At 47.8% G+C, this 286170-nt stretch overlaps 8 protein-coding genes across 14 annotated transcripts in view; 4 read left to right on the top strand and 4 right to left on the bottom strand.

The window, feature by feature from the left end:
* Positions 1-18009, bottom strand: part of GOSR2 (golgi SNAP receptor complex member 2) — a 19468-nt gene extending 1459 nt beyond the window's left edge. The window contains exons 1-6 of one of the 5 annotated variants that reach the window (XM_064733804.1): positions 17893-18009; positions 15363-15427; positions 12905-13013; positions 10804-10936; positions 4912-5052; positions 1-1379 (exon numbers count right to left, since the gene is read on the bottom strand). The exon at positions 1-1379 is cut by the window's left edge and continues 1456 nt beyond it. In XM_064733804.1, the coding sequence (XP_064589874.1) occupies positions 1218-1379; positions 4912-5052; positions 10804-10936; positions 12905-13013; positions 15363-15427; positions 17893-17921 (639 nt within the window). In that variant the 5' untranslated portion in view covers positions 17922-18009 and the 3' untranslated portion in view covers positions 1-1217. The other 4 variants (XM_064733808.1, XM_064733806.1, XM_064733805.1 and 1 more) reach the window with 4 other exon arrangements.
* Positions 18010-51609: 33600 nt separating this feature from the next.
* On the bottom strand, positions 51610-67306 carry WNT9B (Wnt family member 9B). Its single transcript, XM_064733842.1, has 4 exons — positions 67221-67306; positions 60317-60573; positions 53151-53416; positions 51610-52086 (listed from the first exon to the last, which is right to left on the bottom strand). The coding sequence occupies exons 1-4, from the start codon at positions 67304-67306 to the stop codon at positions 51610-51612; spliced, it is 1086 nt and encodes a 361-aa protein (XP_064589912.1).
* A 19932-nt stretch (positions 67307-87238) lies between these two features.
* WNT3 (Wnt family member 3) lies at positions 87239-116269 on the top strand. The gene is made up of 4 exons (XM_064733841.1): positions 87239-87381; positions 105352-105593; positions 114925-115190; positions 115789-116269. The coding sequence occupies exons 1-4, from the start codon at positions 87302-87304 to the stop codon at positions 116266-116268; spliced, it is 1068 nt and encodes a 355-aa protein (XP_064589911.1). The 5' UTR covers positions 87239-87301; the 3' UTR covers position 116269.
* A 3291-nt stretch (positions 116270-119560) lies between these two features.
* NSF (N-ethylmaleimide sensitive factor, vesicle fusing ATPase) lies at positions 119561-206215 on the bottom strand. Of its 2 annotated transcripts, none has more exons than XM_064733840.1 (21): positions 206132-206215; positions 189346-189431; positions 182396-182495; positions 178884-178923; positions 174847-175013; positions 172832-172939; positions 170270-170345; positions 164562-164717; positions 149919-150118; positions 146336-146501; positions 145831-145905; positions 144545-144732; positions 141296-141391; positions 140433-140589; positions 138598-138731; positions 137251-137317; positions 136982-137061; positions 127002-127136; positions 126082-126195; positions 121446-121501; positions 119561-121104 (listed from the first exon to the last, which is right to left on the bottom strand). In XM_064733840.1, the coding sequence occupies exons 1-21, from the start codon at positions 206141-206143 to the stop codon at positions 121089-121091; spliced, it is 2229 nt and encodes a 742-aa protein (XP_064589910.1). In that variant the 5' UTR covers positions 206144-206215; the 3' UTR covers positions 119561-121088. The 2 variants fall into 2 exon arrangements, with proteins under 2 accessions (XP_064589910.1, XP_064589909.1); XM_064733839.1 differs by having other exon boundaries at positions 119561-120918.
* Positions 206216-211362: 5147 nt separating this feature from the next.
* MEIOC (meiosis specific with coiled-coil domain) lies at positions 211363-232863 on the top strand. 2 transcript variants are annotated; one of them, XM_064733434.1, is made up of 8 exons: positions 211363-211446; positions 213894-214019; positions 218350-218507; positions 218637-218741; positions 220385-222224; positions 224058-224192; positions 228027-228207; positions 231291-232862. In XM_064733434.1, exons 1-8 carry the CDS (start codon positions 211441-211443, stop codon positions 231578-231580), a joined length of 2841 nt encoding a protein of 946 aa, XP_064589504.1. In that variant the 5' UTR covers positions 211363-211440; the 3' UTR covers positions 231581-232862. The 2 variants fall into 2 exon arrangements, with proteins under 2 accessions (XP_064589504.1, XP_064589505.1); XM_064733435.1 differs by lacking the exon at positions 211363-211446 and adding an exon at positions 211464-211578 and having other exon boundaries at positions 231291-232863.
* Positions 232864-233954: 1091 nt separating this feature from the next.
* Positions 233955-244351, bottom strand: CCDC43 (coiled-coil domain containing 43). The gene is made up of 5 exons (XM_064733438.1): positions 244111-244351; positions 238795-238882; positions 236706-236841; positions 236274-236329; positions 233955-235131 (listed from the first exon to the last, which is right to left on the bottom strand). Exons 1-5 carry the CDS (start codon positions 244339-244341, stop codon positions 234944-234946), a joined length of 699 nt encoding a protein of 232 aa, XP_064589508.1. The 5' UTR covers positions 244342-244351; the 3' UTR covers positions 233955-234943.
* Positions 244352-244570: 219 nt separating this feature from the next.
* DBF4B (DBF4B-CDC7 kinase regulatory subunit) lies at positions 244571-256976 on the top strand. The gene is made up of 11 exons (XM_064733436.1): positions 244571-244766; positions 246279-246470; positions 247986-248036; positions 248603-248672; positions 249421-249491; positions 250178-250214; positions 252005-252047; positions 252877-252993; positions 253142-253268; positions 253877-253986; positions 254467-256976. The coding sequence occupies exons 1-11, from the start codon at positions 244656-244658 to the stop codon at positions 255719-255721; spliced, it is 2184 nt and encodes a 727-aa protein (XP_064589506.1). The 5' UTR covers positions 244571-244655; the 3' UTR covers positions 255722-256976.
* A 1653-nt stretch (positions 256977-258629) lies between these two features.
* Positions 258630-274335, top strand: ADAM11 (ADAM metallopeptidase domain 11). Its single transcript, XM_064733420.1, has 26 exons — positions 258630-258806; positions 259949-260133; positions 261291-261367; positions 261683-261749; positions 262115-262200; positions 262279-262345; positions 262465-262513; positions 262601-262668; positions 263123-263197; positions 263290-263361; positions 264370-264536; positions 264612-264696; positions 264779-264869; positions 264967-265018; positions 265522-265621; positions 265864-265935; positions 266017-266109; positions 266882-266962; positions 267042-267092; positions 267889-267952; positions 268025-268124; positions 269036-269155; positions 269254-269422; positions 270786-270900; positions 271511-271601; positions 271989-274335. The coding sequence occupies exons 1-26, from the start codon at positions 258749-258751 to the stop codon at positions 272032-272034; spliced, it is 2301 nt and encodes a 766-aa protein (XP_064589490.1). The 5' UTR covers positions 258630-258748; the 3' UTR covers positions 272035-274335.
* Positions 274336-286170: the final 11835 nt, after the last annotated feature.

Below are 286170 nucleotides of genomic sequence, written 5' to 3'. Positions count from 1 at the left end.
AACGCTCCAGAATTGTCACACATGGGGATGGGAATGGATCTGCAGGGTGATTGAAATGATGATCCCAAAATGCCACCTCCATCACACACCCCCAGGCTGCAGGGGAAGCAGTGCCAGGATCTCACAGCTCCAGAGTTTCACTGGGCCAGGGAATGAGCCCAAAGGGATGAGTGTGAGCCAGCACCACCCCAGGAGGTGACACAGCCGAGTGTCCCTCACAGGAACTCCACAGGTGCAAAGGGCAGCACAGGAATGCCCTTGCCAAGGGTGGGGATTCTCCATGCCAAGGCACAGACTTGAGGAAACTCTCCTGACCAAGCTGATGTTCAGTGCCAGGGCCTGTTGTGCTGATCCCACCATTCCTCTGGTGTGCAGAACCTGCTCCAGCTCTGAACAACCCCACACCTCCAGGGAGTACAGGGGGACTCACCTGCTCCATCCACTCAGAAGTTCCAGCTCCAGAGCCCCAAACCCAATCTGCACCTCAGGAAATGAACACAGCTCCCCAAAGCTCTGTGCTGCAGCATTAACAATCTCAGTTTTGGAGGCTGCATCTGGCAGGAGGCCCAGGGAGATGCCACAGGCCTGATGTGCATCCCAGTGGAAGCAGGAGGGAGAGTGGCAGAGAGAGGCACCAGAACATCCCTCAGAGGAGCAGAGCAGCATTTCAGCCTAAACCAGAGAGATGTGTGCTGGGTGATACTGTGTGTGAAGTTCACTGAGGTTATAACCGTTCTAAGAATCTTCCCCACACATCCTCCTCCAAGCAGATGGGAGCCCTTCACTTCCCAGCTCTTTTTGCACACTCAGTCCCATGAACACTGAAATTCTCTGTGCCATTCTTGCACTGCAAAATGCAGGGGGTCAGGTCAGAAAGACTGGCAGCATCCTAGGCTGTGCCTCTGCATCCTCCCATCCCTGTGTGCCCAAAGGGACATTCCTGCCTTGCTACAGCTGGGCACAACGTTCACTTCTGCTTCCTATTAACCTGCAGGCTTGAGGGGAGAGCAGTAAAGGCCAGGGGTTATTTTCACAGGGCCATTCTCAAGCACAGTGTCCCATTTCCTGACACATCCATTTCCCAACGTGCCTTCCACGTGACGCTGTCCCAGCGGGATTTGTAAACTCTGAAGTCCACGGGAAGGGCTCATCCAAAGCAGCACCCAGAGGAAATTCAGTTCTGGAGGCAGTGAGTCCTCTTGCAGGAGGCCAGCAGCTCATGTCAGGTACTGCACAACAAGGAACATGATGAGGCAGGTGACAGCCATGCCCCCCAGCATGAGGAACTTGTCCTGGAAGGCGCGCTTCTCGATCAGCCGCATCACCGTGTTGGACAGCCCCAGCATGTTGGCAACGTCCAGGATCTTCTTGTGGGTGCCCTGAGGACAACAAAACAGCAAAGACACGATCACCCTCGTGCTCTGAGACTTCTTGTTCACAGTGCAAGAGTGTTTCTTCATGGGGGATGAGTGATGGGTGTCACACACATCTTTTATGAAAAATCCTTTCCTTAGGATTTTTCCTCCTGAGAAGCTGAGAGGCCTCAGGAACAAATGCAAACATTGGTTATCTGCTGCTGTGGAATGCAACAGGTGCATCTGGGATTGGTCTCATGTGGTTGTTTCTAATTAATGGCCAATCACAGTCAGCTGGCTCGGAGCCACAAACCTTTGTTATCATTCTTTTTTATTCTATTCTTAGCCAGCCTTCTGATGAAATTCTTTCTTCTGTTCTTTTACTATAGCTTTAATATAATATATATCATAAAATAATAAATCAAACCTTCTGAAACATGGAGCCAGATCCTCATCTCTTCCCTCATCCTCAAACCCCTGTGAACACCATCACAGATGGGTTTGAACTTCTCTCAGCCAACCATCCCTACCATTCCACAGGAGGTGGCCATGGGACCCTGGAAACTGTCACTGTGATATTTTCTGAGAAATCCCTTCACCAGGATTTCTTCTCCTGGGAAGCTTCAGCTTCTCCCTGTTTTGCTGCTTTGGAATGTGATTTGGAGATTGTTTACCCAGCATGTGAATTGTTTGAATTTAACGACCAATCATGGTCCACCTGTGTCGAGGCTCTGAAGAGTCACAGGTTTAATTATTAATTTTTGTTAAGCCTCCTGATGTATCCTTTCTCTTTCTTTAATATAGTTTTAGTATAACATTCTTTAATATAATATCATAAAATAATAAATCAGCCTTCTGAGAACTTGGGAGTCAGGTTCTCATCTCTCACCTCATCCCGGGGATCTCACAAACACCACAGAAAACAACTGGATGTTTGGACTAATTAATTCATACACATGAACAGGAATGTGGTTAAAGACACAAAACAATCTGTCTGGACTGAGACAAGATAAAAAGTGGCTCAGAAAAATGCACTCCTTCAGGAGGAGTGAGAGCAGACCCACATGCAGAAGTTTCTCAGTGCATAAAACACAGATTTGCAATGCCAAACTACAGCAGCAGTGCCTTGTGTTCCAGGCAGTTCAGGCCCTTCACTGAAGTTGGGTTGTGTCTCTGCCAGTCCCACATAATCAGTTTTCTCCAGTTCCCACAGCTCCTATTAACCCCCTTCAGAACAAAACCAAACCTTGCTGGATGAACAAAAACCAAATATGAAACTTTAAAATGAAAGCAAAACAACAGAAAGGGAAAATTCTTCAATTCCTGCAGTCATGAACAGTGGAATTGCACAACTGGATCAGTTAAAGGGACAAGCTAGGAATAATCATTCCATTTGTGTCTATTTATACCCAATATACAAAAATTACAGAGAATAAAGCTATTAGTGTGCAAAGGAGGGACATGAGGGTGGGGAAAGGTTTGGAGGAGTCATAGGAGGAGCAGCTGAGGGCAGAGCTCAGTGGGGCTGCAGCTCCAATCTCTGCTCTGGGACAGGGAGAGGAGCCAGGGAATGGCTGAGCTGGGCATGGAAAGGGTTGGGTGGGATATCAGGAAAAGAATCTTCCTGCAGTGGCTGCCAGAGCTCCAGGAGCACTTGGACAACACTCCCAGGGATGCACAGGGTGGGATTGCTGGGGTGTCTGCAGGGCCAGGAGTTGGACTGGATCATCCTTGGGAAGTCCTTCCAACATGGGGTGTTCCATGATTCCACATCAACCCATTTCTCTTTGCAAGCTGTCTCCACACCAGCTGCTCTGCCAGATGTTCTCAGGCAACAAAATCTGTGTCAGTGCAAGAAAAGCTGAGTTAACATGAACAAACATTTCCTCACCTGCAAGGGAGAACACTCAGCAATGTGATGGCCCTGAAAGCACAGCCTGTGTGTGCCAGCAGCCATGGACAGACACACAACAATTCCCTGCCCAGAGCAAAGGCTGGAGAAGAGCCAGGAGGCCCAGGGAGAGTCAGCAGGAACCAGGCAGTCACTGCCAGCCAGCAAAAGCAGCCACACAGGACTGGTGCTGCCACAAGAAACAGCATTTCCCCATCCCTGCAGGGCACCAGGGCTCCTCTCCTGTGGTGGATGCACCTTCCTCTCTCAGGAACCCTCCAGAATCCATGTGCTTCTCCCAGTCCCTCATGAGAGATTACCTTGGATCAGTGATTTCCCAGCTTGGAGAATCAACTCCAATTCCCTGTGCAGCAGCCCAGGGCTCAACAGGGTGGACAAATGTCTACAATCCTCTCAGGGATGTAGGGACTTCAAGGAAAGTGCTCTTTCCAAAAAGCATTCACAATCCAAATCCTCTCCAGGCACTAATATGAGTCCTTCCAGCCTTTTCCTCATGAGCTGGCAGCAGAACCTCTCCCTCTCCCCACCACTCCTGTGACCAGACTGCTCAGCAGCACCACTCCTCTGCAATGAACACTGAGTTTTCTTCAAGGTTTTTCTAGTAATGAACCTTGTCTTAAAACAAATCCATACTCACCAGGTCAGTGAACAAGTGACCTGAACCAGAGGCTAAAACTCATCTTGGAAAGAACTCAGCTTCAAACTCTGCTTTAATGTTTCTGTGTAAGATCTGTGGGTGCAGGGCTGGGTCACACCAGAGTAGGGAGCAGAGGAGGAGCTGCAGCCCCAGTTTGGAGCTGGGCTGGTTCTGTGCAGGGCTCAGGGAACACCAGGCAGCCTGGAACCCAGCTCAGCTCCCCAGGGGCACACCAGGCTTGCACTGCTCACACCATGGAGCTGCAGGTGTGACAGACCTGACCAAACCTGGGATTTATGGCATTAAAAATACCTAAATCTGCCATTTATGACATTAAAAATACCTAAATCTGGCAAATACATCCCAAAATAAAGCAGTATCACAAAACTGAGAACAGCAGTTATCCCCATCAGAAGATGAACACAGCAGGCATTTCCCTACATTTTTCACAAGTCCAGTTTCTCCCCACACACTTCTTATTAAAAAGTTTTTTGTATCCTTGAGTTTTTCACTCAGAATTGACCATCACTTTGAACAGTGTGTAAAATAAAAGGCAAATATTTGTCTTGTAGAAATGCAGCTGTTTTCAGCAGGGAGGGAGGGATTGTTGAGGTGCATTATCTTTATTACTAATCTTAATCACAGGTGCTCTAGAGCAGCTTTGTGGCTGCTCTGAGTGATGCTAATCTGAACCAGCATCTCCCTGCCAGCCACTTACTGCCCCTCCTGAACCTGAACAAACAACAATTAACCAAAAAAACAAACATTCAGCACTCCAGATGCTGCCCTGCAGGTGAAGGCCAGCCAGCCCCAAGAGATCCTAAAGCTATTCCTAACAGGATGGTAAAATGTAAAGATTTCAAGTTGTTTAAATGAAATTTGGGCTTTTCCAGCATCCTCAGCTCGGAGCAATGTACCGAAACAACACATATATTGATTTTACTTAGCCTGATCAGCATGAAGACAGAAAAATGTGGGGTTTTTGTGGTAAAAAATGATGCCCCCACCTTTAAAGTGACTCTCTGGTCTCTCAGGCCAGCCAGGATGTTGGTGCCACTGCCAATAAGCTCATCCATGCCTCGGTGGGCACTCTGCAGGGATTCATTAAACTGCAAGGTTTCGTCGATCGGGATGGTGGTGTCAGAGTCCTGTGGGGAAAGCAGGGACTCGGTTACCTGCTCACTCAAACACAAAAAGCACACAGCCAGAACCCAACAGGACTGCCAGCATTGTGCTTACATTATTTTTTTCATAATGATTTTAAATACAACATTGATATTTGAGTGAAAAAAGTCATTTAGAGAAGATAGGGAGGAAGCCAAAAGGCAAAGCTGAGCAGCTGCTCAACTGTAATGAGATCTCAAGGATAAAAAAGAGCAAAAGCAGAGAATTTTTATACTCTCAGTAGGAAAGGGTATTGCAGGAGAGAACATCAAAGCTAACAGGAGGTGTTAAACACCAAGAAGGTGTTTAGTCATTGATCACTGCAAGTGAAAGATTTGACACCACATTTCTGAGCAACAAAAATGAAAAAATGTTTGGAGATGACATTCTAAACAAATTTTTGGCAGTGAGGGCAAACAGACATGGGCTTGGTTCCCTGAGCTCTGTCTCACTCATCACCCAGGGCCCTATTTAAAAAAATATATTAAAAATTAGTATTTTTCATGGATTTTTTTTCCAGAAAAGATGCATTCACTCATGTAGGAACTGGAAATCTTGAAATGGAAATAACAGGGTAAAACTCTAATCTGGACTGCACAGGAAGGCAGGGATGGCATCAGAACAAGAACCAGCCAAAGGCAGAATTCACAGTCAGGTCAATTGTCTGAGCAGAAGCACCTGGATTTCCATGTGAATGGCTCTTATTCCAGATATTTACCAACCTTCAAACCAGCAGATTTCATTTCTGTGCAAGGCTTTTTTTATCCACTATAAGCAGCAATAAAAATAGAGAAGTAGATTTGTGATGCCCCACAAAGGCATGGAATGGCACCAGAGCTCTGTTTTGCTGTGATTTTCTCCAGGTACAAGGAAAGGCTTTAAAGATAAATACAATTTTTAACTCTTGAATTAAGCAAACTGTTCAGAACACTGCTACAGCTGTGTTCCAAAAGGTTTTCTGGATTTTCCAGTGATTTACTCACAAACTCAGCTGAGTATATGAATGAGAACTGTGGAAAAATGTAACCAAGAGAGGCTGATAACTGATAAATAAATCATCATTTCCCTATTAAAGGATCATTTTAAAGCCACATTTTTGTAGCAAACTAAAAAGAAATACAAAGTAATTGTGTATTTTTTTTTTCATCCACTATACCTTTCAATATCTGAAGGAGAAAATAACTCATCTGCTCTATATTTTATATCTGTAAGCCTGTTGTTTCTGAACTTTTTGTTCCCTACTTGCAGAGAAACACCACAATATTTAAAAACACAAATTGCAGTGTTTCCTTCAAGCCTTGTTTACAATTTTGAAATAGCCAACAAAATACCAGACATTATCTTTGTGGCAGGCTTTGAGAAATGCATTGAAATGCCCAAATCTCAGTTAATTAGGATTGCTCATATTCTTTCTCTCTTGTCCTGACAATGATTGACAAAATATTAGGTGAGATGCCTTTAACAAAGAAGGGAAATAAATAGGGAAATCAAACAAAAATGTAAAAATAGCATTAAAAAACAAAAAATCAAAACAAAACAAAAACTTAACAAAAACAAATAAACAAAATTTTTAAAAACCAATAAAACCCAAGACTAACTTTTCAGTTGCAGAAAAGTGAAGCCTACATTATTCAGAGCAAAATTCCCCCAGAAATTTGCACTGGGAGGACTTCCCAATGGAGGAACTAAGAACAGCTGGACCACATTCATGTTATTCCCAACTTTTTACTCTTTTATAGGCAAAAACCAAGGGCCTTGTCCCAGCTGTGTGATTTGTGTTTGGCTACACTGAAGTTTGCTGACACCTGCTGCCAGCAGGGTGTATAACAGTCAGACTTTTCACAGATTTTAGAATCTGGCAAACATTTGACAAAAATCCAAGTAAAATGTACACTTTGGTACCTACCTCACTGACCTTTTAACTGCTATGTAAATCCAGGTGGATTGCACTGGATAAAACAGGAGCCTTTTCCTGTTACCTTAAGAGCCCTGCTTTTCCTCATGAGAGCTGTACTTTCACCCCACATATTTTGATTCCTCTCTGCCTTTACTCACACTCCCAGCAGCTTCCAACAATGCTGTTTACACACTCCCTGCCTCCCCCCTGCTGGAGGGAGGCTTTTCACAGATCTCAGGATCTGGCAAACATTTGACAAAAATCCTGTACACTTTGGTACCTACCTCACTGACCCTTTTACAGCTGCAGGTGGACTGCACTGGATAAAACAGGAGCAGCAGCTTCTGGAGCCTTTTCCTGTTACTTTAAGAGCCCAGCTTTTCTATAATTTCTATGTAAATCCAGGTGGAACTGCACTGGATAAAACAGGAGCAGCAGCTTCTGGAGCACTTTTACCTTAAGAGCCCAGCTTTTCCCCACATATTTTGATTCCTCTCTGCCTTTACCCACACTCCCAGCAGTCTCCAGCATTCCTGTTTACACACTGCCTGTCTCTGCCCTGCTGGAGGGAGGCTTTTCACAGTTCTCAGGATCTGGCAAACATTTGACACAAATCCAAGTGAAATGTACAGTTTAGTACCTACCTCACTGACCCTTTCACAACTGCAGGTGGATTGCACTGGATAAAAGAGGAGCAGCAGCTTCTGGAGCCTTTTCCTGTTACCTTATGAGCCCAGCTTTTCCTCAGAGAGCTCCCCACATATTTTGATTCCTCTCCTCCTTTACTCACACTCCCAGCAGCTTCCAACAATGCTGTTTACACACTCCCTGCCTCCCCCTGCTGGAGAGAGGCTTTCCACAGATCTCAGGATCTGGCAAACATTTGACAAAAATCCTGTACACTTTGGTACCTACCTCACTGACCCTTTTACAGCTGCAGGTGGACTGCACTGGATAAAACAGGAGCAGCAGCTTCTGGAGCCTTTTCCTGCTACTTTAAGAGCCCAGCTTTTCTACAATTTCTATTTTCTACTTTCTATTTCTATTTTCTACAATTTCTAATTTTCTATTTTCTATTTCTATTTTCTACAATTTTAAATCCAGGTGGAACTGCACTGGATAAAACAGGAGCAGCAGCTTCTGGAGCAGTTTTACCTTAAGAGCCCAGCTTTTCCTCAGAGAGCTCTCCACATATTTTGATTCCTCTCCTCCTTTACCCACACTCCCAGCAGTCTCCAGCATTCCTGTTTACACACTGCCTGTCTCTGCCCTGCTGGAGGGAGGCTTTTCACAGTTCTCAGGATCTGGCAAACATTTGACACAAATCCAAGTGAAATGTACAGTTTAGTACCTACCTCAGTGACCCTTTTACAGCTGCAGGTGGACTGCACTGGATAAAACAGGAGCAGCAGCTTCTGGAGCCTTTTCCTGTTACCTTATGAGCCCAGCTTTTCCTCAGAGAGCTCCCCACATATTTTGATTCCTCTCCGCCTTTACTCACACTCCCAGCAGCTTCCAACAATGCTGTTTACACACTCCCTGCCTCCCCCTGCTGGAGGGAGGCTTTCCACAGATCTCAGGATCTGGCAAACATTTGACAAAAATCCTGTACACTTTGGTACCTACCTCACTGACCCTTTTACAGCTGCACTGGATAAAACAGGAGCAGCAGCTTCTGGAGCACTTTTACCTTAAGAGCCCAGCTTTTCCTCAGAGAGCTCCCCACATATTTTGATTCCTCTCCTCCTTTACCCACACTCCCAGCAGTCTCCAGCATTCCTGTTTACACACTGCCTGTCTCTGCCCTGCTGGAGGGAGGCTTTTCACAGTTCTCAGGATCTGGCAAACATTTGACACAAATCCAAGTGAAATGTACAGTTTAGTACCTACCTCACTGACCCTTTCACAACTGCAGGTGGATTGCACTGGATAAAACAGGAGCAGCAGCTTCTGGAGCCTTTTCCTGTTACTTTAAGAGCCACAGCTTTTCTACAATTTCTATTTTCTACTTTCTATTTCTATTTTCTACAATTTCTAATTTTCTATTTTCTATTTCTATTTTCTACAATTTTAAATCCAGGTGGAACTGCACTGGATAAAACAGGAGCAGCAGCTTCTGGAGCAGTTTTACCTTAAGAGCCCAGCTTTTCCTCAGAGAGCTCCCCACATATTTTGATTCCTCTCCTCCTTTACCCACACTCCCAGCAGTCTCCAGCATTCCTGTTTACACACTGCCTGTCTCTGCCCTGCTGGAGGGAGGCTTTTCACAGTTCTCAGGATCTGGCAAACATTTGACACAAATACAAGTGAAATGTACAGTTTAGTACCTACCTCAGTGACCCTTTTACAACTGCAGGTGGATTGCACTGGATAAAAGAGGAGCAGCAGCTTCTGGAGCCTTTTCCTGTTACCTTATGAGCCCAGCTTTTCCTCAGAGAGCTCTCCACATATTTTGATTCCTCTCCTCCTTTACTCACACTCCCAGCAGCTTCCAACAATGCTGTTTACACACTCCCTGCCTCCCCCCTGCTGGAGGGAGGCTTTCCACAGATCTCAGGATCTGGCAAACATTTGACAAAAATCCTGTACACTTTGGTACCTTCCTCACTGACCCTTTTACAGCTGCAGGTGGACTGCACTGGATAAAACAGGAGCAGCAGCTTCTGGAGCCTTTTCCTGTTACTTTAAGAGCCCAGCTTTTCTATAATTTCTATGTAACTCCAGGTGGAACTGCACTGGATAAAAGAGGAGCAGCAGCTTCTGGAGCCTTTTCCTGTTACCTTATGAGCCCAGCTTTTCCTCAGAGAGCTCCCCACATATTTTGATTCCTCTCCTCCTTTACTCACACTCCCAGCAGCTTCCAACAATGCTGTTTACACACTCCCTGCCTCCCCCCTGCTGGAGGGAGGCTTTCCACAGATCTCAGGATCTGGCAAACATTTGACAAAAATCCTGTACACTTTGGTACCTTCCTCACTGACCCTTTTACAACTGCACTGGATAAAACAGGAGCAGCAGCTTCTGGAGCCTTTTCCTGTTACTTTAAGAGCCCAGCTTTTCTACAATTTCTATGTAAATCCAGGTGGAACTGCACTGGATAAAACAGGAGCAGCAGCTTCTGGAGCACTTTTACCTTAAGAGCCCAGCTTTTCCTCAGAGAGCTCTCCACATATTTTGATTCCTCTCTGCCTTTACCCACACTCCCAGCAGTCTCCAGCATTCCTGTTTACACACTGCCTGTCTCTGCCCTGCTGGAGGGAGGCTTTTCACAGTTCTCAGGATCTGGCAAACATTTGACACAAATCCAAGTGAAATGTACAGTTTAGTACCTACCTCACTGACCCTTTCACAACTGCAGGTGGATTGCACTGGATAAAAGAGGAGCAGCAGCTTCTGGAGCCTTTTCCTGTTACCTTATGAGCCCAGCTTTTCCTCAGAGAGCTCTCCACATATTTTGATTCCTCTCCTCCTTTACTCACACTCCCAGCAGCTTCCAACAATGCTGTTTACACACTCCCTGCCTCCCCCTGCTGGAGAGAGGCTTTCCACAGATCTCAGGATCTGGCAAACATTTGACAAAAATCCTGTACACTTTGGTACCTACCTCACTGACCCTTTTACAGCTGCACTGGATAAAACAGGAGCAGCAGCTTCTGGAGCCTTTTCCTGTTACCTTATGAGCCCAGCTTTTCCTCAGAGAGCTCTCCACATATTTTGATTCCTGTCTGCCTTTACCCACACTCCCAGCAGCTCCCAACAATCCTGCTTACAATCTCCCTGCCTCCCCCTGCTGGATTTGAGCTGCTGGAGCACCGAGAGCCCCAGTAGGGATATTTACGTTGGTGGTGAAGGTGCGGGCCAGCAGCTCCTCCCGCTGCCTCTCCTGCTGCTCCCGCAGGTACCGGCGGTGCTGGAAGTTCCTCAGGGCTGTCTGCAGGTGCTGCACGTCGTATTTCAGCTGGTCCACTCGCCTGCAAAGGAGCAGCAGCACAAAAACAGAAAATCAGAGGGGTTTGGGAAAGCTGCAAGAGGCAGGCCTCAGATACAGCAGAACTGTGATTAGAGCTAAGCAGTAGCCATGAAATAGGTCAGCAGAAAAATTGTGTAAGAAGTAGAAAAGGACAAATAGAACAATGGTCTGTGTATTAATGCTTGTCTAGAATAACTCCCTAAGCTTGCACTGCCTGCCACACCATGGAGCTGCAGGTGTGACAGAATCCTGACCAAATCTGGGATTTATGGCATTAAAAATGCCCAAATCTGGCAAACACATCCCAAAACAAAGCAGTGCCACAAAACTCACAGAAAAGTTTATCTAGTGAGATATAAGGAAGTTTTAAGCTTAATAATGGAGCTCTGTGCATTGTGTTTTAAGGCTTACACACAGGTATTGTGCTCAAAATGTGCAAGCATTGTTTTAATCACAGGTATGTGTGCTTATAGTGGTTGGATAGAATTACTGTCAATAGCTTTTGCTTTGTGTGATTGGTAAAAAAAGTTTTAAAGTGAGTTGTAACATTAAGTTCTTTGTCTGCTGTCTGGGATGTGAGCTGATTGTCATAACCATGTAATGAGACTGATGCTGGAAAATCCAACAGCTCAAAGCACATTCCACAGCAGTTCCTTCCTGTTTTGTGATTTGTACATAGCCCCCAGCTGGCAATCTGCTTTTCTGAAGACTCTGCTTTTTCTGGTGCTTTTTGTACCAGCAAAGGAGCACTGTAAATTAACAGCCATGAATAACAAGGAATGGTGGGTTCCACTTCTCTACAAGATGCAGGACATCCAACACTAGGCTGAAATTCCACACCTACATCTTCCCTGTCTCATTTTTCTACTACACAGGTGATTACTGCACAGGTGATTATTCATTTTAATCAATTATTTAGGCTCCAGGCTAATGACAGAACGTGAAGCAGAACTCCTGAGCTGTCTTGGACATCCTATCCCATGGATTGTCTCTTCAGGTGTTGTAGAACTGTATCCATTTCTCATTTAACAGAGATTTGGGAAGATGGCAGGATTTGTACAGGTTCTATTTTATGACCCTTCCCTTTCATATAAAAGATGATGCTTTCCAGTTTCCTTAATTAGCATCATGTTCTGAAGTTTGAGGTTTTATTAAAAGGAGCTCCAAAGTCAGTGGGTAATACAGGAAACACCTCAGATATCTCCACTGGGCTGAAACAAATCATGTCCAGAAGTCCACTGGCCCTGATTAAATGATTGATAAAATTTAATGTTTGATTGGTAAATTTTAATGATGACCAGACTATCATGCTCTAGTGGAAGGTGTCCTTGCCCATGGCAGGGGTTGGAAATTATCTTTAAGGCCCCTTCCAACCCAAACCATTCCAGGATTCTATAAAGAAATCCATGACTATTTCAGATACTGGCCCCTTTCTTTGATACAGGTGACATGAAATTCACTCCTACTACTACAAAGGCTTTTCTGGACTAAATATTAATAACTGAGTCACAGAATTAATTAAGAACAGCAAGTCCTGATGTCTGTGGTGCAACCTCCTGCCCAAACCATTGCTCACTTTAGAAATCTCTTTATTTCAGTCACCAACAGCTTGGAAAATGGCACCAAATGAAGGAATTTCACTCTCTACCTCCAAAATGCCATTAAAAGCAAGGGACAGAGAGAACATCCAAGTGCATATTCTGAGAACAGAGCCATGAATCCAGCTGCACCAGTCTGGACTTGATGATCTTTGAGGGCTTTTCCAGCTTTAATGATTCTCATGATCCTGGGGTTAAATGCAGGAAAGTGATTTTTCCTCTGTGCCTCAATTTTTCTACAGTAGAGCACAGAGATGAGTTATGCAAGGTATAAAGACTTCACACAAATCAAAAGCAAAGGGCTTCAGTAAATTTAATTAAAATAATTACAAAGACTACCCTGCACAATCACAGCAAAGCAGTGAACTCACAGTTTGGCACTCTGCCTCTTGTTGGGAGGTTCTTTGCTGGACAGGATTTCCAGACGTTCCAGGTTGCTGAATATGTTGTCTATTCTTGCCTGAATCTCATTCTCTACCACTGCAAGGAAATAAAAACAGGATTTCACTTGAATTAGACAACTGCAATCTGATAAAGGCAAATGCTCAAAGGCATTCAAAGCAATATGTAAAAACTGATAGATTCAAAATTAAAATGAAATTATGGATGGATGAAAATAATCAGGTGACTGAGAACTATAAATACAATGAAATGTCACTTCTTTAGCTCAGTAATTTGACACTCTCACCTTTCCCTCCTCCTCTGAGAAGGCAGCTAGGAAAGCCCCTGCTTGTTCCAGCCATCTGAGCCTCTTTCCCCACCAGAATTAGGATTTCAAGCCCACACATTCCCCCTGCAGCCCCTTCCTGCTCCCCCAGCAGGGTTTGCTGCCACAAGAACACAGAAGCATCAACAACCACCTGCCAACTACTCCACACAGCAGGAAAACCCAGAAAACCACTCCCAGCAGCACCCAGAGAAGCAAAGAGCACAAACAACCCCATCTTTGCATCTCACACAGCCAGGGAGTGACTGACTCACATCCTGAGACAAATCAATGAAATTGTGCTAATCCAGCTCCCCATCATTTACTGCAGCTGAATTCAACACAGGAGAGCTGACAGACTCTGGTTTGTCACACCAAACTACATCACTGCACATTTTTCTGAGCAGGAAGGGAATATCTGTGCTCAAAGTTGGAAAGTTTAATTTCCTGCTCCCTATTCCTGCTCTTCAAGCATGGATAATCCTGTTCTCCATAAATTCTGAAATACACACTAGTAACTTTATAGAGAAATAGATACATATATTTATTCATTCATTAACTATGTAAACTGGTGAACTGACTGTAAACTACATAATCCTACCTCTTGAAATGGCCTCAAGTAAAAGAAACAAAATGGCAAATTATACTAATTTTCAGGATTTTTAAAATCACCCCAAGTGAACAGCAGTCTGGGAAGTCTGGCATTGCAGAAAGAGTAGTACAAACACCACAAAAACCAGAATTAGTAATTCTATTTTTTGGAATAATATAATATAATATAATATAATATAATATAATATAATATAATATAATATAATATAATATAATATAATATAATATAATATAATATAATATAATATAATATAATATAATATAATATAATATAATATAATATAATATAATATAATATAATACATTATATTATATGTGTTATATTGTGTTGTGTTATGTTACGTTATATTAGGTTATATTATGTTATATTATATTATATCATATCATATTACATTATACTATATTATATATTATTATATGATCTATAATATTATAATATATAATATAATAATTATAAGGAGAAGGAGGAGAAGGAGGAGGAGGAGGAGGAGGAGGAGGAAAGAGAGGAAAAGGTGAAGAAAAATATATATGTAATAAATATAATTACTAATTCTATTAGTAACTGCTATTTTTTGATAGAAAAATTTATCACAACCCTTCCTAGAGCCCAGTCATGTTTCACAGATGTGTTTAAGGTAAGAGAATCAGTGAACATGTGCAGAAATGCATCAGCCCATGCAGTGTCCTTTCACCTCAGAAGTTCTGATGAATCCATCATTAGTGACTCATGCAGGAATTAAGAGCTCAAACACAGGTCCAAAATTCATGTGCCAGTTGTGCACTGGGGTAAAAAGTCCTGCCACACATATCAGAGCATCTCATGATTGCAGTCATTTATGAGCACAGGGTTATAGTCCAATTTACTGAGGCAATTTCAGAGCCAATGGTTCTACACAGTTCCCATGAGCAGGTGGAATCACAGGTTCTGACTCTGATGGAGCATCCTGCACACAAAATCACAGCATTTTCCCCAAAACTGCACTGAGCACCTTTAGGGGAAAGCTGCCAGGTGGTGGATGCTGAGGGAATGACAGCACAGCAGGGCAGGCTCAGCTTTCTGACAAACCAGCCCAGAGATGCTCTCAGTCTGCAGCTCTGTCCACACCAAGAACTCCAGGTGTTCAAAAACCTCCATGAGAGCATCACTGTGGGGGTTTTGATCTGTTTATTCTGAAGGCTGCACAGACACCCTGACCATGAGCTCCAAAATCTAACAGCACCTAAAATCTGGCATTCTACCACAAGATTAAAGAAGCACCCACAGCAAAGGATTATAACAGGAAGATGGAGCAAATTCTTGTCCTGTCTTTTCTGCTCTGTCCTCATACAAAATATCACCTTACTGAAGTTAAACAGCAACACGATTTCAATGCATTCTGAATTGGTGATGTGTCTCAGCAGCAGATCACAGTGGCTCAGGAGCTAAATTTGTTCCAATAATAACTGTAAATTTAATGAGAAGGCACACAAGGTTAAAAATGCAAACTAAATCAACCTCTCTCATCACTTACAGTGCACTGACTCTTTGTCTGAAGTCTCCAGGCGCCCCATGTAAGACTGGACCTCATGGACCTGCCTGTCAGGACATAAAGAGAAAATGAACAGAAAAATGAGCTAACAAACACAAAATTATTTCTCAGCACCTCACTTTTCAGCTTCTTTTACTGAAATGCACTTTTTAGAAGAGCACAGGAATCAGCAACACAGTGTCAGAGCAGACAGCCCAGCCCTGACCACCAACCCAGGTCCTCAGCAGGAAGCAAGCTGTGCTCTCACCTCGTATGCACCTACAAAGTAACTTTATTTAAAAACAGAAATCAAGGGGAAGGTTATGAAAAACACAAGAAACAGCTGTTCAGCTCAGTCTGGAGATGACAGTGGGAATGATTTTCACGGTCTCACAGCGTGTGAATTCACAGGCATCAACTGAAATTAAAAGCTTGTAATTATAAGAAAAAAATATTGTGGCTGGACAAGCAGTGGCATAGAAAAATAAATGAAAAAAAACTATTGATGGTTGTTAAATTATTCTGGAACTAGATGTGCTTTAAGGTCCCTTCCAACCTGAACCACTCAGTGATCACAAAATGAGGCAGCTCAGAAATGGGAACAGGACAACACCAGTGCCCATATCCATAACAGCTGCTGTGACATTCCTGCATTTCCAGATCTCCAGCAGGATGTCCTGCTCTCCCCTGCAGGGTCACTCTGTATCATTATTCAGTGACATAGAAATGAGGATTCAACACAATTCAAGTCTCTTACCATCCCACCTCCCTTAACAGAGCCCCACAAAATGCAAATTACCACGGAAATTTGGAATATTGGCTTAACTGCGCCCTTTGGCCCCTTTCCTGTGAGTTACTCCACAAGTATTACCAACAGAACCACAAGATTTTTTTTGCCTTATTTTGCAATTCCCACACAACTCCTCCCTCTCCAGACCGACATGTGAAATGTGGGATTTACCCTCAAGCAGCCCCACACCTCCAGGGATGATTTAAACAGCTGCAGCCCCTCAAACCCTGCTGCAAAATTCCTTACAAACGGGCATGTTTTAAATAAACCGGCAGCGATGGGCGGCAATCCCCGCTCCCGGTGCTCCCGGTGCCCCGGGCCGGCAGAGCCCGCGGGGCTGACGTGGCACACGCGGTTCTGCCCCCGCCGGGATGGGGTTTTTTTATGGGGAAACGCTTTTAAAGGACGCTGAGATCTGTGGGGTGTCGGTGTGGGATCCCGCACACCCGGCCCGGCGCCTCATGCACTTGGTTTGTGGGTCTGCCCCCGATCCTCCAGACAAATGCTGGTTTGACGGGACAGCTCTCACACAACTCAGTCCCTCACACCCCTCGATCCTTCACACATCCCTCAATCCCTCACACACCCCGAGCTCTCACACAGCCCTCATTCCCTCACACATCCCGCAATCCCTCACACACCCTTCATTCCCTCATGCACCCCCCGAGCCCTCACCCTCCTCTCAGTCCCTCACGCACCCCTCAATCCCTCAGACACTCCTAAATCCCTACGCACCTCTCTCGATCCCTCACACACCCCTCAACTCCTCACGCATTTGTTGGTTTGCCAGTACAGCCCCTCACGCACTCCTCAATCCCTCACAAAACTCCCGAGCCCTCACACATCCCTTAGTCCCTCATGCACTTGTTGGTGTCTGGTACAGCCCCTCACGCACTCCCCAGTCCCTCACGCACTTGTCGGGTTGCTAGCACAGCCTTCACACAGTCCTCAATCCCTCATATCCCCCTCAATCTCTCACTCACTTGCTGGTTTGCTGGTACAGCCCCTCACACACCCCCCTCAAATCCGCACACACCCCTCAATCCCTCACACCCCCCTCAATCCTTCACTCACTTGTTGGTTTGCTGGTACAGCCTTCACGCACCCCTCAATCCCTCACACACATCCCTCAGTCCCTCAAGCACTTGTTAATTTGCTGGTACAGCCCCTCACACACCCCTCAATCCCACACCACCCTCAATCCCACACTCACTTGCTGGTTTGCCGGTACAGCCCCTCACACACCCCCTTCAATCCCTCACACACCCCCCGAGCCCTCCTCACACCTCCTTCAGCCACTCACGCACTTGTTGGTGTCTGGTACAGCCCTCACGCACCCCTCAATTCCTCACACACATCCCTCAGACCCTCACTCACTTGTCGGGTTGCTGGAATAGCCCCTCACACACCCCCCCTCAAACTCTCACACACCCCCGAACCCTCACACCCCCCTCAATACCTCACGCATTTGTTGGTTTGCTGGTACAGCCCCTTACACATCCCTCAATCCCTCACACACCCCTCAATCCCCCACGCACTTGTTGGTGTGCTGGTACAGCCCCCTCACAACCCCCTCAATAGAGCTCATAACCCCCTCAGTCCCTCACGCATTTGTTGGTGTACTAATACAGACCGTCACACACCCCCCAGTCCTTCACGCACTTGTTGGTGTGCTGGTACAGCCCCTCACACACTTGTTGGTTTGCCGGTACAGCCCCTCATACCCCTCAGTCCCTCACTCACTTGTTGGTTTGCTGGTACAGCCCCTCCATCCCGCACCGGCTCCGCTCCGCACACGTCACCTCCCGCCACTTCCGGCCCCGCCGCCTCCCGCTGCTTCCGTTTCCACTTCCGCCTCCTCCCGGGCCGCGCTCCCGCCCCTGCAGCGCCACGCGGGGCCGCCAGGGGGCGCTGCAGGACCGGCGTGGCGAGGGCGGGGCGGGACCGTGAGGGACCGGGCGGGGCCGGGCGGGGCCGTGAGGGACCTGGCGGGGCCGTGAGGGGCGGGAGGGACCGGGAGGGACCGGGCAGAGCCGAGAGGACCATGTGGGACCGGCGGGGCCGTGAGGGGCGGGAGGGACCGGGCGGGACCGGGTGGATCCGTGAGGGGCGGGAGGGACCGTGAGAGATCGGGCGGGATCGTGAGGGGCGGTGAGGGACAGGGAGAGACCGGGCGGGGCACAGGTAAAGGTAGAAACTCTGATTGATTAAAAAGCTGAAATTAGGGCCATAATTCTGTCTTGTCGCTGTGGTTTAATGGAAAATAATTCTTGTCTACAAATGTAATTTCACGCTAATAAAAGCTTGATTGGGAAAAATTGGGAAAGGCTTGTGTTCTGTAAAGTGTTCAACTCTATACCACATGATCAATAATTGAAAAGTCTGTAGCCTCTGTCCTCATGGTCCAGACAAGCCCTTAGCTCTCTCCTTCTCCACTATTTGCTCCTTCTATTAAATATTGTCATTTTATACTTGTTCCTCAGGCTTTGAATGTCCCCTGATGCTGAGCTCTTTTCTGGGTGTCCCACCTGTGATGTGAAGGGAAACCTGCTTTATCAACAATAATAATGTCCTAAACTTGGTCCATCCAGATAAAATCCTCAAATACTATTGAGTAAAATACACTGATTTAAATCCTAAACTTCCTTCAGCACCCTCAGCCTTGTCCTGTACTTGACTTAGGCAAAACCAAAATAACTGTACAGCAAAAATTTAAGCTACTGAAAGATGACAAACGTTGGAGGAAAAGTGAGAAAATGTTTTCAGAGGTGGGGAAGCAGAAGGCAGACACCTCCTGATGTGAGCCTGGGCAAATTGGGAAACCTGGGGGCTGGCGCAGCCTCCAAAGTGTTGGCTTGTTTCTGTTGTTGCTCATTTGCAGTTCAGGGCGAGCACCTGAAGAATGCAGCCTTGTCACAGGAGAGCACGTCCCTGAGCACCACACAGCCAGAAAAGAGGGAAACAACAACACATCTTTAATTAATGAGAGACTCTGTCCCTGTGGGTCCATCTCTCGCGTCTCAGATGATGCATCAAGCTCAGTCTGCCCTGCCCTGCCGTGCAGCCAGCCAGCCTCTGGCAAGAGATTATCCCCTGGATGTCAAACAGCAGCTCAAGCCCCAGAAATCACATCAGCCCAAGGATAAACAGCATATCAACAAAACCATTAACTGCAGCAGCAACAAACACATCCACTCCCCCTTCCCTGAGCCATTAGACCCCATTTTCAAACACTTCTGGAAATTGGTTGAATGGAAATAGACTCTGGGATTCCCTCCTGGCCAAGGCTGGAGAGGTATCACAGGAGCCCTGATGAAATGGCAAGCACTGAAATACAAGAACAGATTTCTGTTCTTTTGTCAAGAAATTGATTTTTGCCAGAAACAACATGCTGCAACCCAGCGTCTGTTCTTGTTAGACTTCAAGTCCTTCCAGGAGGAGTTCTTCAGCAAATTGGCTCATTTAGACACAACAGCCAGGAGCACGGAGAGGAAAAAAAGGGTTTTGTTCAAGGAAAGCCTCTGTATTGTAAACAGGATAAAAGGGGATGGAGAGAGTCACTTATCACTGTCTCTCATGTCCCCAGGTCATTCCTGTGTAGAATCTGCTGGAGAAAAAGGATTTCATATTCCCTGCTCTCCCAGAACCCCGGCTGGGGGATTTTCTCTGGCACACAATCTGCAGACCCTGTGTGAATTCAGCAGCAATTTCAAACCCCATTATTGCTGTTCCCATTGCTCTCCTCTGCCTGTGAAGCTCCCAAGGGGGAGCTGGATCCTCACAAGGCCTCCTCTGCTGTGCCTGCACCAGTCCATGTCCCCCTCACAGCCATGGAATTTGGGCTTCTCCCCAAAAATGCTGATGCTCTGTTTAATATTAAACCCAAACAGGGTCTGCCTGCACCAGCTCATGTCCCCTCACAGCCCCTCACTGGGGGTTCTCCCCAAAAACACTGATGCTCTGTTTAATATTAAACCCAAACAGGGTCTGCCTGCACCAGCTCATGTCCCCTCACAGCCCCTCACTGGGGGTTCTCCCCAAAAACACTGATGCTCTGTTTAATACCAAACCCAAACAGGGTCTGCCTGCACCAGCTCTGCCTCTGCTCTGCATGCACCAGTCCATGTCCCCTCACAGCCATGGAATTTGGGCTTCTCCCCAAAAACACTGATGATCTGTTTAATATCAAGCCCATACAGGGTCTGCTTGCACCAGCTCTGCCTCTGCTCTGCCTGCACCAGCTCATGTCCCCTCACAGCCATGGCACTTGGGGTTCACCCCAAAACCACTGATGCTCTGTTTAATATCAAACCCAAATAATGCATCTCCCTGTTTCTGTGGGTGTGATCCCATCAGGCACAGAAACTCTCTGCCCCCCTCCCTCTTGCTTTGGGACACTCTCTGCATGCTTTGCTGATACAAATAACTGTGACTCTCAAAACAAAGGAGTGCCGAAGCCCAGGGCATTGTTTGGATGAGTCCTGATGGAGGCTGCTGTGAGTCCAGCTGCAGGCCATGGGCTGCATGTCCCAGCTCTGACAGGCTCCTGGACACAAGGCAGACCTCACAGCACGCCTCTCAGCACTTCCAGCCTGGGGAAGGGGCAAAACCAGAAGGGGAGACATGACAGGAATGCTGGAGACTCATCTATCAAATTTCTCTGGCTCTTGGGTGATGTGCTGGACCCAGGTCTCCCTGGGCAAGGAGGTTTTTAAAGACACATTGCACCTTCCTGCTCATCTTCCCAAATCAAGAACATTTCACAGTCAGTTTTGAGACTGATCTGTGGCCACGAGAGTCACAAATGCTCAGAGCATCATTCCCTTCTGCATAAATATCCCAGGGAAAGGGATATGGAAAAGATGGGGAAGGCCAGGCCAAGGGAAGAAGGAGTCAAGGAGCATCTCTACTATTTCATTCCCTCCCTTCCTTCTGTAATGAGGCAGGGAAATATGGCAGGAATAGGAAAAGGTATAGGAATAGGAATAAAAATTAAAATAAATTTTAAATTAAAATAAAATTAAAATAAAGATAAAAATGAAGTAAAAATAAAAAACGTAAAATTAAAAATTAAAATAAAAATAAAATAAAATAAAAATAGAGATAAAAAATAAAAAATTTAAAATTAAAAATAAAATAAAAATAAAAATAAAATAAAAATAAAAATAAAAATATAAAAAATAAACCCAGTGGTGAGGAACACTGCAGCATCCCCCCACCTGAGGGATTTTTGACACACAAATGGCATGGAGGTTTGGGGAATATCCTGGATAAATGTATTTTCCTCATGGTTTCATCCTTTCCCTGGTGGCAGCCACACAGGGCTGCTGGAGGTGAAATACTGACCTTGATGGATTTTTGGTGCTCTGCATGGCTCTGTTAGTAGCCCTGCACCTCCACTGCACTATAAATGTTATATTATCATAATAATGATTAAATACAACTCAGTTCTCCATGCAGGGCTGAATTCCTCGTGCCTTTTCCCTGCTGACCCTGCCTGTTTGACCTTATCAATGAAATTCAGGAAACAGGAGCAAAGAGCCTCCTCCAACAGAGCCAAGGAGGCAGAAGGGGCAAGAAATTACATTGCCTTCGCCAGACAGTGCACAAATGAAATTCCAATAATTCTGCCACTCCTCCTTCCTTTTGCCCAGCATCAGGAACCTGTTAGGAGCCTCAGCTGCCTTCAATTGAAATGGCATCCCCCTCAATCCCAAATCTCACAGAAATCTCTGAGTTCTGGCCTTAAAAGCTCTGGCTTTGAAAATATTTTGAATTTATTTCCTGGGCAACCCTGTTTAATAATAATACATAATAAATTTATTATGGCAGATTCTGTCTGGGCACTCTTAACCCTGGACTGGATGTGAATAATGTAACACTTACATAGGAAAATCTTAAAATCTGTGAGCAATACCATTATCCTGATTTTTCCAGGGGTCAGTTCCCTGACAGTCAGTCTCTCTGAAATGTGTCAGGTTAAGAATTCCATCGAAATTAGACAACATCATCAGCTGCTTTGGGAAATTTTAGGGGCAGATCTTTTTATGTTCTCTTGCCCACTGAATAAGCAGCCATTTCCTGGGTCTAATTTTGGCAAACCAATCCGGATAACTGCGGTTCATTAGCTTAATAGATTAATGCTGAACTGTTTCCCAAGTCAAATCTGGATGTCAGTCTGCCTCATACTCACATTTTGTCAATATGGGGGACCTTAAAATGAAAAAAAAATTGAGGAAAATGGTTTTATTTGTGTTTTATCCACAGGGTAATCCAGGCATGCAGAGTGGCCGTGCTGGGTCCCTCTCCCTGGCTGGGATGCTGCAGGGGCTGTGCTCTGTTTGTTGTTAAAGCAGCCTGACACAAAGAGGCCCCAGGAGCTGCAAGCACCCACAGGATGGATGTCTGCTCCTGTCAATCCAGCCCCAGTCCCCCAAGAGGGAAAAGGGGATTGTCTGCAGCACTGAGGGGGGGAGAGTTCTCTCAAGCATGTCATAGAGGAATTTTCCTAAAACCTTCCCCAGTAATCTGAACAAAACCTTCCCGAGGCTCTTGTGTTAATGGAGACCAGGAGAAAGTGTGGGGGCATGAAAGATGGAATTCACCATTCAGTGCTCCCTGTGCCAGAGTCACGGAATCGTGGAATCTCAGGATGGTTTGGGTGGGAAGGGACCTTAAAGCCCATCCAGTGCCACTGGCAGGGACACATTCCACTGTCCAGGGTGCTCCAAGCCCTGTCCAGCCTGGCCTTGGACACTTCCAGGGATCCAGGGGCAACCACAGCTGCTCTGGGTATCTACTGTGGGTCCATAGTAGCCAGCCTGGTGCTGCTCAGTGTATTTATTTCCCAGGGCCCAGGTGAGTCTCTGTGAGATGGGTCCCTGGAGTTTCTGATAGCCCAGGAAGCTCTGGGCTGCAGTGACACTCAGGAATGCACAGACAGCTGGATGCAGGGATCCCTTTGGAGTGGATCTCTTTACCAAGCTCTTTACCAGCACCCAACACACCTCACTGAAGAGATCCTGCTCTAGCACTGATTCTCCTGATGCTCTTACAAACCTTTTCCTCAGCAATTTAATTTTGCCATCTTCTCACAAAATGATTTTAATACCTGTGGGTGACATGAATTGTATTTCCTCAAGGCTGGAAAACACCTTCCAAGGGATGGAGAGGCAGATTGTGTCCTGTGACCGTGTTCACAGAGGTTCTTGGATGAGGGAAGAGATGAGGATCTGACTCCATGTTTCAGAAGGCTTGATTTATTATTTTATGATATATATTACATTAAAACTATACTAAAAGACTAGAAGAAAAGGTTTCATCTCAGAAGGCTAGCTAAGAATAGAATAGGAAAGAATGATAACAAAGGTTTGTGTCTCAGGCAGAGTCTGAGCCAGCTGACTGTGATTGGCCATTAACTAAAAACAACTCTATGAGACCAGTCACAGATGCACCTGTTACATTCCACAGCAGCAGATAATAATGGTTTACATTTTGTTCCTGAGGCCTCTCATTTTCTCAGGAGGAAAAATCCTAAAGAAAGGATTTTTCATGAAAGATGTCTGCGACAGCGTCTCACGAGCTTTTATATTCCCTAAGATTGAGGCACCTCACATTTCTGACTGTTGGCAGTGGTTTGGCTCAGCCTCCTTGGCACTGCTGCCACAGCTGGAGCTGCCCATGTCCCCTGGCATCCTTGGTGTGGTGGCATTTCCCCACCTGCAGGGACAGGGACAGGGAGTCTGCTTGTGTTGCAGATCTTATCTGCAGTGATTAGCTGGCCCTGCGCTGCTCCTGCTATCCTGAGCCATCTGTCAATTTGCTGCTTCTATTTCACATTCAGAGAAGGGCTTGTTTTCCCTACAGCTTATCTGCTTTTTCTGACCAGACTAAATGGTGTAATCACCAAAAAAAAAATCTACCTCCAGCAGCCAGCCTTGCACCTCTCACCTCACATTTCTGACTCCTCCCAGGTCCAGTTGCATTTCCCACTCCAGTTACTGATTCCACTGGCAGCAGGGATTTATCTGCCCCACTAAAAGACAGGTGAGTTCAACACCAAACTAAATCTGCAAAATTACATCTGCCACTCTTCCTCTTTTAATGATATTAATTTCCTTTATAGCTCCTTCAAGTTTCCCAACACTGTCCTAGGCATGATGGTGCAGCAATAGGGGACATGAGAGGTGGAACAAGATTTATTGGTGTCTCCAAATGTTTTGGATCATCCCATAATCACTCTAGTCCCTGATAAACCAATGTGTCCTACTCTTGTCAATCTGAATTTTCCAAGATAAAGTTTTAACCCCTGCTGGACAGTTTGATGAATTATAAAAAATATGTAATATTATAAAATTACATGCTATAATTGTATTACTGTAGGATATTATAAATATGTGTTGGTAACAGGTACTCACAGCTTATCCCTACCTGTTCAGTCACAGATTTTTCTGCATCACTTCCCTGCCTCCTCCAAACCAAGTAAGCTCTTTGTTCACAGCAAGTGGTGCAAAATCAGCCCATCTTCACTGATGGCAAAAGATTTTGGTGCATTTCCACCTGCCAATACCCTTTTCCCAGTGTCCATAGCATAAACTGGTCTGGAGAACAACTTGTGCTTCCCCCAGTCACTTTTCTGCTACAGCTATTTTAAAACACTGAAATTTTGAGTGTTTCAGATGCCTTCATTTGCATGACTATGAGCTAAAATTAGAACTATCACATGTATTTTTAGGGGGAAATTTTTATACTCGAAATAAAAACATCATTTGCATTGCAGGTTAATTGTGTCAGGTGAGGTGATGCCTCAAACCTGTGTGATAAATGCCATTATCTGAGCTGCCAGGCTGAATACAAGGATGCTCACAAAATCCCCACTTTAAATCTCCAACTGTCTGTCTGAAGGGAGACAGAGGAACAGCAGAAAGAGATGAGCCACTCTTGCTTCCCCAGTCACTTTACTTTTCTGCTGCAAAAATCTGAGTGTTTCAGATGCCGCATTTGCATGACTGTGAGCTAAAATTAGAACTATCACATGTATTTTTTGGGGGGATTTTTTATACTCAAAATAAAAATATCATTTGCGTTGCAGGTTAATTGTGTCAGGTGAGGTGATGCCTCAAGCCTGTGTGATAAATGCCATTATCTGAGCTGCCAGGCTGAACTCAGGGATGGTCACAAAATCTTTAAATCTCCAACTGTCTGTCTGCAGGGAGACAGAGGAACAGCAGAGAGAGATGAGCCACTCTTATGTAATTACCAAGCACATCACCCTCAGCAAGGAGAGCTGGGTTTGTGAAACCACAACAATGATTTCAGTGGCCCCGGGTGCTGCAGCTCAGCCTTGTGAGGATTTGCAATGTAAATCCCTGTCCCTGCTCCTGCCAGAGCTGCCTCCCTGGGATCAGCAGCAGCAGCAGCAGCAGCAGGGCCATTCCTGCATTGTGGGGTCCCCACTGCCCATGGATGAGACTCAGGAAGGCTCAGCAGGAGCCTATTGCAAATCAAAGGTGACTGTGACAAAGGGGAAAGAATTATGTATCTGACTCTATGGATATCAGAATATATACTACAATATACTATAATATACTATAATATACTATACTATACTATAATATAATATAATATAATATAATATAATATAATATAATATAATATATGTTATTATATATATTATATATTATTATATATATTATATATATTATTATATCTGTTATATCTATTATATAATATATAATATATAATATATAATATATAATATATAATATATAATATATAATATATAATATATAATATATAATATATAATATATAATATATAATATATATATATAATATATAATATATAATATATTATATATTATATATTTTATATTATATATTATACATTATGTATTATCTATAATAGATATCTATTATATTCATTTTATAATATATCTATTTATAATAGATATGATAGAGAATATAATATAATATAATATAATATAATATAATATAATATAATATAATATAATATAATATGATATGATATGATATGATATGATATGATATGATATGATATAATATAATATATATAACATAATATATTATACTATATTATTTTATATATCTAAAACTGAATCTGCCAAGCACTCAACTCTGCACACACTGCACAGAATCTCGTGACTGTCACTGACAGTCCTGACACACACACACACACTTGGCCCTGACAGGCCAAGAAAACAAAACATCCTCACTTTGGGTGAACAATCTCCATATTGCATTTTCCTTTGGCACAACACAGGCACAGCAAGTGATAAGAATTGTGTTTTCCCTTTCTCTGAGGTTCAGAGAATGTGAATCCCAGAAATCCTTGGGAAGAATTTTGCCTGGCTTTTCTCTGTGAAGGGAAATGTGGCACCAGGAGGCCACATCTGCCTGCAGAACAATTCATGCCTCAAACTGATGATGAGGGTGGCCAGGGACAGCACACCTTCCCTTCTCCATTCCCCTCTTGGGAAGTGGGGATGTGTCACCCTATTTTTTTAAGTTTTTCTAAGTGTTCTAATATTTATATTCTTGTAAGAAACTTTCTGCCACACTTTATGTAAATAACTTACTGCTTTGCATTCTTTTATAGAGAAGGAGAAATTTGATAGACTGTTAGTTTTTCCAGTGTCATTGGAGTGGTGGCACTGTCACCCTCCAATCCACTGTCGCTTTTGGAAATCTATAAATATTAAAGTCAAAAATTATAACCACTCTTTTTTTACCTTAGAAAGTTGAAGGTTTGTGTAATTTTATTTTGTGTCCTATAACAACAGGGATGTGTGATGGTGTTCACAGGGGTTTTCAGACTGGGGAAGAGATGAGGATCTGACTCCATGTTTCAGAAGGCTTGATTTATTATTTTATGATATATATTATATTAAAACTGTACTAAAAGAATAGAAGAAAAGGTTTCATTAGAAGGCTGGTTAAGAATAGAATCAGCAAGAATGATAACAAAGGCTTGTGGCTTCGCTCTCTGTCTGAGCCAGCTGACTGTGATTGGCCATTAATTAGAAACAACCAATCACAGATGCACCTGTTGCATTCCCCAGCAGCAGATAACCATTGTTTACATTTTGTTATTGAGGCTTCTCAGCTTCTCAAGAGGAAAAATCTTAAAGAAAAGATTTTTCATGAAAAGATGTCTGTGACAACTTCCAATCTCCTGCCATGGGCAGGGACAACTTCCAGTAGAAAAAATCCAGATTGCTCCAAGCCCCATCCAACCTGGCCTTAAACAGATGCAGAGGGGCATCCACAACTTCTCTGGGCTTAGTTTTGGACTTCTAGTCAAGGCCTGCCTGTACTGGCTGGGAAGAACTCAGCAAAATGAGGAAAATGGGATTTCAGAAGGTGCCCAGAGCACAGGAACATCTCTGCAATGTCCATTCCTGCTGCTCTCCTGCCACCAGCGTCCATGAATGGTCCTGTACAGCCACTCCTCCCCTCTTCTCATCATCACACTGCCCACAGCCATCCCTCAGACAGCAAAGTTCTTTTGGGGAGGTTTTGAGGCAGAAAGAGGAGATTTTAGATGCCCAGTGGTAAATTTGAGGAAAGACTTGAGCACAACCCTCCTGGCCCTGCTGCTCTGACCACAGCGTCTCCTCCTCTCATCCCTGAGGTGCTGAGTGTTCCTGCAGCCCAGACTGGGATGTTTTGCCCAGTTGCAGACTGGGGAGAGCAGCACAGCAGCTCCTCCCAGGCAGCTGAAGGAGCGGCAGTGCCTCGGGGCACTCGGTAAATGAATAAAAAAAACAAAACAGTCAGGACTGATTAGGGAGCTCAGGTTTTGGCTCGGACTCTCTAGAGCCTCCGAGGCATTGCAGAGGCTCAGAACCTCATTACTTGTATAAAGTGGATTCAGTAATTAGCTTAGGTCAAAAGTTTACAGCTTGGAGGCTGCTGCTAGGGAATGGTTCCTCCTGGACATTGGAAGGCAAACTGCAAAAAGCAGGAAAAGGCAAAACACTCAATCAGGGGTCTCTGGGATGGGATTGTCTTGTTTTACAAGCTGACTGGACAGTGATGTGCCCTCAGAAGGAGAAATACTGCACTGGAGAAGCAGATAGAGTCCTTGTGAAGCTGCAAATTGCCTCTCTGGGTTAGCTGAGCCAAAATCCTGCCATGGCCAGAGCAAGGTTTCCCAATAAAAATATAGGAAGCTGCTGCAGGCTCAGTCCTGCCCTGTTCCCTGCCCACAGCCCAGCTGAAGAGACCTAAAGCAAGAACCCATCCCAGTGGGACAGGGCTGGCATCAGTTTAAGTAGCCAATCATTGCTTAAATGTTTCTGTGTTCCTGATTTCAAACATTGCCCAAAGCAGCAATTCCACATCCTCGATTCATCTGGCATCCAAAAGCCTTCCAGTGACTGACAATTTTTTATTTTCCAATTTCATCTAATGTCCCCCCACTAATATGTCATGAGACAGGAAAGCCCAGCACCATTTGCTGCTCAATCACTTCGGTTCTGCTTTAAATGATCCACCTGACTCACAGACAATTCATTTTCCTTGTCATGATCAGACCTCTGGGTCTCATCCCACTCTTAGTGGCTTCTACACCTCTGCTACGTCCCATAGGATGCCAAAAAACAAATTGCCAGCAACCAGAGCTGGGCTGTGCCGTGGAAATGGGGGATTTTCCATGGAACTGGGGGATTTTCCATCCCAAACTTTCCCAGGGCTCCCAAATCCTGCCCACCTGGATGCCACAGGACACCCTGCCTGCTCTCCCCTCTCCTGACTGTGCCAGAGAGAAAGTGGGACAGGGAGGAGGGAAGGGAGGGGCTGAAGGATTAAACAAGACAGACCAGAAAGCTTTGCATTTTTTCCCCCTAATACTCAGCTATTTAATGACTAGTTTGATGATAAGCATGAAATTAAATAGACAAAGAAAATTCTCTCATGTCTAAGAAGTCAGCAGATAATTAGGCTTTGATGGGGACATTCTGAGGCAGTTTCTGCTTATTTTGTGGAGCTGATTTAATGCAGGGGCTGTCTCAGTTGTCCCTGCAGCCAAGCTCTGCTGATCTCTCCTGGCCAGAGCTCTGAGAGATGCTCAGCCTGGCTGATGCCTCCTTACAAGCAGGTGCTGATTCCCTGGAAGAGCCTTTCCTTCCAGGAAAAACCTTTATTTCAGTTTCCATTTCCCATGTTCATCCTATTTTAACCTCCATAGAGGTCACCTCACCCAGAGCAATAGGAACAGAAAGCTGTACAGGGAATTTGGAATTCAGATTTGTTTTCTGACAGGATAAAAGCAGCAGAAGTGTGAGGAGCAGTCCTTCAGCAACTTTCAACCCAAATTCATTCTTTCTGTACCTATTCACAGATGGAATTCCTTCATTTCAAGCCCAAAAATTTTGAAATCCAGAAAATAATCAGCTCAGATTATTAAATAATAACCAAAGTTTTTAGGCCTAAATCCACCAGCTCTGAGGGACTGAGGACCTAAATCGGAAAACCTGGTTCAGGTTTCTTAAAACCTGAACAGCACCCTGGTTCCTCCAGAGGCAGCCAGAATCTGAGCACTCCTAAGTGTCAGGAAAAAAAAATCCCTTTTCTCCCATGTAAACACTCCTAAGGATGTATTATGCTTTATTTTCAGGAAAATGCTGGTTTGTTATGGCAACATTTTAAGCCAAAATCCCAAATACAAGCTGTCTCCAAAGCAGGAGCCATGAAATCAGAGGTGAGCAGGGCTGCCAGCAAAGTGAGGATCATCAGGCATCTCCCCAGGTTTTGAGAAAAAGTTTTTATCATTCCATTTAAAATGCTGGGACTGGATCCAACTCAGTGTTAAATTCTTAATTCTGGCTGTCCACAGGGTTTCTTTGTTTTTACAGGTTAGAGATTAGCATGTATTTTAGTTAAACCATGTTTCTGTTTTGACTGAAATACAACAATAATCACAAAAACATTAATAGCAACAATTTGTTGTTATTATATTTATTGTTATTAGAGATTAGCATGTATTTTAATTAAACCATGTTTCTGTTTTGACTGAAATACAACAATAATCGCAATAACATTAATAGCAACAAATAATTATTAATATTTTTATTTTTATTTTATTTTTATTATTTTGTTTTATTTTTATTTTTATTTTTATTTTTATTTTTATTTTTATTTTTATTTTTATTTTTATTATACCTCTCTTCAGGCCTAAAGTGAAGCCTCTGCCATATCAAGTCCCATAAAATAAAAGGCTTTAATGGAGCTATAAGCCTAATCTTAAACATTTAACTCTGATACTGAGTCAGATCTTGAGCTCCTTGTTCAGTCTTGAGTGTGGCAAAGCCCTCCCTGAGCTCCCTGCAGCTTTGTCAGATCCTTTAGGATCTTTCTCCTGAGCATTTTCCTTTTCTCTCCTCGCTGGCAGACATAAAGCACCATCCTGACGTGCTTACCATCCACCAAGTGAAATTTAAATGACAAATCTGATAGACCCCACTGAAAAATCAAACTGACACTCCATGATTTCTGCTTTGATCACAATATATGATGGGAAAAAATCCAAATCTTTTAAAAACCTGCCCCACAAAGGCAAAAAAAAACCCATTTAAAACCATTTCCTACTAAGCCCTGATCTCAAATACATTTTGCTGTTTATTTTTGGAGGGAGAAGAGCAGCAAACTTGACAGTGCCCACAAGGAATGTCCAGCTGCTCGGTGTGGGATGGGAGGCAGAGTTCCACTCCTGGAATGCAGGAGAGCCCTGAGCATGGCCTGCAGCTATGCAGAAACCCAAAGCTCAAACATCCCATGGAAAGGTTAGCTTTTAATGGATGCTAAATGTTTGGGGAGACCTTTGACCAGCGCTAATACTGCAGCTGACTGGGCAGGAGTGGGGAGTGAGTGACCTGCATTAGGCTGGGCTGCTCATTTAGGGAACAAAAACTGTCAAACCTCTGCTTAACCCCCCTCCCAAGCCCTCCCTGGACAGGTATGAGAGCTGGCTTTGGGTCATCCTTGTTCTGTACAACCAGCCCAGAGCACCGTGCTGAGTTTGGAGAAGGTACAGGAGTACCTTCAGATGCTTCCAGAAATTCTTTTTAACTTTAATTTTCCTTTTTTAATTTAATTTTTTCCTTCTAATTTGACAAGCATCCAAATTTGTTTCATCCCTGGACATTGTAATCTGCTCTGGAAAATATAAGAAAGCAGCAAGTGTGGAGGACTTGGCGCCTGACTGGGTCTTTCTGAGGAAGGCATCAATGGGGACATTTTGCTTCCTGTGTCTTAGAATACAGCTCTGGGCTGAAATTCCTTTGAGAATCTCACACTTTAGGGTGTATTGTAATTGGATATGGACAGGGTGAGAGCTGGATTTGAGCCACCCTTGTTCTGTACAACCAGTGCAGAGCACCACGCTGGGTTTGGAGAAGGTGCAGGGATACCTTCAGATGCTTCCAGAAATTCCTTTTGGCTTTAATTTTCCTTTTTTATTTTAATTTTTCCTTTTAATTTTCCAAATTTGTTTCATCCCTGGACATTGTAATCTGCTCTGCCAAAGATAAGAAAGGAGTGAGTGTAGAGGACTTGGTTCCTGAAGAAGGCATCAATGGAGATATTTTTCTTCCCGTGTCCTAGAATACAGCACTGGGCTCAAATTCCTCTGAGAATCTCACTCTTTAGGGTGTATTTTAATTGGGTTTTCCCCAAGATGAAGGAAGGAAGGATTAATCCCAGCCTGGCACAGCAGCAAAGCACACAAAGATCTGGACAGCGCATGCAGAATAATAGAACAACACATCTGGCTGGGAACAACTAAAGAGGTTTTTGCATCATCATTCCCAGCAGTGGCAGTGGCAGTCTGGGAAAATCTGGGCAGGAAAAGCAGAAAACTCAGCTGAACCTGGAGCAGGCTGGCTGAGACGCAGTCCTGCTGCCAAGGGCTGGTGCTGATGGAGGGAGCCAGAGTGAAAATGAGCTGGCAGGCACTGCCTGCAAACAGGACAAGCTGCCTGCTGCAGTCTGTGTGGAGAGCAGGAGGAGGCTCTTGTCAGTGCTCAGGGCCCCTGGAACACTGGGTTCAGCTGTGAGCTGCTGTAGGGATGTGCTTCTTGTTGTCAGAGTGACAAAACCATTTTTTTGTTTCTTTAAAACTTAAAAGTGTCTCTTTTTGTGTAAGTGAAAAGACTTCATAGGACTCAGGGGACTTCACTTTAGGATAGCTAATTGGATAAGACCTAAAAAGTCTTATTTAAGCAATTTACCAGAAAAAGAAGAGAACAATGAAACTAATCACTTTTTTGAGGTGTTTTACCAGCAACAAGAACCTCTTGCACCTGAATCAGTTTTTCTCTGTAAAGAGTTTTGTTATTTTGCCTTTTATTAAAACTTTTTTTGTTTCCAACACTGCCACAAAAGCCATCCTGCTGATTTTATGCCTTCTAAAGTAGCTAAGCTATCTTAAGTGTGAAATAGACCTCCAAAAACTCATAAAAGAAACTCCTATTTCAAGCTGCCAGCTCAGAAACAAAGGGGAGAAACTGCAGGCAAAACAACCCAGATGGTCAAACCTGGGGTGTGTGATCTGCCAGGAGAGGCAGAGGGAGAGGATGATGAGGCAGAGGGGTGGAGGGAAGGCATCACCTCTTCTGCTGGGCAAAAGGAGGCTGAGAATGCCTTAGAGCAGCCTGTGACCTTTTGGAGTGCCAGCACACCAGGATGGCAGAGCCAAACTCTTGTCACTGATGCCAGACAGCACAGGAAGGGTCAACAAACACAAACTGGAGCTTAGGAGGTTCAGGTTGGGCATTGGGAAATATTCACTGCCCTTGGCCCATTGCCAAGGGAGTTTATCCCTCAGAATTTACAGGATCCAGCTGCACAAAACCCTGATTATCCTGATCTGGTCCTGGGCTCATCCTGCTCCATGGAGGGCTGGGCTGGAGACTTCCAAGGGTCTCTTTCCACCAGCACTCTTTGGTTCCTGTGGCTCAGTTTTTTGGGGGTTGCTTTCCCGTGGATGTGCACTCTTCTCCAGGCTGCCACTCTCTCATGGAGGTGATTTTTTATTGTTCTTGCAAGGCTTCCCACACACTCTCCATGCAAGATCTCCAGCCTGTCACATTAGACCTCAAAGAAGCTACTAGAATAATGTGGGATCACCAAGCCAGGCAAGGCCCATGGGAAGGTCCATGACAAGGACAAGGAAGGTCCATGACAAGGAAGGTCAATAACAAGGACAAAGAGGGTCCATGACAAGGACGAAGAAGGTCCATGACAAGGCCAAAGAATGTCCAGGACAAGGACAAGGACAAGGAGGGTCCATGACAAGGACAAAGAAGGTCCATGACAAGGACAAGGAGGGTCCATGACAAGGACAAAGAGGGTCCATGACAAGGAAGGTCCATGACAAGGACAAGGACAAAGAATGTCCATGACAAGGACAAAGAGGGTCCATGACAAGGAAGGTCCATGACAAGGACAAAGAAGGTCCATGACAAGGACAAGGAGGGTCCATGACAACAACAAGGAGGGCCAATAACAAAGGCAAAGAAGGTCCATGACAAGGACAAGGAACGTCCATGACAAGGACAAAGAAGGTCCATGACAAGGACAAGGACAAGGACAAGGACAAAGAAGGTCCATGACAAGGAAGGTCCATGACAAAAACAAAGAAGGTCCATGACAAGGACAAGGAACGTCCATGACAAGGACAAAGAAGGTCCATGGCAAGGACAAGGAAGGTCTGGCAAAGGTAAGATAGCAGTGACTGTAGAGGACTTAGTTCCTGGGGGAGGATGATGATGTGTGGAGGCAGCCAGTTGAAGGTTCCATGGGCGGGAGGAAAGCACCAAAGGCTGATGGAAAGGCCCCCAGACAGGCTGAGCAAGGTCCAACAAAACTCTGTCTCTCTCTGCATGCTGATGGCACATCTGACATGAAGCAGGCTGGCACAAAGTTAACCAATCAGCCCCATTTGAGCAAACCTGAGCTGGCACAAGAAGTTTATTCCAGCTCAGCTCCCTGAGAGGGGAGTCTGGATCACTGAGAGCCCTGCAGTCAGACTTAGCTATCACTGAACTGCAGTTGTGAATCACAACCTCCCATGGATGCCTTCCTTTCAGAAAAAACAAGCATCAAAGGATTCTTTCAGGAACTTCCCCTCCTACTCCTTCTATCTCATTTTTCAATTTCAGGGAAATCATTGTATGGTAATTTCACCTCCCTCCCCTCAGTCCCTTCCATTAGGCTGATGCCTTTGGACACTGCTCCAGTGGCAGTGAATATGCAAATGCCACTTTGTTTGTCTTGCCTTGGGACAATGAAGTCTTTGAAATGTAGATGTGGGAGCTTCAATTTGTCTTGCTAAAAACCTACTTTCTCTTTAACTCTTATGTTTTTATACAATTCAATTGAAGGAGTCTTTCACTCTCACTCCCAGCTAAGTCATTCACCCTCATTTAGACACAGTGCAAGATATATCATTTGGTCTCTGCTTTTGTTTGCTGAACTACATCACCAATTAGGTGTTTTTAAAAGCTGTTTCATTCAATCCTAGGCAGCATGACAACTGTCTGTTTTTTTCCCAGAATTACACAAAGTGTAATATACATATATATAATTTTATAATATAATATAATAAAATAGTATAATATAGTATATATTTTAATATATATATTTATTTATATATTATATATTATAGATTATATATTATATGGTATATATTATACATATTATATAGTAAAATTATATAAATCTACTATAATATAGTATATTATATATATTATATAGATTTATTATATATATAATATTTATATGCTATACATAATTAAATATTCTTTATTTATTATTTATATTTATATGTAAATATATATGTAATATAGTGTTTTTATATATAATATAATACTATTGTATTATTAAATATATTTATATATCTATATATTTTATATAAATATTGTATTATGTTTTTATATATTTATACTATATAATATATCTTATTATTTTTATTTATAATATATATATAATATATACTATATTGTATGTAAATATATAATATAGTATATATTATATATTTATACACCCTGTGCATCTCTCAGCTGTATTTAGCTGTACATTACACAGGGTGTACAGAACCCTCCTGGTTTAGACATGAGGACATAGGATTATCAAATCCCAATCAAGCCCAAGATCCTTTTAGCTCAGTGCTGTGTCCCTGGCTCTGCCCAGGTGAAATCCCTAAGGAAGGTGACAGGAGCTAGTTGGTTAGAGAATGAAGCCAGTCAAAGATGGAGCAGGAGGTATTTGTGTTGTGCTTTAACCCCAGACAGCAAAAAAACCCCTCAGAGCCTCTCACCTCACACACACCCCCAGTGGGGAGGAGAACAGAAAAAATTAACCCAAACTTATGGGTTGAGATAAGAACAGATTAATAATTGAAACAAAATAAATGTAATCAATAATAACGATGACAATAATAATAGTAATGGAAAGGGGACAAAGGAATAAAACCCAACAAAAACCGGTGGTGCACAACACAATTATTGATCACCTACTACCCACAGCAATCATCAGCTCCTGGGCAGCTCCCCCAGTTTATATCCTGGAAATGATGTTCTGAGGTGTGGAATATCCCTTCGGCCATTCAGGCCCCCTGCCCCAGCTCTGCTCCTTCCCAGTTTCTTCAGCACCTGCTTGCTGACAGAGCCTGGGAAAGAGAAAAGACTTTGATTTGAGGTAAGCACTGCTCAGAAACAGCTAAAAATGGGTGTGTGATCAACATTATAGAAATGACAATTGGTGATTGAGCAGGGTGAGTCCAAAGAGGCCCCTGTGGAAGAGCTGGGTGCAGATGGGATGGGGGAATCTCTCCACAGGTGTGGCCCTTCCACATCTTCATTGTGAGCCCTCTCAGGGGGTCCCAGCAGAGCCAGGGGAGTTTCAGGGCTGTCCTGAACACAACTCTGCCCTTTCTGCAGCTCCTTCTCCTCACTGGTGAATGGACACCCACTGCAGGGGCATTTCTGCTGCTAATTCCCAATGACCTGCTGGGAAAGGCCAAGACAATTTGGGGTTTCACTCTTGGCTTTCAAACCCCTTCCTGATTCCTGTCCCCATGGTCTGTGATCCCAGAGGGGGAGAATTCAGCTTCACTTCTTTGCCCTGCCATTGCCTGTTGCCTGATCCATCACCCCACAATGTTCTGCTTTGTGGGCAGCTCCTCAAAAATGCTGGATTTGGGATTGTGAGTGACTGAAAACCCCAAATCACACATTGCACAGTTCAGTCACCACTGCTTGAACCCCTCAGAAGTTTACAAAATGACCCACAAGCAGATTTCCAGCACAAGTCGGGACTGGGGGAAACAAAAACTGCAACAGGAAGCAGAAAAAATCTGACAAGTAAAAACGGCTTTAAATTAACATACAATAGCAGATTCTTTCCAAAGATATTTCAGGGAAAGTTTTTCATGAGGTTGTTATCTTTTAATTTCTTGATACATTTGTTCACCGTTGCTCCAGGTTCTCCAGGATTTAAGGATGCTTGGAACACATTCCTTAAAATAAAAGGAAATGCTCTGTATCTCACAGAGTGAAATTACAAAACCTCTTAAATATACTTTCAAGAATAGAAACAGCCTTGTTAAAAGAATGAACTGCCAGTGCACTGGAGGGTGAAATGCAATAGGAAACTGACTTGATAAAAGGATAATTCCAGTAAATGAATAACACTTCCCTTGTATCACACAAAATACATAACGCTCAGCTTATAAAAATAGCAACGGCAGTGAATGTTCTGAGCAGCTTTTCTGGCAAACTCGGGTGGGAGCCTGTTGAGAGGAAGCTTTACAATCAGTCCAGATGAGGAGCAAGAAGAGTCTTGATGCAAAGCAATCCTAGATGATCAGTGGAGCTAAAAATTGTTTCAATAAATGTCATTCTTGCCGTTGAAAACATTCATTCATTAATGAATGAATTAATTATTGCCCTGTAGCAAGGGGAGGGTGCAGGTGAGTGTCCAGGGCCTGACACTTTGTGGATGGGATTCAGATCCTTTCTGGAGCTGGGAAGTCAAGGATCAGCCAGTGATCCAGTAAAACCTGGGCTCTGCTCATGCTCAGAGAAGGGAAAAGGCTCAGGGCAACTCACATGGCATTTCTTAGAGAGTGTTTGTCCTTAAAGGGAGCCCAGAGCTCAGGTGGGGCCACTGGATGAGCTGAGGACACTCTGACAAAGAGCTCTGACCATGTCATAGAGCCACAGAATGTCCTGGGCTGGACAGGACCCACAGAGATCACCCAGTGCAGCTCCTGCCCTGCACAGACACCCCAAAAATCCCACCCTGGGCATCCCTGGCAGTGCTGTTCAAACCCTCCTGGAGCTCTGGTCAAGGCCAGAATCTTTCCCTGGAGAGCCTGGGCAGTGCCAGCACCTTCTGGGGGAAGAACCTTTCCCTGAGATCCAGCCTAAACCTTCCCTGGTACAGCTCCATGTCAGGACCCCTCAGGAAGGATCCCTGGCTAAATGGCAAGCCTTGAAACGGATTATCCTTGACAGAATTATGCTTGAAGTTCTTGCCAGAAGGAATGGGGAGTGCCACCTTCACTTCATGGCTGTAACTCTGATTCCAGGTGAATCTTGTCCTCTGCTCTTCCCTTTCTAATTGCCCAAAAATGAAGGAACTTGAGGCTCAGTGGAAAGCTGTGGATGGGATGTGCAGCACATCCTCAGCCCTCACAGCTCCAGACAGGGCCCAAAGTGCCAGACACACCATTCCCCTGCCACCTTCCCCTCAGGCTCTGAAGGTTCAGATCATGGTGACAATTTGTGGGTACCCAAAGCCAGCTATGAACGTGGTCCCACAGTCACAGGAATCAGAGCAGACCTGTTAATGCTGGACATTAACATTGATGGCCCTGCAGAGGAGGAAGGTGTGAGAGCTGCCTGCCTGAATCATCACTGAGATTGACTCCAGTGTATTCAGAAACATGGGATTAACCCATCCCACTAAGCACACCCCAAATGGAAAGTGTTTTCTTAATTCTGAAAATATTTGTATTCCAGTGAGGAACAAGTTGTATTCCAGTGAGGATGCACATACTGATTTTAGAGGCTGGAGACTTTAGGAATGGGCATGGCAAACAAGGGGAACATTCAATCCTCCCATCCTGGAAGAATTGTCCATGTCCTACAGTAAATCTCCACGGCCTGGTGCCCTCCAGGCACTCATGGCACAGTGGCCAATGCTCTGCCATGCTGGGTGAGCACTGAGGCCGAAGTGAGGAAGATGAAGGCTCTGTCCCACCAGAAATGTCTCTTTCAGCACAGCCAACCTCTGCTAAACTCTTCCTCGAGCTGCTCCCTTGGTGGCAGAAGCAGCTGGAGCCCTTCTGAGGTCAGATAGTGGAATTTTAGCTGGAGGCATTTTTTGTCTCAACAGAGATGCCGCCGGTTTGTTCGGCTGAAAGATCTAAAGTGGAGGCCGCCGCAGCAGAAATCCACTTGCTTGGGCCAACCTCTGCCCACCCACCCACCCTGGAATGACTCCAACACACTCCCCTGGACCCCCCAGCTCTTGTTTAATCTTTAATGCACCTCCAGTCGCCCTGGGCTGGACAGCAGAGTGAGATAGCAGTGATGATTAGCTGCTGACCCCTGGGCTGAGCTGGGCACTGGGAAATGCTGCTGACCCTGCGTCGATCCCGCCGTGTCCTGCGGGCAGGAGGAATCATTAGTGCTCCCATGGAGGGGCCTGCAGAGCCTCTCACTCTGCTGGCTGCAGGCACACAGACCTGTCCTACCTGTTCCTGCTGCCCTGGCTCTGCTTTGGGCTCCTCTGAGGTGTCTGGTGGAGGCAGAGATGGGGGAGGAATGCAGCAGCGTGCCCTGTATGAGCCCCTGCATCCTGCTCTCCCTGTGCCATCCAAAGGGAGCCAGCACAGCTGTTCTGCAAGAAACAACACCTCAGACATCCCTGCACTGCCCAATTCCTGCCATCTGCACTCTGCTTTGGTGTAGGGATGGAAATACACACAGGGAGGGAAAAGGAATAGGAGAAGCATGGCCCCACCAAAGAGGATCAGGAGAGCCATGGCCCCACCAAAGAGGAACTTCTCCAAAACTGGAGAAAGCCAAGATGTGGGGTCAAGCATCGTTATATATGATAAAGGTGGGGTTGACAATGACATCCTGCTGTCCCTGTGCCAAAGGGAGCCAGCACAACTGTCCTGCAAGAAACAACACCTCAGAGATCCCTGAAGACACCTGCACTGCCCAATTCCTGCCATCTGCACCCAACTTTGGTGTAGGGATGGAAATAGACACAGAGAGGGAAAAGGATCAGGAGAGCCATGGCCCCACCAAAGAGGAACTTCTCCAAAAGTGGAGAAAGCCAATATGTGGGGTCAAGCATCATTATATGTCATAAAAGGTGGGGTTGACAATGACAGTGTGGGAACTCAGATCAGACAAGGCAACAGAAAATAGCAAAAGGGACAGATGTTATGGCCAATGAAATGAGATAAGGGAACTTGAAGGGAACATGAAATAAAGGAACTTCTCTCTTCCTAGTGGACTAAAGGAACATTTGGGACAACAAGAGAAGGGGTTGAGAACCCAACTGTAGAAGAAGACAGTAGAAAGAAAATGAAGAGCTGAGGGAGCTTAAAGATAACTGTGATCATGTCCCATGGACTGGACACCAATAGGGCAAAATCTTCTCCTTATTTTAAATTCATCCTTAGATAATTGAAAATAATAGTTTTATACTAATAAGCAATTATTATTTATAATATTAAATAATTTTTATTTTAAAATTACATCCTAAATAAGCTAAAGATGAATTTCCCTAAGGGAAATTATTTCTCTAAGAGCAAACAATGAGATAAATATTATTGAGAATGTGTTTTGTGCAGGTTCTATCCAGGGTACTGCTCTGGGTGGGGATCACTCCTCAGTTGTGATATGAGAATAGCCTAACATGGCAGGAAGTAATTCCCCAGCTGAAAATATAATTCCAAACATCAGGGGCAGGACCCTGGAGGAACAAGGACTTTGTTGTGAGAGATTTACTGAAATCATGCGTGGCAGCACCAACATCAGTGACACCCAAATCAGTTAATTGGCTGCTGGGACAGAAGTAAATGAATACCTGGAAATGGTGCTGAGACAGAAATGAATACCTGGAGATGGTCCTGCCCACAACAACCTCAGGCACACAGGCCTGGCATGGCAGGGGGACATTTCCAGCAGGTGTCAGACCCAGGAGAGGACGCATCCAACAAGGTGAGAGCCCATCCCAGGGCATGGCTGAGCCCCTGAGGATATGCAGGGCATAGCCTCTGATTCACTCAATAATCTTGGGGTTCTCCACACTCAGATCAATGCCACATCTATATTATCTCCCACAGGAAAGCCAGAAGGTGAAAATCCCATGTGGCATGGGTGCTTCTCCAGGTATGTGATTTACAATTGTTTCTGCTCCAAGTTGAAACAAGTTTGGGGTCTTATATCATTCAGAAATCAGTTTCTGAGCTGCAGGAGTTGTTGTGGCAGCTGATATTGTGAAATTAGGGCAGAAGCAAGTGTGTTCCTCCAGCAGAAATCACTCAGGGTTTCTGTGCCCATCACAGGAAATTTCTTCCTGTCACAAAGACAGTGAGAGGCATTTCCATAAAGCAACTTTAGCAGGACATTCAGGTCTGTTTTAGGTGTTGGGTGGGGGTTCTTTTCTCTAACTGGAATGACAGAAATTGCCTAGATAACTGTAGAAACTCTTTCACTGTTATCTCTGCTCAAGGCTTGTCTTATCTCTCCCCCAATACCACACTATGAGCACCCTGTACTTCTCACCCCTTCCCTATATTTTTGCTTTTCAATACGTCCTGAGGAATCCAATCAAGGCTCCTGCAGGAATTTGCAGCAGCACATTCCTTTTCCATCATCATCTGCACTTTTGAGAAAAGCTCTTCTCTTATATATATATATCTCCTGACAGAATATGAAACCACAAGTATTTTAAGCTGAGACAAAGAAGGCAGAGAGGGCTGTAATCCAACCTGACAGCAAGGTTATTAATTGGGCAAGGAGAGGTTGAGCAGAGATTGCTCAGAGAGATCTGAGAAATGGCAGAAATGTTGGGAGGGGACTCTCAGGTAGTTCTGGGCACTGTGGATGGGCTGCAGAGCCTCTCTCACCCACAGGACACCCAGCAGTCCCCAAAGGCAAAGGTGGGAGCAGAGATAGGGAGACCACACAGGGCTGGAGTGCACCCAGCCCCAGCATCTGCTTTCCTTCAGAGCCTGCCCTGCCTTTGATCCAGGGGAAAAGGGGGGCAGGAACTTTTTGCAGAATGTCTTGGAAGGATTTTGAGCAGCACAGGGACCTTTTCCTGACAGTGCTCAGTGCTCTCTGGGGACAGGTTTGGGATCTGGGGGCAGGTTCAGGATCTGGGGGCAGGTTTAGGATCTGAGTGAAGGTATAGGATCTGAGTGAAGGTTTAGAATCTGGGGCAGGTTTAGGATTTGGATCCAGATTTAGGATTTGGGTCAGCTTTAGGATCTGGGTGCAGGTTGTGCCATCATAACTGGGTCAGGATCTCCATATCAGGAGAAGCACCCGTGCCACATTTATCTCGGGATTTACACCTTATGGCTCTCCTTGTGGGAAACAACATAAATGTGGCATTTACTTTTTAAAATCTCATTTCCTGATTATTTAAAATATTATTTCCCAGTATCTCAGACATATTTTTATGTGAAGTACTGTCTTTCCACCTGTATCTGTGCTCCCTGTAAATAAGGGATATTTGTTGTAGTTCCTTTTGGGCTTGCTTTGCTAACTGAGACAACAATTGTTCCACTTCTCAGATTTTGATACTGGAATAGACAGAACACCTGTAAAACAACAACTGTCCCATTTCTCAGCCTCAGATTTTGATTTTGTCACAGGTGATGAAGAAATAAGGGAGCTGCATTCAAGGCTGGGGACCTGGTGAAGAAGATATTAAAGGGTTTGCAGGGTGCTGGCATGACATGGATGGTCCTCAACCATGATATTTAAATAATATGGTTGTAATATAATCCAAAATTTTCTTTAAAACTAGCTTCTGGTTTTAATTACAAAAAATTATTTGGGTCTTCTGCAACTTTTGCTGATAATAATTTACACCAGTCCCATCACCCATAGGAACAAACCCCGCCATGAATGTCCCTATTAGAGAATAATTCCCTTGCAATTCCTTGATCAGTCTCATTTATATTGATTCATTATGAATAATCTTTATTTTGGATTTTTAAAACAGAACATATGCTGTCACTTCACCAAATGAATGACAGAAAATATACTTCATACCTAGAAAAAAGCAGCACATCCCTCTGAATTGATCAAAGAGGGAGATAAATGGCAGACCTGGAAGAAAGAGACTTCCAGGATCTGTTTATTCTAACAGGGAATGGACAATGTGAGGCAGCAGTTTGCAGCTGAGGCTGCACAGATTTATATTCTATCTCCTGTCAGCTTTTCCATCATCTCCTGGGCATCAGTGAAAGCAGCCAATGGTGCCTCAGGACCTCTTCCCCTCCTCCCCACTTCTCCAGTAACAAGGTTTGTTAAACATCATTGCTAATGACCCCAAGCTTCCCAGACATCTCCTTTTAGCTTCACAGCAGCAAATTACTTGGCCCAAAACCACAGGAGACGTGATAGGCCAAGGAACCCAAACACCATCACTGTGGGTAAACAATCTCCATATTGCATCCCACTTTGACATAAAAACAGGCACAGCAAATGATAATAATTGTTTTTTCTTTCTCTAAGGTTCAGAGAATGTGAAACTCAGAAATATTCTTGGGGAGAATTGTGCCTTGCTTTTCTCTCTGAAGAGAAATGTGGGGCTACACACTTGGGCCTGGTAGGCCAAGGAAACAAAACACCATCACTTTGGGAAAAATTCTCCATATTGCGTTCTACTTTGGCACAAACACAGGCACGGAAAATGATTAGAATATTCTTGGGAAGAATTGTGCCTTGCTTTTCTCTGTGAAGAGAAATGTGGGGCTTTTCTCTGTGAAGAGAAATGTGGGGCCTACACACCTGGCCCTGAGAGGCCAAGGAACCCAAACACCATCACTGTGGGTGAACAATCTCCATATTGCATCCAACTTTGGCATAAAAACAGGCACAACAAATGATAAGAATCGTTTTTCCTTTCTCTGAGGTTCAGAGAATGTGAAACCCAGAAATAATCTTGGGAAGAATTGTGCCTTGCTTTTCTCTGTGAAGGGAAACGTGACGACAGGTGACATTGGAGTTTTGCCTCAGAGGACATGAGGGTGGCCCATCCTGCTCATCCCCAAACTCTGCTTGGGGGGTGTTGTGTTATCTCTGTCAAAGCAGCCCAATGGGACATGTCACTGTCTGTCTCACTGAAATCTCATTTTTGACCTTGGGCTACGAGCCCCAGACTGAAGCTCCTGTTCAAACCTGACCCAGCTCCCTCCAGAGCCGAAACGTGAGCCCAGCTCTGGCTCCTGACATGTGTCACCCCCTCCTGCAGCCCCCCCATCCTTCCTGGGGCCAGGAGGGAGCAGAGCCCCCCGTGCTCCCAACACCTGCACAGGCTGAGGCTCCCAAAGCCCCTGGGCACTCATGGGGAGCAGCTCAGCTCAGGGGCGGGAAATGCGCTTAAAGAGATTTTTTAAAAGAAAAAAAAAAACTAAAATGTGCTGGTTTCAGGTGACCTCAGGGTGTTTTTAGATAGCAGGGAGGGGATCCTTCTCCCCCTCTTCCAAGTCAGTAACACTAAAGTCACAGCCTGGATCAGTACAAGTTAGTGATCTTTATTTCCCTGTATTGCATGGTGCTGGGATTGTCCAAGATCAGTACAAGTTAGTGATCTCTATTTCCCTGTATTCCAAGGTGCTGGGATTGTCCAAGATCAGTACAAGTTACTGATTTTTGTTACTGATTTTTATTTCCCTGTATTCCATGGTGCTGGGATTGTCCAGGGAAACAGGACAGGTCTGTCCTGACCTCTCCTTTCCCAACCATGTTTCCCACCTCATCTGCACTCATGTCCTGGCTCCTGCCCTCCCTGGGGATCTGTTGTCTCCTTAGCTGGGTGATGCTGCAGTTCCTAACCAAGAGGAACTTGCTGTTCTTTTCCTTTCCCTCTGTTTCCTCCCCTCCATCTCTAGACCTGCAGAATTCAAGGAGTGGATGAAACACCAGAACTGAAAGAGTGGAAAACCAGAACAAGCTTGATTTTGGATAGCAGCTGAATACTCAAAACAGGACAAGTACCTGTTTCATTTTTCCCAGCTGTGTCACCAGGTGACTCTGATGGGAGCAGGAGTGACTTTGTGACACCAACCCTGCTGACACCTCTTCCCAACTCCCAGAAAATTGGAGATAAGAGCCCTGCAGATGGGTGTGAACCATAGCTGGAGCTGGTAGACCCCCAGCAATCCTCTTTTTCCTTTTTCTAGCTGCCTGTGAGTGAGGTCTGGCTGCAGCCCTGCCTGCCCTGCTCACCCCAGCCATGCCCCTGTGCTCCCAAGGTATTTTTGGGCTGCAGTTTGCCTGGGGCAGTGCAATGCCATGAATAACTTCCCTGCTAAAAGCAAGAGGGGACGGAAAAAATGGAAGAGGCGGGTGGGTTTTTGGCAAAGATAAAGAATTTGGGTTGAGCTGAGCGTGGGGGAGGGAGCAGAAACTGGATAAAAAACAAGGGGAGGGAAAGGACATTGGAGAAAAGCCAAACCAGAGCAGGCTGCAGGCAAGAAGGTGGAATTGAGGCAGCACCAGGGCATGGATTTGTGTGCCTACAACGGGATCATATCCATGGCAGGGCCAGCAGGTGATCAGAGTAACTGATTTGATGGGCAAGAGCTGAATCCAAGACCTTATGGTAACATCTCAGCAGTGCAGGATTGTCTTGCCCAGTTCTCCTCCATCATCTTCTGGAGATGCATCCATGGAGTTGCATCTCCAGACCCACCAGGGTGAGATGGAGACCAGAAAAACTCTACAGAGGAAACACCTGGAGACACAGCAGAGCTGATCAGCATTTTTTCATTTCAGCCATCCACAATTTCTCTACATAAGCACAGGTCTGTGGAGGTGCAAAGCAGTTGAAATGTGAGAAATCTCACTCCCCATCACATGGCACTGCACCTGGTGCTGCAGCAAATGGCTTCTGGCTCAGCACATGCTGGGATCCAACAGCCAAAAATCCACTCCCAACTGCTTGTAGGGCTGTAGGAAAGCAGTTGGAGCAAAGGGGACAAAAACTAAGGGCTGTGTTGTGCATTCAGTTAAAAGCTGCATCCCTGTAGGTAGAATATCTGCAAAGGGCCAGCAGCTGAGCACTTCTAATGTGCCATTTCTGGAACCTTTCCCATGGAGTCCTGGGAGTTATTTCTGCATCCAGAATGTTTCACCAACAGGTATTGGCAACATCACCAAGATCAGGTGGATCTGAGGCATCAGGTTCTACAGACCTGATATCCACTAACCAAGACAAAAAGGAGAGGAATCTCCAAAATCCTCTGGAAAACATTCATAACCCTGGGTTAAAAAAGAGCAGAGAGATGTCATTTCAGTGGGAAAATGCATTACTAGGAAATGAAGATTGTCAGGAAGTGCAGAAAACTTGGGATGTGAACAAAAGGCATACAAAGATTTCAGCAATTTATATTTTGATGGGTAGTTTCTGTCTTATGTGGCTTCCAAGATGTTTTACCGATAGCCATTAATATTTCAAATTGCTGGATCTGTCACTGACCTATTTTCTGAAAAATTCCTTTTCCAGGACTTTTCCTGGGAAGCTGGGAAGCTTCAGCTTCTCCATGTTTTGCTCCTCTGGGATGTGATTTGGAGAATTGTTTACCCAGCATGTGAATTGTTTTTAATTAATGGCCAATCACAGTCCAGCTGTGTCAGACTCTCTGAGTCTGTAATGATATTTTATTATTCATTCCTTTCTGGCCTTCTGATGAAATCCTTTCTCTCTATTTCTTTAGTATAGTTTTAGTATATTAATATAATATAATATAATATAATATAATATAATATAATATAATATGTATTTTATAATTATAATTATATGTAAATATTATATATTATAAAATATTATATAACATTATAATTATATATAGTATTTTATCATTTATATTATATTATATTATATTAGTTAATAATAAATAGTATAAAAATAATATAAAAGAAAAATTAATAAATATTATGGATATGATATGATATATGATATGATATGATATGATATGATATGATATGATATGATATGATATGATATGATATGAATCAGCCTTCTGAAACATGGAGTCAATTCTCGTCTCTTCCCTCATCCTGGGGACCCTCAAACACCACCACAGGATGCTGACAGGAATGTGTTTTTTGGCTGGGAGCTGGCTGAGCTGATTCCTCCAAATTCACCTCCCAGGTTTCCATCAAAGGCTGGAAGCTAGAGCCAGGCCAGGCCCAGCAAAGCTGGCAGAAGGTTTCCTGCATTTCACAAATGAGACCTGGCAGAAACTTTTACCCAAAGCCCTTCAGACAAGTGCAGAAGGAAGGCATTAGCAAACACAGCACAGGTTGCAGAGGCCACTGTCCCAGGCACGGCTGTGGGATTTAAAACTTGTATAAGCTGGGAAAAAGTAGAGTGGAGTTCATTTGTCCTAAACCTTTAATAAACCTCCTTCCTGGGAGGTGCCTCCTTCTCCTGGGCTCACTCAGAAATGGTCAAGTTTAGAAAAGTGGAGCCTGAGCACACACAGATTTAGTGACAGCGATGTGTCCTTGGGCCACAGCACAACCCAGGGCACAGAAAAGGTTCAGCACAGGGAGCACAGGGTGGGCACAGGGATCCCAGCCAGATTTCACCCCACAGGTCACAGCAAGCAGCCTCAGGCTGAGAATGGGGACACTGGTGAGGAACACAGGGCTCACACTTTGCTGCTGTGTTGGATTTACACAATAATTCAGATGCTGTTGTGGAGGAGAGGGAAAAATTGCTTGACTGGGAATTGCCAGAGCCCCCCAGTGATGACATCACACAGGATTGTGATTTGTGCTCTTTATTCAATGTTTCCATTGAGCTGCTTGCCCCCAAAGCAATGGTACTTTGGTCTTCCATGATGCTGCCGAGACAAGGAACCTGGCTGGGAAGGTACTGATGCATCAATAAAGGACATTTCCAGCATTTCCTGTATTTAATGTGTGATTTGCAAACTACCTTGTGTTTTCTTACAGAATCTCAGAAATATTTTGGTGGGAAGAGACCTTAAAATATTTCTGTGTCCAGGATCCTGCTGCTCTGCTGTGACTTCAAAGATTTCCCTGGAGCCCTCAATGCCTGTGGGAGAGGTGGCAGGAATGGCTGGGAGCTGCCCCAGTGTCTGCCCCAGCCCAGCACATCTCCCAAACACAGGATCCAGCCCCAAAAGCCCTGAATTCCTACACCCAGCAAGGCCAGGGATATTCAGCGTGGGATTTTCCTGCCCAAATAAATGAGCAGGGATCCCTCTGGCCTGCTTTGCCAGCAGCTCTTTCCCATGACACTTTAATCCCACTGAGACAGGAGCAAGCAGCACCAGGAGGTTTCACTGCACCCACCCAGGGCTCACACAACCCCTTCCACCCAACAGCACGAAGAAAACAAATTCCTCACATCAACATTCTGCCAGGAACAGATGAGCTCTCCTGGGTTGGCATTGACACTGGAGAACCCCTGGACTGGCAATGTCACTGCAGCATGAGGCCAGGTCCTCATCCCTCCCTGCAAAGACTGAGCTGGGGCTCCCCAGCTCCCCTGGAGAACCTGCAGAGCAAAGTGCACCTTGCAGTCGTGTCTTTGTCATGTGTCTCATGGATGAATGGATGATGGATGGATGGATGGATGGATGGATGGATGGATGGATGGACGGATGCTCAACAACACCTGCCCCAGTTCCATCAGCCCAGTTCCCAGCTGCACAAGCTGTCACACCCACACATGTGGCACAGCCAAAGGAGCATTGTTGGTTTTGCTGCCCCAGGAAAGATGCCACTGACGTGTCCTGGATGAGGTTTGGCTCATCAGAGTCACATTTCCTCAAGGCAAAAACACCTGAGCTGAGCCCAGCTGGGTTGGGATGGGCATTCCCATTTATCTCCTGCACAGGGGGTGTGAAAAGGAGAACTACAGGAATAACATCACTGTGACTGTGGAGGAATGGGGTGAACCAAAGGGATTTACCAGGGGTGCTCCCTGAAAGGCAGAAATGAGCATTCTTAAAAAACAACTGGTATTTATTGACTGACAAGAACACAGCAATGAAGACACTTGTGCAACATTGGACAACACATTATAATCAAAACGAATATATAAAAATTAACACAAGGTACAAGCAGGACTGAAATGCAACTTAAACCCCATAGCACCACTTTCTTTCTAGAGGAAATACAAGAAATATAAATAACACCCACACTTCTTGTCACACAAGTTGAACATCTTGAGGTAGACAAAATTTTTCTTTCCCTTAAGGCACAGACTTATTTTTTTCCAAGTGACATCTTTATTATTTGGCTGAAATTGGCCTCCAGGTCTGACACAATGTGCAGAGTGACACTTGCAGGAGAGCCTGTGGGATGGATGGATGGATGGATGATGGATGGATGGATGGATGGATGGATGGATGGATGGATGGATGGATGGATGGATGGATGGATGGATGGATGGATGGACGGATGATGGATGGATGGATGGATGGATGGATGGATGGATGGATGGATGGATGGATGGACGGATGATGGATGGAGGGATGGATGGATGGATGATGGATGGATGGATGGATGGATGGATGGATGGATGGATGGATGATGGATGGATGGATGGATGGATGGATGGATGGATGGATGATGGATGGTGGATGGAGGGATGATGGATGGATGGATGGATGGATGGATGGATGGATGGATGGATGATGGATGGATGGATGGATGGATGGATGGAGGGATGGATGGATGGTGGCAGCAATGCAACACACCAGGAGGTGTAATAAAAGCTGGGTTGGGAAGGGACAGGGACAAACCTGTGTGAGCAGTGTACCCCCTCTGTGTGCAGTGAGGACCCTGGTTTGGAGCTATGGCCGTTCTCAGGTTATTTGGATTTTAAGTGCAGAAGAAAAAATTCAGTCCAAACCAAAACACTCCCAGCAAACCTGTGCAGCTCAGACTTTTACCATCAGTAGTCAGTGAGGTACATTTGCACTTGGAAAAGGGTTTTTTTATAGGCAGGGTATGAGATTTCAGCTTTGTTGCTGAGGAGATTACTTTGTCAAGACCTAATGCAATCCCCTTGTCATTCCAGTCATTTACACATATAACCAAATCCACAGGATTTGCAGTACATTGTAAGGTGTGTGGCACAACTAAAAAGTCCAAATGGACTTCCAGATCTTCACAGCCCAGATCTCCAGGAGGTGGCAGAAGAGCTTTGCTCAAGATGATGCTTGGTCTTGGTTCAGAGCAAAATACAATTCAAGCCTAAGAAAATTGAGAGCCAAACAGACCCAAGTTTTTCTTCCTGCTCCCACTGTTGTCAGTTGAATTAAATCACATTTGGAATTTCAACCCAAAAAACAGCTCTGGACACTGAATGAAGTAAAACCTCAAAGCCACCACAATATCTGTCCCAAGCAAACTTTGTCCCTCCCTTATTCATGGCACCATCTCTAAAAACTCAGTGCTGAAGGACACCAAAAGGATTGACATCAGTATTGCCTCAAACTAAAACTATGCTCAAGTCTTTTCCCAGTCCTCAAATTGGGCATTTGTAATTATTTATTTATTTCTCATCAGTGTTCATCATTTGGTCTCCAGCCCCTGAGGCTGGGCTGCCTGGCAGGGGTTGGACAGGAGTGTCAGGAGGGGCTGAAGAGGGCTCTGAGTTTAGCAGAGCAAAGCTGGGGGACATCAGATGTCCTTGTCCAGATCTGGTTTAACAGTGAACAGCCCAAATTCACTCTAGCCCAGTTCCAAACACCCCACTGAGCCCAAACCCACCCTGGGGTACCAGAGAATGAACCATCTCTTCCTCAGATCTTCTCCAGCAGCTCTAAGCCACACAGGACAAAGAATTTCCAAAAGTCCCCTTTGGTACATGAAGAAACTTAATTTTCCCTGAAATTTGGTTTTGTCCAGTTCTTATTCAGTGATTCCTGTGCAGTTTTGATAAGAGCAAGAGGACAGAGTGGTGTCTCCTCCACTTGCTTCCCAAGGAATGGGATCCAGCTCTTTTCACTGAGTCCCTGTTTAAATGGGAATGATCCATGTAATGGCATGGGATCCCAAAGGACCCTCCCAAATTGGGGTATTCCCTCCCTCTCTGGTGCTGGACAAGGCTGGAGGTCAGTGGGGCAGAGAGTTTGGGATCAATAGTTCAACCAGAGCAAGTTCCCTGCTCATTTCACCCACAATGCCAATTTTAGCTTATTTGGAAGCTTTTTCATTGAGTGCTCAAAATTGAGACTCGTGGGAAGATTTCAACTCCAAAAGGATTAAAAGCAACATATAAATAATGGTTCTGCTCTTGGGTATTTAGGAGGTAAAAAAAAAAAGTAAGGCTAATTAAGCCTATTTGCAGTATTATGCCTGTCATAAACTCTTTAATTCAGTTCAAGTCAACTTGAGCCAGAACAGGGATAAAAAGGAATAAAGCCTTTAAAAGACCTGTAGCTGGTGAGAGGGAAGTGGCCTCCAAACATCCAGTTAATGGCTTGATCTGCTCAGAGACTGCTCTGTGCCAGCACTGGAGGGAGCAGAAGTCAAAAACAGTTGTAAAAACCAAAAGGGCAACAAAGTCAAGGTAAAGAGAGTGTGAGAACATGTTTCTTACTGTGGGGAATTGCTCAGAGCAGCTGTAAAGAGTGGCTGAGCGGCCCCACTCCTGCAGATCCACACAGGCAGATCCCACACCTCTGAGGAGAGCTCCATCCTACTGGAATTCAGCCCAATTCCACCTGTGGATGAGCCCATCTTGCTACCCAGACCAGTATCTTCACCCCTTAGACTGCCAGTGAATTTGGGTTTGAGTTTTAGGATTCCCATGTTCTTTGCAGCGCCAGCCCATCTGCACTCTGGCTGGTTTGTAGGAGCATCTCAACCCAAGGCTGGAGCATCTCAACACTGAGGTTGGAGCATCTCAACTCTGAGGCTGGAGCATCTCAACACTGAGGTTGGAGCATCTCAACACTGAGGTTGGAGCATCTCAATGCTGAGGCTGGAGCACCTCAATGCTGAGGTTGGAGCATCTCAACCCAAGGCTGGAGCATCTCAACACCAAGGTTGGAGCATCTCAACACCAAGGTTGGAGGAGCACAGCACTCATTTGGTGCTCACCTCTGCCCTCACCCCGCAGCAGAGAGCCATGTCCCCGTCCCTCTGCTGCTCCCCTGGACTCGCCTCACCCCTCGGGGCTGTCCCTACTGCTTGCAGCTGTAGACCACCTCCTCCTGCATGCACTGCTGGCACTCCACGTAGCAGCACCACTGCACCTGGCAGTGGCACGAGAAGGTGACCAGGCGGCTCTGGGTGTTGTAGCCCCGGCCGCAGCACATGCTGTCGCAGTTGCCCTCGCGGGAGCAGGTCCTGCCCGCGGTGCCCAGGGAGTATTTGCTGGGCCTGCAGAAGCTGGGTGAGTCCTCCACGTACACCAGGTCGGTAGGGCGAGGTAGGGCAGGCTGCTTGCCTGAGTGGCCGTGTCTGTGTGGCCCTGCCAGCTCCGAGTGCCCCACGGCGTCGTTGGTGGTGCTGAAGACCTTGACGGCGTCGTCGTAGCGCAGCTTCAGGAGCCGCCCGATCTCGTGGAAAGGGGAGAGCTGCTTCCAGCACGTCCGCACCGCGCACGAGCCCGACACGCCGTGGCACTTGCAGGTGGTTTTGAGGCCGTTCTTCACCGCCTGGTGAGGAAGAAGAGTGGTGGTTATTACCTGCCAGGGCCTAGTTCTGGTAGAGGCAGCAGCTCAGATCGCAGCTGCAAGCACTTCGGTTTTATTGGCATTGTTTCTAGGCGATGGAGGAGAAAATGTCAATAATAATTTTTACAAAGCAAAACAAAAAACACCAACCAACCAAAAAAAAAAAGAACAACAACCAAAAAATACCCCACCAAAACAAACAAAAAACCAAAACTAAAAAAAAAAAAATACCAAAACAAAGAAAACCCAAACCAAAACAAAACAAAACAAAAAAAACAAACAAACAAACAAAAAAACCCAAAAAAACTCCACAAATAAAAGGAATCCAAAACAAAAATCATACACACCAAAGCAGAGGAAAAGCTAATGAATTAGGAGAGCCAGAGAGTGGATAGCCTGAGGACAACCAGCTGAACACCAAATAAGTCCTTATAAATTCTACTTGGCGCAGTTGTAGTCAATCTGAGTAGTAAAACTGAGTATCTCCAACATGGTGGATTCCTTTAAGTGTATTCAAATGAACACAGTGCTCTAATTAAACAATCAATTTGACTCAGTAAATGGAAGACAATGACGAATCAGTAGCCTGTAACCTGCAGTTCAAAATGTTCAATCTGATGATCTCCCTGTGACAGGACTCGCTCCATAGCAAGTCACCAGCAGACTCATAATTGATCCCAAGAGTTTCAGTCTTTAATCTGCTTCACACATGCCACCAGCTCTAAGCTCCAGCTGTTCTCAGAACCCCCTGTGGCCCTGGCATCACCCCTGGAGTCATCCAGCTGTGGAGTTTCACAGCTGTCACCGTGCTGTGTCTCCCTGTCACCCACCCTGGGACCACTGGAGGACACAGGATGCTCCTCTTCATGCATCTCCTCACACAAGAGCTCAGGAGACTCTCAGCACCACAAGGCCCAAGACACACAGGTGAAGAGTGTGTGAAAAGTGATTTGTGAGCAAGGCACTGAAAATCCCTCTCACACACAGGATGGGCTGGAAGAAAAGTCCCAAACTTCATCCCAAGCCCGCCAAGGCGCAGCTCCTACCTTGATGCCCACATTGGTGTTGTGGATGTCCACCTTGGCCCGCAGGTCTTTGCCGATCCTCTTCTGGCCCAGGAACTTTTTGAGGAACTTGGTGCTGTACTTGAGGTTGTCCCCGCAGACGCCCCACTGCCAGGCCTTGCGGTTCTCCAGGCCCGGGGAGTCGTCGCAGGTGCAGCGCTCCATGCGCCCCGCGCTGCACGCCCGCGCCAGCGAGTGCGTCAGCGCCGCCGAGGACACGGCGTACAGGAAGGCTGTCTCCTTAAAACCTGCAGCGGACAAGGGTTGCTGGTTGTGGTAAATAGGTATGATCCATGCTGACAAAATTGACAACGGTAATCAGTATTGATGCAGTAATCAATATTTGGAAATAATAAAAGAGTTGGAAGGTGTAACGCTGTAGCAGACTCTATGGAGCTTACCAGAGCGCCATGGAGGATTGAGATTTAACAGCAAGAACTGCTGAGTCATGATGAGACAGCAAAATAAGCTCCTGTCTCCTAGCTTATCTCTGTAACCTCATAGGTCACTTTTCCCTAACCCTTACTATTGGACAAGTTTGGATCCCCCTATACCCTATAAAAAGGGGCTGTTTTAGCCCATTGGACAGAAGAAGAGCTGTCGCTGAAACCCTTCACAGACTCCCCAAAATAAACCATCGCTGTGGAACTGCCAGGACCTCTCCTTCTCTCTTGCATCTGCTTCTGCCTCAGCCAAAGGCACCCTAGCAAGCAAGCAAAGAGCTGCAATCCTAAGAGAGTTGAGAATCACCAAAGAGCTGAGAATCACTAAGCTTGCTCAGGGCAGCCTGCGGCGGCTGCGAGCTGACTGGGTATTGGGGCACTCTGTCTCCCAGAGGGACTGAGTTATCCAGACTATCACTCGTTGATAAGGCTGAGATCGGGGCTTTATCATATAATGCCAAGAAAGAAAGGGAGAGGAGGGGTTCCACCCCCCTTTTCCTGCAGATGTTCAAGGATAGGAAAAAGCACAAGATAACAGTTACTAAAAATTAACAGAAAGAAGGGAAAATCTGGTTGGGTCCCAGGAAAATGCCAGTTATAAGAGATTTATTGCTTTGATGCTTAAATGTAATATTATGTTAGTCTTGGATGCCAAAATATTTTTATTTATTTATATTTACCTCCTCTCTTTTTCAGCCCTAGGGCAAATCTTAATATTTCCTCTAGAGTTCATTTGCAGGAAAAAAAACACTATTAATGGGAAATTGTTTAGCAAGTCTAAAATTTAGGAATTAGTGCAAGGAAAAGAGAGACAGGTGACTGATCAATAGCTCTGAGTGCAGGAATGGATAAGATCAGCAAAAATAGAAAAAAATTGGTTTATGGAAGATAGAGCACTTATGCATTACATGGAAGAAAATATAATTAAGCAAACAAATATTCCACATGGGAAAATTCCAAATTTCCTTCCACATCAGAAGGAAAATCTGTTTTCCCCAGTAATGGAAGAGAGAGAGACAACCACAGAGACTTGACCTAGACTTGGAAACCACTTCTAGAATTCACCAAGTCCAACCTCAAATCTCTCCATCATTCTGTTCCCTCAGAGAATTCCCATCCTGCTGTAACAGTGGATCAGAACACTGAGAGCTGAAATCTGAGTGATGTCCACCATAAAAACGACCAAGAGAGCAGGACAAAGAGCTGAAATCTGAGTGATGTCCACCATAAAAATGACCAAGAGAGCAGGACAAAGGTTGCCAGCAAGAAGAATGAAAAATGTGGCTAGTCATGAACATAATGGAGAGGCCTCATTAGTGACTTCAGAGCTCTTTGGAACTGCAGAATTTTAGATAAAGATCTACCAACAGCATGGACATGAGGGGACAGGTGGGAAAATATGGAGGAGACAAGGAGATCAACCAACAATCTCTTCCTGCCTCAACATTTTGGTTGCCATAACCACTGGGGCAATAATTTGCAATTAATCTTTCTGGTCGATGATCCTCTACAAAATTTCTCAGGGTACTCTAAAGATAATGAAAGAATGTCACCAAATCCACCAAAACTTTTGTAAAAGCTGGAATGGGACATGATCAGTGCTGGCTGTGGACAGCAGCATGATCCTCACACATTTTCCAACAGTGCCTGACCCTCTCCAAAGGAGCTAAGAGGATAACTGATCCTTGAGATCCTAAATCTGCTGAATCATTCCAAATGCTTACCAGATTCCCAACACCCTCTCTGACATCCCAGAGGTGAGGAGAACATTCCAGAGGCCCTTTCCCATGCCATGAGGAGCCAGCAGGCCCCACAGCCCCTGCTAAATCTGACTCTGTGGATCACCACACTGCTCCTTGCTATTTCAGATGCTTTGGTCTCCCCATGTTTTCCTGGCCAGTTTTCAGCCCACTGGAAATCAGAGGCCACTGCTGTGGTCAGGCCACTGCAGACAGCAGCAACTGCAGATACCCAGCAGACTCTGAAACGTCTCCTTTCTCCTTCAAACAAAGCTTCAACATCACCAGGCTTGTCTGGAAAGTCTAAGATGATTCCCTCCACTCTGCCATGAGGAATCAATCACCATTTAATCGTTAATTCACAAAACTAATGAGGGAAGTAAAAGCTGTCCTTCAGCAGAGCAGCTGCTGGAGCTGGATTTTCATGAGGACACAGCACAAATGGCAGCAATCAGCTCCAAGGAGCACAATTTGGGAGCTGAACAGAGGCTGCTCCGTGTGTCCTGCTATTTCTCCTCCCACAGTGACAACAGAGCTCCTGTCACCCCAGGCAGTGGGGCCTGGATCCAATTCTGGTTCTTGGGGCCTGGAGCCAATTCTGGGCTCTCAGAGCTTGGATTTGGGATGGGTTACTGCCCTGACCCCACTGAGTTCTTGTCAGGGACAGAATGGAACTGAAACTCTCAGTGCAAGGGGAACATCTGGGTGCAGATGTCTCTGCTGGGCAGTTTGACTGCCAACATCCAGCACAGAGATGGATTTCAGGAGGCTGCAGCAAAGTGGCTCCCTCTGGTAGGACCTTCCTTGTGTCCAAGCCTTGCCCTGAGCTCTCCAGCAGGATTTTTTAGCTCTGCAGACTATAAATACAGAAGGACTTTGCTGCAATACACTGTTGTGTGCTGTGGTGTGCTCCAGACCACAGGGAAAATTTGTAATGGGAGGAGTTTTGCTGTGGGGTGACTCTGACAGAGGAAAGATGCTCAGGGTCAGAGTTTTCAATGCTGTAGTGAAGGAATGTGAGTGTTTCAGAGCAGGTCGAGGAGGCATCTCTCTGAAAACAACAGCAAAACTAAAAAAGATATAGAAATATAGAAAGATTTAGGATGGAAGGACTTTTGAGGTCTTCAGAACAACCTCCAGCTCCAAGCAGGGCTGGCTCCAATGCCAGCTGCTCAGGGCTTTTTTTGCTCAGAACAATTTTTTTCTCCAGATCTCCCATCATGGAAATTCTGTGTCTATGAGTCACCACTGCTCTGGATTCCTCATGACAACAGGGAAACCACTGCTGGAAGGTCAGACTCCAACCAGCAGGAGGCAAAGGAGGGGATTAAGGGATGGAAGGATTGCGGAGCACTCATTTCTCAAGAATAATTTTGTGAGTGGCTGGCTCTGACCTCTTTGCTAAAGGTATTTATTTCCCATATCACTGAGTTGTTTGAGATGAAATCCTGCTTCACCTGACTCCCAGCACACCCAGGACACCAGAAGGGCATCACTGCTTTCCATGTTTTTATAAAGACACCAACTGCCCCTGTGTAATAAGGTGGCTTGAAATCATTTAATTATTTCCATGCATCTTTAAAGGAGTGGAGAAGGAATGCAGGAGGATTTTCCATGGATCACTGAGGAGTAAGAGGTGGCATAAGTGCTACAGAAGTGTTGCAGACAATGCAAAAGGAATTTCCCAGTTGTACCCAGAGAACTATCAAGAGCAACAAATGATGCAGACTGGTAAAACAAATCTGGCATTTCAAGAGCCAGAAAACCCTTGGCTTATTTTCTGTTTGTTTACTTATTTTCTGTTTGTTTGGTTTTTGGCATCTCTAGAAGCAGGAAAAGCACTGATGATCCAGATCAGTCACAGAAGTTTTTCAGTTGGGATTGCAAATTGAATGTGGCTTTTCACCTGGCCCATCTCACTGGGAAGGACCTTTTCCACTCTCTTGTACTCTTAAGAGCATTTAAGACTGCTAAAAATCTGTGTTTTTCTTCATGGTTCCCCCAGGAGCATGGAGATATCAAATGATTTAAAAATTTCTAAAATGCCTCATCACTTACCTGGGTGACAGGGGAGAGTTTGCATGACCAACAATTTCCAAGAAAGTTCCAACAAATGTCACAAACAGATCAAAAGTGGCAGCTGAAAGCCGTGCTCATGTTCTTTATGAAAGAAACAAACCCCTTTGCAAGCTAAAGGAAAAATGAGAACTAATAATTGCTCCCAGCTAAGTGTCCTGTCACACAGGGGCTGCACACAGCATACCTGGCTGTATTAAATCATCATTTGATCCTTAAGATTGTGTAATAAAAGTTTTCAAACACTTATCCCCATCTGCCAAAACAGGTTTGAAATTACAGGTGATATTTTATTTTGTCAGTCAGGAGCCCATGGAAATGTTAAGGCATGCCACTGCCAGATAATTAAATGTTTTCCAGCTATTTGAAGATGAGGATTATTCAATTGTCATTTTCAAGTTCTTTGAGGTTGATGAAGGCGCAGATGTGAGACAGACACTCAAAATTATCATGAACAGCTTCTTCCAGTGCTTGCTAAAAAATTCACAGTAGAGCCTTGCAATGAAGAAAATCTGACCTTGTATGTGGTGACCTAATAAAATATTAAGTTGATATTTAATGTAATAAAAATTGATATTTTAAAAAGGAAACATTAAAAAGTTTCGATCCCAATGTTAATTAAAATTAGCATTGATTTTCATCAAAATTAATATTGGCTTCTTCAGGTCCTTTTTTTAAAAACATTAAGTTGCTAAACATTATCCAAGGACAGAAACTCAATAAATCTGAAGGCTGAAGCTTAGTAAGTGCTAATAAAAGTTATTGAAGGGCTGAAGCTCTGTTACAGTCAAGCTCTGGTTGGATCAGGACAGGTCTGGCAAACCCTATATGCATTCTCTGGCAATTTTTATTAGGAAATAATTTCAGTGTCCATCTTCTTTGTATTTTTTGCAAGCATTGGAAGGATTTATTATGTTCCCTTCTACCTCAAATCCAGACCTCACAGGACAATTTCTTCATCTGAAGCATTTTGGGAAACAAAAACCCAGTGGGTCTTCTGTCCACTCTGCCCAAATTTCTCCAAATTTATGGGAAAAAGTCTTAGGAGAGATTTGTCAACATGCACTGAGATGTCTGCATGCAGATAGTAAACAGGTTTAAATTTTGTATTTGAGAATAACAGGGGTTTACATACATGAATATCTAAGGCACTAAAGGGATTTTTTTTTTAACTGACCCTGTGGTGGAAGAGGTTTTACAGTGACTTCTGTGAGCCAGAGAAAAGTTTGAGAAGTGGATCCACATTTACCTGTGAAAGAATTTCCTACCAAGGTTGTTGACGAAGAAAGAAAGAAGGAGAAATAAGAGAAACCTGCAACTGCCTGTTCCAATGAGAACTTTGAGTAAAGTGGGTAAAGTGTAAATTTATGAGTTTTGTAAGAATATATAAAAAGCATGCATGCCATAATAAAAACAGTTTGAAGCCTTCTGAAAATGGAGTGTGGCTTTGTGCTGTCTCCATCTCTACCACGACATTGTGTGAGATGTAATTTGGGACACTCCAGAGTTTCCCTGGACACCAATGGTGGAAGAGGTTTTACAGCAATTTCTGTGAGCCAGAGGATCCATGTTTACCCCTGAAATAACTTCCTACCAAGCTCCTTGACATAAAAACCAAGAAAGAAAGAAAGAAGGATGAATAAGAGAAACTTCAACTGCCTATTCTGATAAGCACTTTGTCTGAGTAAAGTGTAAATTTATGAGCTTTGCAAGAACATACAAAAAGCATGCAGCTTGCAAAACCAGTTTGAATAGTTATGAGCTTTCTAAGAATGGAGTGTGGCTTTTTGTTGTCTCCTTCTCTACCATGACATCATGTCAGATTTAATTTGGGACACCCTGGGTGCTGCAGCCAGAGTTTCCCTGCACACCAACTGTGGAAGGGGTTTTACAGGGACTTCTGTGAGCCAGAGGGGAGTTTGAGAAGAGGATCCATGTTTACCTTTCCTACCAAGGTCATTGACCAAGAAAGAAAGAAGGATAAATAAGAGAAAACTGCAACTTCCTATTCCAATGAGCACTTGGTTTGTCTGAGTAAAGTGAGTAAAGTGCAAACTTATGAGTTTTGTAAGAATGTATAAAAACTTTGCGTGCCATAATGAAACAGTTTGAATGAAGCCTTCTGAAAATGGAGCGCGTTGCTTTGTGTTGTCTTCGTCTCTACCACAACCTCATGTGAGATGTAATTTGGGACACATTGGGTGCTGCAACCAGAGTTTCCCTGGACACCAACAGGGGTTTTGCAGTGACTTCTGTGAGCCAGAGAGAAGTTTGAGAAGAGGATCCATGTTTACCTGTGAAAGAACTTCCTACCAAGGCTGTTGACCAAGAAAGAAGGATAAATAAGAGAACCCTGCAACTGCCTATTACAATAAGCACTTTCTTTGTCTCTGGTGACCAATAAGTGTAAACTTATGAGTTTTGTAAGAATGTATAAAAAACATGCATGCCATAATAAAAGAGTTTGAATGAAGCCTTCTGAAAATGGAGCGTGTGCCTTTGTGTTGTCTCCATCTCAGCCACGACCTTGTGTGAGATTTAATTTGGGACACCCCAGGGGCTGTGGCCAGAGTTTCCCTGGACACCAACGGTGGAAGAGATTTTACAGTGACTTCTGTGAGCCAGAGAGGAGGTGGATGAGAGGATCCACATTTACCCCAAAAGAATTTCCTACCAAAGTCATTGACATAGAAATCAAGAAAGAAAGAAGGATAAGATAGAGAAAGTTCAACTGCCTGTTTCAATGATGACATTGTTTATCTGAGTAAAGTGAAAATGGAGCATGTTGCTTTGCGTTGTCTCCTTCTCAACCACAACATCGTGTGAGATGTAATTTGTGACACCCCGGGTGCTTCAGCCAGGGTTTCCCTGCACACCAACTACCTTGTACCTCTCTTGAGCAGGCTGGGCCGTCCCTCCAGGCTGCAGTTCCAGCGCTCGCTGCGGAACTGGAACTGGCACTCGAGGACGCCCAGGCGGATGGCGTCGCGCAGCGTCTCCGCCAGCCCCGGCTCCCTCCGGCACAGCCGCCTCTGCTTGCGGGACAGCTGCAGCAGCTCGCACTGCTTCACGTGGCCCTGGCCCGGGCCAGAGCCCCCCAGGGCGCCCAGGGATGGGAACTGGGTCAGGGCTTCCTTCCCAGTCAGCCTGGAGGGAGAGAAGCGGGAGAGGAGGTGAGTTATGGAGGAAATCACTGGGAGTGATGGGCTAGAACAGAGACTGGGCAGAGCTAAAAAAGTAGGGGTTTATTAAAAGGCAGCAATAAATCCACATTGGGCAGCACAAGACCCCAGCCAGGGCAGCACCCCAGGTGAACCACAATGGTCACAAAATGAACCCAAGATGAACCCAAATGGTCACACAGTTAGGGAGGACATCGCTGGGAGTAATACCTTGAGATGGATGGCCTAGAACAGAGACTGGGCAGAGCTAAAGAATAAAGCAGGGATTTATTAAAACACCTCAATAAATCCACCGTGGGCAGCACAAGAGCCCAGCCAGGGCTACACCCAAGATGAACCAAAATCGTCACAAAATGAACCCAAGATGAACCCAAATGGTCACACAGTTAGGGAGGACATGGCTGGGAGTGATGCCCTAGAACAGAGATTGGACAGAGCTAAAGAATAAAGCAGGGATTTATGAAAAAGGCCTCAATGAATCCACCTTGGGCAGCGCAAGAGCCCAGCCAGGGCTGCACCCCAGGTGAACACAAATGGTCATAAAGTGAACCCAAGATGAACCCAAATGGTCACAAAATGCTCCACTCATCACAGGGTCTCTCACTTTTATCAATTCTGCTCCATTTGCATATTGGAGTTAATTGTCCAATGAACTCCAGCCTATGAAGTCCTGTTTCTGTCATATTTTATGAAAATTCCCTTTGCCAGGATTTTTCTCCTGAGAAGCTGAGAAACTTCAGAAAAGAATTAAATATTATATTATATTATATTATATTATATTATATTATATTATATTATATTATATTATATTATATTATATTATATTATATTATATTATATTATATTATATTATATTATAGTATATTATAGTATAGTATAGTATAGTATAGTATAGTATAGTATATTTGTTATATTTATGCTATTTTTATTAATTATTAGTAATTATCTGATTGCTTAAAATGTAGTCTAGAAGTTGCTTACCAACAGGTGCATCTTTGATTGGCTCCAGGTGAGTTGTTTTTAATTAATGGCTAATCACAGCCAGCTGTGTAAGACTCTCTGAGTCTGTCACGGGTTTTTATTATTCATTCTTGTCTAGCTTTCTGATGTCTCCATTCTTTTTCTTTAGTATAGTTTTAGTACATCAATATAAATATAATGTAATGTAATATAATATAATATAATATAATATAATATAATATAATATAATATAATATAATATAATATAATATAATATAATATAATATAATATAATATAATATAATATAATATAATATATCAACCTTCTAAAAACTTGGAGTTAGGGCAATGTCAGCAGGAAATAATTATATAAATTATATAAATAATTCCATTTCTCTGTTGGAGGCTCCCAGAATCAGGAGTCTCACAGTCAGAGCACAGACACAGCTCCCAAAACTCATCTCTCACCCAAATTTCAGCTTAGACAAGCAGCAAAGGAATTAAAGGAGGTGCCCAAAGCCATGCAGGTGGCACAGCTGGGAGCAGAAACCACTCTCAGAGCCAGGACAGCCCCAAAAATTGCCCGAAAATTGCTTTGCAGGCTCCCACCACAAGTGCATTTCATCAGGGCAGAGCCAACACAGGATCTGATGGAGATCAGAGCATGCAAACATTTGTACAAGATTAAATATAAAATATGCAGATATTTGCAGTCAGGCAAACTGCATGGTTTTGGATGATTTAGAGTTTATTATCTACAGATCATACAGCAAAGAAAGTGAACTCTTTGAATTAATGCACACCTGCTTGCAATCTGAAAGAACAATAAGGATCTCCAACTTTATTTCTCTCTCCTTTTCTAAGCCCTTTGCTAAATTCATCTATTTCCTTTAATCTCCTTCCAGCCACATTCCAGCTTCTTAAGAGACTTTTAATGAGAGCCTGTTCCTGTACAGTGCCCGACATCCTCTGGATCTGAAAGGTCTTAAAAACCAGTTAAAAATATGCCTTTCCTACCTCTCCCAAGTAAGGAAAAATCAAAGCAGCCCACAACAGGATTCCATATCTGATTTCAGGGGCCTTTCATGTTCCACAGAAATATCTGCACCCCTGCAAGAAGGCTTCAGGAAGGGCTGCGAGAATGTGAGGCAGGACAGATGGAACTAAGAGCTGTGCAGAGCATAGAGGTGCCCAGCTCTGTCAAAAAACAGAGTTTTCATCCTTTCAGAAGCAGCACAATTTAATGCTCCCCATTTTTCCCTGAAGATGGTTCTTCTTTTTGTACCCCCACTGCCTGCAAAGGAGGTGGCAGAAAACCCCAGAGCACCCAAACTCTAAATCTCCATCATCAATATTGAGATTTAACAGTTGATATCAAAGCTCTTTGCTTTCCTCCCTCAGAGTTGTCATCTCAGCCCCTCAGGTGTCTCTATGCCTGTTCTCCTCCAGGTTTGCTATCAAGTTTCTGCTCCTCACAATGAGAAAAAGCTGGAATTAAAACCTCAGATGGGTTCACATGATGCTGTGAGTCAGAATCCTCAGAGATGGATTGTTTGCTGCAAGCCCTCCCTGGGAGCAGTAACTGATGATGTGTCCAGGTCCAGACTCATTTTTTAAAAAAGATATCTCCTGAAATTCCACAGAGAACAGGAATATAAAATTCCTGCAATCAGAAGAGCTGCCAGTTTGGGAGGAGAGAAGTGACCAGGGCAGAGCTCTCCACCCTCGCTTGCTCTGGGCATCCTTGGTTGGACTCCTTCCATGAAGGAAAATGAAATATTTCCATGTGGATCCCAATTCCAGTCTATTCCTGTTGGGATGTTTGTTGCCAATCCCTCAATTTCTGGGACTCAGGCTCCCCTGTTGGGGGAGACCCTCCTGGGGTGGTTTTGCATCAGGAAAGAGAGACACACTGGATTTTTATAGTCTTGAGGTTCTTGTTTATTATTATCTTATCTAAAGTTTTGCATGCTGTCCACACCAGGCTCAGCACGCTGGAAAAACACCACAAAAATGGCCAACAATCTCTTGTTCCAAGGTCTTTTAAAGCTAAATTATCCAATTAAGACACCTGGATTCCCTTTTAACCCAATAACTGATCCCAATGTGGATTTTTCCGCCCAATTACAAAATGCCACCCAAACCCATGAAGAAGAAGGAAGAAGAAGAAACCCAAGAGGACACCCTGTGCCCTCCATCTTGCTCCCATTCACAACACACTAAAAATCCCAAAACCTCAATTTCTCACCAGGTGATACACCTACACTACTCTCTATCATCTATTCCACACTTTTGTGAATTCCAGTCTAGCTTTTTTACTCTCTAACAGCCCCAAAAAATCCTTCCAGCAGGGAATGAGCAAAAATTGTGCAGGAATTTCAGGGTAAATTCTAAAGGAATCTGCCCATGGAGCAGGGGCCAGCCTGGCCCATGGGTGGGACACGTCCCAGCCTGTTCCTCAGGAGAAGGCTTTGATCAGCTTTGGTGCTTCCACCTTCCCACCAAACCTCCTGCCTGGGGTGGGTCTGCTCTGGGTTCTGCCCTGGGAGAAGCTCTTTGCCCTCCAGCACATCCCAAATGCCTTTTCACCTTGTGAAACATGAACAGGGAGAAAACAGGAGTTTTTTAGAGCTTTTAATGAGGTCTGGAGGCATTCCCAGCACCTGAGGAGCTGAACATCATGAGAGGAAAAGCACAAAAAGGAGGGGATGCTTTAGAGGAGGGTGAGGGAGGACTGAAGCAAAGGTGGAAGCAAAACCAGCTGAAAAGGAATCAGGAGGTGAGGGCAGTGCACACTCCTGGATTCCTGCATCCAGACAGCCCAACACAACCCCAACAACAGCCAGGCCACATTTCACACACAGCTTTTCTCTCCCTCTCCTGAAAGCAAGGTTTAATTTCCCCCCTGTGACCCAGCACCAGGATCTGCTCAAGCACAGACCCCAGTGAGCTCCAGGCGCTGGGAATGGGCTCAGAGCTAAAAAAATTGTCCTAAAAACATAACACAAAAATTGCTTCCCATTGCCAGATGGAAGTGATGGATGAGATATTGGGCAGGAATTGTTCCCTGTGAGGGTGAATCTGGCACAGGGTGCCCAGAGCAGCTGGGGCTGCCCCTGGATCCCTGGCAGTGCCCAAGGCCAGGCTGGGCAGGGCTTGGAGCAGCCTGGGACAGTGAAAGATGTCCCTGCCATGGGCACTTTAAAGGTCGCTTCTAACCCAGTCCATTCTGGATTTCTCTGGATTTCTCCATTGCAATGCTGTGTTCACTCTGGCAAAGCTTTGTTTTGTGTGTTTAAAGGTGAGTTCCATTTTTGCTGCACTATCCCACACACTTCATGCTTCACCTTTGCCTTGATGGAATCAAACTTGGCATTTCCCTCACCCTTTGAACCAGCAATGCTTCACCTTTGCCACATCCCCAGAAGAAAGGGCTCAGCTCCTGTCTCTGCACGTTGCCACCCAAAAGCCTCCTTCATTTGTCCTTAAATCTTTGCAGGTTTTCTCCATTAAGTGTTTGGAAAGCCAATATTTGACCCATGTGCCTCAGTCTCTCCTTTTTGGCTAAACTCAGAAGCAGATCACTGACCCAGGGTCCCCTCCAGCTCAGTAAAAATTTAGGTGTGAGATTGGTTTTTTCCAAAAAGACACATCAAACATTCTCTTCTAAAATATTCAAGTCTATCAGTTCAACTTTGTATCTGAAAGCACCCATGTATCACACTGCTCATCACCACCTAACTCACTGAGTTCTTAGATTTGGGTTTCTTCTTTTGGTTTTCAGATGAGGTGAGAATACACAGGGAGAAAAAAACCCACATTGAAAATTGACCCTACAGCCTCAGATCCTGAGCTGTGCACAATAAAGAGGCAGCACACACAGATTTCATGTGCTTGTACCAAATAAAATTTTAAAAAGCATATTTAGAATAAAAAAAAATTTAAAAAACTAAAAAATTAAATTAAAAAATTAAAAGCACATTTAAAATAAAATAAAATAAATAAAAATTAAATTAAAAATATTTTAAAAGCACATTTAAAACCAAATAAAGCACAAAATTCTGTGTGCCTGTACACACAGAAATCTGCTTCTACCAAATAAATCATTGGCACAGAGCAAAGGATCACCCAGGCTGCTTGAGCAGTGGTCAGCAACAGCTCCGTGCTGTTATCTGCACAAATTCATTCACTTCCCTGTGCCTGGAAAGCCAAACTCTCCTTGCAGCCCAAGTGTGGGCTCTGATTGTGATGGCATGAATTAAAACATCTGTATTGTCTCACATGGCATTCACATGGGACTGAAAATGGAATAAAAGTTTTTAAATTCTGGGTCAGAAAATGGATTAATCCAACACTTCAAGGAGTGAGTGAGTGCTGACACTGACTGAGAAAGGGGAGCACTCTCCAGCAGATGCTTCCATGTGAATTAGGCTGAATGATACAATTAAGAAACTTAAAATCCAGATTATTTTATGCAGCAGAAACCCGTCCTGAGGAGCAGCTCACACAGAAAAAAAGGCAAAAAAACCCCAGAACACTGTGTGGGGAATTCTCACCTCTTCATCTGAAAATCAAAGTAAGAACCCCAAATCTAAGAACTCACTGAGTTTGGTGGTGATGAGCAGTGTGATGCATGGGTGCTTTCTGATAGAAAATTGAGCTGATAGACTGGAATATTTTAGAAGTGAATGTTTGATGTGGCTTTTTGGGAGAAAAACCAATTGACCCAGCCTGTTACAAACCCATCTCTGCCTTTATCCCAAGTTAATTAAAAGGTGTGGGGAGGACACAAACCCAGGTACTCCTGTATCCCCTGTGTCCCCCTGTGTCCCCTCTGTCCCTGTGCCCCTTGTGCCCCTTGTGCCCCCTGTGTCCCCGCCGGTCCCAGCGCTGCCCGGGGGATGCTCCGGGGGCGCTGCAGGTGCGCGGCTCGCCCGGGACCCCCTGGCAGTGACGGGGACGTGCCCGGGAACCGGAGCCGTCGCTCGCCCTCCGCAGAGCATCGGCGGGAACAGCGCTGCCACGGCCCGCCGCTGTCACAAAGGACACCCCGAGCTGCTCCAGCTCACCCCGAACTGTCCCAGGTGATCCCGAGCTGCCCCACGGACATCCCGAGCTGCTCCAGGTCACCCTGAGATGCTCCTGAACACCTCGAGCTGGCCATGGACACCCCGAGCTGCCCACGGACACCTCGATCTGCCCCAAGACACCTCAAGCTGTCCCAGGTCACCCTGAACTGTCCCAGGACACCCCGAGCTGCTCCATGAACACCCCGAGCTGTCCCAAAGGACACTCCGACCTGCCCCGGTCACCCCGAGCTGCCCCAGGACACCCCGAACCGTCCCAAAGGACACTCTGAGCTGCTCCTGAACACCCCGAGCTGCCCCACGGATATCCAGAACTGTCCCAAAGGACACCTCGAGCTACCCCTGGATACCCGGAGCTGGCCATGAACACCCTGAACTGTCCCAAAGGACACCCTGAACTGCCCCAGCTCACCCCGAACTGGCACATGGACACCCCAAGCTGCCCCAGGTCACCCCAAGCTGTCCCAAAGGACACCCCGAGCTGCCCCATGGACGCCCCGTCCCCCTCCCCGTGTCCCGGTGCCTCCCCGCGTTCCCCCGTTGGGTGCCCGCGGGCGGTGCTGACCCGAAGTAGGCGGCGGCGGGCGGCGGCGGCGGCAGGAGGAGGAGGAGGAGGAGGAGGAGGATGCGGCAGGGCTCGGCGGAGCGCATGGTGCGGGCGGTGCCGGTCCCAGCTCGCTGCCGGTCCCAGCCCGCTGCCGGTCCCAGCTCGCTGCGGGCCGCCCGCCGCCGCCGCTCTTTAAGCGGGAGGCGGGGTTGGCCCCGTCCCGTCCCGTCCCGTCCCGTCCCACCGCCGCCGGGAACCCCCGGGGCTCCCTGGGGACCCGCCGCCCCTCCAGCGCTCGGGGACGCCGCGTCGGGTGCCGCCATCCCCTGCGGGTCCCACCATCCCCATGAGATCCATCCATTCCCTCGGGATCCCTCCACCCCCGCCGGGTCCCTCCATTTCCCGGGATCCTTTCATTCCCATGGGATCCCTCCCTCCCGGCGGGATCGCTCCATTCCCATGGGATCCATCCATCCCCCGGGTTCCCTCCATCCTCTGGGATCCCTGCTGGGTGCTTCTATCCCTTCGGGATCCCTCCAACCCCTCCGGGTCCCTCCATCCCCATGAAATCCATCCATTTCCTCGGGATCCCTCCATCCCTGCCGGGTTCCCTCCATTCCCCTGGAATCCCTTCGCCCCCTCGGAATCCCTCCCTCCCGGCGGGATCGCTCCACTCTCCCAGCATCACTCCATTCCCCCAGCATCCCTCCATCCCCACCGGGTCCCTCCATCCCCGTGAGATCCCTCCATCCTCGCGCAGTTCCTCAATCCCGGCGGGATCCCTTTATCCTCACTGGGTCTCTCCGTCTCCCCGGGATCCTTCCATCCCTTCAGGATCCCTCCATCCCCACCTGGTCCCTCAATGCCCGCGCAGTTCCTCTAATCTGGCGGGATCGCTCCATCCCCTGCTGGTCCCTCCATCCCCCTGGGATCCCTCCAACCCCTCCAGGTCCCTCCATCCCCACCGGGTCCCTCCAGCCCCGCAGGATCCCTCCATCCCCATGAAATCCATCCATTCTCTCGAGATCACTCCATCTCTCCAGGATCCCTCCATCCCCCCGCGATCCCTCTATCCCTGTAGGATCCTTCCATCCCCATGGGATAACTGCATTCCCGTGGGATACCTCCATTCCCCCAAGATCCCTCAATCCTCGCCGGGTCTCTCCATTCCCGTGGGATCCCTCAATCCCCATGGGATCCCTCCATCCCCCGGGGCTCGGCCCCAGGCTCCGGGATGCCCGCAGTGCCACACAGAACAGCCGTGGGTGTGGCAGGGGAACTTGCCCTTTCCAAGGCTCAGCGCTGCCTTCGGGCACTTGTTAGGGCAGGGAAGAGGTGAAGAGGCACCTGCTGCACCCAGCAGCCCCCAGCACATCCCTCCTGTGCTCCTCCTCGGTGCTCTGCTGCTCGTGGAGGTCGATCCCAACACATCCCAGCTCCCACAGACACGTGTGACCCAACCTGCATTGCACAGGTGGCATCTCCTGGAAATGCTGGGGGCAAGGAAACTCTTTGGAGGGCTCCAGGCAAACTCCCATGCCAAGACATGCAGATGTCAAATCTAGACAATCCCTCCAGGCGAAGGGGGTTTAACACTCAGTCTGATCCACCCAAGGGAAGGCTTTGATACCCAGCTTGATCCCTCCAGGGGAAAGGGGTTTAACATCCAGCCTGATCCCTTCAGGGAAAGCTTTAACATCCAGTCCAATCCCTCCAGAGAAAGGGGATTTAACACCCAGCCTGATCCCCCCAGGAGAAGGGTTTAGCACCCAGCCCAATCACCCCAAGGGAAGGGTTTAACATCCAGCCTGATCCCCCAGGGGAAAGGGGTTTAATACCCAGCCTGATCCCCCCAGGGAAGGGTTTAACACCCAGCCTGATCCCTCCTGCAGGGGAAGGGTTTAAAACTGAGCCTGATCCTCCCAAAGGAAGGGGGTTTAACACCCAGCCTGATCCCTCCAGGAGTAGGGAGTTTAACATACAGCCCAATTCCTCCAAGGGAAGGTGGTTTAAGATCCAGCCCAATCACTCCAGGGGAAGGGTTTAACATCCAGCCTGATCCTCCAGGGGAAGGGTTTAACACACAGCCCAGTCACTCCAAAGGAAGGAGGTTTAACACCCAATCTGATCCACCCAAGGGAGGGCTTTAATACCCAGCTTGATCCCTCCAGGGAAAGGGGGTTTAACACCCAGCCTGATCCTCCCAAGGGAAGAGTTTAACACCCAGCCTGATTCCCCCCGGGGAAGGGTTTAACACCCTCCAGGGGAAGGGTTTGACACCCAGCCTGATCCTCCCAAGTGCAATGACACAAACCTTCACAGAAGAGGTCAGTAGCAAATTTCCAGACCTCCAAAAGTGGCCATTGGGATAAAGGTGCAATGCCTACTCTTGAAAACACTCCCCCAAAATGCCACAGCTGTGGAGCTGCAGGTGTGCAAGGGTCTGGACAGACACATGAAACCAGTCAGGCAAAGGGCGAGTGTAGGAAATGGGATTGTATTGTAATTAAGAAATAGTTGGCTTTTAATTGTGATGGCATTAATTATAACATTGTATTGCAAGACTTGATCAGCTTTGTCCAGCATTTATGAGCATCCTTAAAACATGAGATCTGAGCAGACATCACTTATCTGAATAAGTTTGTTTAAAGTTAAAGGTTGTTTATTAAATATTATTTATGCACTGTTAAACTTCAGAAGGAGAAATATTAAATCTATTACATAAATAAACTATAAATATTATATTAAAAATATAATATAGGCACCAAAATGGGCTGAGCATCCCTGAACCCTGTCCCTGCCTGGCTGGCAGAGATCACAAATATAAATTTGTGATTTTAAGAGAGGGCTTGAGGTGAGCAGGAACAACATCAGCAGTCAGCATCTCACACCAATCCTGCTGCAGGAGGAAGAGGAAGCCCTGCACTCCTCCCCTGCTCTTTTCTGAGCTGTGCCCCTGGTCCTGGTGGCACAGGAGGTTGAGGTTTGGGAAGGGAAGGAGAGGAAGGTGCAGGGCTGACTGTCACAAAAATCTGTGGCTTCACACAGGGGGTGAGATGGGAGTAGTAGATACCATGAAAAATGGGGTGAAGAAGGGCAATGTAATTGTGTCAGCCCTTTCAGAGTTCCCCATCACCCAGGACTGTCCCAGGACCCTCCTGGCTGCCCATGAACTGCTCATCTGCAGTCTCCCCTCAACCTTGTTGCCCAAATATTCAAGGAGCAGCAAAGTTCCATTTCTGTGCCCTTCTGAAGAGGTTTTCTCCTCCCTGCTCTTGGCAGGGCTCATGGGGTGAGACACAGAGATTTGCTGATTTTGTCCCTCCTGTACAGGGATATTTGCATTAAAAAAACACTTTTGATGCTATTTTTCCAAAGAATCAAGAACAGTTTGGGTTGGAAGGAACCTTAGAGCCCACCTCACTCACCCCCCTGCCATGGCCAGGGACACCTCCCACTAACCCAGAGTGCTCCAAGCCCTCTCCAGCCTGGCCTTGGACACTGCCAGGGATGGGAGATCCACATTTTCCAGCCAATTGTACAGAAATGGCTGGGAGAGGGCGTTGCTTTTGATAGCCCTCTCATTTTTGACTCCTTGCTACCACAACCTTAGGAAGAGGACACAAGACCCCAAGGAGAGACCACAGAGAGGAGGAGGTGGCAGGGGAGTGCCCCCACCATCCAGCCCTTCCTCAGACTCTGTCTGAGACACAAGCTTTGTTATCATTCATTCCTTTCTATTCTTAGCTTAGCTAGCCCTCGGATGAAACCTTTTCTTCTTTTAGTATAGTTTTAATCATGAAATAAATCAAGCCTTCTGAAACATGGAGTCAACATTCTCATCTCTTCCCTCATCTGAAAACCCCTGTGAACACGGTCACAAGATCCCTCCTCCCTGCCCCATTGTGCTGCATCATCCTGTGGCAGTGGTGCTTGGTGCTGAGGAGAGAATCAACCCTCAGCTCATTGCAGGGAATGTTCTGGAGCTCTGCAGCTTCACCAGCTTCCCTCAATGGCTCTGTAACTTCATGGTTTGGGGTTCTCCTCTGCTCATCCCAAGGGAATGGTGAGGAGAAGCAGCTGTTGCCTGTGAACAGCCTGATTTCATGGTGCTTTAATGGAGATCAGATCAGGGGTGCTGGGGAATAGGGAAAAGGGTGGAGAGTCACAGCAGCAGGATCAGAGCAAGATCAGAGATCTGGAGAAGGAGCTCCAGGGCTGGGATCCCCCAGTTTGGGTGAGAGACAACAAATGCAGGAACAGAACTCATCCAGACCTCTCTGACAGAGAATGGAGAGGAACTTACAATTATTATCACATCGAGTTAAGCCATCAAATAGCATTTAGAATAGCTTATTTAAAATAAAATAAGCCCCCCACACACTGGATGCTGTCCCTTACATAACCAGGACATTGTCACCAGGAGCTCTGGGACTGCCAGTGACACCAAGCCAAATGTTCACATACAGTTTAAGGAGAAACCATGTAGATTTATGGAAGGAAAAACCCCTCACTGTCACTAAAGCCATCAACACTACCTTGGGCTGGGGAAGTCCCTAAGCTGCAAATTCTTGCTGTCTGGGGAATTTTTCAGGAGAAGTCTCATTTACGTGCACATTCTGTTCCTGTGATTTTCCCAAGGAATCTGCTTTTGCACAGTATTGCTGCTGGGCAGGAGCCAAATTTCAAAATCCAAACAGAAAATCGGGGAAATTGTGAAACAGATCAAAAGAAAAAATCAAATTACAAAGGTGGCGGAAAATGAAAGCGGAGGGACATGTCATGGATCAGGAAAAATGCAACCCTGGGGAAGATGAAAGGCAGAAGGGAACATGATGAGACTCCTTGGGAAAAGCCCAGTGCTCCCTGACAGCATGCAAGGAGCTGGTGGGGATTTCCTGGTGGAGCTTTGGAGCAGGTCAGGGTTGGATCCACAGTTCCCAGAGTGGTGGGAAGTGCCCCATGTTCCTCTTTGTGCCATGGAGAGCAGCTCAGCCAGGGCAGGAGACACTGCTACCGCAATGTCCAACCTGCACACACTCAGAAATGGAAATCCTGGATTTCCAGTTCCTTTTGGCAGGATATTTTGGTCTCAGGACATTTTGAGGGGAGCCATGGTGGTGTCACCTGCCCTGATGAAAGGGACAATGGCCTGTGTTGGGTGGAGAGGCTGCAGCCTGGCAGGGAGGCATGAGCAGGTCCCTGTCCCCAGCATGGGGCTGGAACTTGATGATCTTCAAGGCTTCCAACCCAAACCATTCCCTGATCCTGTGATGAGGACCCAAAATGAGGAGGAAGCGAAGCTGCATCTCTCAGTTGTGATCAGACAAGGGTTTAAACTAAAAGAGTACATTCAGATTAGATATAAAGAAAAAAATAAGGGTGGGCAGGCCCTGGCACAGGTTGCCCAGAGAAACTGTGGCTATCCCTGGAAGTGTCCAAGGCCAGGTCACACAAGGGTTGGAGCAGCCTGGTTTTGTTGGAGATAACTCTGCCCATTGCAATAGTTGGTCTTTAAAGGTTCCTCCTTTAAAGGATTCATATTTAAAGGAGAATCACTTCCTTTAGAGGTTCCATCTTTAAAGGGTGATAAAAAATGGTCTTTAAAGGTTCCTCCCTACCCAAACCACCCTGTGATTGCTCAGGACAGGACTGAGGAGCAAGGCCAGGATTGTCCTTGCGCACCCTGGAGAAAACAGGAGAACAGGGAGAAGCTCCTCCATCCTGGACAGTCTTTCTGAGCTCCTAGGAAAAGGCCAACAGCTCAGAGAGGCCTTGGTGGAGGTGTCTTGGCTGGATGGAGAAGGATTGTTGATCCCAATTAATAATCCGTTGAGCTTGGGCTGAGCTGAGATGAGCTGAGCTCACCCAAAGTGGCTCTGTTAGCATTCAGGAACTGAAAATCACAGAATGATTCCATGCAGATGCTTTATTGAGAGCTCTGGGTGTCATGAGTACAGACCCAAATCTGACTCCACCATGGGTTTGGGATGAACATGTTTTATATTCTATCATTATATAACTTACATATTAATTATTAAACGTACATTGTTCTATTGACATTACAATATCACAATACAATGTTCTATTCCATTGTTCCATACATTGATTCCATCCAAGCATGGTTTTCTTGCGATCCCCCTCAAACCCCTAACATAGTTTCTCATGATTCTTTCAACAAAAATTATATCTAATCACATCTAACAATTATATCATTTATCATAAATCATTTATCATATATCATTTATCAATTCTTTAAACAATAATTATATCTAATCCCATCTAACAATTATATCATTTATCATATACTGGTTACACAGGTGCAGTCTCACATGATCTAGCAAATACAGGATCATGTGAAAAATGCATTTTCATTTTTACATGTATTTTTTACAAAAATACAAATACATTTCCCAGGGCCTACTAAGCCTAACTTTCTTTATAGCACCCTGAATTTTCTGTGATTTTAAAATCTTTTACTATCAGCTCCAGCTGGGTCCTTTCCCCCGTGAGCCCGGCTGGGCCTGCAGCTCCAGGTGCTGCTCTGGTGGTTTTGCAGGGAAGAACAAATTGTAATTCCCAATGCAATGAACACACTCCTCATCCATCAGGTGCATTTTGGCGGATGAGTCAGGCTGAGGAGAGCAAAAATCCAGGGAGTGCAGCCAGTCAGGGCCTTCCTTCCCCCTTACCCATCCCCAACCAGTTCCAAGAGTGGGATCAAGTCCTGCATCATTTCTGAACCCATGTCACTTAACAAATGCTTTTGGGAGCTGCGTTTTGAGTCCTCTGGGTTTGCTGCCAACCACAATTTCCTGGCCACAGTGTGTGGGCCAGTGGCTACGTGCTCTGGGCTTCCTTCCTTCCAGCCGCTGCTCTGTGGAATGGCCACGGAGGGGACAAACAGGAGCAGGGAAGTGATTAAGAGGAAACAAAGTGGATGTGGGTGCCAGGCTGGAGGGTTCTGAGAGCAGGAATGAACTACAAACAGCCTCAGATCGATCATCTGCTATTGCTCCGGCAAATAAATGGAGCTGGGGTAGGCTCGGAGGCGAAGCACGGCGCTAGGAGGAATGGAAAAGGACAGAACAGGAATAAATTGGGGCTGAGAGGAAAGGCAGGGCATGCTGATGTAAGGCACACCCAGTAAAGAAGAGGTTAAGGGCTGAAGAAATTAAGAAACTGAGGAAAAAAACATTCTAAACCTTCCACCCGAATTTGGCAAAGTGAGCTCTGTCTGGGGATTTTCTTTCCTTCATCACAGCCGGAATTTACCACTCCAAAACCTCCCCCTCGCAGGGATGCGTCGAGTTTGAACTCTAAATTTGAAACATAAAGGTGTTAAATTGGACAGAACTGACAGAAAACGTGAGTGCTGATTTGATTGCGGGTAAAGCCGAGCTTGCTGCCCCTCTCCCATCCCCGGCGCTGCCAGCAGATGGTACTGCGCCCCCGAGGATGGCCGCCTGCTCCGACAGGGATGCTCCGGAGCCGGGCAAGGGGGTTTGCTGCTCTTCCCGAGCCTCCCGACTCACCCCACCGCCCCTTTCCGAGCCCTGGAGTGTTGTGTTCGGTAATTGTATTGGCGGGGAACACCCAAAGAGGGGAGGGAATGATGTATCTGACTCCAATAAATTACTTTATTATACTATATTGTTCTATACTATATCACTATACTATATTACACTATTATTATATTACATTTTATTATACTTAATTACACTACATTACACTATATTATTACTATATTACACTATATTGTACTATATTACACTATATTACCACTATATTACACTATATTCTCTCCCCTGCAACGAGGGGAGGGAATGATGCATCTGACTCCATCTTATGAGAAGGCTAATTAACTACTTTATTATACTATATTACACTATATTATACTATATTATACTATATTACATTATATTTACTATATTACACAATATTATACTATAATACACTGTGTTACACTGTATTATTGCTATATTACACTATATTATCACTATACTATACTATATTACACTATATTCCCTCCACCCAACGAGGAGAGAGGAATGATGCATCTGACTACATCTTATCAGAAGGCAAATTAATTGCTTTATTATACTATATTATTCCATAATATATTACTATACTATACTGCACTATAACTATATTACACTATATCATTACAAAATTACACTATATTTACTATATTACACTATATTACACTCTATTACACTATTACTATATTACACTATATTATTACTGTATTATACTATATTACACTATATTATTACTATATTACACTATACTCCCTCCCCATGACGAGGGGAAGGAATGATGCATCTGACTCCATCTTATTAGAAGGCTAATTATTTACTTTATTACACTATATTATACTATATGACACCATATTTCACTATATTACACCATATTATACTATATTACACTATATTATACTATATCATACTATATTATTGCTATATTATTATATATTGTACTGTATTACACTATATTATTACTATGTTACCCTATATTATGCTACATTACACTATATTACACTATTTTATACTATATTACACTATATTATTACTATTACTGTGTCGAGGCTGTGAGCAGTCACAAGATTTTATTATCATTCTTCCTTTCTAGCATTCTGATGTCTCCTTTCTCTTTCTTTAGTATAGTTTTAGTATATAATTTTCTTTTAATATAATATATAATATATATTTTATTTTTATCTTATTTTTATTATTATATATATTATATTTTAATATTATAAGATAATAAAACAGCCTTCTGAAACATGGAGTCAAGATTCTCATCTCTTCCCTCATCCTGGGGACCCTCAAATACCACCACACCTGTGCAGTGACAACAATGGCTTCTTCCTTATTACAAGGTGTTTTTTAAGTTTTACGCCCCTAACAAAACGCGATGTCAAGTCATTGTTATATCAAAACTAATAATCAAAACTGATTGTGTTCACTGGACAGAGCAATAGCTCATTGTATTTTATTGGTGCAAAGCAATTAATGTCAATAATTAATTAGCATGAGTTTACAACAAATTATTAAGGCATGTATGCTGCTCACTAAGGTAAATATCTTCTAACTGCAAATATCCCTTATGTGTCTATGTTGTTTCCATGCTACTGGTCTTGCTTTCTTCCTTGCTATGGATAAATTTGTATTTTATCAATTTCTTCTTCTGCTAACTCAGTTGTTTGTCCTACAGATTGTCCACAGGCTCGTCCTTCAGGTGCGGTTCTTCCAGACTGATTGTCCTCCTGCATCCTCAGAGCTGGGACACCCCAGTTCCCCAGGAACCCCCAGCCTTGGGGAAGGTGTTTTTGGGGATAGACCCTGTGCCTGTGCTCTGCTGGACAGCTCAGCTTTGTCTGTGCTGGGGCCAGGGGACAATCAGTGACCCAGAGCTCCAACCCACACCACAAATGGACCCAGAGCAGCTCTGGCTGCCCCTGCATCCCTGGAATGTCCAAGGCCAGGTTGGACAGGGCCACCTGGCCTCATGGCAGGTGTCCCATGGCATGGGATGCTCTGTAGGGTCCCTTCCCACCCCAAGCCCTGTGACTCTGTGGTGTCACAGCCCACTGGGTGGCACTTGTGTCCCACTGTCCCCAGCTCTCCTGGAAATGTCCCCATCCAGCCAAGCTTTTTCCCCAGGACAGGGAGCTCATCTGCTCTGCAGCTCAGCACCACCCTCACTGCCTTTTGGGAGAGCCTTCCTGCCAAATTAAGATGGTCTTGGAGAAACTCAAGTGATTGAGGGTCAGCAATGGTTGCAAAAGGGTGAGCAGGACACAAGATGTGCCATTTCTGAATCCCAAACTCACACTGTAATCACAGAGACAGGGATGCTGCTCCAACACACAGAAACTCTCCCTCCTGAACATATTTTCCACCAAAAATGTGGTAATGAAACAAATGGAGCTGTAAATAAAGGTGGTACTGGGGTAAATTGAGATTTTCCCCTTAATAAAAGTTATTTTTACAGCTGGGATTCACCACTTAGCTCCACAAACAGGACACCAGGGTAGCTGAGGGGGTAACCCCAGGGGAGAACCTGTGGCTGTGGTGACACAGGGACAGAAAAGCCAGAGCAGGGACCAAGGAGAGCCTGTAGGAGCCCTCACCTGAGGAACCCTCACCTGAGGAGCTCCCACCACTCTCTCTGCATTGGGGACACTGTGAGATGGGGCACAGAGAGAACCACACAGATGGGGGATGCTCCTGTTGACTTTTTTGCCTTGTTATGGAGCAGAAGTGGATTTACAGGCACCAAAAGTGAAGCTCTGGTACCTTTTTAGCTGCATGAAATTCCAGCTTCTCCTGCAGCAAGTCCTCCAAGGGTAGCACACTTGTCAAGCTCTGTGATGGAAAAGATGATGCTGAGACACGGAGGGGTGCAAGTTCCTTTTATTTTTGTCTTTATTTTATTTATATTTATTTTGAAGACAGCAGGAAAAGCCGTGCAGAAGTGCCAAGAACAGAGCCTGAAAATTATCAGCTGCTCTACAAAGCAGGAGCTGGGGAGGAAGGAGCAGTTTGGGTGGGAGCAGGGTGGGATGCAGGACGGTGTGTCCAGAGAACACAGTGGGAACAGGAGATCGATCTCCAATCTGTCAAAGGCAGCACAAACCTGCCTGCAAACATTTGTCCAGCTGAGTGTCAATTGATGCAGCTGCTCTTCATTTAAAGATATTAATTAACCTACCTTCTTTAAAGGTCAGATCTTCCTGAGCAGGGAGGTTCTCCACTGGGGTGGGGTGGCTGATGGGGGTCTAAGGTTGAAAGATTTAGCTGGGTGTGAATTCTATCACCATCTGTTAGAGGTGGGACAGTTCTGTTCATTGGGCAGTTTTATTTATCCCTTCCACAACCCATCCTCCCTCCAGGAGATCTCTTCTGTCCATGGCCAGTGAGAGTCCCTGCATGGCTGATCAAATTCCATCATCCCATGGGGAGATGCTCCACCCACGGAAGGAGCCAAGCATTCCTACCTGGATCCAATCTGAGGTTTCAAATATTTCTATCTGGATACAATCTGAGCTTTGGAACATTCCTATCTGGATACAATCTCAGGTTTCAAGCATTCCTACCTGGATACAATCTGAGGTTTGGGACACCCCAGCAGCCTTTGCCCGCTGCATTGCCAGAGGAGCAGCTTTCTGCTGCCCTGCATTGCCAGAGGGAGCCCAGGCCCATCTCCAGCAGCCCTGGAGCTGCAGAGGAAAACTCCCCCCTTGTGCAGGATCCCTGCTGCAGCAGAGCCACAGCTGGCACTGCAGGAGGGCTGAGCCCCCATGGATGGGGCTGGGACACCGCCCTGGCACACAGGGGGCAGGGCATGCTCTGACTCTGGCAGTGCTTTTTTTGTTTTGTTTTGGTTTTTATTATTGCATTTTTATTTTAAATTTTCCTAGTAAAGAACTGTTATTCTTATTCCCATATCTTTGCCTGAGAGCCCTTTAATTTCAAAATTATAATAATTCAGTGGGAAGGGGTTTACATTTTCCATTTCAGGGGAGGCTCCTGCCTTCTTTAGCAGACACCTGGCTTTCCAAACCAAGCCAGATTTTGGCTGTTGGGGAGCTGGGGCTGGTGTGAGGACAGACAGACAGACAGACAGACAGACAGTGTGAGCTGCTGGCCAGCCCTGAGCACAGCAACATTCCCCAGGAGCAGAGCAGGCAGGGGAGGAGGGCTGTGCTGGGGGAATAATGGGCTGCAAGAGGCAGAGATCTGCCCCCCAAGGCAAAGGATGCACAACTTGTCCTAGATTTCCCCCCCTCCCTTTTTTTTTTTTTTATTTTCAGAGATCTGAATGTATAATTGCAGGAGGGTTTTTATTACAATTACAAGAGAGAAAATGAGCTGAAGGCTCCTAACTGCAGAGGCCGGTCCCTGTGAGCAAAGGGCCACATGTCCCCTTTTATGGCCAGCCATAATTCCCTCCCTGGCTCAAAGGAGGCTGTGAAAAGAGCAGGACTGGTTCAAACTTCCTTGGGGTCTCCGTGGCAACCAGCCCTGCAGGAGCCTTTTCTTCCTTTCCCCTCTTTCCTCTTTTGTTGTTGTTGTTGTTGTGTCATTAAAACTTCCCGGATTGAATCCCCACCAGGCTGGGCAGGATCCAGAGCTCCTGCAGCCCTCAGACAGCTGCCCTGCACCAGCAGAGCTCAGCCCAGACCAGCAAAGCTCAGCCTGAACTCAGCCTCAACTCAGTAAAGCCCCAGCCCAGCGAAGCCCAATCCAAACTCAGCCCCAGCCCAGCAAACTCAGCCCAAATTCAGCCCAGCTCAGTAAAGCCCAGCCCAGCAAAGCCCAGTCCAAACTCATCCCCAGCCCAGCAAAGCCCAGCCCAGCTTCACACCAGGATATTTTTCTTGTCCCACTTTGTTCCTGCCTGGTATTTTGGCTTTTTGCAGTTGAGCCCATCCCAGAGGGATCAGACAGAAATGGGGACTCTGCTCCCTCCAGGCTGGGCCTCTGGGAGGGATGTGGGGTAGCCCAGCCCTGGCACCAGCCCTGGCACCTCCATTCAGCTCTGGCACTTCAATTCTGGGCAGCCCAGCCCTGGCACCTCCATTCTGGGGCAGCCCAGCCCTGGCACCTCCATTCAGCCCTGTCACTCTCATTTTGGGGCAGCCCAGCCCTGGCACCCCCATTCTAGAACAGCCCAGCCCGGGCACTTCCATTCAGCCCTGGAACTCCCATTTTGGGCCAGCCCAGCCCTGGCACCCCTGTTCTGCAGAGCCCCTCCTGCAGCAGGGGCTGAAGGGGCTCTTGGGGACCTGCAGAGCCCCTGCACTGGCACAGCATCTCCTTTTCCTCCACTCACACACATCACAAGGGCTCCACAATTTCCAGCTACGACATCGTGGAAAAAAAAAATCACAGCCTGTTGCAAAAAATAGCTGATTTCATTCTTTTCCCAGATTCCAGGATTCTGCTGGGCTGGAACATTGGGGATGGAGAGAAGGAAGGGCAGGAATGACTCTGCTGCTCTGCTCCCCATCCCTCCCCCTTCCCTGGGATGCATTCCTGCAGATGTCAAGGTAGACAGAGCTGCCTCCAACAAGCCCAGGACCTGGGGCATCGTTCCTTCATGTGCTCAGCTCGTCCAATTAATCAGATTTACTGCAGCCCTGAGAGGCAGCTCAGCCTCTCCCATGCATCCAGGCTGCCCAAAACACCAGGTGAAAACTTTTCTCCACTTCCAGCTTTGGGGGGACACCACAAATTTGCTCTTTTTGTGCAGTGGGGCTGCTCCAGGAGACCCCAGAGCTGTCACGCCCCTGGCACATCCTCACCCCAAACCCCTCACACACACCTTGGCAGCTGGGGCTCTGCACATCCCGCTCATTTCTCCCCTGGATCCGCAGCTACTGCTCCAAACTGGTGCAAAAATCACATGATTGTGCAAAAACCCTTCTGAGACCTCTCCCTTCTGAAACCTTCTCCTAAGTGGCTCAGGTGATGACCGAACAAAGCCCTAAATGGCATCTAGAAATAATTTTCCCACTAAAAGCTGATGGGAAAAGTGTCCTGGAGGACCAGACTTGATTTGCCTTTACTCCAATAGAGAGTGAGGATGATTTGGAGCAGGGATAGACTAGCAGGAGGTAAACAGAGAACATTTTAAAGTGCAACCCAAGCTCTGTCAGCCCAGAGCAGTGACCCCACATGATGCCAACACTATTCCAGTCAAACATAATAAAGTCCTTGTGTTTTTCCTCAAGTTTGAGATGGTTTCATTGCTCACTCTCTGTGCTCCACGTTGCCATAGTCACTAAAACCCATGAGTTAGGCCTTCATTAGGGTCGGGTTTTTGGGGTGTTTTTTGTTTTTTTGAACATCTCCTTGGGAAAATAGAGCAAAGATCTGAAATGTAATGGAGTTTGAAGGAATTGAAGTGGATGACATGGAAAAAAAGGTGTTTTTATTGACAATATGTAGCTGCTGAAGTGTCCTCAGAGCACTCAGCACTTCCACTTCCCTCATTTCCTGCGATCCACAGAGGATATTTGTGACCAGAAAGAACAACTGAACCCTGGGCAGCAAAATTTCTCCTTTTTCTGCCCAAAAGAAATGAAATCTGGGGTTCCAGTTGTGCTCCTCTGCTCAGAATTTATTCAGCCTGAGATTCACAGCTGCTCCTGGGAGGCAGCTCCTTCTGGGAGCAGCTAATGGGATCCACACAGAAAATGTGATTTTTCCCAAGTTTACAAGAAATCCAGGGGTAGATAAAGAACCTGAGCCAGCAAAATCATGTGAGGAGTTCCTGGGAAAGCTGAGAACACAACATGAGTTTCTTGATTTGGATCAGAGAACAGGTTCTACAGCAGGTTACAGTGCTGGTGTTTTAAAATGTAACATTTGCTTTGTAAAAAAATATATATTTTGGGGTTTTTTTTTTAAATCTAAATTTTTAACAAAAGTATATCTTTTGTTTTTCCTTTTTAAAGGGGAATAAAAAAACCAAAACAAGGTAAAAAAGACACAACAAATAAAAGAAAACACCTCAACAAAACAAAATAAAAACCAAAAAAACCCAAAAAAAACGACTAAACAAAATTAAAAAAAAAATTTAAACCAAACAAACAAACAAAAAACCAAACTAAAAATTAAAATTAAAAAACCCAAAACAAACAAACAAAAAAAAACACACAAAAAAGAAACCAACAAAAAAACCCCAAAACCAAAACAGAAATCCCAGAGCTTTCATCACAAGATTGGGATATATCAGGAAATTGTCTGAAATTAGTTTCTACCATCACTAGTACACAAAAATCATCCCAAGTGGAGGAATTCTACTTAGAATAGCTTGTAAATAAATGGAGTGAGGTAAAGGATATTTGCCAACAAAAATGAGAATAGGGAAGTTCAGAGGGAATGTTTTTGTTACCTCTCACAGGTTAGCAGCAAGCAGAGCCCTCAGGATTTCAGGAGTTGAAGATGGAAGGAGCCAGACAGTTCATCAGGCTTTGAGGAAGGATTTCCTCAGCTCTTCACAGATTTTCTATCATTATTAACTTTAGGACTGATGAGTACCAATGTCCCATTTCACCTCCACTTTAGACTCTAAAATTGAGATCTTCAAACCAACAAACCCAGCTTGTTTTAGGACTTGCTAACTCTTAAAAGACCATTGCCCAAGAGATCCACCTCCAGCTCTGCTCCTGGCCATGCCCAGACCTGAAATTCAACCTCAGCACCCACCTGTGCCACCCTTCACTGTGACCTGACCCCTCTCACTGCACCACAGGCTTTTACATCCCCTGCCATCCCCAAAACTCTGAGCCAGGGGTCCAAACCCCCTCTGAGGGCTCATCCATCTCTGTCAGGTGTGAGTTGTCCTCTCCACATCACCCTGAGCCTCCACCAGGAGGGCTCTGAGCTCCTGGAGCTCCTCAGGGGTTCCTCAGGTTGAAATCCACGCCGAGCACAAATCCAGGAGTCTCCATGGTCCCATCACCTTCCCCAGGCACTTGGTGTCTTCCTGCTGGTAGGTTCAGATGGATTATATAATATACAACATACAGTATACTGTATATTGTATATTATATAATATACAATATACAACATACAATATACTGTATATTGTATATTATATAATATACAATATACAACATACAATATACTGTATATTGTATATTGTATATTGTACATTGTATATTGTATATTATATATATAATGTTATGTATATATACAAATATATTTATGAAAACTATTTTATATATAATATACAACACGTATGTATAATATTATACAATATATAATGTGACGTATATATAATATATATGTATATAACTATGGATATATATAAAAATATATAATATATAATATGTATATATATTTTTTATATATATATATATATATACAAATATATACATATTAAAACTATTCTTTGAATAAATATTCATATATATATGGGAATACATAAATATTCCCATTTATATAAATATATAAATCCATGCCAAGCACAAATCCAGGAGTCTCCATGGCACTTGGTGTCTTCCTGCTGGTGGGTTCAGATGGAGAAAGGAGGAAAAGCTAAAAGAAGGCAAAGTTGCACAGTTAAAGCCCAGGGGGAAGGAGAGGCACGTTTCCAATAGGATCACAATGCTCCTTTGCTGGAATAAACCAAAATTCCCCTCCAGCAGTGCCACAATGTCCCCACGACACACAAGCACCTCTGTGCTGACATTGTAAAGGCAGCAGGACTTTTCTTGAGCAGCCAAACCTCTGACTTCCTCAATTCCTTTCATTTCTAGGCATATTGAAACTGGGCTCTGAGAGTCAATATTGCCAAACTAGACAGAGTGATGTGATTGAAAAGACCCTCAGTTAATAAAACTGTCACTCAGCAGCACAAGGAGGTATCTATGAGGGAAATTTTGAAATTGTACTCTTTTTGGGCAACTGTCATTTGCTCTTAGAAATTACATTTAAAATTAATGTTTGCTGTGGAACTTATAAATATTTGTTCAGGCTAGCATGAAATATGCCCGGGATAATTTTAGCGTGCACGCATCAGATTTTCATTTCACATCAGAGGAGACTTAAAGTGAGTCTGTTCCCTTCACTGCCAATGGAGTCTTCATCCCTGGGAGACAGATCCTCCTCCTCCCTGGGGAGCCCTGCCTGCTGCCTCAAGGCTTGGGGGATCAAGGCTGACACAGCTGAGAGCTGGCATTGTTTTCCTCCTCGTTTCACTGGGAGAAACTGGGAGAAACTGGGAGAAACTGGGAGCCAAGAGTCTCCTGGAGTCAGATCAGGGACAAGCAGGACCTTCTGTTCCCAGGATCTCCAGCCCAAAGCAATTACAGAATTAAATATTCCAGGTCATTTAAACTCATTTAAATCCCAAACGCAACCTCATCACCAAAGATGGGGCAACACAAACTCCTTGTGATGCTGGGACAGATGTTCAGAGAGCAGTGGGATGGAGAAGTGGAAGGATTTGGAGGGATGAGCATCTCCACAGAGTTCCTCAGAGCCATTCCCATGAATTCAGGGTGCTTGGGATCAGCCCTTCACACCTTTGAGGGCCTGCCCATGGCCACATCAGTGTGTGGGAGTTTTGTGTCTCTGCTCTGGTTGTAGGAGATCCCTGACCCACCACAGCAGCAAACAAACCTCTGAATTTGGGGCTGGGGTCACTTTCCTTCCTGGTTCCTGCAGAGGAAACACTTGGTAGCTCATTATTGGTTTGGTTTATAAGTACCCAGAAATGGATAAGGAGCATTTTGTGTTCCCCAGTGTCTGATGGACAGGAACGTCTCCGCCACCACGGAATCACTGAAGTTGGAAAAAACCTTAAAAATCATCAAATTTCAGTCATTAACCCAGCATCTCCAGGTCCATCCAGACCTTGATGATGGTCTCCAACCAACAACAACTCAATTCTGATTTCCCCAACTGGATTTCTGCAGTATCTGAGGTTTTTCTCCTCTCCAGCCACCTGCAGTATCAGCTGAGACATCTCACTTCATTCTCTCCACTTGCTGCCTCTCTAGCAGTGACATTTAATGACAAAAATTCTGTCCCTTGGCACCTTTAATCCTTATTCTGATTGTGCAGCTCCAAAACATCCACCAGCACAAACCTGGGCAGCATTTCCAGTTCTGCTTTTGCCAGAGCAGCTCACAGACACTCCAGTGCATTTCACACAGCCCAGGGCTTGGTTTAGGCAGTAAGAGAAGAGTTTCTGGGATCATTCCCTGGCCCTAAAAAAAATCCCTTAACATTCAGAACATGTGAGTCAAATCTTATGGGTCTATTTGGCATATTTCCTGCCCCACACTAACCCCAAAATGTGACTAAAATCTCTTTAGGGCTGGGTAAATTGGCTGGGTCAGCTCCACACCAGGGTCCATCTTCATGTTTAAAAACATGGGCAGTAAATGTCAAGATGTGGGGAAGATTTCCAGCTAGTGTTAAATTTACAGCTTAAATCCACGTGTCCCCAAATGTCATTGGACAATTGCTGCTTTCTTAGACCCAGCTCAATAAAACCCGTCTGGGTTCCAGGAAGATTTGCCAGGACAGACTACACCCAAAAGAACAAGAATATTTGGGATTCAAAGGCCCCCGAAAGAACAAAAATATTTGGGATTCAAAAGCACCCAAAAGAACAAGAATATTTAATATCTATGGTGGGTCACAGTCAGCTGGAAAGGCCATAGGAGAAATTTGGCCTCAAAGTCCCTGCAGCAGGAGCAGGGAGGGATGGAGAGGGAAAATATGAGCGGGTTGTGTCCTCCCTTGGGTGTGCCATGGCCAGGACAGCACCCACCCTTTCTGAGAGCAGCAGTGCCCAAACTCAGCACCCAAACACCAAAATCAGGCAGAACTGGCAATCCAGAATGGCAGGAGCAAGGGGCAGGTGCATCACAGGGTCATGGAATGGTTTGGGTTGGAAGGAACCTTAAAGATCATCTCATTCCACCCCTGCCATGTCCCAGGGTGCTCCAACCTGGCCCTGGGCACTGCCAGGGATCCAGCCACAGCTTCCCTGTGCCAGTGTGTGATTAAACACAACAAGGAATTTGTTTTTGCCCAAAGCCTTAAGATCCGTAGGAGGTCTGGAGCTCTCAAAACCATTCCCAAGACAGGACCTTGAATCTCCATTGCTGCCACAGCTCTGAAACAAACTGATTTGTTGGCTGCTCCTGAAGCACCTGAACTCGAGCTGGTCCCACCCCAGGGCAGCAACAGAGCTGTGGTTGCTGAGATGCTTTAGGGGAAAAAGCAACTTGTTTGGCTGCTCCCATTTCTTTGTCCCATTCTGTCGAGTCATCTCCTCTGGCTGCACAATAGCTCCTGTTCAAACAGGCTCTCTACTCTGTAACAAGGATTTTTAAAGTAAAATCTTTGTTGGGTCTGTTTGCAAATCATGAAACTGATTAGGTTTTTTTTTTTAGGGTTATATGTGTGGGGTTTTGATAATATTTTCATCTCCCTGCATCCAGAGATGCACTTCACAAGCAATCTATCCTTGGGACATGTCCCCATCTGCCTGCTCCCCTCTCACCATGACATGGCATTTTTTTCTCAATAGAAATCCAGGCTGCCCCTGCTCCCCCCTCCATCCATCACCCCCACATGCTGAAAACCTGGAAACTGCAGGCTTAATTTCAACTTTATCACCAGTTTTGCCCACATTACCACAAGCAGAGGGGTTTTCTGCCCCTCTGTGCCCCCATCCCTGTCCATCTTGTTGTGTTTGCCCAATTATTCCATTAAAAAAACACCCAAACAATATTTGAGATAGCAGCAATTTTAATTAAATAGTTTAGAAAATATATATTGGCAATATAATTTGATCCGTACCCTGCGGTTATCTTTTGCTTATGCGTTATTATTGGAACCAAATTATCCCTTGTTTTTAATCAAATTATTTTGTCAATACATATTTTCTAAACTGTTCAATTAAAATTGCTGCTACCTCAAATATTGTTTGGTTTTTTATGATGGGATAATTGGGCACACATAACAATCTGAAGAACAAGTTCTGTCTCACTCCCTGTGTGAGATTAAGCCACCCCTCACCACAGCCACCCTTCATCCTTACCTTGAATTCCTGGAATTCAGGGGCAGCACATCCTGAGCTCCAAGTGAAAAAATTTAAAAAAAAAATTTAAAAAAAATTAAAAATTGAAAATCCTCGCCCCAAATGGCAGTGCCCCAGTGGAGTGTGGTGCACAGAGGGTTTGTCCGTGGCAGCCAGGCTCGGAACAAAGTTGTGGGGTGGAGGGGGAGGAGAGGGTGATTGACAGCCCTGGGCTGAGCCTCATCCCTCACCTTGGGCCATGCGGTCTGATTGGCCGCCTGCTGACATCCCCGAGCCCTGCACTTTTTAATAGAACGCTTTTGGATGATCTACAGGGGGAAAGGCTTGGAGAGGTGTGTTTCTGACAAGCCAGGAAAAGTCACCCGAGCCACCAGGGACTTGGCTTCACTCTTTTTTACCCCCCCTCCTTTTTTTTTTTTTTTTTTTTTTCCTTGGGAGGAGGGGGATTTCTTCATTTTGGCACTTCATGTTTTTCTGAAAACTTCGCGGCGATTTTTTCCCCCTTGCACCAGCCTGGACTGATGGATTACCACCTGCTTGGACTAATTCTGTCTTTTCTCTTCAATGGCACAAAGGTCTTAGCCGGTTACCCAATTTGGTGGTAAGATTCCTTCCTCCCCTCGCCCTTCCTCTCCCTATGATTGATTAATGAATTCATTAATTATTAGCCATGGGAGCTGTGTGTTCCCTTCCTTTTCACCCCTCGCCCTGCGGAGCTGCATGCTGGAGTCGAAGCGTAATTTCTTCAGATTTGACCTGTAATTAATGAAATCTGTGGAAAAGTTTGGGGGTTATTTTGAAAGGGCCATGCCTGGGTTTCCCTTTGCACAAATGGAGGCTTCCCTACCACTCTTTAATTTCTCCATTTTCGGCACTGTGGCGATGGGCTCTTGGTTCAGATGTGAAAGGATGCGATTTTATTTCCTTGTGCAATGGGAATTTTGTCTCTCCCATCACTCTGCCACAGGGATTTTCTTCCTTTCCATGAAACTGCAATTAATCCTTAAAAAAAAATAATTTAATTCTATTTTCTGTTTGGTTGCTGCGTTTTTTTGGACTTCTTTCCCTTCTTTTGTTGTATTCTGTCATGTGAATTTAGTCCGGTGAATAACGCAAATGGCACCTGAGAAAACATTCATTAGGAAAATTGCTCAAAGGTGGATTTTGTTCATTTTAATTATGGAAATGTCGCTAATTTCCTTGAACAGAGAAAAATAGATTTTAAAAGAATTGGTTGTATGTTGTAATGAGGCTGGTAAGTAACCTGAGTTACTTATTTTAAAAATAAATCCAACTCTATATAAATGAATACAGTGACAAAATGCAATTGGAAGCCCTTTAGAACAAGAAATATAGAATTAAACATTCCAGGTCATTTAAATCCAGCAGCCAGCGAGTTGCATAACAAAATAATTCAATTTATTTCTGTCTTTATGGAGGATTTCTTGCTGGAATATCTCTTGTTAAGTTTCTGTGTGTGCCAGGTAGGGGCTGTGAGCCTGATGATCCGTAGGGAAAAGAGGGAGATGGTGGAATTTGGTGCTGCTGAGATTCTTGGGTTATTTTCGCCTTTCCAGAAAAGTCTCTCTTCTTTATTCCTGAATTAGATCCTTTCGGTGCCAACATGGAGATGGCAAGAAGTAGGTGGGAGTGAACTTGGGAATGGACTGCCATATCTGGGAATATTTAGAATTCAGGACGGGAAAATACGAATTTTTAAATTTTTTTTTAATAATCCATTTATTAGCGTGGACTTTGGGATGAGAATTTGCCTTTCCAGAGGAGAAAGACAGAGAGCACAATGAGAAGTCCCCGCTCAGGAAGCGTTTCAAAGCTCCGCAGGTTCATGAAATGGCTAAATCACAGCAGGTTTTCCTGGAGAATTAAATGATTTCCTCGCCCTGAGCGTGGCTGCCCAACTTCAGGCCCTCAGCCCTGGCCAGGGGAGGCTCCTGAAACACAGAGAGCAGCACTTTGATTCCTTCCATCCCTTTTCTGCCCCACCTGGGCACCGCTGGGCACAGGTTGGGATGCCAGGGCTGGAGCAGGGACACCTCACCATGGCATCAGCTCATCCCACTGAGCTGCCTCAGCCTTTGATATAAACCAGGATTCAATGCCCAAATCAAGGAGGGTTTCAAGTCTCAGAGCGTTTCAAGTCTCTTTTCTCTTCCCCGTGAAAATGTCTCGTTTTCCCCCCGTGAAGCAAAAATATCCCCCGTGAGCAAAATGTCTCCTGTGCCCGTTTTCAGGAGCAAATGCTGCTGCACACAGGTGTGTACCCCACCATCCCCTCCTCCCAAACCCCTCTGAGCTCACCCCAAAGGAACAATACAGAGGATGTAGGGCACGGACAGCAGGGGCATGGCAAGCAGCATCCCTGGGAGACGAGGGAGTCGAGCACACTCCGCACAGAATTTCCTCCACAGATCCAGGCTTCGTGTATTTTTATGTATTTTTATAGATTCTGGCAGCACCAAAGTGCCAGAGAGTGTCTAGGGGTGTGAGGAGTGCCCCATGTAGGGTGAGGTTGCAGATGCTGTGGGGTTTTAGGGGTTTCTTGAAGGCTGAGGGAGCAGAAGGGCAGAAATACCTGGGCCACAGTTCAGGGACAGACAATGCTCCCAAAGCACAGAAATTCAAGGTCTCCTTTGGTCCTATGGAAGGCTTTTCAATATCTGCTCTGTGGGAATGAGGTTTATGTGGTGGATTCTAGCATGGTGATATCTATCTTTAAAAAAATCATCATTTTCCAATTGCCTTCCTGATCCTCTGCTCTTGAGGCCGGCACAGAGGAGGCTTTGGGGGATGAGCCCCACTTGCAGGGTTCAGCACACCCCAAAACAGGGCAAGGAGAGCAAAGGTGGGGCTCAGCATCAGCCTGGCCCCCTGTGCTGGTGTCCTGCAGGATGCATTGGGGCTGCCCTGGGCTTCTTCACCCTCAGATAAACCCGAGACTTTCAGGGGGACATTTCATGTGGCAGAGCCCCAAGGATGCTGACAGGCAGCTCCCTGTCCTGCTGGCACCACCTTCCTGAGGATTTTCCTGCTGGATATGGAATATTTTGGCAGCAACATCCAAACAGATCCTTTCTGCTGTGGGACAGAAAGGAGAAAATTTATTTATTTATTCCTGTGGTGGGGAAAAAGTGTCTGTGTGTGCCCTAAGAGAAGGAGAATGATGAGAATGGGGTCTGATCACCTTATAAATGGGTCTGGACTAATCCAAACCCATATATATATATATAATCAAAACCCATTTATATATAATATAATATAATATAATATAATATAATATAATATAATATAATATAATATAATATAATATAATATAATATAATATAATATAATATAATATAATATAATATAATATAAATTATATTATATTATTATATATTATAGCATATAATATATATAAAATATATACTATATAATACATAATACAATTATATCATATATAATTCTATAATTATCTATTAAATAATATATATATAATACAATAAATATATATAATAATGGCTGGAATAATCCTGCTGCCCCACTGTGAGCCAGACAATGCCAGGAGCTGGCAGCAGTGACACTGCAGGGGATAAAGGCAAAGGGATGGAGCTGCTCAGGATTTGTGGGATGTGTTTTATTGAAGGGCCAGGGAAGGATGTGGTCCTTGACATTGTCCAGAGAGAGGAGAGCCCAAATGCTCCCCTGGAGCTCTGCCAGGTGCACAGCAAAGGGAAGGTCCCTGTGCTCCAAACCCAGAGTTTGGGCTCCAGACCCACTGGTGCAGCAGGATGGAGAAGCCAAGAGTGGATTTCAGCCCTGCTGGGATGTTGGGAACTCGCTGACATCTGTCCCCATCCAGGCAGCTCTGAGTGAGCTCCAGGGGTGGCTCAGGCTGTGGATGCAACCTCCAGTGAGGTATTTTGACACAGCTCCAACCCTTCTTCACATGCTGCCATCCCATCAGAGCCCTGAGAGGGGAACAAACGGGGCACAGATGGGAAAAGGTCACTGAAATGCTGCCTGTGAGTGCTGACAGGAGGAGCTGGGGCCAACAAAGCTCCCTCAGAGACGTGTCCAACACTTTTAGTGCTGCTGAAAGAGAAGGAGGAGATGGGGAGCTGTGGTGGGGCTGCTGCTCCTCCTGACCCCCCAAGAATGCTGTGGGTGTGGGCAGTGAGGGGCAAAGCTGGGCTCAGACCTAGGGCTGGCCATGAAAACAGCTCTGAGTACCTGGCTGGCCACAAACGATCAGGAGCCTGTGAATCTAAAAGGTTTTGTGGCCTTCAAGGTTTTGTTCAGTGTTTTTCCCAGCCAGGTTTCAGCTGGTGGGTGGGATGGGCAATCCATGCCATGGAAAGCAGAGTTTTGGAGCTGGGATTGAGGTGGATCCCAAATCCTGACCAGCTCAGGAGCTTCTGTCTCTGAAGGGTTTTGTGGGCTTCAAGGTTTTCTTCAGTGTTTTTTCCAGCCAGGTTTAGGTGGTGGGAATCCATGCCATGAAAAGCTGAGTTTTAGAGCTGGGATTGAGGTGAATCCTGAGTCCTGACCAGCCCCAGCCACTGCCAGAGCAGATCAGTGAATAAAACCAGCCCTGAGTACCTGGCTGGCCACAAGTGTTCAGGATCTTGTGGCTCTAAAGGGCTTTGTGGCTTCAAGGTTTTTTTCAGCATTTTTCCCAGCCAGGTTTAGCTGGTGGGAATCCCTGCTGGGTGGGATGGTCAATCCCTGCCATGGAAAGCAGAGCTTTGGAGCTGGGATTGAGGTGGATCCCAAATCCTGAGCAGCAGGACAGCCCCAACCACTGCCAGAGCAGATCAGTGAAAAAACCAGCCCTGAGCACCTGACTGGCCACAACTGCTCAAGAGCTTGTTGTTCTAAAGGGTTTTGTGGATTTCAAGGTTTTCTTCAGTGTTTTTCCCAGCCAGGTTTAGCTGGTGGGAATCCCTGCCATGGAAAGCAGAGTTTGGGAGCTGGGATTGAGGTGGATCCCAAATCTGAGCAGCAGGACATTGCCAGAGCAGCTCTCCATGGATGCCCAGCCTCAGGAGCTGGCAGAGGGCTCCAGGTGACATCTCCTGCTGGTTTTGTCCCTGCCCAGTGCAGAATCCCAGCGTGGTTTGGGTCGGAATCAGCCCTGGAGCTCGTTCTGCTCCACTCATTCCAGTGGAGTCCTGAGCTCAGCAACAGCTTCAAAATGCTCCCAGGGCATGGCAGCACAGAGCAATGAGCACTGTCACACTGCTGGCCTTCAGGAGGTCACAATCCCTCAGAAATTAACCCCTTGTGCCTCCAGGACAAGCCTGGAGCCACAGGAGCTCAAGGAGAAGGGCTCCGATTCACTCAAGAGTCTTCTGCCCTTAAAACACAAATCTCTGTCCTGTAAAAGTGAAGTCAGAAGTAAATTTAAGTGGTCACGCAGAGCTCTGAAGAGGCTCCTCAATTGCAACCAGCTCCTCATTTGACTCCTTCACTAAAAGCAGTGTTTCCCACTTGCTAAAGGCACCCCAAGGATGAGCACTGGGAATTCAGGGGGGATTTTTGGCCACCCCACCCTCTCGGCTGGAAGTGCTGGGATAGAGGAGGCCACAAAACAGTGATTTCCCATGTCCTGCAGTGCCCCATCACCCTGCTGGGGTCAGGGAGGAGCTCACACCCTGGGACAGAGGCAGGGGATGCCCTGAGAAGGCTGAGCTAGAACAGGCTGGATAGAGCTAAAGAATAAAGCTTTTATTGAGAGCTCTGGGTGTCAGAGGTACAGACCCAAATCTGACTCCACCATGGGTTTGGGATGAACATATTTTTATATTTTATCATTATATAACTTACATATTAATTATTAAACTGACATTGTTCTATTGATATTACAATATCACAATACAATGTTTTATTACACTGTTCTATACACTGATTCCATCCAAGTATGGATTTCTCATGATCCCCCTCAAACCGCTAACACAGTTTCTCATGATTAAGCAATAATTATCACATAATTATAATAATAATCACATCTAACATTTATATCATTTATCATATACTAACTACGTAGGAGCAGTTTCACATGATCTAGCAAATACAAGATCATGTGAAAAATACATTTACACTTTTACATGTATTTTTTTACAAAAATACAAATACATTTCCCAGGGCCTACTAAGCCTAACTTTCTTTCTAGCTCTCTAAATTTTGTGATTTTAAAATCTTTTACTATCGACTCCATTCCCAGGGCACATTTAATATTAAAATGCCTTCACCAGGACCCTCAGCAACTCCAACCCAGGTGCAGCCCAAGGCTCCAGTGGAGCCTCAGGACAAACCTGGAGGTCCCTCCTGTGTCACCAGGGATGTCACAAACTCCAGGTTAGGATGCTAAAAGCAGCCAATTTATTGGAATCTCTTATTTTATACCTGGTCTGATACAGGTGGACCTGACTGGTCATGTAATCAACACATTTCACATTTCATCCTCTAACTGACACTCAGGGGGTGTTTGATTTCTCCTGTGTCACTGTCACATTTTCTTAAAAATCCCTTTGCCAGGATTTCTTCTCCTGGGAAGCTGAGAAGCCTCGAAGAAAAATGAAAACAATAATTATCTCATTTGCTTCTCCTGTGTTTTGCTGCTTTGGAATGTGGTTGGAGATTGTTTGTCCAACGTGTGAATTATTTTTACTTAATGATCAATCATGGTCAGGCTGTGTCAGACTCTGAGGAGAGAGTCACAAGTTTAATTATTATTTTGTTAAGCCTTCTGTAAGATCCTTTCTCTATTCTTTAGTATAGATAATATAATATAATAGAATAGAATAGAATAGAATAGAATAGAATAGAATAGAATAGAATAGTCCCTGGGAATTAATATTATTCCTGCTTTCTTTATACTAATTTATAAAATGTTAATATTTAATATTAATTACTGGAAATTAATAGTATTCCTGCTTTTAAAAATATTATTTTAAAAATATTAATATTTAATATTAATTCCCAGGAATTAATATTATTCCAACTTTTTTTAATATTCATTCCAGCTTTTCCTGGGATGAGCTTTCCCTTGGGACAGAGGGATTTTGAGATCCCCCAGCTCTCCCACTCCATGAGCCCTCTCTTTATGAGACCATACCCAGGACTTCTCAGAAATCCCAAATTAACCCCAAAACCAGGTGTTTGTTTGCACACCACGGGATCTTTTACAAACCCTGCTCATTGCCCTGACTGGGATCTTTTTTACAGAGGCGTGTTTCATTTTTTAGTGACAGTTTTGTAATTTTTTAAAAATGCTTTTTATATAAAATGATATTTTATTTTTTGATTCTGTGAAATATATATGTTAATAATTATTATTAAAATTATATTTTATATATAATTTTAATGTAGAATAGTAAAATGCCACGCCTGGAACATGAAAGAACCACACTCTGAAAAGCAAATTTGCCCTGAAAAAGGAGCCAAAATCTCTTAATTCCTTTTCTGAAGATGAGTTTCCTGATTTGCTAATTTGCTAATTTGTCTTGTTCACAATTCACTGAACCTGTCTGCTTTTAATTAATCTTACAAATCTAATCAAGTCTAACTGGCACCTTTCCCAGTGCTCACAATTTTAAATGAGAAACTTTCCCTGCTGCTCTCCAGCCCCACCCTGGCTCAGGCTCCAGATCTTCTTCCCCCTTTTCAAGGGATATAAAACCTTCAGGGTTTTATATTCTGATCCCATTTCTATGTCACAGAATCACCCAAATTTCCTGCAGTTATTTTCTAGAGATTATGGAGGTTTATAATTAAGAAATTTGCAGTGAATGTCACAGGAGTTTCTCGCAGCCAGAGGCACATTTAAAAGGAATGTTTTACCTGCAGAGAACTCTTAGATGTTTTTGGGGAGGATTTCTTGTTTGTTTATTAGTTTAATTGTTGCAAAATATTTCAGTTGTGGTTTTAAATTCTGATTATTGCTCAGGCCTGATTAGGTTTGGTAACAACCAACTCCCCTTTAATAAACTTTAAAAAAACAACTTTAAAATTAAAAATTAAACTTAAAATTAAACTAAAAATTAAACTTTAAAACTTTAAAACGCTTTCAATGAAATTCACCTGTTGTCTGTCTGACAGGGAGTTGATGCAGAACACCAGGCCATGGCTGTCTCTGTATTTTTAATTTTCCTTTCAATTTGCTCATTTTTACCCCTAAAAATCTAAAAATAAGGTTTCCAGACACCGAATCCTCATCTGAGGGTTTGATGGGGCACAGGCTGCTGCTGCTGTTGGTGAAGTGAGGATGTGAAAAGAGTGGATATAAAAGAGACTTTGCCTCCAACATTGGTGCAATGCTCAGGAGCACAGTTTTGGAGAAGAAGACCCCTAAAGGAGACCCTTCCCTCGTGTGCTGGGGCTGGGGCTGTGATTTTCACATCCTTTTGGGAGCAGTGACACCTTTGTGACATCCCTTACCCCAACACCAGGAAGATTGGGAAGAGCCAGACAAGAGGGGGACAGCACCACCATGGATATGCCTGGAGCATGGACACCACCATGGAGGCTCTGGAGGTTCCCAAAATCATCCTTTGGTGCTCAGAAGACACAAATGAGCTGCTCAGAAGTGCTGTGAGCCCGTGGAGTGCAGATGTTTCCTCCCACCACAGCTCTGCTCTGCTGGAGCTGCCTCTGTCCAGCCCAGTCCAGTAATCCTGGCTCAAGGGGTTCAATTTCAGTCCTCACACTGTCCATGGTCCTTGTGTGTTGGATTTGTGTGATCCCTCGTGGCTGGAAGGGATGATGAATGTGACTCCATGTTCTCAGAAGGATAATTTATTATTTTATGATACTATATTATATTAAAGAATGCTATACTAAACTATACTAAAGAATATCTAAAAAGATAATAATGAAAATTTGTGACTCTTTCCAGAGTCCTGACACAGCTTGGCCCTGATTGGCCAAAGAGTCTAAACAACTCACAGCAGAATCCAGAAACAATCACCAATTGTTGGGTAGCAATCTCCAAACACATTCCACATGAGCACAACACAGGAGAAGCAAATGAGATAATTATTGTTTTCATTTTTCTCTGAGGCTTCTCAGCTTCCCAGGAGAAGAATCCTGGGTGAAGGGATTTTTTCAGAGAATGTGAATGCCACACTGTCCTACCCTTGCAGGAACCTCATGTCCCTTGCTGGCACCTCATCCTTCCCCCTGCCTGTTTGTCGCTCATTCTGACAGGGAATCCCCTCTGCCCCCTCCTGGCATGGAGGAATTAGTCCTGGATTAGGTCGTTTCTTGTGGGGAAAAACCAAATTGAACCTTGTAGAAACTAGATCTAGAGTTAGTCCTGAATTAGGTGGTTTCTTGAGGTGAAAAATCAAATTCAATCTTGTTCTAGATTGAATCTTGATGTGGAATTAGTCCTGGATTAGGTGGTTTCTTATAGGGAAAAAACAAATCAAGTCTTGTGGAAACCAGTTCTAGAATTAGTCCTGGATCAGGTGGTTACTTGTGGCGAAAAACCAAATTGAATCTTGTAGAAACCAGGTCTAGAACCAGTCCTGGTGGTTTCTTGTGGTGAAAAATGAGGTGCGTTACTACTGGGTCCTGTTATTCTCTTTCCATGGCGAGCAAAGCACTTGGAGTGGAAGGTTCTGGAAAGGTGTGAGGCACAAACTGCCAGGAATATTGCAGGAAAGATGGAACCATGTGCCACCCTGGCATGGAGGGGACAGAGGGGGCAGAGAGGGCAGTGGTCAGTGGGGACAGAGATGGATGGGATGGGATGGGATGGGATGGGATGGGATGGGATGGGATGGGATAGGATGGGATGGGATGGGATGGGGAATAGGGATGGAGCTGGGGATGGGAATTGGGATGGGAATGAAATTGGGGATGGGAATGGGATGGAGGTAGGGATGGAGATGGAATGGGGATGGGGTTGAGGGTGGGGATGGAGAAGAGACTAGGATGGGATTTGGGATGGGGAATGGGGATAGGGATGGGAATGGGACAGAGGTGGGGATGGGGATGGGGATAGGGATGGAGCTGAGGATGGAGCTGGGGCTGGGGCTGGGAATGGAGCTGGGGCTGGGGCTGGAGTTTCTTCTCTGCAGGAATGTGAATGAAGTTGCTGCCAAGGCACTGGGTGTGCCCAGGAGCCTTCATCTCCTTCCTCACCTTCCTCTCCTGCCTCCTTCCCAAGTCTGGCACTGGGGAGGGAAATGTGTCCTGCCAGGGATGGGGGACAGGACACTGGGACCAGAAGGAGCATCAGAAACCCAGGCAAGGAAGGAACAGCTCTCCACTGAGGCCAGTGAGGGTGCTGGTCATCTCCCACTGGAGCTGGGGCTGGGATTGGGGATGGGGATGGAGCCACTTCTTCTCAGGAACGTGAATGAAGTTGCTGCCAAGGGACTGGGAGTGCCCAGGAGCAGGTCCTGCATTGTTCCCCCCTCCAGATAGAAATGTTCTGTTCAGCAATGCCTGCTCAAAGCAGCTCCACTCTCACTTGGAAAACACAATCCACTGATTTGCCATGGCTGAGGATCTATTCTGCAGAGACCGTGATAATATTATTCCACCCGGAATTTACATAAATGCATACAATTTGCATATGCAAATGCAGGCTTCCTGGCTGTGACCGCAGTAAACACAGTGAGATTTTCAATGCTGTAAAAGCTTTCCTCCAAAGAGAGATGCTGGGGTTTGTTTGGGTCCTGGCAGGGCTGTGATCCTGCTGTCCCCTCGCTGCCATTGCCAGCCATTCCTCTCCTGCCTCCTTCCCAAATCTGGCACTGGGGAGGGAAATGTGTCCTGCAGGGACAGGGGGACCAGAAGGAGCATCAGAAACCCAGGGAAGGAAGGAACAGCTCTCCACTGAGGCCACTGAGGGTGCTGGTCATCTCCCACTGGTCAGTCAAGCCGTCCAGCCATGCCTCCAGTTTGGGGAGTCCCTTTGGGGAGGCAAACTCCACTTTGGGGAGGCAAACTCCAGTTTCAGGAGGCAAACTTCAGTTTGAGGAGTCCCTTGGTGGTGGTGGGTGGCCTCAAGAAGTGTTTGGTGCCAACTGTGCCGAAATCACCCAGGGTGAGTCACAGTTTGGCACTGGGAAGCGGCTTCCCAACACCCAAACATGATGGAAAACACCCCGTGGGTGGGAATTGCCACATCCACTCAGCTGTGGCACAGCTGGGGGGGGATCTAAGGGGGATCCCTGGGCTGCCCCTCTTTGGGGAGTCCTTCCCTGAGCCCTGAGACCAGGACTGGAGTGCCCAGGCTGGTTCTGCTCCCATGAACAGCCTGGGGTTAAACAGGAAGGAGGAGCCTGGCAGGGAGGGGACAGAGGGGACAGAGGGGACAGTGGTCAGTGGGGACAGTGGTCATTTGGGCTGCCCATCCTGGGCACTGTGGCTGAGACTGAGACATGGATTCTGTCTGAGCTGGAGGAACTGGACCTCAAAGTGTCTTGTGTCAGATCCAGAATGGAAAAACCAAACTGAATTTTGTAGAAACTAGATCTAGAACTAATCCTGGATCAGGTGGTTTCTTGTGGTGAAAAACCAAATTGAATCTTGTAGAAACCAGATCTAGAATTAGACCTGGATTAGGGGGTTCCTTGTGGGGAAAAACCAAATTGAATCTTGTGGAAACGGGGTCTAGAACCAGTCCTGGTGGTTTCTTGTGGTAAAAATTGAGGCTGCTTTACTACTGTGTTATTCTCCTTCCATGGAGAGCAAAGCACTTGGAGTGGAAGGTTTGGGCTCTGGGAAGGTGTGAGGCACAAACTGCCATGGATATTGCAGGAAGGACTGAACCATGTGCCACCCTGGCTCTGCTCCAAAACTCAGTGTAAGTGCTGCTGCCTCCTTCCCAGGAACCTCAAGGCAAGGGTAAAATTTGGCTCAGCTCAGTTCAGGTCCCACCAGGGATTGGATGTGGGGTTGATGCCTCATGTTTGAGCTTTTCTATTTTTCATGTTCTGTGCTGCTTTAGTGTGTAGGTCTGGGTTCACATTATGGGATGGTGATCTCTGTTCACAGAGCAGGGAGACAAAACAATTCCTGCTCCAGCTGGGGACCAAGGACAAATGAGCCAAATCTCAGGCCAAGAGCACAAACACCGTGGGCTGGAGAGAGAAAAACAAGGATGGGGCTTGATTGGCTGGAGCTGGAATTGGACAATTAACTCCAATATGCAAATGGAGCAGAGCTTATGAAAGTGAGACCTCATGAGCAGTTGTGCATTTTGTGACCATTTTGGTTCATCTTGGGTTCATTTTGCGACCATTTTGGTTCATCTTGGGTGCAGCCCTGGCTGGGCTCTTGTGCTGCCCAAGGTGGATCCATCCATCCTCCTAATAAATCCCTGCTTTATTCTTTAGCTCCTCTAGTCTCTGTTCTAGGCCAGCGTGCACAAGGCATCAGTCAGGGCTAGAGCAAAACCCACAGGCTGGGAGAATTAGGGCTGTTTAGCCTGGTGAAGAGAAGGTTGCATGGAGATATAACAAGTTTTTCCCTAGAGAAGCACAAAAAGAAGAAGAGAAAACAATTCTTATCTCTACTTGCTACTCCTGTTATTTTTACACATGTAAAATGCGTTAAGAAAATTATTTACCTAAAATAGTTAATTGAACAGCAGTAAAAGTTATTTTATTGCCTTAACCAATTAAATAAAAGTTATATCCTAAATTAAACAATCACAAATTTTTCTTTAATATATAGTACAATATGATGTGATAATAAGATTGATACGATATATATGATATATATGATATATATGATATGATATTATATGATATGATATTATGTGGTATTAATATATAATATAATATAATATAATATAATATAATATAATATAATATAATATAATATAATATAATATAATATAATATAATATAATATAATATAATATAATATAATATAATATAATATAATATAATATAATATATCTTTAACATAATTATAATAAATATAAATATAATTATAACGTAATATAATTTTAATTTTAAAAATATTCACCCTTTTAAATCAAGTAGCAATCATTCCCTACATCAAAAACTCCCTAAACACAATAGGAAACCTCTGTCCTTCCTCCACCACGAGGGAGCCTGAGATCCCTGTGTGCTTTGCAGTTATCACAGTTATTATTTGAAATTTGAGTTGCCTTGGACTCACGGTTTGCACAACTCCTGTGCCCTGGCCATGCCCTGCAGAGCTCAGGTGTTTTACCAAAGGCTGCTGGAGGACTTTAGCTTCAGTCAGAGAATATTGATGTATTCAGGAATGTTGATAATATTGATCCCCACACATGCAACAGCCCCTGTGCCATCCTCCTCTGCTAGCACAGGCTGGATTTGGGGGACACTCAGTGCAAGAGAATCTGCAACAAGTGTTGGGCACTGGTATTTACTTTGAGATTTGTGCCTTTGCACCCCCTGGTCTGAATTCCCAGTCAGCATCCATTGTCCTGCCCTCTCCTGCTGGACACAAAGTCTTAATCTTCCCCTTCTCCCCACTGTAACTAAACAATCTCTCAGAAGTCTTTCCAATAGACTGATCAAACTGTCAGCATAAGCCACTGCCTCAGCTCGCTGCTGTTGCTCCTTTGTCCCCTGCCCGTGTTTAACATCCCATTTACAACAGGGAGGAGGCTTAAACCACCCCAGCTCCTATAGCAGGGGCTGGGTGAGAGCTTAAACCACCCCAGCCCTGCAGCAGTGCATGGGTGAGAGCTTAAACCATCCCAGCTCCTGTAAGAGTGCCTGGGTGAGAGCTTAAACCACCCCAGCCCTGCAGCAGAGCCTGGGTGAGACAGCACAGCCCCAGCCACAGCTCCACAGAGCAAACAGAAGGACAGAACCACCCTGGACATGTCCAGGAGGAAAATCCAGAGCTGAGGAATCCAATTCCATCAACACCACCCTGTCCTCCTGCCCCTGGATGTGTCTGCTGGATGTCAGGGGGTGGCTGCACTCCCCTGGAGATGCCACTGAGGCCGTGCCACATCCTGACTGCTCCCAGAGGTGACATTTGTGCCCAGGCTGTGGCTCACACCCTCAGACACCTCACTGGGCTCCTCTGGCAGCATCTCCTGGGCTTTGCTCAGTGCCAGGGGGTCATGATGGCTTTTTCTGGCTGGCAGCTCAGCTTGGAGCTGGTCACTCCTTCCCCAGCTCATCCTGCCTGGTGCTGGGGGAGAAGAGAGGTCCCTGCTCACCCCAGACCACCAGGAGAGCATTCCTGATCCTCTGGCATCCCCCATTCCTCTTGTCCTTTCAACAGGAATTTCTGAGCCCCCCATGTCCCAAACACAATTCCTGTTCCAAGAGATGGACTCTGCAGCTCAGGGGTCCTCTGGGGGTTGGTTTTACATCTCTTCAGCCAAACTCAGCTGGTTTCCACCCAAAGGGCTTTGATGCAGCAAGGTCAGGGTAACAATTCCCCCTCTCAGAAGGGCTCAGACCTGCAGCTCCATCTCTGCTCCCTTTGAGGACACTCAGTGTGAGAGAATCTGCAACAAATGTCTTGGTTTGAACAGACAGGTGTCTGCTGAGGAAGGCAGGAGCCTCCTCTGAAATGGAAAATGTTAATGCTTTTCTCTGAATTACTACAATTTTGAAATTAAGGGGCTGTCAGGCAAAGATATGGGAATAAGAATAACAGTTCTTTACTAGGAAAAATAAAAATACAAATGAAATAGTACAAAAAACCAAACCCCTGCCAGAGTCAGACCATGACCTGTCACTCTGTGTCAGGGCGGTGCCCCAGCCCCATCCATGGGGGCTCAGCCCTCCTGCAGTGCCAGCTGTGGCTCTGCTGCAGCAGGGATCCTGCACAAGGGGGGAGTTTTCCTCTGCAGCTCCAGGGCTGCTGCAGATGGGCCTGGGCTCCCTCTGGCAATGCAGGGCAGCAGAAAGCTGCTCCTCTGGGAATGCAGCGGGCAAAGGCTGCTGGGGTGTCCCAAACCTCAGATTGTATCCAGGTAGGAATGCTTGAAACCTCAGATTGTATCCAGGTAGGAATGTTCCAAAGCTCAGATTGTATCCAGGTAGGAATGCTTGGCTCCTCCCCTGGGCGGAGCATCTCCCCATGGGATGGTGGAATTTGATCAGCCGTGCAGGGACTCTCACTGGCCATGGACAGAAGATATTTAATAATTAGTGGCCCATGAACAGAAGATAATTAATAATTAATGGCCCATGAACAGAAGAGATCTCCTGGAGGGAGGATGGGTTGTGGAAGAGATAAAGAAAACTGAGAGTTAAACATTCAAACCCCACATCCCATTCCTGCCCTCACCCTGGGCCATCAGCCTCTAATGCTCAGGCAGCTGAACCTCCTTTTTAAAAATGAGTTTTTAGTCTGTTCTGGTGACCCCCATGGACTGCAGAGCTGGGTGGGGAGTCTGTGGTGACACAGGTGCCCCCTCTATGGAAAATCAGAGGAGGATTCCTGAGTGAAAAGCTGCTTTCCAGTCCCTCTCCTCATTGGAATTCTGTCAGGTTTGGTCTGTTCTCCACAGTCAGTCAAGACCTGACATTTCCCCTCTCAGATGTGAACACCCATTGCATGCTTTGACTTGCCAAACTTTCCCTGCTGCTGCAGTTGATCTTCAGGCAATCCCAAGAATGTGTGTGTTCCCCTGCCCACGAAGGGCTGCAGTCAGCACAGCACCAGAATTAAAATAGGAGTTACAGAATTAAAATAGAATATTACAGCAGGTGTGATGTTGGGTTTGCTGGGGTCCCCAGGAGGAGGTGAGATTTCTCTCTCAGCAATGTCTGTCCTGTTCCATGGCATTTCCAAGTCAGCATTTCTTATGTCCAGGTTTGCACACTGTGTGAGCCTTCTATCAGGCTTGGAGAATTCCCTACAAATCCGTATCCCACACCCCTGGGCATGGTTGGAGCAGGGCTGGGGTGATTTAGCAGCACCAGGACAGGGCATGGCCAGGCATGGGGGCGTTCCCCAGCCCTGCCACTGTCCCCTATTGATGTAGGGTGACCCTAATGTAGGGAATAATGTGCTCTGACTCCATGATTGAGAAGGTTGAACAATTGCTTTATTAAGCTATAGTATATTGCACTAATACTATACTAAATTACATACTAAAGAGATACTATACTAAAGAATACTAAATACTAAATTACATACTAAAGAAAATATTATACTAAAGAATACTAAAGAATGCTGTCTGAGACAGTCAGGACACAGTTTTTTGACTCAGTTAACTAAGGAATCAAAACAACTTTCACTAGTGTCTAATCAACAAATCACTTTAGGTAAACAATCCCCATAACATATTCCACATGTGCCAAACAACAGGAGCAGTAAATAGAAATAAGAATTGCGTTCTCTTTTTCTGTGAGCTTCTCTGTAAGAGCTCAAATGAGGGATGCAGCACTCCAGGTGGCTCTTCAAAATGCAGTTTATTCCATCCAAGATGTTCCAGCAGTCCAGGGTTGTGGGTGACAGAGCTGTGCCTACAGCTGTCAGCTCCAGAGACCCTTAGTTTAGGTTCCAATGCATTCTATACTTTTCTTTTGGTTCCAGTGCATTATATACTTTTCTTTGCTGAGCATCTTCATACAGTAGAACCAATCTACATTTTAACTTTTATCTCTAGTCTATCATAACTACTGTAATTACCATATTCATGTTACTGTTCTCCAATCCCTGAAAGTTTCAGCTAGAAGTTTCAGCTAGAAGTTGTTTTTCAGTTTTCTTGCAGTGGAAAATTCTGAGACCTTTTTTCTACTTACAACTTGTTTTGTTTGCCTGTGCTATCTTTGTGCTTGGTAAAAACATCTTCTTGTTTGAGGTGGGTTTATCCTTTGCTCTAATTCATAAAAACCCCTTCTAACTAACATACTGTTAGGAAAATTAATCTACAAATACCAGAGGTTTATGTCCAAAAAGGAGACAGAGGAGTCCTTTGACTTTATTCCAGTAAAGGGAGAGGCCATGGGGCATTTTCCTGGTATCTCTCAAATTTTTGGAGGATGCACCTTCCTTTTGATCCCAATTTCCCACATTTCCCTCTCTCTTCCCCAATAGCTGAGGTACTTGAGAGGTAAAAAATTCCCAAAACACCTGATACCAAAGATTTCCCTCAAATATATAACCCTCCCTTTAAATTTTTAATTCTTATGGAATTTAGGGGTTTTTCTTCCCCATTATTTCTTCCATCTTTCAATGTCTAATTTCATTTATCAGCAAACCTAAAGTTTATTTGTAAAACCAAATATCTTTTTCCATTTATCAATCAGTGGAACCCTTCCCATTGTCTCTTCTATCTCCCAATGCTAGTTTTATCTACCAGCAGACCCACAGCTTGTTTGTAAAGACAAATCTGCTATTCCTCTCAATACCCTTTGCTTCCTTGGTCAGGGCTCTGTCACAGACACATTTTATGAAAAATCCTTTCCATAAGATTTTTTCTCCTGAAAAGCTGAGAGGCCTCAGGAACAAAATGTAAGCAATGGTTACCTGCTGCTGTGCAATGCAACAGGTGCATCTGTGATTGGTCTCATGTGGTTGTTTTTAATTAATGGCCAATCACAGTCAGCTGGCTTGGACTCTCTGTCCGAGACACAAGCTTTTGTTATTAATTCCTTATTTTTCTATTCTTAGCCAGCCTTCTGATGAAATCCTTTATTCTATTCTTTTAGTATAGTTTTAATATAATATATAATATAAAATAATAAATCAAGCCTTCTGAAACATGGAGTCAGATCCTCATCTCTTCCCTCATCCTAAGACCCCTGTGAACACCGTCACAGGGCTCAGCAATTCTTTTCTTCTATATCAAAACTTGCTTTTATTTCTATTCCTTCTTCAGATTCTGCATTCAGAAGAATGCTGCTAAGCGCACAAATCTGTGAGACCTTCTTGTGAAACTTTCATCCTTCCCAACTGTAGGAGCATCAGGGGGTAGGACAGTGGGGATGGACAGAGATGAGAGATCCCTGAAGCCAGAGAGGAATTTGGGGTTTATTGCAAAGGGCCTGGGTGCAGGGCCCTGCTGGGAGCTGCAGCCACAGCTCAGAGCAGGCTGAGAGAAGAGAGGGGGAGAGAGGATGAGAGGGTGAGAGAGTAAAAAGGTAAGAGAGCGAGGTTCCCATTCCAATACAATAAACCTTCTTCTGTGCTGAATATTCTAATTCTCACTAACCAGTCTAGCACAAGATACAGATCCTGTAGCATTTCCATACAGCCTATAAGAATCATTACATTACCACACTGTGTTACATTTTAAACCCTATAAACTCCTCTTTGGCCCCTTCTGCCAAGCTGTAGGGTCTGCTCTGACCCTTGGGCCTGTCTGCAAGCAGAGGGTGTTTCATCACCTTAAGTGGCCACGCCATTGTTTTCCAGTTGTTCAGTAACTGAGGTATCTCAAAGCTTGCTTTCATTTCAATCTCCCTTATAGTTTCCATATTCTCAAAATCTTTTGCCAGACAATCATATTTATAAGGCTTTCCTGTTTCATCTTCCCCATCACCCAACACTTCCCACTGCTATCCCCTAAGAGAAACCCTTAGGACCTGGTGCCTGCTGCTCTCAGTGACGAGAGCTGTCCCTGTCCGTGTCCCCGCAGGTCCCTGGCCCTGGGCCAGCAGTACAGCTCCCTGGGCTCCCAGCCCATCCTCTGTGGCTCCATCCCCGGCCTGGTGCCCAAGCAGCTCCGCTTCTGCCGCAACTACATCGAGATCATGCCCAGCGTGGCCGAGGGGGTGAAGCTGGGCATCCAGGAGTGCCAGCACCAGTTCCGGGGCCGCCGCTGGAACTGCACCACCATCGACGACAGCCTGGCCATCTTCGGGCCTGTCCTGGACAAAGGTAACCCTGGGGGGGCAGCTGGGCTGGGGGCAGGGCTGGCACAGCTCACCTGGGCTTTGGGGTGCACCAGGATTGTGCACTGAGCTCCTCTGGGCTTTGGGGTGCACCAGGATTGTGCACTGAGCTCCTCTGGGCTTTGGGGTGCACCAGGATTGTGCACTGAGCTCCTCTGGGCTTTGGGTACACAAGATTGTGCTAAGCCTTGGCTTGGGTGCACCAGATTGAGCACTGAGCTCTCGGGGCTTTGGGGTACACAAGATTGTGCATTAGTCCTCTGGGCTTTGGGGTGCACCAGGATTGTGTACTGAGCTGCCCCAGGCTTTGGGTACACAAGGTTGTGATTTGAGCTCCCCTGGGCTTTGGGGTGCACCAGGATTGTAGATTGAGCTCCCCTGGGCTTTACACTGGAAAAAGTGAGAAAGGGCCCCAAAACAGCCTGGAAGGAGAGGCTGGAGGGACAAATCATAGAATCACAAAATTCCCTGAGTTTGAAGGGATCATCCAGTGCAGCTCCTGCCCTGCCCTGACACCCCAACAATCCCACCCTGTCCATCCCTGGCAGTGCTGTCCAAACCTCCTGGAGCTCTGGAATTCCCTGGGCAGTGCCAGCACCCCTGGGGACAGAACCCTTCCCTGAGCTCCATCCTGACCCTCCCCAGCACAGCCCCATGATAATCTCAGATGCCCCAGAGCCCAGGTGAAAAAGGCATCCCCACAAAACTGAACCAAGGGGTGAATTAAAAGCTCCCAGTGGATAAAAATCTCCATTTTCTCCCATGGATTCTGTTCACTCTGTGCCACATTCAGCACAAGGGACATCCTCAGGTAATATCTTGGTTTCACAGCTTTGTAAACACAACAGAAATAATTCCCCCTCCTCTTCCTGGGTGTTGACACCCCTGGGTCCCTGCAATAATTTCTTTATTGCACAGAAATTATTGTTTGCAGTGATGCTTTGGAAATGGGAATTTTATGGTACAGGCTTCAAGGAACTGGAGAAATTGGAGTGAGAGCAGAACTTTGAACTCTTTCCCATCAGTCCCCTGCAGAATTCAGGAGTTCTGGTGAATCTTTCCTTCAAAGCCCCAAAATTCTGCAAAGAAACAGTTCATAAAATCCTTTTTTTTTTTTTTCAAGTTTCAGCCTCCCAGTAAGGGTAGGTATCGTTTCAGATCCCAGAAATGTCAGTTGAGAATTTCAGTGAAAATCTTTCCTTTGTGTTAATGTGGGATTCTTTGCAGGAGCCAGGATTGTCAAACCTTATTAGAGCACTAATAGGCACCATGAGATTCATTCCCCCTCTGTTGTGCCAGGCTGTATTTTGGGGTAACTCTAATATTTACTACCAAATAACTTATCAGCAGGGCTCAATATACTCTGATTTGTTGCCTAATTAAAGCCTGTCCTAAATTTCAGCACTTAAAAGATCAGAAAGTTTTAATTTTCTTCAAAAAACGGTCACTAAGAAACTGTCATAAAAATTCTAAACAAGTTATGAAAGAACTGCTCAAGCATTGAGACACTGAAAATCTCTCAGCACCATTTCTGTCAGCAGGAAAGCACTTAAAGATCAGATTTGAACCATCCTCCCTGTAATGAGCAAAGTGAACTTTGAATTTATGGAGAATATTTTAAGATTCTTTTCGGCTGCAGGGACTCAAGCAAAGCCTCAAGTGTGGACTTGCCTCAGCATCTCCACACACCCCGAGCTGACAAGGTAAAATATCACCCAGAGCTCTGAAAATCTTCTGACAGATGGAGAAAAATGAGTGAGCACGTTGGAAATATCCTTATTTTCCCACTCCAGACAGCCCTGCCAGGCTCCCAGGGTGGATTTATCCTGGTGTCTCACTCACCTGTAAGTGGAGCAGTTAAAAATAAACAGCATCATCTGCAAAGGAGGACACATCAAAGCCCAGCCCATCTGATGCTGGGGATTATTCACATTTTTTTGAACCATGCTCGTGTCTTTTCCTTGCTGCCTTCAAAATTAATGAGCAGATTGAGGATGGGACTGGTGGCACCGAGGAACACAGGGAGCCTTTGACATTCCCAGAGTCTGCAGCAGAGAAAAATCTTTGTGGGGTTTGAGGGAGGAGAGAAGGGGATGTGGTTGAGCTCAGAGGTTGGTGACAGAGCTGGGAGGTCCTGGGAGCTCTAAGGAGGGTGGGAGCAGCTCTGCTGGTCCCTGACAAGGGCTGGAGTCTTGATTTGGAAAGCCAGGAGTCTGCTAAGGAAGGCAGGAGCCTCCCCTGAAATGGAGAATGTGAACCCTCCCCACCCTTCAAAATTGCTATAAATTTTAAATTAAGGGGCTCTCAGACAAAAACATGGGAGCGGAAAATAACAGTTCTTTAATAGGGAAAAGGAAAAAAAATAAAAGGACAAAATAAACACTGCAGTGCACCAGAACAACAGTGACAGAGTCAGAACCCAACCTGACACCCTGTGGGGTGTTGGTGGCAGTGCCATTGGAATTGTGGCTGCAGTTTTCTTGAAGTATCAGATGTGGTTTTGCTGGAGCAGGGGGATCTGCAGAGAAGGATGGATTCTGCCTCTGAAGATCCAGTGGAGGAAGAGGCAGCTGCTGTTCCTCTGGGGAATCCAGTGCAGAAGCCGTGCTGGTGTCTCAGAACCTCTGGATTATATCTGGGTAGCAATGCTTGGCTCCTCCCCCTGGGCTCACATCTCCCAGTGGGATGTTACAGTTCTTATCAGCCATGCAGGGACATTCAATAGCTGTTATCAGCAATGTCCCCTCCCAGGGAGGTGTGAATGTGGTCACTCAAAGAGAGAGATAAAGTAAAGATAATCACTTTGACAAAGATGATCTGCCATACAGATGGTAATAGAAAACATCTTTCATTGCAGTCTTTAACACCTGGGGACACTCCTGGGCCTTCAGAGGAACAGTCTGAGCTGGACAGGACCTTTTAAAGAGCATCTGGTGCCACTCAGCTTCTCCCTTGGATGGCACAGGAGTCACAGATGAGGTTGTGTTGTGTGACAGTGTTAGCAGGGGTCTTAGGATGAGGGAAGAGATGAGGATCTGACTCTATGATTCAGAAGGCTGACTTATTATTTTATGATATATTAAAACTGTACTACAAGAATGGAAGAAAGGATTTCATCAGAAGGCTAGCAAGGAATAGAAAAAGACAGAATGATAACAAAAGCTTGTGTCTCAGAGAGTCTGAGCCAGCTGACTGTGATTGGCCATTAATTAGAAACAACCACATGAGACCAATCACAGATGGGCCTGTTGCATTCCACAGCAGCAGATAACCATTGCTTACATTTTGTTCCTGAGGCTTTTCAGCTTCTTGGGAGGAAAAATCCTAAGGAAAGGATTTTTCATAAAATATCATAGCTACGGGGTTGGGTTGGACAAAGCCCATCCAGTCCCACCCCTGCCATGACAGGGACACTTCCACTGTCCCTGGGGGCTCCAAACCCTGTGCAGCCTGACCTTGGAAACTTCCAGGGATCCAAGGGCAGCCTGGGCCTGCCCATCCTCACAGGGAACAATTCCTAATTCCCAATATCCCATCCAGCCCTGCCCTCTGGCCCTGGGAGCCATCCCCTGTGTCCTGTCCTTCCATCCCCTGTCCCTCTCCAGCTCTCCTGGAGCTCCTTTAGGTGATCCTCAAACCAAGAGTTTTGGGCCCATAATCTGGATAATAATCCATAATTATGGATTCTATTCTATTCTATTCTATTCTATTCTGGATCCTGTGGCCACCATTGTCACGTTCCCTTTTCCTCACCTCCAGCACACCCAAACCAAACCCAAACCCAAACCCAAACCTGGACAATCCCTGTCCCAGCTCACACCCAGCATTTGGGTTGGGCTTTCACCTCACAAACACCTGGGGGAAATCCCCTGTCAGTTCTCTCTTGGATCACCTCAGCTGCTGCTCCCTCAGGTGGATTGAGGCTATTTTGGAAAAGCTTCAAAGGTGCAGCTCTCACTACAACAGCATCAAAAATCATTTCTAATAGAGGCTGAAAAGAAACTGAGGGTAATATCATTTTAAAGGAGCTGCAAGCTTGTTAACCATGGTCACCTCCAGTGGAGGAGGGCTCAGTGAGCTGATCCTCATGTCCAAATGTGTGTCCAACCCTCCCTGGGGCTTCCTCCAGGCTGTGAGTTCTGTGGGGGCTCAGGGCTGCCCTCCCTGAATGGGGCTGGGATGGAATTCCCAGAGCAGCTGGGGCTGCCCCTGGATCCCTGGCAGTGCCCAAGGCCAGGCTGGACAAGGTTTGGAATCCCCTGGGACAGTGGAAGGTGTCCCTGCCATGTCAGGGGTGGCACTGGATGGGCTTCAAGGTCCCTCCCAACCCAAACTGTTCTGTAGTTCTGTGATTCTACATTTTCTTTTTTTGTGTCTTATTTTCTAACCCAGGCCATTAAAAAAAACCAAAAAACCAACCCCTGAATGTTGGGTAAGCTCATGTTTTTACAAGCAGATTCTCCAGGATGATTTATACTGCAGGTGTGCAGTCTGGGATGAGGAGAGAAGAAAAACAGAAAATCCTGCTTTGCCCTTCCCTCCTCTCCCTTTTCTTTGTAAAATAAGGTCAACTCTTATCTAAAGCCAATGGCTCCTCCAGCCAAGCCCTGTCCCAACCAGGGCTGAGCCAGCAGCCACACATTGCTCTGAGGGGGAACAATCACCATTTTCTGGGTATGAAATCCAGGATTTTTGTTAAATCTGGCCAAAAAATCGGGTTAAAAATCCGGTTAACATCTGGTTAAGAAGAGCAGGTTGAGAACATGAGAGAGGAGCAGCTCTGCGGACACCAAGGGAAGAGGAAGAGGAAGAGGAAGAGGAAGAGGAAGAGGAAGAGGAAGAGGAAGAGGAAGAGGAAGAGGAAGAGGAAGAGGAAGAGATGCTCCAGGCAGCAAATCTGAGATTCCCCTGCAGCCTGTGGTGCAGACCATAGAAGAAGGATGAAGAAGGATGGAGGAAGGTGCAGAAGGATGAAGGATGGAGGAAGGTGCAGGAGGATGAAGAAGGATGAAGAACGATGGAGGGAGGTGAAGAAGGATGGAGGAAGGTGAAGGAGGGTGAAGAAAGGTGCAGAAGGATAAGGAAGGTGACGAAGGATGGAGGAAGTTGAAGAAGGATGAAATAGGATGAAGGAAGGATGGAGGAGGGTGAAGAAGGATGGAGGAAGGTGCAGACCATAGAAGAATGATGAAGAAGGATGGAAGGAGGTGCAGAAGGATGGAAGAAGGTGCAGACCATAGAAGAGGGATGGAGAAAGGTGCAGAAGGATGGAGGAAGGTGCAGAAGGATGAAGAAGGATGAAGAAGGATGAGGAAGGTCACAAGGATGGAGGAAGGCGCAGACCATAGAAGAAGGATGGAGGAGGATGCAGAAGGATGGAGGAAGGTCACAAGGATAAGGAAGGTCACAAGGATGGAGGAAGGTGCAGAAAGATGAGGAAGGTGCAGACCATAGAAGAGGGATGGAGGAAGGTGCAGAAGGATGAAGAAGGATGAAGAAGGATGAGGAAGGATGAGGAAGGTGCAGAAGGATGGGGGAAGGTGCAGAAGGATGAGGAAGGTCACAAGGATGGAGGAAGGTGCAGAAGGACGCTCCCTGCAGCCCATGCAGCACCCCAGGGATGCTGGTCCCCACTCTCCTGTCCCCTCTGCCCCGCGGGATGCTCAGGGCCAGGGCAGGTGCAGGGTTGGCAGCTGGGCCCGGGCTGCCCTCGGGGGTCCCGGTGAGCTGGGCTAAGCCCCTGCCACGAGCTGTGAAAAGGCAAAAGACCCGCACCACGATAACCCGGGGCTTTTCTCAGCCATGACACCCGCAGTCATTTGCATCTAAACAGGGGTGTGTGGGATCAGGGGGCCGGCTCGATATAAACTCAGCAGCTTAACGGGAGGGGGGGGGGAGGGAAAAGCAGAGAAGGCAGAGAGAGAAAAATAAGCTTATAGCGATGAGAAAGAGCTAAGCTTCCTCCCCTACTGTGAGGCAGGGCGAGCGATACCATCGCAGCGCCGCAGTCGTTTCAAATCGCTGCCGCATTCACACGCCCTTTAGCCATTCTGGGGGGCTGGGGAGCGCCTTCAAAAGGGATTTCCCAGCCGGGCTGGCGGGATTGGAGGGTGACGGCAGGACAGGGGAACATTGCCCCGTTGCTACGAGGTGCTCCTGGGGAATGCCAGCGCTCTGTGCCGTGGGTACGCTGGCCGGCGGAAACATTCCGCATTATGCGGGTAATACAGTGTGACACCGAGGGAACAATGGCAAATTGAGTGTCCCAGCAGGTAACGGGGCTGGCTGGGAGACAGTCGCAGTGGTGCACTGTCAAGGCGGCTCTAATCCTCCCTCGCCAGCCCCTCCCCTGGTTCTGGGAACGCCGCTCCCGCCTTTCGTCTCTGGGAAATTCTCCCGGCTCCTCGCCCAGAGCCCGGCCAGGGTTTCAAGGCACCGAGCGGTTTGGGGGTGGCAGCTGGATCCCCCCCTGTGCTGGCACCGAGCGGGGACACGGGGGGTACAGGGGGTGTGGGGACACAGGGACATGGGGGAAACTGGGGGCATGGGGGGTACAGGGGACACGGGACACACAGAAGACACGGGGGACATGGGGACACGAGGGGTATGAGGGACACGAGGGACATGGGGGTATAGGGGACACAGGGGACACGGGGGACACAGAGGACACGGGGGGTACAGGGGGAATGGGGACACGGGGACATGGGGAGTACAGGGGGACACAGGGGACACCGGGAGTATAGGGGGTACTGGGGACATGGGGGGCATGGGGGACACAGGGGACACGGGGGACACGGGGGCTATAGGAGACATGGGGGGTACAGGGGACACGGGGGGCAGCGGGGGGTATAGGGGCTATAGGGGACACGGGGACATGGGGAGTACAGGGGGACACAGGGGACACCGGGAGTATAGGGGGTACTGGGGACACGGGGGGCATGGGGGACACGGGGAATACGAGGGGCATGGGGGACACCAGGGGACACGGGGGACACGGGGGTACAAGGGACACGGGATTAGGGGGAGCATGGGGTCACAGGGACATGGGGGGCACGGGTCGTACAGAGGACACCGGGGACATAGGGGGCAGAGAGGACACGAGGGACACCAGGGGTATGGGAGACACTGGGGACACGGGGGATACAGGGGACACAGGGGACACAGAGGATACCGTGGGCACAAGGGACACGAAGGGCACGGGGGACACGGGGGATACAGGGGACATGGGGGACACAGAGCAGCTGTAGGAGCCATGTCCATTGCGGCCCTGCCAGGAGGGCACTGCCAGCCCAGCCCCGCAGTGCCCCTGTTTCCCGTGCCCATCTGCACCAGGGCCAGCAGAGCCACACCGCTCCCGTGTCCTCCCCCTGTCCCCGGGCTGTCCTGGGCTGGCTCCTCTGCTCTGCTCTGCTCTGGGCCACCCAAAGAGCCTTGGTGAGGCTGGAACACCTCAGTGCCAGCAGGGACCTTCCAGCGGTGCCCACAGCCCCAGGGGTGCTGGTGAGAGATCCCCCAGGATAACCTGGCTGGTTTTCTAGGCAGGATCCCTGCTGGCACAGCGAAGGAGGGAAGAGTTGGAGCTGAAAGGAGGTGAAAACCTCAGCAGGGTGCTGCCAGCACAGCCAGGACTGAGCAGCCCTGCTTGGAGATCCCATTTGGGATTCCCACAGCTGGCAGCCACCCACAGCCACCTCCCCTGAGAGCCTGGCATCAGCCCAGCCTGGCAAAGCTGGCTTTTGGGTCTGCAGAGAGGCTGGGGCTGGGGAGAGGGGCCTGCTGTCCCTGGGCACAGCTGAGAGATGGATCCTTCATGGCTCCTGCTCTGGAAGGAGGGGACTGGCTCCAAGGTGATTTTCTCAGCAGAAATTTCTGGTTCATCCCACATTCATCCCAGTGATCTGATCACACCAGACCCAAGAGCAGTCAGAGCCCTCCAACCCAGACACCACAGCCCCTGAGCTCCAGCCTCTCCTGCACAAGGTTGCATTGAGGCCAACATCTGCTCTGGATTTAGAGAAGTCTCTAAATGAGAAGTCTCCATCTACAGATGGGCTGAAGCAGCCTGGTGGCACTGCCCAGGGAGCTGCAGGTCTGCAGAGCTCTGAGCCAAAAGGCGTCCCCAGGGGAAAGTTGGGAGAGCCTGGGTCAGTGCAGCCACTGAGGGCAAGGTCAAATCCCTGTTCTCCCACAGTGTGTCTGCATCATCCAAAACCTTCCCCCAGGTCAACGAGCTCCTCCATCTCTAACCCCTGGCACGGAGCCCTTCTCTGGGTTCCCAGGCCAGGAATTACTCCAGTAACTCCCTCCTGAGGCCCCTCAAGCTGCTACTGATGCCTTGTTCACCCTGAGCACCCATGGACCAAATCCTGGGCCCTGTGTTTGGGAAATGCTGCAGGAGCTGGAGTCACACCCTGCCCCACCTCCTGCTGCTCCTGCTCCGGGAAACCTTCATTAACAAAATAACTCCTTTCCAAATTAACAAAATAAACCTTTTCAGCAAGGTTCAGGGGCTGCTGGGTGGGGCTGGGAAGGAGAACACTGTTGAATTTGCAGGGTTGAAGGGAGAGAATGGTGAATTTGACTCCATATTCTTAGAAGGCTATATTATATTATATTATATTATATTATATTATATTATATTATATTACATTACATTACGCTATACTAAACCTATACTAAAAAATAGAGAAAGGACACAGACAGAAGTTTTAACAAGGATGATAATGAAAACTCGTGGCTGCTTCTAGAGTTCCTGTGATGGTGGGACAGAGGTCCCAGGATGAGGGAAGAGATGACGATCTGTCTCCATGTTTCAGAAAGCTTGATTTATTATTTTATGATATATATTAAAACTATACTAAAAGAATAGAAGAAAAGATTTCATCAGAAGGCTAGCTAAGAATAGAAAAAGAAAGAATGATAAGAAAAGCTTGTGGCTCAGACAGAGAGAGAGCCAGCTGACTGTGATTGGCCATTAATTAGAAACAACCACGAGACCAATCACAGATGCACCTGTTGCATCCCACAGCAGCAGATAACCACTGTTTACATTTTGTTCCTGAGGCCTCCCAGCTTCTCAGTAGGAAAAATCCTAAAGAAAGGATTTTTCAAAAAATGCCGTAGCTACAAATCCTGACACAGCTGATGGTGATCGGTCATTAGGTTAGAACAATTCACATGTTGGATAAACAATCTCCAAACCAGCAAAACACAGGATAAGCTGAGGTTTTCCAGCTTCCTAGGAGAAAATCTCGGGCAAGGGGGATTTTTGCAGGAAATGTGACAGTGGCAGCCCAGCAGTGCTCTGTGTCTTGCAGCCACGCGCGAATCCGCCTTCGTGCACGCCATCGCCTCGGCCGGGGTGGCCTTCGCTGTCACCCGCTCCTGCGCCGAGGGCACCTCCACCATCTGTGGCTGTGACTCCCACCACAAGGGACCCCCGGGGGACGGCTGGAAGTGGGGGGGCTGCAGCGAGGACGCCGACTTCGGGGTGCTGGTGTCCCGGGAGTTCGCGGATGCGCGGGAGAACCGGCCGGACGCGCGCTCCGCCATGAACCGGCACAACAACGAGGCTGGCCGGACGGTGAGTGACCAGGGGGACAGGCTGGGTGACCAGGGGGACAGGCTGAATGGCCACTGGGGACAGGCTCAAAACTGCCACCAAAACTCAAGGTGAGGCTTCCCAGACTGAGTTTAGAGCAGACATTTAAGCCCAGGTGGCACAGGTGGGTGATGGAGAGCAAACCCTCTGACCGTGTTCAAAGGGGTCCGAGGATGAGGGAAGAGATGAGGATCTGACTCCATGTTTCAGAAGGCTTGATTTATTATTTTATGATATATATTATATTAAAACTATACTAAAAGAATAGAAGAAAGGATTTCACCAGAAGGCTTGCTAAGAATAGAAAAAGAAAGGATGATAACGAAGGCTTGTGGCTCGGTCAGAGAGTCTGATGTGATTGGCCATTAATTAAAAACAACCACATGAGACCAATCACAGATGCACCTGTTGCATTCCACAGCAGCAGATAATCATTGTTTACATTTTGTTCCTGAGGCCTCTCAGCTTCTCAGGAGGAAAAATCCCAAGGAAAGGATTTTTCATAAAAGATGTCTGTGACAAAAGCCCGTGTTCCATTGTGTGGCTGTTTCTGCTGCTGATTCTGCTTTGCCCCACACAGACCATCCTGGACCACATGCACCTCAAGTGCAAGTGCCACGGGCTCTCGGGGAGCTGCGAGGTCAAGACCTGCTGGTGGGCCCAGCCCGATTTCCGAGCCATCGGGGACTACCTGAAGGACAAATACGACAGCGCCTCGGAGATGGTGGTGGAGAAGCACCGCGAGTCGCGGGGCTGGGTGGAAACCCTCAGGGCCAAGTACGCGCTCTTCAAGCCACCAACAGAGCGGGACCTGGTCTACTACGAGAACTCCCCCAATTTCTGTGAGCCCAACCCCGAGACGGGCTCCTTTGGGACGAGGGACAGGACGTGCAACGTCACCTCGCACGGCATCGACGGCTGCGACCTGCTGTGCTGCGGGCGCGGCCACAACACGCGGACTGAGAAGCGCAAGGAGAAATGTCACTGCATCTTCCACTGGTGCTGCTACGTCAGCTGCCAGGAGTGCACGCGGGTCTACGACGTCCACACCTGCAAGTAAAGCACAGGTGGGGCTCCACTGGTGGAGGTGGCTCCAGAGCAGGGCCCCAGGGGTCACTCAGACCCACACGTGGCCTCACACTGATGGAGGATGGCACAAAAATCCTGGTGGCCCCAGCCAGGGCTCTGAGGAGGCTCTGGGCAGCTCACCCAGGTGAGGTGGGACTGCTGGTGCATCAGGCTGGCTGGGGAGGGCAGGGATGGGACAGGGAGGGCAGGGACAGAGAAAGCACAGACAGGACAAAATGCCCTGGAGAGCAGGGACAGGACAAAAACTGGGACAGGGAGGGCAGGGACAGGACACAGAGAGCAGGGACAGGACAAAAGCAGGGACAAGACAAGGAAGGCAGGGACATGACAGGGAAGGCAGGGACAGGACAGGGACAGCAGGGACAGGACAAGAGCAGGGACAGGACAAAAGCAGGGAGAGCAGGGACAGGACAAGAGTAGAGACAGGGCAGGGCCAGCAAGGACAGGGAGAGCAGGGACAGGACAGGGAGAGCAGGGACAGGACAGGGAGAGCAGGGACAGGACAGGGAGAGCAGGGACAGGACAGGGAGGCAGCAGAGATCAGGGACAGCTGGGTCCCAGCGAGGCAGAGCCCCACGAGGCAGAGCTGCTGCCACAGCAGCCCCTGAGCTCCCAGCTCTGTCCTGCCCCACAGGCCCAGCCCCTGCAGGCACCAGCACGGGGGCTCAGGTGGAAATGCATTGGCTTGGGTTGGGTTGGGAAAGCTCCCCCAGCTGCTGCTGTCCTGCTCTCAGCACATGCAGGGGGGACAGGAAGGAGCCCCCAGCCCAGCCCAGCTCCCTCCTCCCTGCTCTGAGGTGATGCTGGAGAACCAAACCTGAGCACACCAACAGAGCCCAGGGGTCCCTCTGCTCTCTCTGTTCCCCCTCCCCACATCTCCCATGGAGGATTTCAGCAGGGCAGAGCCCAGGGCTGCCCCCTGGCACTGGCCCAGGGCAGGAGCAGGGCACAGGGCACTGCTGCCACCTCCCACAGGGGACAGCACTGTCCCATCACCTCCTCACCCTGCAGCTGCCCAGGAGAGGATTTTAAGGATCATTGACTGAGCATTCCCCAACATGACTTCACATCCCAGGGGGAGCTCAGGGGTCTCTCTGGGGACAGGTTACCTGCCAGGTGAACAGGAGAGGCTCCAGGGAGAGAGGAAATCTCTGTCCCAGCCTCCTTGTCAGCCTTGTCAGTGCCACAGCACAAAGCCAGGCAGAGCCTTCCCCTGCCAGGGCATTTACTGAGCTGTCTGCAATCATCCAGAAAGTTCCATGAGCAGGGATTTGGGCTCCCCCCTCATCCCATGCAGCAGAACCTGTTTGTCCCCCCCCCTGCTCCCCAGGCCATCCCCTGTTTACCTTCTCCAGGACTGACCTGTGAAATTAATAAAATAAATATTCCCTCTGTCCTGGTGGGCTCCAGGACCAAGAGCCAGGCTCAAACCCACCCCAGGCACTGAACTCCAGGGAATGGTGGCCCCTGGGGCTGGGGCTGCTGCTCCAATCTCTCTTTTCCTGGGAATGAGCAGCCCCTGGAGCTGCACAGAGCAATAATGGGGAGAGACAGAGCCTGACAGAACCCCAGGTCCCTCCCATGCAGAGCTCCCTGCAGAGGAGCCTTTGCTCCAAAAATTCAAACCCCAGAGAGCTCCAAAAGCCTCCCCCAGCCAGAGCCACGCCATCCTCTGATATGCATCTATTTAAAATATATATTAAAGACTCCCAGGACCCGACTTTAAACAAAATCCCTTCTTTGTTTGTTTGTTTTTTTAATCAAGAAAAGGTATTTAATATTAAATAGAACATTTATTGCCTTGTAATTATTTTACTGTAGCCAGGTATTCTAGCACTGAATGGAAGATCTTTTTTCCATCAATCTGCTGTATCCAAAGTTTTGTATAAAGTTGTAGAGGTCGATTTTTTTTTATTTTATATTCAGAAAATGTCTCTTTTTATAAGCATTATTTATTATACAATGTATATACTTGAGTTAACTAAGATTATATATTATATAAATATATATATTTGGAGAAAAATATATTTCAACTTCCATTTTTTTGTGGTACATCATTAAAGAAAAGGTAAAAAATTCAAAAATATGCATTTGCCAGCTTGTGTGGTTTGGCTCTGAGGGACAGCCATGGAATCCCAGGGTGGTTTGGGTTGGAAGAGACCTAATCAATGGATCAAGATCAAATTAAGGAATGGATCAAGATCAAATGAAGCAATGGATCAAGATCAAATTAAGCAATGGATCAAGATCAATTGAAGCAATGGATCCAAGCAGGCTCCAGACCTTGCACCCTCCCCATGTCCCAGGCTGCCTCTGAATCCCCTTCCAACACTCTGGGCAGACCAAACTCCACATTTTCTCATATAAAAACCTGTTCTCCTGTCCCTGAATAGTTCTGTGGGTGTTTCTGCAGCATCCCCCTTGCATCAGCAATGCTTTTCAGTGCACACAATTTTCCACTGCACTGGCCTCCAGTGTACCTGTCTGAAGGGCAAAATAAATATGGAATCACTCAAATTCTTGCCCTGATCCCCAAATTACTCACAAAGCCATCCCATGGGTCCACCTGCATGGCCAGGGTGTCTCTCCACCCCTGGCATGTCCTGCCTCACCAGAGCACCTGGCCCATGGAAGGTTCTGGACCCCACAGCTCTGGGGTGAAGCTCTCCCCGTGGTCCCACCTGCCCCAAACCTCCCTCCACCCCACACTGTGCCTCCAAAACCCATCCCAGCACCTTCCAATCTGCCTCTGGCCAACAACTCCATTTCAGGGACACGTCTGGAAAGTTCAAGATGAAACAGGGTAAGGAAGGGGGTGAAGAATCCAATACATTGAAAGCAATATTGTGTGTTTATTATGGATTTAAGCCCCCCTGCCAGGAGGAGCCACACAGGTGGTGGGAAGGTGCTGCCCTTCCCTGCAGGGAACATCTCAGATCTTGGAGCAGAGCTTGGAGTGGCTCAGGTGTCACACCCAGCAGCCCAGCCTGGTTTTCCAGCCTTCCCCAGGGGTAGGATACTTTCCATGAACAATGGAAATGAATGATTTCCATGGAAAACCCCACCACAAACACACACCCAGAGCCTCCTCAGCCCTGCAGAGCCCACTCAGCTCCACAATGGGCTGGAGCAGAATCCTCTCAATTTCTGTCAGAGTAAGAGGTAAGAGCTGCTCAGGGTGGGCTAAATTCAATCCATCCACACTCCTGAAAACCCCTCTGGCTGCAGCTCTGCTCCTCACACACACCAGGAGCAGACACAGATCATCACAAGGAGTTGTGCTTTTTATTGAATCCATTGAATGTGCAATTAAACCAGATATTTATTATTCATCCATATAGTTCTGGACACAGACACGATAATGTTTACATCATTTACTCTGAAATATAAGTTACTGTGTGCTGCTGTCACCTGGACTGGCAGAGGGCAAGGGAGGAACAAATAAATTCACAAGATCCTACACAAAAAAATGAGAGGGAGCCACCACTGGGACTCACAAGAGCATCACAACACAAGAGCACTGCCAGAGGAGCAGAGTGGAGTGCCCTGAGCACCCCAATTCTGTGAGCACACTGAGGACAACAGGACCTGGAAGGACATGGGGACCCTCTGGGAACACCCCCTGCACCCCCTGCTAGCCCTTCCAGTGGGGCTGCTCGAGGCTGGGGAGCTACACTGACTAACATCTGCTAAATGGCTTTGATTTCATGCCCCACCACGCTGAGGTATGTTCCAGGAACCTTCTGGAAGGAGTGGAGCCTCAGCATCTCCCTGAGGCCACGGGAGCAGGGGAAGGAGCGTGGAGCAAAGGTTTGAGATACATTCCTTTATTTCAGTGCAAAAACATGGCAACACTCATCTCCTGCACCTGCAGAGCTCGGCCTCCTCTCTGTCTCTAAAGGAGGAATTTCAACCTTTGGTAACATGGCAGGAAAAAGGGATAAAATGAGGCTGGAGGATACCAAAGCTGCCAACTACAGAACTCAGGAAGAGCTGGAGGTTGGAACCAGCATTGCTAAAAGTGTTGTTGGATGAACAACAAGGTTTGATGCCTTAAATACTGGATTTGGAAATTTTCCTCTACTCTGATCAACACTTCCCTGCCCTCTTCCAGTGCCCAATCCCACCAGGCCCAAAACACCTGGATTTAAATGAAGAGGGTGCAGCATCCAGGCCCTGCTGGAGCTCTGTCTGTGGGCATGGGGCTGGCTCCACAAAAAGCCTCCACCTGACCAGGATCACACAGAGCAGTGCTTCAGCATCCCTCCACCAGACTGGCAGGTTTATTAGGAGCCAGGATCTCTTTCCTACTGCAGGAATGCTGGACACAAGTGAGGGTCAGCCCCAAAGCTCCCAGCACATTCCCCCTGCTCACCCCAAAATACAGAGACAGAAGCACAGGGCTCCAGGGGACACTTCCACGTGACATCAGGGTATGAGAGACAAAGATAAAGAATAAAGTATTGCACTACACATGCAGGTTCCACATGGGGCTCTGGGGATCAGGGGAGCATTTCACTTTGTCCAGAAGAGTAAAGATCCCAGTGTTTGTTCTCCAGGTTGGTCACTTTTCCAGCTGTTGATCTTGCACTTGGTCCACCTTCAGTCTAGGGTAGGGACTCTTGCAAAAGAAGCCAAATCCATCAGGAAAGCATCATGCACATGTATAAAGCATCAAGCACACACTGGAACCCACTCACATGGAGCCAGGATAGATAGTTTGGTGTGAGTTTCCCCAGCACAGGTACTGCCCTACATGATTAGAAAGTCATTCTGTCCCACTGGGCTCAACTACTCCCTGTGGCACCTATGGGGAAAGAGTAGGACATCCTTCTCTCAGACAGCAGACACAAGAAACCAAAATTCCAGATTTTTTTTACTCAAGCAGAATCTCTTTTGATTTACTTAAATTAAATTTTGGCCCAATATCTCATGGATAGTTTAAAAGTTAAGGGTAAATTCAGAAAAGCAGAGAATTCAGGCATGCAGGTTACCAAACTTTCAGGAGCTCCCCCCTCCCAAACTGCTCTAAGATACAGCTCTGACAATACAGAGGGGCCAACAAGAAGAGCAGATCCACCCCACTGCAGGCTCCTTTCTGAGCAGAAAAGGAGAACTCAAGCACAGCTTTAAAATAAAAGTACTTACGTTCCTTCTTCTCTCAGAAGAGCCAAGAACTTCTTCACCCGATACTCAGGATCCATCTAAACACCAAACACATCCCCATTAGTGCCAAAAAAAGAAAGCACAGAATCAGGAATGTCCTGAGCTGGACAGGACCCACAAGGATCATGGAGTCCAACAGACACCCCAAAAATCCCACCCTGAGCATCCCTGAGAGCTCCACAGACCAGTGAGGTGAAACCTTAGGAAAGTCATCACAAGCAGGAAATAACAAAGGTCCAGCCAGAGAGTTCTGCTAAAAACCCACTATGACCTGACACAGTGAGACAAATCTCTCTTTTCATCCTTTAAAAATCTGTTCCAAAGCCACCAGCTGGAATTCAAACTTGCCAAGGCCAGGGTTCTGTTCCCAAATGGAAAATTCTGCCTCCCACCTCTCTGAGTCCATAACTGAGTCCATAACCTGGGGAGACACAGCATTTACCTGCACACACAGCTCCTTGTCCAAAAAAATACAGCTGAAAACAACTGCAATTTGAAAATTTGAAAACTCAGACTTGATCAAATTGCTTATTAAAAATGCAGGCACAAAGCCCAGAGGCTGATCTGCTCAGGAAGGAGCAGAAGCTGGAGTGGAGCAGAGGGGCAGCAGGGTCAGGACTGCTGGACACAGCCTCTGTAAACAGAAATTCTGCTGCCAAACCGAGGGGGAAATTCTCTGGAACAGAGCTCAGAGAGGGAGAACATGGATGGTGCAGCATCCCCAGGACATCCAGGACCCTCCAGAAACAAAGGAACTGCAGGGAAGTTGTTTATCTCCAGTCCAGAGAAGGAGATCCTCCACCAGGATGTGTTGAACCCCCCTAAAAGCCTGCCATGAACCCCAAACCCTCAGCATGTCCAGCTGCAGTGTTTGGTTTAATGTATTGCTTTAGCATAAATAAAGCTTAATCAGCAGAAATAAAACTTAATCTAAGCTATTTGTCTTTAATGTATCTTAACATTATGATCTTTCAAAGTTCTATGTGATCTTTCAAAGTTCCCAGTTATGAAAATTAAAATACATTAAAGACAAATAGCTTAGATTAAGTTTTATTTATGCTGATTAAGCTTTATTTATGCTAAACAGAAGTTACCAAATCAGGAAAGCCTGGAGGTGCCAGAAGGGGTTTTTGGGAACATTCCCTGACTCATCCAGGCTCAGGAGGAGATTTTGGCTTTGGGAGTGCTGCCAGCAAGGTCCAAGAGCAACAAAACAGGGAGAGGAAGCAGCAGGAACCATGGAGAGAGCAGCCAGGGCAGGGTGAAGCCAAGGTGGGACCCAAGAGCACTGGAGGTGGCCCTGTCCTGCAGCCAAGGCCACTGCAAACACCTGGGGATTCACATGGCAAATCTGGAGTGGACCCAGGGATCAAAGGCACAGAATAATTCCAGGATACTCACCGTACACAAAGCCAAGAACACCAGTAACAGAGTTTGGGGAAATTAGAAATTGTGGGGTTACACAGCTCATAAACAAGGTGACAATTCACCCAGGGCACCAGAGCAGCTCAGGTATCCCAAGAAAGGATTTTGATATTGGTTCACTGTTACTTCAGTGTGAAACACACTGGAAGGTATTTGACCAGCTGAGGAATCCCTGCAGGGAGCTGAGGGTGCGGTCACTGCTTTAACAAAGCAAAACCCACCACTAGATTCAGAGGAAGACACAATGTGCACATTTTTTACAAATAACTCAGTCACCTGGCATCTAATCAGCTGAATTCTGAGAAATTTCATCCATCACTTGGAAATCTTAAGTGATTTCAGACTGAAATCTCCTTCTGAAAAGCTGTGACTGTGTTCACAGGGGTCTTAGGATGAGGGAAGAGATGAGGATCTGACTCCATGTTTCAGAAGGCTGATTTATTATTTTATGATATTTATTATATTAAAAATATACTAAAAGAACAGAAGAAAGGATTTCATCAGAAGGCTGGCTAAGAATAGAAAAAGAAAGAAATGATAACAAAAGCTTGTGTCTCGGACAGAGTCCAAGCCAGCTGGGCTGTGATTGGCCATTAATTAGAAACAACCACATGAGACCAATCCCAGATGCACCTGTTGCATTCCACAGCAGCAGATAACCATTGTTTGCATTTTGTTCCTGAGGCCTCTCAGCTTCTCAGGAGGAAAAATCCTAAGGAAAGGATTTTCCATAAAAGATGTGTGTGACAGTGGTACAGCTCAGTGAAAACAAGATGCAGGGCTGCATTTCTTACCCAGTGCTTTCCTGGCAGGGCCTGGCAGACCCCAGCTCTCTGTGGGTTCAGTGCTCAGATCCCAGCTCTGCTCCCTGTATTTATAGCAGTTCAGCAGATGGAGTCATGGAAACACCTCAGACCTTTTGGAATAGAACTGGTTCATATTTAGCTGCCATATGCTGCTACCTCTGCTGTTACACAAGCACCTGCAGCCAGTGCCAGAGCAGGAGCCACCCCCAGTGGCCCTGGGGACAGTGGCAGCACTTCATGTGTGATGTTCAGTGTGTAGGAAAGGCACATTTGGTGTTGTGAGGTCCCCAGGATGAGGTGAGAGATGAGAATTGACTCCAAGTTCTCAGAAGGCTGATATATTGTTATGTTATGTTATATCATATCATATTACATTACATTATATTATATCATGTCATATCATGTCACTATTATATTATATTATATTATATTATATTATATTATATTATATTATATTATATTATATTATATTATATTATATTATATTATATTATATTATATTATATTATATCATATCATATCATGCTATCTTATATTGTATTATATTTTAAAACTATACTAAAGAAAGAGAAAGGAGTCATCAGAAGGTTTAAGAAGAATGAATAATAAAAACCCATGACTGACTCAGAGTCTGACCCAGCTGGCTGTGATTTGCCATTAATTAAAATCAATTCACATGCTGATAAACAATTCTCCAAATCACATTCCAGAGAAGCAAAACATGGAGAAGCTGAAGCTTCCCAGGAGAAGAAATCCTGGCTAAGGGATTTTTTGATAAAATATCAGAGTGACAGACACAGTCCCAGCTGTGCCTGGCTGGTCCTGCACTCACCTACCCAACAATGGTTTGCTGGCAAAATTAAAACCCAAGAGGAGCTTGGCTGCCCAGCCTCAGCAGAGTGAGGGCTCTGTGTCACTGGTCACAGGACCATGGAACACCCTCAGAGGGAAGGGACCCACAGGGATCATCCAGCCCAGCCCTGGAACTGCACAGACACCCCAAAATCCCATCCCTGGAGTGGTGTCCAAGCCCTCCTGGAGCTCTGGCAGCCTCAGGGATGGGACCATTCCCTGCCCAGCACCCTCTGGGGGAAGAACCTTTCCCTGATCTCCAACCTAAATCCCTCTGGCCCAGCTCCAGCCATCGCCTGGCTCCTGTCCCTGTCCCAGAGCAGAGATTGGAGCTGCAGCCCCACTGAGCTCTGCCCTCAGCTGCTCCTCCTATGGCCCCTCCAGACCCTTCCTCATCCTCAGCTCCCTCCTTTGGACAGTCCCTAATTCCTTTCTATCCCTCTATGACATTGTGGTGCCCAGAACTGTCCCCAGGAATGGGCACAGGGCTGGGTCAGCACTGCCACCTCAGAATTGCCCATGATTTACAGAACCTCCAAACCTCCAGCTTTGAAAAGAACCAGCACTTCAGGAGAAAGCAGCACAAGAGCACGTCCTGATTCAGAAGAAGGGAGCCATTGTCAGGGCTCAGGGAGCAGGGCAGCCCCTGAAGGGCAGCACCCCTTAAATCCATTTCATACATGTGAGCAATGACTTACTGACTTGCCTCCAGCTATGGAATTAAAAGCCAAGGAAGAAGAGGAAAAAGTAATCTAGATAAATGACTTTATTCCCTGAGGTGACATGCAGTCAGAGCACATCCTCAGAGCTGAGCAAGTTTTAACAGAATTGTGAGGAGTGAACAGAGGGGTACACGGCTCTGAGCTCTCAGCTACAAGTCTCTTCACTTCTGAGAGGGAGATCTGAGAACAGCTCACTCAGCTGCACTAAATCCACTTGATGGGAGCAGAGGGGGGGCTGGGGGAGCACTGGGATGTCAGGGCAGGATTAGGGCTGCACCCTCAGCCCGTGTCAGCACGAGCAGGAGCTCCAGGCATGGGTGCTGCTGCGGGGGAGGGCTCAGAGCTGCATAGTTCTTACCCTCTGCAATTATTTTCTTTAAAGTGCTGAAAGTGGTAAATAAAGAGAAGAGCAGCTGAACAGCCTGACAGATTTATCTTCTTCAGGGAAAGAGCACATACACCTGCACAGGCACCTTCTTCTTTAAAAAAAAAAAAATAACAAAAAACCTGAGGTGATTGCTATCTGCAATCTTAACATGCTGGGTGGAGAAAAGAAATTCCATGAAAGGTGAGTTAATCCAACCCCTCCCATAGCCAGATGCTCTGTAAGTGCAGCTCTGAACAGCCCATGGGCACGAGGGGGGGATTTACAGATCTCTGTGGACCAAGCTGTGGTGATTTCTTTGTTCTCAACATTTCCCCTCACTGCAACTCTTTTCCCAATGAACCCAATGCAAAAGCTGCCACCAACACCAGGGTTCTGCAGAGAAGGGAACCTCCAGGAGTGCTCTAGGAGCCCAGAGCCATTCCTACCTGTAAGGACATTTCTATCAGCATCAGCAGCTTCTTGATCCCGATCCACACCGGCTTCCCTTTGACGTTCTGAGCGATCGTGCTGCGCTCCTTGTCTTTGAAGTTACCCAGGAGCTGGGGGGAAAATCAGCTTAAAAAATCAACAACAGGAGGCTGAGAGCAGCAATAATGGTACCTACCTTGGGCCAAAGGCAATGGGAAGCTACAAGCATTTAGTAGCTGAGAGGAGAAATTTGTTGCAATGTATCTTAGACATGGCAAAACACACAAAAAAATTATTTAATTCCCTCATGGTTTTTTCCATATTATGCCTTATCTAACAGTGCTGTGCTTTTATGCTGCACTCCAGGTCTTCTTCAGACCAGGGTCTACAAGGAAACAATGGTTCAAGCCACAGGGAGTTTCTACACCTGCTGCAGGAGTGTCTCAGGTGTGTCTTTGTGTCTCTCAGGCATCGGTGACACCACCACAGGGACAAGTTTGCCAATGGCACCAAAGATTTGCCTGTTCAGTTTATTTTAACAGCCTTCCATACTCACTACAACTCCCACTAGGGCACAGAATAAGGGGGCACTGAAGGCAGGAATTTATAAAGAATTTGTAATTCTTCAGCACCAAACACCTCCAGTTGATGCTGTTCCAATCCACCAGAGCACCCTCTGGGCACATTCAGTTTAAGTGCCCCAATTATACTCATTACCCACTTCCCTGCCCTTGGAATGTTTTAATCCAGACCACAAACCCTTCCCCAGACCTACTGTTCTCTAATTTTGCCTTCATTTAATTCATTAAAAAGCAAATTTAGAGCCTCAGAGCTGCTCTGTTATGACACAATGACAAGCGGGATGGAGTTACCAGACACAGCTACTGCAAAATCCCTCAAGTTTGGAGTCTTTTGTCATCCTTGAACTTTTGCTCACCTCTAGAGCCTCCATGAGCTGCTCCCCTGTGGCAATGTTGGGCACGTGGATGGTGGTGCTGAAGGCATTCAGCATCTCCATCTCCTGCAGGACGTCCTTGCGGCTCGTGGTGCCGATGATGAGGAGCTTCCGACCCTGTCCAGGCAAAGGAGCCACAGTCAGGAGAGGAAAACCTGCAGAGAACAGCCTGGGGAAGGCTCAGCTAACTACAGATGATAAATGGCCATTTAAAAACCCACTTCAAACAAAATTAATGGGATTAAATGTGTCAGTAATTGAAGGGGCCAAGAGCAGCCACAGGAGACAGGATCAGCTCTCGGAGCAATGCCACCAACAGGGTCCAGGAATTGTGGTGCACAAAGCCCCACCACACTCCCAGCTCCTTCTGAATCCAGCTTTATAAATAGCTGGATCCTCATTAAATTTAAAAGCCTGAGCAAACTCCCACTCCCAAAAGCTGAATTACAAATGACTTCTCTGGGGAACAGCCTGTCTTCAGGAATCTGTGGGTACAGTGAACTCCCTGCTCCTGCACAGGCAGTTCCAGTGGATTTCCAGCTCAGGCTGTTGAGCAGAGGCTGCTGTGAGTCCCTGAGCTCCCCCTGCAGCTGTCCAGGCCAGTCCCACTCCAGCAGGCTGCAACTCCCAATGCAGAGTGCACAGAGTCCAAACAATAACAGGATTTATGAAAAACAGAGCAAATTGTGGAAAACATCAGCTGCCAATGCAAATCCACTGTTGTTTGCTCACCTTGCAGAGCCCTTCCCACTGCTATTTCAATTTCAATATTGACACTGATCAATATTGGCTGATAGCAGGACAGTCAGGCAGGATCATCAATCCCTTTTCTCTCCCAGTGCACATGGGTTGGGAGGGTCTGGCTGGCAAAGGAACCCCCTCAAAAATTTGGCTGAGGCTTCAGGAGTGAAGGAAATGCCCAGTGCCCACCTGGAGGAGGCCAAGGACCCCCTTTTATTGCTGTATAAAGTTTGGGGAGCTCAGGAGTGAAGGGAATGCCCAGTGCCCACCTTGAGGGTGCTGCCCTGGGCACTGCCCAGGCTCCCCAAACAGCTTCACTGCCACACAGCTGAGGTACCAGGGCACAGAGGAAGCCAAGGAGAGATTCCTGACCAGAGCTGAGACCTCCAAAACACAGAACAGCCCCTCCTGCAAGTGCTGGAACACCCAGACCCATCTGCTTCACAAGACAGTGAAGACCACAAGGGGTTCTCCTAAAAACTTGTTCATTACTGGATGGAACTCTCAAAATCCTGAACAGTTGGGCAAGGGGCTGTGTTAATAACAGTTTCCCATGAACTGTGAGCATTTAAGAGGGAATAAACTGCTCAGCTGCACCCAGGCAGGGTCTGTTCCCCAAATTTAGCTCCCAGCATGTGTACAGAGCCTGGCACACTGATCAGGCATCAATCAAGGGATAACCACCTCAGAGAGGCTGCCTGAGGGATGCTGCCCTTGTACATCAATGAAATCTGTGCCTGATTACAATAAAAATGGAATTTAGCTTGGAGTTTCACCAAGAAAGGACACAGGAATGCCACAATGAGGGGGGTTTTACCTGCTGGCACTTCAGGTGTCCATGACTGATGTCACCCTCAGCCTTTCCTTGCCCAGATGACAGATTCCTCCTCCCAGGAAAGCTGCCCACCCTCTGGACTCACCCCAAAAAAATAAAATTCCCTAAAGGATCAGCTCAGAAAAGGATCAGTTCAGAAAAGGATCAGCTCAGAAAAGGATCAGCTCAGAAAAGGATCAGCTCAGAAAAGGATCAGTTCACTGCCAACCTGGGCAGTGCCACCCTGGACCCAAAGGCAGCAGGGCACTGGGAGGTGGCAGCACACACAGAAAGGGCTCTAAAGCCACTGAGGGAACCACTGGCACTGCTCCCTGTGGGAATTCTGTGGGAGCAGCAGCTCAGTCTCACTCTGTGTGTGACCACTGGGACAGATTTAGAATAGGAAAAAGCAAAACAGGATCATCATTGTGCCATGTGGATCCAGGAGCTCCTTCCTGTTCCAAATACAACTTCAAATCCATCATTTCTGAGCTGGAGGTGTTCACCTGGAGAAGGGAAGGGCCTGGGGACAAGGGGGAATGGATTCCCACTGCCAGGGGGCAGGGATGGATGGGATATTGGGATAAATCCTTCCCTGGGAGGGTGGGCAGGCCCTGGCACAGGGTGCCCAGAGCAGCTGGGGCTGCCCCTGGATCCCTGGCAGTGCCCAAGGCCAGTCCCAAAAATGAAGGAATTTCTGTATCATGATCAGCTCCTTCCACATGGTGGAAAGGCTTCTATGAAAGGAGGCACAGAAAAATGGGGAGAGTGTTCAAGGCCATTCAGAGGTGGAAAAACAACACAAATATAAAGATTAGGTAACAAATATAAACCATAACTACAACAAGGAACAAAACTGCTCAACAGGATTGACTTTGCCAGGGTTCAATCTGAGATATCCTGGCAAGAGAAATACAAATGGAGTGGAAGGGAGTAGGTTTAGATTGGATATTAGGAAAAAATCCTTCCCTGGGAGGGTGGGCAGGCCCTGGCACAGGGTGCCCAGAGCAGCTGGGGCTGCCCCTGGATCCCTGGCAGTGCCCAAGGCCAGGCTGGACAGGGTTTGGAGTCACCTGGGACAGTGGAAGGTGTCCCTGGGGGTGGCACTGTGGCTTTAAGATCCCTCCCAACCCAACCCATTCCATGTTTCTGTGATTCTGTTTAGTTGGAGAAGTCAGAGAAAGGTCAGAAATAGGGAATAACTTCCCTAAATAGACTCTTAGTAAAAACAGAGAGGTTTATAAATTCATAGCTGGTGTAGAGGGGATGAGGCAGAGACTGCTGCTCATCACTACAGAAACCAGGGAGCACAAAAAGGAATCTCAAATATCAAATAAACTGAAATAAAGGGGGTTTGCTCTCACCAACAGCTCAGCTGGACTCAGGCACGCACATTGCTAAGAATGGAAAGGTTTAACAAGGTTGAAAAGCACCAGGATGAGTTCCCAGAGGGCAGATCCATCAGCAATTTTTAGATAGCTCTGTTAAAATCTATTCCCAGGTCCCTGAACCACTGACGTGGTTGGGAGCTCCTCAGAACAGATGGCTACTCCTCAAAAGTGCTTCCAATTTTTAACAGCTCCACCCAAAAGATCCTGATTTTTCCCTGTTTTCCTCAAAAGAAGCCATGCCTTCAACTCCCTGCTTTAAACCTGACCCCTGGAAAGCAGCCACAGTGACCTGACAGGGCAGGAGTCCCTCGAGCTCCTCTAAATTTCAGAAACCCAACAAACAAGTGAGAACCCCCAGGGCAGCACTGCTTGCCCCAGGAATTATGGAGGCAGCAGGGAAAACCAGCAAAGTGAAAAAGCTGCCCTCAGCCAGCTCCTCTGCACTGATTTCCTGGGATTTGTTCTGTTCCAGGATCCCAGGGTCATCCCAGAGCACACAGACAGGGTTCATGTGCTGATGATGCACTCCCATTTTCAGAAAAATTCACTTTTTTCCTCCTCCATTTCCACAGCAGCCACGGTGAAGGCAATGTGCCACGTGTTCAGCCCACAGAAAATCAGCATTCAAGCCAAACTCCCAAAAATCAGGCAGAACATGGGAGTAAATCACCAAGGAAGGAGGAACAGTGTCAGATTCACAACCAGGGCAGATCCAGCCCAGTTCTTCCATCACCAGAGATCACACACAGGCACAGCCTTAGGCTGGATTAATCCTGTCCATTTTTAGGCAAAATGCCCCAATTTGGAGCCCAGGATCCCTCTGTGCTTCTAGAAGATGATGACCCTCTGCTGCAGGGGTTTTACCTGACTGAGGATGTTCTCATGCACACAACTGTGGGATTTGAAGAAGCCTCTGGAACCAACTAAATTTTCCAGGATGGATTCCCCTTCCCCAGCAGGCAGCACATCCCTGCCAGGGGGAACCAGACCATGACACAGGTACAGACCCTGCTGAGAGTCCCCAGGTACAGAATCTCAGCAAATCCAGCCAGCCCCAGGCCAGGGGAGCCTGAGCTCTGCTGGAACCAGGCCCTGGTGACACTGAGGTGCCTCTGTCACCCACCAGCTGCTCAGGACCCTTGTACAGCTTTATCCTTGTGTTTGGGGTCTTGGGAATTCCTCCTCAATTCCCCAGGTTTGTGCACAAAAAAAGTAACATCACTGGTGACTGGAATTGCTTCCAGTTCACAGAGAGTGATGTGGGATCAGGAATGAATCTGGGATTACATCAAACAAGGAAATTATTCCCCTCTAACTTCCAAAGCCTCGTGTCCCAGTGAGAAAAGGGGCTGGGGAGCAGTGGAAGGACAGCTCCAGGAGATGGTGTCCCTTCAAGAGAAGGGTTGGGGACTCTGAGAGTGATAGAAGGACATCCCCAGGAGTGGGTGTCCCTTGAAAAGAAGGAGCTGGGGGCTCTGGGAGTGACAGAAGGGCAGCCCCTGGCATGAATCTGACTTTGCAAATGAGGCTGGGGGCTCTGGGAGCAATGGAAGGGCAGCCCCAGGAGAGGGTCTCCCTTCAAGAGAAGGGTTGGGGGCTCTGGGAGTGATAGAAGGACAGCCCCAGGCATGAATCTGACTTTGCAAGTGGGGCTGGGGGCTCTGGGAGTGATGGAATGGCGACCCCAGGAGTGGGTTCCCTTTGAGGGAAGGGGCTGGGGGCTCTGGGAGTGATGGAAGAACATCCCCAGGCATGAATCTGACTTTGAAAGTGGGGCTGGGGGCAGTGGAAGGGCTGCCCTAAGAGTGGGTGTCCCTTGGAGGGAAGGGGCTGAGGGCTCTGGAAGCAGTGGAGGAGCAGCCCCGGAGTGGGTTTCCCTTCAGGAGAAGGGCTGGGGGCTCTGGGAGCGATGGAAGGACATCCCCAGGCATGAATCTGACGTTACAGGTGGGGCTGGGGGCACTAGGAATGATAGAAGGACACCCCCAGGAGTGGGTGTCCCTTGAAAAGAAGGGCTGGGGGCTCTGGGAGTGATGGAAGGACATCCTCAGGAATAAATCTCACTTTGCAAGTGGGGCTGGGGCTCTGGGTGCCCTGGAAAGGCAGCCACAGGAGTGGGTGTCCCCTGAAGGGAAGGAGCTGGGGACTCAGGGGGCAGTGGAAGGGCAGCCCCAAGAGTGGGTTTCCCTTGGAGGGAAGGGGCTGGGGGCTCTGGGAGCAATGGAAGGACATCCCCAGGCATGAATCTGACTTGGCAAATGGGGCTGGGGGCGCAGGGGGCAGTGGAAGCACAGCCCAGGAGAGGGTGTCCCTTGGAAGGAAGGGGGCTCAGGGGCACTGGGTGTCCCCTGGAAGGGAAGGGGGCTCAGGGGCACTGGGTGTCTCTGGAGGGAAGGGGGCTGGGGGCACTGGGTGTCCCTTGGAAGGAAGGGGCTGGGGGCAGTGGGTGTCCCTTGGAAGGGGCTCAGGGGCACTGGGTGTCTCTGGAAGGAAGGGGGCTCAGGGGCACTGGGTGTCTCTGGAAGGAAGGGGGCTCAGGGGCACTGGGTGTCTTTGGAGGGAAGGGGCTGGGGGCAGTGGGTGTCCCTTGGAAGGAAGGGGGCTCAGGGGCACTGGGTGTCCCTGGAAGGAAGGGGCTGGGGGCACTGGGTGTCCCTTGGAAAGAAGGGGGCTCAGGGGCACTGGGTGTCCCTGGAAGGAAGGGGCTGGGGGCTCAGGGGGCAGCCCCAAGGGCACTGCGTGTCCCCTGGAGGGCTCCCTGCCCGGGCACACATTCCCGGAGCCCGCCCAGCCCGCAGGGGATGCCGAGGCGCCTCCTCCCTCCCTCCCTGCGGGCCGATTGTTGGGAAGCAGCAGGGAGGCACATGTGAAACCTCTGCGGGGCTGGGCAGAGCCCGCAGGCCCCGTGTGACTGTGCATGTAGATGAAGCAGCCCCGGCCCTGGGAGCTGCTGCTGCTCAGTTCTCAGGGAAGGCTTTTTCTGTGCTTGGCTCCCTGCTGAGCCAGCCCTTTTCAGCCTTTCCATCCCCCAGTCCTTGCTCCTGCACAACTTGATTGAATTAAAGACCCAGGAGAACGTGGGTTTATTTTCTCCTCTTCAAGGCACTGCAGAAAAGATTTTTAATTGGTTTAAAAAAAAAGATGCTGAACAAAATGCAATGGTTTTCAGCCCTCTTGAAGCAGCAGTAACAGATAGCACTATTTAACTCTGCTGAGTGGAACCACAAGCAGGAGCTGTGACTGGCAATTTAAAGCAAGCTCAGAGTGGTTTCTGGTTTATTTAAAGCCTAAAGTGTTTACCCTCAAAAGAAAACCAGAACCTTCAAGTGTTTGCCCTTCCCACACCACGTTCCAATAATGCAGCCTGGGAGGAAGAGTGGAGCCTGGGAGGCAGCTTCAATTCAACAGAGACACGCACCTCGATGCATAATTAATAACATTTCATCCCAGAAATGCTTCTCTTCCACACAGAGCCTGCAGTGATGGCAGGGAGCTGCTTGCACATCAAGAACATCCCTGCAAGTGACGTGTGACACCCCAGTGAATTCATAATCTGGGCCACTGCAGTGGTGACAGGACAAGGGGGAACAGCAGGGACAGATGGATATTGGAAGGAAATTCTTCCATTCTCTGCAATGGAATTCCCAGAGAAGCCCTGGATGCCTGGAAGTGCAGGGGTGGAATGAGATGGGCTGTAAGGTCCCTGCCAACCCAAAGATTCTTTGAAATCAGCTCAGAATTTCAGGTGTCCCCCACAAGTGAAGTAAAGGGCAAAAGGCATTGTCTCCCCAAGAATTCCTCTCAGCACATCATTTTTACAAGGAATGATGCTAAACCATGATCCCAATCCCACAGAAACCCAAAGTGCTTTGTCCCCATGCAGGTCAGTGCCACTGATGCACTTAGAATTTGTATCTGCATCCCAAATTCCAGCAAACCCTGAGATCAGCCATTCCCTCCAAAAAAACTGCTCCTCAAAGCAACTTGCAATCTCAGAGGGGATTTGGAAGGTGTTGATCAACCCTCAGGATTATTTCCTGAGGGTTAGGTCTTGATTAACCCTCAGGATTATTTCCATCATGGGTTCCTTACCTGAGTTCATAACCCCCAAAGATTCTTTGTGTCGAAATCCAAGAATTCCTCTCAGCACATCATTTTTACAAGGAATGATGCTAAACCATGATCCCAGTCCCACAGAAACCCAAAGTGCTTTGAGCCCATGCAGGTCAGTGCCACTGATGCACTTAGAATTTGTATTTGCATCCCAAATTTCAGCAAACCGTGAGATCAGCCTCCAAAAAAACTGCTCCTCAAGAAAACTTGTAATCTCAGAGGGAACTTGGAAGGTGTTGATCAACCCTCAGAAATATTTCCTGCAGTAGGCTTTTCCTAGATTATTCCATCATGGCTTCCTCCTGAGTTCATAACCCCCAAAGATTCTTTGTTCAAAATCCAAGAATTCCTCTCAGCAACATCATTTTTACAAGGAATGATGTAAACCATGATCCCATCCCACAGAAACCCAAAGTACTTTGACCCATGCAGGTCAGTGCCACTGATGCACTTAGAATTTGTATCTGCATCCCAAATTCCAGCAACCCCTGAAATCAGCCATCTCCTCCAAAAAACTGCTCCTCAAGAAACTTTGTAATTTCAGATGGGATTTGGAAGGTTGTTTGATTAACCCTCAGGATTATTTCCATCATGGGTTCCTTACCTGAGTTCAAAACCCCCCAAAGAGTCTCCATGTCCAAATCCAACATTTTAACAGTAAACCATCACAGCAGAAAAGGCCTTTCCTGCACAGCTCAATTTCTTACACACAGCTTTGGGTTTTTAAATGCCCAAGATCCCCACATGCCATGGCTATGCCAGGGAACTCACTACAAACACACCAGGAAGAGCCAGAACTGCCAGAGCAGGGCAGCCCAAAGTCCTGATTCCCACAAAGCCAACACTGGACACTTAAAAAAGAAGAAAAAAGCAAAAAAACCCCACATGATCAATCAACCAGTGACATTTCCTCAGCAAACTCACTCCTCTCTACCCTCCAACAATTTATGGCTTAAGTCACCATAATATTGGCTGTCAAGGCAGAGTCTCCCAGCCCTCAGGGCATTTCAAACCCTGCTGAGCACAAATCTCTGCAACAAGTGCAAACTTGGCAAATATCTGTGAGCTGCAGCCTGTGTGCTGCTCTGGGGAGCCCCAGGTGCCACCCAAAGGGCAGGAAACTGAAAAAGCTGCCCTCATCCAGCTCCTCTGCACTGATTTCCTGGGATTTGTTCTTGCTCCAGGATCCCAGGGTCATCCCACAGCACAGGGTTCATGTACTCATGATGCAGTCCCATTTTCAGAAAAATTCACTTTTTCCATCCCGAATTTCCACAGCAGCCACGGTGAAGGCAATGTGCCACGTGTTCAGCCCACAGAAAATCAGCATTCAAGCCAAACTCCCAAAAATCGGGCAGAACATGGGAATAAACCACCAAGGAAGGAGGAAGAGCTTAAGATTATTTGGTGTCAGATTCACAACCAGGGCACTTCCAGCCCAGTTCTTCCATCACCAGAGATCACACATAGGCACAGCCTTAGGCCTGGATTAATCCTGTCCATTTTTAAGCAAAATGCCTCAATTTGGAGCCCAAGATCCCTCTGTGCTGACAGGGGGACAGAACACAGGTGTGGTCCTGCCCTTCTGCCTTCTAGAAAAGGGGTGAGCCCAGAGCTGAGCCCTCTGCTGCAGGTTTTACCTGGCTGCAGGATGCTCTCATGCAGCCCAGCAGCAGCACACATCCAGGATGCAATGGGCAAATGGACAATTTAATACTTTAAGTTCATTTGAAATCAAATTCTGTTTTCCCCACTGATTTTTGGGAACAGCAGGTCAGAGATTACAGGAGATGAGGGGACCAGGAATGGCTGTGCTGCTGCACACAGGAGCTGCTCTGCTCCAAGCATGTGATGAAATTTGGATGCTGTTGTGTTGTTACAGGCTTCACATGGCCTAGAAACTGGAGAAATCTTTGTTCTCCCAGGCTGACACTCACACAGGGCTGTGGCATTACAATTTAGTTCAAAGTGCTGGATTTGAAAGGTCTTTTCACCAAACTCTCTAATGAAAACAACACTCACACTCTCCTGTGCCAGGATATTAAACATGACAAAAAAACTGACTTCACCCACACTGAGCTTCTGTGCTTTTTCCTGACACCAACTTTCAAGGTGTTCCTGTTAGGATGTTATTTATTCATGCAGATCTCTGACACACAGAGCAGAAAGGCAGTGAAGGACAGGAAAATGGCAAACAAGAAAGGAGCCTCAGCCAGCACGAGCTGCAGAACCCTCAGCACTTGTGATGCTCCTAAATCTCATCAAGCCACAAAGTGCAAACAGACAGGATCAGCACGAGAGACAGGATCTTAAGCTCCCCTCAATCACTGTAATTAACACCTGATCATTTCAAGTTAAGAGCAAATTAAACCCCTGACAAGCACAATCACAGATTACACAGAAATTGGTCTATAAATAGGGAGGGAGCACATGGCTGAGCCAGGGCTGGCACAATTCAGCTTTCCATGGTGAAGGTTAAACTGCTTTCCTTAGTCAGTATTTTTAGGGCTAAGTGCAGAAGATCCAGCCCCCAGTAATTAGATATTTGAAGCTGAATCCCTTGTGGTTATCCTAGAAATGTCCAAGTGAATGAGGAGCAGCAGGCTGGGATTAAAGTGGCTGATTCAGACAAAGCATTACCAGCACTGAGGCAGCCACAGAGCTCCCAGTGTCCATTCCTGCAGGGACAGGGACAGGGACAGGGACAGGGACAGGGACAGCTCCCAATGTCCCATTCCTGCAGGGACAGGGACAGGGACAGCTCCCAATGTCCATTCCTGCAGGGACAGGGACAGGGACAGGGACAGCTCCCAATGTCCCATCCCTGCAGGAACAGGGACAGGGACATCTCCCACTGTCCCATCCCTGCAGGAATAGCTCCCACTGTCCCATCCCTGCCTTACCTGAGGTGGGGCTTTCTTCAGCAGCACCAGAAGGGCTTGCAAAACCAGGTTGGAAAATCGAGGTCCAATTGGGACATAATCTGAAAGGAAAAACTCATTTTAATGTCCATGGAGCAGGTGTACATTTAATCCACTTCACTGCAGCAAAACCAGTTCAATGCTTCTGCAGTAAATGGTTCCAGATAATTTCCAGTTTGCCATGTTTCAATATTGCAAATGCATCAATATTTCTGCAGCAGCCAGCACAGCTCTCCCTCCTCCTGACTCACCTAAAAGTCGCTCAATGTCGTCCACAACAACACAGCTGAGCTGGGACTTGTAGGCATCATCAAAGATCTGAAAAACAGTGAAATGTCTCAGAGTTAAACTTCAGCCACAGCTGGGCCTGCTGATGTGGGTTCAGCTGAACACAGCAGCACTGAGAGGAATAATCTGAGAATGAAACAGGTGGGGAATGAGAGATCAGGCTCCCTGCAGGCAGTAAAACACTGCCACCTCCACAAATTTGGTTTATTTATTCATTTACTGCCCTGAGGCTCACTGTAAACCAGGGAGATACCAGCACCATTCCTGTGTTTTAGGAGCTGGGGCAACACTGATAATGTGACACAAACACACAGAGAACCTGCCCAGCTGTGACACAGCTGTGAAGCTTTTCTCCTCAGGCTATTGGGCACTGTGCAGAGCAGCCCTGCAGGGAGAAGGGACTGACCCAGGGCTGGATCTCAGCCCACTGACCCTTCCTGGAGCAGCTCTGGGTGTGAGCAGGAGGCAGCACTAAGGACAGCAGTGGTGCCTCCAGCAAACCCTGATTCCAGTGAATCCAAAGGCTCCTTTTGGAATCCAAGTCACAAACTGGATCTCCACTGCTTCTCCTAAGAACTTTCCTTCCCTTACAAACTCTACAGCTCTGCACCAGTGTGGTCAGAGTAACATTCAGTACCATTTCCAGGAAATGAAAATGTTCCACTCATTCACATTCCCTGGGTGCCCAGGTTGTTAAACCCTGTGTTTAAATAAAATCCCCACCTCAGAGCAGGTCCCAGTCCCACTCAGGCAGGATCTGCCCTCCCCAGGTGCAGCCCTAAGCCCTTCCTGGCTCCCCATCCACAGGCAGAGCTCCAGCCCTGCTCACCCCAGATCTGCTCTGCTGCTGTTTGCCAGGATCTCACACCAGAACTGAGAATTGAAACACTCAGTGCCACAAAAACATTGGGACAGGAGTCTGGTGTGACAGGACAAGAGGGAATGGATTCAAACTGCCAGAGGGCAGGGTTAGGTGGGATATTGGGCAGGAGAGGACTTGGCAGAGAGTGCCCAGAGCGGCCCCTGGATCCCTGGCAGTGCCCAAGGCCAGGCTGGACAGGGTTTGGAGCAACCTGGGACAGTGGAAGGTGTCCCTGCCATGGCAGGGGTGGCACTGGAAGAACTTTAAGGTCCCTCCCAACCCAATCCATTCTACAATTCTGTGATACATTCAATTTTATAAATAAATATATGCAGGATTTCCAGACCTAGAAAGAGCAGAAAACCATCCCAAAGGTAATTCACCTTTCCCTGCAGGAGAGAACCCAGAACTGAGCTGTCAGCAGGCACAGGGGGTGACACACACGTACCTTCTTCATGGCCTGGCACTTGGCTGTCTCAGAAAACCCAATCATCTTATCAGGAGAACAGATCTTGATAAAGGGGAAGTTGGATTCCTCTGCTATTTTTGCTGCTAAAGCAGTCTTCCCACTGTGGGGGGGGCCTGCAGCAAAGGACAAACAAGGAATAAACAAGGGAGGAAACAGCTCTGACAATGCTCAGTGTGAATGATACCAAGGGTATGTTTAGAATTCCATCCAGAGGCATCTGCAGTGTGAAATGAATGTTTTTCCTGCTTGCAGAAGGAACACATTAACTCCTGCTGCAACCCAACCCTCCACATGAAGGCATTTAATGGAACTGCTTGAGCATATGCAGAATGATTTACCACAACACAAAATATGGCATTACACTTTCTGTAGGAGCAGCCACGGCACCAAAATGTGTTTAGGATAAATTTCTTGAGCTTTTGTTCTGTCTCACTATGATCTCTGCTGGCACCTTGGCAAACAAGCCAGCAGCAGGCACACCAAATACTGGCAAAGATAATTTGTTATTTGCCTGAATTCAGGATAATTCAGAGACCAAAGGTACACCTGAATCCATGCAGCCAACATGAATCAGTTGGGAGGGACAGAAGAAATTGCTGGGCAGTAACACAAGGAATTACTCAGGGTTAACTCCAAAGCTACAGAGGTAATGCATCTTTGGGGAGTTTGGGAAAGGAAAAAGGGAAGAGATAAATAACAACTTCTATTCCAATATAACAAATTCTCCTCCAAAACCTCTAACACAGATACTGGAAGCAGTTTCCAATATCTGAAAACTCTCCTTAGGCAGTCTGGATAGAGGGAATCCACCTTTAACAGACAGAAACACCCAAATGTGGCTGTTTGAACTCAGCTAATTGCACTGATGAGCTCTCCAGTGACTTCAAAGAGAATTTAGAAAACTGACTCAGCTGGAGACATCTCCACTGTAAACCAGCCAAATGCAGGTTACTCACTGGGTACATTTGGGTTCTTCACTGGGCACATTTGGGTTATTCACTGGGTACATTTGGGTTATTTAGTGGGACATTTTGATTCTTCACTGGGCACATTTGGGTTCTTCATTGGTTACATTTTGGATATTTGGTGGAACATTTTTGTTTATTCACTGGGTACATTTGGGTTATTCACTGAGTACATTTGGGTTATTCACTGGGTACATTTGGGTTATTTAGTGGGACATTTTGGCTCTTCACTGGGCACATTTTGGGTTATTCACTGAGTACATTCTGGGTTATTCACTGGGTACATTTTGGTTATTCAGTGGATACACTTTGGTTATTTAGCAGGCACATTTGGGTTCTTCACTGGTTACATTTTGGATATTTGGTGGAACATTTTTGTTTATTCACTGAGTACATTTGGGTTATTTAGTGGGACATTCTGGTTCTTCACTGGGCACATTTTGGGTTATTTAGTGAGTACATTTGGGTTCTTCACTGGTTACATTTTGGATATTTGGTGGAACATTTTTGTTTATTCACTGGGTACATTTGGGTTCTTCACAGGGTACATTGGGGTTACTCACTGGGTACATTGTGGTTACTCACTGGGTACATTGTGGTTACTCACTGGGCACATTTTGCCTATTTAGTGGGCACATTTTGATTATTCCCTGGGCACATTCCCTTCTCCCCTCTTCCCATCAAAGGATCCCTTTGGCTGAGCAATTTTAACACCCAAACCAATTTCACCCAAGCAAACTGAAAGAGCCCAGCTCCATTTCTCCCCCGAGGTGTTTCCTGCAGGTTCAGGGTGTCAGAGGTGAGCAGAGCAGCCCCCAGAGGCATTCCCAGGTGTTTTCCCAGCTGTACCTTCCAGCAGCACGCTGACCAGGGGAGTGCGGTCGCTGTTCTTGGTCTGCTGCACCAGCAGCTCCCCATCATCCAGCACCCTCGTCACTGGGTCCCCCCACTTGATGATGCCATTCATGATGTAGCTGGCATAGTCCTCCTGGTTGGTTCCAAATGCCTGTAGAAGACAGGGAAATACTTTTTGTACCAAATAATTTTTCATCCCATTGAAAAATCATGAAATAATTAAACAAAAAATGAGCAGGAGCAAGGTTCTGGGAGATGCTGAAGGGAGACAGTCACAGCCCCTGGTGACTCACAGCATTCCAACATTCAGAGGGCTGAACACAGGTGGAGACCAGGCATGTTCAGAATCATCTTTTCATAGGCCCTCACAAGCAGTTCCAGTCAGTGCAAGTTGCCAGTGGGTTCTGACTCCTCACTGTGCAGAGACAATTCTCAGAAATGAGGTTTAAACCTCCTCCTACAGCCCAGGGTAAAGCTGGCATTCCAGCTCCAACAATGGCCAGGTCAGTCCCCATCCCTGCCTCCACCTGTGTGAATTCTCTCTCCCAGAGAACAGCCAAAATTCCCTGGCATCCTGTGCATTGACATCCTTCCAAATGCAGATCTCCACTGGTGACCTTTGTCTTTATACCCCCAGGAAATGAAGTGGCCAAAAAGTGGACAAGGAGAAGAAACCTCCAGCTGTCCTTTATCTGTTCTAGTTCTCTTTAAGACTCTCTGGGCAGCAACAGAGAGCTCAGAGCTCTTCACATGCCAGCCCAGGGGGCACCACTGCTGTGTGACCCCAAAGGAAGTGTCCTTCCCTCCCATCTGACTGCTCTGGGGGCTGTTCCTGCAGCCCCACAGCCCCCACTTACTGGTTTGATGTCGTTCTCCAAGGACGCAAAGAAGTCTCCTCTGGTCACTCGCAGGCTCTCTGCCTTCTCCATGTCCACCTCCACTTTGTTGCTGGCCTAGAAAAGCAATAAAGGCCACACTGTGGGGTCAATAATAAAAATTTTCCTGTGGGGGCATTTGCTGAGTCCTCCTGGAGCCACTCAGGGCAGCTGTCCCACCCCACTGTGATATTTTCTGGAAAATTTCCTTGCCAGGATTTTTCTCCTGAGAAGCTGAAAAGCCTCCGAAAAGAAATGGAAACAATAATTATCTGATTGCTTGGAATGTGGTTTGGAGGTTGCTTCCCAACAGGTTCATCTTTGATTGGTCTCATGTGAATTGTTTTTAATGAATGACCAATCCCAGTCCAGCTGTGTCAGACTCAGGTCAGTCACAAGATTTTATTATTCATTCTTGTTTAGCCTTCTGATGTCTCCTTTCTCTTTCTTTAGTATAGTTTTAGTCTATCATTTTCATATAATATAATATAATTTCATATAATATAATTTTATATAATTTAACATAAAATAATTTAATATGATATATAATATTATATAATAAAATATATAAATTTTCATATCATTTCATGTAATATGATATTATATATTATATATACTATACTATAATATACTATAATATAATATACTATAATATACTATAATATAATATAATATAATATAAATCTAATTATATATATAATATAATTATATTTATAATAACTGGGGTCAGTATGGGACTGACGACAGCCCAGTTCAAACTTCTAGAACTTACTGGGATTACACAGGTACCCTTTGAGCTGGGAACTAAGACAAATAAATTACATTTAACCCTCAGAGATCTGTCTCAGACATTCCCCTCCAACAGGGACCTGTAAGAACAGAGTGCACCAGAGCATGGGAAGGAAAAATAACAATAAAAATAATGAGGGAAGGAAAAATAACAATAAAAATGATGACATGGGGCTTGTCCAGAGGAGCTGCATTTGCAAGCACAGGACCCCAGGCTGGGCAATCCTGCTGTGCCAGAGCATGGCTGAAATGAGAGAGTCCCTTCTCCCAAAAACACCCACAAGGCACAAACACACAGCCAAACCAAAAACTGAGGGGATCTTTAGTACAGATAATCACTTTTCTGTTTTGCAGAGGGAGATGAAGGCACCTGAAACACTCAACAAATTCCTGTGTGCACACCTAAAACCAGGGTGCTCTTACCTCCCCAGCCTTTAATGAGCCCATGCTTTAATTTTTCACACACACACTTTGAGAGATGATTTAAACTCTTGTTTAAATGATTCAGAAGACAATGCCCCTTCATTTTCCATTTGTGCTCTGGCTTCTCACAGGTGCTTCTGAAAACTAGGTCAGGCCTGTGATGTATATTTTAAGTTTTCAGTAGTTGCAGGAAAGAATAAAGTATTTTACTGCTTCATTTAGCTAAAAGCAATTTCAGAATAAAGAACATTACCCAAAATTACTATGTCAAAGTGTCTGAAAAGCAAAACAACACGAGGCCACTTCCCATGTGGAAAACACATCCATATATTAGTGAGATGTGCATCACAAAGCACCCCAGAGGAGGGGACTGCTCTTTCACATTTGCACATTGCCTTCTCCCCTTTTCCCACATGATTTCTGGGCACAACAGGGAATAGATCAAACACCAACACTCCCCAAACTCACCCTAAACTCCAGCACTGAGAAAACATCAGCTATAAGCAAAATTAATTATTTAAGGAAAATGTTTTGCCTGCAAAGGGAAGAATCCAGAAGTGCTGATTTTTTTTTTTTTTGAAGCAGAGCACAAGAAAATGAGAAAGTGATGATGTTTGTGGTTTTCTGCTATATGAAACAATAACTTTTAACTTGTCAAGTATTGTGGTTATACAAGACTAATTAGCAGGAAGAGTAATTTTTCTTTTAGAAAGAGCACTCCCAGGAGACAAAAATGTCTAAGCAGCAAATGATTTCTCACTTAAATGGAAGTGTGATTTGCTCTGCTCACATTTGAGGCTGAGCAGATTCTTACAGTCCCTGTGCTGTGGGATTGATGTCCTGGGCTTTTCCTGCAGGAGCTGCCCCCAGTCCTGGCCAGGGGAGCAGGGCTGAGCCTCAGGCTCCTTCCTCACCACCTCATCATCTCACATTTCAACACCACTGAATACTGAGCTTTGCCTGTGCCTTCCATGGCCCTGACATTCCATGGCCCTGCAGCCAGAGGGATGGGAGGGCAGGGAGGTCCCTGAGAGCTGAGGGACTTGGGAAGGCTGCACGAACCAGAGGATGTGGGGGGATCACCGTGCCAGCACTTATCTGCAGTGGAAGATTGTACAAAGCCCTCTGAATTTGGATTTGGAGCACAGGATTCCTTCCATGGCTGGAACATTTCTCCACACAAAGCACATCTCCTCTGCTCTTCTGGTTCTTGCAGAGGAAACAGTGAGGAGCCATCCCCACTCCCTGATCCCAGCCCACTCTCCATAACCCCTCTCCATCCTTTTTCAGGCTCAGGAATCCCAATTTAACCATTTTTCCAAAGAAAACCCCCCTGTACCTCTGACCCCTTGCTGCCATTCCACACCCTGGTTCCAGCACAATCCAAGCACACCAGGGATTTGATCACAGCCCCACTTTTGCTCTTTACCTCTCCTGGTAACCTTGCTACTTTGCTGTTTCCACCCACAAGCACTGAGCTGGGATTTCCAGACCATTCCAGCTCCAAGAACTTGACCCCAGCTGATGGCCAGGTCAGTCCCCATCCCCTCACCTCTCTGAATTCTCTCTCCCACAGGACACCCACAATTCACTGCCATCCTTCCAAATGCCCCCTGCACACTTCCACCTTTGTCTTTATGTCCCCAAACCAGCTCTGAGGTTGTAAACTCCCCCTCCTCACAGAACATTGATCAACACATTGAGCTGCTCAGGCTCCAGCAGAGCCTCCCTAGAAATGGCTGTTCTAATTCCCACCTCATCTCCTGAGTCCAATGCACAAACTGTGCTCAAGACTTTCAGTTTTTAGCAAAACATCCTCAAAAACCACCCCAGCAAGCTGTGCAAGAGGCACCTGGAGGGCAGGAGGGGGAAGAGGGAATTGAGAATGAAAGAAAAGCACAGGGAAAAAGTGAATTTCATCCCCTAAGCTACACTGATAGGCTCCTTTCCATTTGGAGGTAAATATTCCATATTCCAAACAGAATTATTTTCCCTTTTTTGCCCCAGTAGAAGACTGACCTTGATGTGTCTGTTCATGGCAGTGGACTGAGCAGCTCGAACCAAACCTTCCAGCTCAGCACCACTGAAGTTCTTGGTCTCCACTGCCAGCTCTGCAATGTCCACATCCTCAGCCAGCAGCTGGTGCTCCCTCATCCTCACGGTGTGGATGTGCAGGATCTGGAATCGGCCCTTCTCGTCTGGCAGGCCTGGGATGGAGGAAAAAACACACAAAACCCCTGAGCACAGCACTGCAAACCCCCTGAGCCTCCCCTCAGCATTGCCACTGTCACATTTTCTGAAAAATCCCTTTGCCAAGATTTCTCTCCTGAGAAGCCTCAGGGAAAAATGAAAACAATAATTATCTGATTGATTCTCCTGTGGTTTGCTGCTTTGGAATGTGGTTGGAGAGTGTTTATCCAACAGGTGCTTGTTTGATTGGTTTCATGTGAATTGTTTTAATTTAATGACAAATCACAGCCAGCTGTGTCAAAGCTCTGGAGAGAATCATGAGTTTTTCATTATTATTTTGTTAAGCCTTCTGTCTGTATTCTCACTCTCTCTCCTTCAGTAATATAATATAATATAATATAATATAATATAATATAATATAATATAATATAATATAATATAATATAATATAATATAATATAATATAATATATATGCCTTCTAAGAATATGGAGTCAGATTCATCATTTCCTTCCCTCATCTGGGGACCCCAAAAATCCCACACAGTGTCCCCTCCTTCCAAGGCCCCTTCTCACCATGAGCAGCTTCACTCACAACCTTCACTGACCAAATTCTGATCTCAAATGCAAAGTCAGTGATTTGTTCTCATGAATCTAAGATGAGCTGGGCTTATTTTCTTAACAAAGCATACATGATCAGGTATTCCCTAATTTACCCTCACTGGCTGTGCACAGTTACAAAGGTCCCTTTCTAGTTACAGCTGCTTTTCCAATTGTTTTTCCAGTTGCCAGATTAAATGGCAAACCAAGCTCTTGGCCAACCTTTAGTTCACCCAGTGCTCTTGCCTCTCCTTCCTGCAATTTCCACCCAGGAATGATCTGTACCATTATTTACCTCCTTTCATTCACACAAATATTCAGGGTCCTGCCTGCCCACCCTGCTGGGCAGAAATTCAGATCAAGTTTATCACTAGGGAAGTCCAAATTGGTGCTTTATTGGTCTGATTTAATTGATGCAGGAATTTCAGCACCTGGGCCGTGCTGGGGATTGCTCCCATCAGGATCTGTATTTGCTTTGCTGCTGTGGGTCCACAGGGCTGAGGAAATGGGCTCTTACCAATCTCCATCTTCACCTCCAGCCTCCCCGGCCTCAGCAGGGCCTCATCAATCAGGTCAGGTCTGTTGGTCATCCCTGGAGTGAAAGATAAAACAAAACAGTTATCTGAGTTTCCTGAGTGGGTTTACGGCCCACAGAGGAAGGGAGACACTCAAAGAGTCCCAAGAAAACAGACAGCAGGCACTCATCTTCTGGGATGCTGAGGGAGAGTCAGGGCAACAGGGATCAAACCTGTTCCTGTGGCTCTGCCTGCCTGTCCTTGGGCTCCTGCAGCAGGACCAGCACAGCAGGAGCAGCCCCACTCCCCCACAGGCTGATAAATCAATTCTATCAGTCCTTGCAGGTTCCCCTAAAGCATGAAACCCTCCTTACCAAACACTAAATAAGGAAATTGCTGAAAGCAGCAATATCTGCCAACCACAGCAGCATCTCCCTTTAAACCTGCTCCAACAGCAGCCTGAGCTGACCAAAACTCAGCCCTGGGGACAGAGCAAAGCCCACCTACCAATGACCAGGATGTTGTTGAGCTGCTCCACACCATCGATTTTGGAGAGCAGCTGGTTCACCACGGTGTCGTGCACGCCCGTGCTGCCAGCCATGCTGCCCCTCTGCTTGCAGATGGCATCAATCTCATCAAAAATGATGATGTGCACCCCACTGTTGGCTCCAAGCTGGGGGAGACAGGACAGGAGTGTCACCAGATTCCAAAATCAACACCAAGCTCAGCCACACAGACACAGAGTTGTATTTGCAGGAAGAAATGATGAATCTGACTCCATGGTCTCAGAAGGATAATGTATTATTTTATAATACTACATTATATTAAACAATATTAAACTGTACTAAAGAATGCAGAAAGGACACTTACAGAAGGCTAAAAAGACAATAATGAAAACTTGTGACTCCTTCCAGAGTCCTGACACAGCTTGGCCCTGATTGGCCAAAGAGTGAAAACAACTCACAACAGAAACCAACGTGTTGGGTAAACAATCTCCAAACACATTCCCCATGAGCAAAACACAGGAGAAGCAAATCAGATAATTATTGTTTTCATTTTTCTCTGAGGCTCCTCAGCTTCCCAGCAGAAAAATCCTGGGCAAAGGGATTTTTCAGAAAATGTGAATGTGACAGACACAGCACTGAGAGTCCCTGTGTGCTCAGTATCACCCCTGTGTGTGTGTGTGTGCATCTCATCCCTCTCCAGGGGAACATCCTGGCCATCTCCACATCAGAGGGCTCAGGGGGCTCTGCTCAAACTCAGGACTTTGCAGCTGCACAGGTTTTAGGGAAGAGCACAAAGCTGAGCAAGCCAAGCAAAGGCCAGAGCTCAAAAGGCCCCAGCACTCAGCACCTGGGCAAGGGACAGGTACCAGGGACAGGGAACAAGGGCTGTCTGTGGAGGGAGGGAACACCCCAGGCTGCACTGAACCTGGTAAATCCCCAGCTTGCCAGAGCAGCTTTGTTGATAATGTCTTTAAGGAGCCCAGTCAGCCCCAGCACTGCCATTTCCAGGTTCACTCAGGGGTGAGGCAGTTGCAGCTGCTAAGAGAACAGGATGCTTTTTGTGACTGCATTATGAAGCTTTTTCCCTTCAAATTCCACCTCTAAAACATCTTTTGTGGCCAGGGCAGCCCATGTTATCACTGGGAGCATGTGCTGGGCCTGGCAATCTGCCCCAGACACAGGCAGCACAATGCCAACCTTTGGGAGACCTTTTTAATCTCCCAGCTGTCATCAGGCCCAGCCCCTGCAGCCAATATCGAGTGGATTTTCACAGGTGTGCTATTGCCAAGGCAAAGCAGCTCCCAGAGATGCTGCAGCCACCAGCAGATTGCTCACATGGCTCTGTGTAACCACACAGAGCTGATTGACTGACTAATAAACCTTCTGCTGAAGAAATGAGATTATTTCAAGTCACCACCAAAACCTGAGTCTTGTGAGCTGAATAAAATTAAGGGATCATTTGCTAATGACTTCTAAAAAGACTTCCCTGTATTTAACTGTGACTAGCCTGACATTTGATTTTCTTTATCTGAAAAATCTATCAAGATCAAGTGATCCACAGCAGAGAAAAATTACCACAGCACACATGAAAGAAATATTTACTATTTACACCATGAAACTAAAGATGGGGGTTCTGAAAGCCAGCTAAAGCAATGGATAAAAAACATCACTGGAAAAAACAGAATCTTTATATTCACTTCCAGTTTCAAAAATCTTTAGTTTCAAGACATTATTGTCATCCAGTAGTTTTCTACTGAGAAAAATTAACCATGTATAGGTTATAACACTTCAAGTGCTGTAACACACCAATATACCTGCAACCTAAAAATCTTAAGGCTTATATGCCAGCTTAATTCAGTAAGAAAAAACCAAGCAATGGATAAAAAACATCACTGGAAAAAAACCAGAATCTTTATCTTCACTTCCAGTTTCAAAGATCTCTAGTTTCAAGACATTATTCTCATCCATGAGAAAAATTAACCATGTATTGATTATAGAAAGTGCTGTCACATACCAATATGCCTGCAACCTAAAAACCTGAAAGCTTATGTGCTAGCTTAATTTAGTAAGAAAAATCCAAACAGATTCAATTATGTCTCTCCTACAAAAAAAAAAAAAAAAACAAAAGAAAAGAAAAAGAAAATACTAAAAGCATGGGAAAATTTGCCCAATCTCAGTTTTAGGGAGCCCAGCTGCCTTTTCCAGCTTCCAAGGCTGTTTTCACAGCTGATACTGAGTGAGCCTGCACAACACCAATACTCCACAACTCACCAGGAAGAACCAAAACCCCAAGCAAAGCAGCGACTCTGTGTTGAGTCTTATTTTCTTTCTGTTAGGGTTGGGATCAAATGTGTGAGGTGCTAAATTCTCAGTAACCAGGGCTCCAAGAACTCTGCCTTTAATGCAAGCAGTAATTTTGAGATTTCAGACCCTTTCCAGTCTCTCCTGCTCTGTCACTGTTACATTTTCTGAAAAATCCCTTCACCAGGATTATTTCTCCTGGGAATCTAAGCAGCCTCAGAGAAAAAACCAGTATTATCTCATTTGCTTCTCCCTGTTTTGCTGCTCTGGAATGTGGCTGGACATTGTTTACCAACAGTGCGTGTTTGATAGGTTTCATGTGAATTGTTTTTACTTAATGACCAATCACCATCAGCTGTGTCGGACTCTGAGGAGTCAGTCACGAGTTTTTATTATTCATTCTTGTTCAGCCTTCTGTCTGTATCCTTATTCTATTTCTTTAGTATAGTTTTAATATAGTATTCTGTGATATAATGTGATAAAATATAATATAATGTGATACAGTGTGATATAGTATGATATGATATGATATGATATGATATGGTGTGGTATAATAATGTGATGTGATATGATATGGTATGATATAGTATAATGTAATGTAATACAATGTAATATAGTATAATGTAATATAGTGTAATGTTATATTATATTATTTATATTATATTATATTACATTACATTATATGATATGGTGTGATATGATGTATAATATAGTATGGTATAGTATGGTATAATTATATTATATATTATATATTATATATTATATATTATATATTATATATTATATATTATATATTATATATTATATATTATATATTATATATTATTATGTAATAAAATATAATACGGTATGGTATGATATAGTATGATATAATGTAATGTAATGTTAATATAATATAATATAATATAATATAATATAATATAATATAATAGCTATATTATTATATATTATATATGATATGATATATGATATATGATATATGATACATGATATATGATATATCATATGATGTAATGTAATATATTATATAGTATGGTATATATACAATATACAATTGGTATATATACAATATACAATTGGTATATATACAATATATTATACTATATATTGTATAATATAGTATCATATCATATCATATCATATCACATCATATCATATATCATATCATAATAAATCAGCCTTCTGAGAACATGGATTCAGATTCATCTCTTCCCTCCTCCTGGGGACCCTCACACAGCCCACACTGCTCTCATCCCCAGCACCCCATGGCTGTCTGTCCTTACCCTCCTCTGCTCCTCCTCTGCATCAGCAAACAGCTTCCTGATGTTGGCCTCGGACTCCCCCACGTACTTGTTGAGGATCTCGGGCCCGTTGACCACCTTGGGCTCCCTGGCATTGAGCATCTTGCCGATCTGCCGCGCCATCAGCGTCTTCCCGCAGCCCGGGGGGCCGTACAGCAGGATCCCCTTCACGTGCTTGCAGCCTGCAGGGACAGGGAAGGGATCACGGACAAGGCTGAGCTACAGCACAGACCAAAGAAGCCAAAGAATAAAGGAGGGTGTTGGGAAGGAGGAGAGTTTGACAAAAGTCTCACAGGTACGCTTGGCAGAAAGATTTTTGAATATAGAATCTGAAAATGAATAGAGATGGAAGCAAGTTTTGATAGAGAAGAAAAGAATTGCTGAGCCCTAACCAAGGAGGCAAAGGATATGTTAGAACATCCTTAGAGCAAAGGATAAACCCACCTCAAACAAGATGTTTTTACCAAGCACAAAGATAGCACAGGCAACCAAGCCTGCCCATGGTGCAAGTAGAAAAAAAATCTCAGAATTTTCCACTGCAAGAGAACTGAAAAATAACTGCTGGCTTAAACTGTAATGGACTAACTTTGAGTGATTGGAGAACAGTAACATGAATATGGCAATTACAGTAGTTATGATAGGCTAGAGATAAAAGTTAAGGTATAGATTGGTTGTACTGTATTAAGATATAAAGTATATAATGCATTGTAACCAAAAGAAAAGTACAGAATGCATTGTAACCTAAACTAAAGGGTCTCCAGGGCTGCCTGCAGCTGGAGCTGACAGCTGTAGGCACAGCTCTGTCACCTGAACTGCTGTGACATCTTGGATGGAATAAACTGCAGTTTGGATACAATAAACTGCATTTTGGATACAATAAACTGCATTTTGAAGAGCCACCTGGAGGCCTCAGGAGTGCTTGGGGAATGGTGGAGCTCAAAGATTTTCCCCCATTTTTTAAGGACTACATGAAAATCTGATTTTACTCCATTTTTGTGGATTGACTTCTTTAAGAATGTGACCCATCCATGGCAACCTCACCCCATCCCACAGAGCCCTCAGGGCTGTCACACCTCAGGGCAATTCTGCCTGTAAAGGACAAACACTTATCCTTTATTGTCACATAAACATATTTTATGAAAAATCCTTTTGTCAAAACCATCTTTAGAAGCTTCAGCTTCTCCATGTTTTGCTGCTTTGGAATGTGATTTGGAAAATTGTTTACCCAGCATGTGAATTGTTTTTACTTGATGACCAATGACAGCCACCTGTGAGCAGACACAAGATTTTATCATTCCTTTCCTTTCAAGCCTTCTGATGAAAACTTCTATTCTTTAGTATACTTTTAATGTAATAAAACTATTTCTTTTCATATAATATATATTATAAAATAATAAATCAGCCTTCTGAAACATGGAGTCAAGATTCTCATCTCTTCCCATGCTGGGGTTGTCTCCAAATTCCACCCCTCATCACTCTGCTGTGGTTTCACTTCCTCCTGAAGGTTATGGCAATACAGAATTGATTTCAGTCTGAACAACTGCTCAATATTATTTAATTCCTGTGAGCCCACAGGCTCTCCTCCCTCTCTCTCTGGTTCATCCACTGCAGTGCAGCTCCAGGTCACTGCCATGAGGAGCAGCTGATGCCCCCAAACCCCAGAGAGCAGCAGTGCTGCACTGCCTGAGCCCAGCAATAAAGCTGAGAGGGAAAATCAATCCTGCTGGGCTTCTCTGCAGATAAAACATTTACTCCAGAAATCCAGAGCTGTGCCTAAAGAACTCATGAGTCAGCACTGAGGTATCAGTGAGTCAAAACCATAAACAACATCAGCTGAAGACAAATCTCACAGGGGAGGCAGTGAGGCACAGATAAATTAAAAGTTGTTCCTGTCAAATCCTGGAATTATTCATGGGGGAACAGGATCTGCTCTGCAACCAAACTGCACCAGCCAGGGTGGTGCTGACAAAGGGATCTCTGCAGGGAAACCCCAGCACAGCAACGCTCCAGCAGCTCCTGGGCTCCAGCACGAGGCCACCAAAGGGCTACTGAGGCCATCAAAGGTATGAGCATCAAGGTACAAGGCCATCAGCAAAGGCACAAGTTACAGAGGCATCAAAGGGTTACAGAGGCCATTAAAGACATAGAGAGGCCACCAAAGAGCTACAGAGGCCACCAAAGGCTACAGAGGCCACAGAGGAATACAGAAAGCCACCAAAGGGTTAAGAGCCACCAAAGGACATTAAGAGACAACAAAGCATACAGAGGCCACCAAAGGTGCAGAAAGCTGCTCAAGAGTTACAGAGGGCACCAAAGGGTTAAAGAGGCCACCAAAGGGCTACAGAGGCCATCAAAGGCATAAAGAGGCCACCAAAGAGTTACAGAATCTGTCAAAGAGCTACAGAGGCCACCAAAGGCATACAGAAGCCACCAAAGGGGTGCAGAGGCAACCAAAGGGTTAAAGAGGCAACCAAAGGGTTACAGAAGCCACCAAAGAGTTACAGAGGCACCAAAGGGTTAAAGAGGCACCAAAGGGTTGAGAGGCCACAAAGGGCTACTGAGGCCATCAAAGGGTTACAGAGGCCACCAAAGGAATACAGAGCCCACCAAACGCATACAGAGGCCACCAAGGGGCTGCAGAGGCCATCAAAGGCATAAAGAGGCCACCAAAGACATACAGAGGCCATCAAAACCATACAGAGGCCACCAAAGGGTTACAGAGGCAACAAAAGGCTTACAGAGACGACCATTAAAGACATAGAGAGGCCACCAAAGGGTTACAGAGGCCACCAAAGGAACACAGAGGCCACCAAAGGGTTACAGAGGCCACCAAAGGTCTATGGCAGGTCAGGGCTGTGCTCCCAGCCCAGCCAGGCAGACCCATGGTGCTGCAGGGAGTGCCAGGGTGCTCACAATGAACACCAACACTCTGGGCCTGCTTGGTTCTTCTGGTTTTCTTCTCAGTCCTGTGAGGTGTCTGAGGCAGCTGGAGGGCTCAGCCTGGAGCAAAGGAGGTTCAGGAGAGCCCTTGTGGCTCTGCACAGCTCCTGCCAGGAGGGGACAGCCAGGGGGGTCAGGCTCCTCTCCCAGGGAACAGGGACACGACAAGGAGAAATGGCCTGAAGCTGTACCAGGGCAGGCTCAGGTGGGACATCAGGAGGAATTTCTCCATGGAAAGGGTGGTCAGGCCTTGGAAGGGGCTGCCCAGGGAGGTCTGGAGTGCCCATCCCTGGAGGTGTCCCAGGAATCCCTTGTCCAAGGAATGTGGCACTCTGTGCTCTGGGCTGGTGACAAAGAAGGGATCAGGCACAGGGTGGACTCCATGGTCTTGGAAGTCTTCTCCAATTTTAATGGTGCTGAGATTCCTGCAGCTCCCAATCTCTCTCTTAGAAGAAGCACAACTGAGTTATCCCCCAGAAGCTTCTCTTCCACCGCCCAAAAAATCCGAAATTCCTGAAAAGCACAAACATTTCCCTCTGTGCATGAGCTGGAACACCCCACACCCAAAATCTCATCTCCCACCGGGAGACTGGAACACGAAACACAAACCAGCTTGGACTAATCTGCTTCAAAACCTCCCAGAATGCTCAGAATGTTCACCTTCTTCCTGTTCAAGGGAAAAGGAAAGGAATCCTGGAGTCCTCTGAGTGGGAAGGGACCCCCAAGGATCATCCAGTCCCAGCCCTGCCCAGACACCCCAAAATCCCAGCCTGGGCATCCCTGGAGTGGTGTCCAAAGGCTCCTGGAGCTTTGGCATCCTTAGGGCACTGCCCATTTCCTGGGGAGCCTGGGCAGTGCCTGTCTGGTTTTCGGCTGTTTGGATGGCCTGGAAAGGCCCGGGGTGGCCTTGGGGCAGCCCGCGTATCAAAGAACCAGAAGAGGCTTCAGTTCTTTTCTCGGTCTCGGTGTTTATTAATTGTTTATCTAAAAGATTTTCCCTCGGCCCGACAGAGCTCTGCTCAGCAGCCAGCCATGAGCACACTGTGCTGCCCTCCGGGCGGTCACCCATCTTTATACCCAAAGTTACGTGTACAATATTTATCATTTTTCCCCAATACCTTTTACCCTTATTGACCAGTGCACTTTTAGTAATAACCAATCCTAAAGTGCCAACATCACCACAGAAGATGGAGGAGAAGAAGAAGAAGAAGAAGAAGAAGAAGAAGAAGAAGAAGAAGAAGAAGAAGAAGAAGAAGAAGAAGAAGAAGAAGGACAGGACACGCCCCAATTCCTCCATCTTACTTCTCTAAACCCCCCTGTACAGAAATCCTAAACCCTGTGTTTCACTCTCTAATTAACCAATCCCTTCACCATTCACCCCGGTGAAACCCTCCTGTCCTCATACAGGTGTCGTCTCCTGTGTAGGATCAAAGTCCAGCCACCAGACACTTCTGGAACATTCCAGGACTCCCGAGCCCCCCAAGGGTGGTCTCGGTGACACCTCAGTCCTGAGGTGCTGAGATCCCACAGTGCCCAGCAAGTCAAGATTAATTCAATAAAAGGAACACAAAATCCAGATAATCGCCCTCCCCCAGTGGGTTGGAGCTTTGGATTTTCCTCTCCCAAAGCTAAAAAGTCCATGACTCCACAGCAAAATCATCCCAAATATCTCCAATCCTCTGGAAAAACCCAAATGACGGGGTTTTTTTTTCCAAATGAGGGTGGAAATGGTTAAAAATTCAACTTTATTGAAATTTTAATTCAATAAAATTGAAGTCAGGTGACAGAACATTCCAGACCCTCAAAGCAATTAGCTCCTCTTCAAATCAAACTGCCACAAGCAGCTCCAGCAGACATTTCCCCTTCACAGCCACGTTCACCTGGCTAAAATCAAAGTTTTAAGGACAAGCAGGACTTTATTAAAATTAGACAGGTGATGACAAATCCCAAATGTTACCTCTCAAATCACAGTGGGATCCTCTGCACCACGCAGGAATTTTGATTAAGTTTATCTCCCCTCTCTGCTGATTTCACCAATGTGGCCCAAATGTCAATATTATTATGAGAAAATCTTTCTAAACACAAATTACAGCTGTGCAGACATCTCCAGCCAGTTCACCATTTGATGAGCTCCAAAAAAAGGTCATTGCTGTAACCTGAGCCTTAAATTCTGCCATTCAAGGACAGTTAGAGGCTGAATAGGGACATTAACAGGAACTCAAATATGGAAAAAACAAAATATGAGGGAAAATTTTAAACTGCTAAGAATGGGAGAGTTACTGGTGCTACCAATGGAAGTCAAACTCTGTTTTGACCCAGAGCATCACCTGCCCAAAGACAAGATAAAGTTTATTTGTTCAATTCTCCCTCTTCAATTTATTGGAGAGATCAGAAGAACTGATTTAGTCTAAGAGGGATTTTCTACTTGGGAGTGAAATTCCCCTTTTTAATTAAAATCAAAGCATTCTGGTGGGATTGGATCACTCAGATGCACCACCAGGAACCTGCATGGATGGGAAGGCCCCAGCACAGCAGGGAGATTTTTATCTCTGCACATTCATCTTGGGGCAGGTTACAGGAAGTTCAGGGTTCCCAGGCTTCACCTGATACACAAAATTTCCCCACAAGTAGAGCTGGGTGGAAATTCCCCCTCATGCTGCAAGCCCAGAGTGTCTGATTTGAATTTAAAGCTGGGGCAGGGAAAGGACCACACCTGAACCCGAATTTTTATTTTCTCAATGGTCAGAGTTTGGATTTATCAAATTCTTTGCCACTGGAAAGAGAAGACAAAGTGAAGTTCTCCATGGATCTCTGGAAAGGGATTCCTCACCATATCCCAAGGGCTTCACCTGCCACACAGGCAGAATTTCCCTCCAAGTAGAGCTGGGTGGAATTTCCCTTTCCCAATTCAATTTCTCTGTCCCAGCTTTGAATTTAAAGCTGGGGTAGGGAAAGGGCCACACCTGAACCCGAATTTTTATTTTCTCAATGGTCAGAGTTTGGATTTATCAAATTCTTTGCCACTGGAAAGAGAAGACAAAGTGAATTTTTATTTTCTCAATGGCCAAAATTTTAATTTATCAAATCCTTTGCCACTGGAAAGAGAATACAAAGTGAAGTTCTCCATGGATCTCTGGAAAGGGATTCCTCACCACATCCCACTGGCTTCACCTCCACAAAATTTCCCTCCAAGTAGAGCTGGGTGGAATTTCCCTTTCCCAATTCAATTTCTCTGTCCCAGCTTTGAATTCAAAGCTGGGGTAGGGAAAGGGCCACACCTGAACCAGAAATTTTATTTTCTCAGTGGTCAGAGTTTGGATTTATCAAATCCTTTGCTAGAAAGAGAAGACAAAGTGAAGTTCTCCATGGATCTCTGGAAAGGGATTCCTCACCACATCCCACTGGCTTCACCTCCACAAAATTTCCCTGCAAGCAGAGCTGGGTGGAATTTCCCTCTCATGTTATAAGCCCAGAGTGTCTGATTTGAATTCAAAGCTGGGGCACACCTGAACCAGAATTTTTATTTTCTCAATGGTCGGAGTTTGGATTTATCAAATTCTTCGCCACTGGAAAGAGAAGACAAAGTGAATTTTTATTTCCTCAATGGCCAGAGTTTGGATTTATCAAATCCTCTGCCACTGGAAAGAGAAGACAAAGTGAAGCTCTCCATGGATCTCTGGAAAGGGATTCCTCACCACATCCCACTGGCTCTGAGGAGCTCAGTGCACACATCTATCAGGCAATAATGAGATTTATGACAAGGGCATTTATCCATTTCTGAGGGGATGTGCTAGAAATGAAAATAAATCAGCATCTCAGAGATCCACTTCCAACAGAACGCCTCTGGCTACAAAAGCAGCATCAGGACCCTCAGGAAAAGGGATTTTGGTAAGAGTATAAACAAACAAAACCAAGCACTAAGGGAAATCAGCACAGCAGAAAGATCCCAAACCCCTGAGGCAGTTCTGTGGGAAGCTGAGCACAGCCAGGATGTTCAGAGCCCCATCCCACCTGGATTACAGCAGCACAATCCCACCAGCATTCCCTGATTGCTGCGACAGAGCTGGGTCATTCCCACCTGCTCCGAAAGCCAACACTGGGAATTTGGGAATGTGCTGAACATTTCTGCCTTGTGAACACACACACCCCCCAGGGCATGGGGACACCCAGCTGGGCACAAACTGGGGGTGCCACCAACCAACACCCCTGCAGCCACCTGGAGCAGGAGCAAAGCCCTCCCAGACCCCACTGATGGCTCATGCAGAAATTCCCTGCTGCAGGTTTGGTGCAAAGCCCCTTCCCCTCCTTCCAAACCATTTCCACATTCTTGTGTTCAAAGGGAATCATTTCCTTTGGTGACTTTGCAGAATTTGGAAGTCCCATCTCTCATACCAGGACTGAAGACCTTCAAGTCAGCTCACTCTGTGCCCAGAAGCTTTCCTGCCCCCAAACCTCTTCCCTCCTCCAAACTTGTCCACTTGTACTCATCATGAACAAATTACATCAGTAACTCTGATTCATTCAGCTCCTTCACTTTCCTCCCCATCCCTGGGGCGTTGGAGAATTTTGCTCAGACATGGCTTGAAGGAAAAAAGGCCATGAAAAAATACAGCTGATGGAGAAGTAAAAGGCAGCTGTAAGCAGCTCATTCTCAAGCCTGTTTCTCAGAAACGTTTCTGTAAACAGCAAGAGTTCTCAAGCCTGTCTTCAATAACAAGTAAATACCTTGTCCTTGGATAAGGTATGGGAAAGCAAAAGTGACAAACATGGAAGCCTTGAGAACCATTCATATCAGGGTGAGAACACAAATCTTGGTTTCAATAACAAACCACAGGCATTGAAAACAAAAGGAGGGGTTGGTGTGTAATCTGTGGCCAGTGATGAGCTCGGGTTTTGTAATATGTACGAGCTTAATTAACAGCACTATAAAAGTGTGTAAGTGGGATCAATAAATCGGAGTTCGATGCCGATCAAAGGATGGGTCGTCTCCCTTCGCTTTCTATACTGGGGGATACCAAAGCCAATCCCTGGATCCAGGTGCCTCAAGGTGAGCAGACAGGTTAAATCCCACAAGGAGGAGAAGGACAGGAAAGCACTGCTCCCTCCTCCAAAGTCTTCCAGTTGTATTGCATCCAGCAACCCATCCCATGAACAAATTACATCAGGAATTCTGATTAACTCGGCTCCTTCACTTTCGTCCCCATCCCTGGAAAGTCAGTCTCTGATTTTTAGAAGGAAAAGCAAGTGACAGAGGTCAGGGACTTCCTCACTGCTCTCCCCAAAGGAATTCAGTGCCCAGACTCAGCCTGGCAGGCTCTGCATGCAGGTGCCTCAAGGTGAGCAGAGCACTTAAGGTGAAATTCCTTTAGGAGGAGAAGGACAGGAAAGCACTGGTCCATCCTCCAAAGTTTTCCAGTTGTACTCATCCAGCAACCCAGCACATGAACAAATTACATCAGGAATTCTGATTAATTCGGCTCCTTCACTTTCCTCCCCATCCCTGGAAAGTCAATCTCTGATTTTTAGAAGGAAAAGCAAGTGACAGAGGTCAGGGACTTCCTCACTGCTCTCCCCAAAGGAATTCAGTGCCCAGACCCAGCCTGGATCCAGGTGCCTCAAGGTGAGCAGGGAATTTCAGGTTAATTCCCTTTAGGAAAGCACTGGTCCCTCCTCAGCAAGGAAGAAGAGTAAACAACAGCAAATGCTGAGTTCAAGCTGTTAAATACTTATTTACACCAGTGAGGAGTTGACATTTGCTGTGACAGCTGATATTAATAAAAGTGACAAATGGGTAGGAACAGGCAACAGAAGCAGAAAAAGAACAAGGGACACAAGAACTCAGAAGTGTTGGATATTGGCAGATCACTTGGACATGAACTTCACCCAAGGGAGCTCAGAGTGGGTGAAATCACCTCAAAATCAGTGAGAACCTGAACAGGGTGGGTGAGAAAGCAGGGGGGAGATGGTGAATGTCACCCCTGGTGTTGCAAAGGGAAAAGGGAGAGAACTCTGGGGTTGGACTGAATTGAGAGGTCCCTTTGAACCTCAGCTGTTCTCTGACTGTGTTGCACAGAGCTAGCACTAACCTGATGGCTGGGAAATTCTGAGAAAATGTCTTTTTGAGTGGGTAGAAGAAAACAAGACTACAAGAAGTAGCCAGAACAACTTTGAGACAACTTCCCTCTAGGAAAACATGGGGGTCCCCACACAGAGGCTTTGAGGAAACAAAAAAAGCAAGAAAAGGACATTTAAACTTCCCTAAAGATATAAATATGTGTTAGACACCCTCCTAGACACACAGGCTGAATGAAGTTAGAGGTGGATGAAAAGCAGATTAAAATTAAACCCCACAAACTTTAAAGCACAGTGAGAAATGATCCCTCCTGAATTTAGTGGCATGTGGTGCCTGGGAGATGGAACAGAACAGAATGCTCCAATTAAATCTGCACACTGCAAAGCCAACAGCTACAAACACACAGGATTAAATTCATCTGAAATCCATGTAACCTGATGCATGAGTGTCTAATTGGGGAGGAATAATGAATTTCATACTGAAAAACACACCAAAAAAAATCATCCCAGGGAGGATTCTTCCCAGCCAGGACCTGCTGATCCACAATGGATCCATGGTTTGGGTTGGGCACCACAGTCCTGAGCAGGGAAAGGAGCAGAAATAATGATGGGTGATGGAGAGGTCATAGAAATGGCTTCAGAATCCCAAAACTGCCCTGGAGAATGCTGGAGAGACAGGACCAGGCTGGATGCAAAGGCTGAGGCATTCCCAGCGCCCCAGCTGAGGTGAAACATCCCTGCCACTGATTTTGCATTAAAATGACCCTATTTTCAGAATGGCTGGGTGAGAACCTTTCCATCATTATTCTTCTCTTACAGTATCTCTGACTACTTTGAGAACATTAATATATTAATTTTTAAGGCAGCTTAACAGACAAGCCTCCACTTCAGACAGGATCTGAGGAAGAAAATAATCTGAGTGTCTGCTCATTTCAATGTTCCCCTTGTGTTCTTGATACTTCACTTCTCCATCATGAGCTGGACTTCAAAACTACAGAGCTCTGAGACCAAGAGGGCAGGCCAAGATGGATCCCAGGAAACAGAAACCACCTTCAAAAAATCTGATTTAATTTATTTATGGTAGCAGGAGACAATGGGGAATTTGAGTTCCATTTCTTAGAAGGAACATGACCTGTAACACCAAACATTTCTCTACCTGTTATTAAACAACATGTCCATGCACAATTTGCTCTTGGAGGCCTCCACAAGAATTAATGTGCCACAGAAATCAGAGAAATCGCTTTTCTGCTGCAGGTCAAGGCTCTGTTTCAGAGCTTGGGGACACCAGAGTGTTCTTAAATAAGGAAAAGAGGGTCAGAACAAGCGTTTTGTTTTCAAAAGGGTCACCACAAGTGTTTTGTTTTCAAGTCTGAGAAGGGACTTTAGAGGTTTGTTGCAAGTTACAGCTTCAGGCACCAAATATCAAAAATGTTGTTCCAAGTGAATAAATATCTGTTGGAGTCAGGGGGAAAGGAAAAACAACAAGGAGAGAGAACAGTGGAATGAGCTTGGTTTAAAGGCTCAGCAGAAAACCAGCGTCTTTCTGAATGGGAAGAAACCACAACATTTGTCAATAAACAGAGGAGCTTCAGCTGGAGCAAGGGGATGCAGCAGAGAGCAACCCAAGGCAGATTCCCTCCAGCACAGTGACACACCCTGAGCTGGCACAGACATCCTGGAAGGGCCTGGAAAGGAGGAGGATTCCCTGGAAACAGGGCTGCCCTCAGGGAGAACTGCCTGTGTCTCCCTCCAGCAGTGCCCCAAGGTGTGAAGTTCCTTCCTCAGAAGTGAGTGAGGCACCAAAATGTTTCCTCAAACCTCATCCAGGTAAGGATTTAATTCCATTTGAAAGCCACAGGATTGGCACCAGTCAATCTTCCCAGTTAGGCCCTGGCCCAGGGTGCCCAGCCCTGGATCCCTGGCAGTGCCCAAATCCCAGGGCTGGGAGCAGCCTGGGGCAGTGGAAGTGTCCCTGCCATGGCACTGGATGGGCTTGGAGCTCCCTTCCAGCCAAACCATTCTGGGATTCTGTCACATCACACACCCAGGGAGCTGATCTGGCTGAACACTGACCCTACAAACTCTTCATTAATGGCATTTTTTGCTGCCAGCTGTGTTAGTTCCCTACAGAGCCATGCAAGCCCAAAACCACCAGAACAGGGCTGGGACATCACAGATGGCAAAAAACCAAACTGCCCCTTCCAGGCCAGGGTTAGTGCCAGCTGGGGCTGATCTAACATTCCTGCTCTTGTACCAGCAGAGCATTTTCCCCCCTGGATGATATGGTTAACTAACATTGATTTATGTGCTCCAAACCCAGAACATTCCATGGAAGTTAGATAAACCACACACAAATTGCAAGTAATGCTGGAAGGGTCTATAGAGCCTCTGTGTAGGTCTGGACAGAAATATTTATTGCATTTGGCATGGAAGCTGCAGGCTGGGAGCACTGGGCAAAGAACACAACTGGGTGAGCACTGCAGCACCAGACAGCAAGCAAATTCCAGCTTTTCCTTTCCCAATAAATTATTCACAAAGGTGAACAGCTGTCACACTGACATTTCAGATCTGAAATATAGTTAAGAGCAAGTTATAACTAAGGCAAAGAAAATGAATGTCAGAAAGTTTTAGGTTTTTTTTTCAAATTTCAGATAAGCTCTTTAGCCCTGGGGTTAATCAGAGCTCAGGAGCTCTGCTCCCAGTCCAACTTCTTCCCTGAAAAAAGTCTCTTTGTGCAGCCTGGCTGTAAACATGCACAGCAAGAATATTTGTACTAAATGTAATTTAATGGGGCACACCTTTAATTCATTGCCCAGGGTAATCCAAATACCAGTGGTCCTTCACAGAATATTTGTCTTCTTTTATTAAACAACACCAATTATCTTTTACCTTTTTCCTTCACATGTGGTCCCAGCCAAGGGCTCTGTGCTGCAGCCACAGAATCAGAGAATCCCAGAATGGTTTGGGTTGGGAAGGGACCTTAAATCCCACCCAGTGCCACCCCAGGGACAATTTCCACTGTCCCAGGGTGCTCCCAATGTCCAACCTGGCCTTGGCACTGCCAGGGATCCAGGGGCAGCCACAGCTGCTCTGGGCACCCTCACAAGGAAGAATTCCATCCCAATATCTCACCCAAGTCTCTCCTCTGTTAGTTTAAAACCACTCCCATTCTTGCCCATGTCAAAAAAACACTCTCCTCTGTTTTATAACCCCCCTTTAGGCACTGGAAAGGGCTCCAAGATCTTCCTCTTCTCCAGGCTGAACAGCCCCAGCTCTCCCAGCTTGGCTCCATGGGAAGGCTTTATGAATATCCACAATAGCTGCTTCAAAAGGTAAAAATATTTCAAGTGCAGGAGGCTGAGCTGGCCACCAGTGCCTGTGGGTAAAAGCTGTTCTTTCCACAGCCAGCACCATTTCTCTTCTTCCCTCTCTCTGCAGAGCAGTTAAATATTTAACAAATCTAAGCATTTTATGTTCTCAAGCAGGAGCAGAGAAAGTTTGATCTTGCCCACAGCCACAAAACCCATGAGAACCAAGAGCATCCCCCAAAGGCCTCAGCTCTCACATCAAGAGGAATTAAAAGGCAGGAGAGAGAGAGAATCAGCCCTGGGGTTTCTCCATACGTGCCCAAATCCCCAAGGCAAGACTGAAGGCACATCCCAGGGAAGTTTATTTTGCATCAATTCCACAGGCACTGGAAGCTCCACACACCCCCACACAAACAGGATGGAGCTCCTGATGGAAATCTGGTTTGTAATCAAAATCTTGATTGCTTCATTTTGTGGGGAGAGGGAAGGTGGATCAGAAACATAAACATACACAGAAATTACACAGCTATGGATTCCAAGTTCAAATAGGAGCCCACACAGATTATATTCCCAGAACAAGGAGCAGCCAGAACATCCCCAGCCACGTTCTGGGACAGAACCAGACACCTGCAGCTGCACACTGCTTCCTAAAAATTCAACCCTGCACCATTTATCTGCCTGCCAGCAGATGTTTACCAAGTACTGGCACTGCCTTTCCTTCCCTTGACCCAAAAAGAGAAGTTATATTTAGAATCTGTGCTTTTATTTCACAGACTCCAGGAGGTGCCATGGCCTGCCAGCACTTCAAACCAGAGCAGCAGAGCTCACAGCCCATCCATACTGGGATTACTGGGCTCAGGCTGGGGAGGACAGGGCTCATGGTGCAGCTGCCAGGAGGAATGGGAGGTCAAAGAGATTATGGCAGGAGCATTAAAACAAAATTTCCTCTGAGCTGCATGGACAGACATGGCCAGGCAGTCAGAAACAGGAGCACTGTCACTGCTATGGATAAATGAAGCATTCAAGGGAGAGTTTCACAGAACCATGGGATGGTTTGGGTTGGAAGAGACCTAAAAATCCATCTCATTCCAACCCCCTGCCATGGGCAGGGACACCTTCCACCAGACCAGGCTGCTCAGAGCCCCAGTTTCAGTTCCAGCAGAACAGAATCCAGTTAAACCACGTGTCTCATTCCTTCAGACATTCCATGGGCAGGGCTGAGTGTTGGTGCTGGGTTTGTCTCTCTTCCCCAGCCAAGCAACAAGAGTGCAAAATACATTTGGGAGCAGCAGGGGAAGAAGAGGCTCTGTTGGATCCCTCAGAAACTGCTGTGCTACAGCAGCACAAGGGTGTGTCCAGCCCTCACACACCAGGGACTGTCCCCCAGCCACACTTTTCCAGGTTATACCTGGAAGGGTTATCCTCAGTGTAACCTTTTCCAGGTTATCCTCAATGTAACCTTTCCCAGGTTATCCTCAACATAACCTTTTCCAGGTTATCCTCAATATAACCTTTTCCAGGTTATACTCAATATAACTATCTTTTCCAGGTTATCCTCAGTGTAACCTTTTCCAGGTTATCCTCAGTGTAACCTTTTCCACATTATCCTCAGTGTAATCTTTCCCAGGTTATACTCAAGATAACCTTTTCCACATTATACTCATTATAACCTTTTCCAAGTTATCCTCAATGTAACCTTTCCCAGGTTATACTCAGTGTAATCTTTTCCAGGTTATCTTCAACATAATCTTTCCCAGGTTATCCTCAATGTAACCTTTTCCAGGTTATCCTCAATGTAACCTTTTCCAGGTTATCCTCAATATAACCTTTTCCAGGTTATCCTCAATATAACCTTTTCCAGGTTATACTCATTATAACCTTTTCCAGGTTATACTCATTATAATCTTTTCCAGGTTATCCTCAACATAATCTTTCCCAGTTTATCCTCAATGTAACCTTTTCCAGGTTATCCTCAATATAACCTTTTCCAGGTTATCCTCAATGTAACCTTTTCCAGGTTATCCTCAATGTAACCTTTTCCAGGTTATCCTGTGTGTAATCTTTTCCAGGTTATACTCAGTGTAACCTTTTCCAGGTTATACTCAGTGTAACCTTTTCCAGGTTATCCTCAGTGTAATCTTTCCCAGGTTATCCTCAATATAACCTTTTCCAGGTTATCCTCAATGTAACCTTTTCCAGGTTATCCTCAGTGTAACCTTTCCCAGGTTATCCTCTGTGTAATCTTTTCCAGGTTATACTCAGTGCAATCTTATCCATCTTATCTTATTTTCCAGGTTATACTCACCCATTTGTTCCACAATCTCAGGTGGGAAAACTCTTGAAGCAAAAGCTCTTCGGAAAATATCTGAGAATTCTTTATCTAGGCCTCCAATGCCCATTTTCTCAAAATTCCAGTCAGGGTTGATGATTGACTGCCTGTTCTCCTTGGTCTTTGATTTACCTGCAAAAGCCAAGAAATGGTTTCAAACACACAGATTCACCCTGGACCCACATAACCTCAGCACCCAGCTCATGTGGCTGCTGCCAGGAGCAGTGTCCACCCTGTTCCAGGCCAGCTGGGATGATGCAGGATTGTCCTGCATCCTCCTCAGTCCTGCCTTTGCAATGCCCAGCTCCACACTGGAACCCTTGCTCCTCTTCTCTCTTCCTCCCACACCCTCTGACAGGAAAATGGACCTACAGGTGCTGCAGTTTGGTTGTACCTTCAGTACAAGGACAGAATGATGGATGCTCTGCTTTGTTCATATCCCTCCAGAACAAGATGTGATCATTCTTAGCACCCACATTTAACAGCTCCTAACAACAGGTACAACACTGAAAGATGGGTGCAGCATTCATTGCCTTGATCCTGCTGTGGCATTCACGTTTTCTCAAAATCCCTTCACCCAGGATTTTTCTCCTGGGAAGTTGAGAAGCCTCAGAGAAAAGGAAAATAATGATTATCTGATTTGCTTCTCCTCTGTTTTGCTGCTTTGGAATGTGTTTGGAGATTGTTTACCCACAGATGATTGTTTCATTGGATTCTGCTGTGAATTGTTTTGATTCAATGGCCAATTGGGGCCAAGCTGTGTTGGGACACTGGAAAGAGTCACGAGTTTTCATTATTATCTTTTTAGCATTCTGTAAGTATCCTTTCTGTATTCTTTAGTATAGTATAGTTTAGTATTCTTTGATATAATATAGTACCATAAAGTAATGATTGTTTCATTGTTAATGATTGAATCACTGTTTTGATTCAATGGCCAATTAGGGCCAAGCTGTGTTGGGACACTGGAGAGAGTCACAAGTTTCCATTATTATTTTTTAGCATTCTGTAAGTATCCTGTCTGTATTCTTTAGTATAGTTTAGTATAGTGTTCTTTTATATAATATAGTATCATAAAGTAATAAATTATCCTTCTGAGAACATGGAGTCAGATTCACCATTCCTCCCTGCAAATACAATACTCCTGTTTGGGGTCTGGGCCCTCTACAGCCACCAGCTTCACCCAGGTCAGGGGAGCTCCTCCTCCCACACATCACTGACAGTTCTCTGTACTGAATCTCCTCTGCCATTTCCTGCCTCAGTCCTCAGCTCAGAGCCAGCCTGGGCACCTCATTGCTCCAGCCTTTTCCAGCTTATTCAATAATTACAATGAGCAGCAAAGAGATTCCCACCAAACTCCACTGCCATCAGCCATTTCCTCCTTCCCTTTCATCCCTCACTGACTCATGCAAGGACCTTCTCTCCCACAGATCTCTGGTTTGATTCTTTCCTAAGGAACTTTGACAAAGAACTTTGCTGGAGGAGCTTTGACAATGAGCCCATGTCAGCCCTGCTGGCAGAGCTCTGATTGCTGAAGGATCATGAGGCAGGGCTGCCCTTAGACAAGACAGGCTGGTCCTTCCCTGTGGATCACCCTTTTATTCTAATTTAATGCTTTATTCCAGTTTCTGTTGATTTTTTTCTGTACAAATCTCAGGTTCTAAATCTGCACCTCTCCAAACCTTCTCCAGGAGGTTTATTCAAGCCTATAAACAAACCCATGTAGCCTCACCTTAGGTTTATTCAAGCCTAAAAACAAGTTTATCCACCAGATCAACCTTGCACATGGCTTTCAGCACCCTCAGCTACCAGGGAAACACACAGAGATCTGACAACCCAGAGAAAAAGCAAAGAACTAACAATTATCCTTAACTACTGCCCTTCCCAGTGTAGCACCCTTTTCCTCTCATTTAATGCTTTATTCCAGTTTCTGTTGATTTTTTCTGTACAGATCTCAGGTTCTCTAAGATCTGCACCTCTCCAAACCTTCTCCAGGAGGTTTATTCAAGCCTCTAAACAAACCCATGTAGTCCCATCTAAGGTTTATTCCAGCCTATAAACCAGCACTGACACTTTTATCAGTCAGATCAAACCTGCAGATAGATTTCAGCACCCTCAGCTACCAGGGAAACACACAGAGATCTGACAACCCAGAGAAACAGCAAAGACACTGACAATTATCCTTAACTACTGCCCTTCCCAATGTATCACCTTTTATTCTAATTTAATGCTTTATTACAGTTTCTGTTGATTTTTCTGTACAGATCTCAGGTTCTAAATCTGCACCTCTCCAAACCTTCTCCAGAAATTTTATTCAAGCCTCTAAACAAACCCATGTAGTTTCACCTTAGGTTTATTCAAGCACTGACATTTTTATCAGTCAGATCAACCTTGCACATGGCTTTCAGCACCCTCAGCTAGCAGGGAAACACACAGAGATCTGACAACCCAGAGAAATACCAAAGAACTGCCAATTATCCTTAATTACTGCAGAAATGGGATGTTTCCTCAGACTTGCACAGGGTTTAAGGGTTGGCTCTTCATGGTTTTCCCCATGGGGGCCATTCCCACCCTAGAACATCACAAAGATCACAGAGTCACAGGTGGCTTTGGGTTGGAAGGGATTTAAAACCCATCCAGTGCCACATGGGCAGGGACATTTTCTGTGGGATCTCAGCACCTCAGGACTGAGGTGTCACCGAGAGCACCCTTGGGGGGCTCGGGAGTCCTGGAATGTTCCAGAAGTGTCTGGTGGCTGGACTTTGATCCTACACAGGAGACGACACCTGTATGAGGACAGGAGGGTTTCACCGGGGTGAATGGTGAAGGGATTGGTTAATTAGAGAGTGAGACACAGGGTTTAGGATTTCTGTACAGGGGGGTTTAGGGAAGTAAGATGGAGGAATTGGGGCGTGTCCTGTCCTTCTTCTTCTTCTTCTTCTTCTCCTCCATCTTCTGTGGTGATGGTGGCACTTTAGGATTGGTTATTACTGAAAGTGCACCGGACAATAAGAATAAAAAGGATTGGGGAAAAATGATAAATATTGTACACGTAACCATGGTATAAAGATAGGTGACTGTCCGGAGGGCAGCACAGTGTGCTCATGGCTGGCTGCTGAGCAGAGCTCTGTCGGGCCCAGAGAAAATCTTTTAGATAAACAATTAATAAACATAAAGACCGAAAGAAGAACTGAAGCCTCTTCTCGTCCTTTGATACGCGGCTGCCCCAAGGCCACTCCGGGCCTTTCCAGGCCATCCAAACAGCCGAAAACCGGACAATTTTCCACTATGCCAGGTGGCTCCAAAGCCCATCCAGCCTGGCCTTGGGCACTGCCAGGGTTTCAGGGACACCCACAGCTGCTCTGGGCACCCTGTGCCAGCGGCTCCCCACCCTCCCAGGTCACAGTTCCTAATTCCCAATATCCCATCCTAGCAAACAACCAGTGAGCATTTTGCTGCTCTGTTCCACAAGCTCTTCTAAGAGTTATTTCCAGTTCAGCCAGATAATGAATGAGCAGCATGAGTGCAGGAAGTCCAGCAAACAGCAGCTCTGTGTGAGCTCAACCCAGACTCTTTAATCCTGGTCTAAACACATCTGGAATCAATATTTCAATTCCAAGGGCAGCAAAACAAACAAACCTCTGGGTCAGATGCCAGGGACAGCACTTGGGACACAGAGCCCCTCCAGGGAGCACCAATCCACAATTCCCCTGGGTTTATTATCCCACTCCAGCTTTTAGGTCAGACCCCTCAGCCAGTTCCTGCTCCCACAGAGCTTGGCCTACACTCCCCCCTTCTGGCTGCACCTCAGCACAGGAAAATTCTTGCAGATTGGATTAAAACCTCTTCCAGTGGTTTCATAACACAATTTTATGCTAAACAGAACAAACAGAATTGGCTTTTTAAAAAAATTACTACAATTCTTCTCTATTGACATCATGCAGGCCCTTTACAGACATCAGTGACACTCACTTCACTTTCATCTCCTCTCTCACAATTTAATTATTCAGAACTTTACAATTCCCCAGAGACCAACAAAGCACATTAAGCAGCTCTGCCTCAGATCAATGAGGAGATTAAATGAAGTAGCAATTTGACAGAAGTAAATTGAGGCACAAGAAGCTCTTTTGTCTTGTGTGAAGACAATGAAACAGAATCCTGGGGAAGGGACCCTGTTCCCAGAGCAGCAGCAACCCCACACGTGCCAAGAGGGAGATGCCAGGGCATTTTATGGCTCTGAACATTAACCAGGTACAATCCCCTGGGAATATAATGTATTCAGGGTTATGCACAGGGTTATTTCACACTGTCCTGGCAGCAGAGTGAAACCTGATGGGGTGTGATCCCACAGTCACAGGTGGGAACTCACTGCCCTGCCCCTGCAAGTTCCATTTGGTGCTATGAACAGTTCTACCCTCATTAGGACGCTTAATTACAGCAATCAGCCCACAGAGCTGTGTTAGTGTCACATTCACATTTTCTGAAAAATCCCTTTGCCCAGGATTTTTCTCCTGGGAAGCTGAGAAGCCTCAGAGAAAAATGACAACAATAATTATCTCATTTGCTTCTCCTGTGTTGTGGAATGTGTTTGGAGATTGTTTACCCACAGGTGTTTTTAAATTGGATTCTGCTGGGAGTTGTGTTCACTCTTTGGCCAATCAGGGCCAAGCTGTGTCAGGACTCTGGAGAGAGTCACAGATTTTCATTATTATCTTTTTAGCCTTCTGTAAGTGTCCTTTCTGTATTCTTTAGTATTGTATAGTTTAGTATTCTTTGATATAATATAGTATCATCACTGTTTCATTGTTAATGATTGAATCATTGTTTTGATTCAATGGCCAAGTAGTGCCAAGCTGTGTTGGGACAGTGGAAAAAGTCACAAGTTTTCAATATTATCTTTTTAGCCTTCTGTAAGTATCCTTTCTGTGTTCTTTAGTATATATTATATTATATTATATTATATTATATTATATTATATTATATTATATTATATTATATTATATTATATTATATTATATTATATTATATTATATTATATTATATTATATTATATTATATTATATTATATTTCTTTAATAATATTATTCTTTAATAAATTAGCCTTTAGTATAATATAATATAATATAATATAATATAATATAATATAATATAATATAATATAATATAATATAATATAATTAATATAATATAATATAATATAATAATATAATATAATATAATATAATATAATATAATATAATATAATATAATATAATATAATATAATATATGCCTTCTGAGAACATGGAGTCAGATTGATCATTCCTCCCTGCCATGATTAAATACAATAATTTAGGGTTTCAGCACAGGCTGAGTGCTCAGCCCAAAACTCTGCTGAGGTGCAAGGTGTGGTGACACAAGAGCCTCACACCCTCCCACTGCCTGTGGCACAAAATCCCAGCCCCAAATGTGGCCCCAAAAAAATAAAATAAAATAAAATAAAATAAAATAAAATAAAATAAAATAAAATAAAATAAAATAAAATAAAATATTTCCAACAGCTGCTGTCTCTGGATCTACTGGTCCATCTGGCCTTGATAATCTGAGCCTAGGAGTGAGGACAAACAACAGCCTGCAGGCAATGAAGTCCCCTGGGCCTGAACAGCAGCAGATCTCAAGCATTATTTCTCTGTGGGTGCAGGAACTCACCAATCAGATTGAGAGAGGAGTTCTCAGCTTTCTCAAAGGCAACTTGGCTGTTCCCAAGAACCAAACCAACCTCGATCTGCAAAGGGAAAGGAAAGAAATAATTACATTAATTACCATTAGACTGAGCTTCAGATTGCTCCAGGTATCTCCAAGAACATCTCAGAAGGCAGGAAAAAGCAGCAAAATCTCCATTTCCTGGGAAGAATGAAAAATACCAACCCCACCTCTAAAACACCACTGAATGGAGAAGCTCACCAGGTAAAACAACCTGACTTTTAAAAGTTACTGTTTTAGTTCAAACCCAACTGTTCTATTTCAGCAAGTAAAGGAGAAAATAAAATCCTGTCCTTTCTACAGAAGGAAAAATCAAAACTGGACATATCTGGAAGACAAAAAAAACTCAAGAGAGGCTGTTTCCATGAGCAAAATTCCTGTATCCTCCCCAGATCTGCAGTTTAGTGGAGGCTGCACTGAACTGCAGACAAGGCCCTTTGTCCCCTCTGATGAGGCAGATTTGTGACTTCTCCAAAGGCAGCTCACCCAAACCGCCCCTGCTGGCATTATCTGCCAGGACTTTCAGCTCTGCAGCTGTGGGATCTCAGCACCTCAGGACTGAGGTGTCACCGAGAGCACCCTTGGGGGGCTCGGGAGTCCTGGAATGTTCCAGAAGTGTCTGGTGGCTGGACTTTGATCCTACACAGGAGACGACACCTGTATGAGGATAGGAGGGTTTCACCGGGGAATGGTGAGGGATTAGTTAATTAAAAGGTGAAACACAGGGTTTAAGATTTATGTACAGGGGGGTTTAGAGAAGTAAGATGGAAGAATTGAGGTGTGTCCTGTCCTTCTTCTTCTTCTCTCCTCCATCTTCTTTGGTGATGGTGGCACTTTGTGGTGGTTTGACCAGGAAGAAGTGGGAATTCTGGGAAGCTGTGGTCAAACCAATGAAGGTTTTGAGTTTGAGACTGGCAGCTGGTGTAGCCAGTGGGGTTTGGACACACCTCCGAGAATACACAGGGGTTAAAAGCAGGGCTTTGGCCTTGGGAGGTTCTCTTGGGACGTCGCGGCGAAGAGGTCAGATCACCCTCCCCTGTCCAGTCGCTGCTGCTGGGCGGGGGAGGGGCAGCCACGTGGTAGGCCCTGGGCCTGGACAGAGATGGGAGGTGAGGGGGCTTCGAGGATGGAAGGGTGGAAGATCCCAGGGAGTCAGCCCTCGGGCAGCCATTCCCCCCCCCAGGAGGGAGAGAGAGAGAGCCGGCGACACCGAATGTGATAGCAGCCGGCCCAGGAGGAGAAGGGGGGAGGAAGAGTGCCCGGCCGGAGCGGCAGCGTGTGTGGGAGTGCCGCTCCGGGACAGACAGAGACTGAAAGTTTTAACCCCTTTCTTTCATGATTGGGGCCTTGCAAAAATGCTAATCCTCCTCGAAGCTGAATAAGAAGGGAGATAAGAGATGAGATGAGACAAGGACCTGGCCCGAAGAATGTGGAGATGATTGAATGGGGAGAGATGATTTGGAGTGGCCTTTTGGCTGGACTTTTCTTGTGGCCATGGACTCAGTTGTTCCTGTGACACAGAGACTGCACTTAGGGGAAGCAGTGGCTCAGAACCAGGAGGGTTCATCGTGAGGACCCCCGCCCCAGGGGGTTGGAAAAATATGGGGGGACAGATGTCCCAAAGCAGAGACTGTGCCTTTTTGGAGTGAGACAAGGCATCCTTGAAAGACAACCCTAAAAGCAGCTCTGGTCCATGTCTCAGTGGTGAGAGCACTGGCATGGAAGGAAGATGTCACAAGCGGCAAAAGGACTTTTTACGGGCGGTGCCGAAGTGACAGGAAGCACACGAGGTTTCAGTGTGTTTCCAGGGGAAGCCTATGGAACAAGAAGGACTCCTCTCCTCTTCATGAACTGCAGTTTGAGTATACTAAAGTGTGGTGCCAGGCTGGGCAGTTGGTGTTTTGGAGAATGTATCGGATTGGAAAGTCAGGTAGTGGGGAGGAGGAAAGTGGTTTTTGTAAGGTTTTCAATTTTTTTTTCTTTTCCTTATAGTTTTTCCTATTTCCCTGTAGTTTAGGTAATAAGTGTTCTTTATGTTTAAGCTAAATTTTTTTTGCTTATTCTGTTTTGCTTATTCCTGTTTTGCTTATTCCTGGTCACATCTCACAGCAGACACCAGGGTGAGGGCACTTTCATGGGGGGCACCGGCTCTGTGCCAGGCTCAAACCATGACATCATTACTGAAAGTGCACTGGGCAATAAGGGTGAAAGGTATTGGGGGAAATGATAAATATTGTACACGTAACTTTGGGTATAAAGATAGGTGACTGCCCGGAGGGAGGGGAGTGTGCTCATGGCTGGCTGCTGAGCAGAGCTCTGTCGGGCTGAGAGAAAATCTTTTAGATAAACAATTAATAAACACCGAGACCGAGAAAAGAACTGAAGCCTCTTCTCGTCCTTTGATACGCGGCTGCCCCAAGGCCACCCCGGGCCTTTCCAGGCCATCCAAACAGCCGAAAACCGAACATGCAGTCCCCAAGGAAAGCCCAGGAGTTCTTGGGAGCCCACCTTCTGCTTTTTGCTTGTTCCAGACTCCCCTTTGAGAATGCTGGGGTCCATGGCTTCCATGTCCTTCACCAAGAGCCCAAAGAGCTTGTCATTAAAGCTGAACACCAGCTGTGGAAAGGGAAAACAAATCTCATTAAAAAAAGCTGAAAAGGATTCTGGCAAGACTAGTAAGATTTGAAAGGAGATCAAATGATCCTGAAGACTGAGTTAACCACCCAGCAGCTCCCCTGGAGTTTTTTCCCTGTAAAGGTCTGGATTCACAGGAAAATCCTGTAAAGCTCTCAGTCTGGAGTGCTGACCATGTCCCAATATCAGAGTAACAGAACACAAAGACAGCTGGAGAAACTCAAAGAAAAATCCTCCTTCCAAGAAAATCATCTATTTCTCCCTCCCCTTCTCCCCAGCTCAGTGTTCTGGATCATCTGATGACATTTCCCTCTCACTTCAATAATTGGTGCTAGTCATGGAGAACAATTTAGCTCAAAACTTTCAGATATTTTCCATTTCAGCTTGACAAGGACACTCCAGGAGCAGTGCTAATGAGAGACAGAATGAATGTGATGATGAGTAGGGTCCATCCCACAGAAAACCAGGCTGGCTCTGCAGCCTTGCCTCCCTTTCCTTGAGTTTGTATTTTCAACTGGTTTAAGATTCAGACCCTGCAAGGTGTAAATTATATGGGAGACAAACCTTGAGCTGTTTTGAGAGCAAGGCAAAGCAGAGATTATCACACAGGGCTGTGCAGGGGCTGAAGCCCATGTTCTGCACACCCCTGCAGGCTCAATTACAGGACATCAACTTTCCAAGGTCCCCAAGAAAAATATTTCATCCCTGTTTCTCTGCTCAAGTCCCCAGAGCAGCAATAAATCATGGAATCCCAGAACAATTCAGGCTGGAAAGGATCCTAAAGCTCATCCAGTGCCACCCCTGCCATAGCAGGGACACCTTCCCCCACATCAGGCTGCTCCAAGCCCTGTCCAGCCTGGCCTGGGACAATTCCAGAATAATTAAATGCACTGCACTTGGGAGGTGCCACTGAGAATGAATTAAACCTGATGGTTGTCTTGATCTTATACAGAAGGAGGCAAAAGTGACTTCCTAAATTATTCCAGAAGTTGCCATGCTCACATCCAACACAGAGAGACCCAAACTCTCCCAAACCCTGGGATTTTCCTCACAGATTTGGGATGGATTCTAAACCCCTCTGGCCATGCTCTCAGTGACAGTCACAAAGGTTTTACTGCTCATAAAAACATCCTTGTGCAGGCTGGGCTAGAGCAGAGACTGGACAGAGCTAAAGAATAAAGCAGGGATTTATTAAAAGGACTCAATGGGACACTGGAAAAAGTCACAAGTTTTCAATATTATCTTTTTAGCCTTCTGTAAGTATGCTTTCTGTGTTCTTTAGTATATATTATATTATATTATGTTATGTTATATTATATTATATTTTTATATATTATATATATAATATATATACACACCTTGGGCAGCACAAGAGCCCAGCCAGGGCTGCACCCAAGATGAACCAAAATGGTCACAAAATGAATCCCAGGTGAACCCAAATGGTCACAAAATGAATCCCAGGTGAACCCAAATGATCACAAAATGAACCCAAGATGAACCCAAAATGCCCCACTGGTCACAGGGTCTCTCACTTTTATAAGCTCTGCTCCATTTGCATATTGGAGTTAATTGTCCAGTTACAGATTTAACCCATCAAGCCCCATCCTTGTTTTTCTCTCTCCAGCCCACGGTGTTTGTGCTCTTGGCCTGAGATTTGGCTCATTTGTCCTTGGTGCCCAGCTGGAGCAGGAATTGTTTTGTCTCTGTGCACAGAGCTCACCATCCCCTGATGTGAACCCAGACCCACCCACTAAGGCAGCACAGAGCCTGAAAAATACAAAAAAACTAAAACCTGAGGCATCACTTCACACAAAGAACAATTCCTGCCCCTCACCCAGCCTTTGCAGAGCTCCTGGCACCCTCAGAGGGTCCCTCAAAGCCCAGCTCACCTGCTGGCCCACAGAGAAGGCCTGGCTGTTGAACTGCTGGATGAACTCTGCAGCCATCTTGTCTGTGTCATAGGGGTTGGAGTCAATGTTCTTCTTCTGCAGGAAGTCAATCTCGATGGTCATGGTGCCAATGCACTGCTTGGTCTTGTCAAAAGTGTATAAGGAAACTGAAAAAAAAAACAAAAACCAGCATATTTAAGGTTCCCCCAGTGTATTAAACAAGTTTGGCAATAAACACTCTTCCCTTGAGAATTTCACTTGGTAAAACTGAATATATTCTTTCTTTATTTTCTCTTAACCCATGTTCAACTGAAAGGTCAAAAATACAATAAAATTGCCACTGAAAAATCACATTTTTCACTGAAAATCCCTGCATTGCTCTAAAAACTCTTAATAAGCCTTTAAAACAGCTCAAACACCACACAGACTTTGGAGGATGAGGACAATGAAAGCAAATCCAGGTGTGCTATGGTCCCACATGGCTGTATCTCCACCCAAGGGTTTGGACACATCTCCAGGAAGCCCAAAAGCAGCTTTAGGGGTTGCCTTGGCCAAAAGCAGTGACAAGAGGCCATCACTGGGTTTCCTTGACAAAATTGCTGAGCTGTTCTCCAGATGAGGCAGCAGAAAGTGAACTGAAGTGCACAGAAGTGCACATTCAAATGCAGCAATGGAATCTGTCAGCCCAAAACAAAGCACATCATCAACTGCCCTTCATCCCTGAGACTGAGGAGAGCCCAGAGGTGCCCTTGGGCCCACACTGACATTTCCAGGCTCCCTTCAGTGCTGCAGAATCCCCTGGACAGAAAGCCAAGGGGCAGGGAAGGCACTGCAGTGTCACTGCCACCCTGATCCCACAGGGAAACAAGAGACCTCTCAGGGTGCAAAGAGGATGAAGAGGATGAAGAGGATGGAAAGGAAAGAGCAGCACAAGCCACAGCTCCAGGGACTGCCCAGCATGGTCAGCACCTCACAAACAGGCAGGCCCAGCAGTGCAGAAAGATTCTCCACAAGACTGAGGAGCATTGAAGGTTTGCTTTGAATCTGAGAAGCCAAGAGCAGCAAGGATGAAGTAGGAGGAGGGGAATGTGGGAAAGGCTCTTCACTCCATCTGGGATTTCCTGTCCAGCCCCTGGCAGCAGAATGGCTCCAGGACAAACCTGCAGATGCTGAGGTTGATGGCAAAACAATCCCCCAGGATTGTTCACGTGAAGGCAGAGAGCTGCCGAGGACCAGAACAAGCCACCAACACCCCCGGAGAGCGCCACAGCAAAGGTAGTAACACTGCTTGATCTGTGGGATCCAACCCCAGGACTGAGTGAGTCACCGAGAGCACCCTTGGGGGTCGGATCCGAAGCAGGTGCCACACCCAAACACCTCCTCCTGGGGGAGCAGAGCTGCCACAGCATAACAGTGGAATAATAAGATGAAAAAATCACTTGTCTCCGGGGATCTGCTGCACTGAGTTTCTCCCGAAAAAAGCTAAGCCCCATGGGCTGAAATTCACCCCTTTGGGGCCGGGTGCTAAGCAAACCCAGGAGCTCCTCTCACCTTCCAGGTCACCCCTGAGCAGTTTCCTTTTCCTTGCTGAACCTCATGGCTTTGTCCAATAAAATTTTCTGTATTGAAGTGGAGGGAGAAGACCCACCTTTGTTGGTTCAGCATCGACTCCGTTTATTGACTCAGTCACTTTTTATAACCGTGTTAATTAAGTTCATGCACATTGCAAAACCCGAGCTCACAACAGGTCAGAGATAACACACCAACCCCTCCTTTTGTTTCCAATACCAAGATTTGTGTTCTCAAAACTTACTTTTACTTTCCCAAAACAGCCAAAGATGGAATATCTGCTTGTTATGAGAAAGCTGCCTGAGAACTCTGGTATGCAAGGTTCTCAAGGCCTTCATGTTTGTCACTTTTACTTGTAATTAAAAACAACCTGAGAACTTCTGCTGTTTACAGAAATAGGCTGTGAGAATGTGCTCCTCACAGCTGCCTTCTAAGCCATTTCTGAAAAAATCTCCAACATTTCTGGAATATCAGTGCCTGGATTTGGTCAGATCATGAGGCTCTTACAGCCAGGACTGAGTGCTGAGGGGATCAGCAAACCCAGCAGAGACTGCACCAGCTCCAAGAGCCTGGAATGTTCCAGAGAGAAGCAGGGAACTCAGCAGGGACCTCCCTGTGGTGGGAAGGCAGCAGGACATCCATGGGGTGGGAAGGCACAGCCAGCCCTGGCTCCAGCTGAGCATCTTTGCTGGGAACACAGGAGCTGGTGCAGCTGGAGTGCACAGAAAGCAGGACAGACAGACACATCCCTCAGAGCACTGTGCCTTCCTGTTGGAGATTTTTTCAGGGATGGCTTGGAAGGCAGCTGTGGGGGACAGGTTCTCACAGCCTGTTTCTGTGAACAGCAGAGGCTCTCAGGTTGTTTTTAATTACAGGTAAAAGTGACAAACATGAAGGCCTTGAGAACCTTGCACATCAGAGTTCTCAGGCAGCTTTCTCATAACAAGTAGATGTTCTATCTTTGGCTGTTTTGGGAAAGCAAAAATAATTTTGAGAACCCAAATCTTGGTGTTGAAAACATAAGGAGGGGTTGGTATGTTATCTCTGACCTGTTGTGAGCTCAGATTTTGCAATATGCATGAAGTGAATTAACACTGTTATAAAAGGTGCCTGATTGATGAATAAATCGGAGTCGATGGCTGACCAACGCAAGGTGGGTCGTCTCCCTTCCAACTTCAATATATGGTAAACTTCAATATTGGCTGTTTTGGGAAAGCGAGAATAATTTTGAGAACCCAAATCTTGGTGTTGAAAACATAAGGAGGGGTTGGTGTGTTATCTCTGACCTGTTGTGAGCTCAGATTTTGCAATATGCATGAACTTGATTAACACTGTTATAAAAAGTGACTGATTGATTAATAAATCGGAGTGATGCTGATCAATGCAAGGTGGGTCTCTCCCTCCGACTTCAATACCTTCCCACCAGGAAAATCACTCACCTGTAGAACCTTCACTGCACCATCAGGGGCTCAGCAGCACTCATCACTGCTGCACAGAGCTGTGGGCTGCATTTACACTGACATTTAAAGCACAGCTTCCACGTTATCAGGGGAGCAGGACAAAGCAGGAGCCCTGGGAAATCACTGGCTTTGTGAGCATTCTCCCTACCTGCAGAATGCTTTTACAAATCCCTTCCACCCAGCACGGAGTCAGATGACATTTAGTCACTGTGCACAGAAGCACTGCATTATTTTTGTGAACACAGGCTCCCACGTAGCTGGGAGGTTTTACAGCCACAAACTGCTCACAGAATATCAGTGCTTCTTTCCCCAAAAGACCTGAGTACTGAAAACACTGATCTCTGAGTTGGCACATGATCAGCAGCCAAACAAGGGTAAGAAACAAATTAATTTATGACAAATTAATTTTCCCCTGTTATAGGTTCTTCTTCAGTTAAAATAAGACCAGCAGGCAAAAAAAATCACAATTAACAAAATCATCAAGGTTGGAAAAGGCCTCCAGGATCAACCATCAACCCAGCACCATGGTCATCACTAAATAATGTCCTCAAGTGCCACATCCACCAGTTCTTCAAACATTTCCAGGGATGGTGACCCCACCACTGTCCTGGGCAGCCTGTTCCAAGCCTTTACAACCCATTCTGTGAAGAAATTTTCCTTAATATCCAACCTACACCTCCTCTGGCACAACTTCAGACTGTTTCCTTCCATCCTGTCCCTTTTCTTATGGGAGAAGAGACCAAGCTCCTTGCAGGTCCCTGTATGGAGCAGGAAGGACACTGATATCCCACACAGAGCCAGGCTGAGATACCTGCAGGTATCTGGAGAAACTGCCAAAACAGCCTGCCCAGGGCTGGAAAACATTAAAAGCAAAAAAGCTGCAGAGAGGAGAGCAGCTCCTTCACTGAGGAGGCCCTCACATCACCTGGAGCTCTGTGAGATGCAAATTCAGGGTGGAAACATGAATTCAGCTTTGTGAACACATCCCAATTGCTCTGACTGACTCACCATCAATCTCCTGCCCGATGGAAAGGCCGGCCCATTTTCTCTGAAAAACAAGAGAAAAAGGTCAGAACATCTGTCCTGCAGAACAAAAAGCTGTCCTGCAGAACACCTGGCCCTCAGAACAAACACCTGGCCCTCAGAACAAACACCTGGCCCCCAGAACAAACACCTGGCCCTCAGAACAAACACCTGCCCTCTCAAAGGCAGCCTCCTCACCCAGAGGAGCAGCATCCCCAGAGAACCCTCAGCAGCAGAAAAAGGGGCAAAATGGAATATCCCAAAAACCCCCAAATTAACAGGAAATAAGCCAAAAACATTCAATAATGGCTTTTAGGTATTCTCCTCACCCAGAGGAGCAGGATCCCCTGAGAACCCTCAGCAGCAGAAAAAAGGAACAGAATGGAATATCCCAAAGACCCTCAAATTAACAGGAAATAAGCCAAAAACATTCAATAATGGTTTTTAGGCAGCCTCCTCACCCAGAGGAGCAGGATCCCCAGAAAACCCTCAGCAGCAGAAAAAAGGAGCAGAATGGAATATCCCAAAAACCCTCAAATTAACAGAAAATAAGTCAAAAACATTGAATAATGCTTTTTAGGTATTCTCCTCACCCAGAGGAGCAGGATCCCCTGAGAACCCTCAGCAGCAGAAAAAGGGGCAAAATGGAATATCCCAAAGACCCCCAAATTAACAGGAAATAAGCCAAAAACATTCAATAATGCTTTTTAGGTATTCTCCTCACCCAGAGGAGCAGGATCCCCTGAGAACCCTCAGCAGCAGAAAAAAGGAACAGAATGGAATATCCCAAAGACCCCCAAATTAACAGGAAATAAGTCAAAAACATTGAATAATCTCTCCAAATAGTTCTTGTGACGTCAGAAGGTTGTTCTGTCCAACCTCCTTCAGGTTTCTGGTGTCCCCACCATGCTGGAGGCAGAAGTTGGGGTGCTGGATGGGGTTTTTTGTCCTTCTGCTCATTTCCTACCACAGCCCAAGTTCTGAACATCCACAGGTACCACAATGGCTGTTACACACCCCAGGAGCATTTGAAAAGCTTGCTCTAATGTGCTCCAAGGTACAATATTACCTGAACCAAGAGAACCTATAAAAATGAAACTGCTCAAATCTTTAGGTCCCTTGGAAATTCCTTTAGAGAATGGAACTGCAGAAGTGGGAAATGGTTCACGAATTATGTGACACAAAAATATCTATAACCTTTACAATTCCAACAGCTCTGGCTTGATGAGTGCAAAGTTGTGGTTTTCCCAGTGGCTGCTGCTGTGTTAGAGACTGACAGGGTGTTCTCAGCTCTCATCAGGGCTGGGCCATGTTCACAAGCCTCAGGTATCAAATAAAGGCACCAGGCACATGCAGGGGTCATTACAAACAGCTCTGGGGAGATATGAAAAGCTGTAATTTATCATCATTTGTGTATTTGCCTTTTTGTCTGGGAGAAGGAACACAATGACTTTGCTTACAAAGTGAACACTTCTCCCTTTACACTCTCTCCAATATCCACAGAATATCCTGAGTGGGAGGGGACCACAAAGGATCATCCAGTGCAGCTCCTGCCCTGCACAGACACCCCAAAAATCCCACCCTGGGCATCTCCTGCAGCTCTGCAGCCTCAGGGCTGGGACCATTCCCTGGGCAGTGCCAGCACCTCTGGGGGAAAATTTTTCAGGATCTTCTCTGTGGATTTTCCTCTTCTTCAACCCCCACCATGCTCACCCGGCTGGTTTCTGCTAAAGGTTTGTCATCACTGCACAGCAATTCGTGTTTTAGGCTCTCAGGATACAAAACTTGTCCCAGCCTTCAGTTTTAGGAGTCAAAAATCAAGATTACCACAGAACAAATGTGATCAAGAACTGCAAGTCAAAATCAAGATTACCACAGAACAAATGTGATCAAGAACTGCAAGTCAAAATCAAGATTACCACAAAACAAAGGTGGTCAAGAACTACAAGTCAAAAATCAATATTATCACAGAACAAAGGTGGTCAAGAACTGCAAGTCAAAAATCAAGATTACCACAGAATAAAGGTGGTCAAGAACTGTAAGTCAAAATCAAGATTATCACAGAACAAAGGTGGTCAAGAACTCCCAGCTTTCAGTGTTAGGAGTAAAAAATCAAGATTACCACAAAATGAAGGTGGTCAAGAACTCCAAGTCAAAAATCAAGATTATCACAGAACAAAGGTGGTCAAGAACTGCAAGTCAAATTCAAGATTACCACAGAACAAAGGTGGTCAAAAACTGCAAGTCAAAATCAAGATTAGCACAGATAAAGGTGGTCAAGAACTCCAAGTCAAAATCAAGATTATCACAGAATGAAGGTGGTCAAGAGCTCCATGTGAACAGTGAGTGTACCACAAAGAGATGCTCTGGAGGCCTCAGAGCACAGACACTCCTGGACAGGAGCAGAAAACACACAGTGGGTGTCAGACTGACTGCAGCTATCCAGGGCTCTGGGAAATATTGGGAATTTTAAAATTCAAACCCAGTATCAGGAATGGCCAATGCTCAGAGGGCTGAAGCAGCTCTGCTGTGCAGACAGGCTGAGGGAATGGGGGTTTGTGGCCTCATTGTGGCCTTTCAATACTTTAAGTGGGCTTGAGTCTTTTTAAGGACACAGAATTTTTAGTAGGGATTGTAGCAAAAGAAAAAGGGGAAGTGGCTTTAAACTGAAAGAGGGTGAATGAAATGGTAAAACCTTGTCCAGAGAGGTTCCAGGGAACACTGAAGGTCACACAGCCCCCAGCCACTCATTGGGACAGACCCAGTTCCAGCAGCACATCAAAAACAAAAATGTCATCTGGGGGCTTGTGCCAAGATGTGCTGAGGAAATCAAATCTGCTGTGTTTGCAGCATGGAGCAGGGAGTGGCAGGGAGACATTAAAGTGCTGAAACAGAGACCACAACTGCTGCAGGTTCATGGGATGAGACTCAGTGAGAGCAGTACAAAGCTTCAAGTTTCATTTTTCAATGTAGAAGTTAATTATATTCATTATTTATTCTAACCAGCATTTAACATCTGATGATGACTTAATTAAGAAAGAGGAGACAAAGGGGTTTGGGGTTTTTTTATGCATTTCATTGCAGTTTTCATCTATAAATACTAACAATGACTGGATGTGGTCAATAAAACTTCCAGCAGGTCTTAAAAATGAAAAACACAGCAAAGAAACCCTTTAAAGCCAAGGATTTAAAGATTCACAAGGAATGGAAGATATTGCTTAGATTTTTCCTTTTCAAATAGTTTCTTTCTGGTGTTTTTTTAGAAGGTTAAATTACACATTTTCCAGTATCTTTATCCCACCATGCACTAAAAATATATCAAAACAACACAAGCACAGTCACTTCACTTGCAGTGTGAGCATCCTTGAACTTTTGCTGGCAGAAATCAGATTTGCAGCACACATTTATTCCAATTAGAGAACTTATCATCAATCCTGAACCTAAAAAAGAGATTTTGTTTATTTTGTAGCAGAGCAGAAAGTCATAGAAAGCCATACCTGGGGCAAGCTGAAGGCAATGCTGCCAGGGACAACAGAGGGGTGAGTTCTCAGAGTGAAGATGTACTTGTGGTTGGGAGAGGTCTTCACCACAACATGCCTGGAAAAGAGATCAGGATTTTATTTTGAAAGTATTTTATTATTATTATTCATCCCAACATGCCTGGAAAGGAGATCAGGATTTTATTTGGAAGGGTTCTGCATTGCTCACAGGGATGTGTAGCCCAGGTTATCTCTAGGGCTACAAAGGAAAACCAAAAGCATTGGAGGCACAGCAGGGTGACAGAGCCCACCACCCTCACTGGTACAATGGGATCTCAAAGCCCAACTGCAAGACTTTGCCCCAAAAATCAATAGTTACATCCTGGCACCGTGATATTTTCTGGAAAAATCACCTTGCCCAGGATCTTGAGAAGCCTCAGAGAAAAATGTAAATAAAAATGATCTGATTGCTTGCTTATGGCTTCCTCAGACTGTGCCTGACAGCTCTGATCACGGGATAGGCAGGCAGCCTGCTGGCATGAGAAAGCAAAACCAGAGGAGGCTGCGACTGGTGCGCTCTGGCAGCACTAACTGGGAGCCCAAACTGGGAGCTGTGGCTGCCCAAACTGGGAGCCCAAACTGGGAGCTAGGACAGCCCAAACTGGGAGCCGTGGATGCTCAAACTGGGAGCCATGGCAGCCCAAACTGGGAGCCATGGCAGCCCAAACTGGGAGCTATGGCAGCCCAAACTGGGAGCCGTGGATGCTCAAACTGGGAGCCATGGCAGTTTAAACTGGGAGCCATGGCAGCCCAAACCTGGAGCTATTGCAGCCCAAACTGGGAGCCGTGGCAGCCCAAACTGGGAGCTATGGCAGCCCAAACTGGGAGCCATGACAGCCCAAACTGGGAGCCATGGCAGCCCAAACTGGGAGCTATGACAGCCCAAACTGGGAGCCGTGGATGCTCAAACTGGGAGCCACAGCAGCCCAAACTGGGAGCTATGGCAGCACAAACTGGGAGCCATGAAAGCCCAAACTGGGAGCTCTGGCAGCCCAAACTGGGAGCTAGGACAGCCCAAACTGGGAGCCCAAACTGGGAGCCGTGGCAGCCCAAACTGGGAGCCATGGCAGCCCAAACTGGGAGCTGTGGAAGCACAAACTGGGAGCTAGGACAGCCCAAACTGGGAGCTGTGGAAGCCCAAACTGGGAGCAGCCCAAACTGGGAGTTATGGCAACCCAAACTGGGAGCTATGGCAGCCCAAACTGGGAGCTGTGGCAGCACAAACTGGGAGCTAGGACAGCCCAAACTGGGAGCCCAAACTGGGAGCTGTGGCAGCCCAAACTGGGAGCTAGGACAGCCCAAACTGGGAGCCATGGCAGCCCAAACTGGGAGCTATGGCAGCCCAAACTGGGAGCCATGACAGCCCAAACTGGGAGCTGTGGCAGCCCAAACTGGGAGCCGTGGCAGCCCAAACTGGGAGCATTGGCAGCACAAACTGGGAGCGTGGCAGCCCAAACTGGGAGCTGTGCAGCACAAACTGGGAGCAATGGCAGCCCAAACTGGGAGCCGTGGCAGCCCAAACTGGGAGCCACAGCAGCCCAAACTGGGAGCCGTGAATGCTCAAACTGGGAGCATTGGCAGCACAAACTGGGAGCCAGGAAACCCAAACTGGGAGCCATGGCAGCCCAAACTGGGAGCCATGGCAGCCCAAACTGGGAGCTATTGCAGCCCAAACTGGGAGCCCAAACTGGGAGCATTGGCAGCACAAACTGGGAGCTAGGACAGCCCAAACTGGGAGCTCTGGCAGCCCAGACTGGGAGCTATGGAAGCACAAACTGGGAGTAATGGCAGTTAAACTGGGAGCCACAGCAGCCCAAACTGGGAGCATTGGCGCCAAACTGGAGCTATGGCAGCCCAAACTGGGAGCCAGGAAGCCCAGACTGGGAGCCAGGAAGCCCAAACTGGGAGCTGTGGCAGCCCAAACTGGCAGCCCAAACTGGGAGTTATGGCAGCCCAAACTGGGAGTTGTGGCAGCCCAAACTGGGAGCCCAAACTGGGAGCTATGGCAGCCCAAACTGGGAGCTATGGCAGCCCAAACTGGGAGCTATGGCAGCCCAAACTGGGAGCTATGGCAGCCCAAACTGGGAGCCATGGCAGCCCAAACTGGGAGCCCAAACTGGGAGCCATGGCAGCCCAAACTGGGAGCTTGGCAGCCCAAACTGGGAGCTATGACAGCACAAACTGGAGCTGTGGCAGCCCAAACTGGGAGCCATGGATGCTCAAACTGGGAGCCATGGCAGTTTAAACTGGGAGCCACGGCAGCCCAAACTGGGAGCTAGGACAGTCCAAACTGGGAGTTATGGCAGCCCAAACTGGGAGTTGTGGCAGCCCAAACTGGGAGTTATGACAGCCCAAACTGGGAGTTATGACAGCACAAACTGGGAGTTATGACAGCCCAAACTGGGAGCTGTGGCAGCCCAAACTGGGAGCATTGGCAGCCCAAACTGGGAGCCTTGGCAGCACAAACTGGGAGCATTGGCAGTTTAAACTGGAAGCCATGGCAGCCCAAACTGGGAGCCCAAACTGAGAGCCACAGCAGCCCAAAAAATAAAATAAAATAAAATAAAATAAAATAAAATAAAATAAAATAAAATAAAATAAAATAAAATAAAATAAAATAAAATAAAATAAGCCCAAAAATAAATTCATTTTCCTACACTGATGTTCACCACGAAGGAGCTCAGAGAGCTGCTGGATTCACAGAGGGGAAATCTCAAACTCATGAAGAGCTTCTGGTTATACACAAACAAAAGGAACAACAAATCACCAGGGCCAGGCAGCTCCCAGAGCTCTCCAGGAGGAATTGCTGCTCTGTTCTGTGTGAAATCCTCTCAGATCCAACCCATGTGGTGCCAGCTCCGGGAAAGCAGGCCCAGGAAAGTGCTGGGAAGTTTGGCCAGGCTGAGCAAACCCAAAGAAACTGCAGCAAACATGAATTAACCTGTGAATGCATCAGATTCTCTGGGGCTGAAGCACGAGCAGGGTTTCTCTCCTGGAGGAGGGATACTAGGATCTCTCCCATGCAGCAGTTGGACCCAGCAATCACCAGCAAGGCTTCTCCAACCAAACTGCCAATAAGAACAAGTTCTTACACAAACCCCCGACTGTGTCCCCACCTGCTGCCAGAACTGGTTTCTCCATCCAAACTGCACCAAGAACTGGTTTCTCTCCAAACTGCACCCAGAACTGGTTCCTCCATCCAAACTGCACCAAGAACTGGTTTCTATCTCCAAACTGCACCCAGAACTGGTTTCTCTCTCCAAACTGCACCCAGAACTGGTTTCTCCATCCAAACTGCACCAAGAACTGGTTTCTCTCTCCAAACTGCACTCAAGGCAGGAGCAGGGCACAGAGCTGAAGGTGGTGCCACTGCCCAGAGCATTGCACAGCACACACTGTGTGTGCATGGCCTGCTGTGAACTCATCCCTGACTCATCCCTGCCCAGCTCAGCGTGCAGGGAGTGAAGCACTGTTGGGTTTTCGGCTGTTTGGAGGGCCTGGAAAGGCCCGGGGTGGCCTTGGGGCAGCCGCGTATCGAAGGACGAGAAGAGGCTTCAGTTCTTCTTTCGGTTTTTATGTTTATTAAATGTTTATCTAAAAGATTTTTCTCTCGGCCTGACAGAGCTCTGCTCAGCAGCCAGCCATGGGCACACTGTGCTGCCCTCCTGGCAGCCACCTATCTTTATACCCATGGTTACGTGTACAATATTTATCATTTTTCCCCAATACCATTTATTCTTATTGTCCGGTGGACTTTTAGTAATGACCAATCCCAAAGTGCCACCATCACCACAGAAGATGGAGAGAAGAAGAAGAAGAAGAAGGACAGGACACGCCCCAATTCCTCCATCTTACTTCTCTAAACCCCCCTGTACAGCAATCTTAAACCCTGTGTTTCCCTCTCTAATTAACCAATCCCTTCACCATTCACCCCGGTGAAACCCTCCTGTCCTCATACAGGTGTCGTCTCCTGTGTAGAGTCAAAGTCCAGCCACCAGACACTTCTGGAACATTCCAGGACTCCCGAGCCCCCCAAGGGTGCTCTCAGTGGCTCGGCACCTCAGGACTGAGATCCTGAGATCCGACAAAGCACGACAAGATCTTCAGCAGCACCCTGGGGTTAAAGCATCTCCTTGATCCAAGGGCAAACTCCAGCTCTACACCCCCAGCTGCAAACAGAGCAGAACCCTTGTGGAGGTACCACCAAAAACCCTCCTGAGCAGGAAATGTGGTGAGGGACCAGAGCCAGGGGATCTGCAGCAGGGCTGGCCCAGGGATCTAATGTGAGAGAGTTCACAGGGGCTCTTGGATGAGGGAAGAGACAACAATCTGATTCCATATTTCAGAAGGCTTGATTTATTATATTATGATAGATATTATATTAAAACTATACTTAAAGAATAGAAGAAAGGATTTCATCAGAAGGCTGGCTAAGAATAGAAAAAAGAATGGATAACAAAGGTTTGTGGCTGGGACAGAGAGTCTGAGCCAGCTGACTGTGATTGGCCATTAATTAGAAACATCCAACATGGGTTAATCAAAATCTACTTGTTGCATTCCACAGCAGCAGATAATAATTGTTTACATTTTGTTCCTGAGGCTTTTCAGTTTCTCAGGAAGAAAAAATCCTAAGGAAAGGATTTTTCATAAAAGATGTGTGGCGACAATCTAAAGCCAGATCTGGCTCCAGGGGATCTGAAGCCAGGGATGGCCCCAGGGATCTGCAGCAGGGCTGGCTCCAGGAGATCCAGAGCCAGGGATGGCCCCAGGGATCTGCAATGCAGCACCAGCTCCAGCACTGCCCCTGCTCCCTCTGCCACTTCACAGCATCTGCAGCATCTGCTCCTGACCAAACACTCTGCTGGTGTGTGAGCAGCACTGCTGGAAATAAACAGCTCCCAGGGGCACAGGAACAGCCAGAATCACACCCAGCCTGCTGAGGCAGCACATCCCAGGGCACTGCTCCCTGCATGCTGCCACAAATGCCAGCAGAGAAGGTTCTGGAAGCAAAAGGAGCACAGCCGGCTGCAGGGCTGGCAGCTGGGTCCCTGCAGGACATCCATTCTGGAGGAAATTAAAGTTTTTATAATGCATGAGGTACAATGCTCAGTACAGGTATTTTTGTAACTCAATTAAGTTGAAAAAAAGATCAACCTGGGAGAAACCAAACTTTGAAATGACCAGGAGACTTTTCTGCCCAAGCAGCCACTTTTGCCTGCTTCTGACCCAAAAAGTTCTGTTGGTTTAGAGGGTGGGTTTTGTTTGGGTTTGGCATTTTGTGCTCCAGTTGGGCTCATGAAATCACAGCTCAGTTCATCCCTGCAGAGCCATGAGAGGTGCCAGGGCAGCAGAGCAGACAGGCAGGCAGGTCCTGAATACACCCCTGCACTGCAGCTCAGCACTGCTGAGCTCCCCACCCTCAGCAGGTATTTTATATAAAGGTGGGCAAATCATTCAGTATTTCCTTTATCGTATCATTCACTATCTCCTTGAACATTTTTCCCATTTTTCAAACCCAAGCCCTTGTGCTGCATGTGATTTTCCCTTTTAGCTGAAATTAATGACTTCTGTCTACAACCTATCTACTAAAATCTGTCAGAGCTTCCCTAAAGCTGCAGCAAAGCAAAGAATCTGACTATGTCAATTGGCTTCTTGAAATCCAAAACCCCTCTGTGTGGGCTGAGCTGAACAATGCAGGTGTTTTCCACCTAACAGAAGTAAACCCCAGAGTTTGGTTCCATCAGCCACCCCAAAACTGCAATTAAGGAATCCAGTTTGTGGTGCTCACACTCTGGCTGCTTCTCCCTTTTGTTCTTGTGCATGAAAACCCTGAGAAAGAAGAGTTCTTTCTCTTTGGTTTTGGCATTTTGTGCTCCAGTTGGGCTCATGAAATCACAGCTCAGTTCATCCCTGCAGAGCCATGAGAGGTGCCAGGGCAGCAGGGCTGGCTGACAGCACAGACAGACTGAGCACACCCCTGCACTGCAGCTCAGCACTGCTCAGCTCCCCACCCTCAGCAGGTATTTTATATAAAGGTGGGCAAATCATTCAGTGTCTCCTTCATCATATCATTCAGTATCTCCTTTATCATATCATTCAGTATCTCCTTGAACATTTTCCCATTTTTCAAACCCAAGCCCTTGTGCTGCATGTGATTTTCCCTTTCAGCTGAAATTAATGACTTCTGTCTCCAACCTACATAGTAAAATCTGTCAAAACTTCCCTAGATTCTTTTTCTTCCCTAGATTCTTTGCAGCAAAGCAAAGAATCTGAGTATGTGAATTGGATTCTTGCAATGCAAAACCTTTCTGTGTGGGCTGAGCTGAACAATGCAGGTGTTTTCCACCTAACAGAAGTAAACCCCAGAGTTTGGTTCCATCAGTCACCCCAAAATTGCAATTAAAGAATCCAGTTTGGGGTGCTGACACTCTGGCTGCTTCTCCCTTTTGTTCATGAAAACCCTGAGAAAAGAAAGTTCTCCTGGCTCTGCTCAGCATTCCCATATTGTTGCAGTGTGTGTGTTGCAACACCATATGATATGAAAGTGAGAGGATGCCCCAAGTTACACAATAAAATGATAAAAACGTTTTTGAAATAGTTCAAATATTCTCACTGTATAACAGCAAAACCAAAACCAAAATTATCACAAGAATTACTTCATTAAACAATTATTCTGTTAGTTAAGCAGATGCAGTTCCCAAGAAAGAAATCCTTTAGAGAAACAGCCACCCTTGTTCCAGTAGCTGCCATTTCCAGAAAGAGCCACACTGAAAGTTCTGATCCCTAAAGACACACAAGTTTTGTTAATCAAACTGCTGTGCTCACCTTTCCACACCTGAAATGTCACACGAATTTTGAAAACAATTCCTTTTTGGTTAAAAGCTGAAAGAGCAACAGTGCACACTTACTGCCCAGACTGGAAGTCCTTCTCATTGACCACAGCACAGTTGGTTAAGGACAGCTCATCAGTGGGACACCTCGCTGCTTGCATAGGCTGCAAGAGAGGAGCAAATATCAATAAAATTGATCGGAGAAAATTGGAGAAAATATCAAATAAATTCTGTTTTTCCTTTACCAAGCCAAGCCTCAAGTCTTCTGCAAAAGCACAAAAAAAGATCTCCTGAGTCGTGGCACACTCTCAGAGCCCACAGGCTCCTCTCCCAGGTTCCTCCAAACATTTCCACACAGCACAGGTGTTTGTACCCCAAAGCTCTGCATTTTGGGACTGTTATTTACTTTGTATTTTCCACCCTAGCTACACAAATACTTTAAAATCAGCTGGGACAAAGCCTGCAAGGCAAACTCTGTTAACTTGCAGGTGAATCCTGGCACAGGGCAGGAGTGATCAGCATTCCCTGGAAGGTGTTTCTTGCACAGTAGCATTGGAATCTTCTGGAAGGTGCTAAGGAAAAGCAGCCTGGAGCCAGAGCATTCCCTACAACCCTGTGTCAGTGCTGGGTCACAGAGCCCATGTGGGGAGGAAGGAGGGATAAAGATGTGACCTTCCCTCTTCCCTGAGCATAACTCAAAAAACTGGAATTTCAGTTTTTGTATCCCAAAGCTCTGCATTTTGGGACTGTTATGTACTTTGTATTTTCCACCCTAGCTACACAAATACTTTAAAATCAGCTGGGACAAAGCCTGCAAGGCAAACTCTGTTAACTTGCAGGTGAATCCTGGCACAGGGCAGGAGTGATCAGCATTCCCTGGAAGGTGTTTCTTGCACAGGGAATTGGGATTTTCTGGAAGGTGCTAAGGAAAAGCAGCCTGGAGCCAAAGCATTCCCTACAACCCTGTGTCAGTGCTGGGCTGGGTCACAGAGCCCATGTGGAGAGGAAGGGAGGGATGAAGATGTGACCTTCCCTCTTCCACTGGAATTTCAGTTTTTGTACCCCAAAGCTCTGTATTTTGGGACGACTATGTACTTTGTATTTTCCACCCTAGCTGCACAAATACTTTAAAATCAGCTGGGACAAAGCCTGCAAGGCAAACTCTGTTAACCTGCAGGTGAACCATGGCACAAAGCAGGAGTGATCAGCATTCCCTGGAAGGTGTTTCTTGCACAGGGAATTGGGATTTTCTGGAAGGTGCTAAGGAAAAGCAGCCTGGAGCCAGAGCATTCCCTACAACCCTGTGTCAGTGCTGGGTCACAGAGCCCATGTGAGGAAGAAAGGAGGGATAAAGATGTGACCTTCCCTCTTCCCTACTCAGAAAACTGGAATTTCAGCATGTCCATTCTGCACAAACCCCTTCACCCAGTGCAGGGAGAGGCCACAGGAAGGTTTGAGCTCAGCCAGCTGCTATCCAACCCCACAATCCCTTTGTACCACTTCTCAAAAGAAATATCACATGGGAATATTTCCCATCCCAGGTCCATAACACAGAGAAGAAAATCAGATAAAATAGTTAATTCCAGATTATCACTATGAAAAAATTACTGCAACAAATTTTGTGGGGGAGTCCTCTCTATGTTTTTATTCTCTAATGTCAGAGGACCAATCATTTTTCAGAAGTATCTGCTCGTTTTTGCCCTTTCCACTGTTACTCATCAATCAGCAATTAAAAACTGCAATAAGCTTTTAATTTGCCAAGTTTAATTTTGCCTGCCCAAGCTGCCCATCCCCATCATGAGGCAGGATGGACACACAGAGGGATCTCAGCTCCATCCTACACCCTCATCCCACCTGCTCCTGCAGAATTACATCACAGAACAAGGGCTGAACGATGAAAATTGTGATCAAAATGCCTCCAGAATGGAGAAAGGGATGGGAAAACAGGATGTTAGAAGACATTTTATTTGGGGAAAAGCTGAACTTGCTCCCCAAGGTGTCATTTGGAGAATCAAAGCAGATACATATTTGCAGGCAGTGCAACAGAAACTACTTGACAGCCTCAACCTATTGCTGAAAGTAATTCAGGAGGGATTTTCTCTTAAACCACCCTTAAACCCCAGCAGCAAGCACAGGAAATGCACTGATCCCAACACACACATCTGAATCATTTCAGGAGTTCCTGCCCTGCTCTGCCTTCCTCTGGCACAAGAATCAGAGAAATTCCCCCCAGCCTGCTCTACAGTTCAGATCAGCTTTTATGGCACACTGTGATTTGTCTCAGATATTTGCTATTTACAAAAGGACCAACTCATTACTTTCACTAAATAATGCTCAATTGCCCTTGACATATGTGACAACCAAAAAAGATTCCATTTTCAGGCCTGAAGCAGATTTATCTATCTGAACTCAAATGTTCTTGTAATAAAATATGTGACATCAGTGGATTTATGAGCTGCACAGTCCTCTGGGCTTGGGGCACTCCACAGCAGACATTCACCATTTTATCACTGCTGCTCCCATCTGCAGGGCACAGTTTTGGGAAGGACATGCCCTGATAAAAGGCATTACAGGGGATATTTCTGGAGGAAAGGGGACACAGAGCTCCTGGATTAAATCTTTTTACAGCACTAGTCCTCGAGTGCATTTTTAATCCTCAGTGATAAACGGCAGCCAGGCAAGCTGCTGCTCCTGTCTGTGCTGGGAACAGAAACACAGAATAACTGAAACACAGAGTCACAGAACCACAGTCACAGAAACACAGAATCAATCACAGAACCACAGAAACACAGAATCACAGAGACACAGTCACAGAAAGAAAGAAAAAAAAAAATCACAGAGACACAGAAAGACAGTCAAGAAACACAGAACCACAGAACAGAATCACAGAATCACAGAATCCCAGAATGACAGAACCACAGAACAACAGAATCACAAAAACACAGAACCACTGAATCACAGAATTCACAGAATCACAGAATCACAGAACCACAGAACCAGAGAATCACAGAACCCCAGAATCACAGACCACAGAATCACAAAATCACAGAATCCCAGAATCACAGAAACACAAATTCCCAGAATCACAAAACCACAGAATCCCAGAACCCCAGAATCATTGAATTACAGAATCTCAGAACCAGAGAACAGAATCACAGAATCCCAGAATGACAGAACCACAGAACCAGAGAATCACAGAAACACAGAACCACTGAATCACAGAATTCACAGAATCACAGAAACACAAAATCCCACAATCACAAAACCACTGAATCACAGAACCACTAAATTCACAGAATCACAGAACCAGAGAATCACAGAATCCCAGAATCCCAGAATCACAGACCACGGAATCCCAGAATCACTGAATCCCAGAATCCCAGAATCACAGAAACACAGAACTACAGAATCACAGAAACACAGAACCACTGAATCACAGAATTCACAGAATCACAGAACACAGAACAACAGAATCCCAGAAACACAAAATCCCAGAATCACAGAACCACAGAAACACAAAATGCCAGAATCACACAATCACAGAACCACTGAATTCACAGAATCCCAGAACCAGAGAATCCCAGAATTCCAGAATCACAGAATCCCAGAACCAGAGAATCACAGAATTACAGAATACCAGAGTCCCAGAATCAATCCCAGAATCCCAGGATCACTGAATCCCAGAATCAAAGAACCACTGAACCACAGAAACACAAAATCACAAAATCCCAGAATCACAGAATAATGAGCTTGGGAGAAAAACCTCATCAAGTCCAACCTATACCCTAACACCTCAACCAGGTCCAGTCTTTTTTACCACACATCCAGAGATGGTGATTGTACCACCTCCCTGGGAAGAACATTCCAGTACTTTATTATTCTTTTGGTGAAAAAATTTCTTCCTAATACCCAACCTACACCTGCCCTGATGTAGGGAGGTTTATGCATGTGTAGCTTGAGACTGTGTCCTGTGGTTCTGTCAGAGACCAACCCCACCTGGCTCCAACCTCCCTCCAGGAAGGTGCAGAGAGCAAAAGCACCTCTGAGCCTCCTCTTCTCCAGGTTTTGTTCTGGTTTATGCCAAGAGGAGACTCCAAGGACAGCAGAGTCCTGAGGAGGTGCCTGCACACTGCTAAAGCATCCCCAGCATCCATCCCCAGCCAGGCAGCACCTGCTATCAGACCCAGACCTGCTGCAGCATTCCTTCTGATTGCCAAGAGGAAACCAGGACCTGATAAATCTCACTGTGAGTTTTTTTCTTCCAAAGCTGCAAGGACTCGTTTTCCTCCACAGAAAATACAAAACTCACATGTTCACAAAATCACAGAATAGTTGGAAGGGCCCTCTGGAGATCATCCAGTCCAAACCCCTGCTAAAACCCAGAAAGTGATGCTGTTATTTGGATATTTTCACACATAAACCACACCTGTCATGTTTTGTCAATTCACCTCTTGTGAATCATTGAGGCTGATGGAACAGGAAGCCAAGGAAAATCACATGGTGGCAATGACTGAGGAGCACTGCTGACAGCTGGTACTGAGAAAAGCTGAAACATTAAGTGCTAAGGCAAAGATGTTCCTCATCCACGACAACTGAACTCACTTCATTTCCTAATGCTGAGCAAGAGATTATGAAACAGCCTCTAAAGCTGAGGCAGGTTTGGTTCTGTGCCCTGTTCTCACAGGTTTGTACAAGACAAATATTGTTCAAGCACTGGATGTTCAAAAATCTCCAACAGACACAGATACACATCCCATGCACATGCAGGTGCACAGAGATGGAATTTCTGCCCCTCAGGTGCTGCCAGAGCAGTGTTAAGAAATGTGACAACTCTGGGTACCAGAAATTTCCATTTCTTCATCTTTAAGATGGGGATCCCTGCTCCACAAAGCACCCAAGCTTTCCTGTACCAGCTGCTGGGCACCAAAGTGTGGGAATCCACAAAATTAGAAGGTTTTGGGAAAGCTGCAAAAGGCAGGCCCAGAGGCAGCAGAACTGTGATTAGAGCTAAGCAGCAGCCATGAGACAGGTCAGCAGAAAAATTATTTAAACTGCAGAAAAGCAAAGACAAAGAGAACAATGATCTGTGTATTAACTCTTGGCTAGAATAACTCTCTAAGGTACAGAAAAGTTTATCTAGTGAGATATCAGGAAGTTTTAAGCTTAATAATGGAGCTCTGTGTGTTGTGTTTTAAGGCTTACAAGTGGGTATTGTATTTGAAATAAGCATTGCTTTAACTAAAGGGATGTGTGCTTATAGTGGTTGGATAGAACTGCTGTCAGTGTGCTTTTGCTTTGTGTGATTGGTCAAAAAACTTATAAAGTGAGTTGTAACATTAAATTCTTAGTCTGCTGTCTGGGATGTGAGCTGCTGGCATCTTCCCATTGTCATAACCATGGAATGAGGCTGATGCTGGAAAATCAAACAGCTCAAGGCACGTTCTGCAGCAACCCTGTGTCATTCCTGATTTGTACAGAGCCCCCTGCCAGCATCACCAAAATCTCTCTGAGCCCAGAGCTCAGCACCCAAAGAGGGCACAGAGGTGCAGGACACCTGCAGAGCTGCAGTTCCTGCTGAGCAGGGCAGTGCACACCCCCCAGAGCCCCAGCAGAGTGGGTGGAACCACGGCTGACTCCAAACCAAACATTCACCACCACGGGCCTGCCAGTAAAATGAAGTTTGAATACTGACAGGAAGAATTATGATGTCAAAGGAGCTCTGAAGATAAACAGGGAACTGACATGATGAATCACAGCTCCTACACATTCTCCTGACAGGAAACACAAGCACAAAGCTCTGCCTGCATCTCCAGACACCAGAGGTGGACTGTGGGATCTCAGCACCTCAGGACTGAGGTGCCACCAAGACCACCCTTGGGGGGCTCGGGAGTCCTGGAATGTTCCAGAAGTGTCTGGTGGCTGGACTTTGATCCTACACAGGAGACGACACCTGTATGAGGACAGGAGGGTTTCACCGGGGTGAATGGTGAAGGGATGAGTTAGTTAGAGAGTGAAACACAGGGTTTAGGATTTCTGTACAGGGGGGTTTAGAGAAGTAAGATGGAGGAATTGGGGCGTGTCCTGTCCTTCTTCTTCTTCTTCTCTTCCATCTTCTGTGGTGATGGTGGCACTTTGGGATTGGTCATTACTAAAAGTGCACTGGGCAATAAGGGTAAAAAGGATTGGGGAAAATGATAAATATTGTACACGTAACCATGGGTATAAAGATAGGTGACTGCCCGGAGGGCAGCACAGTGTGCTCATGGCTGGCTGCTGAGCAGAGCTCTGTCGGGCCGAGAGAAAATCTTTTAGATAAACAATTAATAAACATAAAAACCGAAAGAAGAACTGAAGCCTCTTCTCGTCCTTCGATACGCGGCTGCCCCAAGGCCACCCCGGGCCTTTCCAGGCCCTTCAAACAGCCGAAAACCGGACAGTGGACATTACACCTGGGGACACAGGGACAGGCAGCAGCTCCAGCAGCAGGAGGAGCTGAATGCTGTGGTGTCACAGACACATTTCATGAAAAATCCTTCCCTTAGGATTTTTCCTCCTGAGAAGCTGAAAGGCCTCAGGAACAAAATGCAAACAATGGTTATCTGCTGCTGTGGAATGCAACAGGTGCATCTGGGATTGGTCTCATGTGGTTGTTTTTAATTAATGGCCAATCACATCAGACTCTCTGTCCAAGCCACAAGCCTTCATTATCATTCTTTCTTTTTCTATTCTTAGCCAGCCTTCTGATGAAATCCTTTCTTCTATTCTTTTAGTATAGTTTTAATATAATATACATCATAAAATAATAAATCAGCCTTCTGAAACATGGAGCCAGATCCTCATCTCTTCCCTCATCCTCAGACCCCTGTGAACATCATCACACTGTGGTTCTAAATAATTTTTTTAATTAACTAAGGAAGTTTGGTAGCTTGCAGAGGGTTTTTCTGGACATGTCAAAAAAACACTGAATAAATCTTCCATATTTCTGCAGCCACAAGAGGAAATCAACCTCAGGCTTGGCCAGACAGACCCTTCAGAGCTCCTGGCTGTGCCAGGATAAGCTGCTGTCCTGGAACACACAGCCCTGCCCATTCCACCTGCTCCCCATGACCTCTATTTATTTGCTGGAAGCTTTTATTCTCTTCAGAAAGGAGCTGCATTCTCTCTCATCAAACCCAGAAATACCAATTTTCTTCTCCTATTAAAGAGGACTGCATTGGGAAGCTCAAACCTCAGATGTAATATTCCCATTTTTGACAAAGGCAGGGAACAGTGAGGGAGCTGCCACCACAGCAGCCTCAGCACAGCACCCAGGGGTGCCTGGGTGAGATGGATCCCCCCCTGTGATGGTGCTGCAGCACAGAAACCCAAACAGCTCCTCCTGCATCAGCCAGGGCTGGAAATCAACCAGGGTGTCACCATTGTATTTTCTGAAAAATCCTCTTTGCCCAGGATTTCTCTTCTGGGGAGCTGAGAAGCCTCAGAGAAAAAGGAAAATAATATTATCTCATTTTTTCTCCTGTGTTGTTTTGCTGCTTTGGAATGTGGTTTGGAGATTGTTTCATGTGAATTGTTTTTACTTATTGGCCAATCAGGGGCCAAGCTGTGTCACACTCTGGGAGATAATCACAAGTTTTTCATTAATATCTTTTAGCCTTCTGTCTGTATCCTTTCTCTGGTTTTTAGTATAATTTTAGTATAGCATTTTTTAATACAATATAGTAACATAAAATAATAAATTAGCTTTCTAAGAACATGGACTCAGCTTCATCATTCATTCCTCCATTTTTGGGGGTCTCAGAAAATACAACACAGGGAATGTTCCCCTGCATTCTCTGCCTATGGCAGGGGTAACAACCCTGCCTGGGAAAAGCTTTCCCCCAGCACAGACAGGAGAAAGACACAGGAAAATTTCAACTTTCATATTTTCCAGATTCTGCATTAGTATATAACTCTGAACTTCATATAAAGTGTTAGCAAGTTCTCTTCACAGTTTAGTCGGACAAAACAATCTTTTTCTAGCCCGAGAAGGCCCAAAACAGCAAACTGAGGAGAGCAAACTGGAAGAATGGGACTTCATAACCTAAAGTTGTAATTGGACAATTAACCCCAATACAGAAATGGACCAAAACTTATAAAAGTGTGAAAACTCATAACTCTGAGTCCATCTTGGGTGGAGTCACAGCCAGGCTCTTGCACTGCCCAAGGTGCATCCTGTGAAGGCTTTCTAACAAATCCCTCCTTTATTTCTTTCACATTGTGCAGCCCCTGTTGCAGGGAGCCCCTCCAGGCATCAGCAGACACTGCCCTGGGCACTCCTTATCAAACTCTGCACATTTCCAGTTTCTGTCTCTGAGAGCAGCCCTGCACTCTCTGGGTCTCAATGAGGAAATTCCTGCCTGTGCTGGCACTGCAGAGCCACGTTATCAGGGCAGAAGGGCCTCTCCCACAATGACAGAATCCAGAATAAAGGGATTTTATTGCTGCTTCCCTCTGTTTGCAAAGCTGAAATGAAGCCGGGTGTGCAGGGCAGCTCTGTCACTCCAGCTTTGTTCACCTGCAGTCACCAGGGGCTCACAGCTCTGGGAACCCAGCTCTGCTATGGCCAGGATTGCCAACATCACAACAAAGACAATTTCCAGCCCCAAGAACAGAGTTCCAAGGGTTTCCCTGATCCAACAGAGCAGAATAAGAGTGCTAAAGGAGAGCTTCTCCAAGCAGAGCATTTACAGAATTACAGATTGCTCTGCCCAGAGATTCCTTCTCCAGATTACAATAATCAGTAATTTTAGGAAATGCACCTAAAGCTGCAGTGCCACAGCACAGGGAGCTGCTCCCTGCCAGCTCAGCAGCTTCCAATTAAGCAATAATGACCCAGGGTATGTGCATTTTAATTAACACATCCATTTTTGAGCGCATGTTGCCTCACATTCCTTCCTCAAGCCAGGATGATCAACAATTTAATTACAGGGAATTGTTGCTTGTTGTGTTGCATCTAAACCTCTTTTAAAAATGCCAAGGGAATGAACCAGAGTAAGCTGAGGTGCTGGGATGCAGGCCACAGGATTTTGCCACATGAGCAGTGAGGACACCTCATGGATGCAAATTTCATCCCATTTATATTTAGACAAGTTACCTGTCACACACATCTTTTATGGAAAATCCTTTCCTTAGGATTTTTCCTCCTGAGAAGCTGAAAAGCCTCAGGAACAAAATGTAAACATTGATTATCTGCTGCTGTGGAATGCAACAAGTAGATCTTTGATTAACCCATGTTGAATGTTTCTAATTAATGGCCAATCACAGCCCAGCTGGCTCAGACAGAGAGCCAAGCCACAAACCTTTGTTAGCACTTTTTCCTATTCTAGTCTTAGCCAGCCTTCTGATGAAATCCTTTCTTCTATTGTTTTAGTATAGTTTTAATGTAATATATATCATAAAATAATAAATCAGCCTTCTGAAACATGGAGCCAGATCCTCCTCCCTTCCCTCATCCAAGAACACCATCACAGTTACCCAATGGCAACAGGGCAAATGTGAATATCTGTTAATATTAAAAATATCCCCCTTGGAATTTGCCCTGTGACAGCTCAGGATGCTGCTGTCCCTGGCACTGAATTCCCCAGGATTCTGAGGTCCCAAACACCACACAGCTTCAGCTGCAGCAGCTTGCAAGTCTTGCTCTATTTTTCACAGAAAAAAGCACATGACACAACTGCAGGGCATCAATTACTGCAGATTTCTGCATAGAAGGTCATTGCTTTATTGCATCCCAGGAGACCAGAGGAAGGTGGGAAATCTTTTCATCCTTCAAACCTTTGGCCTCCCTGAGGGCAGGATGTGCCTGCACAGGGAGGAGCAGAGGAGCTGCACACCCAGAAGCTCTTCCATTCATTTTAGCAACTGTTTGGTATTTTCTGTTCACAGAACCTTCTCCAACACAGCTCTCCAGTTCTTGGGGGTCTAAAATCCTTCTGGAGAAGGTCAACATGGGAGTTTGATCACAAAACTCTGATCTCTGCTAGAGAACCTCCCTGAACACATCCTGCATCGCCCACAGGCTGAACCTCATCCTCCCAAAAGTTCCCAAAATCCCTGTCCCTGCTCAGGGCTGGCACTGCACCAGCTCCCATCCCCTCCCACAATTGTGAGGGCACCTGAATATTTCCACCAGCCCTGGATCATAAAAAGATCACTCCATGACATGGGCACCAACATTTCAGTTGTTTTCACGTATTAAAAAAGGAATCAATGGGAATTTTATTGCACTGAATCTACGTGGGGAATTCAGTAAAACACAAGTGCCACTATTTTCTAGCTACTGCTTTTCTGTGGACTCAAGCAGATCTGGTTTGATGGCAGAATTTCTTCCAAATTCAGTCAGGGTTTATCCTGAGCCTGAATGACCTCTGTGGTCTGAGGCACAGAAACCAGAACAGGAGAGGAAAACAGAAGATCTTGCTGTGCTCTGGGGGGAAAAAAAATCAATTAAAAGTAACACTTACAAAGTCCACACTTTAATTTAAATGATCCTCAAAAAGATTCTCTGGCTTTTTTAAAAGACTTTTTCCTATTAAAAAAATTAGTAGCTAAGTTTAATTATTCAGGCAGGTCCACATAAGAGGTGTGACAGAGCAGCACCCCAAACACTGGAGCTGGAGAGGCAGCAGTGACATCTCCCTGGGGCAGGGACTTTTTAAGCGCTGCTTCTGCAACACTGAGCCAAGGAAATGAATCAAAGATGACAGGGCCAGATATGCCCACAAACATTCCTACGGCCTTCAGAATTTTATTCTCAATAATTTTAGGGTTTTTAACAAATGATGTGGTTTTATTTTAAATAATTCAGCAAGGCAGAAGTGCTGAAAGCAGGCCAGAAGCTGATTTGTGGTGATTTCACAAGACAGTTACGAGGTTGCAGAAGTGATTACAGAAACAGAGATTCACAGAGTTTTCTCCCATTCCTTCAGATTTACATGCTAGGAAATACTAAAAAAACCCAAGTGACGATAGCAGGAACAGCACCAGGCTGGGAGAAGGAGCGAAGTTGATTCATAAACCTTTCTTTAGTTGCCTGACAACCCCTGCATGTCTGCAGGCTGGTTCCATATGTTATCAGAAATCACCTGACAGATTTAACCCATCAACACAAAGCCCAGCCCACATTATTGCAAAGCTCCCTGAAAACCATCCCACCTAAAACCACACTGTCTACTTTGAAGTATTTTTAAATAATTCAAGGAAATAATGAGCCAAATGTTATTAATTGTCTAGTGCTGTTTCAGCATTAAATGTTATATAAATATTATATATATAATATAAATTATATAATTTATATAAATATTATATAATTTATATATTATATATTATATATTACATATTATATATTATATAATTTTTATATAATATATTTTATACAAATATATTTTATAATTATATATATTATATATTTATATATTTATATATTATATATATTATATATATATAATATAAATAATCATAATTATTATAAATTATTTATATGAAATAATGATATTATTTACAATATACTATTTAATAATTATATATTGTTAATTTATTTATATAATATATTTATATTATATAATATTAATATATATTTTATAATTAAATTATAATACATACTTTATATATAATAATTATTATACATTAAAAATAATAAATAAATATGTATTATACTATGTTAATGAATTATATAAATAATATAATGTTATACATTACTGCTATATAACAATTAATTATATAAATTATATAATAATTAAAATATATAATTTCATAATTAAATTGTATAAATTACATATTATATTAATAATACAATTATATACATAATAATTTATATGTAACATATATATAATTAATTAATATATAATATATATAAATATATATAATTATTAATATATTAATTATATATTTATTATATATGTATATATAATTATTATTTATATATGTATATATAAATATATTATTATATATATTAATATATATTTATATATAATTTTTATATATATTATTATAATATATAATATACATATATAATAATACATATATATATAAAATAATACATATATACATATATATACATATATACACATATACATATATATACATATATATACATATATATATATATATAAAAAATCCAGGGTGCTGTGGCTGCCCCTGGATCCCTGGCAGTGCCCAAGGCCAGGCTGCAGCACCCTGGCACAGTGGGAGGTGACCCTGCCATGGCAGGGGTGGCACTGGGTGGGTTGAAGGTCCTTGTCCCAGTCCCACAGAGCTCTCCCCCTGTGCAGACAAGGCAGAAATTCAACTTGTGCTGGATCCACTCACTGGGACACGGCACAGAAATCACCTGGTGTTTCTACATCCCTTAGGGAACTAATTTTTGGGAACTAATTCCTGATGTAGTTACTAATAAATGAGTTCCAGACAGCCCCAGGGAACTTCCAGGGGTTTATTTGGTACAAGAGGTCCATACCCAGCTCCAGACACAGCAGCTCCTCACAATTCCCTCTCCTGCAGATTCCTCTGTGTGCCTAATGATCCCCATGCAGAGATGCAGAATAAATTATTACAGAAACAGCCATTATTTCTAATCACCATAAACTGTTTTTCCTGTAAACTTCAATCACTGCTAATCACCATCTCTTCCTTGCCATGGAGAGCCCCAGTGCAATTAGGGGAGCACACCTGAAACAGCATCACACAATTAATCCCATTTGCCTTATCATTCACCTGAATTATTCAAAATGTTTCAATATTTTGTCTCTCTGCTACATCAGGACAGCCATTCACTTCTCCCTGGGAGAATACACTGCACAAATCAAATCACACCAGTCCAGCAAAAGAGATTGAGCTCTAAATGACATTACAGAACAGATTTGCAGGGCAGGAGGAGTCACTAAAGCTCCTCTTCCCACCTTGCACCTGCTAAAAATGCTGCCAACAGAGCAGCACCTGTGTTCCTGCATCAGCTCACCTGCTGTGCCTGGAGCTCTCACACTCCTCCATCCTCCCACCCAGTGCTCTGTGTTTACCCCAAAACAGCTCTGGGTCACAGCCCGGGGTGCTGCTGCCTGCTCCCCCTGCTCTCAGCCTCCCCAGCACTGCTGCAAGGAGCAGGCAGCTCCCCACGAAAGCATCTGAAGGATCAGACCCAGCCTGGAGAGATGGAACTCTCAGCTCAAGGATCCTCTCTGCAGCATTCAACAGCCTGGTCATTGTGCAACAACTGCATTTGTAGGCAAACCATGAAAACACTGAACAGTGAGCAGCTTCCTGATAAGCCAAGGAGAGCATCACTCATCCAAGTGCCAGATCTAAGCATCAATCTTTCCTTTAAATTCACATTTTCCACACCAGGTCCCCAAGCTGGTCACATTTTTCTCACTTTTTTTAGTAGCAGAAAAGCTCAAAGCAGAAGAATCAAGTTGAGGTTGATTTTTCTCCCCACATTCCCAGTCCCAATTCCATGCACCAGGGCATTTCCTGAGGATACACCCTGGAGGGCTCAGGGAGCCTCAGAACCACATCCAGTGTGGATAAAATGATCTCAGCACTGAGCAGAGCCTGTTCTGGGCAACAGAATGCTGAGATAAACCAGTCAAGGCTCACAAATTTCCCTGAAAAAGTGCAAAGGGTGAGATAAGAAAAGCATTTGAAGGATCAGACCCAGCCTGGAGAGATGGAACTCTCAGCTCAAGGATCCTCTCTGCAGCATTCAACAGCCTGGTAATTCTGAAACAACTGCATTTGTAGGCAAATCATGAAAATTTAGAAGCTTCCTGATAACCTAAGGAAGCTTCCTGATCATCCAAGTGCAGCTAAGCATCAATATCTCCTTTAAATTCACATAAATCCCCTTTCCTTCATCAGGCTCCCAAGCTGGTCACATTTTTCTCACATTTTTTAGCAGCAGAAAAGCTCAAAGCAGAAGAATCAAGTTGACGTTGATTTTTCTCCTTCCTCCCCACATTCCCAGTCCCAATTCCATGCACCAGGGCATTCCCTGAGGATACACCCTGGAGGGCCCAGGGAGCCTCAGAACCACATCCAGTGTGAGTAAAATGATCTCAGCACTGAGCAGAGCCTGTTCTGGGCAACAGAATGCTGAGAAAATCCAGTCAATGCTCACAGATTCCCCTGGGTGAGATGAAGAAAAGCATTTGAAGGATCAGACCCAGCCTGGAGAGATGGAACTCTCAGCTCAAGGATCCTCTCTGCAGCATTCAACAGCCTGGTCATTGTGCAACAACTGCATTTGTAGGCAAATCATGAAAATACTGAACAGCTTCCTGATAAGCCAAGGAGAGCATCACTCATCCAAGTGCAGCTAAGCATCAATCTCTCCTTTAAATTCACATAAATCCCCTTTCCTTCACCAGGCTCCCAAGCTGGTCACATTTTTCTCACATTTTTTAGTAGCAGAAAAGCTCAAAGCAGAAGAATCAAGTTGAGGTTGATTTTTCTCCTTCCTCCCCACATTCCCAGTCCCAATTCCATGCACCAGGGCATTCCCTGAGGATACACCCTGGAGGGCTCAGGGAGCCTCAGAACCACATCCAGTGTGAGTAAAATGATCTCAGCACTGAGCAGAGCCTGTTCTGGGCAACAGAATGCTGAGAGAAACCAGTCAAGGCTCACAAATTTCCCTGGGTGAGATAAGAAAAGCATTTGAAGGATCAGACCCAGCTTGGAGAGATGGAACTCTCAGCTCAAGGATCCTCTCTGCAGCATTCAACAGCCTGGTCATTGTGCAACAACTGCATTTGTAGGCAAATCGTGAAAACACTGAACAGCTTCCTGATAACCCAAGGAGAGCATCACTCATCCAAGTGCCAGATCTAAGCATCAATCTTTCCTTTAAATTCACATAAATCCCCTTTCCTTCACCAGGCTCCCAAGCTGGTCAAAATTTTCTAACATTTTTTAGCAGCAGTAAAGCTCAAAGCAGAAGAATCAAGTTGAGGTTGATTTTTCTCCTTCCTCCCCACATTCCCAGTCCCAATTCCATGCATCAGGGCATTCCCTGAGGACACAGCTGGGAGGGCCCAGGGAGCCTCAGAACCACATCCAGTGTGAGTAAAATGATCTCAGCACTGAGCAGAGCCTGTTCTGGGCAACAGAATGCTGAAAAAATCCAGACAAGGCTCCCAAATTCCCCTGGGTGAGATGAAGAAAAGAAGGTGCAAGGAGGAAGGTGAGATCAGGAATGTGGAGCAGAGGAAAAGCTGTTAATGAGAGATAAACCACAAAATCTTGGGGTTTTTCTCAATTACTCAGCACATTTCAGGGGTGGCAGTGGATGCACAGCAGATTCCTCACCCCTGCTCTGCACCACCAGCCCAGCAGAGTGCAAAAAATCACTTGGAAAAGCAATTCCCTGGCATTTCAAGCACTGAATGACTTGGCCAAGAATGAAAAATGTGACTTTCCCAGGCTGACACCCAGCAAAGCATGACTGAGCTCCTGGCAAGGAGCAGAGCAACCCAAACACATCCTGCAGCACCTGGACACCTGAAAAACAAGGGGATGTGCAGGCACCACAAGAAGGGATTTCACATTTTAAACCCTTTTTGGCCACTTGCTGATGTGATCTATCACTACCAAGGGATTTTTTAATTTTTTTAATTAATACAGAATAAAACCCTTAAGGTGTTTCCACAAAACAAAAGGAGGATCCACATGATAAAACAGCACCTGGCTGTTTTATAATGTGAGAAAATCTCCCCATATCCCACAGCACCAAGGGGTCACCAGAGCTTCACAGCACATTGAGGGGACCCTAAAATCTTGCTGCACACCCCATGGAGACAGGGGCACCCCAAACTCATAGGAGCCCTTCAGAAAATCCCAAAATTCTGCTCCACATCCCACAGCATCTCTAAAAGTCCTTGCTCACAGGGAGAGGGGTCACAGAGCTTCACAGCACATTGAGGGGACCCTAAAATCTTGCTGCACGGAGACAGGGGCACCCCAGAGGCCCCTCAGGGAATCCCAAAATTCTGCCCCACATCCCAGAGCACCAAGGGATCACCCCCCTGTCACAGCAACCCTAAAGGTCACAGGAAAAGGGGACACCAGAGCTTTACAGCACCTTTAGGGGACCCTAAATCCTGACAGCAGCACTGAGAAACCCCTGAGCTTCACTGCACCCCTCAATCCTGCACCCCACCTCCTGAGAGAGCCCTATACTCATCCCACAGCACCAAGGGGTCACCATGAGCATCCCCAGGAAACCCCAAAACCCAGCTCTGCACGCCACAAGGCCACTGCAACCTCACAGCACCCTTAGGGAACCCCAAAACCCAGCTCTGCACCCCACAAGGCCACAGCAACCTCAGAGCGCCCCAAACGCTGTCTCACACCCACACAGAGAGGGGTCACCCTGCTCCTGAGGGAACCCCAGTCCTGCCCCACACCCCACATTGCCAAGGGGCCACCCGGAACCTGGGGGACCCTGAAATCCGGCCCCACAAGGGACAGGTCACCCTTGCCCCGGCTCCAAAGGAACCCCAGTCCTGTCCCACATGCCACATCATCAAGAGGCCACCTCAGCCTCCCGAGAGCCCCGGGGAGCACCGGGACAGGGGTGACCCCCCAGACCCCAGACCCCCGCACCACGGGGGTCTCCACACCCTTACAGCACCGCCAGGACCCCTCACAGCGCTGGAGGCGAGGGGGTCCCCACAGCCTCACAGCGCTGCCGGGGCACCGCCAGGGCTGAACGCCCTCCTGGCAGCGGGGCTGCGGGAGGCCAGCAAAGCCGCGGCGGCGCAGAGAGGAGCAGGAGCAGAGGAGGGGGCAGAGGATGGGCGATAGCGGCCGGTCCGTATCCCCCCCCACTTACCCGCCCCGCCATGTTGCCGCAGCGCCGACCGACAGGCCCTGCCCGCGGCCGCCAGGGGGCGGCGCAGCGCAGGCGCCGCGGAGCGCCGGGGCGGGGCCAGGAGGGCGGAGAAGCCACGCCTCCTGCGCGATTCCGCCTTCTTATTGGTTGCTCTGCCCGCCGCTCAAAGCAATGACGGGTGCGTCACGCAACGCCCCGCCCATTGGGCTGGCGGTGATGAGCGGGACTTTTTGCTGTCAATCAAGAGAAGCGCTGCGGGGATTGGTCGGTGGGGCTGGGTGGGCGGGGCTAAGGTTCCGGCCGGTCCCGGTATTCCCCGGCATCCGCGGGGTCAGTCCTGGTCCCGTAGCGGGATGGGCGGAGTGCTGTGGTGTGAGACTGGGCAGGGCCGGGCCGCCAAGCAAACCCTGCGTTAATTATTTAATTCTATTTTAATGTCGTTTTTAATAATTAATAATTTTTATAATAGTTGTTCATAACTCTGTGGTAATATTGATCTATTAATGATAATATTTACATTATATATTGTATATTATGTTACATTATATTATATTATATTGTATTATATTATATTACATTGTATTATATTATATTATGCTAGAACATACAATATTGTATTATATTATTACATTACATTATAATGTAATATATAATATATATATGTATATTATATATTATAATATGTATATTATATATTATAATGTTAATATAATAGAATAGAACAGAAGTGTTATAACATACAATATTATATTACATTACATTATGTTACATTACATTATATTATATTATAAACATATTATACGATATTATTAACATATTATTGTATGTTAAATATAGGATGCTATATTTATATATAATAAACATAATAATAATTTAGTTTTTATTTTTACATATTTTTAAGTAATTATGTTTTCATTTATTTTTCTTTATTTCCATTTCATTTTTCATCTGGCTTTGTTTCTGTTCCTGCTCCAGAGAGGCTGCACAGCAACTGTTGCAAACCAGGCATTGTGGTCTCCTTCAATGACATCTCATGGTTTAACTTCCCCTGACAGGATTTCCCTTTCAGCAGCACCTGGCTGACACCGATGGTTGTTTATATTTGATAACAACCCCAGGTGGGTGAGCCTGAGAGGCAGCAATGGGAGCTCAGAGCTGTCACCCAACCCCTGGCAGGTGTCACAGCCAGCCCTGGAGGGCTCAGGGCTCCTCCACCCCATCCCCTGTACCCCCACATTTCTCTTCATAGAAAAAAGCAAGGCACAATTCCTCCCAAGAATATTCTTATTTTCTGTGCCTGTGTTTGTGCAGAAGTAGAATGTGTGGTGGTGTTTGCAGGGGTCCCAGGACGAGGGAAGAGATGAGAATCTTGACTCTGTGTTTCAGAAAGCTAATTTATTATTTTATGATATATATTTTAAAAAATTATATACTGAAACTATACTGAAAGAAGAAGAGATTTTATCAGAATGTTAGCAAGGAAAGGAATGGAATGATAAAAAAATCTTGTGACTGACCAGAGAGTCTGAGCCAGCTGACTGTGATTGGCCATTAATTAGAAACAACCACATGAGACCAATCCCAGATGCACCTGTTGCATTCCACAGCAGCAGATAATTATTGTTTACATTTCATTTCTGAGGCCTCTCAGCTTCTTAGGAGAAAAATCTTAGTAAAAATATTTTTCAAAAATTATGTCTGTGACAGAATGCAACGTGGAGATTGTTTACCCACAGTGATGGTGTTTTGTTTTCTTGGCCTGTGTGTGTGGCAGGACTGTCACTGACAGCCACGAGATTCTGTGCAGTGAGTGCTTGGCAGATTCAGTTTAGATGTAATATAATATAGTATAATAAAGTAATTAATTAGCCTGCTGATAAGATGGAGTCAGATGCATCATTTCTCACTCCCTGCAAATTCAATAATTCAATTGCTCACCACTGCAGCTCTGCTCCTCTGCTCCTGTCTGAGCACCAGGAGTTTCCAGCCAGGCTTTGGGATGGGGATGCCCATGGGATTCCCTGGAATTTGTGCTCTGGAGAAGCAGCTCACGCTGTAGGAGCGATGCTGAGAGGTGACAATGGCTCCTTCACAGAGCTCATCCCCCTGGGTGATGTTCAGAGAGATGAAATCATGAAATCCTGTTAAATCCCAGCTGTGCTCTGAGGTTTGTGTTCTCAGGGTGTTGATGGCAAACACTCTGACCCCGAAGCTCAGTGGTGTCTGCAAAGCCAACCCAAACATCCTGGGAGCTTTAACACATTAGCAGCCTGTCCCAGCAGCTTTGACAGCATAATAAAATATTAATGCTGATTGTAACTGCTGCTTACTGCCTCGAACAGGTACCAGGCTGGTTTTTAAAATTTTAAATGTTTAATAGTAATAAAATGGTAATAAAAATAGCAACATAATTTGAGTCAGCTGGGACCCAGAGGGATTGCCAGGACCATGGAAAACTGGCACCAAGGAGAATTCACCAATCCGTGCCCCACAACTCTGTGGGTTTGGGACACAGCCTGTGTGAAAAACTCTGTGTGAATCGCTTGTTTTTAAAATTTTAAATGTTTAATAGTAATAAAATTGTTGTAAAATAGCAATATAATTAGAGTAATAATAATTTGGATAATTTGGATTAGGACAATATGAGAAAATAAAAACAAAGAGTTATGGACAGTCTGGGTACCTCTTTCTGGGCAAAATAAGCCTGGAAAAGGACCCCGTTAACAAAGGATTAACCCTTAAAAGCAACAGCCTGTTGCATATTCATACACCTCATCCATGATGCATAAATTCCATTCAAACACAGGATTCTGTCAGGTCAGTGTCAACTTCTTCCTCTGAATCCTAAGGTGTCTTCAGGGCTGAAAGGCAGGAAGAAGTTCGTTTCTTCTGATAATGGAGCAATAAATTCTTTTTCTCTGAAAGATTCAGGTGTCCTGTGGCTGCTATCTCGCTGTGAGTCCTTTCTTTAGAAAAAGTATCCTACATAGCATAGTTTCTATTTTAACATTTTGTTATAACCTAAAACTATATTTAACACAGTACTTAATACAGCATCACTTTTGAACATAACACATATAATATTCATTTTAATATTTGCCAAAAGCCAGTCATAAAGTACACATTTTTCACACCCTGGAACCAAGACCATTACTGATGCCATTCATCTCCTGGAGTGAATCCTCTGCCTTCCAGCAGACACAACATTTGTGTCTGGAGTCCCTGGGTGGATTTAGGAAGGGGCTGGGCAGAGCTGGCTGCCCTCCCCATGATCCTGCAGCACACACTGAGAAAGTGGGAGATGTAAGGCAGCACAAAAAACCCCAAGATTCACAAAATAACATCTGCTTCTGTGGGCACCTACTGCCCTGAGTGGCCCAGAGAGGGGTGGCAGCAAAAATGCTGTCACAGACATCTTTTCATGAAAAATCCTTTCCTTAGGATTTTTCCCCCTGAGAAGCTGAAAAGCCTCAGGAACAAAATGTAAACAATTATTATCTGCTGATGTGGAATGCAACAGGTGGATCTGAGATTGGTCTCATGTGGTTGTTTCTAATTAATGACCAATCACAGTCAGCTGGCTTGGACACAGAGCCCGAGCCACAAACCTTTGTTATCATTCTTTGCTATTCTATTCTTAGCCGGCCTTCTGATGAAACCTTTTCTTCTATTCTTTTAGTATAGTTTTAATGTAATATATATCATAAAATAATAAATCAGCCTTCTGAAACATGGAGTCGGATCCTCGTCTCTTCCCCAATCTGACAACCCCTGTGAAAAGCGACACAAAATGCTGTCTCCAGGCTCCTTAAAAACAGCTGGAGAGCAACACAAAGTATCTCTAGAAGTGAAAACAAGCTGGGTGTGGCTTCAGAGCTTTTCTAAGTCATTTTCTGTGAGAACAGTGACAGTGGTGCGCTGGCAGAGTATCTAAAGCAGCAGCAACAATGAAAAGTATAAACAAACGCGGGCTGTGACCCCCTGCTTGTCCCAGCTTCCCTGTGGCTTCTCTGTCAGCCCAGCTGCTCTGGGGCTCTGGGACACCTCACTTGGGGACAGCTGTGTCACCCATAAGGGACAGAGGGGTCCTGTTGCTCCTGTGGGAGATGAGCAGGGCTGAGGAAAGGAAACCTGGTCAGGGCTGCCATGGAAGGGCTGTCCCACCATCCAGGAGCTGCTCTGGGTGTCACTGTCACCACATGAGCTGCCGCCCTCACAGCAGAGTCTCAGCCATCTCAACCCAGGTTATCTAATCTTGGTGCACTAATTAAACAGGAAAATTACAGCTCAAAACTGAGGAAATCCTTGGTTTGTGTACCTTTACAGGTGTGTGCAGAGTCTGGGGTCACAGCCATGGGTGGCAGTCCCCTGGCTGGCCCACAGCTCCCCTGGCCCAGCAGCTGAGGGTGGCTGAGGGACAGGGACAGGGGTGACAGGGTCTGGGGGGTGACAGGGCCCAAGGCAGTGATGGGGTGTGAGGGGGGTGACAGGCTTGAGAGTGATTGGAACCAGGGGTGAGAGGGCCTGGGGGGTGACAAGACCCAGAGGTGACAGGACCTGAGGGTGACACGACCCAGGAGTGACAGGGCTGGGGGAGGTACAGGGCCCAGGGGTGACAGGGGACAGAGGCCAGAGGGGTGGCAGGGTCTGGAGGTGACAGGGTCGGTACGGTGACAAGGTCAGAGAGGTGACAGGGCCCAGGGGTCACAGGGCTTGGTGGTGACAGGGTCGGGAAGGTGACAGGGTCCGGGGCTGACAGGGTTGGGGAGGTGACAGGGTCCAGGGTGTGACAGGGTCTGTGTGGGTGATAGGGCCTGGGGGTGACAGGGTCGAGGAGGTGACAGGGCCCGAGGGTGACAGGATCGGGGCGGTGACAGGGTCTGGAGGTGACAGGGTCGGGTGACAGGTCCAGGGGGTGACACGCCCGGAGGTGACACCATCGGGACGGTGACAGGTCCGAGGGGGCGCTCAGGGCGCTGTCTCCGGGCGAGCGGCGCCTCCGCGGCCGCTCATTGGCGGGAGGCACGAGCGAGCCGTTTTCCCATTGGCTGCGTACCTGCGGGCGGGGCCAATCGCTGCGCAGCGCCGCGCTCGCCGGGCGGCTGTCACCGCATGGCCCGCAGAGCCGCTCACGTTGCGCGGGGAGGTGCGAGGCGGCCTCGCGGGCGCTGATTGGCCGAGGGCGTCGGGCGCTGGCCAATGGGCGGGGGCGCGCGGGGTGGGGCGGCCGTTGGGCCGGCGCGAGGACAACGGCCGGAATTCGCCTCAGGCCGCCCCGCGCGGGCCCGCGCCGAGAGCAGCCCGGAGCCATGGAGGTGAGGGACGGGAACGGTACAGGGAGCGACACGGGCACCGGGGTTCGCTGTGCGCCCTTCACCCGTCACACACCCAGCGGGCCGCCACGCTTGTCTTAGGCTTGACCCCTTAGGCACCGAGGCCCGACCGCGGTGGGTGTCCGAGCCCCGTTGTCCCCTCTGGGATGCGGCGCCCTCTTGTGTGGGAGTAGGTGTGAGGCACGGAGCTCAGGGCTGTGGGGGAAATAGCCCTCAGCATCCTGAAAAATACCTGTTTGTGGAAAAAGGAAGAAAGTGTGGGTATGGGGTGTCTTAGGGTTGTTTGTGGCACTACAAGTTTGCCCTTGTTCTGTGGGGTCGCCGTGTTAGGTGTCCCTGTGAATGGCAATCTCTGAGGAGAAAATATGGCACAGTTAGGTCAGGATATATAGCCGAGCTCTGCAATAACTCAGTGTGTTCACTTATTTGGAAAATGTACCAGAAAAACACCAAATAACACCAGGATATAAAAGTGGTGTGAACTACCATGAAGATCACTTGGTTGCTGCAGAATGATGGGTTTCTAGAGCTTATTCTGAACTCTGATCCCTGGGTAACTTTGATTCTTCTGAATTTATTCATCATCCCAAATGAGCTGCTGTGGTAAAATGCCAATAACGTCACTTTTTTAATTTGTTGGCTAAAAGGGGGTTTAGCTCACCAGTTCAGCTTTTCCTTGTGTGCCTCACCCTTGGGAGAAGAGGAGAAGAGTGCACAGCTGTTGTTTGTTCTCAGCTCTTGCTATCCTGTGGTTTCTGGCACTTGGAAGGGTGTCCCTCTGGTTGGAATTGTTTTTCCCATAGTTATAGGATGGAACAGATTCCTACCACAGCTCTCAGAGTGTGTGTTATGGGAAATTTCCAGCTCCCATCAACTGGAAATGCACATCCATGCTTTCATATAACTTAAGCAGTGTTTGGGAGCAGTGGTGGAAGGGCCAGAGGTGTCTAGGAATGTGTGAAGGAAGGCTGGAGAACTCCTCTGCTGCTGTGGGAGGAAGGGATCCCTGCCCATGGCTGCAACTGGATGAGCTTTAATGTCTCTTCCAACCACTCCATGATTCTGTGAGCATTCCTCTGTGTCTGATATTCCCCTGTGGTGGCTCTGATGTTGGGAGAGTTCTGATTTCCTCTTGGTCTGCACTCCTCTGTCTCTGAACACCTTTGGAGTTTCTTGGCTTTGGCAGGTCCAGCTTTTCCTTTAGAGTAAATAGCAAAGTGTTTTACAATCCTTGAAAACTCAGATGGGACAGAATCCAGCAGTAAATTAGAAGTGTTAAGGACGTTAACATTGGTGTAAAATCCATGACTGTCAGCTGTTTATAATTGTGTCTGTGTGTAATTGACTCTGTGTGCTGATGTCCCTGTCCCCACAGCCCCATGTGCCATTCTGTGTGTCCTGATGTCCCTGTCCTTTCCCTGTCCCCACAGACCCTCATGCCATTCCTTGCATTCTGGTGTCCTTGTCCCCACAGCCTCATGTGCCATTCTGTGTGTCCTGATGTCCCTGTCCTGTTCCTGTCCCCACAGCCCCAAATGCCATTCTGTGTGTTCTGATGTCCCTGTCCCCACAGCCCCACATGCCCCTGTGTGTGTTCTGATGTCCCTCTCCCTGTCCCCACATGCCATTCTGTCTGTCCTGATATCCCTGTCCCCTCATGCCATTCTGTGTCCTCTGATGTCCCCACATGCCATTCTCTGTGTCCTGATGTCCCTGTCCCTACAGCCCAACGTGGTGTTCTGAGGCCATTCTGTGTGTTCTGATATCCCTGTCCTGTTCCTGTCCCCTACATTCCCTCATGCCATTCTGTGTGTCCTGATGTCCCTGTCCCCTCATCCCCCTCTGTGTGCTCTGATGTCCCTGTCCCCTCATGCCATTCTGTGTGTTCTGATGTCCCTGTCCCCGCAGCCCCATGTGGCGTTCTGAGGCCATTCTGTGTGCTCTGATGTCCCCACATGCCATTCTGTGTCCTAATGTCCCTCTCTCTGTCCCCTCATGCCATTCCATGTGTCCTGATGTCCCTCTCCCTGTCCCCACATGCCATTCTGTGTGTCCTGATGTCCCTCTCTCTGTCCCCTGATGTCATTCTGTGTGTTCTGATGTCCCTCTCCCTGTCCCCACATGCCATTCCATGTGTCCTGATGTCCCTCTCTCTGTCCCCTCATGCCATTCTGTGTGCTCTGATGTCCCCTCATGCCATTCCGTGTGTCCTGATGTCCCTGTCCCCTCATGCCATTCTGTGTGCTCTGATGTCCCCACATCCCATTCCATGTGTCCTGATGTCCCTCTCTCTGTCCCCTCATGCCATTCCGTGTGTCCTGATGTCCCTCTCTCTGTCCCCACATGCCATTCCGTGTGTCCTGATGTCCCTCTCCCTGTCCCCACATGCCATTCCGTGTGTCCTGACGCCCCTGTCGCTGTCCCCGCAGCCCAACGTGGCGTTCCGAGGCGGCGGCCGCTGCTGGGGCAGTGCGGAAGGGGGCGGGCGGCCCACGGACGTGTTCAGCACCGCCCTGCCGGGCTCTGCCTCGCTCTATGGCTGCTACAAATCACAGGTTTGCTGCCTTATTGATTCTTTTTATAGCTCTGGAAGAGTCTGGGTTGCTTGTGAACAAAATTATCAGGAGATGTTTCTAAAGTGGTTGAACATAAATCACAGAGTTTGGTGTAATTGTAATAAATCCTCCTTGTTGTAACTTCCATCAGGGGGGACAATGGCTTTTCTACTGATGAAGCTGTGGGGATGTTTGTTAAAATGGTATTTCACATTATTCTGGTGAAATGTTCATGGTAATTGTTCTTATGTAGGTAGAGTGAGGAGCAAACAACTCTTTTAGGAAAACTGGAGAATGGGTAAGAAGAAGAACTTTGGCTGTTGCCTCAGACATTCCTGTAGTCCAAGAGTTTGTATGCACCAGTTCTCAGTCTGAGCAGCAGAAAGTGCCAGGACAGTGAAATTTGTCAGCTCTCTCTTGGAATTTTTGCCTTTTGTAGCCATAAACTTTCACTGAGGTGAAAGACTCAAATGAAAATTCATTCCCAGCACCTTCAAGACCAGACTTGCTACTTCTTCCATCCAGGACTTGTTATTTTGTCAGACTGCTCTGCTCCACAAAGGAATGTATTGAGAGTCTTTAACATTTAACCCTGCAAAAACACCATTTATTGTTCCACTTACTGAGAGCTAAGAAGGCATATTGTGTCTAAACCAAACAGATAAGGTAAAGATGTTCCTTTTCACTTAATCAGGATATAAAGATAAAGATGTTCCTTGTCATTTAATCAGGATATAATACCTTTCCTCAAGAAATCAGTTTGCTGTAAGTTTATTTCAGTACCTTAACACTCTGGAATGATGGGGAGAAAAGGGATCCAGTTCCTGACTCCTGGCAGGGATCAACCAGCAGAAACTGGAGCAGATGTTTTGGGCTAACATTGTTGCTGGTTTTAAGAACTTTCTAAGTGTAGAGGAAGGGTCAGGTTGAGAAAGGAGATGTTGTTTATTCTGTGCATGGTGCCCAGGGAAGTTTCCCAGCACTCCAAAGAGTAAAAAGCAAGAAAATTTAGACATTGAAGTTTGCATAAACCTGCCTGTCTAATGCACAGATCCTGCCTAATGCAGCCACTGAGTTTGTGCAGCCTTAAATAAAACATCCCACCTGTGGTGATCCCCATCTTTATTTGCTCATTCCATCACCTGATGGATTTCTTTAGGGTCATGGTTCATAGTGAAGCGTTTCTGCTATTCTTTTTAGCTGCTTTAAAGTGCCTTTGCAAATTTTTACATTGTAGCAATTTCTATACCAGCACAAGGCTCATACCCATAGGGCTGGGTTGTACAGTTGAAATTAAGATATTGGGGTTTCTTAGTAGTTTAAAGGAAGCTATTGGGGGTTGAATAGTTGGAATCTCCAAGCTGGGTAAATTTACAAACACAAAAATTAATATGTGATTTAATTAATTATCTATTTCTATATACATATTTTTATACCCACCTTTTACTCATGTGTCTGAGTATCATTTTTATATTAATCACTGGTGGAATTTCAAACTTACAGATGTTCTGTTCCCTATCCAGGCAGAAATCTTGAATTTCAGTTGTATTTCCTTGTTGTCCATGTGCTGCACAGGTGCTGACACCTGTGGTTTCTTTCTTAATGGGTCCATGCTCTGTGTCCTGTTGGATGCCTTGTGGTTCCATTATTGATCAGATCTAGAGCAATAAAAGCATGAATATTATATTCTACAGTTTTAAGTACAGTCAATGTTAAATAGTCAATGTTGTTTCCCTGCTTCCTTAATTCCATGCAGGCTGATTTCCCAGATTTGGGGTGCTTTGGGAGGTGTTAATGGTCAGGGGTTTCCTTTTACCTTTACTTGTATCCTGTGGCCTTCTGCTACTGCTTTATCTCCTCTACCTCAGCAATATTTACCTTCACCCTCCTCATGCATCAAAGGAAATTTTAGACAGTGTGTGTTGTCAGATTCCCATCTAGTTGTATCATTAATTAATAATTTAAATTCTCTTCAATTCTACTTAAACCATTGTACAATTGGTTTCCTGTTACCATCTTTGACTGGACAAGAGACAACAAAAGGATTACATATGTAATCTATAAGTAAGTTTAATGTAACTTACATTAAACATATGTAAGTTTAATATTCAGAAAGGTTAGGGCAATTCAGGGAAACATGTCACAGTTAGAATCCTAACCAGTGTCAAATTATACCAACATTACAGCAAGTTTGGCATCTGGCACTGTCTCTGCAATCCTGCTCTGTGCAATTGTGTTTGTCTAAAACAATTCCTGCAGTTGGAATTGCTGCTACCCCTGGAGGGCATTCAAGTTCTGTGTTAGACAGGCCTTCTTCCCAGGCACAGTTCATGGAGTTACTTTTTAACTTTCTTAGTCCCAAAGGTCCAGAGGAGGTGATTTCTCCCCTTGCCCTGAAGGTTTTTCAGTCCTCAATGGTGCTTCCACAGCTCTACTCCTTGAAATTCCCAGCTGAGTGTGTTGTGAAATGAACCTGGTGTGGTCCTTACCTGTGTTCCTTTAGTGCCTCATTGTTCTGTGGTCTTAGACCTGATGTCATCAACAGGAAGGTCCAGATCAGTTTGATTTCTGCAGTGGAAGTACTTGTTGATAGAGGACAAAACTCTCCTTGGGGAGATAAAATAATTACACCAGTGCTCTTGACCCAGATATTCACAGGATGTGGATACCTGATAAGGTCTGCTGTACAGATGTCAAAAGGACTGAGTTTATCTCTGGGTTGAGGTGTTGTTCTGACCCTCTTTGTTTTGTCCTTTATTATTCTGTGAGACATGGAGGTTTTGCTGGCAGCCCCAGCTGGATTGGTGCAGCCTCAGGTGTTCACTGATCACTAAATACAGATCCCAATATTTGAAGGTCCCACCCTCACTGTTTCCAGTGTGGTTTTAACACTCCACTGTACTGTTCAGCTTCCCCAGAGCCTGGTGCTCCATATCCACTCCAACAAATGCTTGGATCCTTTGTTTCCAGCAAATCTGGGCAGATCTGTTAACCCAACCCTTTGTGTGTCAGGTTTGTAGGGTGCCTGGTTTGGGAATGGCCCCTCCCACTGAGATTCTCCAAACCCCACACTGATCCAATCCCTCCCCTTGCCCTCCCTGCTGTGGCACAGGGGAGAGGAGAATTGGAGGCACAAAAAGCAAAGATCACAGGCTGAGCTAAGAACAATTTACTGGGAGCAGCAATGAGAGAGGAAAAGGGGAGGTAACAGCAACAGCACTCATGGAGAGGGCACAGGGAGGGATTCAAATGGAAAAGTTTCCAGTTATTCTGGATGGCTCCCTCCAGGTTTTATTGACTGGAAGGATCCCCAAAGAGCCCCTTTCCCCCAGCCCAGGCAATAAGTTCTGGGTCCCCTTCCCAGCTGCTGCAAAAATTAACCCTGTCCTGGCCAGAAGCAGGGCAGTTTGCTGACACACCTGTTGGTATTGTGTGCCTCAGCCTGGGTGATTTGGCAGGGAAAAGCTTCAGGCCCCCAAGAAATGTATCAGTTATTACCAATTATTATTGATACCCATTCTGCCATGGCAATGAGAGAAGTCTATTTGCCAATAATTTCCTGGTGTGTTCCTTTTTTGGCTTGTCCTGGGGGAGGCTGATCTGTGGATGCACACTGTGGATCATATTTCTTCACTATTCTTTTTGTGTTGCCTCCCATTCCAGTCTCAAGAATACACAGTTTTACATTGTTTTCCAAAAACCTTGAGCTGTTCTTAAATCCCTGTGGGTGCAGCATAATTGAGGTTTGGCCCCATGTGTGGATTCTCCCATTCAAATGCAAACAGCTCCTGGTGTCTGGTGGGATAGAAGAAAGCATCTTACAAGTCCAATCCTTGTTACTGTGCCTGCCTGGGCCTTTTTGGGGGGTCTCTGGGTGCCTGGGGAGGTGTCCCCTACTCAGTTTCCAGCAAAGCTCAGCTCAGGACACACAGAACACAGAAGTTGTGATGTGCAGCTCCAGCACCTTCTTAAACAATTGCCAGGCAGGATATAAAATATGAAAGTTTCCATAAGCCTTAAGCAACACCAGTTGAGCACACCTGAGAGCATCTGTTTGTGCTCAAAAGAGGGGTGAAAGGTGAGAATGATCCATCAGCTTCCATCTGCAACAGAGGGCAAGGGAAGGGACAGAGAGTTCTGCTTGAGAATTCTGAGAATTCTCCTTGAAGACATTACCATGGCCTGAAATAAGTTCTATTCCAAGTGTGTGGTTTGCTGACTTCTCATGTGCTGGTTCCTTCCAGAGTTAGTTACAACCATGTACAATGACAAAATGACAGTTTGATGTGTTTCATGTTAAATAAATGCTTTTATTGTACATTCAATGCAGAATGAAGAAAATGTGGAGTTACCTCAGGCCTACAGTTCTTCCCTTTCAACATCAGAGTACTCTGCACCCATGGACCCTTCCCTTTTGTACCCCCCTTGGTCTACGTGTACAGATGACACCAAGCAGCCTGCTGCTCCTCAGATGAACCTGAAGTCCAGGTAGTCATCCCTGACAGGGAGTGAGTGTGGGTGTGTTGGACTAGATGGATTCTATTTTTCTATTTAATTTAACATAGGAAGTACTTGAAATGAAGGAATTCTTTTTATTAACACCCAGTTGGTTTTCAGGATTCAGCCCGAAAGGAATGATTATGGCAGTGAAACTGATTTGTATGGACTGGTGTCAAACATCCTGGAGGAACAAGACAAACCACAGCCGTGCTTTGCTGAGGGGTGAGTGAGGTGCAGGTGACAGAAACTCCTCTGTGATCTCTCTGTGCTCCTGGGTCAGCTCCATCTGCTGCTGGCCAGGCCCCCTGCTCTCCTTTCCTTTTCCCTCCCTTTCCCTTTTCCCTCCCTTTCCCTTTTCCCTCCCTTTCCCTTTTCCCTCCCTTTCCTTTTCCCTCCCTTTCCCTTTCCCTCCCTTTCCCTTTCCCTCCCTTTCCCTTTCCCTCCCTTTCCTTTTCCCTCCCTTTCCCTTTTCTCTCCCTTTCCCTTTTCTCTCCCTTTCCCTTTTCTCTCCCTTTCCCTTTTCTCTCCCTTTCCCTTTTCTCTCCCTTTCCCTTTTCTCTCCCTTTCTTTCTTCCCTTCCCTTTCTCTCCCTTTTCTCTCCCTTTCCCTTTCCCTCCCTTTCCCTTTCTCTCCCTTTCCCTTTCTCTCCCTTTCCCTCATCCTCCAACATTTTCCTTGGGATAATTGGAAGCTTTTCCCAAAGCACTTAGATTGCATGGCAGCTCTCTGATATTTACAGAACTTGTTAATTGGCATTTTTTTAATAAGATCTTAACAAGTGTTGTGGACATGCTGTGTTCAGATGAATCCCCTTGGTCTGTTGTTTTGTTTTAATCAAGACTCAATTCAAACTTTAGGTTTCTTTCTTAATTAATGTCAATTCACAGAAAAAATACACAAAGCACAAACTCCTTCACATTTGTCTGAACTGGCAGGAGAAAATTCCATGCAAAATTAATGTTTCTTGCTGTTAGTGCTACCTAAGCAATATTTGTTTCTAAATGTCAGGTTTATTTTGCCTCTGTTCCTGCACAGGAAGAGACAATTCCACAGTCATAACAACCTGAACTGAAGGGGCAGGTCCAGCATCCCCATGAACTTCCAGAGCTCTCTGTCTTTTCCAGATCTAAGAGACAGAACAGGGAGCCCAGTCTCAGGTTCCCAAGCCAGGCACTGCTTTCCTTTCTGCCTTCCCAAACAATTCCAGTGATTTCTCTTATGTGGCTGAAATCAGGGAAAACTTCAGAGTCAGTCTTGATATCACTAAAACCTCATTAATTCCTTTGCTATGGGCAGGCAGGGCTGGTTCAGCACTCCCAGATCTGGCCTGCAATGGCTTCCAGGAACTTTTCCCCTTTACTAAGTCTGTTTACAGCTCTTGGCAGTCAGGGATTGATGGTTCATTCATGCTGGGTAGTGGAAAGAAATGAAGTGTGCTGGGATGCTGCCTCTGGCTTTCCCTGCAGGAAGCACAAGGGAGGTGAGAGAGAATCATTTCCTCTGGAGTGCTGGGACATGGCTTTGGAACACTGAGGGCAGTGTGGGTGCCTGAGCTTGGTGCTGAACCAGGAGTATTTTGGTGATGATGGACAGACTGACAGACCAGGGTTTGATGTGTGCAGCTTGAAGGCCTGTCCATAGCTCCTGAGCTGTGCTGGTGTGTTCAGACAAGGCAGAATCAGTTTTCTCCGCTAGATATGGGAAACTGAGGATGACAGGACTGGGAAGAAGCTGAAGTCAGACATCTTGGAATCATTTGAGAGAAAGAATTTGGGAATAATTTGTTTGTTAAACCTTGTTTTGTGTATGGGAATGAAGAGCAGCAGCACAGATCAGTGTCTAACCAGGTGTTTGTTGTTTCCAAGGAGCTGCCCTCCCACCCTGAAGTCAGTGTGGCCGGTGAGCACGAGCAGAATGGAGCACCATGAGCTGCTGCCAGAAGGCAGGAGGGCAGTGGTTGGAGCAGTGCCCCAGCAGGGTTTCTATGGCTCTGAGCCCCTCCCTGGTGCTGACAAGCAGTTCCTGCAGAGCCCCACCCTGGTGGCACAGCAGAAAGCTGACGATTGCTACCGCGGCTTTGCCGGCGTGGACCTGGAAGAGCAGAGCTTGTACTCTGCCAGGAGTGAGCGTGCCAATGGCTGCTCCTTGCAGGCTAATGAGAGTGTGAAGACAGCAGCTGTCTATCAGAACTACCCCTACCTGAAAAACACCTTTGCAGCCCAGGCTGGGTACTCAGAAGCAATCAAAGACTCGGGAGCTGATGCTTATTCTTTTGGAAGGGAGAAGGTGTGTCCCAAAGGAGCAGAGGCACAGGTGCACCCAAAGCGGGCTGAACCATTCCTTCCTCAGTGTCACAGGTACAATGAGAACACAGATTTTACCAGGTACACTGAATATTCTCATGCTGGTAAAGCAAAGCCCAACAAGGGCACCAGTTGTAGCCTCCAAGAAAATAGAAAGCTGGTAAATGGAACCCCTGAGGCACCATCTCTGGATGCAGAGCCCTACGCTAAATTATTTCAAGTGAAATCAGGAACTCAGAAAAAATTTGAAGATACAATTTCAGATCAGCACGACTTTACATTTCCCAAGTCTGTAGGACTTGTATCAGAAAAACAATTTGCAAGCGAATCTTCCTTCGGCACTGATTTTGGGCAAAAATTTGAATATGGACTAAAATCTTTTGCAGCTTGTCCAGGCAATAATGGTGTGGAAAAGCAGCAGTTTTCCAAGGCCGATCTTCAGAATCCTGAATTCTATAAATCACTCCCACTGTTGCCCAGTGCAGCAGTCCCCTCAGCAGGCTCTAGTGCCAGGCCAGCGTGGATGAACATCCAAACCAAACCCACAACCTCTGGCCCTTTCCAGAATCCAAATCCTTTGTTGAAACTGAATAATCAGTCAACTGCATTTCCAAAAAGCTCTCGTCATTCTAATGATGTTTTTCAGTTGCCATCTTCAAATTTGCCTTTAAATAGTAATTTACTTCACAAGTACTGTCAGGACAGCCCATTCCTCTCCAGCCTTGACTTTGGCTACAGCACTGCAGAACGAGCTCGGGCAGCTGCGTGCATGGAAGCCCTGGTTAGGGGTGGGGAAGAGAATCTCCTCGAGTACCTCAGTGAGAAGAAGCTGAAGCAGCCCAATGGATTCTGTGACAGTTACTTGGCTCAGCAGTTGGGGATCATTGACAATCTGAACAAGCAGCGTTTCCAGCTGAAGGCACAGAGCGAGCACTGCGATCTGGAAGGGCAGAACCAGGCAGATGGGGTGTTCCAGGACATGTACCAGGAGTTACTGGAGTCTCAGGGGCAGCTGCATCTGGGGGCAGGGAATGGGGACACCAGTGCCATCGGTGCTGGGAGCTGCCTGCAGGCTCCAGGCATTCCCAACTGCGTGGTTGGTGACTTCAGGAGGAACCGGCAGCTGGGCCCCAGCACCTTCCCCATGAGATCTGCTCACCTCCTGGGCCGCTCCGTGGTGCCCCTGGTGGAGCCTCACACCTTGTTCTCCCAGGATGATCTCAAACGCCTCTACCCCTGCTTCACAGAGAAGATGTATGGTGACAATGCCCTTTCTGGCTTTGTGTCAGCATTTGGATTTCAAAAGCAAGTGAAAAGTCGCAGTGGGCCTGCCAGCGAGCTGCACGTGAGACTGGAGGAGTGTTATGAGCAGTGGAGAGCTTTGGAGAAAGAAAGGAAGAAGGTAAGAAAACCAAACTAGAAAAACAGCACAGATTTGATGTAGATCTCATCCTGCTCAGTGCAGTCACAGATCATGGGTTGTTCTGCTGGGAGAGGTTGAAGTGCTTGATGGGACTTCCGAGTTAGACATTTGTTTTGGGACAGAAAGTGAAAGGTGTGGAGATTTGTAGCCTGGCTGGAAGCACAGCTGGTGTTGTATGGAATGCTGTACTAAAAGCAGGAGTTCAGGGGTTCTTCCAGTCCCAGGGCTGGGGAAGGTGTGTTCATGAGGAACAAACATGTTCTATACCCTTTTTATTATTACAATAAATACAGTGCCTCTGGAACTATGGAAGCAAAACCAGTAAATATGTTTTGAATTGAAACTAAACTTGAATTCTTTAAATTCTATTTTTTAGAAGCTATACTGAATTCCTACCTCCTGTTCCCCTGAAGATTTAAACCTAAGGTGTATTTGAAGGGGTTCTTTGTTTTTTTTCCCCAGGGAAGGGTCATTTAATTAAAACCCTTGCAGTAAAAGGCTCAGGTAGTGCTGTGTGGAGCCCTGCTAAAAGCAGGTCTGTAGGAAAACCTGCTTTCATTTCACCAGCTGAGATGGGGTTTGAATTTCAATACCTGTGGTTATCTGTGGGGTGAGCTGGGCCAAATGTCACCTGGCAATAGTGGGGCCTTGGGGAGTTCTCCTGTGCCAACCCCTGCAAAGAAACCAATTCCAAGAAGATGTAATGGGGGTTTTTTTGGTGGTGTTTCCTGACAAAAGCCAGGAGTTGCTTTGTATAGAGGGGTTGAGGAAGAGAGTGAGCCCAGCTGAAGGAGGAGGGGAGGTGGTGTCTGGGGTGCATGGAAAGTGCAAGACAGAAAAGCCTGGCATGAGTCATGGTGGGAGAAATTCAGTTTATCACAGAATGGTTTGGGTTGGGAGGGACCTTAAAGCTCCCTCAGTCCCATGGGCAGGGACACCTCCCACTGGCCCAGGCTGCTCCAAACTCCATCCAGCCTGGCCTTGGACACTTCAGGGATGGGGCAGCCACAGCTGCTCTGGAAAACTTGTGCAGTGAGGAACAATTTATTTCTAATATCTGATCTAAAGCTGCTCTCTCTCTGTGAAGCCATTCCCCCTTGTCTTGGTACTCCATGTTTTTGTTGATAGTGGACCACTTATGAAACCATCCAAGAACTGCAGTTTTAAATCAGTTTTACCTAATTCTATGTTCTTCTGGGTGTTTTAGAGTGACATAACAAGGGGATGAAAGAGATGGAAACTTGGAATCTTGCAAACAGTTTTCAAAATAGTTTTCTGATAGCTAAATAAAATATAGAATCCTGGAATGGTTTGGTTTGGAAGGGACCTTAAAGACCAAGACCAAAGGCAGGAACACTTTCCACTGGACCAAGGTGCTTAGGAAAAAATCTTTCTGTAGTTTAATCTGTACAAAACTTAGATTAATTGCTGACTGAAAAACAGTTTTATTTGAATTTTATGTGTGAGATCCACATCTGTTTGGTCATTTTTTTTCCCTGTAATTCTGACTTGCCTCCATTTTATTTCCAGGCAAAACCAGTACAGGCTGTAGTCAGAGTGAGCAGACATAGCACTGCTGGAACATGGTGTGTTGGCTTTAGTTGAGCTGCTTTGAGTAAAGCAGTTGTTCACTTAAAGCAGGTGATTGTCTCACCAGAGGGTTAAATCCCAAATGCCTGAATCCTCATTGTCTCCTTTAAAAATCTCCAAAACCCTGATGAAGAAATTGAACCTGATATTTTTTCTTGTTTCTGTAATGAAGCACACTCTGCATGTACATTCTGAGGGAGTTGTTCTTTTGTTTTCCTGCAGACTGAATCAGCTCTTGCTAAGAATTTCCAAGGGAAGAAGGTTTCCAGTACTAACAACATTCCAATTCCAAGGCTGACATCAAATCCATCAAGGGTTGATCGCTTAATTGTGGATCAGCTACGGGAACAAGCCAGAGTGAGTTGTAGCACTAAAAAAAAAATTCTATTGAACTTAAAGTACAGTGTGAGATAGGGAAGATGATCAGAGCAGCTTTTCCCAAAATAGCTTTGTTCTTCATTGCTGTGCAGGGAATGGCATTTCAGCAGTCCTTGGTAGAGCTTCTGCAGCTCCTGGGTGCTGTTTCCAGGGAAGCACAGGGGGCTGAGGCTCACACTTACAGGAGGATGTTGTTCCTGGTGTAGGAATGTGCAGCATCCAGTCCTGGAGCCTTTGCACAGCTCTCAGGGGTGCTGCATTCAGAGCAGCTTGGCAGGGAAATGGTCACTGTGGATTTGGAGACTTTGATAGAGGAGGTCTTTATGGGAAAAAAAACAGGTTTAGTTAATGTTTGGAAGATACATATTTGGTTGAGAGTCTGGTATATTTTAATGCAGAATGATTATTTGATAATTTACACCTTCAACCTGAGTTGCTGTTACCAGTTTGCTCTTTAACCCAGCAGGGCAGGGGAGTCTGAGCTGTGTGGGCAAACAGCCCCAGGGTCCTTGGGGAGGTGACAGCTGGGGCAGGAGCAGCACAAACTCTGCCATCAGAATGCTGAGGGGCTGCTGTGGCTCTGCTGAGGCCCAGAGCCCAGAGCCGTGGTGCTGCAGGCAAGGAGAAGCAGAAACCAAGCTGTCCCCTCTGCCAGGGGCTGTGGGGTGGAAGGGTTCTGGGAAATGCTGGGTTTGGAGGCTGCAGCGGTGCTGGGGCTGTCCCTGGGCAGCAGGGGGAGCAGCAGCCTGGCCTGCCTGCCAACAATCCCTGGAGCTGTGGCTGCTCCCTCCTGCAGGACCTGCCTGGTGCTGCCCATGGACTGCAAAACATGGATGGGCTTAGGGCACTAAAGCTCCTGCTCTGTGAACCCCCAAAGAACAGCCTTGCTTTCCATGGTAATCCAAAACTGCCTCCAAAACAGTGCTGAGCCATTTGAGGAACCAAACTTCAGGGTACAGCACCTCAAACCCTTGTTAGGTACTTTTCAGGATGCTCAACAGCAGAGTGAGGCTGTTAAACCTGGACTCTTAACATCTGGAAACATCTGGGTGATGGCCAGAGTGGAACCCTGGTGCAAAGGTTTGAGTGGAAGCTGAGTTGGCTGAATCTGGGATTAACTCTTCATAGTTGGAGCATCCAGTTAAATCTTCTTGACAATCACATTCATTCCTTTAAGACATCAACTGTAGCCATGGATTGAGGGACATCCCAATTTGGGGATTTTTAGTTTCTCTTTTTCTGCAGACCAGTAACCACATTCTCAGCCTTATTGGCTGAGGAGTCACTCACCACTGGGAAACCCACAAGTGATGTGACTGGTGTAAGATAAGACAACAAAAATGCATATTTTCAGTGGACTAAACAAACTGAATTATTTCTGAATGTTTGTTCTCAGCTCCCTTAGTGTTGGTTTCCCTTTCCCAGAGCAGCTGTGACTGCTGCTGGCCCAAGCTGCCCTGCACAGCTCAAAGTCCTCATCTGGATTTTCACCCAGAAATTGCAGCAGTGCCGTGAGAAGGGAGGACCCCAATGCTCTGAATTCAGGAAAATGCAAAAAAAATTCAGAACAAAATTGTTCTGAAAACACCTTTTGTTTAGGGATGTACAGATCTGGTATTAACCAATAACCTGGGGGTGTTGTAGCTTTGCTCTTGTCCTTTGCACACCCAGCTCTACCACAGCTTTGGGTTTGGAGATAAAAAATCCCAGATAAGAACTTATCCTTCAGCTGTAACTTCATGAACTGCTCTCAAAATGAAGTAATGATGATAATTAATGTGTTCTCCCTGGTTAGCTGATTTCCCTGTAAGTGTGAGCCCCTGTAAGGTGTGCATTGTCCCTCAGGTTGTGACTCTGCTGGGGTGCTGTAGCTTTGCTGTTGTCCTTTGCACACCCAGTTTTCGATTTGGTGATAACAAATCCTGGGTAACAACTTAAACCTCCTTCACCTGTAACTTCATGAATTGCTCTCAAAATGAAGTAATGATGCTCATTAACCTGTTCTCCTGGTTAGTTGATGTCCCTGTGAGTGTGAGCCCCTGTGAGGTGTGCATTGTTCACCAGGTTGTGACTGCTGGGGTGCTGTAGCTTTGCTGTTGTCCTTTGCACACCCAGTTTTTGATTTGGTGATAACAAAATCTGGGTAAGAACTTAAACCTCCTTCACCTGTAACTTCTCTGCTCTCAAAAGAAAGTAATGATGATAATTAACCTGTTCTCCCTGGTTAATTAATTTCCCTGTAAGTGTGAGCCCCTGTAAGGTGTGCATTGTCCCTCAGGTTGTGACTGCTGGGGTGCTGTAGCTTTGCTCTTGTCCTTTGCACACCCAGCTGTCCCACAGCTTTGGGTTTGGACATAACAAATCCTGAGTAAGAATTTAAACCTGCTTCAGCTGTAACTTCATGAACTGCTCTCAAAATGAAGTAATGATGATAATTAATGTGTTCTCCCTGGTTAGTTCATTTCCATGTAAGTGTGAGCCCCTGTGAGATGTGCATTGTTCACCAGGTTGTGACTGCTGGGGTGCTGTAGCTTTGCTGTTGTCCTTTGCACACCCAGTTTTCGGTTTGGCGATAACAAAATCTGGATAAGAACTTAAACCTCCTTCACCTGTAACTTCTGTGCTCTCAAAATGAAGTAATGATGATAATTAACCTGTTCTCCCTGGTTAATTAATTTCCCTGTAAGTGTGAGCCCCTGTAAGGTGTGCATTGTCCCTCAGGTTGTGACTCTGCTGGGGTGCTGTAGCTTTGATCTTGTCCTTTGCACACCCAGCTGTACAACAACTCTGGGTTTGGAGATAACAAATCCCAGATAAGAACTTATCCTTCAGCTGTAACTTCATGAACTGCTCTCAAAATGAAGTAATGATGATCTTTAATCTGTTCTCCTTGGTTAGTTGATGTCCCTGTAAGTGTGAGCCCCTGTAAGGTGTGCATTGTCCCTCAGGTTGTGACTCTGCTGGGGTGCTGTAGCTTTGATCTTGTCCTTTGCACACCCAGTTTTCAGATTGGCGATAACAAATCCTGGGTAACAACTTAAACCTCCTTCACCTGTAACTTCATGAACTGCTCTCAAAATGAAATAATGATGATCATTTACCTGTTCTCCCTGGTTAATTAATTTCCCTGTAAGTGTGAGCCCCTGTAAGGTGTGCATTGTCCCTCAGGTTGGGACTCTGCTGGGGTGCTGTAGCTTTGATCTTGTCCTTTGCACACCCAGTTTTTGATTTGGTGATAACAAAATCTGGGTAAGAACTTAAACCTCCTTCAGCTGTAACTTCATGAACTGCTCTCAAAATGAAGTAATGATGATCATTAACCTGTTCTCCTGGTTAGCTGATTTCCCTGTAAGTGTGAGCCCCTGTGAGATGTGCATTGTTCACCAGGTTGTGACTGCTGGGATGTTGTAGCTTTGCTGTTGTCCTTTGCACACCCAGTTTTCGGTTTGGCGATAACAAATCCTGGGTAAGAACTTAAATCTCCTTCACCTGTAACTTCTGTGCTCTCAAAATGAAGTAATGATGATAATTAAGGTGTTCTCCCTGGTTAGTTCATTTCCCTGTAAGTGTGAGCCCCTGTAAGGTGTGCATTGTCCCTCAGGTTGTGACTGCTGGGGTGCTGTAGCTTTGATCTTGTCCTTTGCACACCCAGCTGTACAACGGCTCTAACAAATCCCAGATAAGAACTTATCCTTCAGCTATAACTTCATGAACTGCTCTCAAAATGAAGTAATGATGATCATTTACCTGTTCTCCTGGTTAGTTGATGTCCCTGTGAGTGTGAGCCCCTGTAAGGTGTGCGTTGTCCCTCAGGTGGTGACTCTGCTGGGGAAGATGGAGCGCCTGCGCAGTTCCCCGCTCCACGCCAACATCTCCACTGCCCTGGACAAGCACCTGGAGTCCATCCACGTGGTGCAGGCTCGCAGGAAGGATGAGATTGTCAGCGCCTCCAGCCGGCAGCGGCACGGCCCCCCCAGGTGCCAGGATGAGAGAGGTACAGCTGGGCTGGTGTGCCCTGATGAGGTAGCTGGGGTGTTGAACATCTTGTAAGGATAAGTGAGGGGTTGTAATTCAAGTTTTAGCTTTTCAGTGTCAGGGTTTTGTCAGAGGTACACTGAGTGGGGTTTGGGTGAAGGTTTGAGGGGATGCTCAAACTGGGTTTTAGAGGTAAATAGGTTAAATCAATTTGGAGGTGGTAAGTCAATGAATAAACTAGCAAGGAATAAAAATTAGTGGGTTTTTTTGATAACGCATTCAGGGAGTGGAGGTGTTACTAAGCTGTTGCCTCTTGCTTCTTGTGATGGTGTTTGCAGGGCTCTTGGGATGAGGGAAGAGATGAGGATCTGACTCCATGTTTCAGAAGGCTGATTTATTATTTTATGATATATATTATATTAAAACTAAAAGAATAGAAGAAAGGATTTCATCAGAAGGCTGGCTAAGAATAGAAAAACAAAGAATGAATAACAAAGGCTTGTGGCTCAGACTCTGACTGTGATTGGCCATTAATTAGAAACAACCACATGAGACCAATCCCAGATGCACCTGTTGCATTCCACAGCAGCAGATAACCATTGTTTACATTTTGTTCCTGAGGCCTCTCAGCTTCTCAGGAGAAAAAATCCTAAGGAAAGGATTTTTCAGAAAATGTGTCTGTGACAGCTTCTCCCTGTCCCCCCATATTCCTCTTCCTATGAACCCCCAGCTCTTTGTCTAGAACTTCCTTGGTATCTCCCAAAGTGACCAACATGGCCTTAGCTTACAAATGGATTTCCTCTTCAAGCATCTTCTGTCTTAAACTGGCATAATTACAAATCATATTTTGGATGGATGCACAAAAATACAATGGGCAGAATGTTTTCATTCTTAATGCTGTCCCAAATAATCCAAATACTCAGCTTAATCTTTCACCAGGGCACAGGCAGAGTGGCAGATTCCCTTCTCTCTGAGATGGAGTCAGGGTAAATTCCTGCTCCCTGCAGCACTCTGACCTCTACCCTGTGTCAGAAGCTGTTTCTGAATCTTCTGATCCCTTCTGCTGTTCTTTCTCCATCTGAATTACAGGGATTATTTTATTTTGGAGTGTGCCATCATGCAGTTCTGATGTTTACCTCAGAAAATTCACTGCAGCATTCTTTCTTTTCACCTGTTCCCCATCATTCTTGTTTCTCTTTCCCTTGACTGAAGATTATGAGACTTGTTAAGGTGAAGGGGGTGATGAAGCCCATGAAAATCATTTTCTTTAGAACAGAGTAGTTTGGGAAGGAGTTGTCAGAGCTGGAGATGCAGGTTCTTGTGCTGGGAGAGGAGAGGAGGCTGCACAGTGGGGTCTGATTGCTTACCTGGAGGGGGTGCTTGGTCCTCTGCCTCCCATGGCTCTCTTGGGGTGTTGAACCTGGAGCAGCAGTTGGGGAGGATTTTTTTGACCAGTAAATTATTGGATGCAGTAACTGTATTTGCTCTTGAGGGAAAGGCCTGAAGCTGTTCTGGTTTGTTTGGGAGCAGGTCTTGTTTCCACAGCACCTTTCTATTCCATCTGATCCAATATTAAGCATTTATTACAGAATCACAGGATGGTTTGGGTGGGAAGGGTCCTTAAATCTCATCCAATTCCACCTCTACCATGGGCAGGGACACCTTTCACTGTCCCAGGGTGCTCCAAGCCCTGTCCAACCTTGGCCACTTGCAGGGGTGGCATCCCCAGCTGCTCTGGGCAGCCTGGGACCACAGCCCAGTGGTTCAACACCCATTCACAGAACATGAGCTGTGCTTCCTCCCAGTGCCCCAAACCAGCTGTTCCTTCACCCATGGGAAGGATTTCCTGGCAGGACAGGTGAAGGACCCTGCCCAGACCAAAAGGGGAGGGCCCAGGTGCCATTGGGGTGTGTGTGCACAGAGCAACCCAACCCTGGGGTGCAGCTGCTGCAGGAAGGTTCAGAACCTTCAAACACACTCAGAACCTAAAAACCACACACCAAGCTCGGAGCCTGAAAACCACACACCAGAGAAATCTGAATTTCTCTGTGAGGGCAGAGAAATTCAGATGCAGCTTTTATAAAGCTGTAAAGGGACAGACAGACGGGGTGTGGGGTGAGGGCAGCCCCAGCAGTGCTCAGGTGCCATTGGGGTGTGTGTGTGCATGGAGCACCCCAACCCTGGGGTGCAGCTGCAGCAGGAAGGTTCAGAACCTTCAAACACACTCAGAACCTAAAAAGCACACACTGCCTTGCTCTGTGAGGGTAGAGAAATTCAGACCAGCTTTTATAAAGCTGTAAAGGGACACACAGGGTGTGGGGCGAGGGCAGCCCCAGCAGTGCCCAGGTGCCATTAGGGTGTGTGTGTACAGGGGTGCAGCTGCAGCAGAAAGGTTCAGAACCTTCAAACAAACTCAGAACCTAATTCAGATGCAGCTTTTATAAACCTGTGAAGGGACAGATGAGGTGTGGGGTGAGGGCAGCCCCAGCAGGCTCAGGTGCCTTTAGGGTGTGTTTGTACATGGAGCACCCCAGCCCAGGGGTGCAGCTGCAGCAGGAAGGTTCTGTAACAAACTCAGAGCCTAAAAACCACACCCCTTGCTATGTGTGAGGGCAGAGAAATTCAGACCCAGCTTTTATAAAGCTGTAAAGGGACAGACAGACAGGGTGTGGGGTGAGGGCAGCCCCAGCAGTGCTTGGGATTAAAGGGCCCAGGTGCCATTGGGGTGTGTGTACTGGGGTGCAGCTGCAGCAGGAAGGTTCTGTAACAAATTCAGAGCCTAAAACCCGCACACCTCGCTGTGTGAGGGCTGAGAAATTCAGACCCAGCTTTTATAAAGCTGTAAAGGGACACACAGGGTGTGGGTGAGGGCAGCTCCAGCAGGCTCAGGTGCCATTGGGGTGTGTTTGTACATGGAGCACCCCAGCCCAGGGGTGCAGCTGCAGCAGAAAGGTTCAGAACCTAAAACCCGCACACCTCGCTGTGTGAGGGCTGAGAAATTCAGACCCAGCTTTTACAAAGCTGTAAAGGGACACAGGGTGTGGGTGAGGGCAGCCCCAGCAGCGCTCGGGACTAAGGGCAGCGCTCTTTTCCTCCCCGCAGTGGTGCTGGCTCTGGCCGCGGCGCTCCGGGCTCTGTGCTTGGCCACCCGCAAGGTCCGCACCGTGCTCTGGTGCGCCTTCCAGATGACCCTGCCCAAACCCTCCGCTGGCAAACGGGCTCGGGAGAGGCTTCCTCAGGAGGGGGCGGCGCCCGAAGAGAAACGAGCCGAGACCCCCCCGGCTGCTGCGGCCCCGAGAGGGCCCCGGGAAGGGGGGGCAGAGGGAGCCCCGGGGCCGTGCACGGACCTGCTCCGCAGTGTGTATGACAGGGGAGACGTGAATTCCTCGTAATTTTTGGTTCTTTTTTAGTTACTTCAAAGTTTCAACTGCTAAAGTTCATATTTAAAGCTATCTCTTGATGAGAAGTGAGATTTGCCTTAAGGGCTCTCAGGTTAAGCTGTTAACGTGATGGGCAGGGTCGGAATGTTGTAAAGCCTAACTGGTGAATGTTAACTTAAAAAATTAATCAGACTAATTCATTAACAGCCAAGATATTATTTAACTCCTGTGGGTGAAGCCTGGTGTCCAACTCTCCCCATAACTCCTTTTAGTTTTGCTTTAGGAAATAGGTTTTTAAATAATGATTCTTAAAGACTGTGGTGTGACGGGGTGTGAGGTTGGTGTCAGATCAGATTGTGATGTAAAATGGTTTCCTTATTGAACTAAACCTGGAAACAGAAAGAAAAAAGGCTAGAAATACCCAATATTCATGTAAAACTAGATATTTAAAATACAAATATTTATGAATTTGAGATTTTAAAGTCTACGTTGGGAAAGGCAATATGCACCAGGTGCCACTGAATTACCAGTAGAGCATAATTGCTGTGTGAAACCATGAATTTAGTGAATGTGTTCAGGTATTTGGAATGCTCTTGGGAACAAATGAACTACTGTTGTAAAGTATTTAAGCATAATCAAACTACGACAGGCAGACAGGATTGTCCTGCAGAGCTGTGAAGGAGCTTCAATAATGAGCGTTGTTTTTAATTTAACTTCAGAAAAGGTCGTGCCAAGTTCTGAAATTTGGATTTTCTTGAAGTTACTAGTTTGGTTTGAAATTTGATTGTCAACTTCTAGACTTCTTAGTTCCCTTCTGCATTTGGGCAGCTCCCAGCACTGGTGTTTGCTTGCAGCTCTCAGTCTTTAGGAGCAGGAGTGATGGATTCACTCAGGACAGAGTGGCCCTGGGAAAAACTCGCTTGAACAGTGGGTTAAAATGACTGAGCTGACCATGCCTGCACTCCCTGGTACCCACATGGCTCTGTCCTTCCTGCTGCTGGGGATGCTGATCTGCAGAAGGGGTGATGGCATGAGATGAGTTGGCATGAGATGATGTGCAGAAACGACTGAGAAAGGCTCAGCAGAAGGTGGGGTGTGATCACGGCAACGACAGGAGTGCTGCCAGGGGAGAGGGGCAGAACAAGCACAGCTTCCTAACAGCCACTGCACTGGGGCTGGTTCAGTTTGACCCAGGCTGTGTTGATGTTAAAGCAAAACTGACTGTGCTGACTGGAGTTGTCTATAAAAAATAAATTCATTTTTGTTGAAGAGATTCTGTTCTGCAAGTGTGTTTCCAGGTGAACCGGTACCAGGGGGAAGCACTGAGTCTGGTGTGGAACTGAGTTCAGGAAAAAGCAGAGGGGAGGCTGAAATCTCTCTCTGGAGACAGCTCTGACCATAACACCAGACATGCCAAGGGAGCCAGAGCAGGGAGTGATTCTTCCTTGCAAAAGTCTCAGCTCCAAGCTCTGCACAGCCAGGGGAGGCTGATGCAGCAATTCTGTCATCTGCACTGGCAATCTTGGGGGTGAGTCCAGACTATTCCTGCTCTATAAATAACTGTGCTGTCAGTGCCAGCTGTGCACTGACTGTCCTGAATGGAGCAGCAGTGGCTGGAGCTGCCTGGGCACTGATCCATGGCACAAACTGCTGGCATGGGAAGGGGTGAGCCCACAGTCCTGGGGGGCACAGGGGGCAGCCCTGCAGCCTCATGGGCTGGGAAGCATCAGTTCACTTTTAACAGCACTGCTGCTGCTCCTGGTTCCACCCTGCCCCAGGGCAGCTGCTGGAAGCCAAAGGGCTGCACTTGCCCTTGCTCCTGACCCCTGAAGAGGTGAAGGCTGCCCTTCCCTGGACCCTCACAACCAAAGGGCTCAGGAGGCCATGACAGCCTCAGGTGGGCCATGCCCATGCAGGTAGGCAGCTCCAGCCCTCAGCTTGCATTTTCCTTGGAAGCCAAGGGCTGGGCAGTTCAGTGCCAGGTCACAGCTCTGGGAAAAGGCGCTTTGGCTGACAAGGATGGGCAGAGCAAGTGGGTGCCAGCAGGAGGTGAGATCCCAGCCAGTGCCAGCCTCAGCCCAGGGTGTGCACAGGGCTCCAGGGCACCTGGATGTGAGAGCTGGGGCTGAGTGACACCCCCTGCCCTGCCCCACACCCTGGCAGCTGCCTGGGCCACCTGAAATACCAGCCAGGAACCAGCACAGTGCACAGGCCAGGCTGAGGAGCAGCAGAGCTGGGTCAGCTCCCAGGAAAGAGCCCTGAGAAACAGAAACAAGGCATGAATGAAGCTGCATCTGCACCAAGGCAAGCCTTGAGAAATGCTGCTGCTGGGCAAGGGGCCAGCAAGGACACAGAACACATGAATGGCAACATCAGTCAGAGGAAATCACTTCTTTGCCAATCAAGATTTATTATTCAAGTCCAAAGATAAAGCAGCTGGAGACTCACACACACACACACACACACACAGCAGCAGCTTGAGGGGGAGGCCTGGCCCTGGAGTCAGGCATGTGGGAGGGCAGGAGCTCAGCACAGGTCACCCCACAGCAAACAGCACAGAGCCTCAGCTCACAGGGTTCGTGTTCTTCCCCAGCAGGCAACACCACCACAAAAAGGCTGGAGCAGCAGGGATGAGCCCTTTGGGGGGAGGAGGAGCATTCAGGAGGCAGCTGTGCCCAACAGTGACCCCAGGGCATCCCTGGCTCACCCAGCTTCAGAGCTTCACCCTGGCACCAGCTGTGGAACAGTCCATGTTCACCCCACAGAACATCAGGGAGCCCCATTTTCCACTCTCTGGAGCCCTAAAACTGTGTCAGGAGTGGGGTTTGCTGCTGCTGAGGCCAATGCTCCTGCCTGGGTGGTGTTTCCCTCATCCACAGTCCCATCACTGCAGCTCAGCTGTTTCACACAGCCCCAGCCCAGCCTGAGCAGGGCTGCAGTGTTGGCCTCAGCAGTGCAAACAGGGATTTGCAAAGACATTTTTCAAGGCTTGTGGCAATGAATTCATGTGTGTGCCCTGGAGCAGCATGTCCTGCTCAAACCTCAAACCACAGCCAGTGCAGGGGCTGCTCCTACACCATGCTCTGCTGCCAGGTGGTCAGAAGTAAAAATGGATCAATTTAACAAGACAGACATAATCACTTCACCCTTCTTTGGTACACAAGCACTGATACCACAAGCACAGGGCACACTGAGTCCAGGAGCTGCTCAGAGATTCTGTTCTGCTATGTAACAAAACAAAACAAAAAAGGAAAAAAAGGCACCACTTTCCAAGAACTGCTCCCAGCCACGTGCCTGGAATTCTTGCTGCTTTTTAAACACACACCATATTCAGAATTAATTTTATCCTTTCAGAGTCCAACTGGAAATCACCAGCTACCGTTTCCGCTCGCCTTTCTGTGTTCGTTTCTTCTCCTTCTCCTTCCTCTCCTGCTTGGCCAGCTTGTCCTTCTCCCTCTGCAGCTTATCCTGCTCTTTCTTCTTCTGGAACTCATCCCTCAGCAGCTCCCGCTCCAGCTTCCTGGCATTCAGCACATCCTCCACGTTGGTGTTTCTGAACAATGCTGGGGAGGGCTAAGGGCTCACATGGGAGGTTTGTTCTACCTCCCCCCTCACCTTCTGACTCCTGCTTCCTCACCAGGCAGGGATGGAACTGGGGAATGAGGAATGCAGAAAGGAGAAGGAATCTCTGGTTGTTTTTCCAACCAGAAAAATCACCCACTCCTAGAGAAGGAAGGGTCTGGAGCACAAGTGGCAGAGGGAGCTGGGAAGGGGCTCAGCCTGGAGAAAAGGAGGCTCAGGGGGGACCTTCTCACTCTCCACAACTCCTGACAGGAGGGGACAGCCAGGTGGGGGTCAGGCTCTGCTCCCAGGGAACAGAGGGAATTGCCTCGAGTTATGCCAGGAGAGGTTTAGGTTGGATATTGGAAAAAACACTTCATGGAAAGGGTGGTCAGGCATTGGGGACAGGGGTTAGTGGTGGCCTTGGCAGTGATGGGGGAATGCTTGGACTCAATCCCAAAGGACTTTTGTTCTTTTCCAACCTTAGTGATTCTGTTTTTTTTCCTAGAAAAATGAGGTTGCCTACTGCTTCTTAAGACTGATGTGTAAAAATAAATATCAAACCTCTACAAACCTGAAAGGAAGCAAACACCCAGGGCACAGCCTTGAGTGGGTTCAGCTGTGTGTGACATGTCTGAACACATATGTGTACACACATGTGCGTGTGTGCAGACAGACAGGTACATACATGTTCCAAATAACTTAGGATTCATATTTAATTATGTGATAAAACCTGCTTCCATCTTACATGTGCCACCTGGGAGCTCAAGGATGGTCCCAGTTCTGAGACAGACATGGCCCCTTGGTCCTGCCCACCCTGGGTGTTCAGCTGCCTCAAAGCTTCATTCCTGACAGGATTTCCCTCTCTGGACACCAGTTAACATTAACCTGATGTTCTGGGAGCACTGTCCTCATCAATTAGCATGATTTATGAAGCTGTAAAAGGTGGAAGAAGGGAGAAGGAAATGCATGGCAGGGTTGGTGTGAGTGCTGCACTCTGAGCACACAGACTGTCCCTGTCACTGTCAGCAAGGTCAGGGGACACAGGGAGAAAAACCAATCCCAGGGAGAGAAGGATGGGAAACTCCCCATGGAGGCTGCCTGCCTGCCAAGCAGCCTGAGCCACCAGCAATTGAAAGGATACATTTTTCTGATCCAATATTTACAGCTGTCGTCAATCCATCCTGTTCATCCCCACCAGTGAGAGAGTTAAGGAAACAAAGCCACCAGTAATGATCTTGTGCTGGGCAGGGAAAAGCTCATTGCTCAGCACCACAAAGAGTTAATTTCTAACCCTCCCACTCCACACACTCTCTGTGTAAAGGATTATTTCAGCAGATTTCTCCTGGGAAAGCTGCTGAGGGATGGGGGCACTCAGTGCTCTCCTGCCACACCTGGGCTGGGCAGTGCCACAAACACCCTCCCAGGAGCTCCCATGCTTTGTCCATGGCAGTTACCATGAAGAATGACTGCAAAGCTTCCCCAGCAGACCCTGCAGAGCTGGGAGGGTGTTGTTTGAGGGGGTTTAGAGCAGCTGATGTCCCTCAGAGCCCCCAGCAGTGCAGGAAAAGGATATTCCTCCTCGTCAGTCACGTTGGCATACTGGGCCAGGAGCGCAGCCTTCCTCTGCTTCTCCTCCTGGGACACCTCCTTGGGCTTCACCACTATCCTGGCCTGCTTCTCCATCATGCTGGCGATGGCCTGGACCTCATCTGGCAGCACAGGAGTGGCAGTGTCAGCCCAGGCCACAGACAAGGCCACCAAGCCCTCGGTGTCACTCACTGCCTGCTCCCGTGTCCTGCAGGGGAAATGCACCCACCCAAAGGGAGAGATCTCACCCAAAAACACCCCTGAGCTTCTCCCAAGGGCACCAGTGGTGCTGCTTTGGGAATCCCAGCTGGGATCTGGGAGAGATGGAGCTGCTGAGGAGCCACCACAGGGCTGGGTAGGGCCAGCATGGGGTGACAGCCTGAGGTGACAGCCTGAGGTGGCAGTGATGGCACCCTGTGCTTCTCTTGGAGGGGAACTCCCTGGGCTGCACCCAGCCAGCACCAGACACTGTTGTTATTCCTGGAGCACACACTGTTATTTATACTGGAGTAAGGGGAGTTTCACAGTGAAACTGCAATCACTCAGGCTCTGGCTAATGAAAATCCATTTGACTCCAAATCACATTCTCTTCTGCTCCAAAGCAGCTTAATAAGTTTATTTAATATGTACTTAACCTCCATCAAAGAGAAATTCTGAAAAGCTGAAGTCAGGGATCAGTTCCATGCTCTCCCTTTCTTTCCAACCAAGAGAGACCAACAGCTGATTTACCTTTACCTTACAGATTTACCTTTTAACACTGAAATTCCACTGCCCATTTCCTAAACTGACATCTGGGTTTTGACACCAATTTTTTTTTTAGTCTGTTAATCACTTCTCGTCAGGACTCTTACTCTGAGTGGATCCACACTTCAGTGGGGATTTATCCTTTTATGGAACCCCTGTGATATAATTTCACCCTGGAATTCCATGAATCCACACACACTGTGCTGCCTTTTTATAACAAGAAAAATCCCTGTGGGTGAGCACTGTCAGGAACAGCTCCAACAATCCCAGTCACTTGTCCTCAAGAAGAATTTATTTGATTTAATGCATGGAACAGCATTAACTTCTCCCTGTCCCCAGCTAAAGGCAAGGTGAGGCCAAGAGCAGAATTCCAGGATTTCTGGGGAAAGCCATGGATGCTGGGGCTGCTGCAGTGACCAGGCACTGACAAGGAGCTCTTTGCAACAAGAAAATGCAAAACCAACAAAAAGCAGGATTTAGACCAAAGGGACATTCCATTGTCACAATCTCCTGTCAGGTCTGTGTCACTGCAATGTCACTGATCCGTGCTTGAAGCACAAATCCTCCCAACTGCACAGGGACCAGGACAAACCTCCCACAGCTGAGGACAAGGGATGGACACAGGCACAGGGAGGAGCAGTGAGAGTTTATCAGCAGCCTCACAGAGCTCCCTCCAACTAGAATTTATGGGGAAAAAGGAGAGCTGTAAGGGAAAATGTGGGAAGAGGAAATGAGGGGGGTGAGCAGCAGCAGCAGCAGGGACAGCCCAGCTCTCACAGGGCACTGCAGTGCACAAAGCAGCTGCTTTCCAGACTGCCCAGAGAGGATCAGCACCAGTTTTCTATTCCATAACAGCTGCAGTGCCAGCACTGAGCACAGACAGCTCTGCATGTGCTGGGAAAGGTTTCTGAAAAAACCACAGAATGGTTCAGGCTGGACCTGAATGACCAGCTCACCCAAAAAAAATCCTGTAGGAAAAAAAAAAAAACACAAAAAACCCCCACCAAAACCACACACACACAAAAACTCAAAGAAAACAAAATACCCAAAACAAAACAAACAAATAACCAAACAACCACCACAAAAAATCAAAAAAACAACAACAGAAGGCAAAAAAATCCACAAATAAGAAAAAATTATGAACCCAAAGAGCAGCAAATGCTGGGGCAGCCCAAATTGAGGCTGCTCATCCCATGCCAGGTGAAAAATTAACAGAGCAGCAATGGAGTGAGAGGCATTGGTTTAACTCCTAGCAGGACAAACACAAAATTCCCTTTGAGGTGAGGCCCTGCAGGTCCCCCCACACTGAGGAGCAGGACACAGCACTCTACCTTCTTTCTCCTCTTTGGAATCAACGACCTGGGAGTCAGACCACCTCTCCACAACCTCCCTGCACACATCATTCAAGAGATCTTCTTCCTAGAAAGGGAAAAGAGACTCCTCAGACTTGGAACAGAGTTGGCTGCTTCAAACAGCACCAGTCAGGCAAGAAAAGCAGCAGCTACAGAGGATCTGCAGGCCCAGCAGTGAGCTCAGGAACAGCTTTTCACCCCAAATCTGCCTTGGAACACACACAGGACTCTGCAGTGTCTGGGATGTTTGGTCACTGTGCACAGGGACACTGACACACAGTGCAGGGGAATCTCTGCTCCCATGTGGATCTCCAGGAGCTTCAGAGAATCTCTGCTTCCTTGGATCTCCAGGGGTTTCAGGAGAATCTCTGCTCCAACATGGATCTGCAGGTGAATCTCTGCTCCAGTGTGGATCTGCAGGAGAATCTCTGCTCCCAGGTGGATCTGCAGGAGAATCTCTGCTCCCAGGTGGATCCCCAGGGGTTCTGCAGGAGAATCTCTGCTCCAACGTGGATCTCCAGGAGAATCTCTGCTCCAACATGGATCTGCAGGAGAATCTCTGCTCCAATGTGGATCTCCAGGTGAATCTCTGCTCCCACATGGATCTCCAGGAGAATCTCTGCTCCAGCATGGATCTATAGGGGCTGCAGGAGAATCTCTGCTTCCTTAGATCTCCAGGGGCTTCAGGAGAATCTCTGCTCCCATGTGGATCTCCAGGAGAATTTCTGCTCCAATGTGGATCTGCAGGTGAATCTCTGCTCCCATATGGATCTCCAGGAGAATTTCTGTTCCAATATGGATCTCCAGGAGAATCTCTGCTCCCACATGGATCTCCAGGAGAATCTCTGCTCCCAGATGGATCTGCAGGAGAATCTCTGCTCCCACATGGATCTGCAGGAGAATCTCTGCTCCCAGGTGGATCTCCAGGAGAATCTCTGCTCCCACATGGATCTCCAGGAGAATCTCTGCTCCCAGGTGGATCTGCAGGTAAATCTCTGCTCCCACATGCATCTGCAGGAGAATCTCTGCTCCCAGGTGGATCTGCAGGTGAATCTCTGCTCCCATGTGGATCTCCAGGAGAATCTCTGCTCCCACATGGATCTGCAGGTGAATCTCTGTTCCCACATGGATCTGCAGGAGAATCTCTGCTCCCACATGGATCTGCAGGAGAATCTCTGCTCCCAGGTGGATCTGCAGGAGAATCTCTGTTCCAACATGGACCTGCAGGAAAATCTCTACTCCCAGGCAGATCTCCAGGGGTTGTAGGAGAATCTCTGCTCCAGTGTGGATCTGCAGGAGAATCTCTTCTCCCATGTGGATCTCCAGGGCTGCAGGAAAATCTCTCCAGGGGCTGCAGGAGAATCTCTGCTCCCAGGTGGATCTCCAGGAGCTTCAGGAGAATCTCTGCTCCAGCATGGATCTATAGGGGCTGCAGGAAATCTCTGCTTCCTTGGATCTCCAGGGGCTTCAGGAGAATCTCTGCTCCCAGGTGGATCTGCAGGTGAATCTCTGCTCCAATGTGGATCTGCAGGAGAATTTCTGTTCCAATATGGATCTCCAGGTAAATCTTCTCCAGGGGATCTGCAGGAGAATCTCTGCTCCAATATGGATCTCCAGGAGAATCTCTGCTCCAGTGTGGATCTCCAGGAGAATCTCTGCTCCCAGGTGGATCTGCAGGTGAATCTCTGCTCCAACATGGATCTCCTTGAGAATCTCTGTTCCCAGGTGGATCTCCAGGGGCTGCACTGCTGCCTCCCCATGGTCCCACCACAGAATCTCTGTGGAATCCCCTCCATGGTGCCTGGAGCAGATCCTGACCCTGCACAGCTCTCACAGCTCCTCACTCCTCTCTCCAGCTCTGCTCCTCATCAGAATTTCTCTTCTTCTCCTGCTTAAATTTGTTCCCTAAAGGTGCTGAATGTCTTGGACCCCATTTGGTATTTGCTCCATGGAACACAGGAGAGCCAAACACCACTGAGCTCAAATATTTCCAAACAAGAAATTATTTGGTTTGGCATTCAGGAAATACAGAAAAAAAATCAACCATGAAAAATACAGGTGAGGTGGATTTTGTCTGGTTTAAAAACTGGACAGAAATAGAACTTGGTTTTAATTTTCTTGATTAGGAATGGTAGAAAATCCCTGGTGCAAGACATGATCAGGACTGAGGAACCATGGACATGAGAGGAGATGTCACTGTGTGGTGGTCCCAGGATGAAGGAGAGATGAGAATCTTGACTCCAGTTATTATTTTATTATTTTATAATATTTTATTATATTATTTATGATGTATTATTTTATTATATATAGTATATTAAAAGAAAATTATATATTAAAACTATATTAAAAGAATACAAGAAAGGATTTCATCAGAAGAGTAGCAAGGAATAGAAAGGAATGAAATGATAATAAAATCTTGTGATTGGCCATTAATTAAAAACAACCACATGAGACCAGTTACCTGTTGCATTCCACAGCAGCAGATAACCATTGTTTGCATTTCATTTCTGAGGCCTCTCAGCTTCTCAGGACAAAAAGGATTTTTCATAAAATACGTCTGTGACATCACTTGAGATGTCACCTTATTTTAACAGTGGTTGTGAAATACAAACAAGTGAACAAAAACAAAATCCCCTGTAATTTGTGTGTGGAATTAGGAGAAGAGAGCTGGCAAGAAAACCCCCAAATTCACCAAATAAAATACTGTTTCAAGAGTCAGCACAGAAATAAGCACATGGTCTAAAAATAAACAAAAAAAGGACATTAAAAAAGAACAGACTATGAACAATAATCACAAAGTCTGAGGGTTCAAGAGACAAAAATGTTTTATAGGAAAGGCAGAAAAATCAAAGTGAGCCAGAAACTGCAAATGAGGCTCTGGACTGGAGGGACATGGGAACCCCACAGCTGCTCAGTGCTGGCAGCAGCAGCACAGAAGGGAAATCTCAACAGAAAAGGGGAAACAGCAGAAAACTGGAATATCAGGAAAGGGGAATATTCCAGCCAGGACACACTTCCCAGGCCTGGAGAGAGCCAGGCACAGCAATGGGCATGGAATGAAGTCTGGTAATTACAGGGAGGTTAATTAACCTCAACCACTTTGCAGAGACATCTGGCTCCATCCCTCAGCAGGCACCGGTTGCTTCTCAGGCTCTTTCAGGCTCAAGGCCTGTGGCCATGATATTTTCTGAAAAATCCCTTTGCCAGGATTTTCCTCCTGAGAACAGGAACAAAATGCAAACAATGGTTATCTGCTGCTGTGGAATGCAACAGGTGCATCTGGGATTGGCCTCATGTGGTTGTTTCTAATTAATGGCCAATCACAGTCAGCTGGCTCTGACTCTCTGGTCAGTCACAAAATTTTATTATCATTCCTTTCCTTTCAAGCCTTCTGATGAAATCCTTTATTCCATTCTTCTAGTATAGTTTTAATATATCATTTTAATATATATAATAAAATAATAAATCAGCCTTCTGAAACATGCAGTGATGATTCTCATCTCTTCCCTCACCCTGGGACCCCTGTGAGCACCATCACAGTCCCTGTGGGTTTTGTGCTCCCACACTGATATTTGGGAGGAAAATTGAGCAGACAGTTCCCAGCACTACTCATGAGTTAACATTTTACACTATTGTGAAAAATGCCAATCACTTGTTTTTAAAATTTTAAAAGTTTAATAGTAATAAAATGGTTATAAAAAATAGTAATACAATTAGAGTAATAATAATTTGGACAAATTGAATTAGGACAATATGAGACAATAAATACAAAGAGTTATGGACTGTCCGGGTACCTTTTTCTGGGCAGCACTAAAAAGGACCCCGTTAAGAGAGGATTAACCCTTAAAAGCAACAGCCTGTTGCATATTCACACACCTCATACAGGATGCATAAATTCCATTCAAATACAGGATTCTGTCTGGTCATTGACAACTTCTTCCTCTGAATCCTAACAGCACCTTCGAGGTGGGAAGAAGTTCATTTCTTCTGATAATGGAGCAATAAATTCCTTTTCTCTGAAAGATTCAGGTGTCCTGTGGCTGCTATCTTGCTGTGAGTCCTTTCTTTAAAAAAAGTATCCTATACAGCATAGTTTCTATTTTAACATTTTTTATAACCCAAAACTATATTTAACACAGTACTTAAGAGAATTAATACAGCATTACTTTCTAATACAACACATATAATATTCATTTGAATATTTGCAAAAAGCCAATCATAAAATACATGCATTTTCCACAGCTATGAAACATCCATTTATGAAAAACCCCGAGACACAGACACTGTAAAAATCATACAGGGAGGATTATGGAAGAGAAATCCCTCCTGGCTCCAGGAATGCAGCAAGGCAGAGGCAAGCGCTGCCACCCACGGCTGTTCCTGTCCATCGGGATCCCATTGCTGACAGACAAGGAGGGTGTGAGGCACCACAGCACCGCCCCACACTCCTGGCACAGGATTTACCATCAAAATTCACCTCTCGGTGCCCACCTGGCACTGCCAGACCGCCCAGATTGAGGTGAACCCCGAGAGCTGCACCCAAACCAGGGGATCCCCACGAACAGAACAGGGGGATCCCCTTCCACAGAGCTGCCACCAGCCCGAGCCTGGCACAAAACCCCAAACAAGCACCGAAAACCTCATAAGGTTCCCGAGTGGGGGTTAAAAAGCCGCTAATGTGGCTGTCCTCGCAGTAATGTCCTTAAATTCACCTCTTGGTGCCCCCCTGGCACTGCCCAGCTCGGGGTGAACCCTGAGCGCTGCATGGATCCCCACAAACAGCCCCTTCCACAGAGCTGCCACCAGCCCGAGCCTGGCACAAACCCCCAAACAAGCACCGAAAACCCCATAAGGTTCCCGAGTGGGGGTTAAAAAGCCCCTGCTGTGGGTGTGCTCCCCCTCAGGGGGTGATCGGCTCTGGGAAGGGTCCCGGGAATGCGGCAGGAGCCGAGGGAATCCCTGCTCACCCACGGCTGTTCCCGTCCATCCCAGCCCCAGCGGGATATCATTCCTGACAGACAAGGCGGGTGTGAGGCACGAGAACCCCAAACAAGCACCCGAAACCCCACAAGGCTCTAAAAAACCCCCTGATGTGGGTGTCCTCCCACAAGGGGGTGACCCGCTCCGGGAACGGGGTGATGCCGGGAGCCACCCCGCCCGTCCTGCTCCCTGTGGAGGCCGCAGCCCCACTGTGAGCAGCAGGGGAGCTCCGGTAGGAGCACGACCCGTTCATCAGCACGGGGCGGACGGCGAGACCCCGCCGGCCCGGTGCGGCGGAGGGACCCCCGCCCTTACCAGGCAGGCGGCCAGCACGGCCCGGAGTGCCTCCAGCCGCTCCTCATCGCTCTCCTCCTCCCGCAGCAGCCCCTCGATGTAGGCGCCGTACACGGCTCGGTCCAGCCCCAGCGCGTCCAGGCGCGCTGCCAGCCACGCCGGGAAGGGCGGCGGCTCCGGGAGCAGCATGGGGGCCGCGATCGGCATCGCCATCGCCATCGACGCCGCGCCCGCCCCGCCGGGCGCCGCCATCTTGGGCCTGCAGAAGGAGGGGACGGCGGCCGCGGCGGGACAAAATTGTGGCGCAGGCAGCGTAGTCAGGCTCGGTGCGGCCGTGCCCAGACCGGAGCAGCGGGGCCGGGTGGGCGGCTCGGTGTACCCCGGTGTGCTCGGTGTGCCCTGTGTGTGCCCCGCGTCACCTGCACCTTTAGCACGGCTTCTCCTCCCCCCGCAGAGCAGCTTCGCGCGGAGCTGCGCGTCCCTGCACGGCCGCCGTGCGGGGCGGGGCGGGCGGCGGAATTTAAACACGGACAAGCGGCGGGCTCGGAGCCGAGCTGGGCAGGGCCATGGCCGGCACGGCTTCCCCTCGGCCCCTCCGCGGACAGTCCTTCTACCTGGACCTGCCCAGCGGCCGCAGCGCCCGGGACCTGGCGGAGGCCATCGGGCGGCTCGGCGGGGTGAGCGCGGGTCGGGAGTGTGAGGGGCTGGGGGTGACCCGGGACTGCGGGGGCTCTAGGGGGGTGCCTTGGGGTGGCCTCGCCCCTTTTCTGCCTCTGCAAATTTTTAAAAGTTTCCTGATTTTCCTGTTTTTCCGATGAGCCGGTTCCCTTCCTGGCTCTCCCGCAGTGGAGCTGGTGGAGATTGCCCCTGTCCCCACGCTCCGGCCCTTGGGGGTCCCTGGGCTCGGCACCGGCCTTTCCCTCCCGACATTCCGGCTGTTCTGGCCTTTCCCTCCCAGCATTCCAGGTGTTCCAGGTCAGGCCAGCGCTGGAAGGACTGGTGTGTGTTTCTGCTTCCCTCCTGCTCTGTTGAGCTGCTTGCCCGGTTGTTCCCTTTCTCCTTTATTTTTCTAAAGCTGGTTATGCTCTTCTGGGTACAGAACCTCTTTCCCTCCCAACATTCCAGGTGCTTTGGCCTTTCCCTCCCAACATTCCAGGTGTTCCAGGTCCAACCAGTGCTGGAAGAACTGGGGTGTGTGTGTGTGTTTCATCTCTCTGCTTCCCTCCTCCCTCTGTGGAGCTGCTTGCCAGTTGTTCCCTTCCTCATTTATTTTTCTAAAACTGGTTATTTTCTCCTGAGGACAGAGCCCCTTTCCCTCCCAACAATCTGGGTGTTCTGGCCTTTCCCTCCCAATGTTCCAGCTGTTCTGGCCTTTCCCTCCTGGCATTCCAGGTGTTCCAGTGCTGGAAGGACTGGTGTGTGTGTCTCATCTCTGCTTCCCTCCTCCCTCTGTGGAGCTGTTTGCCCAGTTGTTCCCTTTCTCCTTTATTTTTCTAAAACTTGTTATGTTTTTCTGGGGACAGAGCTCCTTTCCCTCCTAACATTCCAGGTGTTCCAGGCCCAACCAGTGCTGGAATGACTTGTGTGTGTTTCTGCTTCCCTCCTGCCCTGTTGTCTGTGGAGCTGCTTGCCCAGTTGTTTCCTTTTCTCCTTTATTTTTCTAAAGCTGGTTATGTTCTCCTGGAGACAGAGCTCCTTTCCCTCCCAATATTCTTGATCTTCTGGCCTTTCCCTCCCAACATTCCAGGTGTTCCAGGTCCAGCCAGTGCTGGAAGGACTGATGTGTGTCTGTGTTTCATCTCTGCTTCCCTCCTCCCTCTGTGGAGCTGCTCGCCCAGTTGTTCCCTTTCTCCTTTATTTTTCTAAAACTGGTTGCGCTCTCTGAGAACAGAACTCCTCCAGGCTGATCCATGATGTCCAGGCCCTTTTCCTCAAATCTTGGGGTTTTTTTGAAAGCACTGTGTGAGGAGTAGGTGATGGTGACAGAGTCCTGGATGTCTGGATCTGAATTTCTGGTGATTATTTGCAGTGAATCTCTAGGGCATCACAGGATCTCCTGGTTGGTATGGAATGAAAGAAGGAATGTGTATATTCCTGCTGTGTGTGGGTTGAGCCCAGCTTTGTTCAGCAGAGCTGTGCCAGCTCAGGGTCAGGCCCTTGCAGAGCTGCTCTGTTCTGTCTCTCTGCAGGTGACAGAAAGCTTCCTCAGCAAAGAAGTCACCTGTGTGGTGTCCAGCAACAGAGAGGCCAAGAGGGGCCAGCCCAGGGCTCGGGAGGAGAAACAGAGCAACCCAACTGCAGAAAGCACAAAATCCACGAGCTCAGTGCCTGCTGCCCCCAAAGGAACCCCAGCCAGAGCTCACCAGAAGCCACCATACCCTGTAAGAGCTACAAGGGTTTTGTCCAAGGGAGCTGTAGGGCAGAATCTGGGGACAGTTTTGGAAGGTGGAGTTGTTCCTGCTCTGAGCAAATATTCTGTGTGGCTTGTTTTCCCTGTTCTGTTCTTGTTTCCCTCACTGTCCTTATTCATGCTCTGGTGTTTTGTGTCTGCCATCATTGTGCATGGCACAGATTTGGGCTGTAATCAGGGAAATCTGGAATGGCAGGGGATGTGGAGGCCATGGCTGGTTCCCAGAGGTGTAGTGAGAAAAAACAGAGAAATATAGACAGAGGAAAGCATTGCTGACTCTGGGTAGTCACAGGGCAAGGCCCCTGTACCCTGGAGGAGATCCATGAGGGTCTCATATGGGAAGGGGCTTCTCCTGGTCCCATTTGCCTGTTGGAGCTGGGCTTTCTGCTCACAAATCCTTGTGGCCAAACTCCAGCATCTCACCTGGAATGTGGTGTCTGGGGAAAAGCAGCTGCCTCAGCCCAGGCCTGGGGAATCTCTGCCAGCTGGAGCTGAAGCACCTGCAGTGGGAATGCTGAGCTGCAGAGTTCTCTCCCAGTTTTTGTCCCCTGTCCTGGCTCCCAGCACTGTCCCTTGTCTTACAAAGAGCTGACCCAATCTGCTGAGGCTGTTGGCTCAGTTCCCAGGATGTTCCTAACCCTGGCCAACATCTTGAGATGCCTGGAGAGCAGGGGGACCTGATCTTTCTACAAATCCCTGATAGGAGATTGCAGCCAGGTAGGGCTTGGTCACTTCTCCTGGGTAACAAGTGACAGGACAAGAGGAAACAGCCTCAAGCTGTGCTGGGCAGGTTTAGATTGGATATTAGGGAAAACTCCTTCATGGGAAGGGTTGCCCAACCTTGGCACAGCTGCCCAGGCCAGTGGTGGAGTCCCCATCCCTGCAGGGATTTAAAAACTCTGTGGATGTGACACCTGGGGACATGGGTCAGTGGTGACCTTGGCTATACTGGGGAGAAGTTGGACTTGACCTTACAGAGCTTTTCCAGCCTGAACAATTCCATGATGCAGCAGGCACTTTCCAAGCTAAATTGCTGCTCCCTCCTGGCTCACTCTGGAGCTTTCGTTTCCCTGCTGGTCAATAATTCCAAGCCTTGGCTGCTGCTTCTGGTGCAGTTGAGTGGCTCTCTCTGCAGTTTGCATTCTCTGAAAGGCTCTCTGGACTAGCAGAGTGTGGGGATCCCCAGGGATTGTTGCTCTCCAGTTCTTTGGGGATTGTTGCTTTCCAGCTCTTTGGGGTTCCCCAGGGATTGTTGCTCTTTGGGGTTCCCCAGGGATTGTTGCTCTTTGGGGATCCCCAGGGATTGTTGCTCTCCAGCTCTTTGGGGATCCCCAGGGATTGCTGCTCTCCAGCTCTTTGGGGATCCCCAGGGATTGTTGCTCTCCAGTTCTTTGGGGATTGCTGCTCTCCAGCTCTTTGGGGATCCCCAGGGATTGCTGCTCTCCAGCTCTTTGCCATGACCTGTTCATGTCTCCTCTCTCCACAGGCACTGCTGAGCAGGGGGAAGGAGCTGCTGAACAAGGCCATGAAGAACCAGGTGAGCAGCCTTGGATGGGCTGGGTGTGCTCAGAGCTCTGCTGAGCACAGCAGAACCAGTGCCAGCCTTCCTGCAGAGCCCCTGGCCTGCTGACAGAGCAGATCCTGGGGCTGGGAAAGGCACAAAGCAGTTGCTTGTGGCCTGCAGGAGGTTGTGTAGTGCTCCTGGTCACTATTTCTGGAGCCATGGCATCCAGTGTTGTACCTCTGATACCTCTCCCAGCCATCTGGGTGCTCAACACAAGAGAATTATTAACACAAGGCCTGCTGTTAGATGAATTTTTAGCCTAAAAAGAACTAAAAGCAATGTAGCTGGGGCAAAATGCTCCCCTGCAGTCCTTTCCCCAGATAAATCTCAGTGCCCACTTAAAAGCTCATGCTGATTAAATAAACACCTGCCCAAGGTGCTGCTGTTAATTTGGCATGGATAAAGCATGAGCTCCATCCTTTACTGCTGTGCCCTGATTTCTGTAGCAGCCACACTCTGTCAGCTGGGCAGCAGGAAGGGCTCTGAGCTCAGTTTAGAGCTGAGCTTTGAGCTGGGCTTTGCCAAACCTCTCTGTGCAGGACACCTGCAGTGGCAGCAGCATCCTCGCCAACGCTCGCCTGTGGGGAGTCCAGATCCTGCATGTGGATGGTATCCTTCACTGTGGGCTGCAGGAGCCTGCTGGGAACGAGGGGTTTTGGAGACAGGTGGAGCAGAAGGGATGGAAGAAAAGTAGAACAGAAGGAAGAAATTGCAAGCAAATCTCCTGGAGTGGTGCCATGCTGGCCTGGCTCAGTGATGCCATCCTGCCCTCAAACACATTTGTGTGTACAGAATGTGCCACTGTCACATTTGCAACAGCAAGCACATTGTCATCTACTGAAGGTGGAACATTAGGAAAATTTGTTCCAAAAAGACTGTTTTTATTAATGAACCTGGAAGTACAATCATGAAAAGGGCAGGGTTTGGTTGGGTTTAATTAGGAAGTGCTGGTGTTTGAGGACCTGTTCTGGAAGGCACCTCCTGTCCCCATGATGGATGGGGAGGGGGTGATGGGAAAGGCAGATGGTGGAGCTCTGATACTAAAAATAGGTGTGGAGTAAAAGGTTCCTGAGTGTCTGGTGACAGTGACATACAGCTGTGGCTGAGCCTGTCTGGTTCCTGTCCCTGGGCTCTGCTCTGTGCTCACAGCTCCTGCCAGTGTCTCCTTCCTGCAGAGCCCCAGCAGCCTCCAGCTCTGCAAACAGAGGGGCTCAAAATGTTCTCTTGGCTTCATCTTGGACCATTCCTGCAGGCTCCAGCTTTTCCCAGTGTATTAGGGGGGTGGGTGGGCTGCACTCTGAGGGAACAGCTCCCTTCCCTGGCTCAGCTTTGGCTCTTTGACATCCCACCTGCACAGAAATGTTGTCCTATGCCCAGCAGCTGCTGCGAGCCATCTCAGGAGCAAGGAAGCAGTGCCAGAAGACAGAGGTAACAATTTACCTGCAGCCAATTTCAGCAGTTCAGGGTTTGGACAGTTCTTGTAGCAGCTTCAGTGCCACTCAGGGGGTGCTAGATCCAATCTGGTGCTTGTGTTAGTGGTGCAGATGAAAAAAATCAAAAAATATAAAGTTGGGGGTAAATCCAGCTGAGAATGAGGCAGCTGTTGCTAAATATCAGCATTCATAGCACAGCTAATGCTGACTTTAACCCTAAGGGTCATGGTTTAACCCCCAGCCCCACACAGCCACCCTCTGGGATCCCCTGGGATGGGAGAGCAAAAGTGAGAAAGCTCATGGATTGAGATAAAGGTGATTTAGTTAGGAAAGCAAAAACCACACACACAAGCAAATCAAAGATGATGATGATGATGGTGCTACACTGGCTCACCAAAGGATTGGTTAATGCATTGGAGAGGTCAGAGGGAAGGTGGAATGTAAGGATAGGGCATGGCAACCTTTATTAAATAATTATATTTAATATATTTAATTTATTAAATAATTATATTTAATATAATACTGTATTATTAACTTAATATTTCAACTAACCCTGGGTAATTTGGGAGGCAGAAGGAGGGGAGGTGCTCTGGGTGGTACAGGAGCTCTGAAATGGTGGGTGAGGCTGCTGCAGCTCTGCTTGTGCTGCTCCCATGCTGAATGTGTCCCTTTTTCCTCTAGGTGAAATGCCCTGCCTCCAAATCCAAAATTCACAGAGGTAAGGCCTGGAAGTTGTGCTGCTGTTTATGCTCAGATGTGGAGCTGCTTGGAGGAGCCTCATTTAGAATTTGAAACACATCAAAACCTTTGGCAATCCCAAAATATGCCAGCTCTTTAGGCAGTTCCCCTTGAATGGGCTCTGTTACTCCTTGTTGGAGTCTGGCTGCAGCCTCCCAGGACAGCTGAGGATCTTTGATGTCACAGTGTGTTTCAAAATCCTAAAAACCCTTTGCTGCCAGCTCCCAGAACAGAGAGAACAGTTCTGCTGCTCATTGAATCCAGCAGCTTCAGGGAGGTTTTGAGGAATAATGCATCCTGCAGAGGAGAGCGTGTTCCTCCCAGCCCACTCACTTCTGCTGGGCTGAGATGTGCTGCTGAGACACCGAGCTGGGGATGGCTCTGGCAGGCAGGAGGGAGGGGGAACAGCCAGGTTTTCATCTCATCTCATCTGCAATTAGACAGAAATTGGGGCTGAAATTGGCACTGCTGACGTCAGCTGGGTCTGCGACTTGTGTCAGTTTGGAGCAGGCTCCAGCCTGGGTGGTGTGTGAGACACACTTGGGAGTTATTTCCCAGTTTGGGGTGCTGAGGAAAGGCTCAAGAAGCTGTTGGATGTCTCAGATTGTGCCTGCAAGCTCTGAGATCTGCTCTGAGGTCTCACAGTGGCATCAGAGCCACTGCTGGGATCACTCACCCATCTGAGCTGGATCTGGGGCCTCTCTCTCAGAAGTGCTGAGCATTTGGCAGTGTTTGCATGGAAAAAACTTGATCCTGTACTGAAATAGCAGCTCCAGTGACGTGGCAGCACATTTGAGGCAAGCAGAGGGTGAGGCTGGCGAGGACAGGTGGGCTCAGCCTTTCTGGGGAAAGAGGGTGAAATATCTTTGGGGAAAAAATAGCACTGAGTGCCAGGATCACAAGAAAACAAAACTCCTCGCCCTTCAGAGACCATGAGGGAGGCAGGAGAGGCTTGGTTTCAGGGTCAGGCAGATGCCTTGTGGGAACACCTTGGTGTTTTTTTTGTTTCTTAGCCAGATCAGGACTCGGGTTTCCAAGGTGAGCGTAATGTGAGTGGAACCTGCAGGACAGGAGGGACCTTGGAACCTCCCCTCCCAGCCTGGCTCTGAAAACATTTTCCCTCAATGCTCTGCTGAGGCTCTTTTGCTCTGTCCTTGCTCTCCAAAGGAAGCAAAGCTGCTGTTTGCCCTCCCTGGGAGCTGGGCAGAGGCCAGGTCCTGCTCTCGAGCAGTGTCCTGTGCCAGGCTTGGCTGGCTGCACCTTGGTTTGTCTCCAGCATCTCTTGCTGCTTTGACATCCCCATCCTGGCCTGAGCCAGGCTGGTGAGCCAGGTTCTGCACTTGAGGCAGGGTGAATGGAGGAAAAGGAGCTGGAAGTTGTTGCAGAACTCTGAGCAGCTCTGCAGTTCCTGAGTTCCCTCCTCATACTCAGTGACACATTGTGGGGGGTTTGTGTGACAATTCTTGGGGCTGGAATCAGAAGGCTCAGGGTTAGGTCAGTGGCTGTATGGCTGAGGAGGCATTAAAGATGTGATTTAATTTAAATACCCTTCCAAAGGTGTAAATGTCTATGGTTTGGCTGCCTGGGGTTTGGTCACCCCATTTCAAACTTGGACCAGGACCTAGAGATGTTTTGTCTGTGCTTGGCCACCACTTGGCATTCACCAGAGCCAGAAGTTCTGATGCAGTCAGCTCTGGAGCCCAGTTCTGTTGGGGAATGAGTGACTTAGGGAATTTGGCCAGGAAAACTAACCAGGTTTCTTTCTTTCAGGAAAATTGAAGCCCCCTTTTCTGAAAGTTGAAGACCAGAGCAGGTAAATGAGACCTTTCTAAATATCCTACCCTAAAACCTAAAACCTCTCCTTCCCTGGTTTCATTCCTGCCCATGAGGCTGCCCTGGCTTCTGTGCAGACCCTGTTCCACTCTGGGAATTGATTCTCTCCTAGAGGGAGGCAGATGGAGTTTAGAGAAACAATCCAGGTGTCTTGTGTGTCAGGGAGAAAAAAGGTGTCAAACGAGACTTGACAGCAGTTTCCTTCCTTGCTCACATTCCCTGTGTGATCCTCAGCAGGTCACTTAATCCACCCTCAGCAGAGAGGAGTGAGATTGAAGCACAGGAGGTCAGGGCCTGTAACTTGAGGCCAGCCTTGGGCACAGGGGACCTGATCCCTGTGGTGTTTCTGAGGAGTTTGTAACTCTACCAGCATCCACGGGGCCAATTCATTATTCCAAAGGCAACATTGAAGGCATCTCAATTAAGAGTCAGATATTGGGGTTTACATCTGCATGCAGTGAAGTGTGAGGGGAGAAATGTGGGAATCAAAACCCTCCTGTGCAATGGGGTGGCTGGAAATGCTGCACTGCTCTGAGCTGGGGCAAAAAATGGAATTTGGGCTGAGCAGGCAAATTTGCTGCTCCATTGGAGCTGTTACTGGGAGCTGGTTTTAACACTTTAAATGTGTTCAATGAAATGAGAATTTCATTCTCATGTGAAGTCAGCAATGGGAACTCTGGCACAGCCCCAGGAGAGTTCTGGGCAGCATCTCCTCATGGATGAGGTGGCACCTTGAGCCCCTCCAGGCTGCAGGAGGGACAGCTCTGAAGCCTTGCCTTGACTCTGATGTCCTGATCTGCTGCTTCCAGGCAATTCAGGCCCTTCCATCACCAATTCCAGAGCTTTCCTGCCCTCAACTTCCTGGCACCCAAAAGCTGCAGCCCATTTGAGCCTCTGAAAAGCCTCTCCAGTTCCTGCCAAGCCAGGTAGGCTGCAGCTCCTTCTGTGTTTAACCCTGCTCACTGCTGGTTCCTGGGCTCTGGGAGCCACCAGCCTTTGGGTGTGGGCACAGGGAGCCCTGTGCTGTCCCTGCTGTCCCTGCCAGGCAGGGTGACCCTGTGCTGTCCCTTGCAGGGGTGCTGAGGGCTGTGCCCTGCACAGCACTGGAGGGAAGAGCCCTCGTTCCACACACGTCACCGTGCCCAGGAAAAGGAGGGGCTTCTGTGAGTGCTGCCAAGAGACCTTTGAAGAGCTGCAGAAGGTAAAGGTTCCCCTGGGAGCTGGTTCCTTGCAGGAGTTGTGGGGAGCACTCAGAGGCTTTGTTAATCGTGTCATGCTCGTTAGCTCTGTGAGCTCCTTTGGGAGGAATTACTGCATCCTGCAGGATCTGCCTCTGAGCTGGGAACATGGTCAGAGCACAAGGGGTTTGAAGGTTGGTTTGAAGGTTGGAGCACAACATGCTCCTCTCTTGGGGTGCCAGAGCCTCAAGGATCATCCTGCTGCATGATCCATAAGGTGAAGAGGCTGTTCCATGGGGCACGGGCAGATTGAAAAGGTGGGAGGAGGTTTTTTAGGTGCCAAGCAAGGGGGCTTTCAGAGCCCAGCCTTTAGTGCCAGACAGTGGTGGTGGAGTCTATTTCCTGCTGCTGGGGAGGAAATGGGAAATTCCTGTGGATTTGTGGATCCATTCCTTGGATCCAGACACAGCCTCCTCATCAGCAGGAGCAGGGAGCAGGACACTGAGTGTTCCCAAACCTGGCAGACACTGCCTCTGTCCCTTTGCCCTCTGGTCTGTTAGGCTGTGGGAAGTGCAAATTCCCCTCCTGGCAAAGCTGTGAGTGTTGTTAAAGGGTCTCTGCCACCTTCCAGCATCTCCAGAGCCCCCAGCACCAGAGGTTTGCCCAGGACAGCTCCCAGTACATCCCTGTGGACCGTGTCATCTCCCAGCTCACCAACAGCTTCCTGGAGGGCTCAGCCAGGTAAGTCTGGGGATCTGGGAACTCCTGGAGCCCAGAGGCAGCAGGTCCACATGGCACAGCCATGGAATGGGGTCCCTGTGCAGGGCGCTTTGCCCAGCAGGACAAACTTGGCCCCTGCTGGGCAAATTTCAGACAAACAATGGGAGATTTTCCTGCATTTCCATGGGATTTATCCTTTTTCCTTTTTCCATGGACTCCTGGTGCCTCCTAAATTAGAAAGGGCAGCTGAACCTACCTCTCCTGTCCCTGCTGCTCTGTAGCCCCTCTGTGCCTGGGCACTGGGCTGAGGAGGCTGAGCTCCCTTGTGCTGCCCATCTCTGCCAGCAGCAGAGTCATTGTGAGCCTCAGCAGGCTAAAACTGCTTCCCTGCTCCTGAGCAAGGGCTGCAAACACCCTGCAGTGCAGGAGAGAGGTTTTGTCTCCCTGGGGGGAGTGTTTGTGGCTGGGGCTGGGTGAGCATTAACTGATGGTTCCTCCCAGGGTGCCCTGGTCCTGCCTGCCAGATGAACGTGTGGTGCCTCAAGCACACAGCACTGGAGGAATGAAGCTGCTGCCAGCAGAGCTGGGAGAGGAAGGGGAGCAGCCTGAGCAGGATGCTGTGGAGCTGATAACAGATAGAGAGCTGGATCATGGCCTGAAGACCCAGGGACATTCCCCCTGCCTGCCCAGGGACAGGGTCACAGATCCCACAGGAGGAGGGGACTTGTCAAAGCCCAGATCCCTGCAGCTGCCAAGGGGAGCAGGGCCCAGCAGAGGGGTCTGTGCTGCCCATGGTGCCATGGGGGACGCTGGGCTGGGGGCTTCAGGTTTAGATTTGGCTCCTGAGCGGGGCTGGGAGCCTCATGCATCACCCACTCCTGTCAGAGACACAGTGGCTTCTTCATGTGAACCTGTCAGCCACCCTCCCCAAGGCCAGGCTGCCTCCAGGAAGCGCCAGCTGTGCTCCAGCCACAGCTCCCAGGTGGCAAAGAGGCCCAGGCTGGAGCTGGGTTCTGGCCTGTCCCCCCTGGGTGAGCAGATGGGGGCACAGGGTGCAGGGCAGGTGTCTGAGCCAGCCCTGCCTGCCTTGGGGAGGGCTGGCAGCCTGCCCCTGGGCACAGAGCTCTCCAGCAGACCTCACAGCTCCCTTGCTTTGGATCTGTGCCTGTGTCAGAGCCCTGGGGGCCCTGTGTCCCAGCCAGCATCCCCAGGGGCAGTGGCTGCAGGTTGGGATGCTGGGCAGGCAGCTGCAGCCAGCACTGTCAGCGAGCATGGCCGGAGCAGGGACAGTGACAGTGACAGCACAGCCAGGGGTGGGAGCAGGCCTGCTCTGGAGGGCACAGCGAGCAGGACCAGCTGCCCTGCTGGCTGCCTGCCCTCTCCCACACTGCCCCTGGCTGCAGCCAGATGTTGCTGCTGTGTCAGGGCAGCACAAGCAGCGGCCCCTGGAGCTCCCGGTGTCCTCCCGCCTCCTCCCCAGTGCCCCGAGGCTGTTCCCGGCTCCAGCAGGAGCTCCTCGGGCTCAGACTGGGCTGTGCAGCTCCTCCCGGGTGTCCAGGGCTGCAGGATTCCAGCTGTGGGCAGGGATTTGCTGCAGCTGCAGCCCCAGGGCAGGGTGAGGGACAGTGGGTGCGGGTACGAGTCCCAGCTCTGCTCCGTGCTCAGGGAGGCGGAGCTGGACAGGAGCTGCAGGAACTGCTGCACTGAGACACGAGGAGCCTCTTTCCCCATCCTTGGAACGTTGTTTGGCAGCTAAAAGCATCTCCAGGCTGCTCTGTGGAGCCTCAGTGGGAGCTGGGATGGGATTCACCAAGGCACCCTCTGTGTCAGGAGCAGGAGGGACATCCAAGGGTGAGGACAGCACTGGCAGCCTGGGCAGCTCTCCTGGTGGGAATAGGTGGGGATGCTGTGGCTTCCCTGTCCTTGGCTGTGATCTTCCCTCCCCTGCTGGCCACGTTTAGAGCCAGCAGATTCCTCTGATTCCTTACAAGACTCATCACGGACCCAGTGGTGCCTCTGGAAGTCTCCACCCAACATCTGTGTGCTCCTTACCCTTCCAGAGTTCTTCCTCTCACACGATCCCCAGAGCTGCAAAGACTTCTGAGAGAAGGCTCAGGGGGATGAGATTTGTGCTCTTGCTGTGATCTGGGCGTTGTCTTTACATATTTTCAGGTGGTTTTAACTTGTTTGGGATTTTTTTATAAACTTTTGAAATAAAATGGAGGGATGAGATTCTGCTCTGCCTTAATGTGGGAATGTGGCTGGGGGCAGGAGCAGAGCAGTAGGGGTTGGGTGGAGGAAGCTTTGTGCGCAATGGACACCATGATGGAGGGGGTCCAGCCCCAGAACATCTCCCCATCTTTGGTTTACCAGAGGAGTGTGGCCAACAGGTACTGGGAAGCTCCTGGACCCAGTGCAGGGGTGGTGCCCAGCAAGGAGGGGTGTGGAGAACCTGGAGAGCATCTTGTTCACCTCTCCTGGGCATGGGGCTGAGGGATGGAGGTCAAGGATGGGCTGGAGGATGTTCTGGAATGTTTAAAGCAGCCTGTGGCTTCTTGAAGGGCAGTTCCAAGCACCTTTCTGTGGTGCCAAGCTGCTTCCAGGTGTGGTTGGGAAAAGGAAAGGCTCAGGGCCCAGGAGGGTGGGACAGGCACCCAGAGGAGTGGGGTCTGTCTGTCCTTGGGGATGTTCAGTCCTTGAGTGAAGGACAACACTCCAGGCTCAAAGGGAAGGCTTGAAGAGGGAGCAGGGACCTGGGGCACACGAGGCTTCATAGGTTCCTCCTGAGCTGAATCCTTCTCCAGTGCAACAGCCAAACTCCAGTCCTTTCCCTGCTGCAGCCCCTGCCATGAAGGGCTGATCAAACCCCACTGGGCTCAGGGTTCTGCCCTGGAGCTGGCCCAGCAGGAAGGTGATCCCTGGAGAGAGGGGCTTGGGGCACCAACCAGCCCCTGGCCTGGTGGGTTCAGCCTCCTGTGCCCCTCAGACAGCAAAGAAGGGGCCCTGGGGACAGGGGAATGGCCCCTGCAGGCCCCAGAGCTCCAAGTGACCCTGTGGACACTGGTTATCTCATGGTAGTGAGCTCACCTGGGAGATCAGCAGCTGTGTTTCACCAAGCCTGAACCTTCCAGGGAGGGGAGAGGGACCCCCAAGTGCCATCTGCCCCCTCCTCGTGCTGACCAGTGACTTACACCATGGAGTGCCTGCTCTCTGAGGGACTGAAGCAGCTCCTTCATGGCCTTATGGGGACCCTGCAGGCCTTGGATGAGATGTCCAGGCTGGAGATGGAGAATCTTGGAAGAGACTTAAAGATCATCCATCCCCCTTCCACTGGACCAGCTGTTCCCTGGTACCGGTGTAGATCCACCCTGCTGGGCACCTCTTTGTCCCTGTGGTGCTGAGGAGCACCAGAAGGGCTCTGGGAGGGACTGTCCCCCTCGGGCTGGCACCCTCAGAGCTCCTGAGGAGCCAAGCAGGTGCTGGATCATCTCTGCTGCACCTGATGCTGCATGGAGGAAGAGGAAGGTCCAAGGGCAGCAGGTCCCAGTGTGGAAGCCCTGCCTGCCCCATGCTGACCTGCCTGGAAAGGAGCATTTGCCAGCCAGGAACCCCCTGAGTGTGGATGAGAAGGTCCTGGAGCCCCTCTGGTGCAGCTGCCTCTCAGGTTTCAGCTCCTGGTGGCTCTGCCAGCACTGGGGATAACAGGCCGAGCTCAGAGGGACTTGGAGCCATAACAAAATGGGGCAAAAAGGTCAAAAAAGTTGTCCTGGAGGAGGGTGAGGGATGTGAACTGGGAATTCAGCCCCGTGTCCCCAGTGCTGTGGGCAGCAGCACTCCCTGGCTCCAGCACCATCCCCTTGGCACAGTCAGCACCAGGCAGGGGCTCAGTTCCAGCTGGGAGGGTGGTGCTGGTTGGGGGCTCCAGTCCCATTTGGGGGGCTCTGATGATGCTGTGGGTCCTGGTACTGATTGGCAGCCCCAGGACAATCTGCAGGGGCTCTGGGACTGGCTGGGGACCAGCTGGGGACAAGTCAGGGACTCTGTGCCAGCTGAGGGGGGCAGGATGCAGACTGGGGGGCTCCAATCCCAACTGGAGGCCCTGAACTGGCTGGGGAGCCTGGTACTGGTGTGGGGAGGGTTTGGGGCTGGTACCGGTGTGGGGGTGAATGCCCTGGCTGGAGGGGCTGGTGCTGGTGTGGGGAGGGTTTGGGGCTGGTTCTGGTGTGGGGGTCCGGCACTGGCTGGGCGACAGCAGTGGCTGAGGGGGGTTTGATTCTGTCCCGAGGTTCCAGTATTGGCTGGGGAGCCTCATCCTGGTGTCCCTGTCCCTGGCTGTGGGGTGACACAGTCTGCTCTGGCTGGAGGGTCTGGCACCGGCGGTTCCCGCTGCTGCAGGGTGCCCGGGGCTCCGGTACCATTCCGGGGCTGATGGCACCGGCAGCTCCGGTACCGGCCGGGGGTGCTGGTGCTGCCAGCGGGGCTCCGGTGCTGCAGTGCCGCGGGTGCCAGCGGCGCTGCGGCAGCCGGGGCGGGGAGGGTGGAAGGGGCCGGTACCGGGGGCGGCGGGGCCGGGCGGGGCGGGGCGGGCCCGGGGCGGCGCTGCCGGTGCCGCTGCCGGCGCTGCCGGTGCCGGTGCCGGTCCGGTCCGGCGGGCCCGGGGCCGCGTGCGGGCGGGGCGGGGGCGGCGCTGCCGGCCCGGCCCGGGGCGGGGGGGCCGGACGGGACGGTGACGGTCCCCGGCGCGGCGGGCCCGGCGCGGCCGCCGGCGGAGCATGAGGGAGCCATGAGCCCGCTGCGGGGGTGGCTGCTGGCCGCGCTGCTCTCGCTCGCCCCGCGGGCAGGTAGGTCCGGACCCGCTCCCGCTCCGCCATCGCCGCGGTACCGGCCCCGCTACCGGCTCCGGTACCGGCCGCGCATCGCTCCCGCCGCGCTCCCGGCCCCGCATCGCTCCCGCTCCGCTCCCGGCCCCGCCGCCGCCGCTGCGGCTTTTTCGCTGCATCGACACATTTTTCCGCAGCGCCGCCCCGCAGAGCCCCGGGAGGGGCCGGGCCCGCGATCCCCCCGCACCTGCCCGGCCCCGGCCCCGCAGCCCCGGCCCCGCAATCCCGCGTTCCCCCCCGGCCCCGGCCCCGCGCCCTCCACCGCGCTGTGCCCGCAGCGGCCCCGCCGCGCTCCCTCTCCGGAGGGGCCGCATCGCAGCCCCCCGTGTCCCCTCCGGGATGTGTCCCCATCCCGCATCCCCCGTGCCCTGCATGCCCCATAGATGTCCTCACAGCAGCCCTCCGCGTCCCCTTGGGATGTGTCCCCATAGCGGCCACGCACCGTGTCCCCTGGCTGTCACCTCCAAAGGTGTCCCTGCACCATTCCTGCTGTCCCCTCCTTGTCCCCTCTAGGGGGATGTCCCCATACCGGTCTTCCATCTCCCATTCGGTGGGCCCATTCCGGCCCTCTCTGTCCCCTGGGTGTCCCCTCGGAGATGTGTCCCCATTCCAGCCCCCCCTTTTCCCTGCATGCTCCCTCCAGGATTTGCTGACCCCACCCCAACCTTTCCTCCAGGTGTGCTGGCATTTCCGAGCCCTCTCTCCCCTGCATGTCCCCTTCTGGGATGCATCACTTTATCAGCCACCCATGTCCCCTGTGTGTCCCCTTTAGGACATGCCACTGCACCTGAGACCTCCTGAGCTTCCCCACCCTGCTGTGATCCCCTCCTGGTCACCCCTCCCAGCCCGTGCTGCCTGGCTGTCCCCTCCTGGGCACACCTGGATCTTCCCCAGCTGTGCGCCCTGCGACAATCCCTGGCCATCCCATCCAGGACACGAGTGTCCCTTTCTTGAGCACATTCATCAACTCTGTTCCCTCCTCTCCCACCTCCGCGTGTTCCCACCTCCCTGTCCCTCCTCATCCCCTTGTCCCCAGGCCCTTGTGTCTCTGTCCATCCTCCTCCCGGGGTGGCCGTGACCCTGTCCCTGTCCCTGTCCCGCAGGTGCTGCCTCGCAGGCCGGAGCGCTGCCGCGGCGGCTCCCGCGGGCCGCATGGCAGGAGGGGCGGGTGCTCTCCCAAATCACCCACCCCAGCAGGCTGGTGGGGCAGAGCTCGGGAGGAGAGGTCCCAAAGCATCAGTTGGACACCAGGGTCAGGCATGAGCCCGGAGGAGGAGGAGGAGGACCCGTAAGTGAACGAGAGCCCCCAACCCGCTCCCTTTTCGGGGTCCCTGGCAGGTGGCAGCTCCAGGTCCCCAGGCAGCGCCGTCGCTGGCCCAGCCACACCCCAGCGTGTACCGGCATCCCCAACCGGAGCCCTGATCCCCCAGGGACCATCCCACTGCCGGGAGGGACACGGATTTGTGCCGCAAAATCCCATTAAATCTGGGTGTTGGGAGAGACGAAGCCAGAACAGACCCGTGGGTCCGGCTCAGGCCCCCAGGTCCCACCCGGTGCCGTCCCCAGCCCAGCCCCGGCTCGGGCAATGCCCCCCACCCATCCCCGCCTTTCGGGGTTCGTTTCGGGGTTCGTTTCGGGGTTCGTTTCGGGGAGCAGCTCACGCTCCCCATCCGCCACGGGGGAGTTGCGGTGCTGGCAGCGGCGGAGGCCGGCGCCTATCGATCCCCGTGCGCGCCGGAGAAAGGCGAGATGAGGAGATGCTCTGGCCGCAGAGGTGATTTATTTACACCGGGCGTGGAGTGAAACCTCCGGACGCCGGGAAGCGCTGGCGGGGGGCCAGGGCCGTGTTAAACCCGGGTGTCGCGGCGGGGGGAGCTCGGGGCTGGCAGAGCCCTCTCCGGTAGCGCTGCCGGAGCCCGGGATGCCAACGGGGCCCGGGACATCCCTGTGATGGCAGCTCCTCATCCCGAGCTGCGCCGGGTTCCCAGCAAGGGGATGGGGCACGCAGGGATGGGTTTGGCTTTGCTGCCGTTTCCCCGCCGGTGCCGGGCTCTCACCGGTGTGCGCCGACTTTGCCGGGTGTGAGGCCGCGCCGCAGCGCTCGGCTCCCGCTGCCGGCGGCAGGAATGGGGAATTAGGAATTGGGAATTAGGTCAGGAGCGGCGGCGCCGCAGGGCGGGAGGAGCGGAGGCTCCGGTGCCGCGGGCGGGCTGGGCCCAGCGCTGGGGGGAACCTCCGGTACCCCCACCCCAGCGCAGGTGCCATCCCAGGGCTCCAGAGGTTAAAAAAAAACCCAAAAAAACAAAAAAAACCACCCGAGTTTTATTTATGCTGAATTTTTTGGTTAAAAAAAGTGCATCCTTACAGGCTGTGTATTGGGATTGGGGTTTTCATGATTATTTTAGTTATGAATTTTTGGGGGGTTAACTGCTCTGCCCCCTGCAGGGGCTGCACCTGGCACAGGTGAGCTTCATGGTGCGTGCCTTCGGCTCAGCCTTCACCCTGGATCTCCGGCTGAACCAGTGAGTGAGCCGCGGGTCCTGGCAGGGACCAGGGGCTGCTGCTGCTGTCCCCAGGGCGGAGAGGAGGAGCTGGGGGTGCCCGGGGATGGGGGAGCTGTGCTGAACCATCCAACAGTGCGGGTGGGGCAGAGGGGACAGGGACCCCAAACTGGGGGGGTTCCATGCTGGGGTGGTACCTTGGGTATGGCTGGTGGGTGGTCTTCCACACCGGGGTGGTGCCTGCACGTGGATGGCTGCTGTTGTCTCCCTCTTCCTCCTCTTCCTCCTCTTCCTCCCCGCCCCTTACGGCCTCTTACTCCTCACCTGCTCCCTCAGCCACCTCCTCGCCTCCCACTACGTGGAGCGGCACGTCGGCGCGGGCAGCAACAGCAGCCACAGCACGGTAAGATGTGTGCCATGCCGTGCCAAACCACATGGTGCCAAACCACGCCGTGCCAAACCACACTGTGCTGTGCCAAACTACACCATGCTGTGTAAAATGTGCTGTGCCAGTGCAGGGTTGTGGCGACCAGTTCATAAATCCCACAAAAGCCATTAATGGTCCCCAGCAGCTCATTATCCCCCCTCCCACCCCTGGGTGCTCCTGGGTGCCCCTGGGTGCCCAGCCCTGCCTGGCAGGGTGCTGCCATGGTGCTGGGAGATGCTCCTCGAGCAGGACACCCTGAGGGTGCCCGGCACTGAACCCCAGAGCCCTGGGGGTGTGGGACAGGGCAGCCCCCGATGCTCATCCCCATCCCCGCTCCGCAGGGCGCAGGGGAGCACTGCTACTACCAGGGCCGGATCCGGGGGCAGCCGCGCTCCTTCGCCGCCCTCTCCAGCTGCCAGGGCCTGCGGTGAGTACCCCCAGAGCCGGCAGGGGGGCCGGGGGGATGCACCTCTCTGCACCCCGACACGGCCGCCTCTGTTTGCAGCGGGGTCTTCTCGGACGGCCGAGCCACGTACCTGATCGAGCCCCAGGCGGGCGCCGAGCACGGGCAGGTGAGCGCTGCCACCGCCCCAAGGTGGCTCTGGCTGTGGCCTGGGGACAGCCATGGGGACACGGGGACGTGGCACTCCTCCTGTCGCACGCATGGCCGTGACACCTCTTCCCATTGCAGGGTCTTCGCCCGCACATCGTGCAGCGCATCCCCAGCTGTCCCCGACTGGGTGAGCGCTCTCACAAAGCTGTCCCCTGGCGGTCACCTCGGTGGCCCTGTGTCCTGCTGTGCCACCAGCTCTGTCCCTTCCCTGCAGGCTGCCTCTTCCCTACGCTGAGCCAGCGTGTTCCCGGTGGGATCCCAAAGCTGCGGCGGCGGCGGCAGGTCAGTGGGGACAGCGGGGTGCGCAGGGGACAGAGGACACGGGCAGGGGACAAGGGGGCTGGAGCCTGGTTGATCTCTGTGGGTGCTGCCGGGCTCCTCCACCACGTCCAAGAAAAGGACCAGCCAGCATGGCAGAGCTCGGAAAATGCAAAAGGCTTAAGTCCTTTAACTCAGAGGTTCAAATCCTCTCCCTAGCTTAACTCAAATCATCTCCCACGACTAACTACCCTCTCTTAATCAACCTCATCAAAGCCTGCTCCTATGCCCTCACAATCTTAATTGCAGTGGCCTTCCTCACACTCCTCCGTGGGTGTTTGCAGAGTGCTGTTCCTGCCTGGAACTCTGGTGGGGCCGCATCCCAACCATGGGATGGCTCTGCCCTCTCCCTGCATCCCAACCATCCCCGGAGGGCTCGGGAGCTCCGTCCCGGCTCAGCCGCGGGTTCCCCCTGCAGGTCCGCCGAGCCCAGCACACGGTGCACAGCGAGACCAAGTACATCGAGCTGGCCGTGGTGAACGACCACCAGCTGGTGAGAGGGGGGGTCCCGGGGCTGGCGGGGGTGGGGAGGGGTCGGTCTGGCCCTCGCCTCCCCAATCCCACCCGGCCCTGCTGTGCCCGCAGTTCCTGCAGCTCCGCAAGTCCGTAGTTCTCACCAGCAACTTCGCCAAGTCCGTGGTCAACCTGGCTGACATGGTGAGGGGAGGAATTTGTCCTTGGGGGGGTTGTCCCTGGGAGGATAATCCCCGGCATCTGAAGGGTTTGTCCCTTGGGGCTTCATTACCCTTCATTCCCATGGGATTTATCCCCAGTGGGCAATTCCTGGGTTTATCCCTCTGTCCCAGGGGGGTTATCCTTGAGGGGACTGTTCCCAGCAGCTGGTGGATCTGTTCCCAGGGAGCTTGTCCCTAATTCCTGCTGGTTTACCCCGGGGTTTGGTCCTCAGCACCTGCTGGGTTGGTCCCTTGAGGGTTTGGCCCCAGGGAATTTGTCCCATGCCTATTCTTCCTTTGGCACCTGGTGGGTTTGTCCCAGGGGGGTTATCCTTGAGGGGACTGTTCCCAGCAGCTGATGGATTTGTTCCCAGGACTTTATCCTTAGTTCCTGCTGGTTTATCCTGGAGTTTGGTCCTCAGCACCTGCTGGGTTGGTCCCTTGAGTGTTTGGGCCCAGGGAATTTGTCCCACTCTTCTTTTTCCTTTGGCATCTGCTGGGTTTGTCCCTGGAGGGGTTATCCATGAGGGGACTGCTCCCAACAGCTGTTCCCAGGGATTTTGTCCCTAATTCCTGCTGGTTATCCCGGGATTTGGTCCTCAGCACCGGCTGGGTTGGTCCCTTGAGAGTTTGGCCCAAGGGAGTTTGTCCCATGCTTGTTTTTCCTTCGGCACAGGGTGGGTTTGTCCCTGGAGGGGTTGTCCTTGAGGGGACAGTTCCCAGCAGCTGGTGCATTTGTTCCCAGGACTTTATCCTTAGTTCCTGCTGGTTTATCCTGGAGTTTGGTCCTCAGCACCTGCTGGGTTGGTCCCTTGAGAGTTTGGGCCCAAGGGAATTTGTCCCATGCTTGTTTTTCCTTTGGAACCTGCTGGGTTTGTCCCTGGGGAATTGTCCCTGGTGAGGGATGTGTGTGCCCAGCTCCTGCAGTTGTCCACAGGGGTTTATCCCTGGGAGGTTTCACGTCCCCAGCCCTGTCCCTTTGTCCCCACAGATCTACAAGGAGCAGCTCAACACTCGCATCGTGCTGGTGGCCATGGAGACGTGGGCGGCCGAGGACCGCATCCGAGTGGGACAGGACCCCCTGGAGACCCTGAACGAGTTTGTCAAGTACCGGCGGGAGGGGCTGGCAGAGCACAGCGACACCGTGCACCTCTTCTCGTGAGCGCTGCGCCCACGCGTCCCCCCCGGGCCCGGGGACAGCGTCCCCCGTCCCCACCATCCTCTTCCTCGCAGGGGTTACACGTTCCAGAGCAGCCGCAGCGGCACCGCCTTTGTCGGGGGCATCTGCTCCGCTGCCCGCGCCGGCGGCGTCAACGAGGTGGGTGCGGGGGGACCCCCCCGAGGGGCGCTGGGGACACGCACGGGGGTCCCCGAGGTGACACCGCGTCCCTCCCGAGCAGTACGGCAACGTGGCGGCCATGGCGGTGACACTGGCACAGACCCTGGGGCAGAACGTGGGCATGATGTGGAACAAGCACCGCACGGCCGCAGGTACCGCGGGGACAGCGGGGACAGCGGGGACACGCCGCGGTGCCACCGGGCTGGCGGGGGGACATTCTGCAGCCTCAGCCCTCTCCTCTCCTCGCAGGGGACTGTCGCTGTCCGGACTCGTGGCTGGGCTGTATCATGGAGGACACAGGGTGGGTGCGCGCTCGGGGTGGCACTGCCACATCCTCTGTCACATCCCTGCCACATCCCTGCCATCCCTGCCATATCCCTGCCACATCCCTGCCACATCTGCCACATCTGCCACATCCCTGCCACATCCTCTGTCACATCCTTTGTCACATCCCTGCCACATCCCTGCTACACGTCGTGTGACATCCCTGCCACATCCTCTGTCACATCCCTGTCCCATATCTGCCATATCCTCTGCCATATCCTCTGCCACATCCCTGCCATATCCCTGCCATATCCCTGCCACATCCCCTGCCACATCCCTGCCACATCCCTGCTACACCTCGTGTGACATCCCCTGCCACATCCCTGCCACATCCCTGCCACCACACCTCGTGTCACCGCTGCCGAGCTCCTGCCCGGGTTGGTGTGTCCGGCAGTGCCCCGGGCAGGGTGTGGCGCTGTGACAGTGACAGTGTGACAGTGTGACAGTGACAATGACAGTGACAGTGACCCCACCCCACAGGTATTACCTCCCTCGGAAGTTCTCCCGCTGCAGCATCGATGAGTACAACCAGTTCCTGCAGGACGGCGGCGGCAGCTGCCTCTTCAACAAACCCCTGAAGGTAACACAGCCCCCCCGGCCCTTTGGGGTGACACAGTGGGGACCGATGCTCCGGGGGTCCCTCGAGGTGTCCCCAGCCCCTGCTGAGCTCCCGGAGCAGGGGAACCTCATGGCACCCTTTGGGTGCTGCCATCCCCGGGGATGTGATGCCCTTTTGGGGGGCTCACGGCAGGGGATGGCTCGGGGTCCCCAGCAGCTCCCTGTGTGTGTCTGTGTGTCCCCTGTCCCCCCCGGTCCCCGCAGCTCCTGGATCCCCCGGAGTGCGGCAATGGCTTCGTGGAGGCGGGCGAGGAGTGCGACTGCGGCTCGCTGGCGGTGAGCAGGCCCGGGGATGCTCCTCCTGCTCTGGGAGGGCTGCAGGGATGCCCAGGGGGATGATCCCTGATGTCCCGGCAGGAATGCGCGAGGAGCGGCGGAAACTGCTGCAAGAAATGCACCCTGACCCACGACGCCATGTGCAGCGACGGGCTCTGCTGCAAGGGCTGCAAGGTGAGGGGTCTCTGTCCCTCTGGCAGCGGGGGGACACTCCCTGTGCCCCGAGGGTGCTGAGGGCACCCAGGCTGGCCACCTTTGCAGCAGAACATTGGTAGAAGATAAAGGGATGACTCTTAGCAGGGATTAATCCAAGGTTTTATTCTAGCAGTCCCAAAGGAGCCCCTACACCTCAGGGGGTTCTGCTGAGAGCCTGGAGATGTGCCAAGGTTACATTGAAAGGGAGGTGGAAACCCAAAGTAGAGAACATTTACTGACCAATGAGTGACCCTGAGGGCTGGGTACTGGGGATGGACATTTAGGACAGCATTAATTCTGCTATTTAAATATAGGTTAGCCTGTTAATGGGGAGAGAGTCATAAAGTTCTTATATTTTTGTAGTGTAGAGCTTTAACACACTCTTTGTAAGGCTTGGGGGGCTGAGCCCTGGCTTCTGACTGATCACTCGAGGACCTGGACCAAAGTTTCTAGATGGAGGGGATGGGATGCTGAGTGATTGCCAGAGAGCCAGGGTGAGGGTTTGGGGAGGATCTCATCCAGGGAGAGGGATTACACAGGTAAAGGAAGGAGGGTACAATCTGGGATAAACCATTCAGGAAAAATATGGGGATACAAAACAAAACTACTTCAAAGTATTACAAAGTATAAAAACGCACTACAGCAGTGAGGGGCTGGGGGCATCCAGGGGGCTCAGGGGGGCCAGGATCAGGATGTGGATCCAGTGGGGTCCTGTCCCCTTCCTGCTGAGTGGGGTTTGTGCCCCGGGCAGTACGAGCCACGTGGAGTGTCCTGCCGGGAGGCTGTGAACGAGTGTGACATCCCTGAGACCTGCACCGGGGACTCCAGCCAGGTCAGTGGGGCCAGGGGACACTGGGGACACGTTGTGGGGCCTTGTGGCATCGCCCAACCTGTTCTCCATGTCCCCACAGTGTCCCCCCAACCTGCACAAGCTGGATGGATACTTCTGTGAGAATGAGCAGGTGAGTTCAGCCCAGCCTCACATCCCCACAGGCTCCAGCACTGGGGCTTGTGCATGTTTAAAGTGCATTTGGGACTGTCCAAGGCTGGGAACAGCCTGGCCTGGTGGGAGCTGTCCCTGCCCGTGGCAGGGGATGGAACTGGATGGGCTTTAAGGTCCCTTCCAACTCAAACCAGTTTTGTGACTTTTTGTCAGCAATCGCAGCCACAGCTGAGCCACACACACACCTGGGTGTGGGTTTGGGGGTTTTGGGGGTCCTGAGCCCCTGGGTGTGGGTTTGGAGCCCCTGCTGTCCCCTGGCTGTTGCACACATGTGGTTTCTGATGTGGTTTCTGATCCCTGCACCGCATGACCCAGGGCACAGCTCCTGGAACCACCCATAGGGGGGATGTGTGGGGGGCTCATTGTCCCTGCAGCACCTCCCTGCAGGGCACGTGGGTGAGCCCCTCTGCAGCCTTGTCACCCCTCTTCAGACCCCTGACCCCTGTCCAGCCCCTGAACCTCCAGGACCCCTGACCCCTCTCCTGTCCCCTAAGCCCCCTCCAGGACTTCTCTGCTCTCCAGCCCTGACCCCTCCCTACCCCTGACCACTCTCCAGGCCCTGAACCCCCTCCAGGACCCCTGACCCCTCTCCAGCCCCTGATCCTCCCCCAGCCCTGACCCCTCTACAGATCCTGAGCCCCCTCCATGACCCCTGACTGTTCTCCAGCCCCCTGACCCCTCTCCAGCCCCTGCGCCCCCCTGACCCCCATCCAGCCCCGAATCTCCCCCACCCTGACGCTGTCCCCTCCCCGCAGGGCCGATGCTACGGCGGGCGCTGCAAGACCCGGGACCGTCAGTGCAACGCGCTCTGGGGCCGCAGTGAGTGCCGGCCTGGGGCGGGGAGGGGACACAGGGGGTGACAAGCGGGTGACACTCGCTGCTCTCTGCCAGGCTCGGCCGAGCGCTTCTGCTACGAGAAGCTGAACGTGGAGGGGACAGAGCGGGGGAACTGCGGCCGCGAGGGGCTGGGCTGGCTGCAGTGCAACAAGCAGTGAGTGTCCCCTGTCCCCATGCCACCACCCCTCCAGTGCCACCTGCCCGCCCTGGTTATTGGAATATGATCCCAATATTGATGGATGGAACGTGCCTGGGTTCGTCTGGCCCTTGCTTCTTGACCAGAGGCAGCAACTGTGGTGGTTTCACCTCAGAGACACCTTTGGCTGGCTGGATATTGCAGCAAAAGTGAGGGGGCCACCTCGGGGGTCTCTTCCCTGACTGATCCATCCCCAGGGTGGAGCTGCCCCACGTTGGGCGCCAATCTATTGGAATTAAATCCCAACATTGCTGGATGGAAAGTGCCTGGGCTCATCTGGCCCTTGCTGCTTGACCAAGGGCAGCAGCTGTGGTGGTTTCACCTCACAGGTGCAGGTGCAGGGTGAGACACCTTTGGCTGAGCTGGATATTGCAGCTGGCACTTGGGACAAGTCCAGGCATGGAGGAGCTCAGGTTTACCTCTGGAGGAAAGGCTTTAGGTGATGGTGAAGGAAAAAGGAGTCGGGTCCTGCTGGAGGGCTTGGATCCAGAGCTTTATTCCTGGCCCTCAGGCCTCTGAATGCAGCAACAGCTCCAACAGACCTCCCCGAACTGTGTGGTTGCTGTGTCTTTTAACCCCAGGGAAGGGGTAGGGATCCCACCAACCAGGTGAGGGAGGGGAAGTCTCAGGGGACAAATGACACCTGGATGGCCCAATGTCCCCAGGGCTGAGAGGCATCTTTTGAACTCTGCCGATCACACGATGCCCTTGCTGGCATACTGAGATTGATGGACAGCCCTCAGCAGGAGACAAGGGGAGGGGAAGGGAGAGGGTATTGGCACACCTGGGGGAGGAACTGGGATAGCTGAAACAGGCCATTCCATCACACTGCAACACCTGGTGACACCACCGCTGTCCCCTCTTTGAAGGGACGTCCTCTGCGGTTTCCTCCTGTGCGCCAACATCTCGGGCTCGCCGCGGCTGGGGGAGCTCAGCGGGGAGATCGCCACCACCACCTTCTACCACCAGAACCGCTACGTGGACTGCAGGTACCGGCAGCGCCGGCACCGGCACCGGCCGCGGCTCCTCGGGGTGCCGGTGTCACCCGGTGTCACCCGGTGTCACCCGGGGGGCTGTCCTGCCACAGGGGCGGCCACGTGCAGCTGGTGGACGGCTCGGACCTGAGCTACGTGGAGGACGGGACGCCCTGCGGGCCCGGAATGCTCTGTCTCGACCGCAAATGCCTTCCAGCCACCGCCTTTAACTTCAGCTCCTGCCCCGGCAGCTGGGACGGGAAGATCTGCTTCGATCACGGGGTGAGGGATGCTCTGGGGACAGGGGGACACCCCGGGGGTGCCACGATCCGTCCTTACGAACGGGGTTCGTGATGGTTTGTGGGGTGATGTCAGGGTGCAAAAAATCAGCATGGCACAAGGGGGTTTGCAGTAATAATCCTTATTGTATCTGTTTCTCCCCCCTCACAATTTCCAATAGAATTATCACACTAAAAACCTCTGAGTTATCTAGAGATTTTGAGATCTCCCCGACGTAACAGGCGGATCCTCGGCTGGACTGGATCAAAGGACTATTTATCTACATTTCTGATGGGGATCTTACTTTTCTAGTATATTAATTACAATCCACTTCCAATCCTTAGAATATGGTTTAAATCCAGAGAAGTGTAATGCACCTTTATTGAATGACCACAGTAAAATGCGATAGAGGGATTAAGGGAGAGAAAAAGATAGAGAAAGAGAAAGGAAAGAGAGAGAGAGGGGGAAAAAACTCTCCCTCAACTTCCCCCAACACTCATATGGGGATAGTTTTCCTGAGTTGGGAGTTATTTGGGTGAGTCAAAAGTTTAGTGCAGTCAGGAGGATACTTAGGGTTAGTATGATAAGATTATGTTTATTATGCTTCTCTGGATTAAAACCATATTCTAAGGATTGGAAGTGGATTGTAATTAATATACTAGAAGAGTAAGATCCTCATCAGTAGATAGAAATGTAGAGGAGTAGTCCTTTGGTCCAGTCCAGTCGAGGATCTGCCTGTTACATCGGGGAGATCTCAAAACCTCCAGCTAACTCAGAGGTTTTTATTATAGAAAATTGTGAGGGGGGGGAAACAGATACAATAAGGAACAGGTGTAACAGGTAGTCCATGCTCTCAGCAGTAAATAAGAGCCATTGTTTTCGTGGTCCCGTTGTCACAACCTGCAGGCAAACATCTCGCTTTGGTCAGCTTTGGACCCCCACACACCTGCCCTGGGCTGGGGGTCTCAGTCCCAGTCCTTGGAAGGAGCAGAGGGGCCTTTTCAGTCCTTGATGGAGAGGCTTCTTACATCTCTGTCTGTCTGTCACGGTGGTTGTAAAGCAGGTGAGGGTCTTCTGTAGGAGACCACATGAAACTCAGGAGAAGTCCAGCCAGGCCGAGAGGTGGGACAGCTCCCACGGCTATTGTTGAAAAAAGGGCACGGTGCCCCCTTAGCATACAGCAAACACACCTGTGAAAACAACAACCTAGCAATGCTCTCAGATCTCAGGGCCTTGGCGTGTGACTTTCTCCTTCAGAGCCAGAGATTCTAGACAGGGCAGGTTTTCTCTTCAGTGGTCCCCTAAAGAGGCAGATGAGGGAAAATTCATGCAGATTCTCACAGGGGGTGATGCTGTCCCCTCACAGGTTTGCAGCAACGAGGGGAAGTGCATCTGCCGGGCCGAGTGGACGGGCAAGGACTGCAGCGTCTACGACCCCATCCCGGAGCCGAAGCCCACGGGGGAGACGGAGCGATACAAGGGTCCGTGTGCCCCGGGGACAAGGCTCCCTGCTGTCCCCAGGCCACACAGCCTGGGCTGTCCCGCACTGTCCCCAGCCAGAGTGTCCCCTCCCCACCCTGGTGCTGCAGCTCAGCCGGGCAGGGCTGGGTTTGTCCCCTCTCCCGGGTCCCCACAGCTCTGGGGCTGTGTCCCTGTGTCCCCATGTCCCCACTGAGGTGGGTCCCTGTGCTGGGTTTGCCACCCTCCCATGTCCCCACAGTGCTGGGGCTGTGACCTGGTGTCCCCATGTCCCCACATCCTGTCCCCACTGAGGTGGGTCCCTGTGCTGGGCTTGTCCCCCCTCCCAGGTCCCCACAGCTCTGGGGCTGTGTCCCTGTGTCCCCCTGTCCCCTCCCCATTGACATATTCCCTGTGGCTGGGTTTGTCCCCTTCCCGACTCCCCATGGCCCTGGGGCATCCCCGGGGCTATGTCCCCCTGTCCCTCTGTCCCCATGTCCCCTCCCCACTGACATGTTCCCTGTGGCTGGGTTTGTCCCCTTCCCCACTCCTCGGGGCTATGTCCCCATGTCCCCGTGTCCCCTTCCCACTGAGTGTGACCCTGTCCCCTCCCCCCTGTCCCGTCTGTCACAGGTCCCAGTGGCACCAATATCATTATCGGCTCCATCGCGGGGGCCGTGCTGGTGGCTGCCATCGTCCTAGGGGGGACAGGCTGGGGATTTAAGTAAGCAGCCACCGCCGCATGGCTCGTCCCCTCCGCTGCTGTCACCGGCCACGTCCCCTGCGCACAGCGTCACCGCCGGGACGCTGCCAGTCCCCCCTCGGCTCCCCTGTCCCTGCCTGCTCCCCTGTCCCCGCCTGGTCCCTTGTGCCATCCCCTGCCTGTCCCCAGCCCTGCCTGCCCTGCCTGCATGTGCCATCGGGGTGTCACTGTCACTGTCACCCGTGGCTGTGTCCCCAAGCATGAGATGCTGGGTTGGGGTCCCCACCATGTGTGGCACCGCTGCTGCCTGTGGCGGGATCAGGGACACCGGGGAGGGGACAGCGGGGACCCGGGGGTGGCGGTGGTGGCACTAACGCTGCTCTCCTCTCCCCCTGCCACCCCCCCAAGGAACATCCGCCGAGGAAGGTACGACCCGGCGCAGCAGGGAGTGTAACCGTGTCCCCCCCATCGTCCCGTCACCGTCCCTGTCACCGTCACCGTCACCGTGCGGCAGCCCGACGGCGTGGGAGCCTGTCTGTCCGTGTGCTGTGTGTCCGGCCGTGCTGTCTCCATCTCTGTGCCCCCCCGGCTGAAGGGGAGCCGCGCTGGGGGGGGGTCTGACAGCATCCCCCCCTTGGTGCTGGCTCATTTCAGCTCAGTGTCCCCCCGTGTGTCCCCCCCGTGTCACAGCCCCCCACTAAACGCTCCCCACTTTGTGTTGCAGGTCCGGGGGGGCCTGAGCGGGGCCGCTCCGCCCCACCCCCCCAGCGCCTCATTAACACCAATTAACGGGGGCGGCGCTGCCGAGGCTCCGGCCCACGAGGAGAGCGGGGAGGGGGGGACACCCGGGAGCGCCCCCCGGCCCCCCCAGCACGGCCACGAATGTCCGGGGACCCCCCGGCCCCCCCGGCAGGCACGGGAGCCATGAATGTACCCGCGGGGCCAGGGGACCCCCGCCCACACCCCCACACCCCCACAGCCCCACATCCCTCCAGCAGCATCTTCCAGCCAGGTCCTGGCACCCCAAAAGGCAGGGCAGTGTCACCAGGACGAGGGCAGTGTCACCACGATGGGGTCAGTGTCCCCAGGATGAGGCCATTGTCACCAGAACAATGCCAGTGTCCCCAGGAAAATGCCAATGTCCCCAGGATGGGGCCAGTGTCCCCAGGATGAGGCCATTGTCACCAGGACAAGGTTAGTGTCCCCAGGATGTGGCAATTGTCACCAGGCCAATGCCAGTGTCCCCAGTACCAGGCCACTGTCCCCAGGAAAATGCCAGTGTCCCCAGGATGAGGCCATTGTCACCAGGACCAGGCCAGTGTCCCCAGGACAATGCCAGTCTCCCCAGGACGAGGGCAGTGTCCCCAGGATGGGGCCAGTGTCCCCAGTACCAGCCCAGTGCCCATCCCCAGTTCAGGGCCTGGAGTTGTGCCCCCCCTGCCCAGTGGCCAGACGGGGTCCCTTGGGGTCCTGCACCCCAAATGTGCCTCCCCGCCCCCCAGAGCAGCTCAGCACCCCCATGTTGGGTTTGTCCCCTTAAATTGTCCCCCCATCCCCAAGCCATGGGACCCCGAAGTCCCCAATGGTGGGACAGGGGTGTCCCCAAGGCTTCCCCCCTTCACCAGCTCAGGCAGGTGACCCCCAAACTGGTGGCACTGGGGCTGGGGGGGACAGAAGGGTACAGGGGACACAGGGCAGCTTGCTGGGTGGCACTTGTCATCCCAGCCCCAAGGCAGGCTGGTGGCACCCCAGGCTGGCTGTCCCCCACATCACCCTGTGGCACGTGGCACTTGTCACCTGCACGGGTGGCTCTGCAGGGCCACCCAAAGCACAGCACACAGAGCACTGGGGGCCACACGGGTCCCTGTAACCACTGGTGACACTCAGCATGGAGGGGACATCACCTCTGGTGACACTTGGTGACACAACCCAGTGTGTGTGGGGACACTCCTGGGGACACCCAGCACGGGACAATGGGGGATGGCACCCACTGTCCACAGCAGTGTGGGGTGTCCCCTCTGTGTCCCCTCCTCGCCCACCACCAGGTCCCTTTGCCATGGAGACAGAGAGTGACCAAACGTGTCCCCAAGCCCAGCCATGGCCATGGGGTGGCACCCAGCCTGGTGTGACACCCACGGGTGCTGTGGCTGTGGTGGCACCCCAGGGGACAGCGTGGGAGGTGACAGCAGGACGGGGGTGGTTGGGATCCAGTGGTGGCTTCTGGTGTGACATATCAGCTCTTGGACACCTGGGGACCTGGGATCGCCGTGGGCATCAGGGCTCTGGGATCAGCCCCATCTGTCACTGTCACCAGAGTGTCCCCACAGCTGCCACAGCCACAGTGCCGGGCTGCTCCCCACAGCGAGGGGACACCCCCGGTTCAGAGCAAGAAGCCACCGCTGTCACTGGGTTTGGGGACATCCATATATATATATTTATATATATATATATAAAAATATAAATACCGGGATTTTTCTTAATGATTTTAACGCTGTCAGGGCGGCGGGGGGAGGGCAGGGGGGGGCACCCGGTGCTTCCAGAGCCAAGAGAGCAAAACCCCCCCGGCCCCCGCTGCTGCCTCGGGCCCGGCCCCCCCAGCCCCGCCCCGAGCCCCGCTCCGTCCCCGGCCCCGAGCCCCGCTTTGCACGCGCTGGGAGCCGCCACCGGAGCCCCGGAGCCGCCCGGCCCTGGCTCCGGCCTCGGCCGACTCCTGCCATGTCGCAGAATTTATTTACAATAAAGATTTGGAAAAGGATGGGGCTGTGCTTGTCACCCGCGTGGGGAGAGGGGGACGGGGACAGGAGGGCGGGAGGGTGCCCGGGTTTCATCAGTGAGGATGCTGCGGTCCTTGGAGCCCTAAAGCTCATCCCACCATGTCCCCAGTGTCCCACATTCCAGCCTGGCCTGTCCCTCACGCTGAGCCAGGAGCCACACCCGATGTGGCTCCCGGCATGGAGAGGATGGCACATGGTGTCACCCAGCTCCCTCCTTCCAGGAGTTTGCCAGGCTGGGGACGCTGTCCCACCGTGGGGACACGTGGCTGCTCCTCGTCCCAGCACGGGGATGCTCGGGACCTGTGCAAGGACACCCTTGTCCCAGCATGGGGACATTGCCAACCCTGTCCCACCATGGGGACACTGCACCCCTGTCCACGGGGACACTGCTCCACCCTCCCAGACAGGCACTGCCACCCTTCCGAGCACGGGACACCGCTCTATCCCTGTCCCAACACAGGACATGGCTCCATCTGTCCCACCACGGGGACACTGCCACCCCTGTCCCAGCACAGGGACACTGCTGAACTTTTGTCCCACCATGGTGACACTGCTCTGTCCCTGTCCCAGCAGGGGGACACTGCTCCATCCCTGTCCCACCGTGGGGACACATGGCTGCTCCTCGTCCCAGCACAGGGATGCTCAGGACCTGTGCAAGGACACGGATCCATCTGTCCCAGCGCGGGGACACTGTTCCATTCCTGTCCCACCATGGGGACACTGCCACCCCTGTCCAAGCATGGGGACATTTCTCCATCCCTGTCCCCAGCACGGAGACGCTGCTCCATCTGTCCCAGCACGGGGACATTGCTGCACCCTGTCCCAGCACGGGACATTTCTCCATCTGTCCCAGCACGGGGATACTGCTCTATCTTTGTCCCAGCATGAGGACATGGCTCCATTGCTGTCACACCATGGGGACACTGCCACCCCTGTCCCAGCATGGGGACGCCAGTCCATCCCTGTCTGAGCATGGGGACACGGCTCCGTTCTTGTCCCACCGTGGGGACATGGCTCCATCTGTGCCAGCACGGGGACACTGCACCATCTGTTTTCCAGCACAAGGACATTTCTCCAGCCCTGTCCCACCACAGGGACACGGTTCCATCCCTGTCCCAGCACGGGCTGATCTCTCCCCGGGCACACCGGGCTGATCTCTCCCTTCACTCCGCTCTCCCCGCACTCCGACCAGGAGAGGGCTCTCCCAGCACAGCCCAGGGATGCGCAGGAGCCGCTCCAGGTCCCCAGGAGCCATCCCCGTGTCCCCGCGGTGCCATCCCCGCACATCCCTGCGCTGCTCAGGGGGCACCACAGGAGCGTCTCTGCCCGCAGAGGGGACAAGGGGCAGCACTCAGGACAATCCCGCTGTGCCACCTCCCCCAGAGCCCCCGGAGTGGGGCTGGCAGTGCCTGGGGGGACCCCGGTGTCCCCGAGGGTGGCAGGAGAACGCACCGGCCCCAGGTCCCGGAGGGGATGAGCTGAGCTCAAGCCGGGCTGCTGGGGGTGTCTGAGCATCTCTGGGTGCTGGGGGTATCTGAGAACCTTGGGGTGCTGGAAGTGTCTGAGCATCTCTGAGTTTTGGGGGTGTCTGAGCACCTTGGAGTGCTGGGAGTGCCTGAGCATTTTGGGGTGCTTGGGGCGTCTGAGCACCTCGGGGTGCTGGGGATGTCTGAGCATCTCTGGGTTTGGGAGTGCCTGAACATCTCAGGGTGCTCTGGAGAGTGCTGAACATTTTGGGGTGGGGTGCTGAGCCCTCTGGGTGCTCTGGAGGTGCTGAGTGTCTCGGGGTGCTGGGGATGTCTGAGCATCTCTGGGTTTTGGGGGTGCCTGAGCATCTCTGGGTTTTTGGGGGTGTCTGAGCATCTTGGTGTGCTGCTCCCTCGGGAGAACAGCCAGCCCCGGGCAGTGTCTCCCACCTCATTAAACCCATCCCCATCAGCCTCTTCCTCTGCCCCTATGACAGGGTGAGGGGTGAGGAAGGGGCTGGAGGGTCCTCTGGTGACAGTGCCCAGGGGATGAGGGGGGTCTGCACCAGGACCTGCTGACCCCTGTGTCCCCCTGTGTCCCCTGTGTCCCCCTGTGTCCCCTGTGTCCCCCCAGGAGCAGCTCTGCACCCCATGAAGGGTTTGGTGCGGTTTTGCTCCATCCACAGCAGAGCTGTGCCACAGCACAGAGTTATTTTGGGCTGGTGTCGAGATACCAGCGCGATGAGTGAGTCAGAAACATTCCAGATGCACTGGCTGCTTCTGAATCTTTGAGTTATTCCAAATCTTCGGGGTCAGGAGGGCAAAAAACAAGGAATCCAAGTGGGCCCAGCTGAGCCTGCTGCCCTGCAGGGTCACACAACACCCACAGCTCTCGAGCAGGGCAGGGTTTGGGACACAAGGACACCACGACGTGTTGGATGTGCCTGGCACAAGGGAGATGGTCCTTGGCCACCTGCCCAGGGCCACAGGAGCTGCAGGAGGAGCAGGTCTGGTGTCCAGAGACACCCAACAGCACAGGCTGCCTTTTCTCCGCATCACAAACTCTCCTTTCCAGCTCCTCCCCAGGCACAGAGCATTCCTGCCTGTCCTCAAGCTCTTCTCCCTCCTAATTCATGGTTCTGTCAGGGATTGTCCCATGATCAGCTCTGATCTCACTCCTCACCCTCTGCTCTTGCTGCACCTCCCACAGCAGCCCATGGGGGAAGCCACAGCCTCGTGTTCCTGTGCTGAGATCAGAAAATTAAGGAATTTTTTAGCTGGAAATTCCCTCTAAAATCATTGAGTTCAACCATTCCCAGCACTGCCAAGGCCACCACTGACCCCTGTCCCCAAGTGCCACATCCACAGGGCTTTAAACACCCCAGGGACAGTGACTCCCCCACTGCCCTGTCACACCTTATATATTACATATTACATATTACACCTTATATATTACATATAATACATAATACATAATATATACTATATACTATATAATATGTAATATATAATATATTATATATTATATGTTATATATTATATATTATATATCATATATCATATCATATCATATCATATCATATCATATCATATCATATATTATATTATATTATATTATATTATATTATATTATATTATATTATATTATATTATATTATATTATATTATATTATATTATATTATATTATATTATATTATATTATATTATATTATATTATATTATATTATATTATATTATATTATATATACTATATGTTATATTTTATATATTATATTATCTATATTCTATATTCTATATTACATGTGACAATGCCTGACACCTTTCCACAAAGCAATATTCCCAAGATCCAGCCTAAACTTCCCCTTGAGCTCATTTCCCCTGTCCTGTCCCTGTTCCCTGGAGCAGAGCCCGACCCCTTTGCTGTCCCCTTTGCTGTCCCCTTTGCTGTCCCCTCCTGTCAGGAGCTGTGCAGAGCCACAAGGTCCCCCCTGAGCCTCCTTTGCTCCTCAGCTTCTCCTCATCAGACTCCTGCTCAAACTTGAGAAACACAGAATTCCAAGCAAATCCCTCATTATTAGTAAACCCAAAGCAAGAAGGATCCAACGCCTCCCCCACGCTGTATCTGTGCCATTGCATAATGGGAAACCCTCAAAACTAAAATATCCCTTGGAGCTCATGATTGACCATCTGGCAGGAGGCAGGAGCTGCTTTTGGGGTGAGCATGAGGATAAAAGGCCCCAAGGAGTCCCCAGAAAGGTGTGGGGGCCCAGGCTAGGGGTGCTGGGGGGGCTCAGGCTGCCCTCCCATCACAGAATTGGGAGATTTGGGGCACCCCAGGAGCATCAGAGGGTCAGGAAGCACCTCTGCAGTGTGGTGGGGGAATGTGAGCCATGGGGGACATCCATGGATCCTTGGGTTACATCCCAAAGAGCACCCCAAAAAGATTTCACAGCCATGCTGATAAAAGGGAATTCTGAGCACAGAGCAGGACAAAGGGGTTGATTGCAGCTGAGGAACCCTCCCAGGGCTGGCACCTGCCTGGCACAGGGCTGGCACAGCACTCACACCTGGAGTAATGAGAGATTCCAGCTCCAGGAGTGATCCTGGAACACGGCAGGGCGGCATCCAGCTGTGCCAGATGTGCTCCCGGTGAAAAACAGGAGAGGACAGGTCAGGACAGGACAGGTCAGGACAGGACAGGTCAGGACAGGACACTCTGGTTCTCAGCGTGCCCTGCGATGGAGCATCTCCACTGAGCCTCTCTCATTTCAGGCCTTTATTTGACACATGGGAAATTCAGGGGAATTCAGGGATGGGTTTGTCACCATGGAGAAGCTCAGCAGGAGGAGTTTGCACACCTCAGGTGGAAGCAGATCCCAGCTCTGCCTCGCCCACGGTGGGAATTTTGCCTTTTAGGCTCCAGATGGAAACAAGACACCAAGGCAGGCATGGGGAAGAGGCCATTTGGGGAAAGGGCTGGGATTGCTCAGGGCACTCAGAAACAGCCATGGGGGCACGGGCAGAGGCAGCACCCGCTGCCAAGGCTCTGCACAGCCCAGGGGTGGTGGCTCCACCTCTGGGTGCACCAGGAGGAGCCAGGCAGGAATGGAATGGATCAGGAGAGGTCACAGGAGCTTTAGCAAGGGCAATCCCAGCAGGTCCTGGTGGTTGCAGTGACCTCCCAGGCTCTCCCTGCTGAGCCATTGGGGCTGAGCAGAGACTCACAGGAGATTAAAATCAAACCCACCTCACTCCAGACCCCTGCCAGGGGCAGGAACACCTTCCAGGATGATCAGAGCTCCATCCACTTGCAGGGTTTGGGCAGCCACAGCTTCTCTGGACAAGCAGTACTATGCCTCAGTAATAAAAATATTATTTTAATACTAATACTAATACTAATACTAAAACTAATACGAATACTAATATAATTATTTTATTCTATTTATTATTATAAATATACTTATTGTATTTATTATAATATAATAATTATTATATAATTATAATAATTATATTCTTATCTAATCATCATAATTATATTACAATTATAATAGATACCATTATATATTTTATAATTATATATAATATATATAATTTAATTATATCTATAATATATTATATAGATTAAATTTTATATATTATATTCTATATATTGTATATTATGTATAATTTTATACATATTATATATATAATAAATTTAAACTTTTATTGTAATTATTATAATTATTATTATATTTATTATAATATTATAATTATAATATAATTGCAAAAATTATATTATTATATAATTATTACAATTATATTATAGTTATAATATATTCTATGTAATATATATAAATACATAAAAATATAATAAAATATTATAATAATAAATATTATAGTAATAAATATATTCTTTCTTATACTTAATCCGAATCCATCCTCCTCCGATATAAGGAGGATGATCGATTTAGATTAAATTTAAAAAAGAAGATTTTTATCTTCCTCCTCCCCCCTCGTCCTGTCACAACAGGCACCACTGAAGAGTTGGTCCCCATCTTATCCCCTTAAATGCTGAAAATCCTGGGATAACGCAGAGTTCCCCAGTGCTCAAGGAATTTGCAGGTGAATTATTCAGCTTTTAGGCAAAGATCCCTGAGCTGAAACCTTTGCTGACCCCTGACTCGATTTCTACCAGCAGAGGGGACCCCACTACAGCAGAGAACGAGGACAGGAGCAGAAAATCGGGTTTCCCACAAAACAGACCCAGATCCAACCCCAAATCCCTTGTAAGGATTTTTAGAGGCTTGAGGAGCTCAGGGGAGGGACCAGCCAGGAGCACCAGGGATGGAGCATCTCCCTCCCAGAGCACTGAAAGTGGGGGGAAAGGGAAAAGGAAAGTGTAGGAATGAAGGGGATGCGTGTTCGGGATGGATGGAGAGGAGAGATCTCTGCAGCCAGGTTGTGGAACTTGGGGTTTATTGCAAAGGGCCTGGGTGCAGGGCCCTGCTGGGAGCTGCAGCCACAGCTCAGAGCAGGCTGAGAGAAGAGAGGGGGAGAGAGGGTGAGAGAGTAAAAGGCAAGAGCTAAGAGACAAGAGGTAAGAGCATAGAAAAATAAGTGCTAAATTCTTGTTCCAATACAATAAATCATCTTCTGTGTTGAGTATTCTGATTCTCACTAACAAATCTAGTACAATATATAAATCTTACAGCATTTCCATACAGCCTATAAGAATCATTACATTACCACACTGTGTTACATTTTAAACCCTACAAACTCCTCTTTGGGCCCCTTCTGCCAAGCTGTAGGGTCTGCTCTGACCCTTGGGCCTGTCTGCAAGCAGAGGGTGTTGTTCCATCCAAAGGGGATCACCTTCAGTGGCCACACCATTGTTTTCCAGTTGTTCAGTAACTGAGGGATCTCAAAGCTTGCTTTCATTTCAATCTCGCTGACAGTTTCCATATTCTCAAAATCTTTTGCCAGACAATCACATTGATAAGGTTTTCCTGGTTCATCTTCCCCAACAGGAAAGAGGAGCAGAGCCCGGGGTGAGCTCAGGGACTGAGGAGCAGGAGCAGCCCCAGGGCACCGGGGATCCCAGCGGGAATCCCAAGGGACAATGGGGACGGAGCTCGGGGTCAAAGCTCAGTCACACCAGCGCTGCTGGAGCCCAGACGATCGGGGAAAGGAAGGATTTTCACCGGCCAATGGCCCGGAAACAGCACTGAAGGCTTTGGTGTCCTTTAACGTCGCCAGCTCCGGAGGGAGGGCGCAGAATTCCCGGGGAAAACGGGGGAAACCCAAATCCCCGGCTGGAGCGGGCAGCAGCATCTCCCAATGCCCTTTAAGGAGCGCTGTCCTGCTGCCAGGCATCCCTCGGAGCTCTTTTCCAGCTCACAGCCCGTGTCAGCACAGCTCGCTTTAACCCCTGCGCTGCCAGGATGAAAGTTTGACAAGGAAGTCTCACAGATGCTTAGCAGAAAGATTTTTAAATATAGAATCTGAAGAAGGAATAGAAATTAAAGCAAATTTTGATGTAGAAGAAAAGAATTGCTGAGCCAGTCTTACTGGATAACCAAGGAGGCAAAGGGTGTGTGAGTTAGAAGGGGTTTTTATTAATCAGAGCAAAGGATAAACCCACCCCAAACAAAATGTTTTTACCAAGCAGAAAGAGAGCACAGGCAAACAAGTAAATAGAAAAAAGGTCTCAGAATTTTCCACTGCAAGAAAACTGAAAAACAACTTCCAGCTTAAACTGTAATGTACTGACTTTTAGTGATTGGAGAACAGTAACATGAATATGGTAATTACAGTAGTTATGATAGGCTAGAGATAAAAGTTAAGGTATAGATTGGTTCTACTGTATGAAGATGCTCAGCAAAGAAAAGTAAATAATGCATTGTAACCAAAAGAAAGGTATATAATGCATTGTAACCTAAACTAAGGGTCTCTGGAGCTGACAGCTGTAGGCACAGCTCTGTCACCCACAACCCTGGACTGCTGGAACATCTTGGATGGAATAAACTGCATTTTGTATACAATAAACTGCATTTTGTACACAATAAACTGCATTTTGGAGAGCCACCTGCAATCCCACATCTCTCATTCAGGCTCTTACAGCCAGGCATCCCTTGGAGCTCTTTCCCAGCTCCCAGCCCGTGCCATCCCAGCTTGCTTTAACCCAAAGGGAGGGTTTGTTTTCCCCATTTCCTGAGCTTTTCTTCCTGCTCTTTGGGAATTCAGAATGAGCAGTTTGTTCACTCAGGTCTCCCGAGGTCCTGGCTCTCCGCTCTGGGATGTCGGTGGTGCCTCAGCCTCCAGGTCAGGGAATTTTATGTAACTCCCTCCTCGCCCTGCTCTGACTCTCCTTTCTTCACAGGGATCCTCCCCTTCCTTCCCTGGACGGCCAAATACCCCAAATGGCTGAATCTGAGCACTGCAGAGCATCCTAATGCACTGCTTTGTTAAAAACCCAGCAGGCTCCTTGTGCTGCTCCATCCAGGAGGCAAGAGGCGAAAAGAAATCAGATTTCAGAGGCAACAGTTAAACCAGGATTTAATTCCACAGAATCACGGAGTCCTTGAGGCTGGAAAAGACCTCTGAGACCGTCAGCCTTGGGCACAGAGTCACACAGAGTGTCCCTGAGTGATTCAATCCCACCCTGCTGAGCCATGGGCTGTCCCCTCCTCTGTGCACAGGGGACAACACCAGGGACCTCTTGGAGACACTGCCAAAGGAAATTTTGGGGCAATCCCAGGTCCTGTGGCTCTCCCCCTTTCTCTCTCTCAGCACACATCTCCATCCTGCAGGGTGAGGTTGTTGATTTATTCCTGTTCCCAGCCTGCCCAGCAGCACCAGGTGGGGTTCACTGCTCAGCATCCCCTCACGGGCTCATCCTCTGCTCCCCTCTCTGTGCCTCTCTCCCTGCATTCCACTCAATAAATTCACTTTTTCTGAGGGGCAGAGAATGCATCTGGGTTTGTTCTCAGCCCTGCCAGGCTCCCCTCACCCTGCCCAGCCCCACTCCCCATTTCCTCACTCTCTTCTTACCTGTCTGCAGCAGCAGCGCCTCTGTCACCACCGCTTTTCCTGGCACTGGGAGGGTCCCAAACTTCCTTTAACTCTCTTTGAAGGCAGCAGCACCTGCAGGAGAGCTGGAGATTATTATATTATGTGTATTATATAGATATCAGAGATATAAAACCATCAAAATCAGACTGGTTTGTGTTGAAAAGAACTTTTTAAGGAACGTCCAGTCTCACCCCAGTTCAACTGTCACTGTCACATTTTCTGAAAAATCCTTTTTGCCCAGGATTTTTCTCCTGGGAAGTTGAGAAACCTCAGAGAAAAATGAAAACAATATTATCTCATTTGCTTCTCCTGTGTTTTGCTGCTTTGGAATGCGGTTTGAACATTGTTTACCAACAGATGGTTGTTTTATTGATTTCATGTGAATTGTTTTGATTCAATGACCAATCAGTGCCAAGCTGTGTCAGACTCTGGAAAGAGTCACAAGTCCTCATTATCATTTGTTGTAGCCTTCTGTCTGTATCCTTTCTCTATTCTTTAGTATAGTTTTATAGTATTTATATAAAATATATAATTATAGAATGCTATATATTATATACATAGTGTATATATTTTTATATTTATTATTATACTATTTTATTAATATTATTAATAATTATATTATCTTTATATAGTAGATAATATAATTAATAATTATTATTAAAATTAATATTAATGAATATTAATTATATTATATTTTATTTATTATTATATACTATATATTATATAGTATTCTATATAAAATATAGAATATTATACATATAAAATATATAGTATATATATTTTATATATAAAATATTCTATGTTTTATATAGAATATATAAAATTACATATTATGTATTCTATATATTCTATAGAATATATAGGATATTCTATATAAGAATTCTATATATTCTATAGAATAAATAAAATTATATATTATATAGTATTCTATTAATGTAATGTAATGTAATGTAATGTAATGATATGATATGATATGATATGATATAATATAATATAATATAATATAATATAAATCAGCCTTCTAAGAACATGGAGTCAGATTCATCATTTCCTTCCAAAAAACACCAGAAAACACCACAGCTCCACTCCTTGTGTCCTCTGCCCCAGAGTCACCAGAACGTCCTGTGCAATAAAAACAACAGGGAGGAGGACAGCAAATCCTGGCCAGCACAGAAATGGCTCCCGAGTCCCAGAAAGCGCTGATCAGATGTCTTTAAATCCTCCCTCCAAGGCATTTTGCCCGGCTATCAACATGGAATTTACACAACAGCAGAATGTCACGCTGCAGAAAACAAAATGTCATTTGCCCAGCAATGATGAGCTGGTATTTGGAGCCTCCTCTGATACTCAGAAAATGAATGACAATTTCCCCGGGAGCAGAAGCCCTCAGGCTCCTTCCCCTGCTGCTTTGGAGGGTGGATTACAGCGAGTTTTGGATTAACAGAGCATCCTTTAACTCGAGCAAACGGCTCTGCCCTTCAGGAGCTGCTCCAGGTCCCATTCACAGGGATCAGGCTCTGAGCACACCTCAATGAACAGCTCCTTTGGATGGAGCCTCACAGCAGCAAATCGTGTTCCTGGGAGCAGGAATTCCTGAATTATTCACAAATCAAGCTCCAGGAATGTAACACACTTCCACAAAAGCGTAGCTGAACTACAGGCAGGAACATTTAACGTTAACAATATTTAACAGCCAACCTATGCCTCCAAAGGGAAATCACTCTGCAGAGAGGATTTTTACCCTCACCCTCCCTTCCCAGCAGAGGAAAAGCACGTGGAGCTGTCAGCGGGCACCACGAAGGCTCCTCTGGGACCACGTCTAGACGTGTGGTGCTGGGAGGGCTCCTCAGGCGCCCCAGGCATCCTCCCAGGGCTGGCAGATGGGACAGGGACCCCTGGGAGCTGCTCTGCTCCCTCCTGGAGCTGCAGCTGGAGGCCACACAAACACCCAGGGGCACCTCCAGCAGCTCTGCACATCTGCCCACATCTGCAGCGCTGGGTGTGACCCCAGCTTTGACCTCTGCTTCTCCTCCTGACACAGGATCAGCCACAACCACCACAGGATGGGATTCTACCCGACCATTGTCCCCCAAAATGTGTCACCAGGGCAGGGTGCTGGGGCTGTACCCACATTTTCAGTTGGGGTTAAAATAATTTCAGACCTTCTCACTGGGAATTTGCTATTCAACAGAGGCTTCTGTACCTAAAACCAAGAGGTTTCTGACCCTAAAACCAAGAGATTTCTGACCCTAAAATGAAGAGGTTTCTGACCTTAAAACCAATAAGCTTCTGACCCAAAACCCAAGACGATTCTGATCCTAAATCCAAGAGGCTTCTGACCATAAAACAAAGAGGCTTCTGTACCTAAAACCAAGAGGCTTTTGACCGTAAAACCAAGAGACTTCTGACCCTAAAACAAAGAGGCTTCAGACCGTAAATCCAAGAGGCTTCTGTGGCTAAAACCAAGAGGCTTCTGCTCCTAAAACCAAGAGGATTCTGACCCTAAACCCAAGAGGCTTCTGTACCTAAAACCAAGAGGCTTTTGTACCTAAAACCAAGAGGATTCTGATCCTAAACCCAAGAGGATTCTGACCCTGAAACCAAAAGGCTTCTGTACCTAAAACCAAGAGCCTTTTGTACCTAAAACCCTGAGACTTCTGACCCTAAATCTCACCAGGGCAAGGCTGAGCTGGAGTTTGTGGCTGCCTGCAGGGACTCACCCAGTGTGTAAAGGGGGGGTCTGGGAGCAGCAGGAGCCCAAATCCCAGCGGTCCCTGCATGGTCCAGCAGCAGCCCTGGCCCCAGTTATCCCTGTACTGGAACCATGGCTCAGGCTGGTGCTGCCTTGGTCAGGCAAGGAGCTGGAAAAGGCATTCCCTGGCCCTCTTGGTTTTAGTGTCAGAAGCTGCTCGATTTTAGAGGTTGCCTCTTGGTTTCAGGGTCAGAAACCTCTTGGTTTTAGGATCAGAAACCTCTTGGTTTTAAGTTTAGAAGCCTTTTGGTTTTAGGGTCAGAGGCCTCTTGGTTTTAGGTACAGAATCCTCTTGGTTTTAGGGTCAGAAGCCTGTTGGTTTTAGGTACAGAATCCTCTTGGTTTTAGGTACAGAAACCTCTTGGTTTTAGCCACAGAATCCTGTTGGGTTTAGGGTCAGAAGCCTCTTGGTTTTAGGGTCAGAAGCCTCTTGGTTTCAGGGTCAGAAACGTCTTGGATTTAGGTACAGAAGCCTCTTGGTTTCAAGTACAGAAGCCTCTTGGTTTCAGGGTCAGAAGCCTCTGTTGAACAGCAAATTCCCAGTGAG

This window comes from Zonotrichia leucophrys, chromosome 27 (genome assembly GCF_028769735.1).
Source record: "Zonotrichia leucophrys gambelii isolate GWCS_2022_RI chromosome 27, RI_Zleu_2.0, whole genome shotgun sequence".
NCBI classification, from domain to species: Eukaryota; Metazoa; Chordata; class Aves; order Passeriformes; family Passerellidae; genus Zonotrichia; species Zonotrichia leucophrys.
This window is presented reverse-complemented; position numbering and strand designations above follow the sequence as displayed.

Excerpts from the sequence above, each read along its gene's own strand:
- NSF (XM_064733839.1), bottom strand. Across the intron at positions 137,318-138,597 it reads AGTGCCAGGCCATGAAGAAG|ATCTTTGATGATGCCTACAA; the intron begins GTACGTGTGTGT and ends ACTGTTTTTCAG. Across the intron at positions 137,062-137,250 it reads CGACATTGAGCGACTTTTAG|ATTATGTCCCAATTGGACCT; the intron begins GTGAGTCAGGAG and ends TTTTCCTTTCAG.
- WNT9B (XM_064733842.1), bottom strand. The coding sequence starts at position 67,306 with ATGCGCTCCGCCGAGCCCTGCCGCATCCTCCTCCTCCTCCTCCTCCTC. Across the intron at positions 60,574-67,220 it reads CCCGCCGCCGCCTACTTCGG|GCTGACTGGGAAGGAAGCCC; the intron begins GTCAGCACCGCC and ends CTCTCCCTCCAG. Across the intron at positions 53,417-60,316 it reads GCCCAGCCTGCTCAAGAGAG|GTTTTAAGGAGACAGCCTTC; the intron begins GTACAAGGTAGT and ends TGTCCGCTGCAG.
- ADAM11 (XM_064733420.1), top strand. The coding sequence starts at position 258,749 with ATGAGCCCGCTGCGGGGGTGGCTGCTGGCCGCGCTGCTCTCGCTCGCC. Across the intron at positions 265,622-265,863 it reads TCTTCAACAAACCCCTGAAG|CTCCTGGATCCCCCGGAGTG; the intron begins GTAACACAGCCC and ends CGGTCCCCGCAG. Across the intron at positions 269,156-269,253 it reads AACCGCTACGTGGACTGCAG|GGGCGGCCACGTGCAGCTGG; the intron begins GTACCGGCAGCG and ends GTCCTGCCACAG.
- WNT3 (XM_064733841.1), top strand. The coding sequence starts at position 87,302 with ATGGATTACCACCTGCTTGGACTAATTCTGTCTTTTCTCTTCAATGGC. Across the intron at positions 87,382-105,351 it reads GCCGGTTACCCAATTTGGTG|GTCCCTGGCCCTGGGCCAGC; the intron begins GTAAGATTCCTT and ends GTGTCCCCGCAG. Across the intron at positions 115,191-115,788 it reads ACAACGAGGCTGGCCGGACG|ACCATCCTGGACCACATGCA; the intron begins GTGAGTGACCAG and ends TGCCCCACACAG.
- MEIOC (XM_064733434.1), top strand. Across the intron at positions 218,742-220,384 it reads CAGCCGTGCTTTGCTGAGGG|GAGCTGCCCTCCCACCCTGA; the intron begins GTGAGTGAGGTG and ends GTTGTTTCCAAG. Across the intron at positions 228,208-231,290 it reads CAGGTGCCAGGATGAGAGAG|TGGTGCTGGCTCTGGCCGCG; the intron begins GTACAGCTGGGC and ends TCCTCCCCGCAG.
- DBF4B (XM_064733436.1), top strand. The coding sequence starts at position 244,656 with ATGGCCGGCACGGCTTCCCCTCGGCCCCTCCGCGGACAGTCCTTCTAC. Across the intron at positions 250,215-252,004 it reads CAAATCCAAAATTCACAGAG|GAAAATTGAAGCCCCCTTTT; the intron begins GTAAGGCCTGGA and ends TCTTTCTTTCAG. Across the intron at positions 252,048-252,876 it reads AAAGTTGAAGACCAGAGCAG|GCAATTCAGGCCCTTCCATC; the intron begins GTAAATGAGACC and ends TGCTGCTTCCAG.
- CCDC43 (XM_064733438.1), bottom strand. The coding sequence starts at position 244,341 with ATGGCGGCGCCCGGCGGGGCGGGCGCGGCGTCGATGGCGATGGCGATG. Across the intron at positions 238,883-244,110 it reads CCGTGCTGGCCGCCTGCCTG|GAAGAAGATCTCTTGAATGA; the intron begins GTAAGGGCGGGG and ends TTCCCTTTCTAG. Across the intron at positions 236,842-238,794 it reads TTCCAAAGAGGAGAAAGAAG|ATGAGGTCCAGGCCATCGCC; the intron begins GTAGAGTGCTGT and ends CTGTGCTGCCAG.